This window comes from Nylanderia fulva, unplaced genomic scaffold (genome assembly GCF_048542155.1).
Source record: "Nylanderia fulva isolate GAGA-0341 unplaced genomic scaffold, ASM4854215v1 Scaffold40, whole genome shotgun sequence".
Taxonomy (NCBI): domain Eukaryota; kingdom Metazoa; phylum Arthropoda; class Insecta; order Hymenoptera; family Formicidae; genus Nylanderia; species Nylanderia fulva.
The window spans coordinates 1715581-1930266 of NW_028190477.1; the positions used below are offsets into that span (position 1 = coordinate 1715581).

The 214686-nt window shown below is 37.7% G+C and overlaps 8 protein-coding genes and 1 long non-coding RNA gene across 24 annotated transcripts; 5 read left to right on the forward strand and 4 right to left on the reverse strand.

Moving 5' to 3' along the window:
- Nucleotides 1–820: 820 nt before the first annotated feature.
- Nucleotides 821–1884, forward strand: RpS16 (ribosomal protein S16). Its single transcript, XM_029309686.2, has 5 exons — nucleotides 821–903; nucleotides 994–1038; nucleotides 1128–1259; nucleotides 1483–1597; nucleotides 1678–1884. Exons 1-5 carry the CDS (start codon nucleotides 895–897, stop codon nucleotides 1821–1823), a joined length of 447 nt encoding a protein of 148 aa, XP_029165519.1. The 5' UTR covers nucleotides 821–894; the 3' UTR covers nucleotides 1824–1884.
- A 422-nt stretch (nucleotides 1885–2306) lies between these two features.
- Nucleotides 2307–6893, forward strand: Clbn (Nuclear export mediator factor NEMF homolog Clbn). 2 transcript variants are annotated; one of them, XM_085486128.1, is made up of 11 exons: nucleotides 2307–2522; nucleotides 2850–3021; nucleotides 3107–3309; nucleotides 3428–4506; nucleotides 4579–4759; nucleotides 4907–5208; nucleotides 5299–5467; nucleotides 5587–5905; nucleotides 6029–6291; nucleotides 6366–6591; nucleotides 6671–6893. In XM_085486128.1, exons 1-10 carry the CDS (start codon nucleotides 2467–2469, stop codon nucleotides 6562–6564), a joined length of 2943 nt encoding a protein of 980 aa, XP_085342254.1. In that variant the 5' UTR covers nucleotides 2307–2466; the 3' UTR covers nucleotides 6565–6591; nucleotides 6671–6893. The 2 variants fall into 2 exon arrangements, with proteins under 2 accessions (XP_085342254.1, XP_029165402.2); XM_029309569.2 differs by having other exon boundaries at nucleotides 6366–6893.
- A 409-nt stretch (nucleotides 6894–7302) lies between these two features.
- LOC114936408 (serine/threonine-protein kinase VRK1) lies at nucleotides 7303–10365 on the reverse strand. The gene is made up of 8 exons (XM_029309571.2): nucleotides 10010–10365; nucleotides 9587–9639; nucleotides 9427–9496; nucleotides 9083–9279; nucleotides 8779–8992; nucleotides 7957–8639; nucleotides 7731–7838; nucleotides 7303–7597 (listed from the first exon to the last, which is right to left on the reverse strand). Exons 1-8 carry the CDS (start codon nucleotides 10167–10169, stop codon nucleotides 7457–7459), a joined length of 1626 nt encoding a protein of 541 aa, XP_029165404.1. The 5' UTR covers nucleotides 10170–10365; the 3' UTR covers nucleotides 7303–7456.
- A 93-nt stretch (nucleotides 10366–10458) lies between these two features.
- gwl (serine/threonine-protein kinase greatwall) lies at nucleotides 10459–13947 on the forward strand. The gene is made up of 3 exons (XM_029309570.2): nucleotides 10459–10951; nucleotides 11431–13411; nucleotides 13763–13947. The coding sequence occupies exons 1-3, from the start codon at nucleotides 10742–10744 to the stop codon at nucleotides 13807–13809; spliced, it is 2238 nt and encodes a 745-aa protein (XP_029165403.1). The 5' UTR covers nucleotides 10459–10741; the 3' UTR covers nucleotides 13810–13947.
- LOC114936409 (proclotting enzyme) lies at nucleotides 13865–19113 on the reverse strand. Its single transcript, XM_029309572.2, has 6 exons — nucleotides 18846–19113; nucleotides 17066–17379; nucleotides 16215–16681; nucleotides 15146–15420; nucleotides 14720–14865; nucleotides 13865–14432 (listed from the first exon to the last, which is right to left on the reverse strand). Exons 1-6 carry the CDS (start codon nucleotides 19000–19002, stop codon nucleotides 14280–14282), a joined length of 1512 nt encoding a protein of 503 aa, XP_029165405.1. The 5' UTR covers nucleotides 19003–19113; the 3' UTR covers nucleotides 13865–14279.
- A 5643-nt stretch (nucleotides 19114–24756) lies between these two features.
- Nucleotides 24757–129688, reverse strand: grh (grainy head). 3 transcript variants are annotated; one of them, XM_029309630.2, is made up of 15 exons: nucleotides 128804–129688; nucleotides 126088–126419; nucleotides 117989–118749; nucleotides 55228–55644; nucleotides 43111–43465; nucleotides 42129–42527; nucleotides 37685–37938; nucleotides 35186–35354; nucleotides 33546–33657; nucleotides 33166–33260; nucleotides 32771–32941; nucleotides 32414–32599; nucleotides 31050–31268; nucleotides 29350–29414; nucleotides 24757–28238 (listed from the first exon to the last, which is right to left on the reverse strand). In XM_029309630.2, the coding sequence occupies exons 2-15, from the start codon at nucleotides 126148–126150 to the stop codon at nucleotides 27971–27973; spliced, it is 3534 nt and encodes a 1177-aa protein (XP_029165463.1). In that variant the 5' UTR covers nucleotides 126151–126419; nucleotides 128804–129688; the 3' UTR covers nucleotides 24757–27970. The 3 variants fall into 3 exon arrangements, with proteins under 3 accessions (XP_029165463.1, XP_029165462.1, XP_029165464.1); XM_029309629.2 differs by having other exon boundaries at nucleotides 31050–31502; XM_029309631.2 differs by lacking the exon at nucleotides 29350–29414 and having other exon boundaries at nucleotides 28161–28238; nucleotides 31050–31502.
- Nucleotides 80663–93949, forward strand: LOC114936441 (uncharacterized). Its single transcript, XR_003820708.2, has 2 exons — nucleotides 80663–80888; nucleotides 93259–93949. It is a non-coding gene; the product is annotated as an uncharacterized LOC114936441 (long non-coding RNA).
- Nucleotides 129689–173685: 43997 nt separating the features above from the next.
- On the reverse strand, nucleotides 173686–188094 carry Dhit (regulator of G protein signaling double hit). The gene is made up of 4 exons (XM_029309713.2): nucleotides 185566–188094; nucleotides 182242–182537; nucleotides 179435–179837; nucleotides 173686–177832 (listed from the first exon to the last, which is right to left on the reverse strand). The coding sequence occupies exons 1-4, from the start codon at nucleotides 185572–185574 to the stop codon at nucleotides 177590–177592; spliced, it is 951 nt and encodes a 316-aa protein (XP_029165546.1). The 5' UTR covers nucleotides 185575–188094; the 3' UTR covers nucleotides 173686–177589.
- Nucleotides 188095–190657: 2563 nt separating this feature from the next.
- chn (zinc finger transcriptional factor charlatan) lies at nucleotides 190658–203024 on the forward strand. 13 transcript variants are annotated; one of them, XM_029309708.2, is made up of 9 exons: nucleotides 190658–190928; nucleotides 194787–195016; nucleotides 195567–195752; nucleotides 197022–197329; nucleotides 197656–198233; nucleotides 198446–198757; nucleotides 199882–199986; nucleotides 200883–201169; nucleotides 201934–203024. In XM_029309708.2, the coding sequence occupies exons 2-9, from the start codon at nucleotides 194914–194916 to the stop codon at nucleotides 201951–201953; spliced, it is 1899 nt and encodes a 632-aa protein (XP_029165541.2). In that variant the 5' UTR covers nucleotides 190658–190928; nucleotides 194787–194913; the 3' UTR covers nucleotides 201954–203024. The 13 variants fall into 13 exon arrangements, with proteins under 13 accessions (XP_029165541.2, XP_085342294.1, XP_029165540.2 ...); XM_029309707.2 differs by lacking the exon at nucleotides 201934–203024 and adding an exon at nucleotides 201246–201337 and having other exon boundaries at nucleotides 190659–190928; XM_085486168.1 differs by having other exon boundaries at nucleotides 200631–203024.
- The last annotated feature ends 11662 nt before the right edge of the window (nucleotides 203025–214686 follow it).

Here is a 214686-nt window from a genome sequence, read left to right on the forward strand (position 1 = left end):
CTCTTTTTCTCCTCCCCTCTCTCTCTCTCTCTCTCTCTCTCTCTGTCTCTCTCGCTCATTGCTGCTTTCTCTTTATAAAATATATTACATTTCGTATTAAACTCATATAAGATTAACGATCTTGAATATTCTTTTGTCGTCAAATTGAGCAAAACGACTGTCAAATTATAAAATAATGTTCAGAAATCGGAATCTTACCTTGAGATGTTTAACCGCACTTTAGGAGCTGCAGCACAGCAAGTTGAAGTACAACATATTTATACGAATAAGGCTTATCATTGCTTAATTAGCAAATCGTGGCGATCGTATAACATTTAATTTTACCCTCCCGATATTAATTTATTTATACAAACTTATTTTATACAAACAAAAACGCGAGAACTCCACGAATACGTAGCAACGCCATTTCACGCGGGTACGCGACTTTACGCGGGAATGCAGCTGCGATACTTGATCTCGAACTCGCGCGATATCGATATATTGCAAATATGGCGTCTCGATATAAAAGGCGTCAAATTTAAAACGTAAATAGAGTTTTGTGGAACAATTATTGATTTAATTAACATAAAAATTAGAAAAAATAATATTGTTGCATAAAAACTGTTCTAAAAAATAATATATTTTAAATATATATTATTTTAATTTCTACAAAAGTAATTGTAAATAATTAACAATAAAAATATTTTTATAATTAAAAATTAATTAAAAAGTCGTTTATATAATTAGAGGTAAAAGTTAATATGAGAATAATGCTGCGTTTAGCGAAAGTAATTTTTTTTTGTAACGGAACAATGCCTCGCTTGAGCAGCGTAGTTATATATCGATGAAAACACATGGCGTAGGCTCGATTTCCTTTCTGTTCCTGTTCGCTCAACGTGTTGTTAGATCGTCAAGATGCAAAAGGTAATTTTTTTAGTATAATTTCCGATTGCGATACTGTTTTATAAAAAATAACATTAATTGCAAAAAAAAAACTTGTAATGTTCTTTTCAGAAACAAAAGGAGCCGATCCATTCCGTGCAAGTCTTCGGACGCAAGGTAAGGTTTAGCAATGAGAATTGAGGTTAGATTTGTGCGTGTCTGTACTTACATAAAATGTGTCTAATCCGGCTTCTTGTCCATGACAGAAAAGTGCGACTGCAGTTGCATACTGCAAACGAGGTCGTGGAAATCTCCGCGTCAACGGCCGACCGCTGGAGTTGGTGGAACCTCGTGTTTTGCAGTACAAATTGCAGGAACCTATCCTATTGCTGGGCAAAGTGAGTAACAATAAGCGTAATGCAAAAACAAATTGAAGATGTAAATTCTTATAAAAATAAATGTATTGCTTCCACTTGTAATCGAAATTGATATATTAACATTTTTCTGATTTATTAAACATGGTTCATAGGAAAACAGAATTTGAGAATAACTTTTGCATACAAGTACAAATAAAATGCAACAATTTTTAGAAAAAGATACTTACATAGATTTGTATTTCAGGAAAAGTTTTCCGGAGTCGACATCAGGGTACGTGTAAATGGTGGTGGTCATGTTGCGCAGATCTATGCCATTCGTCAAGCCATCTCCAAGGCTCTTGTTGCATACTATCAAAAGTGTAAATATATATTAATATTGACTGTGTAACTACATAATTATTGAGAGTTTATCAAATTCTAATTTAATTGTGTGCTTTAGATGTTGATGAAGCTAGCAAAAAGGAAGTCAAGGATATTCTGATCCAATATGACCGTACTCTTCTTGTTGCTGACCCAAGGAGGTGCGAGCCAAAGAAGTTTGGTGGTCCAGGTGCCAGAGCACGATACCAGAAGTCTTATCGTTAATGTCCTCAAATTTTACATTACACTTTATTCATATTACTGAATAAAAAAAACTTAAAATCTATATATTGTATATTCTTTCTTTATGTACTGTCCTCAAAGTTCTTAATGTGTATAAGAGAAATACATTTCTTATCCTATCTTTATAAGAAACAATTTGGTTTTTTTATATTTTATATAATATATTGAGAATTGTCTATTATAATTTTAACAATATTTTTTTTAGAATGAAAGTACTAGTCAAATTTGTGAATATATATATATATATATGTATATATTTTAGATCTGTTTCTAATTATTTTATAATGATAATTTTATTTATAAAAATAGTTTTTTTCAATATTGCAGTTTTTTTAACACATTTTCTATATTTCAAATAAATTTATATTTATTTTAATGGCGAAAAGAGGGAGGGTATATATAATTCAAATAAAATATAAAAAGTTTTTAGCTAATAATACGATAACAATTTTTGCACAGATTTTGATAAGATTTGTTTAAAGGTGATGTAATATATATTTTGCTTAGTGTAGGTGAATATATTTTAGTGCGTATAACGTCATATTGTGCATGGTAGCAGACTAGTGTGTAAGCTGTCATTAATTTTCAGTAAATTTTTCCAAGGGTTAATCACATCTGCCTGAAAATGAAGACACGATTTAACACTTACGACCTTGTATGTTCAATTACTGAACTACAAAAGTAAGTGAAAGATAAAAAGCTTTTGAATTTTATAGGATGATAAGAAATTATAACCAAGAATATACATATATATTTAATTTTTTTAAATATAGAATTTATCTGTAAAAATATAAAATTGTACATTATATCCTATATTTTATCTCAATAAATATTATATACTTGATATATTTTTAATTACACAGTTATAATTATTAAATAAATAAAAATTGACACATGAATGTTTTCATACTAATATAATATATAAGTTTCAAATACTAAAATATAACACAAATATTTCTAATTTAAAGATTATATGTAAGTTATTTTACATTTATTTAACAATTTTAGGCTTATTGGCATGCGTGTCAATCAAATATATGATATAGATCATCGTACTTATCTCATACGCTTTCAACGTAGCGAAGAAAAATGTGTTCTTTTACTTGAATCTGGTAATAGAATGCATACGACAAATTTTGAGTGGCCAAAAAACGTAGCCCCTTCAGGTTTCTCTATGAAGGTATTTGCAAATAAAAGTAATTTTGAATTATTCAATAACACATATGATGATAATTATATATCTTGCAATTAAAATATTTTTTCAGATGCGGAAACATCTTAAAAATAAAAGATTGGAGAGTCTTACTCAAGTTGGAATGGACCGAATAATAAATTTACAATTTGGAAGTGGCGAGGCTGCATATCATGTAATGTTAGAAGTGTATGATCGTGGTAATATAATCCTCACTGATCATGAAATGGTAATTTTATATGTCTTAAGACCTCATACAGAAGGAGATAAGATTAGGTAAGTTTAATATATACCTATAATCCAAAATATGTGTATATATATATATACACATTTTGGATTATAGGTATATATATATATATAGAATCATAAAATATTGACAAAATCATATATCTAGATTTGCTGTGAAAGAGAAATATCCAATGGACAGAGCACATTCCGCAACAATGCCACCTATGAATATAATTCAAGAGCATATTCAGAAAGCTAAAGAAGGAAATAGTCTTAAAAAAGTATTGAATCCACTATTAGAATTTGGTTCAGCTGTGATTGATCATGTTTTACTTAAAGCTGGATTTACTCTTGGTTGTAAAATTGGTAAAGATTTTAATGTCACTGATGATACGCCAAAATTAATTCTAGCACTTGAAGATGCAGATAATATCATGAATCATGCAAAACAACATATTTCAAAAGGCTATATTATTCAGAAAAAAGAAACAAAACTAACTCAAGATGGCAAGGAAGATTTCATATTTGCTAATATTGAATTTCATCCTTTCTTGTTTGAGCAGTATAAGAATCAACCATATAAAGAATTTGATTCTTTCGATGCTGCAGTGGACGAATATTTTTCCACAATGGAAGGACAAAAACTAGATTTGAAAGTTGTACAACAAGAAAGAGAAGCTTTACAAAAATTAGAGAGAGTCAGGAAAGATCACACTCAGAGATTGGTTACATTAGAAAAGACACAGGAGGTGGATAAGCAAAAGGCAGAATTGATTTCAAGGAATCAAGTTTTAGTGGATAATGCTATACTAGCCATCCAAAGTGCTTTGGCAAATCAGATGTCTTGGCCAGATATTCAAGTTCTATTGAAAGAGGCTCAGGCTGCAGGTGATCCTGTTGCTTCTGCTATAAAACAATTAAAACTGGAAACAAATCACATTACTTTACTATTACATGATCCATATGAAGACAGTGATGAAGAATCTGAACTCAAGTCTATGCTCATTGATATAGATTTAGCCCATACGGCATTTAGTAATTCTAAAAATTATTATAGTCAAAAAAAGGCAGCAGCTAGGAAGCATCAAAAGACAATAGAATCCCATGGAAAAGCTTTAAAGTCAGCAGAAAAAAAAACGAAGCAAACATTGAAAGAAGTTCAAACCATACATACAATTAATAAATTAAGGAAAACTTATTGGTTTGAAAAATTCTATTGGTTTATTACATCTGAAAATTATTTAGGTAATCTTTTTTTTTTAACAAATTTAAATTAAAATGTTATTAATTTTATAATTTATATAAATATATATGTAGTGATTGGAGGAAGAGATCAGCAACAAAATGAGTTAATAGTAAAAAGATATCTAAAGGCAGGAGATTTATACGTTCATGCAGATTTAACTGGTGCCAGCTCTGTTGTAATAAAAAATCCCAGTGGCAATCCTGTACCACCTAAATCGTTAGCAGAGGCTGGTACAATGGCTGTTGCATACAGGTATACAGAGAATTAAGTTAGTCTTTTACAATAATCTTTGAATTTATGTACCTGTGAATTTATATGCACTTTTGGAAATATTATTTTATGTCTACATTATATTGTGATAATATCTGTAATTATATGAGATTAATATTCTGTTCATAGTATAGCTTGGGATTCCAAAATAATAGCTAGTGCATGGTGGGTGCATCATGATCAAGTATCGAAGAGTGCACCTACTGGAGAATATCTCACTACTGGATCATTCATGATACGTGGAAAGAAAAATTATCTTACACAAAGTCAATTAATCATGGGATTGGGTATCATGTTTCGTCTGGAAGAGAGTTCAATAGAACGACATAAAGATGAGAGAAGAGTTAAAAGTGTAGATGAGGAAAGCGAAAAAGCAGATTCGATAATCGTAGATGACAAGGAAATAGAATTAGAAGGTGATTCGGATGAAGGTAAATAATGGAAGAAATTGTTTAATATTTAATTATAAATTTTAATGAAATATATAATATTTAATTATAAAGTTATTTTTGTTTTGTTAGATGAAAATTTAGAAAATAAAAATACGTTAAATTCAATTCAAGAGGAGAATTTAACAGAAGAACCAGAGAAGTCAGAATCATGTGCAAAAAATGAAGAAGATGAAGAAGACGATGACACAAAATATCAATTTCCCGATACACAAATTAAAATTGATCTTTCAGGTCCAAAGTAAGTCCAATCTAAAATTAATTTTAATTTAAAATTTTATATTTAACTAATTAAAACTTTTAATTTTTTAAAATCAGAATTGATTGACACATATATATATATATTCTTATATAAAACAGGGTAAAACTACACGTTGATAACAATCATCCTATAATACAAGTGCAAAAAAGTATTGAAGAAAATGTAGTTTATTTAGGAGATGATAAGCCTGTTATAATAAATACATCAACTAAGGAAAAACATTCGAAAACAAAACAAAAAGAACATTTGAAAGAAGAAATAGAACAGATTGACAAGAGTGACAAGAATGTACATGATAATAAAAAAGTTGAACAACCCGTCTTTAAACGAGGACAAAAAGGAAAATTAAAGAAAATGAAAGAGAAATATAAAGATCAAGATGAAGAAGATAGACGACTTTCAATGCTTGTCTTACAGGTTCTATTTTTTTCTTTCAATTTTATGTCACACATTTATATTATAAACTTTATATATAGTTATATATTTATATATAACTTAATCTGTATATATTTTTATTTCTTTATTTTTGCATGTACTCAGTCGGCAGGTGCAGCTAAAGAAGACAAAAGAAAAAATAAAAATAAAGATCCATCAGGTCCGAAACAACAAGGGAAAAAGAAAACTAATCCAAAACCAAACGTTCCATTGCAACCTTTGAACATAGATAACATTGATGATGAAGACACAGGTCCAGTTCCTGAAGTCGACATGCTTGATCAATTAACAGGAAAACCTTTTTCAGAAGATGAATTATTGTTTGCTGTACCTGTAATTGCGCCTTACAATACCTTACAAAATTACAAGTAAGATAACTATTGGTGTAAAAATTGATAAAAAAATAATTTATCATTTATAATAATCACGATATTAATTTCAGATTTAAAGTAAAATTAACACCTGGTATTGGAAAAAGAGGTAAAGCCGCTAAAACAGCTGTGGCTGTATTTCTGAGAGACAAAGAAATTTCTTCACGAGAAAAGGATCTTTTGAAAGCAATTAAAGATGAAGTAATAGCTAGGAACATACCTGGAAAAGTGAAAATAAGCGCTCCTCAAATTCAAAAATTAAAAAAATAATTACTTAAAATGCTAATTTTAATTCAGGTAATTGAGAATTCCTTAATCAATTGCAATATATAAAATTTTTTCCTAAATATTTTAGAAATTGCGCTTTTAATTATAGATCCTTTGACATTTAATTGAAGCAATATTTCATGAAAATATTAATTGATTGAAAAAATTACAGTATAATCATACGATTAGAAATAATTAAATTTTTCTCTTTTTTGAAGAAAAAATAATTTGCGAGAGCGTTATGTATAGCAGTTATAAAAATGGAAAGTTTGTTATGTATTTACTCTAATATTACTTTTTTGTTAATAATAATTATCACAAGTATTCAAATATTTTGCATATATGTGCAATATCTAATACCCACAAATACCACACACATAAATCTTTAAAGTTAACGTATAGTATTATTTATTTTAGTTAATAAAACCACTTTTATCTTGAAGAAAATTTTTTGCATTTTTCACTCACACAAATAGTTAAAAAATCAGAACGTTTTCCATGATAATTTAGTGAATACAAATTTAGATAATTATCTCTCGCTAATTACTTCAACATTATCATATTTATATAGACAGAAATACTAATAGAAATATAAAAAATATGCATTTAACATTTTATTTTATCAAAATAGTAAATTTTTATAATTTTTTCATAACAGATTTTATAATCTAAACTGTATTCATATTTTTAAGTTATTCACACACACATTTACAAAAGAAATCTGAAATAATATACTTGTAATATGATCAACATGTAAATAATGTTGTGATTAATGTCAAATGCATAAGAGAAATGTACAAGAATATATAATGATGTAAGATACATAATTACAGATATTTTTTGTAGTATAAATATTACGATATATAGTACTTCATTATATTTGTAATGTTGTGAATTATGTATCAAACATATCCTCATCAGATTGAATTTCAGTATCAATTTTCAATACTGCTTTATTGGATTGCAATCTATTCTTAGTAGTTACTTTATCCCTAAAAGTAGTAGCAGGTCTTGATTTTGTTCCTTTTGATACAATCTAGATATATTAAAAATATATTAAATATTTATTTATGTTTAATTATCTATGTAATTGTCGTTTAAAAAGTAAAAAAAATAAATTGTTTTATACTTTATTTAAATCATAATTTAAATATCAAATTTTTTATTACCTCGGGCTCAGAAGCAGTTGATGAGTCATCCAAATTCTTAATCTTTCGTTTTGTTTTACTTAGAGCAGGTCTTTTCTGGCGCGTTTTATTTGAGCGTTTTGGTAAGGGCTGTAATAATATAAATTATTATGACAAAAATAAATTTTAAATATTAATTAAATTATCAAATTAAATTAAAGTTTTGTGTAAAATTCTACATGCTACTTTCTTAAATTGTCATAATTACCTCCATTACAGAATCATCTTCAGAATCATCTTTGAAATTATTTTGAATTTCCATTTTACTATGTACTGGATCTATTTCATCCTTATTTTTATTTACTTTATTACTGGACTTTATCCTTTTCGCTTTCTTAAGAATTTGGATATCATATTCACTATCAGAATCCATTAAATCATTTAATGCTTTCTCAATCTCTCTTACTTTACAACGCTTTTTGTCAATTACAACACCTATAGTACTTTTTCTTGCATTTCTTATGGGATTTACAGTATCCGCAAGTTTTGCACGGGGACTTTTTCTAACTCCATTCACAGGTTTTTTAATTTTTTGTGGCGTAGATTTAGAAGGATTTTGTTGACTTGATGTGTCAATAGCATTTAATCTTAATTTCCCATCTGGTTTATAGTCTAATTTTTTCAAACCAGCTATTAATATTTCTTTAAATTTTTCATAAGGTGGCATTTCATTAAATTTAACGCTAGCTAATAAAGTCATAAATTTATGCATAGCCTGTGGGACTGATCCACGAAAACACTTTTTCAGAAAATCGTCTATGTTTTTGAAAGCTTTTTCTTTTTCGTTTTGAACAGTAGCTGGGTCAACTAATTTTTCCCATGGTAATAAACCACATAACCACAGAATTATATTGTAATTTAAGATTTCAACATCACCACGAAATGTTGGTACTGAAAGAATAAAAAACAGAAATATAATGTATATATTTAAATTTAATGAAAATTTTTATACAATTTATATTCAAAGCTAAAGAATATAAATTGCATTAAATATCAAAATTATTTTTTTCTTAAAGTTTCTAATTTTTACCTCCCATATGGGCATCTCTACTTGTATATTGTAAAGTGCCATTATGTGCCTTTTTCGGATCCTTTTTTAATTCAGTACTTGTTGTAGAGCGAGATGCTAAACCAAAGTCAACTAAATAGACTTGATCATAGGAATTTAAATCTAGTAGTAAATTTTCACCTTTGATATCAGCATGCACATAATTTTTGTGATGGATATACTCCAATATATCTATCTAGAATTTATAAGAAAAACAATATAAGTTATCATTAAAACAGAAAATCAAAACTTGCAAATAATAAATTTCTTTTTAAAATTGCCTTACTATTTGCAAAGCTAGTTTATACACTATGTGTTCTGGAAACTGTCTATTATTTTCCTCAAATATTTTCCATAAATCTTTTCCAAATCGATTTATTACTAAAAATCGATATTTTGTATTTTTATATTCGTGACTTCCAGAAGCAATATATCTAGGCATTCCAAGTACAGCAAGTTTCTTTTTTTTCTGCCAACTATCAACTGAAAAGACAATATATATTTATCTTTCAAATATTTTGTTACATAACTGATAAATGTTCTTCATTATCAAAGATTTAAATTTTAAGAAAATGAATCATATAATGAAAAACATCAAAAAGAAAATGTTCCTTTAAATTTGAAGCTTACTCTCATCTGGTTTACAGTTCCTCATATAAAAGTGCATCTCTACAAATAATGGTCCATTTCCATGTGGTTCCTATAAATTCAATTAAAAAAAAATATTAATAATATTATAAAATTAAAATTAAATAACTGAAAAGATGGTATAAAAATGAAGTATACTTACAATTTTTATAACATTAGGATAATCTTTGGGGGTTTTTTCAGAATAAGGTGCCGCTGTAATCAATATTATTGAAGAGTTAATTACACAATAATTAAAATATTATATAATAGATAAAAAATTAATCAATGTTGTAATCTATAAATAATATATCATATAAAAGAATCCAACGCAAGGAGTTAAACATAATTACACAAAACAAAATCAAGTACAGATCGTAGTATATTTTTTACAAACTGTGCATAAAGAATTTATCATGTAAAATTTTTGCAAAAAGGCGATATTTATCAGTCTCTTTTACTTAATTACGTTTATGTCTTTAAATATTTTACTATTTTATTCACAACAGTAAATTATGAGCGACGTTGCGTACAACAATACAATTGTGACAAACAAATGTAATAACAATATAATTTCTTTTAATACCAGAATAAACCTCTCCAAAACCGCCGATACCGATCGACTTGCCAAGGATCCACCGACCCTTGCATACATCTGTAAGAATTTCTCCAGCTGATATCGGATCTGGCATAGAATAACCGCCTTTTTTCTTCGGTGCCCTTTTCTTCACTATTTTCGCTGCCATTGCAAGTGAAATTTAGATTTTACGGAAGAGTAAGATCACTGGGGATGTAATTGCGATCTCGTAATAGATTGCGATAAAAATTGTGACAAACGTGAGAAATAATTCACTAACGAAAGAATATCTCCACTTAACCTATTATCGTTTCGCGGCACAAAACAGACAGCCACAGATAACAGTCAGAATTTGGCAGCGGAATTCAAATAGATTCATACAACCAATCTACGAATGCTAAAGTAACTATTTTTTCATGTCTCTAGATTTAAGTTGGCGACCGTGACAATCACTGCCCTGAAATTGACCGCTCATTGTGTGTGCGCGCGTACGATGTTGACTTTGAGAAATGTCAACCGGCTGTCGAATTTTACCTTGAACGCGCAATAAATAAAAAGCAAGAGGAATCATGATTAAAAATCGAGCGACTCCGTAATACGAAAACGAATTTTATGAAGCGGCACAAGTAGATCGATCGGGAATTATCATTGGAATTTCGCTCGCTTTTTCCCGGCAATTTGGAGGTTACATTTCGTCGTGGATTCTTCCTTTTCTTTTTTTAATTTCTTTATTTTTTTTTAATGGAAGAAACGACGTCCGACTCACCGAGAGATTCATCAAGTTCAGAGAACAATCATGTTAATGAACCAGACATCGAGACATCCTGCAAGAATAATAATGACACGGAGCATCATAATGGAGAACGTACACCGCAACACACACAGTCCGAGAAATACATCGACAATTCTATTTTCAATACCATTTCCAAAATTGTTAATCCCACTACGAAGGTAAATTTTCTTTGTTTTTTTCAAGGTTTTTTCTTTGTTTTTTTCAAGGTTTTTTCTTTGTTTTTCCAAGAATGAACTTTTCAAATTTAATCTTTGGACTTTTAAATAATAGTATAATTGCAAAGAGAGTTATTGAAGCAAAGTTGTAAGCAAGAAATAAAACAGATAAATTTTAATTTGTATAATTAAATTGAAGCATGTTATTATATTATTATATAATTATTGATTATACTTTATATTGATAGACTATAAGATAAATCTTGGGACTTTTAAATAATAGTATAATTGCAAAGAGTTATTGGAGCAAAGTTGTAAGCAATAAATTTTAATTTGTATAATAAAATTGAAGCATGCTATTATATTAATTATAGAATTATTTATTATATTTTATGTTATAAATCAATTTGTATTAATTTGTCACAATTTTTATAGAAATATACTTTTATGTCATTTATTAGATTATTTCTTTTCTTTTCTAGGTACCAGATATACAGGATTTTAAGATAGTGAAACCAATAAGCAGAGGAGCATTTGGTAAAGTGTTTTTAGGATATAAAAAGTCTAATTCCGAGCAAGTGTACGCGATTAAAGTAATGAAGAAGAACGAGATGATAAATAAGAATATGGCATCACAAGTAGTGATTGAACGCAACGCACTGGCTCTGACTCATAGTCCATACTGCGTGCAACTCTTTTATTCATTGCAATCTGTCAGCAGTGTCTATCTAGTCATGGAATATATGGTAGGCGGCGATCTCAAGAGCTTGATCGGCGTTTACGGCTTCATGGAGGAGTCCATGGCGGCATTTTACACCGCAGAAGTATGCCTGGCATTGGAGTATCTTCACTCGCACGGCATTGTACATAGGGATCTGAAGCCGGACAATATGCTTCTCTCACGCGAAGGACACGTCAAACTTACGGATTTTGGACTCAGTAAGATATCGTCGTTGCACAGGGATCTCGAGATATCGGATTTAGTGAATCCGATGACTCCCAGTTTATGTACCAGGACACCTGGTCAGCTGCTCTCGCTAACGTCTCATCTGTCCTTCGGTTCCGGCCAGAAGTCCACTAGCGAATCGAATCTCAGTGATAGAAGCACGCCAGCTATGAATTTGCTCTCCACGCTGCAGAGAAATAGCACTAAGTTCGGGGGACATATGTCGCCAAATTCAGTCATTTCTTCTGTTGCATCCGGAGATTATTCTCGAATATCCGGTGTCACACCTTTCCAATCAGCGGAAGATCTACATTTCGAACAAAGTAACGAGGAACATAATATCACGGAAGAGGACGAGGGCACCATTAAAAAGCACGAAGATGGTCCGGATAGTTCTAGCAGTTACTACACTTGCGAAGCATCCTCCGTCCCGGCTAGCAATCCAGATATAATGGAAGAAGAGGAAGAGGACGAGTCTACGCTCGAGGCCGAAAAGTCACAACAGCGATCTCCTGTACATACCACCAGTCCAGTAAGCACTTGTACAAATTCATTCAGAGATCGAATTCGGGGATCGAAGAGGAAGCGACCCGGTACGTGCGCAACGACTGGCTTAACATGCGAGATCGACGCGATAGATCTCGATGTCGACAAAACACCCAAGAGAAATAATCGCGATCCTGTATTTTCTTATAGTCCGATGAGCGATGATACCTCAGTATACACTAAAACAGAAGACATTGCCGTCGACTTGGCGAATAACGATGGGAACAGGACACCAAATCAAGATATCGAACAGAACACCGGGTCTACGGGTAGAGTAGCCTTCAGTACGCCGGTATCTTCTGCCAGACGAAGAGGTAGCGATGATGAGAAACAGCAGAAGTTGCACGAAGAAGAGGAGGATGCGAGGACTTTAATAAAGACGAGATTTCGCCTACCACCGCCGTCCGCTTTGCATTCCGTGCACGATTTACATACAGATCTGACCAATACATCCCGAGATCATCGTTCGCCTCAGGGTATCTCGCCCATCAAGACACCTGCGACTTCGAATAATTGTTACACGCCGTACAGAACGCCCAAGTCTGTTCGAAGAGGCGGTCAAGCTGGCACCAACAGATCAGACGATCGTATACTCGGTACGCCGGATTATCTCGCTCCGGAACTGTTGCTCAGACAAGGTCACGGACCGGCTGTCGACTGGTGGGCGTTAGGCGTGTGCCTGTATGAGTTTTGTACGGGTCTGCCGCCATTCAATGATGAAACGCCACAAGCGGTCTTCGCGAACATCCTTGCGCGCGATGTCCCCTGGCCAGAAGACGAGGAGGCTTTGTCATCGGCAGCAACTGATGCTATCGACGCGCTCCTTACCTTGGACCAAACGGTACGACCCTCGGCAAAGGAGGTACGCACTATGGCTCTCTTCTGCGAGTTTCCCTGGGATGAGCCGTCAAAAGCAGTGCCACCGTTCATCCCGCAGCCGGACGATAAGTACGATACATGCTACTTTCAAGGTAAATTTTTATCTTATTATATCTCTTCTTTCAGAAATAATATCGCGTGATTAATACGCAGAACTAAAGATTTTTGATTTTTTGATGGACTAAGATTTGAATTTTTAACTTTTAAAATATAAATTTTGTTATCAACATTAGATTAGAGATATTTGAACAAGTCATAAAGCACTGTTAGGATAAGTGGAATACGTTGCTGTTTAGTATCAGTCGCTGTTTTACAATATTTGAAAGTAATATCCACATATATATAATATTAAAAACGCATAATTTTAAGATAAAAAATTTAATACGATATTTATTCGCTATTGCATGATGGCACCGGCTTAATAGGAAAATTTCTATTTCCAGCGCGGAATACTATGCAACAATTGAATGTAAGTAATTGCGATACGTAGATATATCGTATGCAGACGTGGCAGGAATGGAAGCCTATATAATGTATTAAAACTGTTATTATGTATAACTTTATTTTTTTATATATTGGTATGTATAGCAATATATATATATATAAAATACAAAATATTTTGTTACTATTTTTGTAATCAACGATTTTTTAATCGTATCGTACATAGTAAATGGATAGTTTATTTTAATGACGAGGAAACGTACGTAGACTACGATGATATGAAGAATTGTCTCAAAGATTATTTTAATTAGTTAGAAAGGAAATGACATAATGTCAAACTTCCTTAAAAAAGATTTTAATACCGTTATAAAGCTCTATTTTTATATTTAGGGCAGGATAGTTTTTTTTTTATCACATTTCTCAAAGCGAGTGGAATCAATTCTTCGACAAAACATTGTCTAAGAAACAGCGACTGTGCGAAAGAGACTGTGCGATAAATACGTATAACGCGTATATTTTCTATTTTCGATTTTTATCAATCCACGCCATGAAATGTGTTACTCTCGTATACACCCCTGGATATTGTCCTTTTCCGCAGCCAATTCCCCAACTGACAATTCCAACCTGAGTCCAGCGTCCATCATTAACCATCAAAGGACCTCCACTGTCGCCCTGTAAGTGCAACATTAATTAATTTTTACAATGAAACGTGCAATATATTTATCAATGTCCTTATATTTTGCATCGCAAAATAAAGCCATCTAATCGTAAATATATTTCAAATGTTCTTGTAAAATTGATAATCTTAAACAACATTAAAAACATTAATTTCACTTAATTAAATAAAATTAATTAAGAAATAATTAATTGCATTCGGGCTTCGTATAAATCGAAAATTATATAGCTATATTTGACGCTATATTAAATGTATATTGATGCGAAATAAAAGAGATACAAACTGAGCACGAATCCTTAGCGGCGCGACCAGCACATAGGAAACTGTCGACTATACCACCTGGTGCTGCTGCTCCATATTTTAATTTGCATTCGCTGTTGGACCACACAGGTATCGAAACTTCTTGTAAAATTGCTGGTTGTGGTCCACCTGAATGAATATAAATATCGTCTATTCTTCTCACACAAAGAGATGCTTTTCAAAGACTTCAATCATAAACAGTCATACAATAATTAATTAGTCAACAATAATTAATTATGCATATTGACTGCATAAAATGCACAATATAAATGGGAATACTTGATAGAGTACATAAATGTTAATTTCATATTCATTATTCTAAATTAAAACAAAATTTGTTTTTTTTTATGCGATTACTCGTTAAACAGGCTAGTGTGTTAAAGATATATATTAGTATAAAAAATCTTACTTTCTCTCAAAGAACCCCATCCTATAACAGTTGCCGTTTTGCCTTGATATAACTGTGATCCGCTAGGAAGACAGATAGGTCGGATTTGTTCCGTGAATTCTACAGGTTCGCTTAACGTAAGTAGTGCCACATCGTTATAGAGTGTACGTGAATTGAAGCCTCGGTGTCTCACGACTCTCTTTACACGTCTTTCAATGTGACGAATCTCATTGTTCGTTTTGATATTGTGATCACCGAGACGTACTGTTAATCTCGCGACGTCCCAAGAATTCATGCTGAAATATTACAACGTGTTTGTCACGTTATAAAGTCAGATATTACTTTCATATTATTCGTAATAATGCAGTTTAATCGCAATTTTTGCATGTAATATATCGAAAATAGCTACTATAGCTAAATTTTAACTGTCTCTATATTACAAATGAATTTTAGTTATTATACATGGCGAGAACTTTCTCTTAGAATTTACTAAAATCATGGTAATCGTGGGACAATATGTATAAATATTGGTAGAATTTTATAAGAGTTTCTCTGGTTAAAATATTTACTACAATAAAAAATATTAATATGTATATAGTAAATTTTACTATGTACATAGTAAAATTAATCGAATATATTTTTTATATCTCTTGTAGTAGATATTAATATTTTTTATTGTGGTAAATATTTAATCAGAGAATCTCTTACAAAATTCTTCCACTACCATATTGTCCCTCGATTACTATAATTTTCAAGATAAATTCTAAGAGAAAATTCTCTCTGTGTACCTAAATTGTATCTATAATAGCCAATATTTTTAGCTATATAGAATTCTTTGTTAAACTATAGCTAAAAAATATTAGTCACCGAGACCGAAAAAATATTAGTTATAAATGTATATCTAAAAGTTTTTTTCATTATTCACGAAAAAAAATTAGCTAATCATAGTTAAATTTTAACTGTCCTTAGCTAATTTTTTTCCGTACGCTAATAAAAAAAAATTTTTTAGATATATATTAATTTTTTTTAATTAACGAAACATTGGGATTATTTTTAATTTTAAAAATATTAAAAGATAAATTGGACTTACTTTACGACACAATGCGCTGCTGTTAATATATGCTTGTCGTCGATGAGCGATCCGCCGCAAAATTGACGGCCGGCATTGAAAAGCGCGGCGATCCACGGCCATTCCCCTGGGTCTGCATTCTTTCCTCCCACAATACGTTCTTGATCTTGATTGCCATTCTTGGCACCGCACTGTGATAGATTGTTGGTGTCGATCGGAGATTTGCTGGTAGTCGACGTGCCTGATGAGGCTGGCCACCAGGTTGGCTTCTTCGTCGGCCATGTAGTGGCAACTCCCGGTTTCTTTGAGCTAGTTATCGGTTTCAAGGTCGTGGACTGCGTCGTCGATAGACCAGGTGAGGATGGATGGGTTGGCAGTGGCGGTATTGTGTGATCGGGCGGATGTGTGGGAATCGGTGGTGGCCAAGTGGGCACAGCCTGAGGACGTGCCAACCCCGTATCATCGCCTTTTTTCTTATTATCCTCGATCTAAAATAATTTCAGTATCTGATGAACAACGCAAAAAAATTTTTTTTCAATGATAATGCATAAAAAAAAAGAGCGAAACTCTAATTACATTTTTTTTGCGGCGAACAAAAGGAAAATTAATATGCATGAACAGCGAATAATAAAGCGAATCGTAAAACAGTTCTTTGCGAAATTGTTGCCGAATCGTGATAGGGATAATCGACTTTCTAATAGGCTGATTTATGACGGACTTTAATTCGGATCACGTATATAGTGAGTCACAAGTTTCCGGTAGCGAAAGTGATTATTACGCGGATAAACAAGAAACGCGCGTATTGATTATTAAAATTTACTGACAATGAGAGTTAGAATGAATTATTTAACCGATACGTTTAATTGTTTTACTTGGGGATGTTCCACGATGGAATCGTCACAGTTATCGGATGGCGGTCGAGGTGTGATAGGTTGTAGATTCGAGCAACAAATTCCGAAGCTCGGATTTCCATCTTCTCGAATGTAGCTGCATGTGTCATAAACGCCAAGAACCCATCCGTCTAGGGCACCAAGGTCCGGAATTTTAAAGTACGGATAGCATTCTTTGAAGGTCATGCATCGACCGACTTCGCCTTTGGATGTTAAGCAAGTCTCACGAGTCGTTGCTCCGCTCCAAAGAATGCCTCGACCCTCTCTTGATTCGGACTGATTCGGATCGATCGCGCCTGCAAATTAATTAAATTTTTGCAACTTTTTATTTGTATAAAATTGAGAGAGAGAAATTATATTCTTTCAATATATATTTACCATATCTTTATATAATATGGCTTTTTGACACGTTATTGACATCAATCATTTATAGTTTTCTCTTATATATGTCACTGATACATTGTTTTGAAAATTACATTCATAAATTTATTCAGGTATATCTCTTCTGTCTCTGTCCGTTAAAGTGTCTGTATCGCGTTTATATCATCGTAAAATCAAGATGCATCGGGCATATTTATGTCAGCACGTACTCGAGAATGCTTACTTTAGCATGTAGCCACATTAATTCGGAAGGCGTTAATATACTGGATGTGAAAGTTTTTCTGATGTCAAAAAAAGGAAAATAGAAAAATTGCGATAAAATTACAAGACATTTTCACAAAAATTTAGAAGCTTAGAATTGCACGAATTGAATTGCTATCAGGAGAATAAATTGCATATACATATATTGAAAGTAAATTTAAAAATAGAAAGTGAAAAACTTTTTATTAATAAACTTACATATAAATGAGAATAATTAAATTTTCCTTAAACAAAATTATGTAAGCAAATTATTGCGTATGAATCATAGAAACATAATAGAATTCCATCGAGATACTTAGCGAGTTCGCTGACCTACGCGAGACACACAGATATACACACACGTCAAAGGTGAGGTTTGTGCGTATCGGGAGAACTTCCGGTTACTATTTATGGAACACGCGAATAATTCTTCATCAATCGGTATTCGATATATAGGGAGTTCATCTGTTTGCGAGTTTTGCGACCCTTGATGAGTAAAGATCCGTGATGCCAAAGAGTCATTGACCAGAGAAGAGATCACAGAAACGGCATGCCATTGTTTCTTTGACTAATGATCAATTTAATCGGTGTAATTTACAGAAAAAAATTTTCGAAACAATTATGCGTGAAATGCAAAAAATGACATCGACTTTTCAACAAATATAGAATAATGCTAATGTGATCTAAACATCTTTTTTATAAAAATCAACTATCAAGTTATTTAAATTTTTGAAAAAAAACCTTGAATATAAAAAATTTGCTGATTTAAATTTTAATGTAAGAATTTTACTATATATATTAAATTTGTATATTATTAAATTATGTTTGTATATTATTAAATTTTAATTATATATCAATAAGTTTCTTATCAATGAAACTCTTCTCAGATCAATGGCAATTAAAAAGAAAAAATTTTTGCGCTGATATATAAAACTAATCCTAACTTAGTCTGTATCATTTTTCGAAGAAGTTAGCTCAAATCTATGGAGTTTTTGAGAACATTTTCAATCATTTAAAGTTCTATCGGGAAATATCACGAACATATGAAGCAAATTTTCAGAAAAGCATATATGTTTTATCTCAACTTATTAATACTTGGATGAGAAGTACACGCGAAATACACCATAGACCTATCTGATACCTTCGAGGATAATTGAGTCGTCGTCCGGGTCAACGTCATCGTTCGACCCGTTCATGGATCTGGATTCAGATTCTACAGCCGCCGCCACGATCACCTGTACCACGAGCACCAGCACCAGCATCGCGAACGACGACAATCTGCGTGCCCGATTATTCATGCTGCCAGAATCGTTCGCGAAGAGTAACGACGCGCGGAACACAGGACTTGGGACCCACGTGCGAATACCGGCTTGGATCTTGAGCGACTCCTAAGCTGTTGAATAGCCGCTGCTCGAGCTTATAACGGGCTTGCCCTCCCCTCTGGTGCTGGCGCTACTCTGTGCCTCCTCTTCGATACGACGCACAAGGTGCTCTCCACGTTCCTTTATTCTCTTGCTCTTTTATCATCTCTATAGCCGTAGGATAGAAGATCGAGAAGGGCGCAGTAGGGATCAACCGTGGTCTCCCCGATGCGGAGAAATAATCTTTTTGGTTATTTATGCTTTCATACGAAATAGAGATTCTATAACATTTTATGAACAAAACTAAGACGTTCAGCAATCTCTGTTTTGCTTGATTGTACATTAAAAAAATAATATAGCTATTATTTTTAATTATCGTTAAAATATGTGGAGGATGGGGTGGATATTTTATTGTATTTTATTATACAAGCTATTTTTTATGAAAATCAAATACTGCAAATATACTTTAATCTCGAGCAATTGCTCGAGGCAAAGTTCCTTGATAAATATTCGCGATCGAGTCTCTGCTTATTTATACGCGTTGACGTGCGTGAATATTATTTCAGGTGTATCGATTATATAAACCATATTATATGTCTTTGATTGTGCGATTTGTGTCCAACGAATGCTGTGCGATTGGCATTTGCATAGAGAGTACGATTCTTCGCACCTGGCCTTGAAGATGTCAAGAGAAGGTTGTACGTAAGGGACGGCCGTGAACTTGCTTACCGTGTGATCCCCGCCTTCTCATCTATACTGACGATAGGTATTTATGCACTTCCTTCCGCCGAGAGACGGTGAATATAGAATCGTCTTTCCCCACGTTGATCCTTTCTTGTTTACTCCGAAGTTACTGCGGTTCTTCAACTTTTATACGTCGTGTTCGCGTTGGATTCATTAAATCATGTTGAGTTAATAAATCAGTAATAATAGATACACTATAAAATAATACGAAGCATTTGAATGCAGAGAAATACTTCTTAAATTAATCATATGAAAAAATTATTATACATGTCTCCCCTATAATTTCAAGCAAATAAAAACCACGAAGTCTTTTATCGGACAGAAATATTTTTACGTCTATAGATCGATGAATAAGTCTTCCTTTCTGAAAACAGTCCAGTAGGACAAGATCTTCGATTTAGCGCGTAGGCATAAACAGTACCTTCCATGGGAGAGGCAAAAGCAAAGAACCTTGAAGTATACGTCAAGATTGCGATACCTAGGTCGACGAACCGCGTCTTAAAGGGTGGAGGGAGGAAGAGAGATTTTAAGTCCGTGCGTTCTTTGACCGGACGGTTAATAACCACTTACTGTCGACATCTCAACGAGATAAGGCTTCTTTTTTTGTTGTTCGCAAAAGAGGGCTTGGTAAGTAATCGATAAGGACAGCGAATAATCTGACCCGCCAAACCGGACTCTGCCAAAAAATACACGCCTATGTTGATAAAGCTCGACAATAGACAGTAGTCGTGGGTGCCTATGGATACGTTTGTATCTGTCACAAATTTGATATATGATCCATCAAATTTCGTAACATTTCTTCACCTGTTGTGGATATAAAATTCGCAGAACGCAAACAGGATATATCTCTCTTTGAGAGACTGACAAGAAGCATGCGACTCAAGTTCAATGTTCTTGTTCGAGTCACTGACCTCATTATTACGAGAATATTCAGCAATGTATACGATACTTAACGCGCACATATAAAATTTGGTTCAAGATTTCGTATTGGCACATTACAATAAGATTACTAGACCTTGCCGAATCTTTCCTTCGAAACGTGCAAACCGGTTGAGTCGGGGCTGCTCGTAATTAACCGAGTGGTATCAAAGTCGTTTGTTACCATTCGAACGACGTCATTCGAAAGGAAGAGTATCTAAAAGAGAAAAAAGATTTATACACGCATGCACTATATGCTGACATAGATAAAGAAAAATTAAATTAATTAGTTTTAAAAAAAGTTAATTTTACGTGTAGTTTAAAATTTCAGAGCAATTAATAAATTTTTTTATATCTATTTAGATTTTCAAAATAGATTTAAAAGGTCCAACTAGAGTACTCTTCTGTAAATGTGTAAGCATATTAACATAATATTTATATGGAAGTGTTTATAATGGATAGTAATATTACGAATGGAAATTTTATTACCTTCTATATGTTACGGCTTCTCTTTTATAGCACGATATAACGGAATAGACAGTAAAACACGTTCGCTTTCGTAACGCTAAAATTTACACATATGATTGCCTGCGAATATACGAATTATTTAATTTTATTACATAAAAATTATAATTGTTTTTTATTAACGCTGGTATATAATTAAATTGTAGGAATTGGGTGTGCTGTTATTAAAAAAAAGTTAAGCGCAATATATATCGACATTTAGGTTGTACTGGTGTTGTGCAAAAAATCGGGTACAAGCTTAAAATATATTTAGCCTACGGCTAATCTAATTTTATTGGTCTCACGAATTTTTTTTATAAAGTTTATTAATATTTATATGATTTATCTCTCTGCTTTTTATGCGTGGTTTTTATCGACATTATTCACACATATTTAATATAATAAGCATAGTCTATTAAAACATAGATTTAAATATATATCGACATTTGTGCGTGTATTAGAACTTGAAGAAATATTACGCGTAAGTAGATTTTTTATTTATCTTTTTCCTGCGAAATAATATAACATCTTGAAATATGAAACCTTTTCAAGAAAATTATTTTTTGAGAAATAAAAAATTTAATTTTTGTGGTAAATTCAAAAATTTTTCTACAAGAGAAGCGGCCCTGAGAGAATAAATACTATTTAAAAACCGTGTTAAACATTTTTTGCTTAATGTCATTTCTAAAGTATTTACAAATTCGATCTCCACATAGCTGATCGATAAGATTTCTCTCGCGCAAAATAGAGGAAGTTATGTCTAAAAATTATAATTTATGTCAGGACCAACGTCTTTTTACAAGGTTGTGAATTCTCACACTATTGCCATCACAACTAGCTAACTTCCAACTGACGATGCTAGTCGCCTGACTAAGTCGCGTCGTAACCACTTATATTCTCCGTATCCTTATCCCTTTTTTCATTCGAGGAAATGTGAGTTGCATTCCATAATTGAGGCGCCAATTAATTCTCCTCTCTAGTCTTTTATTTGCAAATTGATCACGCTCTCATATCTTAAAGAAACGCGAAGAAATTCTTGCTGTGAGAGAGGGAGAGAAAGAAATAAAAGACTTCCTAATTTTAATGAATTAGCAAGTATCCGAACAAATAAATAAAAAGAAAAAAAACAGAACAAGATAGACAGAAAAAAAGACATTCAATCTTAAAGAATCTCAAATGATTTTAATAACACGTTTCTTTAGGTCTAATCTGTTTCTCATCATTCATCGAAAAGTTTAGAAATTTATTTACGAATTTATCTTTGCGCTCGCGTTTCAAACGAAACCATTTTGAACGTTTTGACAATTGACTCTTATATTAATTTCTGAAAAGCCTATCTTTATCCTTATGTGTTTTGTTTCTTATCATTATAATATTTATTGAATACAAAAAGGTTTATTTACACAAATTTACCCCTTTTTGAAAAAAATTATGTCAAGAACAAATATATAAATATATAATATACATAAAATATTTAGTTGTTTTAAATAAAAAGAAATATTCCGGTTATTTTATATTATTATACCGAATACTTCGAAACCTTGAAAAGCAAAGTAAACTCTTCGTAAAAATAGATAAACGAAAAGAAATTAAGATCTTTTTTATTTTGTGAAGTTATGAATTTTTAATATATAATTATATTTGTCAATATTTTTAATATACAATTAATTTCTCAATTATCTTTAATAGAGCTACTTTCATAGGAATATAAAATTATATATAAAAGATAATTTTTTTGCAAAAATTTTCTTTTTGAATTGTAAAATTAAATTCTTTATTAAGTTTATTTTTAGAGAAAATATAATTCTAAGGTAGTAGATATTAAACTGACTACACTGGCTGTCTATTAGATTTGTTAAACTATATTTATTGACGTTTCAACCATACGGGCTGTGGTCCTTTTCAAAATTACAATAGAAGCATTAATGAGTTACTGCATATCATTATTGACATTTAAAAGTACGCTCCGGTGAGACTTAACTTAAGATCGGAATTTTGAAAAGGACCACAGCCCGTATGGTCGAAACGTCAATAAATATAGTTTAACAAATCTAATAGACAGCCAGTGTAGTCAGTTTAATATCTACTACCTTAGTATTTCATTCCTGGCGAACGAAATTTAATATTTTATTGTTAAAATATAATTCATAAAATAAATTATTAAGAAAAATTATCTAACTTTTAACGAATCTATATATTTATTAATTGATATTTCATTAATCAGTTTCTGTTTTCATCGATGATTACCGTAATTATTATATATCATGATAGATGGGGATTAAATATAATAATCTTCTTCTCATCGAAATCGAATAAATATCATACAACATTCATCATCGCGTTCCGTTAGTTGATCTGTTGCGATATAACACACACTTGTTGGACGCTAATCGCACTGGATGTGTCATGTCAGACTTTTTCGGATAAGCGATTCCATCAAAGTGTCGGCTGGAAGACAGCTCATTAAAGTACATCAGCCGTGAAATGCAAGCGGATCTTTTTGAAAGCGGTTGGACATCCTTCGCAGGATCGTTGATTTTATGATACGCTCCTTTCGTTCTTTCTCTAAGACATGGAATCTTCTTTATTTCTTCTTATGGGTTTCCACGCACGGAATTCTCTTTTTTTCTTTTAAATTCCTCGCCAACAGGTTTCCTTCGGTCATTGCTTCGCGATCTGTCCTTAACGCAGTGCGAAATGCAACAAAGCAAGTCCGCGACTTTGTTTTTGTAAGAGTAATGATGAGAAAAATGATACAACGATGACGAGTATCGTTTTCCGGGATTGTCGTACATGTTTCAATTTTTCCAATCATATTTTAATATATAGTCGATGTTAATTAGCCTTTATGGAAGAAAGTGAGTAGTCATATTAAGTAAAAAAGGAAGTGTTTAAGGCTTTTAAACTCGAATAAATTTCGACATATTATGCTAATATAATCGCAAATTTTTAATCTTATGTGTCATGCAGTTCTGTAGATGTAACGAGGTATGTTCACGGAATCATGCTTGTATGAGAATTCTTAGTAAACGATCATATGTCGTCAAATCGCAAGACAACGCTGAGATGAAAGATGATTGATGCGTGATATAAAAGATACATATATGAATATCAATCTCTTGAAATGCGCACAAACAAAGAATGTCAATCCTTCATTTATAGAGATGAAAAGACAAATATTTATTTTATAATCACTCCTTTCCTCCTTTTTATTTCGGAGTATTAGAACTTTATTTCCTATTTTCGTAGTATAATATTCTTCTAATATTATCTTATGTTTAATTTTCTTTTATATAATACACATAATATAATGAAATTTTTAAAAATATTTTAAAAAGTAATTATTGGCACATATGATATTTATATGTGTCTATTCTCTTATTCTTTATATATTTTAATATCATTTACTCACATACGTAATTCTGCCAGGTTGATATTTAATGATATACGAAGAATTATGACCGCCAAGCAACTTGATGGTGTACAACACTTACCTATAATAAAGTCAGTAATAAAGACGAGCGATTTATAAAACGTACTAATATAATATTTATTGTTGTAATAAACATCGTAATAATATAATATCACCTCTGGCACAATCTCACGATGGCAAGACAACGCAACGGAAGAAAAACGCATTCTCGCATTCTGTCCTTTTGTATAACTCTCGCATTTCCGAATTATAACGACAATCTCCGGTTCATCGACCGACAATAGCTTTTTTATCTATATGCATATCTCTCTATTTCTAACAGTATAAAATCTAAAACTCGCGGGCTCATTCCACGTCGTCATTTACACTGTTGTTTAAGTACAATGCTGAAATGGTCGAAGAATCCGTCAACCCATCCGATTTTTTCTCTCTCTTTCTCTCTCTTTCTCTCGCTCTCTTTCTCTCTCTGTTCTCATAATGTAAATAATAATATTAATAATCGTAAGAATAATATCGTAAGAATAATGAGATGATACTATTATAATAAAATGGCTCGACGACACAGCTGTGTTTATCTCTACTAACGAATCATATGTTCCGCCTCGTTTCGACGTACAATGGTAGCGATTGAGAGGATATGGGAAGAAAATGTTGACGGAAAGGGAAGGTTGTGATTACATAAAAAAATGTCATGGACTAAAGCTAACCAACAATCTTGGTCTTGTAGATGTGTATAACGTAGATTGATTTTATAAATGCTATATATAATTCTTTCTTGCTCTCTCTCTCTCTCTCTCTCTCTCTCTTTCTTTGACGTTTCCATACACAGACATTCCGAGAGACTCATTCATACGCACTCTTCCTTTCGTTTCTTTCACTCTTTCTCTCATTTCTCGCTCTTCTTTCTTTTTTACATTCTCACTCCATACAACACGCATTTTCATGTATATAAAAAAAATATAATAATATTATTAATAATAATATAACTATAATATATATATTCTACGCGTACTGGAATAGAATCCATAATAATTATAATCAATCTATATGCTATTTGTAATAAATGTAACAAAATATAGTATTCAATAAGTAATAATAGCATTTTACAAGCATTTTACAAGCGTATTTTGATCCTTGCTTTGATATCGGTGTATGAATCGACGTATGTATATGATTAACATGAAACAAGAGAAAAGTATCATGATCGTGATAATTCTACTCTAATGAAAATCTCTAATGTAATTGACAACAAATGTGTGTGTATATATATAAAAGAAAATGTATGAGTATGTTTCCGCGTTATGTGTGTGCATACGCGCCTAATTATGATATAAGCTAGCAAATGGCTTGCTTTCACCGAGGGGGTGGCACATTTTATTCAAACTTTAGCTTACAAACTATATAACCACAAGTTATTGGTAATGCTATCGTTTTCAATCGCGCGTTTAACGCGCGCCAACGATATTATGATTTTATTACAAGAGTGAAAAATTAAAATCACTGTATGTGAGATTATAAAGAAAATATGGTCCCGATAAGGAGTACTATATATCCAATAAAGAAGATCTTTCCCTTTATTACTTTTAAGTGTTATCCTAGCACAGATCTCGAATGAATAATTCTTGATGATTTCTGTATGTGAATATATAATGGCACTTTCTTCCTTTTATTTCAAAGTCACAGGAAAGCGATTTCTCGTTTAGTAATATAAGGATCTTTTTCATCTCTTAGACGCAGCAACATTGATCGCTCAATTCTGAGATATATCAATTCGTTATTTTATTATCTAACGTCTGAATCAAACTGCTGCTGTGTTATAGGGAGATTATCCTACGAATACGCAGGTATACAGTGTGATTATATTACTCTTATTAGTCTTAAGACTTAGAAAAAGTCGTGGCTTCTCGATGATACCTCGAGCGTAACGTGGCGAAGAGTGCGGCATAAGAGGAGGCGATCTCTGGTTTCGTGAATTCATTCTTTTTTTTTTCATTTTTTTAAATCAGAAATACACGATGTTGATTTGCGCTTTAAGTCGGAATTTACTCGCCAATGATCCTGCTTAACAGCAACGTTACGAAATTACGTCATGTATTCATGTACGCGCGTTAATATGCTCGTAAATGAGAGACTATAAAAGTCTCGTTAACGAGACACGAGGCAGATAAGAAGAGAATATCGATTGGTTTTTTACGAGCTGTTGATGAGGGTTTTTTCTCTTATTGTTAATATTTTTTTTTATTTTGTCGCGCGAAATCAACGTTCAAATCTTTATGGATAAAAATCAAATAGAAATGCAGAAGATGAATCAGAGAACGCAATGATCGCCTCTGTCATTGATTAACGCACACACATATCGAGGGTCATTCATTTAACGTAAAATGACGGCACGCGCATCACGATGTATACGAGTTATCGACTTCAAAGTGATAATTCGCGGTATTAATGCCGATGGCATTATTGATGCGACGTATTTTTATTTTTAAACGTGCGGGCAAATTAAGAGTCTATTAATGTACGAATTAAGAATCGTTACTTTAACTAATGTACGAATTAATAGAGACGATTTAATATATAAATCTACAATATACGTCATACGTATATATAACATATACCGGCGATACTTAAATCAATTTTGATTGCTTTACATGGCGCTCGCGCTTGCAGCAACGCTTCGGAATATCCTAAGCTAGTAATTGATATAAATTGTTCGAGATGAGAAAACAAATAATATAGAGTCGCTTTTCACACAGTCAGGGTACGGTCATGCGTACATTCTTGCACATTCGACTTGCTTCAGTCTCGAGTCGAAAAACCCGTACATTTACGCCGAAAGACCCATTTAAAGTCTTATACAAATGACAACTATTAACGAAACATTTGTAAAAAAAAATCCAAAAAATCTATGTCAAGCCATATTACAAAATACACATTTCGATTCTATCTATAATATTATAATAAGATTATACATGCGACCTACTTTGAAACAACAAAACGCTGAATTCGTCTTCGATGTCGAAAATTCGATGATCCCGTGGTATTTTAATGATCCTTCGTGATTCTTCTCGAGTCTTCGCTGAAAGTTAATTAGCACGTTGTTGCTCGATGCTCGATGATCCTTCTTGGTAAATTCGTCAACTGTACAAGAATCTTTAAATGCGATACAAAAATGTCGCTGTTTATTTAACAGTTATCGATAGACACGAGATCTTGCTGATCCTTTCGAGGGAAAGGATCAGTTCTCGGCAACTTACGCGAAATATATTTACACGATTAAAAGTAGACTTCTCTCTCGTCTAATTCAGTTCATGTGTTGCTATTGTCGTGAACGTGTGCGTGTGCGTGTGTAGAGTTGGCGAGGGGTGAGTGTGGCAACGGAGGATGGGATAGCTCGATGAGGGTGACGTCGTATGCGGCCGTGGAAGGAGAATCGCCCGGATCATCTGGATCTCCCGGCGAGCTCGGATGTTCGCTGCCAGGATCTGAATTGATTCGCGAGTGGCTCACCTCCAACAGGAACAGGTCCTGGTCGACGTAATATCGGATCATATCGTCGTCAATTTTCGCTGTAATTCTGCAACAGGGTAGGGTGACGCTCTCGTTAAGTCTCCTCTGGAGCGGAGGGCGATCCGCGAACGGAAGCTATATAAGTATCATTTCTCGGCGAACGTATAATCATTCGAGTTGGCATGCAACGCGGTAACTTTGGCCGCTATAACATTATGATGCTTGGCAAACGAGCTGCCATATAATTTCTGTTATGCGCGATTAACGACATGTCGCATTATCGTTAGGAAATTTTTATGCGCAACAGCTTCCAAGAATTTTGTCTTGTGATCGGATACATTATTACACTCATTTATTTATAATATTCAATATTTTAGAAACATTTATTTCCTTCTAATTAAATTGCGCGACATTGAAAAATTAATATCATACAAAAGAGGAAAAATGTTTGAAAAATAATGCCACTGCATAAAATATCATCATAGTATTGTAGCGGCGAAAGGAGATGATGTACTATTGCGGTGGATTTTAAAATAAAAAAAATGAATCGTACAATTTTCTTGCACCGCACTGCGCATAGTTTGAGAAAAAAGAAAGAGAGAGAGAGAGAGAGAGGGAGAGAGAGAAAGAAAGTAGAGAGGATTTGTTTTTACAATAGGAACAACATATTGAAGAGTAATTTTTTTTCAAGGAAAATGACGGTCATCGTGTGCAACCAACGTATAAAAAATGTATGGACAAAATGAAAAAAGAAATCAATCGAACGAGATGCACGACGATATTAGACGAAGCAATCAAACGTGCATCAGTGCGTTTGTAACGGAAAGCAAAAGACGAGAAGCGTGAAGAATAAATTAGTGGATTAATTCTGCATAGAAGCGAGATATATCCAGCGTGCAGCGACATTTGCGTGCATGTTAAGATGACTGACAAACAGAGAGTACGTACACTTTACGAGACAGAATTATGTGTATGCATTCAAACGTACAACACAGAGGAACGCATATCCGACATTTGAAAGAGGCACGATCATAGGCAAAACGGAGAGAGAAAAAAGAGAGAAAGGGAGAGAGAGAAAACTACCAAACCAGAGGCGGAGAGAGTCAGGCAATGTCACCGTTATGGCATGCATCGCGTAGGCGTGCATGCAAGTAAAGATGACACTCTACTAAACTTACCCCTTTGTGTTTTTGCGATAGAGGTTATTAATACTCGAGGATGCAATTTTGTACTTTGACTCAATCTGCAAAATAGAAAAAAGTAGAACATTAGAATTTTGATAGTGGTTTGCGGACCATTTATATCGCGCCCGCCTATTTGAGAAAGTACTTACGAGACACGCGTAGGTGGACACGCGCAATATTTCCGCGACAGCGAGAAAGACAGAAAGACAGAGCGAAATCGATAGACAAGACAGATCGAAACGTGATGATACAGTAGAAAAAGAATAAAAAATTACAGTCGATTGAGGTCGATTGGAGCGCGATTGAGATAGAAATACGCGATCTATTCCGTAAAAAACGCGAAAACAGAAAAGAGAAAAGAGAGAAGGAAAGGTACTTTTTTCCACTTTTTTCTTTCGCCGATTCAGATGTAACACGCTCTTACATCACATTCGACAAATCCTTAAGAGTCGCCAACATTCTTGTACATCCGCAAAGAGAGAGAGAGAGAGAGAGAGAGAGAGAGAGAGAGAGAGAGAGAGAGAGAGAGAGAGAGAGAGAGAGAGAGAGAGAGAGAGAGAGAGAGAGGAAAGAAGAAAGAGATAAAAAGAAAAAAAGATAATATGATCGTACGTCTTGCACTTTTGATATATTATATTAATGAGGATCTTGGACACAGTGGACAGTGATGCATGCGCAATAATATTAATTAGCGAATGGACCAGTGAGAACGCGCGGGTATTAATGGCGCAGTATGCTTTCACATGCATGAGTAATTTCTGACATGAGACTATATGTGTGTTCATAAATAAATATATATGTATATTTGTATTACTGCTCTCCCAGCGCATAATTTTCCGCGAATTCGAAACGAGTGCGATTGAATAAGCGAGATTAAAGTGATACCGATTGTGAAATCGAAATAGTTAATTATTTTCCGTATTTTTTCAAGCTTGATAGAGTTTACCGGGTCATTACAGGAAACGATCAGAATAACGAGATAACACGTTGCATTATTATTGCCGTTTATTCTGTTTCTAGAGCACTTGACCGGTGAACGTAATCACGTATCAACGTCCACAGTTGCGCATATTTGAGACATCGCCCGGTGTTTTGCATAAAATGTTATAGCTACCGTATTTATGTATAGTTATCGATATCTCTCTGTGGTGTTATGGAAAACTACAAAAAAATTTCCATTTCCCATTTCCATTTCTACAAGGCATACGAATGAGTTTAAAGAATATTACTTTATCTACTTTACTATCGGGTGACAAGTATTAATGTTTAGTTAACGCGCATATTTTTAGTTAAAGCATATTTATTATTCCTGTTTACACGCGTTTAATATATATATTTACTCTTCGTTTTAATAAAGTAAGAAGTGAACATTAAATTTATATCGCATGATTCATTAGAAAACAAATAATTGCCTCTGCACATCGCGGACATTAATAATTCACTATATACAACGCAGCGAGAATATATTTGGCCTTTCTGCATAACTTTCGAAAAACTTGATAAATATATCTCTCAAATCTTCGTATCTTCAAAAACGTACAAAAGCAAAGTAAATCGCGCGAGCTGTCATCTCGTAGCTGGAAGGATCCGTAAGATCGTCCTGTCGCAGAATGTTTGCGTGTGTCGTGAATATCGATTGTGCGTGTAATTGTTGGCGGTATAAGAGGAAAATATCTTTATAGCATATTTCTTACAGCATTGAGCAATCCCTGGACCGTCGGTGGCGTAACGTGTAACGGCGTGTAGACTTCCTGCGATTCTTGACGCACGTACAGCATCACACGCTCCTCGGCTTCGGCCGGACGCAAATGCGGCGGCTGTTGCTGCAAGTGGAGCCGATTGTTGGATACCACCGCGCCTGTCAAGCCGGCCTGTTGCACACCCTGCAGCACCGAACCCTGCAGCTCCTGCACCTGCATCAGCAACGAGTCCTTCTTGTCGTGCAGGCTACTGAGATTGTCGGGTGGAAAGTGGTTGTGGAACTTGAGGGCCGGCAGACTCGGTCGGCCGCAGGCCGCCGGATAGGGGCTGCTACCCCCTGCTTTCAATCCTCCACTTTCACCATTACTGAGGGACGAGGTGTCGGTGTCACCCCCACCCCCGCCGCCGCCACCCCCGTAGAAGCCCGACAACTCCATCGTCGAGAACTGTCGTGGAAGAAGAACAAGGTTTATTGTTTCTTTCTGCGCGTCTCTCGCTTTTTTCTCTCTACTCGCGAGGCGACGAGAACCTTTTCGAATTTTGCGTTGGGAAATGAGGAGCGATCTTGGAATGCAACGTTGGATTTTTTCTTAAACAGGTGATGTTTGAAAGATACAAATTAACGGCGAACAGATCTAGAAACTAGGTGGAGCAAGAGATAAATTTGAAAGCTCTTCAAAAACAATGCATTGATAGTAAAATTATAATGTCATGTGTTTTCATCATTTATTTACTCTGTAATACATAACACGATACATATATTGTTACGCGATAGGAAAGCGTATAATAATATTTATTCTGATAAATTGCATTAATAAGTAACATATCATGGTGAGATAAATGAAAAGACTAAGAGATTCGTTGAATTGAAACGCAAAATTCGAAAGGTTGTCTCCGAGAAAGTCCACGTCGTTACTTTGCGATGCAAGAGTTGCGGTTAGTGCAAGGTTCTGGCGGAGGTGAGAGCAGAGGATTGTGGTTGCCACATGATTTTTTTGGGTCAGCTTCTACATCGATTTTAGTTAACGCATGCTAAGATAATATAGCATACTCGTATTTATTCAAAGACAAATAAAATTCGTTAATTTTACATGCGTTTCGATAACACTTCAATTTCATCCAAGTTAATAAATTACAATCAGGAAAAGAGTTTAATGTTTATTCATATTTTTCTTTGTATTCTTATAATGAAATCTCTTGTCACGCAATTCAATCAATATATAATTCAATTATATAATTCAGTGTCGTTTAATGAAACGATCTTTAATCAAGTTTATGTCTGTATGAGAACTCGACGAGTTCTTGTAGACGACACTCTTATTTGCTTGAATTACGTATGAAAAAAGTGAATTGTCACCTTGTCGATGGCGTGCTCGGCCGGTGGCGAGAACAGCACCGGTGGTTTGTGCAAATCGACCATGGAGTAAAACTCGCTGCGCTCCGTGACAGAGTGATAAAGCTCGTCGAGCTTTTTTCTGCCGGTCGCCGTCATCTTCCTCTTGGCCGCACGTCTCTCCTCGTCCCGGGTCTTTCTCTCTGCCCCCTGTGGTAAGCAACGTCTCTCAACTTAATTTCGACGATCGTTGTTGCGACCAGGAAGCGATCGCGTGTTATTTACATCACAAATGCGAGAAAAAAAGAGAAGGAAGAGAGAGAGAGAGAGAGAGAGAAGAAAAAAAGAGATAAACGTACGAAAATGCACGAGAGTGGTTACCTTATCGCAAAAGACCTTAATTTGACAGTAGCCCCGATGGGATGGCGGCGTATACGTATGTGTGTGAGGCGGCGATTCCTCGTACGTGTCGACCTGGATATGCAGCGGCAAACCCTTCACGCCTTTCTGACTCGAGAAATCGGTACTGAGACATTGCACCGCCACGTTTATCTGCGCAGAAATCGGACAGGTAACAACGGTGTGACTGCTTACTCGGGAATTGCTTTATTAATGTTTCCGCTTAAAAAAAGGCCGCGCGATCGAACGCGATACAATTTGCGCGCGGAGCGCGAGATTCTGGGGCGATAATCGAGATATGTCAGGGGAGAGAATCGGGGCGCATATATGTGCGCAGATTGTTTAAAGAAACGTAACGTGAATCGACGTTTCCCTACCTTCGCTGACGATTCGAGTGGGTTCCAGTAAACGGCAATCGCATTGTGCGCGACTTCCTCTATGCAGCCCACCAGACCGACGCTGTTCTTTGTGTCTGTAACAAGACATGATTCTGAAACTCGCAGATCACGCCGGGGATTATGAGGTAACTAATATTAACGCGAGACGCTCTTAGATATTAAAATAACGGGGCACATATAAACGTTCACGATGAAATATCTTACCGTTCATCCGTTACGGATTAGAAAGCTTGCGCAAAAACATAAGAGATTTAAAAATTTAATCGATCATAAATATCGATAATTATTATCATCGTGTTCATGAAGAAAACTATTATCGATCAGATATTTGCCTTTTATATCTTTTTATATTATTTTACCAGCATCAAGAATCCGTTGCTTAACAGAGTGCTGTCTGCCATGCCAAAACTGCCAAGCTTTGATCTCGTCCTCCGGACTCTTCTCTTCTCGAAACATCAACATTACCACGCTCTGTACAACACAGATAAATAATTATTAACTATATGACAAAATAAATTGACAATTATTAACTATTATTAACTATTATTAATATTCGGGTGTTTATTTGTGACGATAAAAACTTTCAAAGAAATATTAATTACATTATTATAAATATCAAACGTGTATTCGAGTCTTTTTTTTATTTCTAATCTCCTTTATATTTTTTGATAATATAGCATATTCGACTTTTGACATTTCATAAAAAAATAAAAATTAAAGGTCCTCGACAATGCAATGGTGTGACAAGATATAATTAATTTCATAATTAATTTCATAATTAATTTAATGTGTAATAAATTCTGAATATATATTAATATAAACATCAATATTAACCGTGCATTATCGAGTACTTTTTTATAATCTTTCTTGTATTTTTCAATAAGACAGTAATTTTCATAATTATCAATTCGACTTTTGACGTTTCTTAAACAAACCTAAGTTAAAATTCCTCGCATAGTAATATGCGACGTGAAATAATTAATTCCATAATTAATCTGACGTGTAAAAAATTCTTAGACATACGCAAAGTTAACTTTCGCGTTTTCGTTCACCTGAATCGATATCCGTGATACAAGGAGACGCACACGAACCGCGACAGACGCACGCTCGAGCGGACATACGCGGGCGTGAGCGTTTCGCCGCTTGCGGCGAACGAGAGTCGAGACGGAGGAAGGATTTTTCGTGATTCGGGTGAATGGGCGAAGAACTGCATACACTGACGTATGCCGGAGGAAATATGGGCGCGCAAAATAAGGCAGGGAAGAGAGAGAGAGAGAGGAACACCCGTGAATAAGAGGTTCGCGTTACGCGGTTACACTTATACCTATCTGCCTGCCTACCTACTCGCTGATCTCCCTTAAGGCTCACGCGAAAGACGCGGATATATACCGTTCGAATCTGCCATACGCCTCGTTCCCGACGTTCGATTAGCAATTAACGAGAAAGTCGTAACTCGTTGCGCCAACGGAAAAAGAATCCACCACCTTTATCAGAATGGAAATTGCTAACGGTGCCCGCCGCGATGTGGCTGCCAATTAGAGCCGCAAGAACAAACGACCATGTCTGGGGTTCTTCTGGTTTCGATGGACCGATCATCTTTGCGAATTTTGCCGTTTCGATTCACGCGAACGAAATACTACGCGATGCTATGGAACACTTGAATAATTTCATGCTAGATAATGTTGTCGCAATTAATGCTATCATCAGTCTTAAAGAGAGTCATTTAAAGGAAGAAGAACAGACACAAATAATTAATTATATTTTTTTCTTCCAAATACTACTGACATTATATTTAAAAAGATGATTAATTATAAATTTAAATAAAATTAAAATTCAAGCAATTATTTTTATTGAATATTATTGAGTTCCGATCTCTCCATCTCTCGGAGAAATAAATGTTGATCTTTCAAATTGCATGTCTATCTACATCAATATCTATATATATATTACCCTATAAATATCGATATGTAAACAGTGTAATTAAGCTTTTTGTTCTTACCTTGACCGTCTGTCCTGCTTTGAGAAGTGGTTTGTCAGGGTCGGGCACATAGTCTAATGTGATACCATAAAATTGGCCCTTGTTGATGTACGTTATTCTGTCATCCTCGCGGCGCTGCGACGTGCTGATCGGTGATTCCAGATGGTATTTAAATCCATAAGGTGAGAAACTAAAGGACAGACAAATAAGATTCCCCAAATGAAAAATGCATAGATATACATGGCTCCAGCATGAGTGTGTGTGTATGAAAACTTGCATATTTAAGTGGCCACCTTCCCTCGATCATTATGCAGTTGGTCGTTTCACACTTATAGTCAAGATTGAATCGTGTTTACTCAATTACGACAGTTATGAGCTCGCAAACGAATGTTTAATTAACTGATCAATATGCGCTATATACAATGCCAATAATTATCGCGCAATTGTCAATTAATTCTCTACCGATGTGTATTCTCACACTTCGTCGGTTAAGACAAATATTCTCTGTTTGGAAAACAACTGGTTTACAAATAAAACCACGAGAAGCGATGTATTAATTATGTTCGCCATTGTGAAAAAAAAAAAAAAAACGAACGCGTATAAATATTTCAACGACTAATAAGAATCGAACGATAATGAAAGGTTCGAACTATCCGTAGCCCAAGAAAGTTGCTAACCTGACGTAAATACGCGAAGTGGAAAAAGGAAGATGTCGACAGACATATCGGGAGTCGCATCAACCTTGCCTTGGAATATCGCGCTTCTAATCGAGCTTATCTCCGCCTCGCGGCTGCGATTGCGAAGCAAACAGGCCGATACACCTTATGAAAAATGAACGTCCATAACCCGAGACAGACCAGGGGAAAGACCACGATGTGAGACAAGACTAAAACAACAACGCGCGCGCAGTAAAGGAAGATACGCGAAGGTAAACGGGAGCGAAACGATTAGCCATTACGATCAAGGAAAATAGCTAATCGCCAAACCTGGTCTACTGATCTCCATCAGAATTATCGGCGAACCTTTGCCGATGGTATTATCACGTCTTCAGGAAAGGCATCCAATTATCTCTATTTGACGCTTCCGTATTTACGACGTCTTTTATATGTAATCATCTATCTTCTTATCTCTATACATTTTTCATTTATTTTTCTTTTCATCAGCCCTGCTGGAGAACCAAATGCAGCGAGGCGATAGCTGACCTTAGTAAGGGTGAACGCCCTCGTGTGCGCTTCTGCTTGAGCTACCGTTGTCTATATACCTTGTTACGATTCTCTGTGTGTGAATCACATGCGACTACCAAGTCTCCTTTGACTACTTTGTCTTTCTCTCCTTTCGGTTCGCGAAAAAGAACGGCCCTCTTTTTCCCCTCTCTTTCATCGGTCAAAAAGAGGAGATATACCCTTCTTGACATTTCGATTTCACGCTGCGAGTAGTCGGCGGATGCGTGATTTTTCAACCCAGACCCAGCGCGACCCCGAGGCGCTTGTCCGTTCTTCGAGAATCGGTCGGAGAGAGCCGACTTAATAACTTTAACATCATTGTTCATCTCGCGTTGGTTGTTTCGGTGAGCTGAGCGAGAGAAAGATTTTCAGCGCCGCTGATCATACGGCCAGTCTAACAATGGAAGTAACAAATTACGAAAGACGGATTGAGCGAAACGGGAAGTAGGAAGATCGTTAGGAAGGATTAATATAATAAAGAGAGAAAGAGAGAGAAAACTGAATCACACATCGGCAGGCGGATGTGATGCACCACGAAGGAAATGAACATTATACGCAAAAGGCCAAGAGGCGGAAAGTTCTTCTTTAAAGACTAATAGAGATATTAGTTTCCCATTTAATAGGAATACACTGTATCGGAAACTCAATGCTATTAATTGTCAGAATAAAAAAATATCTTAATTTATAATATTAACTTAAATACAATAATTAAGTATATTAAATGTTGAGGAAGATAAATTAATAATTAAATTATTAATTATAATTATATATTTTTATACAAAACAATTGTATTCATAAAGATAAAATATGAATTTCAGATATTATGCAAGTGATTTCGTTTATGCACAATTAAAAATCTTTGCATTGTTGAGAAAATTCACAACTGTCTGCTCTGAATAGCTTTTATTACTTTTCTTGCATTCCTTCGATGTAATGAGACAGATTTATCTATCTCGATATCTATCTATTTTTATTCGTTTATCTATCTGACGAAACATCTTGAACATTCGCATTTGCATATTTATTATAATTTATTATTTTCACTTATTAATTTGTTTTAATCATGTAAATTCTGTAAAAATGTGAATTTATCTTTTTTGACATTATCTTAATTTTTTTAATTTCAATTAGTATAATCAACTATTAAAATATTGACTGAATAAATGCTTTAAAATTGATTTTTTGCATAAAATATAACACTTTAAACATTTTATCTTCAAGTAATACTTTAAAGAGAAAGAGACATGATTCAAGAACTCTGTCAATTTTTTGACAATTATTTTTAAAGCTTACTTACATTTTCGGTATCTGGATCTTGTCGGCATCGTTTTGTCTACCAAAATCGTGCCAAGGTCGCGATCTAGGCGGATTTGGGTTTGGATTCGCATTTGTCGCACCTGCGGACACGAGACTGCTGCGTTGCACCTGTGCCTGTGCATGGCTCTGCTGCAGTTGGAGTTGTAGGGGTTGGTGATGTATCACGGCGCCGCTTTCGAGGACCACTCCAGTTGTCGTTCCGCCGGGACATAATTCCGTATAATCAAACGAGGACTAGAAAATAAATTTAGTTTATGATAAAAAAGATCGTACATGAAGATCATATATATAAAAATAACAAACACCGTAAATTCCAATTTTTTTTGTCTAAATGTTGAAAGTATAAATTAATAGTTATTGCATCAGTTATAGAATTATATTTTATAATAAACAGAGTATTCAAAATAAGTTAGGCATTTATATAAATTATTAACTGTCGACGATTATAAATTTTTTTTAAAATGATAAGTATAGCGATATAAAAAAATATTGTATAATTATATTTTATAATTACATAAAATAACTAACCGATAATTTTCCAGCAATATTTTTATGAGAAAAATATAAAATATAATGATAATGTGTTGTATAAGAATATTGGTTTTTAAATTACTAATAAAAGATGTATATACCGCCATGTGAAGATAATGGTAGTTGTGCCTTTTTCCGTTATCAGTTCTCATATACAAGCGTATATTTAATCTCACTAATTTAAATGTTTGCTGATTATGGTGTAATTAGTATTTAAAAAGCTAGTAACGATGTAATTATTTTGTCGTTTTGTATATCAGCGGTATCGCGATTCAATATCTGTACGCGTTCGCGTCTCATTTTGCATATCAATGCATTTCATTAGATTTTTTCATTTCTCAAGTATCCGTCGATAAATTTCAAACTGCGTGATTAAGGGAAGCACTGGAGCGGATAAATGATTAATCGCGCGCAAACACGCGACTTTACGTGACCATTTCGATGCATCCGCTTTCGCGCGATCTCTTTCTGCTTTTCGTCGATTATACACGCAACAGATTGTAAACAAATCTTAATAGCTTAATGTAAAAGAGGGTTGCGGCGGGAAAAAAGCAGTTTTCCACTTACCTACTAATGGGGACGTGCTTTCGAGCATCTCCGTTCATGCATTTCGCTGCGGATCTGCATATGTTGCTGCCGAAGGCAGCGAGAAAGAAGAAAGAATAGAAGCTTTGTGGTCTCGTAAAATCAACCGCACGACCCGCACGCGCTTCCAACCGTGGCAGTTAATAAGCAGCTTGCCAAACGACCTATTCCCTCATATGTCTTCATGCGATTACGCGTCGCCTGCAGTTATTTTTCAATGCAATGCGGTTACCGCAGCTTGTTACTTCAAATCTCTGTCATCCCGAAAAAAAAGCACGGCGCAACTTCTTTCTCGCTAAGAGCTCTCTACTAACCACTGGATTTGCCATACGTCGGCAAGAAGCTATTTGTCATTTTGAGACTTCTCAAATGCTTCAGTCTGTTTAAATGTGCGAGATGCAATAAGTATGAAACATGTATTGCATCTCTTTTAAATATATCACATAACTCTATAATAATCATGTGTCTCTCTTTTCAAGAAGAATTTTTGAAAGCGATTTTTTAAATGATTAGATATTGCATCATAATTTAATATTCCACTGTATAAATTTCGATATAAACTCTTTTTTCAAATCTTTAGAATTTTAATTACGTAATAAATTTTAATTAATTTTTTTATGGATATTACATTATATTTTTATTATAATATACATATGTATGTATATCGTCAGAGAAGCAAGATTTTGATATCATTTTTGCAATTTTATCGTGTCATAAATAAGTTGTGCACGTAACGCACTTAATCTACCGGTGATTTATTTATTTATCGCGTTTTATCGTTCAGATACATGGACTATTCTAATTGAGACGTCACTCTAACGGCAGTAATCGAATCGGCTTCGCGAGAAACCTGAGCCCCGATGTACATATCGTTGATGCAAATACAAAAACTGTGTCGTGAATAAGAACACGAGAGCAGATAAATATTACTATTTAAACATGCTTGAAACTTCTGAAAGAGTGACAAGTGTCAGTTAGAAATCCGGTTGGAATATGATACACATTGCATGCGATATCGGAGATATCTCTGATACTGACCATTCTGAAATTTACATGCGCAGATTTATTAGTTTAACGAAATCTCTTTATAGTTCGCGCATTCGTGCAAACGAGCCCAATTTATTAGGCGGACGTTGTGCGGTCATAATTGGAGTATTACGTTATATATCGGAGCGATTTCAAGCGGCACCTAAAAATATTGCGGAAATGGAGCGCATTAGTGGAGAGATAAAACGAGCGCGCGTTGATGAAGAAAAATCCTTTTGGATAATGTGCTCGTACCTATGTTGAATATCAACATTTTAATTGCGCCTATAAATGTACCAATCATGCGAGTGGGATCGGTTTTCACAGTAGCACTCGCATTCAATACCTAATCTGCTGCCATCGTCGACGTCCCGCGGTTTCGAGTTTTTTTTCTTTTATTTTCAGCGTCTCCTGTGCACAAGCGAAGCAGAACGAACGAGTGCTTTCTAATTCGTAATATCGATTGCAATGCTAATGACTTACTCTCTCGTGTGTGCGCGACTATTGCACGATTAATGTTTCCGGAAGCAAATGAGATATCTAATGGCTACGTAAGGATGATGAATTGTTCGTGTCAAGACAATGAGAAGTCGTCGAAAAAAATTAATGCAATAACAGGCTGACTATTGTCACACTTAATCGGACAAGTATCTCATGAAAAAAAAGAGATCAGACGTCTTTTACTAAATTAGACTTCTAAAGTATTTCAGAATGTATATACTGTAGTATGTATAAATGTGAGAATTGCGATATACTTTGAAGTTGACTGCGGTTGTTTTTTCAGAAAAGCCGTCCAATTACGCAGTTCAAATATATGCATTTTATCGTAATGAACTTTATGATTATTGCGACTCTCTATTTATCGATCTTTAAATCAGGCTAGATAAGATGATCATCTCGTAGGAAGGCGCGTCTATTGCGGGAAGTCTTTATAACTATTATATTTAACAAACGCGAGACCGGAGGAACGGGTTCGCTTTCTGAATTTTGTGGTCTACCGCGCGTAATACAAGTTACCATAATCGTTCCCTTAGAGAGCATTATAGGGATCGCGATGTATAGTATTAGCGAACCAAATTTATCACGCCGGTCTAACTGTACGCAATTGCGCGTTCGAGACGGGAAAACTCGTGCGACAAATCGCCGTTGCATATACATGCAATTCGATGCATTCGATATTAGAGCGCTTTAACGAATATAATATCGTGCACGCCCGAGACGTGGAGAATTAATCGCTCGAGCTCTCTCGCGGTGAGGTTTTCGTCATGGGCGAAGGCACTTGCTTGACAAATCGCATTGGAAACGATAACGATGGGGCGCGGAATATCATGCGCGAAAATATAAACTCTCGCGATAGAATGACGCTTATGATGCTGTATATATATATTAACGAGCAAAAGAATGTCCTTTGAGCGGCGAACCAGCCCCGTTAATGTACGATATTTACGATATCTCGTCGCGAGATTAATTGCGCCGCGGGCATAGCCATTTGTATCGCTAGCGATTGAATTGAAAACGATAGCGCGGACGATACCCGTCGTATCGTTGTGCCGAGCTCTACGGTTTGATTGAGTTACGGTTATCCCGGTCGTGCATGTTAGGATATGGTGATCGTTTCTCCGGCCACGCGCTCCCGCGCATTTTTCTCGGACGATTAATGACACTGCGGGCGCGAGTTCTCCGCGTAATTCAGTGGCGAACATCTCTGCGTAGCGCACATTTCTCCGTACACATCGCCCATAAGTCTCCGTACAACCCGTGTTAACTTGAAGCCTCGGTTGACGGCTCTGGCGCGATTCTGCTCCGATCCTGTCTCGCTACCTAACGTCCGTCTGCTGATTGCGATTTATATAGACGTGAATCGTTTAAAGATCCCTGTCGGCTACTCCGCGATACTATGTTACGCCTGCTACGTTGCCTTTTTTTAATATTACGTGGTAGAGCCATGTGTTATAACGTGTGAGAATTATTATCGGCCATATTTTCCCTTCTCCACTTTCCATTTTTATATAATTCGAATTTTATGTTTAATGTTATCGAAATATCGACAAATTACTAATATCCTATTTCTCACTGTTTTTATTTTCACCGCGGATTTATGTTATCCTTGAATTTATGACGTGACGCATTTTTGATAATTATATTTTACGATATGAAAAAGACGGTATCAGGAGGATCGTCGAGTACCTGTATTCGAAAGCATCGAAGACGTATACAAGGCGATTGACTCATATGATATCGAAGGAAATATCGAAGGAATGAAATGAATCGCAGGGACTCACCTGATGAAGTGCCGTGGGCGGATGATGATCCTGCCTCGGCGTGACCGCGTCGGCACCTATGCCGGAATCGGGGCTGGGAAGGTCAACGGTCAGGACTTTGCTGCTACTCGACGACGAGCGTATCGCGTGTGTCGTAGTGTACGAGCTCGGCACAACCTCGTACCTCGTGTACGAAGCGGTCGTGGTTGTCAGCGGGGATGCGGAGCTCGACGAGGCGAGTGGCGGCAGAGCGTCCCCGGTGACGTAGACCGTCGTCGCTTCCTGATGGAGGCCGCCGCCTCCGGGATTCGCCGTCCCATTCCCAGTTCCGGTCGCCGCCGACGTGGACGTGTACGCGGTCGACTGCAGTCGAGGACTGCAATATGTGTTGGGGTCGTAAGGGCTGCCGTACTGCTGCACCTGCACATGCACGCATACACGGCGTCATTGCGGTTGACTTTCCTCGGCTGCATTGTTATCGATCTATCTCAAGCGAATCGTAATTTTGCGCGTTTTCCTCGTCCCATTTACACGTCCTCTTTTCACGGCAAAAACGCGAAAACGATTCACGCAAAACACTTGGTAATCTTCGAGGCTCTTGCCACGCGCGAATGCAACACGCAAGTGCAAATCTGAACGATCTGCGTGATTTTCTCGAGTGTTATTTCGCGGTGTACTTGTTGCATTGGGATATATACGTGACACAATGTTTGGACGATGATAATATATTATAACGTTCGCATGGAGGTTGCAAATCTTTAAGCAATTTTGCCAAAGGATACGAAATGATGGTTGAGATCAAGTTGGAAATTGGTTACAAGTTTTTTCGTTGCGTGTAATGATTGCGGTTGATAAGAGTTCGTAGCACGAGAGATATCTCATTAAGTTTTATAGTCTAAAATTAAAATCTTGCAAAAAATATCAACGTTGCGAGAAATCAGAGACAAATCGAAATGATTCTCTAGAGAGACGCGTGAGATTGCGTTCATGCTCGAGTCCTTACCTGTAGCTGATGCTGATGATGGTGGTACATTCCCGGTGGTGTGGGACTTTCCGCCTGTTTGTGACGTTTGCTCGACTGTTGGCCTGTGCGCGACGAGCTGAGGTCCTCTGGTTCCCTTTTGACCCCGGCGATGCCGGCGCTCGAGGCACCGTCGTGTCGCAGAGACTGCGGGCTGAGCGGAAGCGGAAGGCCACCCTGCAGACTCTGGCTGGGACTGTGGGACTGCTGGTTGTACTGATGGAGGAAGTGGTGTAGTTCCCCTCCACCGGCGCCTTCGCCGCCTTCCATGCGATTCGTCGAGGCGGAACCGGAGCCAGGCGCCTCCTGCACCAGCAGCTTCTGGCCCATCACACCCCTTCAACAGTCCGTGGAGAATTGACCTTCAGTTATAGCTCCTTTACCCGGCACCAGAATCAGCATTGATCCGCGCCATAAGAATGCGTGACGAATTCGCGTTATGTATATCGAGATCGATACAGCTCGCCCATTCTCGCGCCACTCTGCCACCGAACGCCTTTTACGGGATCCATCATCTGCCATGAAAGAGATCGTCGAGAGCGCTGCGGAAGTCTAATACAACTGAATCTCCTTCAAAATTCTTATAATGGTTCCCTATTTCAAATATTAGACGAAATTAGTTTTATTTATTTTTAATCTCATGAATCAAGAATTCAGAAATGTATAATGTCATTTATTTATTATACAATACGGTTGAATAATCAAATTTTTAAAAATCGATTAAAATTGTGGAGACACATGTTTTAGTTTCATTAACATTCCATATGTCTCGTATTTTTCTACTTAAAGACATCTAATATTTAGATTCAGCGTATTCATTGAAATGATAATTGAGTTGCCGACCTCAAAGAAAGACGATAGGTCGCGCTTTTTTCTCTCCCTGCGCCTTGTCATCGAAATAAAATTCGATGGAGAAAACCGGCGTTACACTTTCTATGCGTCGCGCGCTGCATCTGCCTCGAATTCGGCAATAAAATTTTCGACGCGCGCGAAGTAACGCGATTCGCCGATCGACCGTATACGGTAGAAGAATCGAGAGGATCGCGGCATTATGCGAAGTAGTTAACATGTTATATTTAGCATGATAATACGTATCCACAATACCGGGGACCCTTATAAACTGCCAACGCTCTCGGTGCATGCATCGTCCTTCCCTGTTCTATCTTTCTTTTTCTTCTCCTCTCTTCGTCTTTTCCGAAAAGGATCGCCCCTCGGCGTGTCCTGGCAACCTTTGCCAAATTCTCTCTCTCTCTCTTTCTTTTTAACCCTAAAAAAGTATATATCCCTCCTTCTGTTTCGCTCTATCCTTTCGCAACGTCGTGTCGCGGTACCTACCCTACGGTCAGATGCTTCCGCACAATGACCTTTTTTTACACTTGATACCTGATCTCTGGTCTACTACTCTCTCTCTCTCTTCCCTTCTGTCTCGCCTTGCTTCTCCCGCTCCTGTCTTTCTCGTCTGCCTCGCAATACGAAAAGGGTGACGCCGAGAGGATGAGAGACTATCGCGTCGCCCTCGGCACACTTGTGCACCCTGAAGAGGTGCGGATAGGCCCCGGGACGGGGAAAAGACGGCGGGTAAACTCCGCGTTCATCCGACACAAGCAAGGAGAACGTGCTGTCATAACCCGAGGCCGTGGCGACGTGGCCTCATGAATTCGGCTTACGTGAAATGGATCCGCGCGTTCTCCTTCCGCGACGCGTTTTTCGATGATGCGATGCTAATCCGAGGATGCGAAACAAGATTCGCGTGCGCGTACCTTGGGAACTCGATGATGCACCCTTGGAAATTTGGGAACGGGAGGTGTGAGGTATCAGATTGCGAACCGAGTCTGATTGGCGTTTTAAGCTCTCGGGAACGTCCTAGTGGTTTTGTGCGACTGTCAACAACACACATCTTCATCCAAGACTCGCTCAAATTTTTGCGACAAGTTTCCGTTAATTAAAAAATTATCGTCGAATTTCTTTTCAAGTATTTCCTGTTTCTCAAAAAAATTTCAAAGGATTATTTTTATATCTATTTATATATTTTTATTTCGTTTTGATTCGAGTAAAATAATATATGAAGCCCGGAATGAATTTCAGCATTAGCGGAGTGTTGTTGAACAACGTGCGATGTATTTTTTTCGCAGCTTCCTATAGTCATCGAGGCGACTTAAGTGCCGAATGTTAGTGGTCGTACGAGGAAAAGAGAAGAGGAAGAGCACACAAGAAGAAAGGGAAGAAGTTTAACGTAAAACGAAAGAAGGGTCAATGATCGCTTTGGACCAGCTATTTCGTAGAGTTACCTACGCGTATGTAACTAATTATTATCCCAGTATTTGCATTGTCTCGCGCATAAAAGTGCAAGAGAATGTCAATAAACATTTACTGCACAATGCAAATATTTATATGTATATAAAAATATGCTAAATGACAGAAGAGCGATAAATAAAACATATCACAAATAACATGAACTTTAAAAAATAATTAGAGATATTATGATCATAAATATAATTTTTAGCGAATAAAATATATTAACTTGTACATAATTTCTGCAATCATAGATTCTACAAACTCGGTTCCAATATATCATGCGTTCGCGACGCATCGTTTCTATAATAACATCCTGTTTCTGCTTCGAGAAAAGTCAGTCACCACTTCGCGATTAATTCGGCGCAAATAAACCGTAAGATATGTGTAGAATTTCGAATAAAACAAACGATGTACAAGATGTCGCTGTCCGTGATGTCGACGACACCGACATGGTTGATGGACCGTTTTTATCGCCTCACTCGTGCTCTTTGCGGAAAACGCCATTCTCTCGACGACAAACGGGGGAGGACCGCATTCTTTTTTTTTCCACGCCCGTGGAAAATCTCGCCGATTACACCGGTATCCCCCTGGGTTTTCTCGACGGTCCATATGCGCCACGTACGAATTCTCGTGCTCTGCGCGAGCACGTATTCGCGTCGCAAACGAGTAAATTACGCCGCGTTATACACGGCATTCCGCGCCGCGAGCTTTTTTTTATCACAGAGAGAGGATTCCGCGTGCGCAATGCGTGCCGCAGTAACTACGCAACGCGCGCGCATTGCGCAGCGTAAGCGGCAATTACGTGCTTACGGTGCAGCATTATCGACGACAAGGCACTCTCATCTCGGCCCGACACATGAACCTGCAGGTCGCGAAGGGGTCATCACTGGGTCGCGACACGCACGGCTATTTTGCGCGCGTGCGTGTATACGCGCGTATATACGCGCGCGCAGGCCCTGTCGAGCAACCTGCGCCAGAACGCGGTACCAGGTTCGCGGTAGACCCGCTTCGTAACCGGAATCGGGCATTTCTCTAACCGGAAATCGGGTATCTTGGCCCCTTCTACTTATCTACCTACTATGCGGATGACGCGGATGATTCGCGTGTGTGTGTACGTCGTATACGAGCGACCTATCTGTATGTGGCACGAGACGAAACCCGAAAGACAGGTCCGGCAAAGTGGCGCTCTACCGACTACTCGTTCTCGGGTCACTCCTTTGATTATCATTGTCAGTCTGCTCTTTTTCCACATCTCGCGGGCTTCTTGCCTTTACGAGCGCACGCGCATGCACGCACGTCGGCACCTGTGCTTATAGCACGTGCCGCGGCAATGTCAACGTATGCATACATATGTATTGTATATGTGGACGGACAGAGAGGAATGAATTTAGATGCGCGCGGCGAGGCCAACGACGTCTAGTACTTCTCACGATGGTCGACGGCGCGGCTTTTCTAGTGCTTTACTTCCTAGGAGTATCGCGCGCGGTTCCCAGAATACGTTACTGTCGCGGTGGCTTTCGAAAATTATGAAGCGTCCTTTGACCCCGGCCTTAATATCTCTTGATTTCAGCTACGTTTTTGGTAAAAACACTCCCGTTCATATTTCTCGTAGTTAGCAGGAATATTTTTTCAAGTTTTATTTAATATTGTATAGAAAAATAATATGCTTTTAAAATGGCATCATTCTCTCTTACCTCGAGAAAGCGATTGGAACTGATAGAGTTAAAAAAAATTAATTAATCAATAAGTTGTAATGGAAACTGAATGTAATATTAAACATCGCAAGATTTACAGAAATTAGACTCGACCTTTTGCGACCAACAATTCCAAGGTTTTTTCAGACTCATAGATAATCACGATGAATATTACGATGCAAATTTTGCTTAGGCCAAGATTATATAGGTACCGATGAGTGGTCTATCAAATGTTTACGGTAATTTTACATCACGGAGGCGGGATTTTTCTTCTCGCGCAACAATTTACGAGATTCGACGAGAGTGCTTGTACATTCGCAAACCGCGAAATGTTACCCGAAATAATCTTGCGAAAGTCGACATTGCGATTTGTTGCCTCTTGAGGTCGAGTCCTCAAATTTTGGTTCGGTTCACCGCGGTCGTCGATGAAACAGCTAGGAATTCTCTCTGATTCTCAGACCTTCGTGTGTCCTCGAATTCATCTACACCTTCCTGTTTTGCTAATGACACGTTACGCGATCCGGTTCTCCGACTACGCGATCCGGTTCTTTCGAGTAGAATGAATCAACCCCTGTGAAACGTGTCCGTTTAATGCTCTTTGGCTTCGTTACGGCGATTGAGATCGTTGGCACTAGAAGGAAGTGCTGGATTTGAGATGTCTTTTGTGACCCCGCGAGATCTCGCGTTCCCGCGATCGCAAAATCGACGATTCTAGGCAGAAACCCGCAAGGTGATACAAAACATACGGCGGCGTTTCTAATCGTAAATTCAAGCTAACGAGATAATATCGCCGCAAGCTGGTTGTCTTGATCGAACGATCCAGTTCTTACCTGGTAATCGAGACCTCATAGTTGCACAGTGCAACATCGTGTACGACGTGCGTAATTGGCGAGACTATTGCTTTTCTTTTTCGTTTATCGATGATACTCTCGTGAAAAATTAAATACGCAGCTAGAATAAAAGGACTACAATGTACATTTTTTTTAATTGGTAAAAGAAAATTCTTCTGCCAATTCGACGAAAAATTTAAATTGTCAACTCTACCGAGGCAAAAAATCCAAGTTTTTAATTACTTGGATTATGATTTGTATACTCTTATCTCGATATTTTTTTGATTATTAATGCATTTATGCATTTTTAAAATATTTTATCCCAAATATTTTAAAAGAATTTCTTAATTTGTATCTGCAGGCAAAAAATCCAAGTTTTTAATTACTTGGATTATGATTTGTACTCTTATCTCGATATTTTTTGATTATTAATGCAATCATGCATTTTTAAAATATTTTATCCCAAATATTTTAAAAGAATTTCTTAATTTGTATCTGCAGTTACACGTGTAATGGTTTCGGTACGCGCTGCGTATATGGTACTTATTTTTATAACTCATCTCTCGCGGCCCTTAGCACGCGACTCGCTCGCGTGTGATTTCCGCGATCGCGGAAAGATCCGGCGCTACTGGAGAACGCTACTGGAGATGAAATCCCACGCGACGAGCGCGAAACGAGGGCGTTGCCGCGTGTGCCCCCCGCAATTATGTTCCTCTATAATCGTAAATTCAAATAAACGAGAAACGCGTTCGCGCGACGCTACGTGTCGGGCATAAAACAGCGGTGGCGAGAAAACGGGCCATGGCACTCGTCGTCGTCCCACGTTTCTGGTTCTGGTTCCGGCCTGCTGCCAGGTCCGCGTTTCGCCGTTTTACGACGTGACACACGGGGCCCCCCTTCGTTTCCCGGCTCGTCAGACAGGTCAGAGGCCACCGCGGTAGTGGCCGCGATTCGTCGTAGTGGTGACTCTTAAAGAAGATTGCCGCGTAACGATAACCGGGAGAAATGAAACGCGTATAATAAGAAGTAGCGACAACTCGCTCGTATTCGTCGTTTGGCCGAGTGTTGACCACGGTCGTAAAAGTCCTCGATCTCTTCCATTATGTCTAGAAAAACAAGAGAGGCGTTGCGAGGGAGCGACAGAGAACGAACTCGAGTTCCAGCGACATGTCGGTAGTAAACACCTAATTAGAAATTTCTAATTGTCGTAATTTACTCAGATTGTTTCACATGAGACCAGTCAGAGGATCTTTTGACATTGTTATAACGTCACGATTTATTCTTTTTCTTTTCTTCGAGAAATTATATTTTTCTTTTCTATCATGAATGATTGACTTTTTTCAAATTGTGTGTTTAAATAGAATTTAATTAAGTTACTTGATTCTCTGGCTGTGTTTGAAAGTAACGACAAAAGAACCGTGGATAGACGACAAAGAACAATCTTCGCGATCACGTGTTCACGTCGGCTACCTGTCTAATTCCGAGACAAGTCAGTACTAACCGAGTATGCACCCTTGTGGCAAACGTAAAGGCCATTGCCGTCTTGTTCCTAAGTAGATCTTGGCGTGACGATAGCCAGGAAATGTAATAAGAAGCAGTGTACCGGCGCTCATTGCCGAGTTCATTCTCGAATCCCTTAAAGACCGACCTCTGAGCAAGACTTCATTACGTTCCGCGTCGTTTCGTCGCATGTACGAAAAGATGGTCGTTAAAGAAAGATTCCGGGTTCGACTATTACGACCGCCGCTCGTATTACGTGTAATACAACGTATATGAGAAATACAGAAGTGTAGCTAACACCATATTTGCTCGATTCTCTCGAGATCTCTCGAGACACCTCGGATTAAACGAAAATTTATTTCCCGCTTCACGAAGACGGTTCGTAATGCTGCGATATTTTATTTTCCATTTTATACATCTAATCTTTCTCTCTTCGACATCTTTAAATAATCTGTATTTATCTCAGCCATTAAGAAATCGCTCTTACTCTCAGCTAAAAACATTTATGCGTCGCTCGCCGCGAGGGAAGCATTAATCATATTGATGTTATGGGCTCGTACGCGTTTCAAGGCCGTGTGAATTTAATATGAATTAATTAGAAATTTGTTATCTCTCCAGGGGAGAATTTCACTTTCGAACTCGAAACGTAATCACCGCCGGAAACGCGCTGAGGTGGAAACTACGTCGTGACAGTGAGTGAAGATTGGCTCCATTCCATTTCTCCAATACGTTGTGCACACATCTGTGTCACTATAAAATCTCTGACATAATGATATATGAGTATCGCGTGTTGGGAAGAAAATATACCGATAAAAACATTCGAGTTATTCAACCGAATCGTAAAAAACCGCGTCTAAAACACCATAGAATACAGTAATATCACTGTTTGTATCGATAAACGCGGTACATATTAGATTGCATCAATTTTGAAATTTTGAAATTTTTCATTAATGGTATGAAAAATGCTCTCATGATTGGAATGTATAACGCACAGTTGTCATTAACATTTCAAATGTAAGAATCATAATTTGCATTTGTTGCGAAACGCGGCCGCTTTTCTCAGAACATCGCATGACCGACGATGAAGCAATCGATCGCGATCGAACGAAAAAGATTCTCGTGTGTACCTGACTGTTGTAAGTGACAATTACTATAATTTTAAAGGAGTACTTCCTGTCAACTTACAACGCACGCAATTGCGATGACTGTTCTGTTACCGTCATCGTGATAATATGTTCGATAAATATAGGAACAATTTATATGGAATATTTGCACGTTTTACGATATTATACATATCAATTGCCCTTTCTCGATTATTATATCATACATTATCACAGCAAACATTTCTCGATGATAGCGACAATCATTGCAACCGTCAAAGTAGACGTGACGTATATATAATAATCCTTTTCACGCAACATTAAAGATTAAATATATAATATCTAGACATGACAAAAGAGAATGGTTATTTATCATTTATGTTTTGAAAAAAAAATTAATAAAATTGATGAACATATATTATTGAGAAATAATCGATTATATATAAAACGTGCCTGAGAAAGTTCTTTTATATTGAAATAAATTGAAATTCGACAAAGAGACGAAGAGATACCAGAGAGAGAGAGAGAGCGCGCAAGTGTTTGCGCTTTCCGCCAGCGGCGCGTCTACGTTTCTCCATCAAGTACTTTTTCGCGTTTCAATTGCCATCATCGTCCTACCTCCGAGAAGCGTCTTCATCCGCTAATTGAATCAATGTTGCCGGACGAGAGAGGTATGCGCGCGCGACGGGTATCCCTCTTATTTCCCGCTTTATCCCGCGGCTTTTCATCGCGGCCGTTCTTTCGCCGCGTTTGGAAGGCGGATATCGCGGTTGTCGCTTATGCCCGACGGGCGTTAAGATTAAGGCGGCGATCTCGCGGAGTGCCCGGGAAGCCGTCTTTTACGGCGGCGGCTTGCTGTGAAACCGTACGCCGATTCTCGATGGCTTTGCGCCATCATTCTACAACCCCGTGGCGAACCATAAGCGACTCCGCTGACTCCGTAAGAGTTATCCGCCTCCTCCGCAGACTCGGTTTCGCGCGTTCAAGGTCTCAAGGGTTGAGTCTCATCTCGAAGATCGCGATAAGGGACACGTTCTTTTAAAGAAACAAGTTTTAACGGTCGCGTTTGGGCATCGATCTGACAGATTGCAGACTGAAAATATGTCGGGAAAAAAAGTAGTGTTCCTCTAAAGAAGTAACAATGTCTTCTTACAATGAGAGAATCGTTTCATGGCAAATGCGGCCCTGTCTCTGTAGATTGAACGGCTTTAGAAATCTGCGGATATTTAATGGCATTCGTATATGCGTTTACAATAATATGGTTAATTGAAGAGAGTATTCCCGATGCTTGGCTTCGCAGCAGGTCCATTATTCGAATTACGACATGACCGTCTCTCGGCGTGAACGCGACGCGAGTTCCGGATATTTTTCTAGACTTTATTTGGTTAGGCATAATAACGTTATTATTTAGTACGTGTAGAGGCAGAAGATCCTGCATTGTTATTTATGCCGAAAGAATAAAAATATGATAAAATTCTAGAATTAATATCATAAAGATTTCAAGCTGTATTTTTAGCTAAAAGTCAAGTGCGAGCATGTGCGAGCTTGCAAAGTTTTCAAAATTTCTTTTCTTGCAATTGAAAACAAAGTCTAATTTAATTAGTCGCACATTAGGCTAAAGTGTTGGTGTTTGGAAACTCGTTTAACGCGTTCCATCATATAAGACTATATCATTACAAAACTTTGATTTGCGGTAATCGCAGTCAATAAGTCTATTTAATTTAAAATGAGCTCCGAGAAAAGCGATAAAACGAATTGCCCGTTAAGCTTTCACTATGTGACAACAAACCTGTCTTAAATCCCCATTAGGAAAGTCGTGAGAAAATTGCAGCGCGTTCTTTCTAACGCGCGTTTCAACGGCAGTGGAAAACGCATCGATGCATATTATCATAATCGTATCTATATATGTATAATAGCCGCAAAAAACACGCAAACGTTTGCGTGCGAATTCGTTCTATGTTGTCCCCATGTCAAGATACATTTCCTCCGAATCGTGTTTTTTTTTTCCTATTTTCGCAGTCGCGATCCAAGAAGCGCTTGATCCCTTCAGTGAGTGCGACACAATGAAATTGGATTAAAGTTGTGCCCTTGGTACAGTCTCCTCGTTCTCGCAGCGATGCGACAGCCGAGAGCGAGAGAGGAGTTTTAACGATCTACCGCCGTACAAATTGTCGAGATGCTATCATCTCTCAGCGGGAAGAGAGAACGGGAGTAGGAGATGCAGATCGAGAAAGAAAGAGAGAGAGGCAGGGAGAGAGAAGAAGATGCGAGGGAAGATTAGGGCGGCATCTCCCCATGGCGAGGTCGGTAACAGAAACTGCTGTTGGTGATGTTCCTGATGCCGCGCTGCAGTTGCTGCCGCCGCATTTCGCCGCACAACCTCTCCTCTCTGAGCTGCCTTCGTATCTGACACGATTCGTACGTTGAGGATTCTCAACAGTAAATTACAAAATATGCTAAGCGGCCGATATAAATCAAACGTAGGGCGTCCGTGGATCCCCGAAGGGTGAGAGAGTCCTTTAGACCCGTTGTCTCCGTCTCCTGGATTCCAAGGGGTAAGGGATTCTCCTCCATAGCGTTCTCCATGGCCAACCGGGCCCAAAATATGAGAAGAGAGAGAGAGAGAGACCCCCATCACGAATCGGGAACGAGGGAGAAACTCTTTCTCTCTTTCTCGCACGGTGGTGCAGTTTGCAAACCGAGCAAATGGACCGGAAGACTCGAACGCGAGATATAAATAGGCCCGACTGTAGAGTAATATATCTACCCAACTAAACGCCGCTAAATTGCTTCGGCGTAATGCAAAAGAGAGCGATATAGAATCGAGGTTCCACGCGAGCAGAGAGAAGGAGAGAGAGAAAACGAAAAGCCTCATTTATCGATGGCACGCTGCGCACTCATTTAAGCGAGACAGATTTATGGAATATCGATAAACTCCTAAAGAATTGTGATTACTGTTTCTTCGAACTACATATAACTATAGTCTGCGTAAATGAACCGTGCACGAGTACAAAGCCCATCTCATTTCGTGCGTCTCTTCTTGCGACGTAAACGATTTTATTAACTTACTTTGACATACATCACACGTTAAAAGAAGAATATCGACTTCATTCCCCTCGCTTTCATTCAGCGTGAATCTTATTTATTTCATATTGTATTTAAAAAAAAAAATAATTTTAAACGTATATTACGTCAGTGTTGAAATGATGCATACTTCTTTCTACATTTGTTTCGCCATTAAGAGAACGAAAATATACATTTGCGCTCGGTAGAATACGAATTATCTAATTAACGCGTCAAACGTCTCTTCGTGCCGACTGATTTTACACGCGATTGTCCCGCGTAATCAGCCCCCGGTAACGAATTACGCTCACCGCGAGCACTCAATTACGCGGTCGAGACTATTAATCGAGATACGGCGAAACACGAATAGCTAATAACGCGCGCCCGATGAGCCACGCCGCGAGAGAGAGAGAGTGTGTGTTCGCTGCATCGGGACACGGGGCTCTATCTGCGGATCTACGCTAATCGAGTCCTCCGGATGCACCCGCGGTACGTAGTCGTCACGCACACGCACGTGTTTATGGATGAGCCACGTACGAGCGGCCACGTGCACACGCGCTTCTAAATTAAGTGCATCGAGTGAAGAAGAACCGCGCGCGAGTGCATAAAATTACGTGCGTTACATGCGAGAGACGCTTTTACAGTATTACTGCCGAGGCCACAAATTTTCAAAGATTCCCGCGAATAATAATATAATTCTCCCCCCATGTTTGCTTTTTATAAAAATTATTTTTTTATATGTATATAATTGTATAATAACTCTAGTCATAATATGAGAAAGTTATAAGTACAAAATTGGAATGCAGAAAGAGAGGCAATCATAATACTTGAAAAAAAACTTGACAAATTGTCGGATAATTCTGCGATAATGCGGAATCGTTTTAATATTCTGTAGAGTTATGTTTTATTCATTTATTCCATAAAAGAAAACGAATTCTTTTTAAATTTGTATTATATGTTACGAGGATTATGTGCGAGCAATATTGTTCTCTTGTTACAACTGATTTGAAATATCCGTATGCTTAAAAAATAAATATAAATTAATTTTAAAGCTATTTTTCAGCGAATTAATTTTGTTCGGAAAAGTCAGTCGGTTGATCAATGCTGATTTTTTCAATGTTGATGCGAACGTTCTCGGGCAAGTGAATATTCCTGAATTATTTAAGCGCGCGAGAGAGGCGAGCGGAATCTTCCTGCATTTGTACGAGCATGATTATATTCCGTGGATAGAACCGTGGAAAATCGCGATTTTTTCCCTCGCCTCACGTATGATTACGAAGCTTACACGCGCGGATGAGAATCTGAAATAGCGAGATAGAGCGAAGCGTACGCGAAGTTCTGAAGCGATGAAGAGTGCATTGCGTAAAGCGTGCATAATAATGGCCATTGTCTTCAACTCATTTTTATTCAAGATTAATTCGCACTTTGAAGCTTTGCTTAAAACTTTCAATTTTGTTGTTATCTCAATTAATAAGAAAGAAAGGATACATTTTTCCGTGTCACAAAAAATTAGAGAAGACTTTTAAAAGATAATATAAATTATATAGATCCGATATTATTAAGATCCAGGATTGTCTCACGGATGAAATTTTCGTAAGATATAAAATCAGTACTCACGTGGACCAGAGCTCGTGTGTAGGCGGCAACTTGACATCCGCAGCCGTTTTCTCGGGCAGTTTATAATACTCGTAGACGTAGGACGCGCCAGGGTCATCGCCGTGGCTGGCTACCGCCGACACCTGATGCTGCTGCTGAAGATTTAGCATCGCAGCAGTCGCCACTGAGAGCGGATGCTCGCAGTAGGCGCGCCAGTCGCCCTCCATACCCTGAACCTGCACCTGCACCGCGACTCTTTTGTGCACTTCCGGATCGGTGTCCTCGGCGCCGCTTTGCAGGGACTGTGCCGCTGCCTCCTCCGCCCCCAGATCCTCTTCTTCTTCCGGTTCACGCTGCCCGGATACGTAGCCCTGCTGCTGTTGCGCGTCGTCACTGACGACGGTGCCGTTTGTGTCCTCCTCACTGCGACTGCGTCGTCTGTAATTAAACAAAGCGGTCCTTTTAATATTATTGAAAGCATAAGCGTTATATAAGCGGATAATCATTGCATCGATATCTTTGATTCATTTTTTAAATAAATATAAAATATAATTATCTAGCATTAGAATGTGTATAGAAAATTTAATGAGAAATTATTTTGGGTAAAAATATATTGATCAATTAAAAAATGTGATTCCGATGGCAATGTTTTATAGCTCCATCGGGCATGCAAAATAGTGTCCTTTGCGGTCCACAATACTCATCGCGAGAAGCCGATTCCTGCTGTTGGCGACGATCATAAACGGCACGATGTGAAAAAAGGAAAAAAAAATATTTTCCCGAGGTAAAGACCGCGGTAATGAATGCGCCGCGGGATAACAGTTAGAAATAACCGAGCTCGGTAGAATGTAATAAATTACAGCGGACCCATCGAATTTATCAATTAGCGATAATCGCGGCGCATAAGCCGCGCTGATGATTCCTCAATTTAGCAATGACCACCAGCGGTGGAAGCGCGTCGTGTGCGACGCATGGTTGTGCCGGTAATTTATCGTCTACATCGCGATACCTAATCGCGCCATGTGAATACGAGAGAGAGAGAGTACGTAAGACGAGCTTTCGACTCCGTACCTAGCCACCTGGATATTTGTCATTGGTCGTTACTTTCCGAAGTAATACCTTCCGGCTGCGTGGCCGGGACAAGATGAGATTCATGGGAGTGCGCGCGAGACGAGAACGACTTGACGATATCCGACGACGCGACGCGACGCGTTTCCGAGAATATTTTAATAGAAAGAGTTTGCGTTACTTTGAAAAAATTTATTTTATTTATTCTTGTTTTTATCATGTTTTTTGTGTTGACGAATATTTTAATGTAATTGATTTATGCAAGCAAGGAATTTTTATTTTAATTAAAAAAAAAAAAAATACTAATATTACACATTTATTATGTAATTATTTAATTATACATTTATGTTCACGTACGTCATTCCGTAATATGTTTCCAAATCAAAGTAGATAATTTTATTCATCACAATTTTGATATATTTCGAAATCAGCATCTTTTAACACATACTTAGACCTTTCCCGTAGTACGCGTATCACCTGTTTCTCTATGCGACGCGAGGATAAACTTAATCGAGAATCGGGAAAGAAATCTCGCGCATTGCCACCGCGGGTTGGAGCAGATGACGATGAGACGGGCGACGAAGAATGAAGAGGGAGAGTTACGTCGCGTAAATACGTATACACGCATGAAGATTAATTATTATAAACCCCTGCCTGTTGCCTGCAGTCATCAATTTATACTCCTCTCTCTCGTGCATCCTAATTCCAATCCCGATCCCGATCCCGTGAGTCGCACTACGGAATAAAGGCTCATCCTCTCTAATTTATGCATGTCGAATCAATCTCCCTCCCTTCTACCCTTTCTTCCTTCGTCTCTCTTTCTTTCTCCCTCGCGCTACCTACGTCTTTTACTTCTTCTGTGTTCTTCCTCGCGCACCTGGGCAACCGTCGCTCCTGAGAGAGAGAGAGAGAGAAGGACCAGCCACCCCGATAATGAGGATCCGAGTTATCCTGTGCAAATATTTTCCTCGACGGCTGTTTGCACAGGCACGAACGGGTCGGAGATCCGATCATTGAACGCATGCATCGCGGACATGCGTACGTATATATACGCAAGTTTTTGTGCGAAGAAATCTCGAGCGCGCGAGTGTGTGGTAGTCGATTCCGTAGCTGCGATTCTGCATAATGCCTACTCGTCCAGACAATGAATTTATGCGCGATCATCCGGGCGAAAACTTCATTCCGGGCGAAATGCAAACATAGATTTCACGGCGATGAAATACCGCGCCGCGAACGCGAAGCTATTCTCCTCTTGTCTGTGTAATCTTCATTTTGTCTGCTATCATCCTACGTTTCACTTGAGAATTTTCTCTTCGCTACATTAATAGTATTCGTTGATCATTTGCGCGGCGTGAAACTATTCTTCGAGAATATTTTCACCGTCACTCGATCAAATTTTATGGTTCGGCATTAGTAGTAAATTTTTGCATTTACGAGTTTATATATGGAGAATTAATTACAATCACATATCTTCTTGAGTTGCAGACTCTAATAAATTTTAGCTTTCTCAGAGTAATATCTAGAGATTGAAACCGTTGTAATTTTAATTCGTTTTTTTGATGATACACGCATGAAAACATTGAATCTTTTATGAAACAAATATTAAAATCAGTATTATCATTAAATTTAACTTATCGAAATTACAACAATTTCTTCTAATTTGTCATACTTTTATATTTCGTAGTAGTGTCACGTTGACATGTATTTATTTCTGAGATTCGATATAAATCTCTCTAGTTTCTTCCTCCTTCTATCGTATTCTTATTTGAGGGATTTAATCCCAGAGTGCTTGATAAATGCAGCTTTAATAATAACAACTTATGATGCACAGCGTAATTGATAACCGACGTGTATGCAATGCCACAAATAATAATCGAGCAAAATACTTGACATCGATCTCTTATTAAGGTATTTCAAGCGAATCCGACATAATAATTCACGAGACCCTATAATTTTATCTCGCGGGAGTCTTTATAGGGACGCGCAAGAAAAAGCTTTCGCCGATGGACTCTGCGTTCCTCGTTGCTCCTCAGAAAAAGTGGGGTTCCGCGCACATCGCGATGCGAAAAAGCTCCGAATCGAGATAGAAGCTCGTACATTGGCGATCGAATTTTGGAATAATGCGAGCACGTATCGCATTGCGTGCCGCTCGCGTACGTGACTGGTGTACCTCTTAGACAGGTAACACGAGAAAAAGGTTAAAAGGGAGCGAAGAATCATAAGACGAAAGAGAGAGTAAGAAAGGAAAGAGAGAGAGAGGAAGATGGAAAAAAAAAGGAAGAAAGAGAGAAAAAAGGAAGAGAGAGCGAACATACGTCGCTCGACGAGGATACATTCTAAGGATTCGCGTATATGCTAGGCTGGTAGATACATATGTAAATTGCGAGTACCCCTATTACAGGAGAGAGAACTTCACCTGCGCATCCGGTTTTCGCGTATGCTTTGATTTCGTCCCCGTACGTCACGTCCTTCTTCCCGTCCATCTTTTTGCTCATATCGCGCGCATACCACTTTTCTATAACGCTAAATCATAGCCGATTTCATTAAAACCTCCGGGATGAGTAATTGCTGGTATCGGGTGCGGCTGCCGCCACGGAGAACACGTCCGTGTTTAGACGGCGATATATCTTGGAAATTAAGGTTTGTGTCCCGATCGATATCGCGCCGTCGCATCTTAAATATTGCGTAATTTCGACGATGCCGATGATTTCGAGACTGATTTTTGACGTTGTTTTATCGTCAACGACGTAATGGGTTTGTGATAATTATATTGCAGCTGTCGGGAAAGACTATAATTTGTCATAACTTATTAAATACTACTTGTCTGATACTTTCTGGAACTGAAGTAGACAAATGCGATCTGTCTGGAATTAATCAAGAATCAGAGCTTTATCAAGTTGAGACAAAAATCAATTTTTTTTTAATTCGTTAAAGTTTCTGAGATATCTTTGATAATAATTCTTGTAAGATATGCGTTCTTGCACATTCAGATTGACGTAGCTATATTCCGTAAATAAATGAGAGACGATGGAAAGAATCTCTTTTATGATGGTTCGTTTGCATTATGATAGGTAAAACTTTATTGCAGCAATGAAGCGTACAACGAAAGAGATACGGGGATTCTCCCAGCGAAATCACATCGATTTCTTCCTGTCGGTGTTGTAACCAACAGAAAAGACTATCAGCAATATCAGTCGACGTCTTCCAAGTATAATCCTGAGAACCTACATACGTACGCTCACGTGTCTTGTTATTGTTATCTATCTATCTCATAGTTCTTGACACTTGGAGATCACTAACACACGTGGCTAATATATCTAAGAAATTTTGCTGTAGGCACGAGCATGTATAGTGTACATAATAATAAACTAACATTATTTTATTCAAGTTATTTCTAATTTATTCTAATTTATTATTTTCTAACTTATTTTCCTTTAGAAATTTTGATCGAAGACCACATTTCTTCTAGCAGAATTAAATCTTGTTATTATTCATTTTTTAAATTCTTGTGGCATTATTTTATTTTAATATTGCCTTTTTCCTTATTTTGAATGACAAATATTGCGATGACGAAAGCTATAGTAATAAAAACCTGCTTATTACAAACTCATTGCACAACTTTATATTAAATTATTTAGTATAATATAATATAAAGTATATATTATATAAATAAAATTATTTTACACACAAGAATCATATGATTATATGACAATTTTATAGTCTCGTCGTTATTAAAAAAATAATTGTTAAATGCCAACAAACAATATTAACATAATATTACATAAACATGTTTTATTCGAATTTCTTTCTATACGAAATGCTGTACGGTATTTATGTATATGTATAACATGTATAATTAAAAAAAATATGAATCCGCTATGCATGTTATGCGCATCAGGATTTCCGATTGAATGGAAATCTTTGCCTCGGTCAATCGAATTCGCGCCGTTATTAGGATCATCCGTCTTGAATAGCGATGATCGTGTTCGCTCGGACAGTTCGTCCATAAACATAGGGATTCCCTTTATGCGTGTCTTTTGAACGCGCGTCTTGTGATTGTCGGAGAATGCATTGGCGATGCACTGGCATGACATGACTCGCATGCAGTTGTACACCTACCTCAATACGCAAATATTGTAGGTATATATATATATATATGTATATATTGGCTTAATATATCTATGCATTTATTTATATGTATGTAAACACGGTTTCCAAAAGTAAAACCAGAGATAGAGCGAAGAAGAGGAGAGATAACACGGAGCGCATGTCGGACTATTAATATTCTGTAAGAGTGTTGTCCACGCGACCCGAGAACCTACCCCATGTTACTCCCTCGTGTGCATTTCAATAAAGCCGCCTTCATTCGACCGCACGTCTCTGACCGAATGACACAAACTCCAGTCGTCAGCATCGTACTTTGTCGACATACGTCTTTGAGAAGCGCGGCCACATTTAATCAACATATAAAAGACCCTGAAAAAAGCTCGTGAAATTTTTCATAGTCGATACTTGAAGAGTTGATATGTTTAATTTTAACGAATTAAAAAATCAAATTTGTTTATTCTTCGACTCTTAAAATATCTTAAAATATCACGCATAACTATCACGTATACAGGTATGTATATGCGACAAGATGACCATGGAAAATTCCTCGGGTGAGGCAGAATCTTCGTAAAAATATTAGACTCCTGACGCATCTCTCTTTCTGTCTCTCTCTCTCTCTCTCTCTCTCTCTCTTTCTCTAATTTGATAAACATCGACGTATAATATCGCCCGATCACACGTCCACGTCGTTTCCCCGACTGGCATGACATGCGGTATGCATATTAAAGTGTAAAGGTTCACATGTGAAATTTATGTCTCTAGTCATGAAAGTAACTCGGATAAATCTAACAGTTAATCGATTTCTCAGAAAATTTTCGAGGCACGAAGGTAATCCGGTAATAGCGCATTGCACTTTGTAGCACACGATTATTCTGTGAGATAAAATAATGTAAGCGGTGTTATCAGTTGTGACATTTCGAGCTACGTAGAAGTAAAAGGGCAAAACACACTTTGCTGCGTATGATATCTCAGTATCGAGCACTCTACGTAACCTTTTCCAAATGTAGCTAAGTAGATGCAGTTGCATTAGTTAGAAACTATGCAAATGTCCAAGAACAATGTTATTAGATATTTGCATAGATATAACGTATTTTTATTTACTTGTGAAATAGCTTCTAACTCTGAATTAAAATAACGAAGATTATTAAGCACATAAATAATTCTCATTCAAGCTAGATTCATTCTCAGTTCATTAAACGATTAATATATGGGTATCATTCGAATCTTATCCTCTTGAAGAAATTCCTCAACATTACAAGAGTATTAGATGCGGTGAAATTTGTAATTATAAGATTAAATTTATTCATCGGATTTGTCGATTAAGCTTTATTTGCATATTAAATCGATCGATATTTTATTCAAAAAAAGTTATTTAAATTCCGTTATAAATTATAAACTCCGTTATATTATAACGCTCGAATAACGAAGATTATTAAGCACATAAATAATTCTCATTCAAACTAGATTCATTCTCAGTTCATTAAACTATTAATATATGGGTATCATTCGAATCTTATCCTCTTGAAGAAATTCCTCAACATTACAAGAGTATTAGATGCACTTGCAATTAACGCTTCGTATACACATATACACAAAGGACGTATGTAGTAACATAAAAGAAATAACTAAGAAAATTTTTGAACTGTTATAAAAAAATGACCTATACGTTTACATGCCTAAGTAATAAGCGAGAATCCTTTTATGGAGTCATATATTACCGAGCAAGAGGATAATTTCATGTTCTAGCAGCACTTTCAAACTTTCTACGTCGTCCTTTTGTCATGCATTTCCCTGTAATCACTATTCCCTCACTCTCGAATAACCGGTCACTTCCGGCGGTAGCGGCGCGCGACACCACCCAAGTAGAAAAATAGAAAAGAGAGTCTCAGAGTCTCCTCATCACGGCTTTTAATAGATGATTATGCATATGTGACACGCGAGTTTTGAGTCCGAAAGCATGCAACGCGGAGAGAGAGACAGAGAGAAAGTTTTTGCAAATATTGCATCTTTATAAATCACGTGTACCGATATTCCATACACTCTAATCTTGCAATTAACTATAAATTTTATTTCTTATTTTTACTCGATACGAGGAATATCGAAATTTATATTTTTCTTTTTAGAATATTAAAAGTACAGTCTTATTTTGTTGTATACATCTCTAATAAATAATTTTTAAATCAATGTTGGAAAAAAATTGATAAAAACTTGAATATTTTTTATAAACATATTAATATTTTATAGGTTTACCATGTGCAAACAGAAAGAAAATAATTTAGTTAACCAAGCGTTCACGTATTATCTAGAAATTATTATCTAGAGGGGCATAACGATTACCTGAATCAGAACTGATCAAAATTCAGAGTGTCGACGCAATCTATATCGACGTAACGCGAGTAACGGCTGGGAATAATCCCCAAGATGGATAATATATTCTTTGAGGACATTCGACACGCTTGTAAAAATTTGATCGTACAGCTCGCAGCGGATTGAAGGTGACAGAGATAGCGATGCAGATGAAGGGAGGACGACGTTTCCCGAGCTGACTTTGATGGATCGAAGATCCCCCTCGATCCATCTACCCTCTTTTTTGTCGCGAGCCACCGGCTCTGTGTTTGTTTTTTATTTTTCTACGGATAAAACACCGCGCCCGACAGGTTAATATTCTCTCACGGTGGATGACACTGCGTGTATGCATATGATGTGCTTGGATGCGAATTCATCGCAAAATAAAGTATGCAGTTGCAGCTGCCTAAACGAAATCATCCCCGTAGCTAAGATAACTATAACATGATAATTAAACATCCCATGTATTAAATATTGTACATAATTCTCGTACCGTATATTAAATATTGTATTAAATATTGTATGTGTATAAAAGAGCTCAAATCTCAAAAGTAAAAATATTTAATAATAGAAAAAAATGTAAGCTAACATAGCTGTAAAAGTTTTAATATCTTACAACCAGGAAAAAAAATAGAGTAATTATCTAATATTTTTGCAACATAAATCGCAAAACTGTATCGTGCGAACAATAGAAAATGAGTATTTGAAGTTTTAATGTCAATTTTTTGTTAATTACTTTAATTTAATAAATAAGACTATACTATGTATCTTCATTATTGAGAAAAATATGAATTATTCGAAAAAAAAAAATTATTCGTCGATGATGTTTATAGCTATATTACCCGCATAATCGAGTGATCCCTCTGTGTTTTTTTAGGCTGTCTCGGTTTCCATTATGGATCTCGGGAATTTTTGCACATTCGCTCAAGCTATCGGAGCCGGATAATGCGTAAAGATGCATAATACCAAGCCGTTATCTGTTCTTTCAATGTATCTCCGCGTATCTCTCCGGCTTTGGTTTCAAAAATCCCTTCGGGGGAACTGCATCGTGTTGCATTGCACCGTCTAAATCGAAGGGTTACGAACGAATGAACGAGCGTACCTACCAACCGTGACCACTGGCGATAGGATAAGCGGCGTCCCGGATTTCCTACACCGCTTTAAAATTACCCAGTACAGTACGAGAATAATTAGCATTGCCTATGTCCGCGGAAAAAGCGATAACTGGAATCGCAACATACCAACATTGCGAATCGTTGTTTGTCGATACTCACACGCACAAATACATTATCTAAACTAAACTCAGCCAAGTTGAAAAAATAAGAGCTTAAACCTTAAACTATATATTTTTATGTAAGGAGAATAAAACATAAAAAGTAGAACAGAAACCTAAACATTTTTATAATTTTTTAAAGTTCTGTTTTTCAAACTGACAATAAAACTAAATATGGTTACAAAAATAAAATCAAAAAAATAAAAGTTAACAAGCAAAAGTTGTAGTCATACATACATCTTAAATCAAATGTTAATTTACCAACTTAATTATGTACATATGAAATTACATCTACATATATAAAATAAATTTTTTTAAAAATATTTATGTATTGTCACAATGATAAATTTTATTTATTTTTATACGGTAGTGCGTTTTAGTTACATCTCTATCTCATGTAATTCTATATTAACGTTATTGCCATTGATACCTATGACCTTTTCTCGATGTGGTGGCGTAAAAGAAAAAAATTCAAAGGTCGCAAGACAGATTCGCCTTCGATAGGATGAATGATGACTGACTTGTCTCAAAGTTAATTTGAATATCTATTTATAGACATGAAGTTATAGAGGAGAATAGGGGAGAAAGAGAAAGAAGTAGTAAAAGAATCCAATAATATATAATCCTCTGTTTTTTTAATTTCTCCGCAACAAATCACAGTTGTAAAGTAATATCCGCGTATGATAAAACATAAAAAGAGAGATGTGCCATAACGAGAGATGCGAATATCGAGAAAGTATTAATTAATCGCGTTGTGAATTGAGACGTGCATGTGTGTAGATGTATACGTTAAAAATATGTGTGAGCTAATACAAATGAATTTCTTCTCAAAAACTGAAAAAATATGTCAAGTAGCTATTTCGCAATTGATCAAACAACGACATATTTTTACTTCAGGAATAATCGATGCAAAATTTTTATGTAGTAGTTATATGGCAGAGATATGTTAAAAAATTAATTAAAAATTACTCGCAGCAGAATAAATAAACTTTGATGTAGTAGTCACATTTCAGTATTCCCTTTGCAATAACGATTTTGTAATTTGACTCTGCAATAAAATAAGCTGTTGTTTACGAACAGTTTCGAATGTCACCGCCTCTCATCGCACGTCTCTCAACCTTGCGCGCGAGTTTCCTTCTCGTATTTTCGTCAAAAAAAAAAACCCGAGAAAAATATAAAGCGATGCGACCTTCGCAAAGGCTCCCGCGGAGATGACTTTTCGCGCTGGCAAAAGCGTGCCCACTTTCGAAATAATGCCGGGCGCATCTCTTTGGCTCGTTTCCATGGGACTCCCCGTCGCGCGGCACCGAAAACAACGAGGCGCTGGACCGAGAAAGAGGCAGAGAAAAGAGAGATCACGTAGAGACCGAAAAGGATGCAAGATGGTAGAAGGGTAGCAGAAAAGATGAGGGGAGCGAGATAGAAAGAGAGAGAAGAAACACACTGAAAAGAATACCCAATATGAAATATTCTCCGGCGCGAGCACAAGCACAAGCGACTAGAGTAACTCTATATTATTATCCTCTTTCACACCTCTCTGCACTTCTATATGCGCCGCGAAAAACCTTGGTACAATCAACGAGACGCCGCCTATTGTCTCTTATTGTCGTGCCTCGTGCGTATATATATATGCACAGAACAAAAGGGTTCTCCGTGTGCTGCGTGTCGCCGAGATAGAAGTTATTATTTCCTCCCGAGTTATAGACCGCGAGCATTAATTGGACCCGATGTAGCCCCTAATTAGCGTATCGAGTCTCCGCTGGCGAACTCAAGAGAGGACGCTCATAGTTCGAGAAAGAAAGAGAGACTATATCGTCGTAATATTATTTTTATCGATTATTTCATATAGCTAATAAAAATATCGCGAATGATTTACAGACATCAATAAATTATGCTAAATCATATAATAATATTTGTCGACGCACGAGCAAATTCTTCACGTTTTTAATCACCGGTAGATTATAATTATGTCTCAACGCGTGCTATAAACATCGGACTTGGTAACATGTTGAAAGAAATAAATATGAAAAGTTATATAAATGAGCATAATTTTCATCGTCGGATCAGATTTCTTGATCCCGAGTATATGTAAACGAAAAATAAATCATTCCGCAACGCGGAAAACAGTTTTCCCGATCACAAATATAATAAATCTTGTTTTCTACTTCTAAATTAGAAGAGATATAAACATAATAAATCACAACTTTGTTAGATAAGTTTTTTTTTAAAGCAAGGATAAGAGATTATTTTTCATTTTAATCGTAATTGCAAAAGAGTTTTTTTCGCCATAATCTGCGCAAAAATAGCGGAAAAATGTCCGTCTGTCGGATCATCGAATCACGATTTGTTCGGCTATTGTACGTATCTTTACCGCGATCCATCAGTTCCGGCGCATTCTCGTTTTGTGTGCTCTCTCGCGTCTTTGTATTAAATAATTCAATGAACCGACTCGTCCTGCGGCTTGGCAGGAGAAAGAAGCGCTACCAGACAACTAGTGGTAGCGGTCGACGGAAAGGTGGACCAAAAAAAGACAGAAAAAAACCTAGAATAGGCATGGCCGGAGGTGATTTGATACATGACATCGCTCACTCGAAGTGCAACGCGCAGCGTGCTTTTTCCGCCTCTCTGCGCGCATTGTCGGCGCCGTTATGGCGATACCGATGCAAAAAGAGCGCATCTCCTGTTTCAGGAATCGCCGTCGCGTCGGCTCCCTTACGGAAGTTAGTCGTACACTGGCAGCAGAAATTGCCAGTTCGTGATAAAGCGGCTTGATATGGTTTCCCGGTCGGAATTGCATTAAGATAATAAACACGAAGAGTTCACGATTTTTATGAAAAAGACCGTTCGCTAAAAGATAATCAAGAATTGTTATATACATTTAAAGAAAATTCCGGAGATTGTTCTATAGATTGTTGGCTCCAGTATCAAACTTGCGATTTTTTTATTTAATGAGAATTTAATAATTTTTTATTTAATTTTAAGAGAGAAAAAGAGAAAAAACTACGTTTCTATATCCTCCTCTCTTAAGACCTTTCATTCTTATAAAAGTTATATAGAAAGAATTTTCTCTTAAAATGCATCTTGAAAATCATGGTAATCGTGGGACAATATGGTACTAGAAAAATTTTATAAGAATTTCTCTGATACCATATTTACCGTTTATCATAATTAAAATATTAATATCTACCACAATGAGATATAAAAAATATATTCAATTAATTTTACTATGTACATATAGTATGTATGTATTAATATTTTTTATTGTGGTAAATATTTTTTAATTAGAGCAACTCTTATAAAGTTCTTCCAATACCGCATATTGTCTTACGATTATCAAGATTTTCAGGGTAAATTTTAAGATAAAATTCTCTTCTTGTATAAATTATAAGGAAAAATTAATTGCAATTGATCGAAAATATATGAATAAAAAAAAGTGCAGCAGAAGGATGAGGAAGACATCTGAAAGATCCTGCATTTATGTATACATGTCAGATAATTTTAAAGATTCGATGACTCAATTTGAATGCAATTTGGAGCGCATTAGCATACGTCAAGATGAAAGTTGAAGTTACTTAACGGATATCTGGACCATTAAAATTAAAACATGTTTTTTCCCAAGATAGGATGCTGCTTGAAGATATAATTTTTTTTAATTGTATTTACGAATCGATAAGATGCAATTAATTTTAAATAATAATAATTTTTAAATGTACACTCAATTACAGACTTCTAACGTTTGTTATACATCTTCTCTTGCAAAATTTTAAATAATGGCAGATTGTCACAACATAAAATTATATGTTTCAGTATTTTAATTGCGCGTTTATGCATATACAATTTAGGTCGTGTTTCAATTTTCAAGTTTAAGAGTTAGTCATTGTATCGAGAGAATCAGATTTACTTACATTATTCTCACAGAAATGACAAATGCTCAGACTATAAATCGTATATCGAAATTAGAGATTTCGTACATGTCTGTATTGACGAAGGTCATTAATCTTACCTTACGGATGGACCTTGCGTTAATAATTAATAATTATCTCAATATGGTCATTTTAAATAGAAAACTTTGTCTTTTGTATATTATTACACACGCGCCTTTATATGTAACATTATATAATATTAAAAATCCTTATACCATTTATATTTTAATTTCCGCTTATAGCAAATGCCAAGTATATGAATTAACAATAAGCTAATTAGAATCAATATTGCGTAAGCGATAGATGGAGATTTATTCAAATTTTGTATGACAACATAGTTATTGAAATATATTTTACTGTCGCGAGACAAATAAAAATGATATTTTCTTGCTGCATTTAGCAATAAACGTTTTCGCCAAAAAACGCACGCTATTCCTACGATGTTTCGTTGATCGATCTCGTATAACAAGAATGAGAAACAGGAGTCGCATTTTTGCATCTAGATAAGACGATAATAAATAAAAATATGATAATACTGAAGAAAACACGATCGGATTTATACGATAATTAATGATGTAAAGATGCTAATTAATACTCACGTTCGTGCTTTACGCCACCTTTCGGCGCCTCGAATTGAAGCTGCCGTCACGCATTTTCGGAAGAATAAATGTTGTAATTTATTTATTATTTATTGTATTGTACTATTTAGTTATTTATTATTTATATTTGCTTGTGTTTTATGCACATATATTTTTTTTAACGTTTAAAATTATTTACAGGAAAAATGATGCCGCCGAGACTGGAGAAAAAGAATAGACAAAATTTGTGAGTCGAATTATTTATTTTATTATTTATTAAAGCGATAGAAAAATATATTAATGGTGACCCTACTTTATTATGACTAATTCACGTCTAATTCTTCATGTTTACATACGAATACAATGCGCGAACAAAATGCATATGTATAATACCGCGATTCATTCATTTTCGCTCCGTCTCTTTGTCCGTCTCTTTGTCTACTGCGAGCAGTAGTATAACTTTTAGACTGTGCGCGCCTGATAATGACGTCACAGATGGCGCCCTGTCACATGTCAACAATCAACAAGTGTCGCGCTACTCGCGCTGTCGCGTATCGTCGAAATTGAATTATTAAGTCGCGTGTGATCGGATCGGTTTCATGATTGATGAGAAGTGATCCTTGCTAAAAAAACGCAATTTTTACTTCGTCAGATTTATCAAGACTCAAGTGCATCCTACGTATTTAGGCAGCTGGACCCGCTTTTCAACGCTTCTCTAACACGGCTAACATGTAAGTAATGAATTTATAGATATATTTGCTTCTTGTGTACTCAGTATTTTTTTATTATTCACCTGAGATTCGATTTAACTATATGTAAGTTAATCTATTCCAAAAAGATGAGGAAATTGATTCGGAAATTTTATTCGTGTTGGTAAATTTTTTCACTTCGGAACGACCATATAAAATGCTGAACGATCGCGTGAAAGGCAATCGGCTTTGCCGTGAATTATGTCTATCGACGCGAATTAGAAAGCGATAGCTATCCCAGCAGTCCGAAACCGATCCTTTTTCTTTCCGATAATTATCACAACAGTCTCCGAATTTTAACGAGGCTTTGTATCACAAATTCATGTTGACATCGAATATTAGGTGATGAATATTATTATGAGCTGGCATTTACGTCGTTAAAATTTCTCTGTCCAATTAACAGCAAGCAGAGACTAAAAATTTCGAGATCTTTATGATTGCCAATTTTACGATCGTTTTATATGTCGCGTTGCGGAAATTTAATGATCATTTAGCGACATTTATACTTCCGCCGAGTCGAATTTCCAAAGTCACATTCCGATATAATTAATAATACATTAGATGTATATACAATAAACTGTGTGTGTCAGTTTTGCCTTGAATTGATTATCGCCTAAATAAATATGCAATGTTTTCTCCGATTTATTTGCTTTCGGAGAAATTCTCTCGAATAAAAATGAAAAAGTTTAAATAATTTTGAATATACCTGATTGATTGAAATATGCTATAAGTTTGAGATAAAATAACTATAATAAAATAAGAATAAAAATATAGAGAAAAAGTATTTTCTTTTTAAATAAAAATTATTGATTTGCACTTTGATGTGTAATCATTATCCATAATAATATTATATTTTATTACATGAGTTTGTATTTAAATATATTGTTAATTTATTTTTTTTTATTTGTTGCTTTAATGTGCATAAATTTAAATTTAATAATAAGCAATTATAAAATGATTACCAAATATTAATAACTTCTCTGTGAATAAAATAAATTCATTTCTTATTATTTTATAAAGTTGAATTTCAGATCTTAGATCTTAGTTTATAAATATTTGCTAATGAAAATCAGGCACTTGTTCATTCATGGAAATTAAATTCACTTTAAATCTATTCATTATAAAATTCGTGATAGAATTTTATTTATAATTTCGTGTACACATATACATGCATATACAAAATATATATTAAAATTCACACATATATTATACAGAATGTGACAAAATTTTTTAATGAGATTTTCTCTAGAGTTGTCGCCAATTATAGATCATTTAAAGTGAAATTATATATAACAGTTACTTTTCTTATTAGACTTATTGTCTCTGATTTTTACATTTTAACCTATGCTCGATATATTCTCATAACAGAGAATTCGTGCAATTCACGTGCATATTGTGACATTTAAGGTAAGTTTAAGGTAGCACATTAATTATGTGGCGTACCGATAATTATTAGTAGGTATGTTTAACATTCCAAATGAAATTTATTGTGGCCAATAATTTATGTTTTACACGTCTTCGAATCTGTTAATGACGAAGCTGGTGGTTTTATTTATATGGCGAACATGTCTGAGATCGCCGTTATTATCATGGCAAAAGTCAATCGTTTGAGCGTGCTTGATATTATTACATAATATAGCTATATTTCGTACTCGCTATCGGAGAAAAGTTCAAGCCGCAAAATCAACAAACCGCACAATCGCAATTCTCGTACAGCCTCCGACTGTGATGTCTGTGAAATACGTGAAAATATTGCAATAGTGTAATAAAAAACTGAAAATTAATAACTCGAAAATTTTAAAAATTAAATTTAAACAAAAATACATAATTATATTTATCATATATCATATTTTATGAAAAAAAATAATATCAAATATAAAACATTTTATCTCGTCAATCGTTATTTTTATTCATATATCATTCCTGAAAATTTATAGATATTATCCGTTTTTATTCTGCAAATTTGTCTCGACCACGTATCATAGGATTATATTGTCATTTTGCATAATAGTCGTAACTGTGTTTGACAAATGTTCGCGCTCGAGAGGGGTACGTTAATACAATTAATTCCGTGTGCGATTTATTGCCGAATTACGTGCGCCGATCTTCCGAGCGTGTGGCGCAATTGCCAAATCTTACAGTGACGTAAACCTGTGCCTTTTCCGCCCTACACGAAGAGAGAAATAAATCCGTCGATTTATAGCTGCGAGAGCGCGACTATCTCGTCGCTGTTGTCCGACAGGATGTTGCAAAATTGCCTGATCGTTAACGAAAGATACTCGCCACTTATCACATCGCGCATTACGTATGTACCTTTAATCGCCTTCCTGCGCGACAAGGATATCGTAAATATCTTGCGCGCTAAAATCGAAGATCGTTAGACTCGTTAACTTTCGTCGGAAACGGTACTGTATAGAACAATTCCCGGTACAATTATTGTACTGTAGAAGATATGCGCGGCATGTAAAAAATTAAGGAGAGAGGGTGGCTGTCTTTCTCTCATAATTCGTGGGCCTCTCATTTCGGCCGATGGGCTATCGTTATCGAAAGTCGACCTGTCAGATTGAAACGTTTGCACGCCGTGCTCTTAATGGACCAGTGTCAGTCAATTTGTTCCGCGATACGCCCAACATCGAAATGTAACTCAGGATACTCGAAAATTATCCGTCTCGAATCGAGGCCACAGTCGTAATGTTTCGCGATAGTGTGTAATTTTCGCTCGTCGCTCTTATGATAGATTCATTCCGCTCGTGACGGTCGTTTTCATTTTCGGCAGTATTATTATATCCGCGACCGCCCACGTAAAACATGAGAGAAACTCACGGAAAAAGAGATCGTCATTTGTACTTATTATATCTTATTATAGCTTTTCTGTAAAACCTGTTCACCTTAAAATGTAAACGCGTACAGTTTAAGATTATTTGGGAAATATCGGTTAATCTTCAAATATTGATAAATAAATGAAGAAGGCGCAAACAATGAAATAGTGTCTTTAGAAAATAGAAATGTATTAAATTAAAAAATTAATAGTACTAATTTGAAATTTTTTAATGATTTATCAAATTTATTTTGTGATGTTTGAAATATTTTGATACTGTTAAAATTAAATTACAATTAGACTAAATTAAAAGAATAAAAAATGTTTAAATGATTAAGTAAAAATAACATTCTTTACATTAATTAAAAAAGTTTTTTAGTTTATCTGTTGTATTTTTATCTCGTTTTTCTTGCAAAATATTGCAATGGCAATAATGTTTGCTTTACATTTTTGTGGCTGAGTCTAATCTCACTCTAATTTTTTAAATTAAAAGAATAAAATTTTACAAACAAATTCAAGTACTCGCAGTGACATAATTTAAATAAATTTTTTTATCAGTTAATGTTTTTCTGTAATATTATCCGCGCACCAAAGAATTTGATCTTTAAGATATCCGTGCATGCTCTGGATTCCAGTCAGGGTATTCCTACCTTCTGATCAGAGTCTGATCTAACTCTGGCTCTCGAAAACCAGTTCGGAGCATTATGATACGGAATAGACAACCACGGCTCGTTAACTAATCTCCCTATAGCGACCTTTTCGTATTAAGTCGATTTCACGACCGATACATCATGCGTGATCTCTTGTGCGAGCTCTCGTTTCCGAGCGATGTTTCGAGGTTCTAAAAATAAATAAATGACAAAATCCATTTTTTGGAAAAAAATTAAATCAATTTTATCTTGACCATATTGAAGACATTTTTCAGATATATGATATTTAATACGAAAAATTTTGTAAGGATCTTTTTGTAAATTATTACAGAAGAGATATTATATTAATTTCACTCTTGGATTGTATTACAAAATCTCAGTTTATACGATTGGCAAATATCACCTTGAATCAAGCTTTTTTGATCCGGATCATCGTTTATTTAATTTAAAGAATTGGGGAAAAAGCGCGATATCGAGAATTTTAAGGGGAAATAAAGTGGGCGCGTTTAAACCAGACACGTTATGCAGTAATATACTGCGTTATGCAGTAATTCTTGTGTATAGCCGCTAGGTATGTCATTATCACACCGGTCACTCGACAAATCATTCCTCGTTAACGTTGATTTTTTTATTACGGGGAAAAATATTAATTTGTGCCATTTCTCGGCTGTCTGACTAACGGTCCTTTGCTTACTGTCTCTATGCATGAGCGCGTATTTTCTCCTTCGACTTTTCTCGTCTTTCCTCTTATTATTTCTCCAATATTTATGCAACAATATTACCGTCGCGGCGTCTTGTTAAGTAGTCGACCGGCATCTGATTGTCACAGGAAAATCTCAAGATGCTTAAGAGAAATTGTTTTATCGCGGAATACCGCCGTTGGGAAATTATATAAGAGATGTTCGCGAGAATAATCAATTTTTTAAATCTGTCGCATCGGATTTTTATCGATCGCTCACCGAGAAGTGAAACCTTGAGATTGATTCTAAACGACGATTCGATTCTTCAGGTAAGTTTCGAAACGCGATATCGAAACATATAAAACCCATGTGAAACTGGTTTTCGAAGCATGTGTGAAGTTTTCGCAGCAAGGAAGGATTTGCTTCGTTCGCATATAATTCTTATTAATTTCTTATATTTCATTATCGCGACAGAACAAAATGTACTTTCTCGCTAATATATCCAAGAGTTGTAAAATTTTAGAGCATGATTTTTGAAATAGCTGTCCACATACCGACGATTGGTGCGTATACATAAAACACGACGACGGCCATATATCACGGCTATCGGACGCGCATCGCGGCTGTGATCATTCAAAATGTCCCGACAAATCATTCCTCGTTAAAGACAATTTTTTCTTCATATTCGAGAAGGAAAAATATCAATTTCTGCCGTTTCCCGCCCATATTTCTTCGTCTGTCTAACGGTCCCTTTCTCTGCTGCGTGCGTCTATCCTTCATCACGGTCCCTTCCGCGCCCATCTTTTTCCACACCGAGATATGATAACCGCGAGAAACTCCGTGCCGGTAAGACAAGGTGTAACTAAAGGTAGCGCGTAATCGCTCGTCGTGCATGAAAAGCGCTTATATTGGGCGCTCGCTGAAGAAGGGGAACGTGCGAGAAAAGATGCGAACACGTAAGGCGAATAGCGTTAAGATCGAGGGAAAAGGATGCGCGATGCTATTAACGCAATTTTCTAGGCAACCGCGCGGCAAAAAGAGACAAGAGGTAATTACTGACAGCGCATCGTGCATATACATACATGTATATGCAACGGCCGTTGATTTCTGGTTACGCTCGATTTTGTCCGGTCGAATGTAGAATTACGAGCCGATCGATATAATAACTTGCTCGTAAAACCGCCTTGTCGTTCTACGCTCGACGTGTCGAATTAGACATGTCTATTCTCTTCTCTTTAATTGCAATACGACGTTAATATGCAATAGAGAATATCGTAAACGTCACACTTCAAATTGCCGCAGATATTACAAGGTGTGCTTTAATTAAGTACACATTATTTAAATACTTAATATAGATTTTATGACACTACAAAATTATTGCATTGAATTTTTGCCGTTTACTTTCGGCTCGATTTTTTCAATTTTCTACATTCTATTCCGTTAAGATTATAAGAGATCGTCGACCGTTTCTCATTTGCGAGCTCGGCGCGGTTTATATTTATTATTTACATTGTCGCGACGTCGGGCTTTACAAGGAGGACTTCGCGAAGAGTGTTACTTTGATGTAACATAAGGAAACACTAGAGAGAGAAAGAGAGACAAAGAAGAGAGTGCGAACCTGGCACTAAGTAGTGAGACTCTCGACAATGCGCGACGGGTGTGCTTTTACCTCTACGCTCTTTACCTTCCCCTTTCTGGCCATTCAACGAAAATGGCTTGCTATTATTGGCATTGTGGCGCCGACGAGAAAAGCGAGAAGAAGCGAGGTTACAGTAAGCCCCCGTCACTGTGCTAATTCCCGCCGTGGGCTAACGATCGTGTTATTAACGCAAATCAAATTGCCGACTGTCTCACGCCGGAACAACGGTAGGATCGCCGGAAGCAGCGCACCGAGGATTAATTTACTCTCGCGGCGAACTAAAGGACGTCTTAATTTGCATATCGAAATCGAACGCACGCGCAGTCAGAATCGTTCCGATTTCCATACAATTTCCACCACTTACTTTGACCGCTTATTGTTGCGTTTAATACGAAGAAAGCTGTTCTTAGAAATATATGTTTCCATTATTATTATATCTTTGCACGAGAAGAAAGTTCTAAGACTCGTGTATAATTTTGCATTATATTTTACTCTGTGCAATTTATTATTATTATTAACTAAGACTTTAGGCTCTCGATGTGAAATATATTTAAATTTTAACAAGCAAGTGAGAGCCAGACGCGTTGATGATAGTTGATCAGTTTCGAGGAAAAATTAATTTTTCGTTCAAACTGATTTGTTTCTTTACGGAATAATAATTTTCTTTGATATCAAGAAATTGAATGAATCTCAATTCGAGGTTTTACGTATGTTAATAAACTTCTCCGTCTCATTAAAGAAGCAGCAGATATTAAAAATTCACAAATATTCATATCTGACTCTTACTTGCCCGTTGAAATTTAAACGTTTATTATTATTAATTATTTACTAATCATATGCATTTGGATTTTATATCGATATACGTATTACTGTTTCACGTCGAATATTTTACGCGAACGTGTGTTATCGCGATTGATTTACAGCGGGAAAAGCTTCGCCTCGCGATGTATCATTCAGCGCGGACGTTTAAATTTGTTCGAAGCGTCGCGGCCATTTCAATTATGTCGCAGCTTTTCATTTTGCTCGGTTACTTAATTACGGCGTGAAATACGACGGTCTCGACACTCGTGCTTTACGGTACTCTCGCGCCACCGGATTTCTTTCCCGCGCTCGATCTGCCCACCGCGCCGCAGAGAACGGTAAATTAACACGCTCTCTCAGTGCAAATGTCACGATCGATTATTTATGTATCACTGTTATCCGCGATAAGCGACACGACAACGGCGGCGCCTCGCGCCTATTCACGCGCGTCGCGCTAATTATGAGTTTTTTTCTCCGGTTGTTTTCGCGAAACACGGATCTGATCGCGATAAGCCGCACTAATATGTCCAATCACCATCGATGGATACTGACACTGGCTGGTGCAAGAATCGGTGCGTCGATTGTCGCATGACTCGACACGCAGCGTAACGTTATCTTATTCGTGAAACGATCGATCGAGCTATCTCGGTGAAGGGTTGAGTTGTTCCCGCACATCTGTGCAAGAATAAAGTGAAACCCGGCGATTCCAATGCCGATCAATTATCTTGCGCAATAATTATGATAATCTCACATCGTTATTATGTTAAAAATAATCAATCTCTCGGAACGATTTTACAGCCGCATTAAGAGAGCTCGCGATGTGACGCTGATTTTTTTTCATTCGGAATTACCGATGAATTTAGTAGGGTTCGGGCAACGATATCGATCGGCGTTGATGACGATGATTTGTCGTCGTCAATCTCGTCGTTTCCTTATTGTGTATCCTCGATTTTTTCCCTATATCGTATCTTCGCGTGCGTGTTCCCGCAATGGAATCACGAATTACCGTCGCTGAGATCGCTCGAGGCTTCAACGGACGTTCGCCGACTTGTGGGACCTTGCGCGTTTACCTGCATACAGGGTGCCCCATTAGTAGTCATTAAACTTTCCTGCATGACTGACTTGCCTGGCTTTCGGGGTCTGCAACGCCGGTGTTCATCGGCCTTGCGAGAGGCCGGCGGTCGTCAACGTGGCTCTCTCCGTAGGTGTGTATACGTGCATGAGCTTTAGAAAATTGGATCGTATTTGCATCGCGAATGTGCGCGCGCGACAGGTTGCCATTATGAAATCTAAAATTCAGAGAGCTAATACGCACCGCGTACATCAAAGTAGTTGACGTTTTTGCGATGTATGCGATTATCGAGATTTATATATGTATATCAATACTGAAGCGCGATTTTCCCTATTGCTATTTTGTTGATTACAATCATGAAATTATGCTGTTTCGATTAATAACGAGACATTTGCATGCGAAGAGTGGATAATATCTCGATAATAATACGAGCAAATAATGTCAATAATATGTTTTGTAGCGTATTTCGCGAAAAATATATCTTTATTAAAAGGTGAAAAATAGACATTATATATAATTTCATGCTAATAATATACAAGATATTTTTCGCATATATATATTCTTTAAATATCAATAATAATTGCATGATATTTAGTATAATATTCGCGAATCGGCGATTATATTCCCTTTTATGCCTTATCATTACAGTAATAAAAAGTACGATAATATTATTACACTATTTATACTCAGACAGATTTAAGAAGGAGGACATTGCTAAATTCGAATAAATAAAATAGCGTTATTAAACACCGTATCGGGTTTAACGCGTAATCCTCGGCCAAGAGCACGGCGAGGCCGTATAGTCCGGCGTGTTGCCCAACGCGATTTCGAGGGTCACCCTATACAGTGAAAGGCGCGAAGGAAGCTTTGTAGGTACAGGGATGGTCACGGGAAGTGTCCGGCGTGTCCGGGAGAGCGACCGTCCAAGTGCGGATGGTCACCCCGTTTCGGAGGGTCATCCATTGGCTCGCTCTCACTTAGCATAAAAGGGGTAACCAGCAATGCTCGCTGTCATAATGGAACGAGTGTCCCATGGACACATAATTAGGCGCGCAGTCCATGGGAAATTCGGACCCCATTCCGACGTTTTAGCGTCGGGCTGGACGATTCGCATAAGTATTAAACGGTGGGGTCATCCGCGCGGACAGAAAAATTGCAGAGTGTCGACGAGCAGTTGTCAAACACCGGGAAATACGACACGGCGCGGCAGCGTGAAATAAATATCCGACTATGATAGAGACACGCTGTAAAATCGGAGACAATCTGAACCTCGTCTCTCTCGATGACGTAAAGCAGCGCGCTCACTCCGCTCGGTATTTCCTCATTCGTTTATTTATGCGGCGTTTTTTATTACGCGACTCGTCTCTCACGCAAAAATGTTACGGCGAAAATGAGTGATAAAATGAGATAGACACATCTAAGCGAATGCAGTATTCATAATTGGATATTATCAACTGTTGTTGGGAAATGTACCGTTTTTCGTTACACGCCGGTCTGTTTGCTTAATGACTTGATAATTACCCGTTTTGAAATGATTATACTATGAAAAATGCTGATCATGTAACGAGAAAATTAAGGACGTGCCAATGTGATACACGGTAATATATATATATAAAAATATATATTCAAGACAGTCGACGATAAAGTACCGGAGTATTTATTGAAAATTCTATTTCTCAGAGAGAGAGAGAAACACTTTTGATGTTAAAAAATTCATTTTGAGAAAAAATAATTATTCGCATATGAAAATGTTTCTCACGTAGCACGATTAAAGATGATAAAGAATTGTCATTAATATTCAGTCCGCGTGCAAGAATAAAATTTACATATCTGTCATTTCTTCTATGATGAAAGATTTTATTATGAACAACATCAATTCCGATTAAAACTATCGTATATTTATGATATTAAGTCCACGTGTGCATAATAATTTGAATTTTAAACCGTTTAATGATTTTCATATTTACCGAAATTCGTATATCGCTTTAGTGAAATTTTTATCGAGATGGCCTTATTTTTTAAACATACCGTAGAGTTTGTTTATATATTAAAAATATAATAATTATAAACAGAGATTATTTTAATTAAAATACTTAATATCCCATATAGAAAGTATGCTTATTTTTTTATCAGCTTATCATATTTAACAAAATTTACTATACGGATTCGCTATACTTTTCCCGCAGGCAATAAATTGTCGATCGTGCATTATAAACTGGATTGCAAAACATCGGAAGGAATGCTGTCCCGATACCGTCGTCCGAAAAGAGTCTATACGAACCTCAAGGTCGATCGAAACGCACAACCACCACTCGCATTGCAATCACCGCGAGGCATTGAAATTAAATATAATTGCGACGAGTTTAATTTTCACTTTTAGATAGAGAAAGATACAATCGGAACAATTCTTTACATCGAGATATATATGCGAAATCGCAATATTTTTCATATAATTGATAATTATTTATCTTTTCCGTGCAATCTCATGTTTAATTTATTAAATAAAAAATAAACAAATAATTATTTATAATTTCATTGGCAGAATTAATTCGATTGGCGCGCATTGTTGTATCATCACACATTTTTTTTTATTTATTTTCGCATGTCGACACGATATCTCGAAATTTCTGTACAAACCCATCGAAATTGTACCGGTTTCTCTCGATCCCTGTTTTAGACGCTCGCGAGCTGTTAATTTATTCCCGATACCGATACCCGGCGCGGTCCTATCGAAAGAGAAATCCGGTGCGCCTACGCATGCGCCCATCGAAATCCCAATTCAATCGAAGATAAAGACTCACGGGTGCGCTTTATCGGGCTGTCAACATGACACGTCCAACTGCAGGCGTGGTAGGCCTTGGACGTATCCTGCCGGATATCCAAGTGGACACGATAATAGTACTGAATATCCAAGTTGCTAGCACAAGCTCCGAAAATTTAGGAGCCAAGAATCACGCACTCACAACTTTTCTGTTTCTCGGTTTTCGGAGCACTGGGTTTTCCTCCGCACGCGTTTTTGATCACAAACACGTTGTGTTCGCGCAATTCAAAAGTTTCTCCCGATCCTCTTGCGCGGAATCGTGCAATAATCGATGATGAATTTTTCGAGCTTGCGAACTCGCGAAAGCTCCTCCTTGTCGGCGATCCTGCGAACTGACTGGTCGACTAGCGGCGTGTATTCATTAATATGATAATCATCCAATACGTATACGATGCCTCTCGATGATCGCCCTCGTCTCCATCATCTTTATCGTCGTCATCGTCGTGATCATTGCGGCCAACGACGGCGGTGCTACGCAAAACACCATCGTAAATATGAACGAGATCCCTCGCGATCGATAAGATGAATGAAATGGAAGAAGAAAAACCACGGAGAAGAGATATTACAGTGGCACTGATATACGGTATCACTCGCGATCGGTCTAATTACGCTCTTCGCGAATGGAAGGATCCTCCGTTCTTCCTCCCTTTTTGCGATTCGCACCGTCGACGCACTTTTCTCTACCTCGACACCGTCACTCTCCGTGTCTCGGCGCGTTTTCACGTATCTCCGGTCATTTCGTTATCGCGCCTCCACCTTCGCTGTCCACTTCATCCTCTGTCTTTCCTCGTCTTCTTCTTCTTTCCCTCCACCACCGCCGCCTCCTCCTGTTCCTCCTTCCTCTTCCTCCACCTCCTCGTCCGTCTCTTCCTCTTCCACCTCCAGCTTCTCTACCTTCGAGCAGCGGAGGCGACTCGTCGCGCTGCTGTCCTCTTCTCTTCCTACTTTTTTTTTTTCCTCCGCTTCTCTACCTCTGGTCCCGCACGATCAAACAACCACCACCGCCACCAACAACACACTTGGTCCCGCTGCACTACTGCGAGCGGAGGTGTTGTCGCGCGCGTCGACTAATTTTCGGACGAACTTTCCGGTTCGGTGTCTTGTATTGGACTGTGCAGAAGTGGCACCTTCCAGTTTCTGAACTTACATCTTGTCAGGTAAGTGTGAGCTTTGCTCGCGCGGTGGGTCGCGCGTGTGTGCGTGCGTATGCCCACACGCGTGTCCCTATGTATGCTCTCTATGTACGTATGTACTCGTGCATGCGTGTCGTGCCGCAGACCCGCCTTCTTCCCCACTCTATACAAGCGGCTCTATCTGACCTCTCTCTCATACGCGTGCTCTTGATCGCCGCCATACGAGCGCGATAGTGCGTTGCGCTCTGTCGTTTTACGCGCGCGTATAGAAATACGCGCGTGTTACTTCGTATGCGTGTGCCGCCGTCGCGGACGGGCACGCGAGTGTACGGGTTACCCCCGTGTGTCGCCCATAGACGACGACCACTGGTAGCTTCGTTCAGGTAGATCAGCTTAGACGGTTTTGTCTCTCTCTCTCTTTCTCTCTGCCATTCTCGTCTTTTGCCTTCTTCTCTACGTACCCCTTCTCAACGCTGTTCTCTTTCTCCATCACGCGTGCGTCTTGTCCTCATGTCCCTCCTTCCTTTCTTCCCTCTCCTACCGTCTAGTTCTCTAGATGCGTGAGTGCGTGCGTGACTTCATCGAGGGGACATTTAACGCGTCGCGATCGCGTTTTATCCCTACCAGTCGCGATTCGAAGAGAGAGAGAGAACGGGCGTTTTCTAGGATTAGATATGCTGCAAGGGTAGCTGAGGATAGTTGCTCGCTCTCTTCCGGTGACAGTCGTAATTACTTCGAAAAATAATCCGCGAGATATTCTTTTCATGCGATAATATTGCACAACATATATGAGTGTTTTATAGATGCGTACGATGATAGATGCGTGTGATACGTTATCATAATTAAAATGTATAATTAAATCTTAAAATGCGTACATTAATGTATATGCATTTGCCTAAGTGCAAATCGAGACTATAGAGTTCTTGATGATGTTATACCACCGTTGAGGATCTCACGCTGCGCATCGCGTTGAATGACGAGCTGTGGATTAAATAAACTTGTCTTCTCGCGGAATCTATTTAGCATATTTTCGATGACAGCGATAAGAAAGTATAAATCTGTGCTAAGAGCCCCATCCGAAAATTTGCATACTTATACGATAGCATAGGAAAATAAAAAAATTTTGTTGCCTTAATTACATACTCTAAGGTAATTAAAAAAAGATCTCCGATCGAAATAGGTGTACGTTGTTGCTCGTTAAAGAGAGAAAGTTTACAGATTTGTGACTTTCCAGAATTAAAATTTTAATGCTAATTATTATATTTTACTACGTAATGCTCAATATGCACATATTATTATTAAAAAAAATAGTGTAACCAATATATAGATATACAAAAATATATGTATAAAATATACTAATTATAGAACATGCGGTTTACATATAGAATGAACGAACAATAATGGCTTCTTTTATTCACGCATATGGCTTAATTAACAATCTGACATACGAGATTGACATATTTTTTTAATTACTTGGTGCAATGTTCTTTTACGCATGCAATATTTTAATTTTAACATTAATTATCTTAGCAAATACATTCGAAATTAAAACTCCGTTAAACTTCACTTGAAAGTGACTTAAGCAGAAGGCTGTCTTAATTTGCCAGAATCTCTTCATCCTTGGACGCTTATAATGCAAAAACCACTGACGCCTTCTGGGGCATCTTGCACGGACATTATAAACGTCCGACGATGAAGAAAGAGAAATCCGCTTGACGTTTTAATATTGTCCCCGCTGGCAGGGACGAATAAATCGCTCATTCGAAAATAACCTCAGGCGTGGAAAACACAGATTCCTGGTACCTTGCTGATCTTTTTTTTGTCCGAATGGAAACTCGATGAAAGTTTCACCGAGATGTTACCAGTTAGTTTATTATGTCGATCTGATATTCCGGTAAAAAGATCCACAATCATTAAATACGGTATGGGTTTTCCCGTTTCAACATCTCTTGCGTATACTTATGTGATATTTTATAAGCACGCGAAACATGAGAAGAATTATGATCGCCTGAATCATACGTATAATTTCGACGTGTCCTTTCTGAGAAGAATCCATCGAAACATATATATGCACCTTCATCTCGTAAAAGTTAATTTATTAGAAGCTTTATCGCGCGCGCCTTCTTATCTCTTTAATTGAGAGAAATACATTCTGAGTAATAATTATTATTAATTACGTTTCCAATAATATAAAAAGAATCGAGATTATCGTAAAGACGATCGGAAAGCCTTGCTGCGAGCATCCTGCGGGTAGACGTGTCATATTATCAGCGCAAATTGCGGACTGATTAATTGATTCGCCGGTTTCGCGACAAAACCTCGGGCGTGGAAAACGCGGATTCTCTCCGCATTTCTCGCTGTCTCTCTTTCCCTCGCTTTTTTTTTCTCACGAACTCTCTCGATCGAAGCCGGCCGGTCGCTCGAAAGTTTCACCTCGGGCGTCTCCATTGGCGATTTTACCGAAGTTGAGGAGAGCGCCCCGAAGTTCGTGTAAGCGCAAATAAGAGGATAGTTTCACGACCGGCTCGTCGTTGACCGTTCATTTTTCCATCTTCGGTCGTTCGGTCGTACGCCCATAAACGATCCTGAGTGTCGATCTAGTACCTATAACGAGACCGATCGGTTCGAGAGACTCGCGGGCAAGTACCCGCATACTGGATGAGAAAGGACGAGACGGAGATGAGAGCGAGAGAGCCGCAGATACATAGGTATAGGGATTGTTTATCAAGTGAAATTCCTTCGTTCGAACTAGTTTTATTAATGAAGCGATGACATGATGTTCGTTAAGGCGAGAAATTTTATTCCCGCGCGAAATTTGCGGCTCTCAATTGCTTTCGATAATGAGATGTGTCATTAAGAAGGAAGAGGGGAGCATCGATTGAAATCAATGATTAGTTGACCAGAAAACAGCTATGGATAGCTATTATTAATTTATTGTGCGAAATGCAGCATTCGAGTTTGTTTTAATAATCACTATTTAATTGGCATTAATATGTTGTATTAAAATTGCAATTAATCATGTTTAGGCGTCGATACAGACGATTATTTACTGCTATCGCGAATAAAGAAGAAAGTAACATGTTGCAAAAATTGACTGGAATATGAAAAAGAAAATATTTTTAATAGCATCATATGAATATAAACAGATTGATATTTTTTAATAACATAAATGAGATAAAATAATTTTTGTAATAAAAATAATTTTTCCATTTATATAGAATAAATTTATAGAATAGATAAGTAATATATTATCTATTCATAAAATATTGCATGCGTATGGAATATTGTGTATAAATTCTATCTCAGTTTTGTAAAGATTCTTACATTAGCAGTAAATCTGTTGTGTCGCTAACGATTTTCACAGGATTAAACAGCGTTATAATTAAATTACTATCATCACGTATTATAAAACAGGTCTTACTGGTCTTTAAAGAAACACACACATGCACATAATATCTTGGCTATACAAACGGGTTCACTCCGACACAAATTTTAAGTAGTAAAAATTAGCGTGGGTCAGCCGCCTTACATAATAACAAAGACCTTATTAATATGACATTCTTATCAGATTCTTCTATATAAACGATTCTTTATTACGATTCTCCACATGTTTAAAAGTTATATTTATGCAAATATATAAAATTATAATTAAACAAAAAAATTGCTTTGAAGAAAATACATCGACGTCTCAATCTAAAGAATTAATTCTTGTGGAAATTCTACGCGGTCAAGATCATATAGATGAAATGTATAAAAATACAATAAAATACTAAAATATAACAATAAAGAAAAATGAAAAATTCAAAATCATTTGCGTTTTGTCCAAGTATAAGTAATGAAAGTTACTGATGTAAGAAATTTGCCACCTGTGTTTCTTTTTTTAATTTGATGTAGTACGATACACGACGCTTTTATTTAATTGTGTATATATTGATAAAGCAATTAGACAATTTTTCTATAGCAAAGCCCTCAATGCACATTGCATTTGATAAATGAACCTGTTTGATAGAATACGCATAGTAATACATGTTGGACGCAAATGTATTGTCGAATGTAACTGTCGTATAATATTGCTAATATATAGATTCTGTTTTATCGCTGTACTTGACTGAACATTTATATGAATAACATTTTATAACCGACACACACCAAACATGTATCCATAAATCCATATATATCTGCTTAGAGTTTAACCAGTCGCCATCGAATTGATGTTCGTTAACGAGAAAATTAGTGAGTGATGTTCTTCCGCAAAAACACGTTCTTATAAACACCCATATTTTACGTGTTAACGAATTAATATATCTTTTCCCGTCCGAGTTAAAATACAAACATGCATTATAAAAAAAAATTCAACCGCACTCTCTGTCATCCTAGTTTTGTTTTTTACCATTTTCATCAGGTAGATTTTTGTGGCTGGAACCTGTGCGTTTCCCTCGCGATTTATTGGGTCTCTTTTCGAATTCTTATCGCGCTTTACAAAAACGACGTCGCGCGTTATGGCCGACAACGACGGCGACAGAGGCCGGGAACACGTATAACCATGAATTGTCGTTACGTTTGTCATTGTCGTTGTAAATAAAAGACCGCGTCGCGCGTATCTGCCCGTGCGTCGTCAAGGAAAGAGAGATCTACCGCAGATATCTCCGAATAAACGAGTATCCACTCGCGTCTGCCGCGACAGTAATGTCAGAGTGAGCTCTTTTATTAGTCTGGCGTCTTCTGTCCACCTTCCCTTCTTCGCGCTCGTTTGTCGAAAATCTTTTTTTTCCCAGTATTCATATCAAAACTACCGATGTACGCCATAACGAATTTTGATGAGAGACACATTTTTAGGGGTACTGCGCTTTAATTTCCGCGCACGATGACAATCTAATCTTTTGATATTTAATGAAACGCGTGTTTCTTTACGAGAGAGAAAAACAAAATGTAAATATTCGTGCTACGAAATATTATTAGGCCTCGATGTTTTAATATGGACATTCGTAGGGATTTTCAGACAGATAGCACGTGCCAAATTTACTTGACATGTCTCAACTTTCTCGAAAATTTGTATGAGAATAGCGATTTTATTTGTAAAAAACATTGTCTATAATATTTTATAGGTAGTACTACAATTTCTCTATGCTTGAGGAAACATCGTCGATAAAATAACGTGAAACGAAAATAATTGTATAGTTACACGTGATAATGCACAGCGGAAGGCTTTGCAAAAATTTTAATTGGCGAGATAAAATGTGAGATGCGAAAATTCGTTCCGGTACAATAATTGCGAGGAAATTCAATTTAACGAGACATGGCGCAACGCGACGTTACACACATTGAACCGTCATACATATTATATAAATTTATAAAGGGTAACACACACACATAGGTACAGTGGTTTACGTAATGTGCACCGAGCGTTGCTACGGTTTCCGGTTGAACGCCTCGAACGAATAATATCCAAATCAAACGGCCACTTTCGCGCAAGCGAACACTTTGGTAAAAGGGAGTATGCTCTCGTTACTCGAATGCCTTTCCATGAAAGTCGGATGTCGCGTCGCGATGCAGGTGCATTAAGTCGACGGTGGGTGCATATATAGATCCGAAGAGCAATTCTGTGATTTTGTACAAGAAAAGACGCGATTCTTATGTTTACATTACCGCGGTAGTTTATCTCGATGAAACTATTTACTTATTTATATATTTTACGATTTGACATCTCGAGAAATGTGCACTGACATTGTTTCGCTTGTGTATATTGGTATCACATAAAATAGCTAAAATATATTCAATTGAAAAATCAGAATACATTAATATCGCAATAAGAAAGAACAAACAACGATCTTAAATGATCTTACAATGTCTGAAATTTTAAAAGAGGATATCGTCCATCGTCATCTATTGCTTCTTTACGAGAGACGCGTTTTTTAAGTTCTTTTTTCTTTGCTTGCATCTTGACCAGCACAGCATATATAGGTAAACGAAAAATTAATTCAAGTATGGCTGCACTTTTTCTACGTCGGAGGAACTTAATTCATTCTCTTCCAGATCTTTCATCAAATTCGCCCACGTGATATTGCAAGTGACGTTTTCATTATTAATTTATCAACTTCTGCAGAATCTCTTCATGCTTCTTGCGATAAGAAACACGCGCATATACGCATGCACTCTTTATGTAGACGCGGGAGAAGTGGGATGCACGCATATATAACCCGCGCGAATTTAGTGTTCCGCTTTAATCTACGCTTATGCCGCGCGCGCAATAAGCGTTTCTCTCTCTTTCTTTTTCATCCTCTTCCCTCTCGTTTCTTCTTACCCTATTTCGTCGCATTTCGCGCCTCTCTTTCGCTGCTGTTCGATCGTTTAATCTGCATGCCGCGTGCGTTTATGCCGTGAATAAGGCGCATCGGGAACGCCCCCGTGTGTACGCACTCGGGAATACTTTTAATGGGCCCGCACCGTCGACGAGAGAGAGAGAGAGAGAGAGAGAGAGAGCCGGCTGAGCATTAAAACAAATCTTTGCCTCGCGACGATCGGCCGTACGTTGCACCGGTTGTGCGTGCAATCGCGATTGGAACGCAAGCGAATGCCATTAGCGTAGAGAGACATTCTCGAGCCAGAATCCGAGAGCCGATATGACAGGCGATTTGTTCCGATTGCTTCCATTATGATCGATAATTCAATGATAAGACACACATTGCAATTCCCTTACCTCTATATGTGTATACGTATGTACGCACAATTTAAATATTATACAATTATTTATTGCGACACGCAGAGTTTTGAATTTAAGAAAGGGCAATATTGATATATTATTTAATTTTTGCTCGATTAAAACTGCAAATGACTTATATTGATTTAAAAACGTGAACTACCAGATTCTTGATACCTTTAGATTCACGCGCGAAACGCGGAATGCCAGTATCACGGTTTATTATTACCCGATATAGAACATTTAAATTGCCTACTGTACTATAATTACAGTGTGTTTGCACTGTGATTTCGTCATGGTGCACCGTACACAGCTTTTCTCTCTCTCTCTCTCTCCCTCGCTTGCGTACGCGCGCGAATACTGTGAGTTGTAATTTGGCAAATTGCTATTCTCCATGAACGATCGACACATCGTTTATACATGTCGATTACAGATCGATTGTCACTCGTTGATTAATTTATGATCTCCCGCGATCGTTTTCGCTTTATCATTCGCGTTTCGCATTGATTAATACTTGCTAATTACAATCTTAGTCATTCAATTGTTTAATTTCCATCATTTTATGTCATTTATGAAATGCCTGAAAAAAAAAAAACAAAGCATCCCCATTTGCACCTGAATTCCGTTTCGAAAACGCGGCAACCTTGATTGCCGGCGACGTTGACTGGAACTTTTAAAGAGTACGCGCACGGATACATGCGGGTTTATCGGACGACCGTTTTCAATTATTGACCGCAAAGTCGCGCGGAGAGACTGTCTGCGTGACGCCCGTAAACTTTCCATACCACGTAATTAGATGGAAATTAGCTAGTTTATATTTATCAGCAAGTGGCGATTACCGCCGGTAATCTACACATTTTTCCGCATTATGTAATTACATTTGCATTAAGGTCGTCGACCGGATTTTCTCGCCTTATTAAGCGATCGACCGCGGCGGTACAAATATTAGGCATTTTTCGATCGGAAAATCTTTCGCGAATATAATCGTAATTTCTATTAATTTAATTATGAAATCGCATAAAGCGGGCAATCGGAGATCGAAATTGGTAGCAGATGCGGAAAACTTCATCATTGGCTCGTATCATCTCCAACGCGCATTCAGCGCTAGACATACGATCGCGTTCGTGCCTTAAAACTGTGTTTTACAACGTACACGTTGACGCGGTAACATTAGAATCGTGCCAGTAGCATTTAACTTTACATCGAAAGTATAGGTATACATTTCATTGTCGCTAATATTATAGTTGAAATTGCAGAGAAGATAGCGGAAGGTGCGTATCGCTATTCATTGGTCTATATAGCGCCGGATAACTAGATTGAAATTATGTGTGTGAGCGCCTCCTGTGTGTATAGTGTTACCTACGAAAGTATTAGAATTCACGCAAGTATACGAATCTGTTTTACATAACAGACTCCGACCTGCAACGTCAAACGTTAGACGGAGTAATACGCGTCACGGCGATATACCCCGTTTATGCGTTTAATTTTCGTAACATATCGAACGCGCAACCACATACATTAACGGTACGCTGAAGTATACAGATAGTATAATTATTGGTCGGTGTGAGAGAAAAGTCGTACGTTTCTTGGAGCGGCGCGAGTCGCGCCGTTAATGATTACGCGAAGTTACATGCGTAAGTAACATTTAATTCGTTGGAAGTTGCGCTGAAGTTTATGCCCGTCAGCCGATATTAATTACGTTGATAAAATACAGATAGTCTTACTGTTTCTTTTTTTATTCTTTTTTGCGCACGCGGCGGAGCCGGCACAGCTTGCGCGAGCGCTATATAATTATGGTAAACTGTATTCGCGCATCGCGCCGAGTTACGCCGGTGAAAATTTTTAATATAATCGCGCCACACATGCACAGAGATATCGTCGTGGTGTTGCGCCGCATTAAGATAAATCTTTCTTCCTGTACGATGATGATATCTATTCATGATCGTCAAGACTTCCGCAATTTTGTAGTCTACGGATGTGACGCGCGAAATTATTTTAAACGTTCTATTTTTTAAATAATCTCTTTCAAGACAAAAATCCGCCCTCCATATTTTACGTCTTCTTTTAAATTCTTTACAAAACAAATTACTTGAAAATTTCTTTCGCAGTACTACAAAATGAAAATTAAGAAATAATTTTAATATCTTTTTCTTTTCTTTCTCGAACGTGGCATCATATATCAGACTTTTTGCGAATTATTTTTTACATTGTGAGAAGGAAGAAGGGATGACTTTTGTCTGCTGCAGAGAGTATTCTTTTTCAACAGAATCGTAGATAGAATCTCCCGCGCGACAAGATATATTCTCAATCGTATATTCTTCGATAAAAGAAAAGGAGAGATATACGTTACGAAAATGAGAGGTTCTTATTAGATTGTAACAGAATCTTTTTGCAAAGGCCAATCTTTGCGACCGCGTATTATTATCCTAGACGCCACAATGTAGCGAACAACTTCAACAGCTTGGAATCCCGTCGATAAAATCGCTAGAAATTATTATTATTATTAATGCAAATGGCGCATTATTACTACGAGGTAAGAGGGCGTCGATGTGCACATATTGTCGTTACTTTATTAATGCTTTTATACCATTTACATAATGGAACAACGGCGGGAACAATGTGTGCATACGAAGTCTTTTATTAATTACGATCGTTCTTACAAGAAATCCTTTTCCGATTAACCGAGCGTTCATTAAAAGCAAATATTTTTTTTCTTTTCTCCTATCGAAGGATAATCATTGACGATAGATCCTGTAATCTACGATTCTGTTGCAAGGAGGGTACACTCTATGATAGGCAAAAGTTCACTGTCTCTCTCTCTCTCTCTCTCTTTCCCTTCTCTCTTGTCGTTATAACATCGTACCATGTCTGTGAGCGCATATAAGCTATCGATTTATCGAGAGATTCTCGAAAGACTCTCGAGCTCTCCGCGCAGTTAGATTATGCAAGAGTAATTTGATTAGCTATAGCTTTATACACGGAAATTTAATAATATTCTTATACGAGGTAAATGAAGGAACAATGTTAATACATTAATGCGCTAAAAGAATCCAAAAACCATTAATGATAAAATCAGCAAAACTTATGGATTATACATCTATAATATAATTTTTACATATATAATATAATTTTTATCATTAAGAGAGAGAGAGGGGGGGGGGGAGGAAGATAATTGTAAAGATATTTGCACGAACTTCGTATTAAGAATTTCTTGAATAATCTTTTTTACATTTTCTTAAGAAAATCTCTACATAAGAACAATCTTGATCTAGTCAATATTATGATTCGTAAAACATGTAATTATTCCGCAAAGTCTATATTGAGATAGAGTGCACACATAGAGAGTTGTGTGTTATAAGTATAGTTTATAATAACATTTAATAAATATGTAAAATATGATAAAATATGAGGCACATATACCTGATCCGCGTTATATTCTAGATTGGTAGGTGATTAATTATGGAGATTAATTATTTTTATAAAGATGTCATTAAAAAACCTTATGATAATTGTTGTGTATTCGTCAATCATCCTGGTTCATGACGTGACATAAGTGATTGATCGCGAATTTACACAAGATTATAACGCAACGTGGAGTGTTCTCGAAGATTCTGACATAACGTTGCAGCGACGTAAAATATAATACGTAGTGTACATATATACTTAATCTGAATCATTATATACATATCTTTTCAAAGGATTCGCCGATAGATTATAATTTATAATTTGATATGAATGTTAGGTGCCATTTAAGATATACTTAATTGCGTGTCGCGCGAGTTTATTAACAGGAATTTTGAATAAAAAATAATCACGATAAAAATTATTGTCATTTTTTCTAATTATAAATTAATTTTTCTATTCATGGATTTATTTCGCCACGTGCAGTTTTTATTATATGCATATGCACATATGCATATATATTTTTGTCATCAGCTTTTACGTTGTATTCTCACAATTATGCGTTTTATTAGGAATCATTGAAAACATGATTTCAATCAACTCGCTGATATAAAGTTCTTAACATTTTTTGCTTGAAATATATAATGAAATATATGTTAAAAATAGTCATTAGACGACACTCTAAGAATAATTTTTGTCCGATAGTATAATAGATTGATTGATAGGGAAACTATTCCTTTAACTTGATTATCCCATTTCCAACTTTATAATAGACGCGGGTTAATGAGTGAGCTTATCCACACGGTTCGCCGCTTATAGCATCGCTTATCGTTTGCCAATGTGCACGCAGCTATGGGATATCGATCGCGATTATAGATCATGGAAAAGGCATAATCAAGCCGACGTTCATAAGGCTTTATCGCTTGCCCGGTAATCGGAGTTACGAATCGACCGATCGCGAAAGGTCGTGCGTGCGCGCTAATGGTTACACGATAAAAACGCTGATATACCGTCCGGACGTTCGAAAGGCCTGCGCGCTGTAACGATAAAAAGTGCTGATATACCGCCAACGTTTGAAAGGCCTTTGGGAAACGCGCGTATGTGTGTGTGCGTGGGACACGCACACGCGTGTTACTTCTCGCGCGAAACCGCGGATTATTTCGCGGTGTTCGTAATGCGGCAGCGCGGGCGCGCGAGACTCCGTGACATTTTGTGCGAGAAAACGCACGTGCGTATCGCGAACGCGGCGGCCCGCCATAAATAAACGCCACTCGGCGCAAATGCAATTCGCCGATGCATGTCTGAAACTGTCGACTTATCGCTTACTATGTTATCGCTTTCCTTCGCCTGTGACGTTGCTCGCCCGCGAGCTTGTTAGATGCGCTGAACATCGCACTCATCTTTCTCTCTCTCTCTATAAGCGAAATCCTCCGTGTAAAATCTACAAGTGTGAGATAACATTTTATTTCGTATTCAAGAAACATACATTTCCTTTCGTGAAATAAAATGTATAAGTCCCTTGTTTCACATCATTTACAGGAAGGAAGACACAATTGCTTTTACAATGTATGTTGTGTTGTGTACTATGCAGATTATGAAAAAAATTTATTACTTTTATAAAATAAATTATACGTAAAAAAAGATGTAAAATTTTAAGTATAAATTAAAATAGCATAGAAAAAAAATTATATCATTTTCTTTATATCTTGATGATGTTGATATTGAGATTTTTTTCTGGCACAATTTTCGAATGCATTTAAAATGTGCTTTAATGCGCCGATTATATGGCACATATTAATTAAAGCGAACGCGGAACACAACCGCGAGTTAACTCGATCCAGCGCGCCGTACGTGAGCATATAACGTTTTAAGCTTCGCGTCACGTATTCCAGTTGAGAGACAGATTATAATATCAAAGGTAAACCGCGGATGGACAGTGTCTGCGAAAGTCAGCAACGATGAGAGAATGACAAGGATCCGACAGGAGAAAATAATTTTGTCGTAATCGCGGTATAGAAACTTCCTATGTATAGTGATAGATTAAGACAAATGATTAAAATAATAACTAGAAAAATGTGACTGACTAGAAAACCCTGTTTTAAGAAAAAGATTAATTTATAAAATGATGTATTTTCTTTTACATAATACTTTGAGAGAGATAGCTGTCATTTATAGTTTATGGATTATTAATTGCGAGTCCAAATCGATAATATATACTGTCACTTGCACGAAATTCTTCGGAAGAAATTTTTTATTTAAAACTTCTGACGTTCGATATTTCCTGTTTGATTTCAGATATCGACGATTCACTGCTACTGCAAATAAAATATTTGAGGGAAAGCAGAGAATCCAGGACAAATTCCGGTACATCGCATTTGTGTATCGCGTTACGCATCGGATCAAAATATCAAAGGTATAAGCCTCATCCTGTATATATGAGGAAGACGGAGCTAATTGCGCGCGAATGCACAAGGGCAGCAACGGCCTTACGAGGGTTCCTCGTCGATACGCGTACATAGGGGAGAGAAAGGGAGAAGAGAGAAAGAAAAAAAGAAAGAAGAACGGAGAGCAGAATGACGAGCTAGGGGGAATCGATCGGTCATTACCATAATTTGTATATGAGTACCACCTGGAACGCGCGCGCGGTGGCAATATCCCATGGTCAACGACGCTTGCAAACCTTCTTGGATTTCTTTCTCTCATTTCTCAATCTCCGCTACCCCAACTACTTCCTTTGAGAGTACCTAGGCTGCTTGCTAGATGCGTCTTCGTACATCCCATTACGAGCCTCGGAGGCCGTGGAGGAGAGAAACGAGTTCGTAAAAGTACCGGCAATTGTTGCGACGCCAATCATTTGCGGTTATGCACAAAGTTGCGGATTTCTGTCGTTCGAACCTCTGATAAACTGTGCCCACTTTTGCGAAGTGATAAATTATAATATATAGGGTGGGTTGGTGTTGCAACTTAATATTAATCGCTTCGATAATCGTCGTTTTCCAGTTCATATTATTTCTCCAGGCCCAATCTCGCGATCAATTTGAATTACACGAGAGCTATTTAAGCATCCTGCGAGTGCATTAAAAGACGTTCGCAACGCTTTATTATCATTAATGGCCGGTGTTACAACATTTTCAGAAACGAAAGTAGAGGGTGAAGTATAAGAAGCGATACTTTTAACCGGATTTACCGCCTGCTTACAGAAAATATGAATTGTTATTCACTGCGGTTCGTAATAGAGCAGCGTGCGTGCGCTAATAATGCGCTAATCATGCGCGGTCTATTAAAGTACTCATCTTCGAAGCATTTAAGATGATGTTCAAATTACTATGATATCGACCGCATTACATTTATGCCTCTCAGCGCGGCGTACAGCGAGATCGTTATTATTAAGACATCGTTGGATCCGATTAACTGAAGCAATTTTCACGGGAGAACTCTCTCTTTTTTTTCTTTGTCTCGCGAAGAAAATAAATCACAGTTGCTCAAAACACACAGTTGGGATTTACTTAAATTGCCATCGTGGCCTTTGAGACAAACATTCGCTCCGTATATAATTTGTCAGTGTATCAGTCGCGCGCCTGTAAATCGAAAATCTCAGAAAGGTCAAGGTTTCCCTTATCTGAGATGATGTCCAAGAGAGCGTTTCGCGATCTTTATGACCGACCACGAACTTCGTCTTTTACTTTTTTTTCACATCACATCTCGAGAGAACGATTTAACGCCCAAAGAAACGCATGTATTAAAGATAGTCGAAAATTGAAGACTCAGACGCGTTTATATTTTTCGAGATAAAATTAACCGAATACTTTTTTCGATTCGCAACAATTATCAGCAGCGAGAAATTATACATCAAGAAATAATTATTGTAAAATTGTAAAGGATATTTATAAATATTTATTTATATGGTATATATAAATATTGATAGATATTTATAGATATTTAAAATGAAAGAGAGCACGTTACTTAAGAATTAAATTGATTGCGCTCGCTGTCACTTTGACGATTACACCTGTGCTGTCCTCGTTCAATGCCGAAATCGCGAGGCCCGATTCTCTCCTCCTCCGTACCTCCTTTCCAGTGCACTGCGGTCCAGCTCTCGCTGCGGTAAGCCGAGACCTCGCCGCGATCGTATATCAATGGCTACAGCCAGGTACGTATACGAATAAATATAATTATAAGTAAGAGCACAAGGCTGGGGGACCACGCCCTGTCTCCGTTCTACTCTCTTTTTCTTTTCCCTTGCTCTCCCTCCGCGAGGCAAGGCACGCACTCCTTCGCGTTGTTTCTTTGCTCTCTCTCGCTCTCTTCCTATTTTCTCTTTCTCGCTCTTTCTATCGAACACACGGTGCTCCAGCACGATAGATAGGCTTAGGTTATATAGGTTGTATACATTTCCTTTTCTTCTTTACACCGTTTGTACATGCGTATCTCGAGCACGCATGTCGTTGCGTGTACGCAACGAGATACCTGGAGGCGAATCAAGCGAGTTCCTTGGAAGGACGTCGCGAAATTGATGGGGATCGTCAATGATGACAGAAATAAGGGATAAAGAAAAATGGATTTTTTTTAATTTTAAAATACGCGACAATCATAAAATAAAATATAAAATTAATTGAAGAAATAAAAACATTTTGGATAAATAATTAAAAGTGAAGCGAATATTTTATAGATTTTCGCGAAATTAAACTCTTGTACTATCGTCTGTTTGAATTATAATTCATGTAATAAACACTTAACTCACGAAATGTATTAATAGCTTGCTCGATATCTTTATTATCACATGACAGTTCATGATTGATAGTATTGTTTTTGATAGAGTAATCAAATTTCTATAGCACGAGCGCGTCGTGTACACATGCATGTAGAGAAAACTTGATATAATGACTTTCTAATACGTCATAAAGGTCAGAAGATCTAACCGGAACATATTTTGGAGTCAAATGTCACCAGCAAACATGTTCAACCGCGGCAAACTGTATCTTTCATCGGGGAAGTGTTCTGCCTCTATTATCTAAATGAATAGTTGTCATATGCATTTTATTAGACATGCAATATTGTGATGCAATTTAAATGGTTTGACTCCGAGTTATGACTTTCTAATGCGCGAGCTATATTGCAGTAGGAATAGATTGATTCATTCAATTGAACTTTTTTTTTACGTCCTGAGTCTTCTCTTCCTCGTGGTAAGTACTTAATATAAGAACTTCATTATGTGTTGTGAAAGTAAATTAAAGGAAAGGGATGTTATGTATATAAATTTATAAATAAAAATATCTTCGTGAGGGACACTTGAAATATCAATATTTCATTATTTAGGAAATATTCTTATATATTGCATAGATTTATTTTCAATAAAGTCAAATTATTTAAATAAAATATTCAAAGATATATTTTCATATGATGAGAAGAGAATGTTGGCGGCTATAATGTGTGTAGCACAAACTGTGAAGTTCTAGTTGACAAAGAACTCATATAAATATATTTTTAGGCAAACCCTATTTCGAAATTACAAGATGCAATGCTATCCATTTCATTCTTTCGTATTCATTAAATTAATCTGAAATTGTCGTTGTTGTCTCTGAGAAATCACATAGACTTTATAATATCAGACGTTTTATACGAGGCGCGATTAGTACACAAAGAGGGAGCAATTAGGGAATTTAAATTAGCGCATTAAGATAAGTCGCTGCACCTCCGATGGCAAAGCGAATATCTTTATAAACCAAGAGTAAAATCGCGCTTTACATTAGCGATGCTTCTTTTTGTTGATGAGAAGGATATATATTCCGCTAAAACGACGGGATGTAACCACTAAAGATAAAACCTCGCACACGGAATGGGGCTTATCGTGACATAATTGTAGACGCGTTTTATTGTCGTCGATATAGTCGCGCAATTTTCAGACTAACCCGAATTTATTGAAATACATTTGAACGCCAAAGGGTGCATCGGTTCCTCTATGAAAATCTAGAATCTCCGATTATCTACGAAAGTACTGTTAGGAAAAACGGTGCAGAGACTCGTGACATGTTGAATCCCCGATAAAACGCACGCGTTCTCGTTAGCATGCGAGCTCTTGCGATTACGTATTTAAGGCTAGGGAATGATAATAGCGACATGCATAGATAATGCTTATCACGAGGTAATTACAAAGCCAGTTTCCCGTTAGAATGCGATCGTTGTGACCAAATTCTACGTTAAAGTTACTCTCGGGCTTTAAAGAATTTTGTATTACATGTTATTCGGTAAAAAAAATCACGAATCCTTTCTCTTCACAAAAATGATGCTCAAGATTGTGTGAAAATTTTGTTATATTAAAGTAGAAATCATATGTAGGATTTTGAATAAATTTACATTACAAATTAAAATGAATATATTTTTAACAACTCGGGAGTGGCCAGTTTTGAGTTTAGCCAAAAATAATTATTTCTAGAAACCGTTAATCACACACGTACACACATATACATCCATAACAAACGTCAGTAGATACAACTTGGTGAAGATTTATCTCTACTAGGCAGCAAGATTTATTTCGGCGCGGATTCTCATCACTATAAACGTGAGAAATTATCTAGCTTTACGGTATAAACAGATTAATATTCCGTTCGCGGTGATTCCGCATCCGATATATTCGTATTGACATGGTTAATGAACATTTGTACATTTTATAGCTTCACGGAATAATTAAACTCTCTCGGATAGATCGAAGTGTCGATTAGGCATGCGCGATATAGCGAAACGACGAGTATGTTTCGAGCAATTTTAAGATGCGAATTAACCTGGACGTGGCCGTGGGTTATCGCGCCATAATCCCCAGGACCATTTTAGCGCCAGTGGTAGAGCTTAGGCTAATCCGACGAGTTCAACAGTGATCAGTGATCAGTGAAACAAGATCCGGCGAGCGTTGATCGCGACAACTTGATCGTGTACCACACTTGACTACACTAAAGATAAGAAATATATTGATCGGTGAGAGAAAAATAGAGAGAGAAAGAGAGAGAGAAACAGTCACGTTTTCGCGATTAATTCCAAGTTTCTGTTATCGGGCTATTTGTGAAAGGAAAACGTGGAAGCTGAGTTATGGATCGTAAAACGAAGATCCACGGTGATCATTAAACACGCACTTGAATTTGTAATCTTTCGTGACTCGCGATCGTTATCGAACGCGATGTTGGACCGATCTGGATGCAGCCTTTTTTATAAGTGATAATCATAATCTTATTTTATTCATGATAATCTATATAATCTATATAAATAAATGATTCATTCAATTTATCGTTCTCAAATGGTATAGTTTATACGAGTGGCAAAATCTTCGGATGTCTGCATATGAAATTGAGATGACAATTAATACTATGTCTTTAATTGCATAATAAGAAATTGGGGGTCTATATAAATAAAATATACATTTAGATAGTAATAGAAAACAAAAATAGCAGAAATAATTTGCAATCTCCTGTCAGTTCAGCGAAACTATTGATTTTACATGTGCATCGCTCAAGGTTTAATCGATTGAGTATTTCGATTTCAACTTCGAGATCGAAGTAGGATTTCAGCCTTGTATGTTGTTTATGGCGTAATACACGATAATTGTCCGAGATAAAATCGTCAATATATAATTACATATTATTACGTTCTCGTTACATGCATCTTTTGAATTATCAGCTGTCCCAACCCAACACTTTGCATCCTGTTTGCGAGAATACACCGTACTTCCGTTTGTTTATAATTACAAATATTCAAATCTATTTTCTCTAAACCATCACACATTTCATGTCACATGAGACGTCTAAATTGTTTCTTCTATAATAAACAGAAAATGATCACGTTGCTAAGAATCGATTTTCTCAAGATTGCAATATATTAAAAAAAAAGAGAGAAACGATTATCTTTTACAGTGTGAAAATATTATTAAGTTTGAACAATGACGTATCTTTTACGTTGTTATTTCATACTTTGAAGAAATGACAATATATTTCTATCTTTTGCCATTCAATGATACTCAGCATCACATGACAGTTATTTTTTGTAACCATGTATTAAATATTTATTATATTATTTGAACAGTGATCTGGCTACAAAATTAGTCAGAGAGAAGATACTCTGTTGATGATGCAATCATCCTGATATTAACTTTGTATTACGAGCTATGTCTGCCCTCAGCGTTTCGCATAGACATTATCTCGCGAAACGCGTCTTCTCGAAAAGAAAGGTATGTACAATCGGTACGAAGGAGATTTATGGAAAGTATAACGCGAATGAACGAGAACTCGTTCAAAACGTACGAATTTCCTAATTATGTGTCGCGGGATAACAAGCAAACATCCTCTCGCGAAGGTGGGAACGGCAAAAAGCGTCTCTGCATTGCCACTCTTTCCTTCGTTCGTTCGCGAGCATGCGAAGTCGCAATCGTCGCGCACCCGTCATAAATCAAAGGCATTCCTCACGTGTGACGCGAGAAAAACAGCTGCTCGCGCGCTTATACGACGCGACCGTCCGAGGGCGTGAGCCGATATGCACGAGCACGCGTGTGTGCACGTCGCTTCGGCGCGAACAATACGCGAGATAGCACAAGGCTCGCTAATTCCGGTCGATTGTGCTCTCTTCGTGGCTGTCGTTCAAGCAGCGGCTAAAAAAAGCAACCTGACCGTGGATCCGACCGTGGACAGCTGCCTCCTCTTCCCCTTCTCTCCCCTTTTCCTTGAGCTTATGCCTACCTACTTCGCTAGCGTTGAATTCTTCCTCATTGAGCTTGGCACTCATCGGCTAAGAATGAGGCGAAAATGAAATGTGTCCGAAGGAACGCCTTTTTTGTATGTGTGACTGACGTAGAACCCACCTCCTGTGTATCACTATCGGCGCGGCATGGCTCACCCTCGGTGAAAAGGTGACCGATAGTATATTTTCTCTCTCGTCGAGAGGGTTCTATTGGAACCAGATTCGCGTATGACGCAACTTATATAACGTCAAGTTATGCTATATAAATTCTACGTTCTGATTAATGGCCATAATTCACTATTAATCTTTGATAAATCTCGACAGTGGATTATATTTGCTTGTTAGATCTTGTCGGTTGTTTAATTTAACCGCTCATGTTATTTAGAAGTCGAGCATGTATGTATACTTCCCTTGGAAAAAATCCTATACGAATAATTTTTTGCAGAGATTTATCTTTTCATTTAATAAAACGTTAGAAACTATACTTTCTCGTTATAATCATTACTTATCATATCAGGATCTTTACGATTATATAATATCGTTACATGAAGGAAATTGTATACATATAATCTTCTAAATAATAATAATCTAAGATAAACGTGCGACTTTTCTTGATCTCTCGAGCGAGAAAATACTATTGTTGCTACTAGTTCGAGATCTTTTGGAGAATTTCGCGCTTGTCCGAGAAACACAATGCGGATAGATCTCGTGAAGAATTCCACGGAGGGCGAGGTAGAGAAACACACCCATGAATCCGCCGGGATACCACGTGTACGCGAGAGCACCCATGCGCGAATAATCCGCGTGAGCGACACACACGCGAATCGCGCACATCAGCATATAAGCCCACACATCGGTCGGAGCTTTCTCCAGTCTGACGGTGGTCAACGGAGAACTGGGTATCTGGTATCTGCAGAATCCCCTCTTTTTCTGTCTAGAGTTTCGAGACGGAAATTGAATTCGCGTATCATTTCGATCCATTTCATTTCTCAAAAATTTAATTATTAGTTTGGACCCCCAAACGCTCATTTCAATTTAACAGACAAGATATTTGACGGCTAAAAAATATATTTCTATCATATATAAAGGGAAGAGATGAGATTTATTTTTTTTTTATTGGAAGAAACTTTTATTAATGTCGATTAAAAATTTATAAAAATTTAGACTGTAAAAGTATAATATGTACCTGATTAAAATAATCTTGTTATTAAAACAACTTTATATTATTTATATATGCAATGTTAATTTGCATTTCCATTATAATAAAATATCTTTTGATTTCGGTTTCGATATTTGCAGTACGATTTAAAAAAGCAGATCTCTGTCTCGCATTATACACATATGTGTACACACACTCGCATTCAAGTACGCGCAAGTATGATGTATGACGATTGACTACTTTAAAACCATCTAGTACAGCAGACCGGGTCATAGACCGAGTGCATCAGCGAGAGATGTCTGGTTACACTAGCTGATCGATACGAGAAAAAGTGTAAAGACGACAAAGTGAAGGAGCAATGGATGACGAGAAAACGCATACATTTACGTCGCGCGAGTAGCCGCAGAGTCGCGTGTAAATACACGTGTGCGTGCACGTGTCACCGTGCGCGCGTCTCTTACTCGCGGCCGACTCTCTCCGTCTGACCTGCATCGTCTATTTCTCCTTCGCGCTTGCCCGCCTGTCCGTCTCTCTTTCTCCTATCGCTCCTTCTCGCTCCTAGCTTACTACGGTTTGAGCCCGAAGTGCTCGGTGTTCGAGACTTGCCTCTCGCGACCCGCGGTAAGCAAAGCAAACGACCTTCCGTGGAATCTGGACAACCTGTCTGCCCGCCTGCAGCCGCTAAGACCAGGCCTGCACTTGTTCTGCACACGAGTCCGCGCGTGTCTCTCTCTTTCTCATTTCTCGTTTGTCTGTCTCTCTCTCTCTCTCTCTTCGTCTCTCGCTTCGTCTCGTTCCTTCGAAGAGCTAACCGCATCGAGGGTGTTTTAACGCGACCCTTGGGCGATCATTAACCTTACAGAGACCGGGTTAAGATAATCATTTATGTGCGCCGAGTCGCGCCGCCGCTGCCCCGCCGATGTTCGAGCGATATCTGAGATTCTATGAATGAAGCCGTACCTTTCTCCTATCTCGCTTATTCGTAAACCAGTTACCAGCACAGCACGATTTTCATCACTTTTATTTTTTTATGCCTTCTCTGTATGTATTCTTAAATTTTTTCTGTTATGTTGGAAAAGCGTAACCTGCATAGATATTATATTTATGGAAGAATTAATTGATGGAGATAAAACTAGTTGACATTATAATTATGATACATGATAAATGAATGAATTTTAATGAAGTCGAATTCAGTAAAGTACTCGCACGTATGTGTCAAATATTTATTGTGACATAAATTATATCTCTTTTTCTTCGTACAATCGTGTGTGAACTATTTTTTCAGCTGTTATTATCTATATTAGGTTTTATAACATTCTTGTTATGGAGAAAATGAATTTCTTGCAATAGAAAATAACAGTAGGAAAAATGGAATTTATGTTTACCTCAGACGTGGGATTTGTCTGGAAAAAAATTCCGCGAGCTGCGTGATTAACATGACTTGTCAAAATTTAATACCGAAATCTCTCAGACAGCCGCGGCGGCGCATCACGTTTATTTTAGAGTCGATGAATCACTCACGCGTTTCCGAATTCGAATGACAAACGTTTATTGCCATCTCGAGCAAAAATGATCTTTGGACTCGGCTTTTTCTTTCCTCTCTCTTTCATTTTGCCCATCAAACGCGTCTCTGTTTTCGTCGTTTTCGTTCGACATTTACACACATACTTGAGATTTGCATCGTGAATTGACGTGTCGATTTATCTTTGCGATTTATGCGCATGTGTAGGAGAGATGTGTTTGGTAGTTTTATAACAACTGTATTTTCATTACATAAATTTTACGTCGCTAATAGCTTTGTGGCGTAATTCGCCGACATAAATTCACGATAATCTTTTATCGAATCATATAGGTAAATAATCCCTCATTTAAATTCCTTAGCCGCGACGACGTCGCTCAATATTCGATTATCCGTCTACTTGATGTTTTTCTCGTCTCTATTTCCGCCTCTAATCCCCATAATCGTAAGTTCTGCTGGAGTGGAATGCAGGTGCAAATTTTCCTTAATCGCCGGCTTTCCCCTTTATGAGAAATGCAACCAGTATATTTGAATATTCGAGCGTGCCGCTCTCTCGCTCGCAGATACGATTTTATTAATTACGACCAGCGGTTATGAAATACATGCGATCGCGTCAATTTCTCGTTCATTCATTAACTACCTTTATAATTGCGTCGGTAAGTGTTTGGCGGCCGTAAAGTATTCCGTGCCACGACGGACGTCGATAATTATCATGGCAGATATCGATCGCCGGGACGCCGATGAAATATCGCGGCGTGCGAAAACGGTTTGCCGCGAAATTGTGGTAAATCGAGGGTAACGCGCTGAGAGGGTTCGTTAACAAGCCGATCTCGGCCGGAGTGAACCGATTATCGGCCAGCGCTCTCATTAACAGGCCCCGCTTGAGCGTGCATGGTTTTCTCGTTGCCGTCGTCGTAGGCGATTTTCACAACGCATTCCCTTCGATTATCTCAAAGATTCAGGAACCCTCCCTCAGTTGAGCGATAATACTGTCGATAGGATGGTAACGATCGTCACACCGCTATATCTACTGCGTATCCACAGTATTACGATTCAGCAAAAAAAGCTAACTAAATAAAAAAAGAGCGACTATACAAATAATTCTAACAAAAACATGATTTAAAATATCTGGAAAATAATTTGTTTAATCAACGCTGTCGCTATCGATATGTCAATATCATGTATGCGTAACGATGTAGTGACACATATCATTGTTGAAAGAATCGCAGTACTGTGCTGAAATAGATGTTATTACGCTTTACGACGAGGAATCGATCAACGATTAACATCCATTAATTTGTATTAGCATGCTGCATTATTAATCAAATCTGTCTCACTCAGAGCTTCGAGTGCGTCTACGATTTGTTACTAGTGTCAGATTTTGACATTTACTGCGCACGTGATCGCCATTCAACGAAATGTACTTAAGATGTCAATGGAAATAAATTATATTGTAAGTTTCGAATTTCTATTAATCGTATGAATAATTTCACGTGATCAATAAATAATTACATTAGATGTGTGTGCACGCAAACGATAATCAAAATTTTTGAGTCTGCGAGAGTCGCCAATTTAATTGCGAATAACATTGCATGCAATCGAAGTAATAAATCGCATGAATAGCTGTTATTAAATCGACGATATTAAATCTATCGGCTGATAAAAATGAAAGGAACAAGCATGGGAAAATGGTAATACCAGCGATCATTGCAGATATTCAGCAATCGACAAATTAAACCTTTATCTTAAACGTTTCGCAAACATGTGACGATTTTAGTTCATCTGATATTGATCTTTATAAATTATCTAAATTCTTACTAAAAATTTTTCATTTCGTTCAACGACTATATATAAATAATTCTAAAAAAACCATCTGTAAAATTGACAAAGTATTTGGAATTAAAAACAATTTTCTACAAGATTCAAATACAAAATCTATAATCAAATTTCAAATTTAGAAATCTTTTTACTATCAAGGAAGAGTTTTTATATTAATATATTTTATAATTACAATAGAAATAATTATATACGTTGCCTTGATATCAAGCACCAAATTCATGGTTCACTAAGATTCCCGCGTAAATAATGCAGTTTTAATAGTAAACGTATATATAATAATAATAATTATACAATATAAAAATATAGTGATCGATAGCAATGTGGAAAGAGAAATAAAGAAAACAAGAAACTTGAAGTATATTTAATCCGAAACGAAGCGAAACTGCCATTAATATCAAGCAAGCCGTAATCGAAAGCAACATCCGTGTTACACGACGGATTAATAATAAAAACAAAACGAGATCCGAATTCAGATAGATAGATAAACGTAGATAAACGTAAGGAGGGTGTATGCGATTTTTTGGTGCGTTTGAAAGTAAATTTGTTCCGCCGAGGGTTCGTTGGCGTGAAATCACTTATTGGATACGTCCGGACTTAGGCGGAGGCGCGTCCACCATATGTATGTTCGTTGGTTGAAACCCGGCGGGACCAACCCGGGTCTGACCGAGACGCGTTGCAACATTATTGCCAAGCGAGTACCGCGTTAAAGGGTGTTATTACGCGTATCCGATAGCCGCCGCGGAGCTAGCTAGCGTTTTCCACGAGCTTTTCGCGAACAAAAAGGCTCCGAATCGCGTTCCTACGTATAGATAGCGCGAGCAAACTGGCCGTAATTATCCCTTCCGCCGATCGTGAATCGTGAAATCGCACGAATTAATGCATGCCCGACGACAAACGACCTGTGACTCTCCCCTTCCGATTACGCCGGCTCTTCGATCTAATCTCGATCGCGTCGTCCCGCCGCTCTGACCGTGTGTGTGTGTTGCGCTGTAATTAATATAATAGAATCAGTTAAGGCGGGGACGCGGCTCAAACCCGGGAGCTGCTCCTGTAATCTGGTTCGATTTGTAAAACATATACCGCCGGTATATAATGTATTCCTTATCATTTTTGTTACGACGCGGAATATATATCTGGTTATGTAATTATCGCATTTATATTTGTGAAGAGATACATATTACGGAGAAGGCAAAATAATAGTATTACCATAATAGGATTAAAAGATTAATAACTCTTTCTAGATATAGTATTGATAAATATCGAATATTAAATGGCGGTAGCAAAACGGAAAAAATCTGTTCGCTAATAGTTGCATCATGTACCGATTATCTAGATACTTTATTTGCATAAAAATTTATCTTCCACAAGTTGCAGGAGATAAAAAATAAAATACGCGAAGATATTTCGTGCACCAAAGATTCGAGGTCGTTCCTCCCGTTTTCATCGCCGCTATCCAACTCTATCGACATTTCTCTCTCTCTCTCTCTTTTTTTTTTACTTCGTTGTGTCCAAGAAACCTAACGCGGTTGTTTCTCGTCGCGATAGATATACGCGGTGTTTCGCGAGATAACGCGCGCAATTACGCTCTCCGCGGCCGATCGACATGGCCGACAATACTCTTTAATGACTAATAATTTCAGGCGATGCCGATAATTATGAAACCGCGCTCTCGCGCGCGATTCGATTTCCTCTCCCTTCCGCGATTACCTCCTCTCGCAATCGCGTTGTAGGCGCGCCACGACGGGAGAGGCACGCAAAGTATCGGAATTCTCGCGGAACTCGCTAATTAACGACCGAGCGACGAGACGCGTTGCTCAGGCGCGCTAATTGCTTACTTTCCTCGGTTTCTTATCGTCGCGCTGCGACATAGGGCGTGACCGGATAAAAAGAAACAAAAAGTCGCGGGGATTTGATCGGGAAAGGACCGATTTGTTTTTTAAATCAATCGTATCGTATTTTTCAACTTGCCAAACATTCGAGGAACATCTTTTCGCAACATGTAAATAGTAGTGTTTACGAATACTCGTGTGATAAAATTAGAATTTTTTAATATATTGCGGATTATTGAATTCCAATAATGAATATTTGAAGAGAAAATCGGCGCGATCGCAAGAACGTCAGTCAAGCGTTTCTATTGCTATTATTAGAAGGGGGATACAGAACAGTAGGATCAGACAGAGGCGGATGTCTGCCGGCAGGCACCATCCGTAATTCGATAAATGTACAAATCGGCGATTTTGCGCCGGTTTTCTGGATAACCGCTCGCATAAAAGCCTAACGTTCCTCCGATCACGTGGCATAATGGCGATCGCCCGGAGGAGGGAGAGTTTATTGGAGAACGAACGAGCGGAATCGGTACGTGTTGGCGGACGGAGACGACGAGATGGAAATGGCGAGAGCACGACAGAAGCAGAGCGAGAAGGAGAGAAAAAACAGTCTGGAGAGAAGCGCGAAGAGAGCGCAAGGGAGAGGAGCGTCTGCCGCCGTAGGGGGAAACAAAGAGGGAAAGAAGCGAGAAAGGGCGAGGAGAGAGGATGGGATGGAGGAACGAGGGAGGCGCACCAAGTACAGACGAAGGACAGCGGTGGGAATTAAAAGGAGAGACGAACGACGATGCGGAGGTCCGACGCTTTTCTTCGTAGAGGACTGGACCACGCTGCCGCTGCCGCTGCTGCTGCTTCTGCTGATGCTGATGGTGATGCTGCTGCGGCGGCCATCTTGCCCTTCGACGTCCTCTTTCCTTGCCCTCTTCCCACCTTCCGTTCCTTCTTCACCATCGCGTCTCTGTCTCGCGCGTCCGTCCAGGTATGCGTGCAACGGCGTAGCGCGCACTCTCTCTCTCTCTCTCTCGGGGTCCACCTTGTATCTTACTTCCTCACCTATACTCTCGCACCCACCTTCCTCGAGCTCGTTCATCGCGAGCACTGCGGCGAGTCCGCTCGTTGTGTCGGATGACGCGGCGACGCGCCACGCGGCGCGACCACGCACAATGCTCGATCCTGGATTATCCTGGGACTTCTCTTTTAAGATCATTCTACAATGGACGCAGAACGCACGTCACTTCGCTCTAGAACGTGCGGAGTTGAACGCGCTGCATTCTCAGAAGTCTCTTACATTTTGTGATCCGTTGCTTGCGTTCTGTATCTATTGTAGAATTTTGTGAAGCCTTACATATATATATATATATATATATAAATTTAACATATATAAGATAGGCAATAAGAGCCAAATCGCGGATGACAGTGCGTTATTCTAAACGAAACTAAATTTTTTCGTTAGAATTAAACACCTGTGCACAAGGCACCAAATTTTTTACTTGGGCACGGCCAAGATATAAAATTGGAATAATCTCTACAAGAGATTTTTAATTCCATGTATCCCCTATTCCCCCTAAAGAAATAAAGTGCGAGAGAAAAATATAGATCCGAAAGTCGCAGAATCGGGAATCGAACCCGAGACCTTTCGCTTGCCGGGCGACTGCTCTTCCAACTGAGCTATTCAGATCCTTTCGATTCTATACTTTTCTCTGTTATATATATTAATGTTGGTAAATAAACGCCTTTAAGCCAGCGTGTATAAATTAAGAGTTTAACTAGGCTCTGCAATATAAATATAAATTTAACATATATAAGATAGGCAATAAGAGCCAAATCGCGGATGACAGTGCGTTATTCTAAACGAAACTAAATTTTTTCGTTAGAATTAAACACCTGTGCACAAGGCACCAAATTTTTTACTTGGGCACGGCCAAGATATAAAATTGGAATAATCTCTACAAGAGATTTTTAATTCCATGTATCCCCTATTCCCCCTAAAGAAATAAAGTGCGAGAGAAAATATAGATCCGAAAGTCGCAGAATCGGGAATCGAACCCGAGACCTTTCGCTTGCCGGGCGACTGCTCTTCCAACTGAGCTATTCAGATCCTTTCGATTCTATACTTTTCTCTGTTATATATATTAATGTTGGTAAATAAACGCCTTTAAGCCAGCGTGTATAAATTAAGAGTTTAACTAGGCTCTGCAATATAAATATAAATTTAACATATATAAGATAGGCAATAAGAGCCAAATCGCGGATGACAGTGCGTTATTCTAAACGAAACTAAATTTTTTCGTTAGAATTAAACACCTGTGCACAAGGCACCAAATTTTTTACTTGGGCACGGCCAAGATATAAAATTGGAATAATCTCTACAAGAGATTTTTCTCTCGCACTTTATTTCTTTAGGGGGAATAGGGGATACATGGAATTAAAAATCTCTTGTAGAGATTATTCCAATTTTATATCTTGGCCGTGCCCAAGTAAAAAATTTGGTGCCTTGTGCACAGGTGTTTAATTCTAACGAAAAAATTTAGTTTCGTTTAGAATAACGCACTGTCATCCGCGATTTGGCTCTTATTGCCTATCTTATATATGTTAAATTTATATTTATATTGCAGAGCCTAGTTAAACTCTTAATTTATACACGCTGGCTTAAAGGCGTTTATTTACCAACATTAATATATATAACAGAATATATATATATATATATTAAATTGCTGACGTGGACTGAGGCAGACTGGCAATACAATTGTAGATTGCCATTTACTAACGAAGGAATTCACAGATACGCTGGATTAAATTGTAGTAGAACGAGCGTCTACTTTCATAAGTAGATACACTGCGCATTCGATTAGATATTGTTTTTAAAAAAAGGATGATTACTTATGTAATTAAATATTTTTCGCGGAATGTCAAAATTGCACGGGAAGTGTATGGTGATTATACTGATAATTTCCAGATTGTATGCATATCTCTGCTACCTTAGGAGTATAATGTATATTAATCTGCGGAAGTCTGCGGTCAGCACTTTGAAATCTGAGTTATGTATTTCGATTGTATTGTACGAGGAAAGAATGCTTTGCGGTTTATTATGCGGATATGAGAAGAATTTTATATGGGAAAAATAATGATGTCATTCTTATCATGCTACCTGTCAAAAGTGCTCTCGAGAAAGTTAATCATTTTAATCTTATAAGTTATATACATATTATAAATATACTATATCCCTGAATAATACATATAAATGTACCGTAAGTGATTAACACAAAAGCAAAATTATCTATTATGGTTGCTGTCATAATTTCCAACGTTATATATATTCTGCAATGCCAATTTAACATGCTGCATCAGAATTAAAGCATACATTTTAGCATACAAAAGACTATTCACTCGGTAAATGCCAAACAGACCGTTTCATATGCTCGTAGTGAGACAAGTTGAAAGCGATCACACGGCGTAAAGAAATAATCGACAGCACCTAATTCCATTCATACCGGCTTGCGCTTACGTACGTATTCAACCGGTCGGGATCCTTGAATGAAGTAGCGTCGTCAAACTAGCGTGGAAACAAGTCACTATCACACGGACGACGTGAACGCGTCTCTTTAGCGGCCTCGTCGCGATTCATCCGATTCCGCCGCGCGTTCTAACTGTTCGCCAGTTCATTCAACGTATGAAGCGCCCTGGTAATTTACGAGCGCTCTGTATGGAAATGCACGGAGTACGTTTATCGATACGGTGCACGCATCACGCATATGTAAACGTAACGTGCCGATTTACAAGAGACACGCTCGTGTATGCGACGCATCATTAGTATTAGACTTGAATTCTTATCATTATTTTTTATTCGCTCATTATCATTTTTTTTTTTTTTTTAATAACGATGATAATTTTCGCTACGTTAGAGAGATAGAAGAAGGGAAGAAGGAGAGCAACTCTCTAATAAAATGGAATACTTTTTTACTTGCACATTTGCAGTATATATATCGTTTGCAATGGAGGGAGATTATCTTGAAATTTTTCAACGTTAAAGAGAGCATACGCTAATTTCGAAGTTTTTTAATATTACATGTAAACTTGATACGCGCGTATATATAATACGTATCTGTGACATTAAGTACCGAAAGCGGAGTAGCCGTATATTATCGGAGTATCGCATGCATTCCTAGCCCGCGGGCATATATCGGACGAATTTTCTTGCGTGTGTCTTCATGCATGCCGCTGTTTCATGCGTGCGTGCACGCACGCGTCCTTATTTTGGCTTTTTGCCCCGTGGCATCGCGCATGATACAAGAGGATACGACGACGAGGGACGACTAATTGGATTTTTTCCGCGGGCCGAGGACGCGCGTTTAAAGGGCCGGTAAAGTAACAAAAGTTCCTCGTGTCTCGCCGGAAGTCCTTTTACGCGGAGCTACGCCCTACGAGCTTAAAAAGGGAATTTGAAATCGCGATTTCTTATGGAATGAGAGCGCGCGCATCAGCCTATTTTCGCGTCCCAATGATTTACGATCTGAATATCGAGCATTGAGCGATGCATGTGAAATTACAGATATTTGCCGGACGAGAGGGAAAGAGAAGCCGCAGAGAGGAGAAGCGAAATAGTTTTTGCCGCGCGTTTTTGTCGATGCAGGCAGAAAATTCTATCGAGCGGAAGCGCGAAGATTCGCATCCGTGGAGTTACGTATACATAATATACATAATGCTTCATGACAAAGCTCTCGCTATATTCGCTGCCGACTAAAAATACCCGCGAATCGAGATCGATTTGAGCGTTAATCGCACGCAAATAAAAAATGAAAGTCCCACACACGCGGGCGGCAACTGGCAGATAACAGCCTCGGTAATAACGATTCCCATTAAATCCGGATATTAAGTCGATCGATCCTCGCGCACTGACAAAGGAGCGTCAGTGCGTTCAATAAGCGTGCTCAATTTGCATTTATAAGTGCATAAGGGGCGTAATCGACGCGAAGGCCGTCGTCGTCTCCAAACCGATCCGGGGAGGAATCGATTCTCGAACCGATCCGATTCGCGGGAGCCGAGAGAGATCGATCCGCCAGACGATCGCGGTTTCACTTCTCGACTTCTTCGTATGTAACGTTTGTTAATGCACGTACGTGCGTAAATGCAAATTCGCGACGACCGAAGATATAGAGAGACGGAAAAGATAGGAAGGCGGAGGAAAAAAGAAAAAACGGAGATATCGCTCGCCGCGAGAGGTGATATGTTAACACAGACAGGCGTGTTGTATTTATACGCACGTGTACACAATCTACACTATTGCGCCATATCATAATCACTCACGAACGCAAACGAACGAATTTGTCTTTACGTCAGCCGATTTCCATTTGCGAGCGATTACGGTATATACATATATGCATCGCGACACGCCTCCGCGAATGTATATGTATATTCCTTTTTTTTTGTGCTTTATTTAGATCGATGTGCATATTATAAAATCGCGGTGAGAAGAAAAAATCGAATGCATTACGAAATTGGCACGGAAATTTCTAAGCTTGGATTTTAGTTGCGATTTCGCAAAGTTAGCCTAAGACGGGGTGACTCAATTTCTTGGGATATACAATACTTGTGCAAATCGTTCTCGTTATCGAATACATTAGTTATTCTTTTTTTTAACGATTGCAACATATGATTATGTGTAACTACGTAGATAAGTACAATGCAAATTAGAGATGTTTCATGCGTTGAAAAAATATTTAATTATTTTCTGATGTTTCAATCGCTGTTTTACGATAACAACATCTGATCATTCGTCTGATTTATTTGAATATCAATTGCTTTATAATAGGAACATGCTTATCACAGAGTTATAGCGCGATAATAAAATTCCAAATAAAAAAATTGGAAAATTGTGGAAATATTTTTCAGCTAATCGTTCAAATGATGTATTTAATCGTCGTAAATGCAGTGCCGCGTTAATGGCGCAAAAAATGGTGGTGTAAGATAAGATCGATCTCAGTTAGATGTAAATCGCTTAAAATAAATTTTCCCCGATCCATCGATATAGAACAACGTAAAACGACTGTAGAGAACGCTTCGTGGAATGGGGATATATAAGAAATGAACGAGATGAGGGACACAGACGAAGGAAGGGACGAGGGACGTCATGGCTTATGTTTCCACGAACGAAACGGTTTTTACTTCGGTGCACCGTCATTACAGCAATTTGGCGCGCATACAAAACGTTAGCCTCCGGTAATCCAAAAATTCGCAGGATGCGGCGGCGCTTTCGCGAATGATGAGGGGGATGCGATTCCATTTCGAGTGTACTACACTTAAGAGTGGTATCTCCACGCGATGAATTCGCGAGCGCATCGTTTTGCATACAAGATGCATTTACACGCCCGTTTACGTCGATTGATCCTTAATCGCGCTGTCGATAATACGGAAACGATGTATTTCAGGTTCACAATATGTGCGCGCACGTGTGTGTATGTGTGTAATATCGTTCATTTCACTATAATATATAATAAATGGCATTTATGCGCCAATTAAAATATATATACACAAACAACAACTTTATTATATTCATTAATGTTACGTTGCGCGCTTTTCTTTCCTCTTGTACATACATACACGTGCGCGTGCAGTATAATTTTCCAACATTTTGCATAGAGAATCATATCAACGTTAATTGATAATCATTCGACGTAGACGCTCCGCACTTAATGCGATTTACATAATACAGCGTCTTCGCGCGATGCCATGCCGTCAGCAAGTAAGCCCTTCGCGCTTCTTGAGAAGCGTGAGGAAAGCGGAGCTGAAAAATTCCGTAGCCGTGTGGCACGCGGGCGTTCTCGAAACCGATCTCACCACGCCTGCAGGTATACATGGATATATCGTGCTTCCACGCCGGCGTTAATAGGCCACCGGTAACTTACACCGGTATACACGATGGCCGGACTGTATATGGTGGGATACAAATCCAGAGAAAAGAGAGAAAGAGAGAAGAGAGAGAGAGAGAGCACATCGGGGTTATAAACGTAGAAACGCCCCGTAGGGATATCTGTCAAATAAATAATCCACGAAAAGCGCGGTGTGTATGCGTGTGCGGCGGTGTGTATGACGTCACATCCTCGAAAACACTATTATTATACCTCCAACCACCTCCGCCGGCGTATTAACATAGATTACGCCGCCGCGGCCCTCAAGCGGTGCTCGGTCCTCGCCATTAGGCGATTGTGCGGCTATTGTGGTTACCGCGGCGCGGCGGTGTACACTCGCGCACATGGGACAGGGATTATATTTGCGCGAGCGCGTCCCATTGACGAGGAAAACACGGTGATCAGCGACGTGTGAAACCGTCGCTGCGCGAACATTATAATTTTCGCCGAGCGAAAAACCGTTCGAGGAGAGTCCCTCGGAATGCCTCGGGATACAACTATCGGTATGCGCTTTGCGCAACGCGTAGGAGTAGCATCGTAAATTTTCCGCGCGAATTACCGAATCGCAAAAAAGTAGAATATAGGTATTTCCTATCGCGAGATGTTCCTTCAGCGTTATTAATATCCATTATTTTAACGTGATGTAGATACACGTGGGTCGCTGATAATATCTCGACCAATAGGCCGGTGATTCGAGAGAAAGAGACGGTGATTGATCGGAGCAATGAGTCTGTATGTCGTGTGTTATTTGTAAAATAGCAGAGAAATCGTCATTGGAAATCGATCGATTAGTTCTTGGGCGAGCGTATCGGGACGCTTCCAAGTGTTTGAGTGATTGAAAAAGATGACGGAATGCGTGTAGACGTATTATTAAATTATATTAGGCCAAAAAAGTAGCAAGAAATAAATGATAAATGCGATCTATACTTCATTCCTCTCGATCAATAGAGCCACACGCTATGTTATTCCGACAATTAAGAAAGAAAGAAAATTTGGAAACTAAGGAATTTGAATCCTATGGTTGGGATCTCAAAAATTCCTCTTGTTCCTTCTCTTAACTTCCCCTAAGAAATAGAGTCAGCTGAATAGCTCAGTTGGAAGAGCAGTCGCCCGGCAAGGGAAAGATTTGTTTCCCGATTCCAGCCGACCAATATTTTTCTCGCCTATTTCTTTACAGGGGAAGTTAAAAGAAGGAACAAGGGAAATTTCTGAGATCCCAATCATAGGATTCAAATTCCTTACGATTAGTTTCCAAATTTTCTTTCTTTCTTAATTGTCGCAATAACATTGCGTGTGGCTCTATTGGCCGAGAGGAATGAAGTGTAGATCGTGTTTTTAAAAATTAAGGAGCCGACTTAAATATTCTTAAATTATAAATTTTGACGTATGAAAGAACAACCATTTTTCTTCTCTTTCAATGTAGCGATCCTTTTTTTTATATATCAATAAATTTAAATAGAAGAGTGTACTCTCTACGTCAATCCAGAATAATAAAAATATTGCTCGTCGTTTATTTTTTATCGACGCAACAATTTATTTAAATGTATATAGATTATTTTATAACGCACAATTTGAAATGTATCAAGTACAGGAGAGATGATTCTGGATCAAAATTCAGTCAGTTGATTCGAAACTTGTCGTCGAAAGCGAGATCTGTTCTCCCCGCGGTACTTTTAAGCTACTTATTCCACGGCTTAACTCGTTCGCGATTCCGCTCATCCGACGGCGAAACTCAAGACAGGTTCACAATTTAAGATGGATCAATCCGCATGCTCTGACGGATAATCTTCTCTTAGCAGAAACTTGAATTAAAGGGACGAACCAAGTGTGAGAATAAGTAGACATATCCTCTTCAATCTATATACTGACAATTATATAAAAGGGACGTGTAAATTGCAACTATCGATTCACATCTGCTTTGCTCATTTATGGCGACATAATTATTTCACTCTTCTTTTTAAATATATATATTTCTAATTTTTAGAATTAATATATCAATTATTTCCCTATTATATATTTCTTCATAATACAGTCTAAAGCTAAAATAAAAGTTGTATCTTTTGCTTTACATTTATAAATTATATTTTAGGAAAAAGTAGACACACGCACACACAGTGCGAACCATATAATCTCGATCAAATTAAATACCTAAGAACATTAAATACATAAAAGGAGACGGAAATTCACGAGAAACTCATTTTCTTACTTCCTTCTTGAAGCCATGGATGAATGGAAAGGGAGTGCTTCTGGTATTCCTTTTCTCTCTCTTCATTCCTACGGCTATGGACGATCAACAGAAAGAGAATGAGAGAACACGAAGGGGCTCTTTTTTGCGATCGCGCTGAGTTCTGATCGTGGAAGGACTAGACAAAAGAGAATAGAGGAGGAGAGGAACCTCTGAGGACTTTTTTTCTTTCTTCTCCTCGATTCGATCGCGAAGAACAAAAGAATTCAACTCGGAGCATTTTCTTTGTCGCACAGGAAATTGTTTATTAATTATTTATTATGTTTTATTTAAAGGTAAACGAAAGAAAGTAAAGTATTTTTGAAAATAATTCCATTAGATGAAAAATATAGCATGGAAACTATAGTTTGCGGTTTTAAGAAGAAATAATAAATTTAATAGAAAAATTCCTTGCGTATATCATCACGTCATATTAAAGCCATCTTCATTGATAACACGGAAGAAAATCATATTCAATATCGAAAATGCGAGAGAATTGTATGATGAGATCTCTTCAAGGTCTCCCTTTTCTCTTCTCTTCGCTGCGTCTCGATCATCGTCGAGACGCACAGTGACGCGTTTGAAGGTGCGAAGTGAAAGGGAACTTGAATTTTCGAAGATCGCTAAGAGGAGACACCTCTTAGCGAGAGAGGCAGTCGTCGTTTCTCGGGAATGAGTCGGCCGATTCTTTTTCAATCTATATGTGTATGCCAACCGTGTTTTGACGAAAAATGAAAAGGCGAAGAAAAAACACAGGAGCGGCCGCGCTTCGTTTGGTAAACCGTTTGGCCCCGCGAGAAGGAATCTCATTCGTGGCGGAATTCGGTAGGGGAGCATACATATATGATAACACGCTTCGTAATAACGGGGTGAGCGCGAAAAATAAGCGTTCGCGAGAAGTGGCGCAGTTTCTTCTCTCTCTCTCTCTCTCTGTCTCTATATCTCTTTTTTTTTGCCACACGTCCAAGGTCTCCGCGTGTGCATATCTCACGCCGATTAATTGCGGCTGATTTTTATTTATTGCAAAATCGCAAAGTGGCGCGCGCCAGTGTGTGCAGTTAATGATTATTGGTTCGCGATATTCCACGCATGTGGCGGATTGTCGGCGAGCGGAACGCGCGCGCGTAATTCGCGCACACACGCATGGGATATATGTATATCGTATGTAGAGTCTCTCCCGCGTCATAATAATAAATTCTACATAGCAACGTGACTTATCCGCATCGCCCGCGGCCAAGTACGCGCAATAATTGTTAATTGTCGACGCTGATACATGCGCCAGATAACGCTCTGCTCCTCTGGCGCTCGATTCACATATATATATATAGACTATCGTTCCGATTCTTTTTGCGGCATCCGGTGCTACCGTCCGTGTAAACAGTCAGGATAATTCGCTAATGAGGAGAATAAAATTTCAATAAAAAAAAAGATATTAATCGTCTTAATTTACCAAGATATTTCGTGATATGTGAATGTCATTATCTTTTTCGTCAAATCATAATTATATTAATTTATGCTTCTCAAACGAACTCAATCAGTTGTCTAACATGGAATAAACATTTATCAAATCTTGACTGATCTAATCGTGCAATTATTTTTAATTATAAATTGAACAAATATTTGTAAATGTTCAATCTGCGCCGAATATGCATAGTTTCTTTGGGATAGATTCTCGGTAACTCGTAAAAGTTCGTGATTATATTATTCTCCATTTCGGTCACAGAGTGTCGTAAATACGCAAGCTAACGAACCACTGAATCTCTGCATTCGTTTAAGAAGACTGTAACAAGCTCCGGAGCTGACATTTAGCTCTTATCCCCTCATTTTTTCGTTCTGACCTTTGCCGCGTCTCTTCTTCGGGTCCTCTCGTTTTAATATATTATCACTTTGAATATCTTTAGGCGATCTCGACGAGGAAAGTATACTTGTGTCCGGCTTGTGATCACGTCTTCAAATGTCTTTCGCATCGTGTTGCAAACAAACATGATTCATTTCAATTAATTTGTTTCTTTTGCCTACTGTTATATTTACGACGCGTCTAGAATCGTCTAGCGACACAATATTAAGCGCAGTTCAGGCTGCAAACGTACGATTATCCATTTTCAGTCTCCACAAACGCACATGGCGAGCCATTGTATGTAGCAATATCTTTTGACATACTTCATGCACATATGGAGATACGTGTTAATGAAAAACACTAACGTCTATGTTGCCATCGACTCTGTTTTTCGTGTCCGCGTTGCGGTCGCATCCGCTGTGCAGATAGACAAACCGCAAGACGCATTGTAAGTCAATAATCGGAGAGAGGATGAATTACAATCTGTCGCGCGTCTCTCGAATATACCGTCGTTAGACGACTATTATATAGTCAGGATGGACTTAATTATATTTGAAATATATGCGTATAGGATTTATACGACATAAACATGTAATAATATTCGCGAGCGATGGTGTCGCATACAATTATTCAATTTTTTTTTAACTACAATAAGTCAAAACACGAGATATAATATGAAAATTATATTCTCGCGAAATTATATTATCTTGTTGTTGCACATACGCTTCTGTTTTCCATCAGACAAGAATTTTCATTCACGCGGAGCACTTCAATTCACTTGAGTTGACAACTTGAGATAGAAGTTAGCATATCGTATGAATAAATATTTAACGATTTCGCGAGACTTCCCTAGACATATACGCTTCTGTAAAAACAACCCTATTCGTATGAAGAGAATTATTTGAATTATTTGAACAAGAAGGAGAAGATATCTGCGCGATATGGAAGAGTGCAAATAGCAAAGCGAAAAGAAGAAAAATCGATGGAAAAAAACTTACCCGACACGAAGCGAAGCTGTGGCAGCGGCTGCGGCGGCGGTAAGTGTCAGTTGTTGCGCGGCCGCAGCCGCACCGTTGATGGCCGGGTCGGCGACGAGTTCCGAAAGCACGAGCACCGTCGTCGTGGGGGTCGCGGCGCCGCAATTCGGCACGGATGCGCTCACGGCGTGCCGCACCGTCGGTGGCAGGTTGTCCTCGTGTTGCAGTTGCAGCTGTGGATAGTGGAGCTGTAGAGCGGTCGCGGCGGCGGCGGTGGCCGAAACAGCTGATCGTGGGGTGACGCAGGTTGACGGCGGCGAAGGTGACGGCGGTGACGGTCGCGGCGGTGGATACTTGACCACTTGTACCTCGTGCTCGTTCTCGTAGATGATCTCTTTGTCATGGGTATACATCACCGTCTTCTGACCGTCGTTGTAAATTAGACCCGCGGCTGTCTCGGTAACCGGCGTAACTCGACCGTCCGAATCGTCTGTCGTTGTGGCGTTTCGTTGTTGCACGTCGTCCGAATCGTTACTTTGTATGTGTTGCTGCTGTTGCTGTTGCTGCTGTTGCTGCTGCTGATGGTGATGATGATGGTGATGGTGATAATGACTATGATGATGATGATGGAACTTCGGATGAAGGACGTGCACAGCCGGCGGTTCGTGTAGATCAAGTACATTTACTGGCTGCATGGTCGCCAGTAAGACCTGCTGCTCGCTCTCATTTTGATTTGAGTTGCTCAGAGAAGAGGACGCCGGCGAGACTGGCGTCTGTTGCACCTGTAATATAGGTAGTTAGGGTCATTGTCGCGGTGTACATTGTGCGATTGTAAAATTCTTATTTTCGGACAAAAGATTTAGCGAGTCACGAATGTTGATTAAATTCAAGTATAGCGCGATGATTTCTTTCAGTTTAATTTTGCTGATAGAAATTGGACACATTTATTGACAATATTTCTTATCACATTGAAGTAATATAAAAGAAAATATATGTAATGTATCGCGCAATGCGATCGTGAGATCACGTTCTGTATAATCGCGTAAAAATCCATTACATCGAAATAATAATGAAAAGTCTTGATCTTTGTGTAATATCGATCGACCCTTCTTCCCTTCTCTTCCTATACACGAGGGAGTTTTATTTTTTCCTTTTTCTTCTGAAATTGTCCATTCATCATTGACTGCCGCTCTTGTGTATATAAGCTGGATTAAATCATTTACAAGCATAATGATAACGGAGCTTAAACACACTGCACATAGTCGGCGCTAATTTATTAATCGCATTAACAGTGCGGTTTACGACATTAGGATTTATATGCTCTCGGCGTCCCGGATAAAACCGTTTCTATGTGCGTGTGTGTGTGCGTGCGTCTGTACGAGTGTATTGCGACAACCTATAACATTTTCAAATGCTAATAATATCGCGATAGAAATTATATTAATATCTTTTCGCGACGTGCGCACAGTTCGAGAGATCTCTGTTACGTACCGTCCAGGCATCCCCTCGTTATAATTAATCGCCCGTTATCTGAAACACGCGCGCCGAGAAATTCTTGCAGCATATTCAAATATGAAATGATTATTGCACGATCTAGGTACGTTTCACTTGCAATGTGTGCGACTCTCTACCAATTTCTTCGTCGCGAAATTCAGGAAGAATCAACAGTGTGCTTTCATTTCCGAGAAACTGGTGATCCATTCTCGCGCGACATCGTTTGCATGTCATCATTACCTAATTGCTTCCAATATATCATGATTTATATTGTCGAAATTCGCGCGTTTTCTAAGAATTTTTTTTTGAGAAGACAGTCGTGTGAAACGCGAGTAGATTAATTAATGCATCGGTGAACGAGAAGTTATAATATTGTTTGATAATTTTATTTTGTTTTCATTCTAAATAAAATTATTTTCTCATCACATATTTTTATATTTCATGAGTATCAGAAAAATTTTTTTCAAAACTATTCTCCGAACAGCATCAATAGCAAATAAAATTGCAAAAATTATTCATGAATTACCAGAATCTAGACAGAATAAAAAAGTTCAGTGGTTGAATAGTAAAGAGAAGTCTGATTGAAATTTTGCTAAAACTTCTACTCCTACTGAGATTATACTGCTCGTAAAACAGATATCCTAAATAAGTATACTTAATAGTCAATTTCTGACGGTCATTTTACTGATGCATCTGATTCCCTAAGTTAGCGTGCGCGAAAACCCTTTCGACCCGTATGAATAAGTATACGGTACAGTAATGACGTCGTTTGGAATTTCCCACGTGTCGCCGGATTATCATGCTTTCTAGGCAGTAACATAAGTTACGGCGCTCGGAGAGTGCCTCTCTCTCTCTCTCTCTCTCTCTCTCTCTCTTTCCGAGGAAAACCTCTAGGAGACCTCGAGAGCTGCCCGATGCCACACAGTCATCGCGGCATCATTCGTAACGTGACAGCGAGCGACGTGGCATCGCTATTAAGGCTCGTGCATATTGCAGCAGCCCGTAGCCGCAGCGATAGGTCCGTCAATTAACATAATTAACAATATTATGAATCATCCTCTTAATATCCAGACATCTTTCGCGCGCGTGGAAATACACGTGATTTAAGCGCGTCGTTACCCTAAGCACGAAATTCTTTTCTTTCTTTCTCTCCTCTCTTTTTTCGAAAAGTATCTTTTCCTTCCTTCCTCTTCGCGGTGTGCGCGAGACTTAATCCCGAATGTCACCGGTTCCTATATTTCCTCGCGTTGACCGTCGTAAATCCAGACGCCGATGAATAATCGCGACCCTACGATTAAGCGCGAGGATTAGCGCGATGAAATACGGCCGGTAGATGCAGGGTAAAATCATTAATGGACGAACTCGAGCCTCTGAATAGACCACACGTGTCTCCACGAGTCAAGGTAACAATGTTTATCTCGCGATTATGGCTTTCTGGCGTTCAGATCTGACAAACTTATTATTAACAACGTCGTAATTTAACGCCTTTTACCGTACAATTTTTTTGCACATAGAATTACTTTTATATTTTGCAGAATTTTCATCACTTGCACTTAATACTCCACACTTGTTATCCGTTTTTTATCAGTGTAATTCTAAATTCAACATGTATTAATTCTGATTGCATAATATAATTACGTACATAAAAGACATGTGTCTTGATTTTGCGTAATATCGACATGTACAGAATTTTTAAACATAAATCACGAATAAATAAAAAAATAATATGCGTAGTTTTTCAAGTTATTAATCATATTAATAGCTGACATTTTTTTTTCTTATCGTGTGATATACATAAATCAATGTATATGTTACCGATTCACACTCTCGAGATATTCCGATGTAACTTAGAACTGTGAAGAAATATACGAGACGCACGTATTATAAATAAATTTTCATCATCGTATTTTAGTGGCAGTAAATTTTTTACAGGTCTTAAACGAAACATTCATAAACACCGAGCATTGTATCTTCAGAATCTTAGTGTCTAGTGTCATCTTAGTGTCTAATGGACAAAACGGTCCTGGCGTAACGGTAATGTCGCGCAGACAATAAAAATGTCATGCCGCCGCGAGAGTTGCGGTTTTGCGAATTTCGACTCTTTCGACGGCGAGTTACCGTAATTCCCCGATGTCGTTAAGGATCATCGCCGATTTATTTTCCAAAGAATTAACCATCCGTGAAAAGCTACCGGGAAGAGTTATTTTTGACGTCGCGCGCCATCCATTGCGATATGTTCGATCGGCGGTGTCAGGGGTCTCATAGATACATCGGCTAAGGATATTAATCACTCGAGTCGCGACCGCGACACAAACCACCCGCGGTCGTTACACGACGTTAAGTACTCCGCGATGCGAATACTCGGTCGTGTACCGACTTCATCCGGAATCTAATCCCACGTCAGTCGCGTTGAAATTTATCATGCCGATTTATTGATCCCTCCGCGGCGATCCTGAAATCGTGAATTTATTACCTTTTATTGCACTTTGCATATGGACGACTGACGAGACAAGGATGTAAATAGCAGTAACACTACAGGACATTAGCGTAAAATAATATATATTTTTTTGCAATTTTATGACGACAGTTCTGTTATCGCATTTATCAGCTAACATTTATTCTATTATAGACGAGTCCGATTTAATTAAGTTTTATTATATATTTCAAAACTTGAAAAAATTAATTCTCCTGGTTAATTGAATATTGATATCTTCTATAATGTAGGGAAGAAACTTGCTTGCGTGATACTTTTCATAATTATATTATCGTTCTTATCAGATTTTTTTTTAATCATAGCAAGACCTTTCACAGAATCATAAATGACATCTCACTTATTATGCAGACAATCGACGGTCATCTAATCGCGGGAAAATTGATAGGACGTTCGCGATTTCAGGAACTCGCGATTACCGCGAATCCTGCGGGTTGCGCTTGTTCATTTAGGATGCTGTTCGTTTTGTTTACGCGCAAGAAGTGCTTCATAATAACAGTTAATTGGCCGGTCGGACTGCGTTCGTGAAAGCCCGCGACGGACAGTAATCCAGACGTGTCTGCCGGTCAAATCGGCCCGTCCGCATCCGCGGCTAAAACTCTACGGTTACTCTTACACGTCTCCCTCGTTTCTTACCCCGTTTCGCTACCATAGAATCGCGAATCACGCGCAAACATCTGCGGACGTTTGCAACGTGCAGTTATTGCCGATCGCATTGCGCGCAGGTGCAACGTAGATACGTGGAATCGTTAGGTACTTTTCTTTCGTGTACGTTCCTGACTTTGTACGTGTCTCGGAATTACGATCCTCATTCGTCATATTCGCTGTAATGACCAGGATATTTTCGCGATTTACTTTTTCTAATCATAAACCTTATTACTCGTTATATTTCTCGCTCTGCTTCAGCGAGGATTACCAATATCTGTTAGCCTACTGAAAAATGTTTATCTGTTTTATTGTGCACTATTTTTGAGGAAAATATTAGGAGCTTCAACTTTAATTATAAACATAATGTCTATGGAAGAACTCATAATTTCATTAATTGTTAATTAGAGTTTATAATCACTTTAAGTTATAAAATCTAAATAATACATATATATTTTTTTAAAACAATATTTTGCTCTGAATCCTTTTTATCATATATGATTATAATATATTTACAATATAATTTCTGCTTACATTGGCTATTAGCTTTTTTATCAAGCGATAACATTTGACAAAAATGTAAATTAAAAATTTAAAAATCAAAGATAATTGCTTTCTTAATAAATTCTAAATATACGAATCTCGGAAACTTTGAATTTTAAGATGTAGAATATATAATGTTGTTTTTATACTATAATACGTCTGAGCAAGAGCTCGTAAAGCAACTTTTTTCATTACTTTACTGCGGTTAGTGCTCTTAGCTGTAAGAGCGTTAGCCTTAAATGCATTGATTGTGAAAAATGACAACGATCACATAGTTACAGCGAAATATTTCTTGCGTTATCGTTCATCGAATGCTGGATACGGTATTTTATCGTGTTCGGTAATCGCATGATGACGCAGCTCAAATAATATTGCTCTCTGCATAGCGATTTTCCGATCTTTTACATAACTAGGTATTAAGAGTTTTTTCCGTAAGTTACGCGTAGAGTATCGAAATGTGATCTGATTCAAGTTTATTTATCTTTACACACATACCATCGTTTATTTAATTAACGTCGTCGCTGATTATCGCTTATCATCGTTAGTCGTCAAGTGCTCTCCTTTTTACCGCGAGTCGTCTCGTAAGTAAAATATTTCGGCGTTTATTTCGTCGATGCTTATTTACACTTTTTTTATGCGCTTTTAATCTTGTTTTTGCGATCGGTATGAGTCATTCGAATCGAGAAAAGACGTGCGCGCACGAATTACGGGGAGACTGTTTTCTTTTTCCTCTTTTGCCGTTGCCGCCCAATAACGAAACGGTAAACGAAAAAGTTAATGAAGATACAAAATAACCAGTCGCTCGGAATTCTATTAAAGAGCCTTTATTTCTTATCTTCATAATGAACAGCGCGATCATCGAAGGTTCCCTTCGTTTAACCATCAGTTTATACGAGAAATCTGAAAAGTCATCGCCGCGGATCTCCTTCTTCATCATATTCAGTTTTGTCCGCGTAAATATTAAAGATAGATGCACAAGACGAACAAATAGTTGACATATCGTTCATTTAATGCGAACGATAGAATGTCGAGATTTGATGAACAGGAAAGCTTAGTCAGACGGGATCATCCGTGTTTCGACATAACGAAGAAGCGCGATAGGTATGATATTCTCCTGCGATCCGGAAGCGCGATAATATTTACACGGCTACTTGAACATCCGGTATGCTTGCACGCTTACGATCTTATCATAAATGTACGGATTTAATCGTTTATTAAAGGCGCCAGACGCGCAGGTGCGAAACGGATGGTCCCTTTACTTTTGACATTTCTTAAGATTTCGCACTCATTCGCGAGCAAACGTAGCAAATGATTTTTTTATTAATCTTTATTTTGGATTCTCGCGTTCATCGCGGATAACTTATTGTTAGTCTCGTATAAGATTCTTGTGAAAATTTTCTTATGTTTGTTACAGTATTAACTTTAATTGAAATAATAAAAAAATATATAAATTGATGTATAATAAATAAATTTTTATGTGATGTGTAATTATGTTACGTCGTATTATTCTCGGGAGAAAGAGAGATTTTTTATTTCCTTAATGAACTTTTTAAGCTTACATGTCGCATCAATCATGCGTGCGCGTATTTTCTTTTCGTTGGCGAATAAAACAAATAATCGAGAAAAATTGAAAGTATTTTGTTTTTAAAATATTTAATTTTTGCGATAAAAACCGTAGGAGTCAACAGAATGAGATTGTAATGAGCTCACAACTTTTAGTCATAACTCTTTTTGAGCTGCACATTAAAATTTTACCAGTACAGTTTACGCATCATGCTCGAGTTTTTTTATCGTAACGCGAATATAACGGGGCTACCCAAAGCGTTTCACTTTCAAGCGATGCGCGTCTTGAGAATGTTTCAAGGTTCTTTGAAATAAAAAATCTGAAATCTGAATTATCTGTAACGATTCCACAATTAAATTTTCATGAGACGTGTGCTCTTTTTGTCTCCTTGATTATCATATTACATCATCAATCATGAATTTGTTTTAATAAATATTCAATTAAAAACAATATAAGAATTATGGTAAATGTGCCTTAAAAATGTTGGTTTAAAAAATTATATAATTAGAATTAATATAAAAGATTCCGACATTGAAAATGATAATTTTATGAAAATTTACGAGCGATCCGACTTTATCTGCATTAAAAAAAATATTTTTTTAGAATTTAGCATTTTTCTCTTTTCTTAATATTATTATTGGGCATTTCTTTCACTTTTAGGATATTTAACTTGCTTTTCCAACATGTATTTTTATAATCTTTTTTTCTATTAGCTTAAGAAATAGATTATGGTTGATTAAGATCACGTCAACTGTATAATGTTTGAAAAGAAAAGAAGTTTTTCACAAAAGCGTCAGTGGGACACGACTAATCTGCAATTCAAAATTCTAACAATAAGTTTCCTGTGAATTCGCAACGGATGCTATCGTTGACAATAAAAGAGATGAAAGGAATTACGATAAAAAATACGGAGAGAGAGAAAGAAAGAGAAAATATGCAAAGAAAAAATCACATCAAAAAATGCAACCTGATAATAAAATAATTGCATCCGTAAATTGTTCCAATATTATAAAAGAACCGTAGGGAATTATAATATTATTAAATTTTACTAAAAATTTCGAAAGAAAATATATCTCAATCTTAATCAACGAGTAAAAATATCAGTTAATAATTATTTTACATAAATATCAAAGTAATTGAAACTGCACTTATTAAATTAACGACAATTTTTAGACTTATTGAAATTTAATTTTTGTAGGTATATATTATAACGTGAGAAAAAGAGAAGAATTGCCGATTTTTTAATTCGTTTTTATATGCGTCAACATTATATCTCTTATACAAATATAGCTCTCACAACCAGACAAATGTTTAATAATAAATGCAGAGTGCGAATACGTGTCGTTAAATCTTATTATCTAAAAGTAAAAATTTAAAACTGACCGGAGAAAGAGCCTCCTGCATATGCAGGGGTGTGTTGTCGCCCTCGTCGGTACACGTCGACATTTTTCAGCGTTGTCTTCCAGTTCTCTTCTTTCGTTGTATCGTTAATATTCGTTTAATACACCAGATTTTGATCGTCTGTTTCTTCTTCGGCAATCGCAGTCGTTTCTTTTTCAACAGTAGATTTAATGCTTGAAAATCTTTCTGTCTCAATCTTCGATTAGACGTTTATGTCTACGCGAGCGAGTTTTAGTCATCGGATATCATATCACAGGTTACTGAGGCTTGTATGGCACGTCATTACTCGAAGAAGAAAAGCGAGCTGTAAAGACCTGCAAGAAGCAAAAGAGAAAAAAACGTGACGCTTAAATGACATATCGTCGTGTCGATATCGATATCAATTAATTTAAGTGATTCGAACAAATAAACATTTATCATTAATAAAGCGCGCGTGCTCATCGAGGAGTTTAATGCGTGAACGTAATAACTCGCGAAAGTAGGAGAGCAAGGTGATCGAGAGTGAAGGCCGAAGAGACGACTCGTTCCTCCCGCATGCGTTGGGAATAAAGCTGAACGCCCATCAGTGACGAACCGGCTGTCGGTTACCACTTCGGGGCGAAGTGGGCAGGTAATCCTACGTTTTCCGCATAGCAGATAGGTGCCAGCTCGGGACCGGAGAATCCGTGTCAGAGACTGTTCGTGGCTCGCGGGAGGACGAGAAGTTTCGCGCGCGTGACACGCGTAATCTCGCGCGAGGACGGGAAACCGGAACCCGAACCTGCACTCGTGCGCGCGAGCAGGTTCGGCGTTTATCGCCGCGCCACCGAGGATTCGCGCGGATGTCGGTCAACCAGTCTGACACCGCGAATTCTACATCTCTCCGTGGTCTCCATGCGGTCTCACCCAGGTGGATATTAGTAAAACCAGTCTCTCTCGGTCTCTTCTCTTCAGCTCGCCCATCTGCTCTTACTACGCGCGCGGACATGTGGAGGAGGGCGCGCGCGTAAAACTGGAATTCAGCTCGCGGGCACTGTTCTGACGGATAGACAGGTATAATAATAGACGTAACGAGGAAGCCGGACCATCGAGAGTGAACACACAGAACGGTGCCGGTTCTCACTCTCTTTTTGTCTGTCTTTCTCATTCACGTTTCATTTCTCGAGCCGCGCCGTCAATAACGGAGACGCGCTCGGTGATGCTCGCGAGGAAGTAACAAGACTGGTTGTCGGAAAGAAAGAGAGAGATAGAGGGGAGAGAACCGAAAGAGAGAGAGATGTCGAAGAGGGTGGCGGCGGGAAGTAGATAGGTAGGTACCAACCTACTACGCGGAAGAAGGAGATTGCGGCGACCAGGGAGAAGGAGTAGGTACGCACACGAGGCCGGTATACAACCGCGAACCGGAGACGAGAAGCCAGAGGAGCAGGTTCGGCCGGTCTAACCTGATTCTCAAAGGGAACCCTGCATCAGATTGGACCCACCTCCGTGGGTCCGTTTGTATTTCAAGTACCTGTACGCCCTCGCCTCGCGTCAGTGAACGATGCCTCCGGAGACGGTGGACTCCGTCGAGTTCGTACAAAGAGGAAGCGAGGCGTCCTCCTCGATTGACGGATCGCGCGACGGCGATGTGCCTCGGTCGTGCGTTGCACCTGCCGCCGATAGATTCAACAAACTGCCGTTCGCAGTCCCCGGCACAGACTGCCGTTAGTGCGACGAGAGTGAATCGCTAGAGATTTAGTGAGAGTTCCGAGTTGATTCTCGAAGAGTACGCCGATTCGTATACAAATGGAATTTTTAATTATGCGCCGAAAGATTTTGTGTAGCCGAATATGGATTCTTCTCGTCTCCGGGGATGAATTTTTTCGATTTCGATGGGTAACCGTGCGGGATTAGTTTTAAAGAGAAACTTTAAAGTTAAAACTCTGTTGAGATCTAGAACTTGTAGAATTTTTTAAATACGTGATCATTTTCAAGTTGAAGAGATGAAGATTTACACGAATGTTTGAGAATATTTTGGGAGTGTTTTTCGCTGATATTATTCCACATAAATGTATTTATATATATCAAGAAGAATAGTATATCTCTTACAAATAATAATTTCAATTCCAATTATATATAAATTTGCGGGAAATTAAACATGTGTTTGACAGGAAATGTAACCATAAGTATTGTTTATACTGAAAAATTGAAATCAATGAAAATATATTGACAAATAAAACAGCGTTGTATTACCATAAAAGATATTTATTAATAACCATCTCGATTTACAGTCTAATTTGTTTATTATATCGTATTGTAGCAATTTTGTAAAAATATACGTACATATGTACGTGCACGTACATGAATCTTACATTTCTACGAAATATTATCTCGCGAGAAAGAATTGATTCCACTATCACGCGATCTAAGAATTTTTACTATCTCTCTATAATAACAATAGCGTGTATCGCAACTACATTAAAAAGCAACTACATGTTGAGGCACGTGATTGCTAAAAGACGCGAAGCAAATACAAGACATTTTGCCAACAGAATATCTCATGAACTCAATCTGGTCCTACGGCTTGGTGTTCACTTGTTCACCGGTAGGTTACCTGCGCGTCACCTTTGCGTCATCGCGCAGGTAGCCTCCAGCTATTGATGAAAACGGAGGGAAAAGAAGAAGCGGGGTATAATAAAACCGAGGAAGATTAGACAACAATATAAAAACAAATACTCACTCGTTGGTATCTCATTAGAAGAAGAAGGGGAAAAGAGTGCTATCCGGCGCATTCGCAAGAAGCCGATGTCGCTGGTCCGATGGTTGCTTTACCGGTGTGGCGGATTATCGCGCAGGGGAAGGTGAGAGAGGGAGATGGAGGTGATAGAGGTTGCGAGGGGAAGGGGTGGGATGGGGACCAACTACAAACTACTGAGCGTCCCTCCTATGTGCTGGATTACATCTCAACGGATAATAGTGTCACCACCTTCGCCGTGGACCGAAACGTACGATCTCGCGGCGAATATCTCCGCTGGCGAATCAGAGATACTCGAAGGGAGCCTTCTTTAAAGGTTCGCTCGGTTTTTTCGCACTCGAACTTTTCCAACGATCAAGAGTACCGCGAGATCTCGAATGTTTCTATCTAATGTGTCATCTAATCACTTCATATCACATCCGCGATTCACACATCATTGACGTAGACATTTCACGAGTCTCGAACATCGCTGCCGATCACTACGTGCGTTTTTTCGCGTCCACTCCGACTCGCCAGATCGTTTTCTCGGCAGGTCCTGTCAATAGACCTGTCGTACAAACCGTCCGAATTGAGCACCGGCTCCAGTCAAGCTCTTGTTCACGCGCGCGACAACGGCGGCGACGGCGATGATTACCGTCGCGCACGATCACTACAAAATTTCACGGATCCATTTAACGGGATCTTAAAATTTAACACACTGAGTGGTGAAACACGTTGTACTGCTTCGAAAATGTGCACTTTGTACCTGTAAAAAGGATCCAACCGAGGTAAAATTTAAACCGCCGAAAGTTTCAGTCGTGCCGCTGCAACCAACAAACGAAGCAACCTCTCGAATCGTTCTCTCTTCTCTCTGACAAGGCAACATGGCCGCCTGCCTCCTTCGCCTCTCAGCATCCCGCTCTTGGTTCCGAGTTGGTTCTGAGATTGCCCCCTCCGTTCCACTCATGTTCCACACACGCTTGTGCACAAGTATTTCCCTCCTTCTACCTTCCTCCTCTTTCTCATTCTCTCTCTCTCTCTTTCTTTCTCTCCCTCTCCTACTTGTTCTCCATTGCGTTTTTTTCCCTCCGGACTCACACAGCCTCCTTCGCTCCGAAGCGTCTCTCTTAGGCTCCTCTGAGTTTCTTTTCTCATCTCTCTCTTCTTTCTTCTCTCTACCTGCACCCTATAACGCCTCCCTTTCGGCTCTTCCTTCGGCGGCTCTTTTTATCTCTCTTTCTCTCTCAGAATATGGTATAGCAATATAATCTAACATCATGGTCCACCATATCCCTCTTGGTATACTCCTACTCTTAATCGAGAAGGAGAGAAAGATATCCCGATTTGTGAGGTACCAGAGAGAGAGAGAGAGAGAGAGTGGCGAGGGCCCTTGGACTTCCCATCATCCTTCTCTCTCTTCCTCCAGATATATCCTCTCGCTCGTTTGCTCTCGAGCAGATACGATGAGGTCGAAAGAGACAGACAAGCATATCGCGGGCGATGGTAGGAGACAGTGAAAAGGAGGGGGAAGATCTGTGCGCAGGTAGCCAACGCGAAACAAGGACGTACTCACGGATCTTGACGACGAGCGAGACAGACCCATCGTCTCCACGGCGAGAGCCGTGCGGATACAAACAGAACATCAAGTCATCGACGAGGCAGCGGCCGGCATTCTTCATCTCTTTCGCTCGGTCTAGTCGTCTCTCGAGAAAGATATTCGAGAGTACCGCGAGAGGTGGTCTTTCTCTCTCGCTTTCCGATCCCATCCTTCCTTCTCACTCTCTCCCATTCTCTTTCTCTTTTCGGTACCACCTTCGAATCGCGTCCTACTCCGCCTTGCTACCTTGAGAAGGATACACGTGATATAAGCGGAACGAAGACGGTTGCGCAGACATACGTTGTCGCCGATGTCCTTTTCTTACTCTGGATTTCATCCTCTCGTGACTCGCTCCAACTTAACTTCGCTACCTTGAGAAGGGTATCCGCGGGAAGGTCCGCGAGAGGAACGAGAAGGAGGACACGCACACATATATGGATTATCATATTTTACTTTACCTTCTCTCCTCCAATCCCTCCAATCTCGCTTCAATTTTATAACGCTCGCTCTTTATCTTGCCACCTTGAGAAGGATATCCACATACCAAACCGTATCTGAGAGATATCTAATAGAGGGACGTAAAGTCATCTCATTGAATACGCCGAAGGATGGCAGATATCTCATCGGTTGGAAAGACATATCTAGATATGTCGACCTATTATAAGACTTTTTGTTTTGCTCTGCAATAATTTTTTTTTTACGCGCTTTATGAGGAGGCTTTCGTGCATGTCTATTCGCCTCGGATAATCGAGGTATCTTTCCGAGTCATCGCGAGATGAACGCGCGCAGACGTCGAGGTCCTCTTCTCATCTCCCTGGCCGAAGGAACGCCATGAACCTAATAGAAGGGAAGAGAGAGAGCTTCTTGTTTATGGAGAAACGAGCTCTATCGTCTCGTCTTCCTCCTTTCTTTTCGCCGTCATTGTGAAAAGGATATCCGCACACGCGTACACACCATATATGTACATATATATATATAGGTATAGCTCCGATTGATTCTCTCTTACGCGGAGCACGCGAGAAGAAACGCTCATGTTGGACGCCGAAGAGAGCGAAGCTGCTGCCGGTGCTGCTGGCCGGAGCCGCGTTGCTACGAACGGAGATGGACTCGGGATCGAAAGAGCGAGAGATTCGAGAGGGGAGTCGGGGGATGGAAGCACGAGAGGAGGGCGTGTGCGTGAGTTTACGACGAGAGAAAGAGAGAGTAGTAGAGGAATGGATGCGCGAGCGACGAGGAGAACGGGCGTTGGCTGCGCGCACGAAGGGAGATTAAAAGGAGAAAAAGAAGATGGAATTAAAAGAGGAAAAAAAAGGAGAGTCGGGCAAGAGGAGGCGAGGAGAGAAAGAGAAAGAGGGAAATACGAGGGTAGAGAGAGAGAGAGAGAGAGACCATGTGAAAAATGGGCACCCAGCGAGAGAGGACAGCCTGGGGCTACGTCGCGCGATGCGACCCTGTTCAGGGAGGGATTCGTTCTTCGTTTGTAAACTCCGAAATAACGTATCGTATATAAGTAGATTCGTAGGCCGAATCGAACCCGTGAAACCCGTTGCTTATCGTGAATAACCTAGCGTTTTCCTTTGGGACGGGAATTTCGAAAGATACAAGCCCGAGACCGATTTAGATTCTTCTTAGAACGCGCGTCGAATCTTCGTCTCGGAGATAACTAAACGCGCGACTTTCTAGCGAGTAATGATAATTCGCGCGTTTCTTTCCGTGGGAATCGCATGCTTATGCGTCGCGTGGGTGGTTGTGCACACTTTTGCGTGGGCGAATCGTAAGACAGATGAGAGAAAGAGGGAAGAAACGACAAAATTTTCGAGAGACCTGGGCTTTTAACCCCGAACGCGCTTGAGATATTTCTTTTTCAGTTTTTCCTAGATTTTTCGGCTCTATTTTTCCCGTTGTTTATACAACACGTTTTTCTAATTTTTAAGTTACATGTCGACTTATGGCGAACACACAATGGAGCCAACTGGTAGATTGTCTTTCAGCATCCTCTCGATCGCGCCGTCGGCGAAGAATCGTGGGCTCAATTGGCTCCGGACAAACGCGCGTTACGCGCGGCTTTCTAATGTCCTCGTGAAAGCAGATCGAAGTCCGATTCTTGCCGAGAAAATTCTTCTCCATCCATCGTATAGAGATACGACGCGCGCTCGCGTAGTCGTAATGTCGCCTTCCGCGCCCACCTTCCGGCCGTATGTCTCTCACGCCGACGGGATAAACGCGCATATCGGGTACTTATGTAGATTGCAGAGTGTTGGTAAGCGCGCGAAGAAGTGTCTATAATTCAACCGCATCGATAAAGTTCACTTTTAGAGTGACGGCACGCAGAGTGTTTCGACATACTCTTGTTGCTCTTAATTCTTAGATTGTTGCGCTTTGACCTATTACGTAAAATGTTGCGTCAAATTTTTCTTTTCGCAGGCGAGACCAGAACTTTTTTTAATTATTATACTGTTTTATCCTTAAGTCTTTTTCAAAGAGAAATTTTTTAGAAAATATTTTGAAATAAAAAAGAGAGAAGCCAGTTATGATTTTAGATCGTAATCGATCATGTAATAAAATATACGTATAACTATTTAATGTAATTAATTAATATAATGATTTAAGAAAATTATACACACATATATAATTTCTTTTTCGGTGAAGAGACGACACTTTTAGAGATGTTTGCGAGATTATTTTATGCACGCAGGATTATTTATTCCATAAAATTGCGGTTTGGAATTCGAGAGAAGAAATTAAAATTGCACGCTGCTAGGAACACATCATATGCTCGTTTCAGTAGAAGTATCTACGTACGATTCTGTCGTAGGTCATGTCGTCCGTAATTACATGCATCCTTCTGAATACGCCGACAAGTTATTATCGGCGAAATACGCATCCTCGTCAGCAAAATGTTCATTTATCAAGTAGTATTGTAAATGAAAGGATAGAGGATACGAAAATCATGCTTAGTTCATCATGGTTTTATCCTAACTGCATATTCCCCCTCAGCAAGTGAAACAAAAAGTTTAGGTCTTTTCAATCATTTTGCCTTTTTTATTCCCCAGACACTTTTTGTGAATAAAATAGCTTTAAGAAATCAAGTCAGCCTAGCTTATAAAGACAAATTCTTTATGTGAATTTAAATTTTCTGTTATCTTTTTAAAATGCTTCTGTACTCTGTTTTTTGCACAATAATAAAAAAAATCAATTTTTATTAATTATATGTAAACACAATATATCGAATTAAAGCCACGAATCGCGTCTCTGGCTAGGAAAAACCGGCTGGGGTGATCTGATTCAAAATGTCAAAGTCTCCGGACAAGATTCGGCATAAGGCAATGCCTTGCGCGGGCGTTGAAGTCTCTCGATTTTGAACGACGGCGCCCGTAAGCGCGCATAATGGTTCTCAACCGGTTCATCCGGGATTCATTCAGAGAAACGTCAATGTTGCATCTATTCACGCACATACGCCTATATCTATACTTATACATATGTACACGTGCGCGCCTATAGATCGTCACTACCTGTTCGCCGGCAAAAGACCGGTCAGCTCTTATACCGGTTGCGTACGTCTCTCTAAAGCAAACACCGGCGTGTTTACGTCTGGATAAAGATGCGGCGAGTCGCGCATACATGCACACACAAACGAAAGAAGCGACTAACATTCCGAGATTGATTCCTGGACGCGATTTATTAGGACAATTTAACATGTTTTTATATCATTTTGTCTTTTTTATCCTCAATGCAATATTTTAAATATAACGAGATACTTCTGCATCATATGTTGATTGTGCATTTGATGAAATTATTTGAATATATCATTTCTAATTCGAAAAAGTTTCAACGAAGAAAAGAGTATGTAGAAATATGAAATATATTAGCCATACGTTTCCACTTTATAGCCAAAATAAAATTTTTATTTAACATCGAAAAATGATAATTTGAAATACCTACCAGTCTAGCCGATTGAAAAACTGCGTCCGGCTATCTAATGCTAATTAAAGATTGATAAGAAAAATTGAATCTGATTTATCCTGTCGATAATTATATTCTAGCGATCGGCTTGCAAATCAACGCGTGTTCGTATCGCAATGTAAAAGAACTCGAGAGATTGGCGGCAGGAAGCGCAGCAATGGCGCTCGTGATAACGGTATCGAAAGTGTTACGCATACGAGCATGAGTAGCCGGACTTACACATTTGCAAAGATTATTTGTGATTAAATGAGCGTTTTGTTTTATTCGCGGTGCACTGGCGGACGGTCAATTTAGATCAATTTCACAGATCAATTATGCCACAAAGCTCGCGCCATGTTTAAATCCTTTTATCTATATTATCTATATATATTTAATATTCTTCAATGAAAATTCCTATATTGTTATAATTTTTGATTGTGTTCCGTCTCTTGTGGCGGATATGATTTGGACATTTTATGATATTTCTAATCAATAGAGTCGGTAAATTTTTCTTTTCAAACTCGGAATCAGAGATTCACGTAGATAGATTAAATTGGTTTTTATTTGCTAATGATTTGAAATTGAAACGTACCAAATAATTAAATAATTTAACAGGAAAGAATAACTTGCGCATCGTCTATCACGTTTTTAATTAGCTCGTTCCCTTTACTCACGCGAATATATAAGTTTAAGCTTATTGATGTATAAGACTATTTTTTTACGCCCAGTATTAAATAAAAATTAATTCATTAATATTAATAATCTTTAAATAAAGTGTCTTATCTCTCGAATTGTAGGTATAAGATCTAAGTGCACCATCCGTGTGAAAACGACTTCATACACGCTAATTATTGACTCGAGTATAGAAATACGCGTGTTTAGAGCTCCTCTCTAATTTACCCTAGCGCCACTAATCAGTCGCCGCGGAAAATTTATTCTCGCGAAATATCAGCGTTGCTCGCAAACGCGTCTTCGTGCAGAGCCGCGCGCCACTAAAGTGGCGTTTATCGCGCGGTACGTCGTTACAGGAGCCCTGTAACGATTACGTGCGAACCGATCCTGCATCGATCGGCGTGCCAAGATAATAATTGCCTAGCGCGGACAATAAGTTGATCATTGGAACGGCCATGCAGGCGCCCTTCGTGCTCGACTACTGTTTCAAGAATGGATCGTTAAAACCTCGAATACTTAAAAACAATTTTAATTTTTTATAACTTCCATAATTTTCATTTTTCATCATTTTTATAATTTTAATTTTAATCTTTCAGATCTTGCTAAAAATAAATTTAAATTTTATATTATTTATATTTTTATTTTGTTTCTAGTTTATTCAATATTCTTCTCAATAATCTTTTTGCTTTCTTAATTTTATATTATCCCACTTGCTAGTTAAGCCAGCGGAAACCCGCAGTCATTAAAATCATTTTAAAAATATGCCCTAATCGCAATCATCGAGAAAGGAGTATCCTAATTGCAATAATAAATATATATATATATATATATATTTTTATTTTTATATTCTAAATTATTTTAAAAAAGATTTCTTGGTCTTTTTTATTTTATATTTTCGACCTTGTGACGTTGATTCCCGAATGCCTCATTGAATAAACGATCAATGTCTTTGTTAATGGCGCAGATCGAACGATTAAGCGGCTACGTAATAGCACGAAGACACGATGAAGGTCTGATAAATTTCGTCAGCCATTACGCAATTGAAATTGCGTCTAGGATAACTAATATTAACGTTGCTTGTTTACGATTGAACGCTCTTATCTTAATATCCATCTGCATATTTTTTCTCATAAAAGAAACAGTAAAGTTTTTAAATTTGTTTATGCTAGACCAGCTGCATTTTATTAATAACATTGAATTGTATTTATTCTTTACTTCTCGCACGTACTTTAAATATTATGTATTTTAGGCACGCAAAAAATTTTATTTGATGAAATATAATTAACGTAAATTTGATTTAATATAGATTAATTCTATATATAATTTTAACACATTAAATTCAATAGAATTACATCTAATTTTTTATTTCAAGTTTGTCGTTAAAATATGATATATTGTTACACTTTAAACAACAGATAACGTATTTAATTATAATTACGTCGAGAACTGGTCTTGTAGAAATCGACGAGCCATCGCAGCGTGCAAACAAGACACTGACAAAACGAGTCTAAATCTGAATTACCGAATCGAGTCACGATTAATGGACACAATTAGTCTCAGCGCGAAAACAACTCGTTGTGCCAACAAGTGGAAGGTGGATCGGCGAAATCAGGTTGTCGGGAGGATCTTGCTGAACCAGAAAAAGAACTTTCTTCGGCCGATGCCTTCGCACACATACCGACGATGTCGGTATTAATCGCATATCTTTCTTAAGATATACGGACGCAATACAATTAACTGGCGTAGCGGTTAAAAGTAGTTATTAATTTAATCACTCTCTTATATAACTTGCGAGAACTGCCGTTTAAACTTTGAGCGATAAAATAAGATCCATTTAAAAAAAGTTTAAAAAATATTTTATATTACATATAAAAGTTTCCACTTGATTCCAATTTTGAAGGAAAGTACATTCTTCTTGCTTCTTTAAAAAATATTACGTTACAGCCATTAATGGATTTTTCTGTTCGATTTTCAATTCTTTTCCTTCGAGTCTAGCTTAATTTCATATAACTATAAAAACGATAGTTTCGAGTCGCATCTTTGGACCGTGCCGAGAAATAACTCGACGACGGAATTTCGCCGTCTTGCCGATAAATCGATCGCGAAGGAAATTAAGTCGCCCTCGCGTAACGGTACTTGTAAAATCGCCGCGGTTACCCGAGGAGCGTTCTTACATCGTCGTCCGGCGCGCCGCGTCGCTTCCATAAGTCGGCGAAATTGCAACGTGCTCTTCTCGAGCGGTCCGTTAACTTTTCGCAAGAACGGAAAACAGTTACCCCGTTCAGACATGCGTCCGGTGCGTCTCGCGTTCTCCGGAGGGCGAGACGGCGGGAATAAGGAGGGCGTTTCATTGACTCGATAGAGCGCGCGGTTTAATGATCGCGACGAAACGAGGCGGTCATTAAACCACGCATCGCAATTTGCGAGGTTTTTCCTCGCGACATCGACAACGACGCGGCAATCCGATTGATTTCGCTAACTGGTCACTTCCGCGACGTAATTGGCTGAATCGCCTTCTGAAGAAGGCGTGTGAAGACGATGTTTCAGAAAGATTCCAGCAAAAAGTGCGTCATTTCGATCGGTGAAATCGACCGAACTAATTGTCAGTCGTACGATCTTTAAAGCAAAGTTTTATGAAATTATGAAAAATAAATATGATAACGATCAATTCTGTTTATCTTCAAATTGATGTAACTTCTCCAAATGTAATGTAGTATATAATATACTATCAATTAAAAGAAGACATTTTTATTTGTGGTGTGTTCTGTATGAGATTTTTATTTCACATATATATTAATTGATTTTTTTCTATTACATAATATATATTTAACAAGTTAGATTAATATTATTTCCAATAATGTAAAATATTTTTAAGATTTTATATTTCATTCAATTTGACATATTCAATTACTTTCAATTTAAATAATTAATATCGGAGCTATAAAGATAATTGCTTCGAAATAATAGTAAGAAATATTAAGATGCAGCACGAATAAGCGATAATCCAAAAGGATTCGTGCTAAGTGTGCGAAATGAACGGAAGATAAAATGTTCATTTCGATTCAACGACTTAACTCGATAACTCCGATTGAATTAAAACTTTGTTTACTTGTCGTTGCAGCAGGGATTATTCTGCATAATTTAAGCGAGCCTTTTTTTCAACCGACGCGGATGCACGTCGCTTATTAACTTCCCGTCGAATATGATGCCTATGTACGCTTCCAGCGTAATTGCCGTTTAGAGTTAATGGATAAGCATAAAGCGCCGTGTCCAGACCTACACATATACGCCAATGTTTCTCGAGATTAGATTGACGATCGTGTTCATTCGAAGAAGGGGAGGGAAATACGATTAGGTCGCAGATTCATAAAGATCGTAAAGAAAACGTCAATGAAATTTTTTTGCATTAGAATTATGGCATGCACGATCTAAGAGAAAGGGAAAAAAGTTGCGACGTGATCATTTGACGTTTACAGTAAGATGACTATAGGGTACATGCGTGTGTATAGATTCTCTTGAGTGTAGCATGCTGGACCCAAGTGGTCAACTCTATGTTGACGTAATAGATGTGCGTTAAATAATTGGATGTTATACGTTTGTTATGGCCATCTTAGATTTATCTGATTTACTAGTGTTGCAGAATGTTTGGTAGGCGTATATACATGAGCAAAATAATATTGCTAAAATATATAAATGTACAAAATCATTTTTCTTTATCTCTAAAAATTTAATTTTATATTTTATTATCTCTATCCAATATATTTTTAAGATTTATTAAATATTTTAGTAACTAAACTTCAATAAGTAGCTAATTTATTAAAGCTAACGTCAACAGCAATTAATCGAAGAATAAGATTTCGTCATTTAATTGTTGCTGATATTGAATTTATCAAGATTTTCTTTCCTTCTTCTTTATTTTACTATATAAAGATGTTTCTACGCGATAACGATTTATCTAGTTTCAATTATTATATAAGGAAAACGATACAGCTAAGAGTATGTATCAAAGTGTACTTAAGCCTACTTAAGAAATCGACGTGTATTAATCACATCTTAGTTTATTTGCTTTATTCGACGGTCATTATATATCTTTGCTTCTGCCTAAGAATGCTAAAAGTTCACCGCCGCTTTTATGCCCGGTTGCACATGCATTATTTATCTCGCCGCTCATTATAAAATCATGCGAATAGAAAAAAAGACGAAGCTCGTGGGTAGAGAGGCCGTCATTTATTTCTCGATCGTTGATAAGTTTCGCCCGAGGATTTTCACACGATTAAAAAGCTCTCTGTGGAAGCGCGATACGAGACGCAAGACTTTAGTTCCATCATCGCTTGATACGTGGTCATTAGAGATCTGTTAAAGTGTCGTCGTTTAGCGATCCTTTATTATGCATAGCTCAATTACGATAGAGGGAAGAAGAAGGAAGATGAAGCTGACTGGCGCGCGACTCGCAATCGCTTCTTTTATTGGCTTTACATATTGTCCAACGATGCGTGGATAAGCGTAAAAGATAATTTATCATTAAGCGTTACGTAATTATCGTTGATTGCGCATCTCCCAGGCCGTGCGAGCGCGGAAAAACATGGATCCTCGAGAGAGCGAGGGCTCTCGCATATATTAATTACTCCATGATTACGCAATAATGCGACAATATGCTTCGTGCACCGCCGTAGTAATTAAGAACGAAATAAAAACGTCCTGGATACTCCTCTCTTGTAACGCGCGTTAATTACACGCGGACACACGAGAAGTGCGCGTTAAGTCGCGCCAACGTAAGCCGAAATGTATCACGCTCTTAAACATTCGCTACATTAAGGTCGTCGAATGTGATCGTATTACCTTTCCGTGATTTAGCGGCAGAGAAAAATTCGAACCTTAATCTTGTACCGCGCATTGCGTGATATCCGATTCCTTGCTACTTTGTATTCAATCTTCGACGACTATTGATCTTAATTAATTATTCCAACTAATCGTGGCAATAGTGCACTTATGCTAAATGCGTATTCGTAATTTGATCCTCGAAAAATGCGCGTGTAAAATCTACTTATGCAAATTATTACATGATTTTAAAATTATGAATTATGCAGTATATGCGTTGACAGGATTTAACGCTTTAATTTTACTGAAAAATTGTGATGAGGCAAATATACCTACCATACTATTCTATTAAACATTGAGTCAAAAAGTGTGCTGTCTACATGTTGCATTAATAATTGCACAGTATTAATAATATTCAAATATAATATTGAAAAATTCCATCTCCCTTCTACATTGAAAAATATACGTGCTCTTATAACGACCCTGCTCGGCATACATTTGGAATAGAAGTTTTCTTTAGAGATTTTTGAAATTCTTATACTATACAAAACATCACACTTTATTTCGTAAGCCGTATTTCTGCGGATTTTCCATCTTCTTTTTCTTCTTTTTGAAGTATCGTTCTAGTTGCCGAACTTTTCCCTTAGTCACTCTACGACCTCTTCGGAAGACCCACTAGCACATCCTACCTGCCTCTCGTGAAAGATGTTTTATACCTACCTGAATATACCTGAGATACAGTTAGTAGTTATCTCAGACCAAACCACATGTCTGTATGCTCTTATATATGAACCCACGGACGAACCGTTGTATGCACACATCCACACTAGCTAAGTGTGTCTTGATGTTGAATACCGATGGTGCACTATAGAAAACGTTAAAAAGAGATGCACCTGTCAGGTAAGGTAACACCCCCGACAGAGGGTTTACCTGCTAGGACTAAAGAGGTAAAAAAATGTTAGCTGTATCCTTCCTACCCTCATTTTCAAATTTTCTTCTATTCCTTTGCTAGAGGAATCGTTAAATATGTATACGATACATTCCAAAACCTGCAATCGAGTTTTTCTTTCTTACCTCAGCTAAATTCAAATAAAATATTAATTATTTATATCATCGATACAAGAAAGAGATTTATTTTCATTATCCATAGTACTCTGAATATTAACGTTTAGCTAGATTATTTTAATAAGTTATCTATATGTATAAAAATATCACTCTAGACCAGTGATTCTTAACCGGTGTTCCGCAAACTTATTACAAGTATTCCGTAAAATTATGAAAGTGCGGCGTACCTACCTAGAAAAAACTACTATGATTCTTTTTAATTTTATGAATATTATTTGTTTAAATTTAAATTTAATTTTGTTTACTGTTATATAATCTGTACTTTATAATTTTTAATAAAAAGTATGTTCATGCATATTTTTGTTATTAGTTTTATAATCTTAAAGATATTCCGCAAATTTTTCCTACAATCAAAAGTGTAATTACGTAACTCCAAAAAGGTTAAGAACTGCTCTAGACGATATTATATTTTTGATAAAAATTAATGTAACATCTCACACATTTTTCTTCTGATGAAATATATAATGATCATTTCTTAATCTTCTTAATATGCAATATAATAGATAATAGATGCATATAGTACAAATATTTAAATTACCACCGAGCAAGTGTCGCAACATTGCATACTTCTGTGACAATTATGACTCGATTGGCTTCATGACGAATTATTTATAACAAATTTTTGTGGGATATTTTTAGCGCAACACAGTAGAATGGAAATTAGACGCGCGGCAATTTCGCGATAAGGAACAGTGAACCTGATTGCGCAAAAGTGAATTTGCATTCGCTGTTACTGCGGTATGGTGCAGCACATTACGTAATGTTTCGTATTAGCGTACGCAGCGTGGGTTGAAATATATATATAGGAATATATAATTATGCGTATCATAATTGTGATGAAAATGGGAAACGTCGACGCGATATCGCGCGCTGTATATAATCAGCGAGAAATCGGATCGTATCATTAATCAACGTCATTGCTAAATATACTTTGGGGAACAACGAATATTTATTATTTAATGTCGTATCGTTAATGTTGCTATATTTTCAACAAGTACAAGATATCATATATAATAAGCGCATGATCTCTTATAATAGTAGTTTCCTAGAAAATTACTTATCGATACGCGTTGTTAATTAATATCTTAAATTAATTGCATCTACAATTAAATAAATATTCGATCGTGATTACTCACTTCCCGGAGCGAATCTATGTATCGAGCGAAATTTAATTGATTGTCTGCAAAAATTCATTTCTATGATTTCTTTCGATTAATTCGTTCAATTTCGAAAGCAGCTTAATCGAACGATATCACAAGAACGGCGAAAGACCCAACATTTATTTATCATTTATCGCCTGAACTCGTTTTACTTTTTATATAAATTAAATTACCACTTTTTAGAAAGGCGGCACTTTTAATCTATTGATACAGATAAAATGGCATGAATCAGCATAGAGTTATAAAAATAAAGATTTATATTAAGAACATTTTTGTCGATGGATTAACATGACAGTTTTGCATAAAAGAAAAACGTTAATGAAGCGTTAAATGTATGTTACAATTATAGAGAAGAAATTTGCTACTGTCGCGTTCGGTAAAAAGATTTATTATTAGTAATACAGGGTTATTTATACCGTTGCGCTTTATTTTATTTGTATACTTATCTAATTTATTATCCAACGACAATAATTACGCAATGGTATTGAATATTTAAATTAAAAGAAAAAGATTTGTGCGGAATAAATTTTAGGAATAATTATAAAAGAATAAAAAAATAAGATGAATATTTGGTAATTATAAAAATAAGAAAAATTTCTTTCATTAGTTTAACTCTCTCTATGCTGTTAACACATATCATTTCTGTTACTTAAAAAAATAAAACAATGTACAAGAAGATCCAGCAAAACAAAAATTATCGCGCATATAATTGAAACTTCTTTTATTATTCATTCAAGCTAGCACATTGATCATCGATTTCTTATTTCTCAAATACTTATATGATGTAAGAGTCGTCAGTCGAGATGTAAGCGATGCGTAAGATATTTAATAACAAATGTAATTCCAGTTGCAACAGAATCGACATGCGGCATTTGCAGCTTCGCGCCGCATTCCGATCTAAATCCGTATCATTAAGTTCAATTTCACGCGGCGATAGCCTTTCCTGCCAACGCGTACGCGTATACAGCGCTCCGTTTCACTCGCACCGCCCAGGTGACTTGCTCGTAAATCTGTTATACAGTTACAGGAAATATTATCCTGCAACTGACAAGATCTGAATGCGTAACGCGAAGGACCAGGTAGCCGATCAAGCCGGCCGGCCGGTTGGTCGTGAACACGAGGTAGAGAGAAAAGAGGGTGCATGGGGCGGAGTTAAGGGATAAAAAAGAATACTAACGCGTAGGAGATGTTATGTGGCAACGTTAATTCACGCGGGATTGTAAGAAAGAAAATGAAAAAAAAAAGAAAAAAGAAAATGTGACTCGGGAGTAGCATAGGCGCGTTTCTCTGTCTCTATATCGGCAAATTGCAATTTTTTTTTTCTATCACGACGTGACAACTTTGTGGGCGCCTTTCGCATTATTAATTACAATCAGGCATGCGAGACGATTCTTACACGCTGCTGCGCCGGTTCTCCACGAAACTTCGATCATAATTATTCGACCAATCGTTCGAGCAAACGCGAACGCGCCCCGTCCGTCTCCATGGAAACGTGTGGACGTTTATTTCGATGTCGAATAGCAATTTATAAATTTGTCGAATGCTAGTCTAGTGTAAACAAGTGTCCCGTTAGTTTACGTTTAGCCAGGCGGAATGGAAAAAACATCGATAGAGTATCTCAAGCGTTACCGCGTCTGATACGATAATTTCACTGATCTCACTTTTTCCTTCTTCCTCCGACTATGTTGAATTACAGTATTTATATAGATGTGATTGACATATGCAAATCTCATGTTCACGCAACGCCTCTGTTTGATATCATTTTGTCTTGTTCTCTTATTTCGGAAAATCGAAGAACAAGGTTCTTTTATCAGCTTGAATTTTACATAAACATTTTTATATTATATATACGAGGAATATTAAATTATATATATATTTTGAAATATAGAATTAATTATACATATTATTTATTAAATTAATTATATGTATTAGATTAATCACGGAACTTATGTTTATTTTATTTGCTCGATTTGATTATTTTACTGCGCGTTCTCAATCCGACTTATATATTTAGATCATCGAAAAGTTAAACGATGAAACATCGGACGAAATATACTTGACTCTAAATATATATATTACCGAAATATTTTACGTGTTATGTTTAGACATATGCGGAATATTAAATTATAAACATTTTAAAATAACCAATCACGCGCGGGCTGATTATAATAATTATGTGGAATGATCATAATTCACATAATGTCATAATATTTACGATAATATAATAAAATATATAAAGTTTTCTTACCTTCTTATACTTAAATGACCCATTGTACGAATGATGACGAGGCTAAGTAGGTACCTCGCAGACTATGTAATCTATATGTGTATCCTCATCGATAAAATTGGCAATATTTATCAATAAACATTCGGCTTTGGTGTCGCACTATTGTTGACATGCTGCGGCTCTGTTTATTATTCTCGCGCTAACAAGAGAATAATGATGTGAAATATTTGGTCGATTTTTCGATGCTCGATATACATATATATATATATATATATATATATATATATATATATATATATCAGAGATGCTGATTAATTAATTACTTTTTAAATTAATTATGACATTTAATTACAAACAGATGTAATCAAATGTAATTAAAATATTTTGAATTGACGATTAATTTTAGAAAGATTAATTAGAGATCGTTACAATGACGATTGATATAAGTTAAATTAATCGAAGTTTCTATAATAAGAGAATCTTTTTTTCTATAATAAGAGGTTCCATAACATACCGCTATTTTTGTAATTTTTAAAATGAGACGTCAAAACGGTCACAATAATAGAGAAATTATATCGATTTTCTTAAGTCAATCATTAATGGAAGAGATTCGCATTAAATTTGCTATATTTAATCGTCAATTATATACTTTTTAATTGTTTCTGCTCAAATCAGTTGTCAATTGAATTGTCTTCGATTGAATCTGTTTTTTTCAATCGTCCATTAAAGTACTTCTAATTAAAATTAACTCATATTAATCGTTTAATTGAAAAACTTTCAATTAAATTAGCTTGTAATAATCGTTTAATCGATCGCTCTCCGATTAATTTCGTTTATATCAATTGTCAATTAAATAACCTTCAATTGAATTCGATCATATTAATCGTTAATTAAGCGATCTTCGATTAATCTAGCTTATATCAATCGTCATTGTAACAATCTCTAATTAATCTTTCTAAAATTAATCGTCAATTCAAAATATTTTAATTAAATCTGTTCATATTATTTGTTCAATTTTAAAAAATTTAATTGATATTTTGCCAACTCTGATATATATATATATATATATATATATATATATATATAATATATATAATAATAATTCAGATCGAGAATATACAATAAAACATTCGAATCGCAGGATCGAATAAATAAAGATAAAAATAAGCTGTGATACATTAATCATATTTCTAAAAATTAATTTTTCCTTAATTATTGCAAAGATCACAAGACGAATTTTCCTCGCTCTACCTCCAGACGATGATGGATGAGATGACTAATACCGGGCATATTGTCCTGTATATTGTCAAATATTAATTATCAAAAATGGAAGATTAGAATTTTTATATATAATATATATTTATATTTTACTTGGAAAAAACAAAATCATATCAAAAGCGATATAGTTACAGAATATTCCTCTTAAAAATTGCAACTTTTTGTATGTGCATCGTTAAGAATCTGTCAAAAATATTTACGTAAACGATGCTAGAGTCCAGGGTAAGGGGATGCCAATAACAACGTTCTACAAATTTTCATTAGCGACATGCCCAGGGCTGTAGCCCTGCGGGTAGAGCGCGAGCTTGATTTATAGAATGCGCTCCCTTGATTTCGCGGTATAATGTGCTTTATGAAGTCAACGTTATTTATGTATTTACAAACGGCGGAGACGCGCGCCCGCCCGATTCGCGTTTCCACAAGACTTCCGTGACGAACCGGTTCGAGATAAAGGATTGATAAACGACACGACGATCTTGGTAAATATCGCGACGAACACGGTGAACATAGTACAGCAGATACGATTGTTCGTGAAAAATTACGAAAATTTTCCGCTCCGTTACCATTGCGAAACGCGCTAATTATCGGCGAATATAGAAATCGATGCGTGCGAATAAAAAGAAGCGCTGAATTATAGCGATCTCTCGGGGCGGAGCGTCAAGGAGCTAATCTGAATATCAATGGCGGAAGGAGATCGTGCAACGCGACGCGTTGGTTGCAGCGCGCGTCATCCATCGCACGTTTCACGTCTTTACTTTGCAATGCAAAACGTTCCGGACGGCACGACGACCCGATTTCGTGCACGGCTATCTCGTCCGAAAATCACGTGTGCACGTAACACGTATATAGTTTCTTGTTTCTTACCACAGTCAATGTGTCCGAACGATATGCAAAAAGTGCAATGTATAGTGTCAGTCTCATCTGACTAAACGTCACTTCGACGAATCTGTCATTCCGGAGAGATGCACATTTAATAATAACATATCAACATCGATTTCCGGACAATTTCGCTAAGATCACCTGTCAGATTAATTTATAATAGCATAGTCTCATAGCGGCACGAGTAAAATAAGATAAGTCGTGATAGACGTGTTCGCGAGACAAGAAAAACGAGAGCTCTCGATTTTGAAAAACAATTATATCATTAGTGTCTTCGAACGTTAATAATCGTGTTGTCTGTGGTAAAAATAAATAAATGAAGCAAGGAGGGAACTCGTATAAACGACCGTTTCCCGTATTATCTAGGAGTCGATTCGCCGAAGGTGTCAGGAAACGTCTTTGAAATGCACAGGAAGTATTATCGAAGTACTTTAGGTCTCTTATAATCCGCTCACGTAGATCCATTTAGCGCACGACAGTAGTACAACTCGTCGCGACGCACGACCGGAGGCAAGACAGCGTTGTCGTCGATCTTACCGATTCTGTCCTGCGATTATTTTATTACGAGAGGGATTACAGCGGTATACGAGAGCGAAACGTCACGTATTGCAGAAAACGAATATTAGATACACGACACGACACGGCGTATTAGCAACCATTAATATTTATCATGCATACATGGTCATGTGGCTCTGCACTAATCATATTTTACAGTATATATATATATATATATATTTTTTTTTTGTAACCTACATAATGATACTGATCGCTTATACCATTGCTTATTATTTTTACTATAATATTATTCTATAATTTATGATGATAAAATACTTGATCTTGTATTTTTTGTACTCAAAATCCTTAATTATAGTTTAAGAGTGATATTTATATCATGAATAAATATTATATAATCGCGATAAATAATAATCTATTTTATTTTAATAAAAAATTTAATCTATCAAGTCACGAGAGAAATAATCTCTAAAATAATTTTTTTTAGTGAAATTAGACGGCATTGTTATAAAATTTAGCATCCCCCGTCACGACATCGAATCATCGTTCCTTACAAGTATAAACTTTTCAAGCGCATCTTGCACGCGTTCGCATTTTTCTTCATACCGAGAGATGTACCCCTGCCGCATTATTCGCCACAGGCTGCAACCACTGCCGTCGTATCATATTGTCGTATCACTCTCGGACGCGGATCTTTTGCATTGCAAAATTCGAACGAGAGTCGCGGGTATCTCGTCGCCTATCTCCTCCTCGCCGTCCTATCGGTCGCGGATGCAAGCATCAGCGTCGAGATAGGATTTAACGGACCACGACCGACGTACGCTCGCATATATATCACACACGTAAATATCATTCCTTTAGCCGGATGTTTCCGAGCTGCGCTCGCGATTCGCGAATAAGACGATCGCGAATATCGCGGCGCGTCGTTTCTGAAGACGAGAGCCGGTCTTTCATGGCGCCACGGTACGATAACTATCCTGGAAAAATGGCTGGTATTAAATATCATTACTCTCTAAGAGTAGTATACGCACGCGATTTTTTTGCAGGCAGTAGGCATGCAATTGAATTTTATTTCAAAATTCGGTATTGCTGGTAACTTAATGAGTATGAGATAAATTACACTTTCTTTAGAATCTCTAGAAGCGGATGGAAGCAAAATTCGTGATAATTCCATTTTTTTTATTTAAATGACAAGTTATATCGAGGGCTTTAATAATTGACAAGTCATAATAACGAATTTTAATCGTAACAAAGATTTGAGGAGAAGAAGTCTTTGAAGTCCTTGATGGATACAAATTATAATCCCTGCCCAACTATCAGCTTAATGGTCTTTATTACTAATCATGTGATAGTTACAACGCTTTTACATAATTATGATTACTATAATGACAATAAAAACTCGTGTAAGATATTCGTCAATGTATGTATACACACATGTGAAAAAAAATTGGCGAGTATATAATAACCATAAAGTATAACTGATTTATACGTTTACGAGAACACATCGCTTATCCGCGTCGTAAAGAATATAATCAGCCGAGGCGGACTGTAATTTTGCGACGCGTGTAAACGATACTAATGTGATCATGCGTGCCAGTACATAATGAGGATCCATCCATCTACGCTAATTAAAACCGATTAGAGAAAAAAGAGAAAGAGAGAGCAATCGTATCTAATTATAAAATAGAATCTCGAGTTCAGATGCACATCGATTCTCTGCGTTTCCGCTTCCTTGCATTACCTTGCCTGCTTCCAGATCAACAATCTTTCGATTCAGCTGGATAACAACTTGCTACAATGTCACACGGATGTTGCTAGACACGCGAGTTAAGTAGTCAGCTGATGTAGAATCGCAAGTACACATACAGCGCATATTATACAAAATTGGCCCCAATGCGCTCGTAAATCATAACCGTTTCTAGGCTCCATCTTATACCGATATACGCAAATTCTCATGCGGACATACTTACATAGCCGCCATTATCGCCTTTATTCTCGTCTGCCTGTGCGCGTATATACGCATATATACTTAGTATATATCTCTTCCCCTATGTACTTTAATAACACGTGCGTATATACACCAGCATCCTCCCGGGCATCCCCGGGTGTCAGGGATCGATGAATTATCGGATCCCGATGCGTCGCAAGACAGCACCGCCGCAATTTCCGACCAGTGCATACTCGTATATACGAGATATGGACGAGGACGATCCGTTTTCCGAGAGGGAAATTACGGAGCGTTCGCTTCCGCAATTCCGTGGAAGCGCGTATCGCCCTAGGACTCGATCGTACCGGAAGATCGCGCGATTCTATATCTTCCGTGGATTACCGTGTATCGCGAAATAAGATCGAGCGCGCAAGAATAGCTTCTTCCGCGATCTTGATATGAAATATATGATAAAGCAATAATGCGACTAACTATTTAACTCGACTTGTCTTCGGACAATTTGATTTAAATCTGAAGAATAAAGTTTTTACATTTTTTTAAATCCTGATAAATATATATTTTTCTTTTCCAGTATATCAATTTTACGCCCGCATTAACGTGACGACCTAATTAAGCGGTTTCCCTCAAGCAGCGTGTCAACTGCAAAATATCAATCGCACAAATCTCTTGTATAATAACGAACTTTTGTAACTCGGTACATTAATTCGGTATATTATATTCGCGATAGCGTGAAATTTATTCGATCGCGGCGAAAAAATCATCGGCGATATATGCAGGATACGTCGCTGCGTGTGGAGCGGCGTTATATCAGGATCCGAAATAATTTACCGCTGATCCGACAAGAATTATTGCGGTCGATATAAATAACATTTATCGGGTGTAAGAGCCGGGGATAATGTTCTACGCGGCAATTTAGCGTACATTAACGCATCGGAATAGCAGCGATCGGCAGAGAACGCGCGCCTTCTTGGTGCGGAATATTTAATTTAATAAGCCGACGCTATCTGCACGCTCGTCTCCTAGCGGCCATAAGAAAGTAAGCGGCTTTATCATCTCGCGATAAGATTAATTACAACGACCGGGCCCATTCAGGATTAACAACGTTCGTATACAGATTCTTCCCGTTCGATCTTCTTCGACGACGCGAGGACGGTGGCTGTTTTCATAGTTCGGTATAAAAGACGAAGACGAAAATCGCAAGTCGTAGGAACCACGCGGGAGAGGATAAGCGCGCGCACGCAACTGTCAATGATAAATCATACTTAGGGCTCGTTGGCGAACTCGCTCACAGTTTCGTGCGTAACTCGGCGAAAGATACTGAAAAGCCCGAGGCGCGTCGGGACGCATCGTCGATTTATGATATCTGCAATACAGTCGTATCCGATCGCCGGCAAGGCTGCTGTGCACGCGAAACGTCGAACGTCCGAACCGCGTACGTGGGACCCGACGTGGAACATGCGTGGTTTTTTCAGCAAAAGTCTCTCTCTCGGATCGGGGATAGTGACACCGCGCTCTGTGGGTGTGCGAGCACGCGATATTCGTATACACGCACGTCTCTCTCTTTCAAGAAAAAGAGTGAGAGAGAGTTGAACCGGGCGAGAAACAACGATAAAGCGAGATCGAGGGGAAAGGCCAGAAACCGCTTGGAATCTCGAGGCGGGACACACGGACGGTGCATGGTATTTTTAGACATTAAAATCGCTCCATAAATTAAATCCGCAAAAGGACGAGGCGGCCCGCCGGAATGAGATGGCACCGGTGAACCGTTTCGGGGTCTTCTTGAGTTTCTCTACATCGTCTCGTGGGAGATAAGGCCATAACATGACCTGACTTAACGCATCGTTCTGGAAGAAAGCTTGCGAAAGGAGGTCCTGACAAAATTTCAAATAATTTCCAGCCAAAATATTTGCGCGAAAAATCCTTTCTGCGTACGATTGTTGGAGCAAATATCTTCGCTGTGATGGTGCCTTAAGAATGTGCATAAGAAATGCGAAATCTTTAGCGCAACCTGTACGAATAACATGCTCTTTAGTATATATACACATATGTGTATGAACACACACACACACACATAAAGGTTGGAATATTCTTATAAATTAAACGAATTAGCCAAACACGTCGTGCAACAGAAGGTCATGCGGCCAATAAAATTAAAATTTTTATGGCAGTCTCCTTTTGCGCTATTTTCGTCAATGATGTAGCTACATATATCGATATCTAGATGCATATCTAGATTTGAAAAAAAAATTTGATGTTTATTATAGAGCTCACGAGGAATAGAATATATGCATGCAGATTCTTTATAAATTCAATCTTTTTTTAAATCTTACTCTTTTGATTTAAAAAAAATCTGGGATCTTTTTATAAAGCTTTAAAATTTTATAAGATTGACTTTTATACAACTCTTTATGCTTTTTATAAAAATAATATATAAAGAAAAATCAATATAGACGCTTCTTCTCTCGAATAATTTACTACTTTTTACTAATTTAAGATCTTGTTTTGGATTAAATTTCATCTCCCGATTCGAAAGCGCGAATATATTTTCGACAAATTACGCAACATTGTGTTTATCGTGCTGATTAAGGATTCATTATTCGAAGATAATTATCACTACCGTATGTGATTTATGGCAGATATTTTTATTTACAATAACGATGATTGTGATTGCTTGCAAAATTTGCAATAAAAGCAATATTTCACAAAAAGATTTCACGATTCGTGGAACATTATTCGAAAAGTTTCTCAGCACAATCTCGACATTTTGACGATCTTTATAACGCACATATAATAACTGTGTTACCTTATTTTAATGTTCCATAAAGTGAATCATTTTTAAAAATAACAATCTGCAAATTTAAATTATGGCATTTATAAATATTTGCGATGTTAAAGTTAAAACAGCGAGCAATCAAATTCCCACATTTTGCAAAAAAGGCAATCATTATCAGCACAAAAAGCTACATCCTTCTTTTTACAAATAAGTCATTTATTTTTAGTTTAAATATATTAGGTATTATGTTTCTGCGAATAAGTATATGAACAAGATCAATCATGTGTAATTGATATAAATAGTAGTATAGCGCAGAATAGATGTGCAATTAGTTTCTTTATTACTGCTACTCTCTTCCGCCATAAATATCAAATACCTTTCTATTTAATTAATGGCAATTAATTCTGATATGTTTTAGTTCGCTGATTATTCGGATGGAAGCAGGGATGATCATCACACAATTTCTCTGAAACAGCTATAGAAAATGAGATGGAAAATGTTCAGAGACACGCAAAAATGTAACGAGATGAACCACCAACAATATGAATTTCGATTAATTTAAAAAGCGGTAATTATTTTAAAACAGTTGATTTGACAGCTTGATAGTTTTAAATCCGATACAAATTCTTATACACATGTTATGTTATGTTAATAAAGTTATATATACCACGTATGCATGTGTGTACATATATGCATACAAATTGCTTTAGAGATAAATATAAGTATATAAGATTGATAATTATATAATATATAAACTATTTTTAATTTATTCGTATTTGCAAATATTAATTATATAGCGCGTGCAATTATTTATATAAACTTGCAGTAATACAACATGCAAACTGATTATAGCAATAATCAAGTTATCCCGCTTTTTATTAATTGATTTATAATTTTATTTAAAATACAAATGAAAGAAAATACAAAAAAATCAAGTTTAATAAACTTTAAGTTCTTTTTTTTGTTATTTAAGTTTCCATTATCTCTCTTCCGTTTCCTTTTTACTAAACATTTTACTAAAAATTTCAATATTAATTTAAGTTTTATTAAAATTTTTCTTTTTTTTTTACAACGATTAATGCAAATTTATGCACTGAAATTCACGACGCTGAATATACAAAGCAATGTCTAGTTCTCATCGAACCAATAATGGGTTATCTTCTTCATGCATACAACAAATGGATTACGACGGTCAAACGAATCGAACGCATGTGTGTACGCAGGTAGGTGTGTATACAGGTGAGAGCCGTACTCTTAGCCCTTCAGAGTCGTGCATTGGCGACTCAATGCCGACTCGGAGGAGAATAAAGGATGAGAAGTGCGAAGAGGGAACGAGAGTAGTCCGAGCCCTCGTAAGACACGTGAAACTGACCAATAGATCCGGTTTAGTAAGTTTCCGGATTCCACGGGGTCATCGGGTGGGCCCTTCGGTCTGCGCAAAGAACGGTACCTCCGTTATCGGCCCCCTTTCGGCTTCCCCGTTCACGTTCACGAGGAAAGAGAGAAAGAGAGAGTGTGTGTGTACGGAAGGTCCGGTCGCAGGACCTGCAACCCCTTGCAACTGTTCGTCTTGTAGTGCGCGCACTGCCCATCCGCATATATTACCGCGAAATCCGGTTTTCGACAATACCCGATGTGCTGCCCTCGCGGTGGCCCCGATCATGGGTCATGCCTTGGGTAGCCGAAGTAATAGAGGACCATCCAACCTGCTACGGACAGTGTGAGACCGCGGAACGGAGTAGAAACGAGAGTTCGCGAGATCTGTCTCGGTTTCTTCCGGCAAAAATTCAATCCGGACATTTTATGTATTTTATTGATTTATTTTTTAATTATTTGAAATCTTAAGATTGTGTTTTAAACGATCTCTGATTGCCGATAAAATTCAAGATAGACTTTTATTTATCATTTTATGTAAATGTTTTGATATATACATATGCATTTTGATTTTTTAAATGTTTTTATTATAGATAGAATCTTGTCACATAAATTATAAAGTGGACTTATCGAGATGCATAATTAAAAGAGATATTGACTTATTATTTATTTATAATACAAATAATAAATTCATAGAGAAAATTAAACGTTGAAAAAAAACTTGTAATTAATTATAACATAGCGTCAATAAAATATTTGCAATCTCTTGAATAGTTGAAATATTGAAAACGAAACTAGAAAACCTGAAATAATCGTATTACATAAATAAAATCTGATGTTTATGGACACGAGATGCGGCCTCCCTGCCCTTACAGCAGCAGTCTCCCCTTTCCTCCAGGGCGCGCGATGCGCAATGACCATTCGCATACATTATCGCCGTCCATCGAAATCCGGTTTTCGACAATACCCGGTGATACGCGCGAACCAGGGCTTCGTCGACGGGTCACCCTCCCTAAAAGAGAAGGCAGAAGAGCCGCGGCGCAACCTGCGGCGAAACTCGTGAGACCGCGACGCTAAAGGACGTGTGCACACCCAGTGGGATATGTATGGGACAGTGACCACGGTCTCTGTCCGGCGACGATGACGAGGACGGTGCGCAGATTTCCTTTGGGGATGACCATCGATGACCGGGGGTTGCGCGCGAGCGACTTCTTTCTCCCGTTTCTTTTTTTTTCTCTTCTTTATTTTCTCCGCTGTCGCCACCGGTCCGGTGGGAACGAAAACCTGATCGGGGGAGTCTTCGTCCACTCTCTCGGATCGTCCTGCACCACTTCGTCATCGCGAATGCAAAGGAGGGAATGAGACGGGAGATGGGGGATGAACAGAGAGAGAAAGAGAAAGGACAGACGTGAACCGTTTGAACTTACCAACCCCGTATTAGACATGTGCTGCGCGCAATGAGAGACTTTTAGCTTAGGCCCAGTAAGAATCCGTTGCCGCTTTCGTACGTTGTACATCGAGGGTCATGGGAAAAACCGGGTAAACCGGACATTGGTCACGAACGGAACCGAACTTCCTTTGATAAAGACTCTTCGCGACGCGTGGAGAACATTATGTGGAGAATATATAACGCGTCTCCTTCTCCCCGATTCCGGCGAATTAACGTTCGTCGCGAGAAAGGGATGGAAAAGAAAAATTGTGCGGCAGTTACATCCGAGACTTTGTTCGCGAGCCGTCTGTCCGACGACGGTTACCAATTTAGTTCTAACCGCCGTTCTAACGTCTCGCGACTGCGATTTGTTGGCCTAACTTTTGGTATCATAACAGCTGAGACTTCAACGAACGCGGGATGACAGTTGACGCACGTAGAAGTCAACGAATTCTCTTTTAAGGCCCCAACGTCGTTTAGAAATTTTTCTAGATATTAACGATAGGTTATTATATACACACACGATAGAAAATGTATCATTTATTTACAACGCCGCGAAATGACTCAGGAAATAATTGAGGAAATTAGAATCTGTTGAAAATACTGTTGCGGAATAATTGCAACATGCCGTTACGCAAATCCAATATGAAAAGGCATTCGCTTGTTATCGATTTGCTGGAATATGTCAAACTGCTATTTTTTTGCATCAGGGCGTAGAATAGCCGCGGAGATGTGAAGTGTATTAATGGACGGAGCGTGTAAGTGCAAAATACTTCGGGAATTGTTCGGGAGATTGATCTTTGAACGACTTGCACGGCAAAGAAATCGATCGAGGAAATTGATTTCTTTTTTTTTACGCTCCGATAGGTATCCGCCGCGGTAGCAAAATGGAATCTAACGTATTGCATAAGAGCGATATTACTGTCTGCGCCATTTTGCAAAAAGAAACAGTTCACCCGCGAGATATATCGCGTAATAATATGAACGTTAACGCGTAAGATAACACATAGACTTCCTGACGTCTACATTATTAGTCATTAATAATCGCAACGATCCATTTTCGACACGTCGCTATATTACTCCAAACGAAATGAAACAATACACTTGGACAAAAGGATCACACCATCTTACGACAACCATATATATTTCGCTGAAATATTGACATAGGCCAAATGTTTCCCGGTAGAGTTACATCATAACACGCTGGGCTTAACGTGCTAATTAACTTGGGTGTGGAATTGAAAGCTAGTCAGTTTAAAGATCGTTCGCACCATTGATAAGTTAAGGAAACGTCGTAGAAAATTAAACTCCAACACAAATAGCCGCAATTAATTTATCCAGCAAAGGTAAAACGCTCTCACACTCAATTTCTTGAGACAATAATTCCATAGAGATGTGAAAATAAATCGTCGACGATTATTATCAGGTGACACAGGGCTAAACAAAAAATGATTTTCCCTTGAAACGCGCGACAGCGAAATTTGATGATACTTGCTGCGCGCGTTATCGCACGTGCAATTAGATTATTAATTAGCGATTTGCAGGTTTGAATGTACAATATATATACATAAGCATAATAAATCAGCGTTTTTCCCGCGGAGGTCACCGACCAACGAGACCATTGACCATTGACCGTCAGGCTTGCGAGGCATTAATGACCGCGTGTCCAGCCGTGATGCGAACGCTTAGAGGAAACATTATTCTATCGCGGGATATATGAGGCTAGAACCGCTATTATGCACGTCATCGGGCGCTGCGCAAGAAATTCTCCGGGCGTCAATTATGAATTCCACGGGACTGTCGAACTATCGCGGCAGCTCCGATATACCGTAACAACGCGATTACCGATCGTTTATGCATTCGTAATCCTTTCTCCGCGTCCGCGTTGCGCGCAATCGTCCTCGAGTATTAATCGACACGCACAAATGCACAGTACATGCACATGCATAGTCGGCCGTTTTTAACCGAACGTCGAATCCGGTTTGCGCTGCTTTGTTCGCGTCGCCAATAAATGATCGTTCCCCTTAATGCCTCAATTTACCGCTGATTTTCTGCCCTAACTGCCCGTACAGGCGCTTATCGTCGTTGCTATATACGTATCATTGGCTACCAACCGTCTCTTCAGCCGTTTTCCTTGATGGTCGATTAATAATAGGCGTTCCAACACGTGGCGTTCCAGTTTTCGCGCCTGGCAGTCACGATAAAGCTTTAATTCTCTTCCTCGTGCGCTTCGCACGCGCGCGCTCGCGAATCGCCTTAATTAACGTATCTCGCGGAAGTTATCGAAAAATCTCGAGCGTTACAGATAACGTTCGCTACTACAATCGCGACCTATTTACAAAGTCCAATCGGCCACGCCCAATTCACGCGCAATCGAAATAATCTTAACTATGCGAGAAAAAGAAAAAAAAAGCTTGAACGATTCTTTTGTGCATTGGTTACGGATTTATTGTACACTAATTGTCGAATGTTCCCTTATATGGCTATTCATATATCTTGAGAAAACTGAATGTGCTTAGTTGTTAATTATCATACACTCGGTGTGTAATCTGTATAATCTGAATCTACGATAATCTGAATTTCCCGCAATCCAAAGTATTTCACAAACACATCGAGCGAGAGATTACCGCGCGTTCGCAGAATTTATCCGCAAAATTACATAAATCTTTAATGTTGTAGAACTAGCGTGCATAATTCTTTCAAACATGCGTATAATTCTTTCAAATTGCAATATTTTCCCGCTGGCTGTGCGATATATAGCAGATTAAAATCTCGGGATTTCATTGCGTCGATTTGTCATTCAATAGTAACGGTGGTAGTAACCGAGGGGACTCTTCAATCATATCGTTCCGCCGTACTCGGAGCGCCGCGATTACAGAGATAATGCTGGACCCTCTGGTGCCCGGCGCATCGCTGCGAGCCGGACGCTACAGGAAGACGTCAGTAAATCCAAGCGAAGGCAACACTCCCGGATCGATCGAGTCGCGTCACGTGCGTTTACGTCTCTCGCCGTAGGCTGTAAGTCGATTTTCTATCGTGGCCGCGTTTCGCATCGTAAGAGAAGAGAGGGACCATTAGAGAGAAATCGCGCGCGTTCATTCATAATCCATTCATAAATTAGCTCAGCCCGGAGGATAATGGCACGTATAAGGATTCCCCCTTGACCCGGGGATCGCTTGGTCGGTGGACGAGGATCTCCCCGGAGGAGAAGCGAAGGACGAAGGTAGGAAGACGAAGGTACACTTGAAGATCGGTTACGATCCGCCGCAATTCCGCTCTCGGGCGAATCGTCGCGCCGCGATGGAATTTATGCGTTTAGGCGTCGCCTGAAAACGCTGATGTATACGGCCTCGTATAATGTTGCTATCGCGGCCGACGGCATATAATGGCTCTCGTCCCGCGAATGACGTCGTACGTTTGCGACGGCATCGGCCGGCTATCGGTAATTATTTATCGCCCGATCCCCGAATGGCCGTAGCGTGTACGGTCGTTTCGTGAATCGTCCTATCTCGATGGGGTTTACATCCACGTGATCTTCCCTCCCACTCGTCACGTCGGTTCCACATCAATTCCTTCTTAATCCGCTTTGACGCCGCTGACGAGAGAACCCTATATGGTGTTATCTGTCGCGCGTACGGCGTTTTACGATGTCATATACAGGTATAATACGCGAATGATGCGCGGATGTATTTACGTGCGTTCCTCGCGATATTAATATCGGCGCTTTATATGCGCGAAAATCCGAACCTTCAAGTCCTTTAATATAACATGTGGATTTAGGCAGTTATTAAATATATTCCGTCGTATAAATTTATGAATAATGTAATGATAAGTAATAGCGTATAATGATCATTATTTCGAATAGATTATATCGTTGTATGCAGACCGTCTAATTAGGATTTTATGGTAGATATTAAGTGTATAGATAATGAATACCAACATATTCTCTCTTAAAAAAAACATATATCCTACAATATTTTAAATTGATTAAACATCTTAAAAGCGTTAGAAATATACCGCACATTTCGCTGCATATAGAAGATACATTACACAATATATGTGTAATTACGGATTGATAGCACAACGGCTAACAACGCTAATCGTAAAGACAAGATTATGAGTAATTTGTCAGTTATCAGTCGATTCTAAATCATTGTCGCTCAAAAGACATCGAGACTTGCGAGTTCTATCTCTCGGTTATCTCTCTTTCCCTGCTTTTTTATTCCCGTCCCCTTTAACCGCGCTGTAGCTTTATACGTCGCGCAATCAGGATCATAGAATTTTACGACGGACCGCGTGTGCAAAGCGAGCAGTGCGTAAATATACACATCTGCGCGACGTTAACGTCAACGTTGCGATATTGCGGCGAAGGAAACTCGCGTGGCATGTAGCGTAAATTACTGTAAGTAGATCTTATACAATCTGTCCGTCGTAAGATCACTCTTGTCACCGATCGTCCTTACGATCCTTCGCGGCTTAGCCTCGTTCATTTTTATCATCGGTATTTATCAGGTATCTCTTCCACCTTTCCATACCGCCTTCGTGCTTTCGTCGGTGTAATCGATGACGTCCGGCGATACTTCGACTTACACTGCTGCGTGACCTAACGGTGATCCGCCCTCTGTAATTTCGTTTGATTCTATCGCAGAATTTATATGATGAAAATATGTCGGTAAAAACCGATAAAGAGAGCGATCGTGCTTAATACAATCGTGTTTCGAGCTTCCACGTTCGATCATCTATTACACGAAGGTACACGAAGAAACATGATACTTTTCTTTTATTTATCACTTAGAAATAGTTGTTAGATTTTTTGCAATGGTTTGGACAATCTCTAGAATTGACAAAGTTTCTCGATTTACTCAGATGTGACAGTTTCGATAATTAAACAATAAAGAATTAATTTAATAAAATAGACATATACAGTACAATAGAGCTCCAATCCTAAATCACAAAAAATTCCTAATCCTTCAAGATTTTCTTTATAAATAAACTTCGATTAGAGTGACATGCATTTGTTACAATGTGTTATTTCTTTCTAACTTTACAAGTTTTGATCACATGAGAATGCACTTCTATAACTCGCTCTTACACGGATTGTACCGAATGTGAGTCACGTAAGTGCGACCGAAAAAGAAACGAAGAATTCATGATGATGCATCGGTATTCGGTATATCGGAATGATGCAGCACGGTCCCTGATTTATGCTATCGATACTTTGGATTCTTGTAGGTCTTCGTGTAGGTAGGGAGAAAAAATGCATATAATAGGATCGACATACAAAAAAATCTATTATTTTAAAACGCGTTTGTCGATCCGAAAAAAATGTCAAATTTACGACTAACAATGAGATGCTACAAAAGAATAGTATAAACTAGAATCACTATCAGAAAGATTTAATGATCCCGACAATTCATTGTAAATTGAAAATTGTAAATCAAAACAATTTGTTGTAAACCACAATTAATGAATTTAATTTATCGAATCTTATCTCTCTGTTTTATGATATAAAATTTTGAAAATTAGTAATAGTCTCAGCTTCTTCGAATGTATTAAATTAATTTTTTTTTACATTTTACTTAGAATTGTGCAAATAAACGGAAACTTCGAAACTGTACATTGTCGACTATCAATTGATACAGTAGGTTGATAACGCATTAACGGTACTAAAGAGTCGAGGCTGAGTAAATATTCGTGTAGCGATATTCACGACAAGGACGAGCCACATCGCAACAGGAAGAAGTCGGGCTGTTCGGTTGATCATGATAATAATTAACGGATCCCAAAAAGATGAAGTTGATAAAAAACAGTCAATTTTTTATATAACATTTAATTTTTTTCTAAGAAATATTTTTGTTCATTAAAACATCAATACACACATTATTAAGATAAAAATTATATGTTAATTTCAAGGCAAATAGTTTTTTTATATAATTCGCTCATTATAAATATATCTTGGGAATTTGTTAATAAAGAAAATATGTGATATAAATAAAATCTAATAAAATATATGAATAATATAAAATATTATTAAACGTATGATTGGAATGAAAAAGAAAGATAATGTCAAACCAGTATTTCAACCGATCGACATTGCTGCAAAAAACAACAAAACATGTTCACCAATCTTTTTGTATGTGGAATGGATAACGATTATGGTGGCAGATTTATATCGAGTGATAACGCGTTTCTGTATCTTGATGTATCATTAATGCAATTTCTCTACTCTTGTCGAATATAAATTCGGGAAAGTTTGCTGTAGACAACTTACTGAGAATAAGATACATATAAAAGATTATTGCTGTGCATTTAATTCAAAATGCTAATGTAATTAATTTCCATATAATACTTAACATATAAACATGCATGCACAACACATTTTTAACTACTATAGATATAAAACTTTAATTTTAAAAAGTGCACACTTTTAATTTTCAATAATTAGATATAAATAATTTGTTTTTATTTCGTATTTTTTGTAAAACTTTGAAAAATAAATTTTATAGAAATACACTCCTCAAAATAATTAAGGAATCACAAAAAAAGGCAAATTTTAAATACCTGTAACTTTGTTTCGAAAAATGATAATTTAAATTTTAAACAAAGGTTTTAAAGCTTGAAATCTCTACTTTCAAGACATCATAGCTTTTTTTCATTTTCTTCAATTTTGATATGTTTTATATGCAAAGAATGACGAACATAATAAAATGGAAAATTTTTTTTCACTTTGTAGACATGTCACATACACAAGAAAATTTGGAAAAAATATTTTGATATTTTTACGTTAAAGTCTGAAGTTTTCCCTGCAAAATCGTTTTTTTAAATTTAAATTTTGATCTTTCCTTATCAAGTTATCGCAAATTAAAGAGAAAATGTCATTTTCATTTTAATCGGGCATAACTTCGTTAAAAATTATCGTATAGCAATTTTAAGAATGGATCCTTAAAGCAAAATCTTTGCTCTATAGTATGATATAGAGGCCAAATTTCTTTAACTCGTGAACTTTTTAAAAATAGATGAAAATAACGAAGAAATTTTTCGTTATTTTCATCTATTTGTGAAAAGTTCACGAGTTAAAAATAATAAAGAAATTCTTCGTTATTTTTGCACCTACTTCTAAAAAGTTTACGAGTTAAAAAAAAATTCAATTTCTATATCATAATGTAGAGCAAAGATTCAGCTTTAAGAATCCATTCTTAAAATTACTGTACAATGATTTTTAACGGAGTTATGTACAATTAAAGGGAAAATGACATTTTCTCTTTAATTTACGATAACTTGATAAGGAAAGATCAAAATTTAAATTTAAAAAAACGATTTTGCAAGGAAAACTTCAGGCTTTAACGTGAAAATATCAAAATATTTTTTCCAAATTTTCTTGTGTATGCGACATGTCTACAAGTGAGAAGAAAATTTTCAATTCCGTTATATTTGTTGATTTCTGTATGTAACAAATATCAGAACTGAAGAAAATGAAAAAAGCTATGATCTTTCGAAAATAGAGGTTTCAAGCTTTAAAATCCTGTTTTAAAATTTAAATTATCATTTTTCGAAACAAAATTACAGCTATTTAAAATTTACTTTTTTTGGACATTTTTTTATCTCTTAATTAATTTTTAAGAGTGTATTTTATGATTAGATTAATCTTATTAGATATTATATAAATAAGTAGGTAAATATTTCTGGATTAATATAAGTAAACGAAAGATAACATGTTAGAAAAAAGTATAGGCATTAATATTTCCTGCGAAGGCATTGATATTTCTTGCGCGGACATCAATAGTTCTTGCACAGACATTGAACTCACTTATTAAGCTTCTTGATATTGAAAGAAACTCAATAAAATTTCGTAATAAAATTACATATACATGAGAAAACATTGTCAGTTTTGATTAAATTATTATTCTTAAATTATAATTAATTCTTTTTACTGAAATCTCTCTTTTTTAATAATTTTTTGAAGTAATTTTTGTAAAAGAAAATCTACAAAAAAAAATATTCTTAGATAGCGACTAATACAATGTTTACACCTTTCGGAATAAATGCGAAAAAAGGAGGGAAAAAAATTATTATGGTGATATCCAGTCAAATATATCGAAACGCCACGAAAACTAAGTGCATTAATCCCAACCACAGAGAGCGGTAAAAAAAAAGACAAAAATCAGCTCATTGGCCAAACTGGCACGCATCGCGGAGTCCCGAAGTATAAAGGGAGGAAGCTACAGCAGGAGAAGATGAAGAGCACGAGAAGAAGAAGAAGCAGAGAGGAAGGAATGAGGGAAAAGAAGAGAGGAGAAAAGATAAGGAGAGAGAAAGAGAGTCTCTCTCTTAACGTATCTGGTCCCCTTCATGGCAATGCGGGTGCTGATTATGGTCGGCGAGTTTGAGTCGCAACGCGATGCGACGCGACGCGATTTTATGCGCCTTGATAGCTAGCTGCACCAAGAGGCGGCACCGGTACGCACAACGACGAGAGTCTACCTACCTACCTACCGGACGAGAAGTCGTGGACCCATTGGCCACCGCAATGACCAATCATCATTTGACATTCTTTCACCTTGCCTCGTACCTGTGCGCGTGTGTTACTATCACACTCTCGGCTGCGGAACCACGCATGTACGTATGCACGTGTCGCACGTGACACATTGAGAGAACGGCACGTTACTACCACTCTCTCACAGACTTCTCACCGACTGCACACCATCGTGCACGGCGGTCGAGGCATCGGGGAGATGCAGGCGATCCGGAGCATCTGACACTCAGCAATGTCGCGCGAGACACATGCAACTTGCATCGTGCTTAGCGTGCGTCGCGCACGGTAGCCGGCTTGAGTACAGGTTTATTAGGAAAAATTGCGGAGTCACTTCGAATTTCAAGTCACGTCTGATATATAGCACATACATCCCGTGTACGTCGATGTTACTCGGCTGATTTTAACGCTGAGTCGCGTCGAGTGATGCTATTTATGGAACTGATTTGTAACGTAGATACATGAGAGATCGGTCTTACAAAAATGGTATATACCTACCGGTAGCATGATGCTTTTCAGCGGGTGATATGTGTTCGGCGCTTGTGCTTGGCGACTATCAAATTAATCACCCAAGAATACGAAGTTAGATTAATCTTAACGTAATGCGTTGGAAGAAAGTACGAGCGTTGATATCTCTTGCAAGGCACAAGCATGTAAATCATCAGTGTTGAGTTTGCTGAAAAAAATATTTTAAAAATTCGAAGAAAAATTAAACATGAAAAAATTTTGACATTTTATTAAATTATAATTAACTGTTTTTATTTTGAAATCTTGATTCAGAAATTATTCGCCGAAATATTTTACATAAAAAATTAAGGGGTTATAATTTAATTCGCGTATTTAATTTAATCAGTGGAGGATGCGTGCTACAATATGAATCAAAATTATAGAGATAATATCGAGTTTAGTTAAGTGATGCTTAGTTACTAGGTAATTGTAAGCTAGATATCTATTCTTAATGAGATTTCCCTCACTGATCTTCCACGTAAACAGATTTCTCGTAACGCGATGTGCTATGCATGGGTGTGCCCCTTTCCATTTCGCGAGAGCGCCTTTCGCCAATGCACTTCATACAAGAATGTAGGATCGATCTTCTTACCAATTCGCAATTCTTGATCTCGACTATGGAATTTCATTGACTACTATCGGTTAGAAATTGTCTCGAATCGACCTCCAAACTGACTGAATTTTGGCTCCACTTCGAAAAGACTTAACCGGTTTATCAAAGTTGAGTCATTCAGGATCATAATTTGTTCGATTTATATCCTGGTGAGACATATGTACCAGTCATCGAATAAATATGAGATGCGAAGTGTTCGCTAAGAGAACAATAAAATGTAGAAATTATTTATCATATACTGATATAGTTTCTCGCTGACTCTTACAATAATAAAATTGTCGAAACTTGTTATATTCTTCTAAACTTGATTATTTCTTTGTATCTACATTATATTAAGAAAAACCGAGTAATGTTTTTCAAGTATTTATAATTTGAAGAAGTTGTGACGATTAAACGATTAAGACTTAAGAACGATGAGAAACGTCCAGGATCAATTAAAGAAAAAGTTGGCATATGTATTTGAACACGCGAATACAGACGCAGCTTGTTTACTTCCTCAAAGCGCCATTCCAGCAGTCAAGATAATATTTGTGGTCACGAAGTCTCGTGTGCACCGCGAGATATATATACATCAGCGCGAGTCTCGACAATTTGCCGTACCAGAATTGAAATCAAGATCGTTAGCAAGGTCTTTTGCAAATACTTAAAAGCAGGATGTTTGTCAAATATCGTTTTCCAACTTTTATAAGAGATTATACGCGCTTATTCAAAACGTTATCTTATCAGAATTTGAATAATATCGAGTCTTACCTTCTTTAGAGAAGTTTCATTAATTAACAAATATATATACTCACATATACGATGATCATTAATTATACGATAGTAACGATCGGTTGCTGTGTTTGTTCATCTAAATCCAGTTGCCTCGTATATATGTGAGTGTCACCGACGCACACGCCTTGTCACTGGAGGACTTAGGTCGAGGGTTGTTGACTCGACAATACTCGACGAGCAATGGAAAAACGCTGCGACTCTTAGACATTCGCTGCGTATCAGCCACATCCGATTCCGCGGTAGCACACGCCAGACCAGTTCAGCGAATTGAGCAGCTCTACTTGCCATATCCTGCCACATCCTGCAGACATTTCCCTGCCTATTACGGACCGCGACGGATCGCGGCCTCGGGCAAAGAACTGTTCAATGAAATTCTTCGCCGCGAAAACCCGCCTCTCGATCTCGCCCGTTCCGGGAAATAGACCGCGGAATTCGATTCAGTCGCCATTGCACAGCAGGAGAATCGCGAGAATCGCTGCCTTTTATTAATCAACGGTAGCCGATGAGAGAACCTTACAAATATGATGCGTTAAATCCCAGTTTTAGACTAAAGAGCTATAAGGAGAGATTGTATAAAGCTTTTACGGCTTGTAAATCTGATAGAAAAAAAATTAATACATCTATAAATATATATAATCAACAGTGTCATTTAAGTCATATTTACAGATTTTTTTCTAGATTAATGTATCAGTATTTAGCTATCACGTACGTCAAATATAACAATTTAAACACTTAAAATATGTAAATATATTTATATATTTTAAATATATTATATATTTTAAATATATTTTATATATTTTATACATTTCAAATTTAAATTTTAAATATTAAATTAAAATTGAAATTGAAATGTTAATAATATCTAGCTAGAATTTATTCGAAAGATAATATTATGTGCAATATAATTAGTATTCAAACGCAACAAAATGTAAATTAAGTTTTCTCATATTTATCTGATGGACATTTATTAAATGATTTTCAGAGCGTAAAAAGAATTTTGACACATATCAATGGGACACATCGACTAGACGCGTGATAAAAACGATAAGCTCGCATAGACAATCAACGAACCTTGATATAATACCTCTCCAGTCTTAAGAAAAGTGGGATACATCTATGTATCAGAATATATGTAAAATGTGTATCAGAATGAAACTATAAACGCGCGTCGTAATACGCACGATACTTAGACATAGTTAACTATGCGTCATAGTTTATCGCAGAAACAACAATTATATGAAAAATGATTATTGCACGGCGTGAAGGTCGTGCGGAGCAACGACGAGGATTGCTATTCGAGCGATCGTATACCGTGAAGAGATATTTTACCTGGCCTATCCCACTGGATTCTAATATTTTATAGCTTATGAAAGTTAATATACCGATTAAATGCAAATTCGCTGTCGACGATTACGCGCAAACACAGCAGATGCAGCTTTGAAGTAGAAAGATATAAATTGCTCCGATATATCGTCATCGAATAGTAAAATGTCGCACACAGGTCGACATCATAAAAAAAAAAAAAAAATTGATGGATTCATTAATTTATTGGCACCTTAAACTAAAAAAAAAGATCAGTGTAAATCGCGATAGTATTGTTTACTGATAATAATTTATTGTATATAGAAAGCCGACAATCAGCAGAGCGTAAGATAAGAATAATAATTCCATTTCCGCATAGAGTGACGAGGAATTAGGTGACATAATGATTTCCTAACAAGTAGTTGTCACACAAAACAAGCGTGACATAATTCTAACGACTCAGAACTCGTTACTCTCCTTATAAAAGTGGTTACATAACAGGTCCCGTACACGATTAATGGCGATGTAGCGTGCATGAAATTTTTTAGCTCAAATATAGATAAATTATTCTTTTGCCGTGAAAAAAAGAGAAAGAAAAAAAGATAATTATTTTGTACGTTCTAATTGCCTAAAGGTACTAATTTCTAGCATTTACCGTCCGCTCTCAGGTCAAAATCATGGTCGCCCATCAACGCAACATCAACGAACCTGGAGGAGGCGCCGCATTGGCGTGGATTACCCTGCTTTTCTTCACTGCTTCGTGAGTCCTAACGATAGTTCTATCGATTCCCTCTCTTCGCCTCTGGATCCAATGTGGCCCACTGGCCGTACAACCATCGCTAAGTGGCTACGCGACCGGCGCATTAGTTACGGCCGGATCAGTAATGACGTTTTCATTCTAATAAATGGTGCGTGTGGAGATGCGAGAACGAGAGATCGGTGAAGAAAGAGAGAGAGAGAGAGAGAAAGATAGCTCGAGTCCGAGAAGGTGAAAAACGAAGAAAGATAGAGCAAGTGAGTGGGTCGTTGTCCAGAGACGATGATGCACCCTCGCCCTTCCTTTCTCGCCCAATCTTCCACCCAATGCTTCCCTCTCTCTTTCTTACACATGCACGTGTGGCGTCTCGATGGTTCTTTTGCACTAAACCGTCTCCTCCTTCTCCTTCTCCTTCTTCTCGGGTGGAGGATTTTCTCACCGTATGGAGGACGCGTCAGCTTCTTCGAGAGAGGCGCCCTTGGCCCTCTCCGGACCTCGCGGTCCTCATATGTGTGCGTGTGTGCGTGCACGAGCAAGCACACGCGTTCTCCACTTCCTTTCGCCGCGTCTCTCGTTCGTTCGTACGTATACGTTCGGTCCTGAAGAGTCGATGGAAGGCTAACAGCGGCAAGGGAAGAAGACAGGGCGTGGTCGCGATCTCCCGCACCGCGAAGCGCATTTATTTGGTCGAGAAATTTCTCCCGCGTTCCCTCAGCTGTCGCTGTCACTGTCACTGACATCGTCTTCCTCTCAGCGGATTAAAAGCAGCAATTAAACTGTTTCCTCTTCTCTCTAAGATGTTGACATACATATTTATAATACATTTTTTTTGCTATCTCTTTTGATAATATTTTGAAGATGTATTAATATAAATATTGTTGTATATTAGTAATCGATATTTTTATAGTAGGTATTTAATTTGTTTTTTTAAACAGAATTATTTTTTTCACGAAATCCTAAAGGCGTCTGTACTTTTAGCCAATTCTCCCTACTCCCTTCCCTAGCTTATGCCCTTTCCTTCGGCCAGTTTCCAATAGATTTCTTGGCATACGCCCTTTCTCGTTTTCTTTCCACGCTTTCCAATCAGCTAGAGCACGCAATGCACACGCGCATACACATGCGTGTATCGAATTGCATCGGAAGGCGCGTCACGCGTGGTCGTGTGTTTCGAACCTCGATATCTTCGTCGTGGAAAAGAGACGAAGAGACAGCGCAATGAGGATGGCTTGCAACGAAAGAACGAAAATAACGAGAGGGACAGAGAAAATGGAAGAGGCGGACGGAATACACCAGCGCGAGGAGAAATAAAAACTTCTGCCCCTTATCTTGTTCTCTCTCTTTTTCTCTCCGTTACCTTCCTTTCCATCTTGACAGAGTCACATCCACTTTACGTCGAAAAAGAAGACACGAGATGTGTGCGTGGAGTGAGAACGAGATTCAGGAAATTTACGCCTGGGTGATTATCGTTCGATCGAGGATCGATAGGCATCCGCTCGGCTAGATAACTCTGTAGCGGATGGATTTAATTACCAACGGAATATTTAATCGGCTTATCTCAACTTTCAGTCATGAATGCTTGCCAGGTTGAGACAGAAATACTATGTTGTTATTTGTGGGGGATATTATTAACCAATTCGGAGAGATTCATGCTGATCCAGGTAAGATCGTCTTTTTTTCTTTCCTTCGTTTCTTTCAAGAATAAGTTTGTCATTTTGATGTCATAAATCTGTCCACCTGTTTCATATAAAATAAATTGTGCATAAATTTTTAGAAGTTTTTGTGATATTCATGAAATATCGTTGTTGCAATAAGTCTAATTAAAATTTTCAGCTATTCTTTAATGTATTTAAACATAATACATTTTTTATTGTTTATGTAAATGATAATTATTTCCAGCACGCACACAAAATGCACATTATTTTTTTATTATTGAAGGAATTAATAAGGTATTGCATATTAATCAATTTGTATGCCAATTTCAAAATTGACCTCGATTTTGAATAGTATACCACAGATAGAATATCTTCAAGGCCGTTTCATCATCAGACTGGGAATCGAACATCACATATATCGTATATTTCATGATGAAACTCAAACGAGATCCTCTCGATCGCACGAGAGATTTCGTCTGATCTTTCTTTCGCTATGTCTATCATTGAACTTCATAGTTGAAAAGATTCGTTCTTCAATTTTTGCATTTTGAGATACTGCTTTTTTATTAATGACAATCATTTAAAAACAAATTTTGTTCATTAAATTAGTTTACGCTTGTCCCGAATAAAATAAAATCGTCTATTCCATCGTATAATTCATTAAGGTTTCCGTCGAATTCAACAGAAAATTTATATATCTGCGTTAAAAATTTATGACTTTATTCTTCAAGAATTTCTCTTTTTGATGCTACGATAATGCGTACGTTTTATTTCATATAAATATGAGAGTAACTTTCGTTGCAGCATTCGGGCTAATAATAATGACCGTAACGAAGGATCTTTACAATCTTTACATATAATTCGCGCGGAAAGAGAATCCCGCAGCGCCGATCCAATCTCAATATTGTAACCGCGAATTACTAGAAATATCTTATTTTGTGTCACGTAGGGTGAGATTAAAGGGAAGAGAAAAAAAGTCAAGAACCGCCGGTGTGTTCTGCGTATGCACAAGAACCTTAGGCTAAGAACCTTTCATTACAAATCCCGTGTGGAGTATTTGATTACCAGCGACGATAACAAATTTTAGTAATGCGCGTTGAGAACGGAGGAGATAATTAATATCATCGAACATGTCTCGCGTATGAAATACCCTTCGCTAAGGAGGTGGACGTTTATGCGAGGATGAGAGAAAGAGGAAAATCATGCCTGACGCGACGTACGGAAGATGTAATCCAATGTGACACTGAAGCGGAAAGTAACGTCCCGAGGCAATGTAACGTCGACAGTGTACGACGTGATGAACGAGCGCTCGCCGTGAATCATTTTATATGAGTTTTATAATATTGGCCAGGTTTTTTTGTATAATCTGCTTCAAAAGTCAACGCACTTTTACCGTGTCAAATATAAGAAGAATGATGGTTGCTGCTCCAGTATTACCAGTCTATTCGAAATTAAATGATATTTAGTGAGAAAAAATAAGATGTACCTATACATGTGTAACATATAACAAAAATTACTTTTTAAATTAATTTATCTAAATTTAATTTCAAATGTCAGTTAAACGGCGAATGTAAAGAGAGCTATAAAACGGCATATCTGTTAAATCTTCATTGGATTCGGAGACACAAGGAGCTCCTGGAGCGATCCGCCATAAAATCGCATATACGAATCGTCGCTAAAAAATTCCAGATACATGCGGTTCACTGATGTAAGGAGCGGCCACGTTGAAAAGGGTTAAAGCGGGGACGAAGGCGGAGAGAAGTTGGGTGTAGAAGGCCGCGAAAACGATGTCAGCACGAAGAAACGCAATGCAAGACAAACGGGGGCGGGCGGGGACCAAAAAAAAAAAAAAAAAAAAAAAAAAAAGAGTATGAGCTGGTCCGAGCGCACGCGCGGTTTTCTCCTTGGCCTCTGGATCGTGATCTTTTCCATTGGAGCAAGTCCAGCCGAGCAGCCGGTAGCCTCAAGGGGCAGAAAAATAAAAAAGAACGCATAAAGCCGATGCCTCTCATAGTGAACGGATTTTTATATCGAGTACATATGAAGCTGCGTAATGCGTGTGCACGATGACTCGCGCGATGCTGCACTGCAGCATGAAACAGATTATATGTATTTAGCCTTGCATAGATTAATACGCAATATTATTTGGAAGAAATATTAATCGAAAAATAAACCGAGATATATCAAAATTGAAATTATGTAAGACAAAGCATAATTAATTTTCTTTCTGTGGATTTTTTTGATCGAAACAAAATAATTGCTAAAAATTCAATAATGTTCTTCTAAATTGTATATTTTTTTCGATTAAAATTTAATTGCATGAAATATTTCTAATTCACGATAATAACATACATGATGCTATATAGTTTTCGCAATAACACTGCTTCCATTGCGAATTAATAAAAAAAGAAAGAAAATCTGAATTTTTTTATGCCACAGCTAGATATGCATTCGATATGTCTACTGAATGATTTTGAATAATCGACACCGGATTGTAAGGTGAAGAAAGCGGATGTTTCAGTGACGAACTCCTTCCTCGAAGAGAGGGAGCGTGAAGGTATACTTTGTTCAGCAGTGTTGCATCGTATCGCATCGGATTTCAGGTGAGGTTTGTGGTTCCTTGGGAATGGATACTCGGTTATGGGTTACGATCGCGGCAGTTTGCACATATACTCAGCCACGGTTGGGATACTACAAAAATATACATAAGATAAATATATAAGTGTAAGTCCCATTTTCATATAAATAAACGACTTATGCGGGATCATTTAACATTTAATAAATTATTCAAAGTGAATTGGGAAATGCTGTGTGATTATAACATCTTATAAGTGTAAGTCCCATGAGACCAAGGCGTCAATTATTTTGAACACCACCAGAAATAATAATAATATTTAATAAATTATTCAAAGTAAATTGGGAAATGCTGTGTAATTATAACATCTTATAAGTGTAAGTCCCATGAGACCAAGGCGTCAATTATTTTGAACACCACCAGAAATCAGAACATGATATTATTATCATGTTCTGATTTCTGGTGGTGTTCAAAATAATTGACGCCTTGGTCTCATGGGACTTACACTTATAAGATGTTATAATCACACAGCATTTCCCAATTCACTTTGAATAATTCATTAAATGTTAAATGATCCCGCATAAGTCGTTTATTTATATGAAAATGGGACTTACACTTATATATTTGTCTTATGTATATTTTTGTAGTATCCCAACCGTGGCTGAGTATATGTGCAAACTGCCGCGATTCCTTATGGAAGATCTTACAACTACTTTTTCCCTTTGGGGGAAACCTATTGGGGTCTGGGTGGGACTCGAATCTGCGTTACACTTACTCTTCGCCTCAGGCGAGTTTCGGTGACGCAGCGTGCACCCTCCGCTTCATAAGACAAATATATACATATATAATACGTGAAACCTTTTTTATTTCTTAAAAAACACACTGATATAAAGTCAACACTCTGAAGAGCTTACAAAAACTTAATAGTTAAAAAGGAGCAAGATAAACATTAAAAAAGTACAAGAGTTCATAATTATAAATCATATTAATAGCAAGCTGTATTTATATAATAAAAGAACATTTATTTAAAAATTGCAGAAAATTTGTATTATATATGTTTTGTCAAAATATATTTAATCGCATTAATATATCATTCTAAATTAAGTCAATAGATATGCATATACATATATCACTGTATGGTAAATGCATAGTCATTCATCAATTCCAGGAGGCGGAATGGTTATCTGTGAGTCTCAATCACGGATTGTTCTTATATATTTTTATACATTATTTACGCCCACGATTAAATAATATATTAAGGAAATCAGGATCCATTCTAAGCAAAATGCAGCTACAGTTGCGATCATGTAGAATTGGCAATAGAATCTCGTAAAATTTATGCCTTATTTAGCAATGAAAGCTTCGCATTTATTAATGTTAGGGATGATGATTTTTATATGGTTTCAATAAAATTTACGATAACAAAATGAATTAATTATATTTTTGTACTAGTGTTATAAATAATTAAATATAAAATACAACCTAAATACTTAAAATAAAAAAATGTATTTATTAAAAATAAAATTAAAATATATTTATTAACAATAAATTATTAAAATTTATTAAATGAAAATGCATTTATAAATCAATATAAGATTACTATAGTATCCATGCTGTTTTACTAACAGCTGGCAATAGCAAAATTCGTAACTTTTCATAATATTGTATTATATTCATATAGCTTTGAAAAAATTTTTAGATAGCTGTACCAATTATTTTTCAATAATAGTTTTAACGATAAATTTGTATATTTTTTTCATTATTATACCAACAGTAAATAAATTAGTTTTCATCGTATCGTCTTACTATCACGCCAGCTTCCAGGAGACTCCATCTGTAGAAAGCTAAGTGAGTCGTTTTAAGTCAAATTAAAAATAACTAAAAAATAAGCTCTATATTTTATGATATAAAAATATTATTTTATTTATTTTTCTTTTTAGAAATTATATTAAATTGCTAATAATTAAGTTTTGATATTTTACTAAATATTCTTTCTTGTCTTCTGTTAAGAGTGCTTAAATATTTCTTAAATATATGTATTTAATGTAATTAATGTATTTCTGACTCGATGATTATATAAAAATCAATATAATAAATATAGATATTATTTATAATTTTTTGCGCTTCATTTCAGTTCACTCTTCTCAAACAGTAAAACTCAGCTCGTAAAAACAGATTCCTGTTGAGCATTTTATCGAGATAAGCTCGCAATCGTTCGATCGACAACATTTAAGATAACAGAACACTTACCTGCATACGTCGCATCGTACGAATTTACTGATTGCCTCGGGAAAAAATGAAAAATTAGAATATGCAAGGGTCGGGAGAGATTCATGCACGATCGCAGCTGTGCTGATGATGGCTCTGGCATGCCCTTACCTCTCCGCCCTATATGGATGTTAAGGGAGATTTCCTCGTGAAAAAAGAAGCAGGGGATCGAAGGTTGAGAAAATTGTGCGTTTATTAGTGAAGACGACGTTCGAGCAATCTCACCGCTTAATTTCATCGACGATGCCGACGCGAGGCCTCCGGAAGCCACGTTGAGATCCTAAATGAATAGCCCTGCTGGAGGTAAGAGAAGAGAGAGCGACGAGTTCGAGCATTTCTCTTCGACATTCTATATCACAAAATTTCTATATCACATACTCTTTGCGATTTACTTGCAAAATCGCAGCAAGTAAAAGCAATTAAATCTCTGTACCTATATAAAGGGTTTATAATAAGAAATTTAATGCAGAATCACACAGTAGCAGTAATAAGGAATAATTATGAAGACACTAATAATTAAGGAAGATAATAATAATAAGGCATTCACAGGTCTTAAAGGGACATTTACACCTATTTATACGTATATTGTATTATCGCTCTATCCTCTCCTCCTCTCGATCTAATTGCGCAATTTTCACTGCTTACGATCTTCATCATATCACGTTCGTCGTCCGCTTCGGTGTCGCGCGAGTACGGTGTTTATCGTCAATGTTAAAATTAAGATCGATTTGGAAAGATATCCCCTAATTTACCGTCTTTCGATTTTCGCGGCAAACGGGCTGTCCTCGCGTCGAACAAAGAAATCGAAGATTAAAAAGAGAGAATCGCGCCTCATTCTCTCACATTCTCTCTTTCTCACTGTTATATTTATTCCCGCACGCTCGCATTCTGCACCTATGTGGAACATAGCACATTGTTTTTCTGTATATTTATATATATATTTCTTTTCTCTCTTTTTTTCATATTTATATATATATATATATATTTATATATTTATATTTATAATCATTAATCCTCTTCGTTCATTATATACCTATCTATATATTATCTACAGGGCAGTAGCCAAACGCTGACTGACTGTGCGAGTGTTGTCGCTTGTGCTGTCCGCTCGCGACGATGTCGACGATTTGACTAGAGAGATGCGCGCTCGTATATGTATATGTCGTCTCGCCCTCCTCGTCATTTCGATGATCCTCAGGAGAGCACGTGCGCCTTTTGTGTGTGTTATGTATATACGTTTGACATATCGCGATGTGTATTTACCGATCTATATCGCGAATGGAGATTGCACGGACGCGCCGCGATGCGCTCGAACTTCACCGCTCTTTTTGGTCGTTTTATTGATGACGGCAAATATCCCCCGTTTGTTCGTCGATAAGTTCCACGAGGAAAGAAAAAGCTATACGAGTCATTTTGTTTTCATTTTTTGAGCTTACGATACGCCTCGGCCAAACGTCGCTCTCTTCTCGATCGCGACGCAAAGATCGATCTCTCATGACGAGATGCGAACAGCGGTAGCAAGTTTACGTCTGACATTTTCATTCAACGAAACATGTGGCTGACACAAGTATAAACGCCGGGGGATTTCTTGGGGAAGGGAGACATTATATTAAGTTAGATTTACATTTAACATTAGTTCCACGATTCTGACACTTCTCCGCCAACGTGCGCTCTCATTGTAACGCAATATCTGATACAAATTCTCTTCAGCGCGCTTACATTACTTACCGTTGTCGTAATACTATACGGTGCCACGCGATAAATCTCAGACGTAAACCTACCTACAAGGAGAATTGCAAGATTTTTTTGGAAACGAAAGCTAAATCCCCGATAGCGAATTGTCCATGTGACGAGCTATTCAAGCGCATCGCGGCCGAGAAGAAATCCTGGCGGCGAGCAGACATCGCGGCGCGAATCGAGTCGTCGTGATTCTTTTTTATTTTTTATTTTAGATTCTATTCCGTACTTATATACTTATGAAAATTAGTGCTAAGAATTGCGTTCGCGCCGCGACGACTCACCGCTTTTCGCCGTTTTACTCCTCTCTTTCACTCTCTTTCTCTCTCTCTCTCTCTCTCTCTCTCTTTCTTTCATCTCATCACTCTTGTTTTTCCTCTTTCTTTCTGATTCGCATCAATGATGACAGTCTAATTTCGAAGCCTTGATTTCACGTGAGTTCGAGGGACACTTGGTATTTTTCTCGTGTTTAGGCCGCCTTTTTCTTCCACAATCACGCGTATTCCCGAATCGCATTTTCGCGTGACGATGACTAGATTCTACACGAGCGTACGCGCGTTGCGTCAGCGTGTGTGCGTCTCCTGTATGCGTAAATATATATATATATATGCATATATATATATATATATATATATATATGTATGTATATGTGCGTGTGTTTGTGTGGTCGTGTGCGCGTTTGTACGTAACATGTGTTGATTGAGTTGAGTCCTCTCTTTGATGAGAGAGATCGTCATATTGGTTGGCTTCGACGCACGTTCGATCTTTTGGTGTGTTCTCGCTGGCAGTAGCTCGATATCCGCCATGGGGATGACGCACCAGAAGCGACCAGAAGATCCATCCGACCCTTTGAAAGCGCGATGGAAGCGAAGGTGCCGATATGCTTGACGGAGAATCGCAATCTCCCTCTGTTTCTCCCCCTTCCTCTCTCTTTCCCGACGCTCTTCTCATCTTTCTGAATAAGTACATATGATTTCGCGACCCCCATCTTTCCCGAGGAGAAAGACTCGGACGCGAACTACTGGTGATTATAGAAAAATGCGCGATCATAAAAAATACGTTACGTTTACGATGCGTTACCCTGACGTTACAGCGGGCTGTATTACAACGTTTGAGACTCGATTTTCTTCCGATCGTGGAAGATAAAACGTCGCGGAAACAGGAGAAAGAGAGCAACCGGCGAATTCGATCTTGAGCAGATTAAATCTATACTCTCGACGAGCCTTTGCTACGCGCGTTAATCTATCTGTAAGTTCACAGGAGACACGATCGATGAGATCCATTCAAGAGCGTTCTGAGAGAGAATGAGTATCCATTGTTTCGCCAAGTATCGATTTATGAGCTCATAGCACTTGTCTCTTGCGGGAAAAATTGTATATTCTCACAGAATTTCGAGTGGACGACTAGAAGTACGCAGCAATTATCATCATCGCTTCAATCAAACACCTCAGATAGCTGCAATCGTGTGCTACATATTACGAACATCTCATTTTGTCGCATATATATTAGATTGAAACCTGGTGGTCAACTCCTTTGGTACGGCGAGTTCAGTTGGAATCGCATTTATATATCCCTATTTTACGTGTATACTTGATTGAAAAATAGCTAAAAGAGTTTTTCTAATTTTTCTTCTTTTATTTCTTCCAACAGTTGCTAAGAAACGAAGAGATATTTTAACTATTTGTAACGAATCGTGAGACACACAAGCTATGCGATTCCAATCGAATTCGCTTTTCAATCCGAGAAGAGCGAAAGAGAGGAAGAAGCTCGCAAGCTCAAGTCGACCTTCTGAACTACAACGGCGACGAGGGTTGGATTGTGTGACTCGAAGATCGACGGTGTTCGTCATCCCCGAGCGATCGCGTGACCTTCCTTTCTTCGGCTACGATTTGTGATCTACGCGATCGACCGCGACCGCGATTCCGTCGTACGTTCAATCTATCATCATCATCATCATCATCATCATCATCATCATCATCAACGTTATTCATCATCATCGGTGTTGTAATGGCTCATGTGCAATGACGAGCGCGATTACGTGGCCCCGTTGCGCCTTCGCGTGGAAGAGCGAATCACTGAACAAGCTCCGACGAGCGATCAGAAAGCTCGTCGTCGTCCACCCGATCGGGATGGCTTCCTCCTGAGAGGGATTAGCTCCATTGGCCATGTCCGCTCGGGCAATGATTCCTTATCTCGACGGAGGCTCTCCATCGAGAGGAGTAATGCCGGTCGCGAACTCGCCGCCGAACGGCTCTCGGCCGATCGACGCATGATCTGGTCTGAAGGTTGATTTTGGAGGTCTTGGTCCGCGCTCCCCAATGTCCCTAAACCACCCGTCACGATTACGTTGCCCCTCGCTTGCCTTTCGACTTCCCACTACCGTGCTCCTTATCGGCGCTCGGGCTGGGCGGGCCGCTACTATTTAATCTGGCTACCCTCCGGTAAATATCGCTGTTGACGAAACGCGGATACGAGTCCCGATGCATAAGGGTGTAGATTTGTAGCTGCGCCTCGTCGAAAGTGTGCGGCGTAGGCTCCACCATGTTGCGGTTCACGATCTCCCGCACCCGCGAGTCTAGACTCACCTGGAAAAATAATGAGAAGTTGAATTCAATTTGGTCACATATATCGTTTTTTTTGTACTTGCAAATTTGCAAGATTCTATCGCTTTTAAGCCCTAATCTTTAGCATGCAAACAGCATCCGCATTCATATTTTTATCACTTAAATTATTATTAAGGTTTTGTAATATTTTAGGAAAGCTTACATGCGAATTATAAAATTATAAAATTTTATTTTTTTTATTTAACATATAATTATAATGTTCTAAAATAGACGTCTAAGATCAATAAACAATCTATAGTCTTTTGATTAATTTTAGATTTTACTATAACGAAAATGGCGAAGCCCTAACACGTTCAAAGTCATAAACGATTCAAGATGAAAAGCTTTCCGAGAATTATGGACGATAATGTATGCGCGAGATGCCTTTAGCACGATCTTTTACGTTTATCTCATAAAACTATCTACGTGATTGCAATAACGCACGGACGTGTAGTGTACAATTTGCCGTAATGTTCGAATGGTAAAAGACGGTTCGTGCATTCGCCCCGTTTGGACGATTGAATAGGTCGTTAAGGGGGTCACTGGGTCACTAGGTCAGTAGGTTAATATAGAAGAAATCACTCACACACACAATCACGCGCACTCGCAGTTTTTCTCGCAAACGGAACATTATATTGTAAAAGTATATCGATATTGCATCCCCTCGTGTCACATCAAACAATATTCAATTTTACTGCATTTTTATAATTCTTACGCGCTCATATAACACTCGACTTTTTGCATCCGATAAAATGGCGCAATTAGATCATGCATCCTATATGTAATGTTATCGATTCTATTTATCAAAGTTAACAGCACTGGGATAAGCAGAAATTTTTTTATGTCATGAAATATGAGTTTATGCATTGATACTGATCACATATTGCTACATATATTATATTCATTAAAAATAAATGATTAGAAAAATAGAAAATTTAAATTATTCAAATGTTTCTATCTAGATTGATGTTAAACGAATGTATATTTAATGGTATATTTTTCCAAGCACACGAAAAGAATTTTTTTTATATCAATATTGTATTCAGTAATAAGAAAACTTATTGAAAAGTATTAATACTAATATATACATAATTTATGTCATATGATTTGATATTAAAATAATATTTTATTCAATCAATATTTTATTCAGAAGTGATAGCTTTATTTTCGCGAATAAAGTTTTATTAAAACGCTGTAATGATTGCAAGGAATGTGTGTGTATGATTTCAACCAATCGATTAATTTAAAATACTTCAACTTCAATCGTCAAATAAAATAAAACCAATTTGAGAACAACATACCTTTGAGAATAAAAACTCTAATAATTGTTTTAATTTATAATTCTCCCCTTAAATATTATATCCTTCCTTCCTTGAAAAAAAAAAAAAATATTCAAATACTGAATACATACTGAGAATTATTCGAAATGATAATTATTAAAATATTATTTAATAACTGCCACAAAAACAGAACGAAAATATCATGATTTTTTTTTCTAAATCTCTTTCAAACGATTATACTTAAGTATGTGCATATCCTACATACTCTCTTACGAGAGACGAAAAACAGGTTCTTTTTACTCACTTCCTTCGGCGAAAGTATGGATATGTAATCCTCGTAAATGTAGCGCGCCTTCTCCTCGATCGTCTCGGGATTGCTCTCTCGCTTGAGTTGTTCGCAGGCCAGCCAGAAGGCGATATTCTCCTCGCTGTATTCGCTCACGAGGAACTCTCGGAAGAGCTTGCGTCCGGCGGCGCTTCTCATCAGTTTGTCGAAGGACGAGCCCCAGGCTCGGACCTCTTCCAAGCAACACTCCAGGCCGCCATCGAGGCCGTCGAGTCCGTCGAGACCGTTACCCGCACCTGTACCCGCGAGATCAGTGACGCCGATGCCGCTTCCATGTTCGCCGCCGACGCCGGCGTTGCCCTTCTTCTTGCTCTGATCACCCGCTCCTGTGCTCGTCGAATTACCACCGACTGCCGCCAAACTGAAACAATCAGTGCACATCCCATTCTCGTTCATGATATCCTGGAAATTGGTAAATTAATACAACAAAGCAGTCATCTTTTGCAATGATCCATTACAGTTATTTTATAGTACTATTCGAGAATGTATGTTATATAATGATATTTATTGCTAATATTTAAATTTTTTATTATACCTATATTTTATAGTTGAAGTAAACATTTAGAAAATATTTCAGAATGTGCAGATTAATTGTGTCTCTTTGTTGCAAATGGTTTACTTTAATTTACTTTACAGTTTCTGACTATATAACGAGTGCTGTGCAGAATTCTAAAAGATTAAAAATCGCAAGTTGTCATGTCGACATCGATGATCGTAAATTATTTTATTCATTATTACAATCATACGGTGATATTATTTTTTTTTTTTTTTAATTATTTATATCATTTGAACATGAGCATGATAAAAGGAACACAAATGCGAAAATAATGGTAGACAACAGGAAGAAGAGAGATGTGCAAATGAATATTAAACTTGGTAACCTCAGGAAATGAGATGAAATAAGCAGCAAGGAGCAGAAATACGATCCACTGGACGAACACGAATGCAATGGGGGATGATAATGAACGACTTACGTTAATTTAACCGAGGCTGCGGGTAACGCAAAATATAAAGAAATGTGAAAAGGCAGTATTGAACTGAGAGAAAATATTAGTCATGTCGATAACAGACATAGAACCGGGTCATTGGAAAGCTTTTTTGTCTTTTTTTTTTACTTTATTTTTGCCGCTATTTTATATTCATGAATTACAAATGCGGAAATAAACGGCAAACTTAAACAATTTATACGCTTCAGTCAAATGATTTTCTCTTATGCCTTCCTCTCTTTCTCCCCTCCTCGTTTAAATTCATTGAATCTACATTTATTTTAATTTTTCCATTATTGAATAAGAAAATATTCATATTCAATATCATTTTTATGATAAATTTCCTATGTTATTAATGTATTTTTTACTGTAAAATCATAGTTTATCACAAAGTTACAAAAGCCTATTTTTTTAAAATTAAGTTCATAAGTGAATGCAATAATGTTATGTTTGCAAGTTTATGGCTTATGTCAACAACAGTTTCTTTACAAAATGTATTTCTTACAATTAGTTGTAACAGTTCTATATTAAAATACACAATTATTAAAAATTGCATATATATTAGGATATGTTATTATTTTAAAATAAAATTTAAATATTTTAAACTCTTTTAGACTAAGGATAAGTTTGATATCCTTGACAGTTGAGGAAAAATATATTTGTTGCTAGTGACAAATCCTAGATTGCGTTAAATCGAAGAAACTGTTATATTTGACAATAATGTTGAGAGGATTTGAAGATTTCTTCAGCCCAATATGACAGTATCAAATCTACATAGCCATGAACATATTTCCGCGGTGGCAATTCAGGAAACGCTGCATTTAAGGCAGACTCTTTCGGGTCGATGCCAGTCCGGAATGAATAGGCTATTCGCGTATAATCTGCAAAGATGGGTCGCAGAGGAAGAACGCGTGGTATGTGCATAACCCCGTTTCTGTAAGCCGTAATACGTGCATTACGATATCATCGTCATCGACATACCAAACAAGCAGCATTAACGCACACAGTCCGTGGCCTGCTTACCATTTATTCCTACTTGTGGCATGAAACACAGAAAGGTAATATGTAGATACGTCTGCACGGCAATAAATGGATCATACACGTGAGTTTAAAGACAATGGACCGATATCGTTTCAATGACGAGAGGTTCAGTAGATGAAGTAAGCATGAAAATAGCCACGCGCACGATAACGATAATGGCGCATTTTACTCATTTTCATCTACCTTGCACTAGTGATTACAATGAGAGCTCTTTGTGCTGACTTGCTTTGTCAGTCATACTGTCATATACTCGCTGTCGCGAGTATGTAGTTATAAAACGGAGAATTGAAGTTTTACTTTGCACGATTCAGAAGTCCACTCTTCGTGCGCATGAACGATTTGTCCATTGTCGTATATATATATACGTGAATGAAGTACTATTAATTATAGTTTAATAAAACGTTTCGTACATCAGTGCACTGCTTTACTTTATAACAAGTTAAATTGATGTAACATGCATTATTATTAAATAAGGACGAATCGATAAAAAGCAAATATCATTGACAGAAGACATAAACAATCAGATTTTATATTTATTATACAATGTATTTATATATTTTTTAAAGGAAACTTTTTTGCGTTATAAATAAACTCTATTATTAAAGATTGCAGACTAAAATTATGTAAAAGAGCGCTTGTAAAAAAAAGCCGGCGCTTGATTTTTCAGGTCAGCAGGTCTCTTTTAGCATCATTCGCATCGATGTACGAAATGCAAGCGGGCAGGATCGATAGTACCACGAGCAACTGCAACAACAGCACCAGCATAGGCAACAGTTGTCCTTCTTCGAGCGGCCCATGACCGCCTGACGTTGTTGTTGTGACTGCTGCTGTGACGCAGGCGTCTGCTGTTGCTGCTGCTGTTGCGACTGTTGCTGCTGTTGAGACGACTGCTGCGGATTACTGTGCTGCATCGTGGATCCCGAGGCCTGGCCTTGGTTCTGTGCACGGAGGCGACAACCACTAGCTACACCCTCGCCGCCTGTCCCGTGACTAACACCGATCCCCATTGCAGTTGCACCGAGTCCACTCGACATCTGCAATCAACATTCGCACCACGTGCGAACGAGCTTATCCCGATACTAAGAATAGGTATACTGAATCGGCGGCTTCCGGAACACAATGGACTACTTGTCGGCTTCATGATTTGTTTATGTAAAGTGGCTGACATTTTATTTTTTTTTTAACATGCGCTCTCGGATATAGATATTAATAATATGAAGTTGTTCTTTAATGCGGGGGTGGTAAAACTGATATGGTACATACACAATTGATGCCTATATGAACCAAATTAAATAATCCTGTATATATAGTTATAATATCATCATTAATCGATATTAATAGTCAGATGTTTTATTCTTTTTATATCTTCTCGCACAGATATATTTAATTCGCCATAAAGAGATGCGAGAGCTATTTTTATTGTAAGCTGAAAATTATTACAAAAATCGTAAGAAAGCGACTTGGAAAAAATTTCGAAAGAAGAATGGATTTACTGGATACGTTGAAATTAAATCACAGTTGTCGTTTAACGTAAGAATCGTCGTAATCATTAGAGTACGATTGAAATACTCCATATAAATTTCGGGAAAAAACAGGACAATCAATTTGTCTGCGGCAACATGATAAAATCGTCAAGTTTTAATCGAAATAAACTGACCGTACGATAATTGACACATAAGCCTTCAAAAAGCAGCCAATTAGTTCGGATACGATTGTCGTACGCTCAGCTGCACGTATCGATTGGCTCGTATTTTCAGCGCGGCCCGACGATGGCGATATCGAAATGAGAGATGTAGCTAGAGATTTATTATTCTTCCGTTCGCTGTTCCGTTCGAGGTCTCCGATATTTAAAATTCATGATCGCCAGACGGTTGAAGCTGATCGATATTGGATTCTGAGAGAAAGTTTAAGGAGAGGAATTAATCCCTTAATGCCATATTTAAGGACGATCTCAATTCGAAATCGAGTACGTTCTCTATCTTTTCTCAATAAATTTTGACATCTCAATCGCGCGTAATGTCCTAATTTTCAACGCAAATCGATAGCCTGAAAATTCGTAGGTGATTTCCTTTTTTTAATTTATCAGATATTACATAGCAATGACAGGTATCAACAAGAGAATATTTTATCTTAATCATTAAAAGCAGAATATACGAAGTAGGAATCGAACGAAATTGAGAATTTATTTTCCATATTTGAAACCCGAGATGGAGAGAGAGAGATTTCGCGAACAACGGAACGAAATTCGCGCATGATTTTATTTCAGCAAAGAGATTTTATTTCAACGAACGGAAAACCTTGAAGAAATATTTTCTACGGCTTGGGCGTTCCCTCTCGTATACAAAAAAAAAAAAAAAAAAAAAAAAAAAAACTAATGAACTTTGGATATGTTGTTTGTACGTAGCCGCGTGTAGCCCTTTATTTTTATGCCACATTGTATATCGATGACCTGCTCTACGTGCGGCCTCACGCGATAACGACCATATCGGACGGTCGCTTATATGGGATGTGGGCAGAGGTTGATAAACAGCGGGCACTCGCGTAAAGTGTACACGTGTAGCCGCGAGTAAACGTGACGACGCGTACGAATGAGCTGCGTAAGGACGAAAGAGAGGGAGAAATGGGAAAAGAGAGAAAGAGATAGGCACGTGGAGTTCTCGGGATCATAGATATCGAACGGAGGAACTGTTCAATCGCTTATAGCGATATCGATGATTCGAGATCGGGAAATAAAGACCGGAAATTGTAGAGTATCCAAAAGCGAATATCGCGGTTTTAGAGTTCGCGTTCATGTTGATATACACAGAGCAAATTTCAGTTTATATCTCCGAAAACGTGACTGCAGTTGCGACAGTGTTAACGATGTAAGTTTCAATAATCTTTGAATGCGATTTGTTTTGGCAGACGACGTGGAAACAAACTGTTGCTTATACTAGAGAACACCACGAAAGTTACGAAATACTTAGAGCTGAGCGATTGATGCGAATTTTACGTAAGTGTTTTATTGGCGTATAATAATAATAATTTACATTGTAAGTTATGAAACTGCCTAACGGAATAAATAAAAATGAAGAAATAATTTTGTTAATCAAAATTCAATATCTGTTCACTAAGGATTAACTTTGATCAATCAATTAATTAATGGAAATTCTAAATAAAATAACAAGCACAAATATTATCAATTGTCTATTTAAAATTTGTGTTTGGTAGTTGTTAGTAAACGATATGACACTCGTGTAGACTAGTATTTTAACACAGAAATGATTGACATTTTCGGATACAATTTTGGATATTAGTTTCGCCATCGTGGCTCCCAGTCGCAAACGCTGCCAACGCATTTAAAGTGATTCTGAAACGGCGATAGTGTTTACGCATAGCTGCGTGTCAACATGTCAATGGCCCAATGGCGTGTTACCTTCGTGCAGCACGCAATCGCGGAGCACGTGCAACTACAACCCCCGCTTCTCTCTCCTACAAGCGCTTCGTCCGATAATCTTGTAAATTTACTTCGATCGGGGAGAACGTGTGTGTGCGCGCGTATCTATATAAATGAATTTGAGCGGTGTAAGCTGCATTTCAAGCGAGATTCTAATCAGTGATAATAAAGTTCTTACGTTATTATGCCTTCGCGCTCCTTCCATTACGCGTATTATTATTTCAGGGAAAATTCACAACATATAATTCAATTTTCTCGTCGCCTAAGATAATTTCAACACGCTTGAATGCAATTTTAATTTTCAATTTAACCTTGATATTTATTTATCCGCATGTTTTGAAATTAAAAATGTATCTGTATACATTACAACATCAATTCATCATCGCTATAGAGTAAGCTTTCTACCGACTGGAATTGTTTAAATCAGAATTTCAGATCAAACAAATTAATGCTCGCTATATGTATATATGCCTATACGAAGAACATACCACTGCGTTCCGGTTCACCATAAATCGGAAAGCGAATAGGGGTTGCCGCAGTTGTTATCGATTAGCGCAATTATTTGATTTCGTGTCGAGATAAAATGAAACAAATGCGTTCAAAGGAAAAAGAATTCCGCCTCTCACCTCTATCATGTTCCATGCGTCCGAAAGCGAGTCCAGCTCGCTTCCCGCGTCCTCAGGATCAGTCTGATCGGCGCGTGGCCGGCGCGGCGCGGCGCCGAGATAAGGGAGTGCGAGTGCGGGCACGGCCGCGGATGCACCGTGCCCGCGTTCGCGAGTGTCCCTCCCGATATGCGATCGTTCCTTTAGCCCGGTCCACCCGCGGGGCCGCCTCGCCGGGCCTCGCCCGAAGCCCGCATGCTCGCACCAGCGCGCACCTCAGCCGAATAGGGTAAGAAGCCCTCACGTCGTCGCGGAAGTGTCTTCACGAACTCTTCGCGGACGGACACATAGGTACGCGATCGGGGTCTCGCCGAGCAAGGTTCCTCGAGCCTGGGGCGAGGCGCTACTACGCCGACGATGATGGCGACGTCGCGCGACGACACTGAACTGCGACGGACCCCAACGCGCGAAGGGTTACGTTCCCGATGATGTTGCGCATGATACCTTGCCCATTTCCCGCCTTCTTCCGCTTCCTGATGACTCCGCTGATCGTTTCCTCGTCGATCCTCTTCGTCGATACACCACCCGCGTCACGATATCACTTTACCGTCGTGTCACCCTCTATCGCGCGGCGCCCTCCACCACCCTCTCTTCTCTCTCGACGGGGTGGCCGCGCGCGCGGATCGACTGGTCGGTGTCGCGATAGGAGAGAAAGGGAGAGAGAGAGAGTGCGCGGATGCGAGATTCGTCGCGGAGAGAAATATCGATGGCACACGCTCTCTCAAGGGTAGACGGATTCGGGCAAAAATTCGGTCAACAAACCAGGCTCGAATCCTTGAACTTTACGACGAGAGGATGTCGCACGCGATCAACCTATTACGTCTTTCGGCTACGCGGTTTAAAGGCGCGGCCGCGCCGCGCCGCGTCACCCTCGCGGTCTCCGCCAGATCTCACACTCGGCGTTCGCTTTCCTCGCAGCTGGCGTAGGTGGTCGTACGCGGTATGACGTTCAGTTTCGTCCTCCGTTACGTTTGACGAAATTATAAATAGATACTCGCGCGCCTGTTGGTACGTGAGGCGCTGGCGTGGCTAGTTCGAGCGCTGCTGCTGCTGCTACCGTTGACTACCTTGGACCGCTGATGATGCTGTCGTTAGGTCTGTTGCTGGTGTTGCTGATTGCGCTGACAGACGGCCGCGGAATTCCGTCGCGCGTATTTCGCAGGCGCGAACGCGGAAGAAGGTGAGAGACAAGGATAGAAAAATAGAGATGAGAAGAGGAAAGAAGCGAGATGGAGAAAGAAGGGAAGACGATGAGAAAAAACGGAGAGAGAATGTTGGCGCGTTTGTTGTGTTTGACAAAAAACGGGGAGAATAGAAAATGTGTGAATGAGAGAAAGGGTAGAGAGTCGAAAGATAGAAAGAGAGGGCTCGAGAAAGAGGGAGGGAGAGAGAGAGAGAGAGAGAGAGAGAGAGAGAGAGAGAAAGAGAGAGAGAGAGAGAGAGAAGGTAGGAGAGCGGAGCGAGTTGATGCGCCGGTTATTGATTGGCAGAAGTTGAGAGGGAGAGACGAACTCGCAGTGCTGTCACACCGGCAAAGCAGACTGTCAAAGACTATCTTTGTGTCAACTTCTCGTCGATTGATCGCTTGATATTCTCTCGGAAGACTTTCGAACCGAGCCTCGATCTTATTTTCGTGAGATTGATGAAGACTGAAAAAGAGTTTTTTCAGGAAGATCAGTTTCAGGAAGATTCGACATTATTGATAATTATCAGAAATTTCAATTGATCCTCTTTTACGGTATTTTTTAATGACGAGAGGTAGAGCTCTGCTGATTTCGGAGTACGACGATGTTTCTTTCTAGATCTTCATCAAGAGTGACAACTCATGGACGTGGTACGACGGAAGCGATGCAAAATCTGACGAAAGTGTTTGTGTGTTCGAAGAAAAAAAAAATGTTCAAAGAACACAACCTGAGAGACAGAGAGTGTCTATTGCAAGAAGATCGATATTTGTCGCAATTGATCGCTGCTATTGTCCCACGAGTTTATCGCGTGGTTGTATTGCCGGAACACGTATTACACTATTACGTATGCGTGTTATTTATCTTATCCTTATTTTTCTCCTTTCTTTTTCTAGCCCTCTTTCTCTCTCTCTCTTTCTCTCTCTCTCCCTCCCTCTTTCTCCCACTATCCGATGCAACTGATGCGGCGTTCGAAGGCGTATCTGGAATATTATCGCGTGTCCTCTCCTAGCCACCCTTTTTCCTGCGTGGCAACCCCTCGCCTTTGCTCCACTTTACGCGTGTCCCTTATTATTATGGCCGGACCGACACGGACGACGATCGGGAAAGCTCCGGAAGCTCAAAAGCTCCGCGACCCGCGATGAGCTGTCGTCCGGAGTTGGACCAATATGGCGGTTACACGCGCTTACACGATGCCTTGGCCACCACTGCTTGCCCGTCTCGCGGACGATTCCAGCGACGCCGACGCGAGGCGCCGCGATGCGAAGCTATCCGACGCGGATGCGTCTCCGCAGATCGCTATACCGCCGCCGACGCCGACGCCGCCACCGTCGTAGAACGCCGACGCCGACGCCGACGCCGACGCGGTGGTTAAGCCGTCGTACGAGCGTCGGGTACGGCGGAACTCGTGTTCGTGATCCTGCGTGCGAATGACCCGCCGATATGTTGTCGCGATCCCTTGTTATGATCACGGCGTCATTATGACTATGACGCGCTACGCTCGAATAGTTGTATGAATGATCGCGATCACGGAAAACATGTGATACCGCATGAGCTCGACTGAGAAAACTTGGTAATAATATTATAATAAAAGGACTCTTTTTAAGGATGATTTTGAAATTATAATGGAATCATGAAAAATTGCAAGTCTTCTTAATTAATCGTGCTATGATGAGGTAGACTTCCCTCAAACGTAGAGAAATTAAAAGCAAGAAAATCGTAAAGAAAATGAGCGAATTCATTTATATACTTATAGACGATGATTCTAAAAAATGGCCATACAATATTATTTTGAAAAAATGATAAGAGAACTTATGTTACATCAGCCAACAAGTAAGCTATTTCTAAAAGAAATCGATGTGACTCTGAAACATTTCGATTCAATGGAATAATAATAGATCACCAATAGCTATTATGAATCTCAGAAAACAATTATTTGTCATTTTACTCAAAAGAATTTATTTTTTGACATTTGTCAAGCCTCAGTGTTATAAATCCCACTTCTTGAATCTACAAAATATTTACGTACAATTGATTCAATTTGGTTTTATACTTATGTAAGATTGACGTTAAATAAAAATTTTTTGACTCTGTTTAAGATAACTTCAAGTACTCAGATTTGAAGTTATTAATACGTTTTCTCGATAAACTTTGAATATTAAATAAAGCGCAGCTAATAATAGATTAATAAACAAAGCTAATAATAAAAGTGATATGAACACTAGAAGAAAGCGAAAGGAAAACGCACTTATGCAACGATGCGAGGATTTTCGCAAAATATAGATATACGGTTTTAATTATAAACATCGTCATATTTTCTAAAGAGAGACACGAGCTTTATCATAGACTTTATTTTAAAATTATGCTTAAAATTTTTATGGAAATCTCTCGCCCCGTATTTCAGGAATATTATGTTTTCTCGCGGCAAATCTCATTTTTCCTCTTCCCCGTTTGCTCCTCTGCGTGCCACCGTCCTTGGTACATCGCCGTTTTAGCGGCTTTTAAGTTAAGTAGGTCCGCGTTCGTGGTGTGAGAGCGGAAATTTTTCCCGCGCGAAAGAGAGCGTACCATCTCCTCCTTCCGGCGTTCGATCGATCACGCGACCGCGGCCAATACCAGACACCATCATCCATCCCTCCATCAGTTTTTTCCACCTCGCATCTACGTAAGGACGAGATGCGGACGCGCGCGAGCGTAAGGGAATGCCTGAACGAGGTGAGGATCAATACGTCGCCAGCAGCGATCAGATGCATCCCTAAATTGCGATTCGGAGACGCGCGACCGAGATGCAGGTGCCGCGTCTTTCGCTTTTGCTCTCGTTGAATGACTTTCGCGCTTAGGCGCGCGAAGCGGCCTCCGGTTGGGCGATAACGAAGCAAAACGGGATGAAATGCTGAAAATTAATTTCAGATCCGTGTCACGGAACGTTACACATGGTAACACCGGGCGAAATGTAAATGAAGGTTTGCCGGTTACAACGCAGCTTGTACACTCAGTAGGGAACCAACCAAGAATGCCGACCAAGATATACCCTGGTTCTCTGAAAACAGTCGGTTTGGTCGATTGCTTGCTTATCGGTTGTAGTATGTTTCTGACAGCAGTGCTCTTGCCTTGGCCAGGCTGATACTGCGTCTACGTATATGCCAGCAGCGCCTTCTAAAATCGTGAGATTATATTATATACATTAGGGACACTGTTTTCGTTCGATATATTAGTTCCGACTTGTATATGATTCAAAACACAACTTTACTTTTGCTTCTATTCGCCATGTGAAAATGATGACAGAATCGATTAACATAGTATACAAGTTCGAGACTAATAATCGATTTGTGAATGTTTGAAACAAGCGTTTGCTCCAAGTTAATTTCAAAGAGTAACGTGAAAATTGATAAGATAAATATGAAAAAATATATATCGGAGGAGAATAAATTTTATTTCTACATGTTAAAAATTTGTCTGCTAACCATATAACGCTTTCTTACTTTTATCTCTAAATTTAGCTCCGTTGAGAATGTTCCGCCGCTGTAAAATAAATAAAAGGAGGCGCCGTTATGGCGAGGAAAAAACGGTATGGCAATATTTTCTATGGTTTCTAGCAGGCAGGCTAGAATTTCTAAACCTTTCTAAAGGTTCCTTGAAAAGGGATTTCGAAGGTCTTCTCCCGGATCTCCCGCTGCCTCTTTCAACCTTCTCTCCTTCCTTCTTAATGCCTAATTCGCCCCTGGAGTGCGTAGGAAACATGTGTAAGAGATAGGGAAGGTCTCCTATATAAGTTTAGGGAGTGTGAGACAGAGCCTATACGCACACGCAGAAACGGTCTCCCGTCGCCAGCTGTCAGTGTGATAGGCTGTGTTGGATGTATGGTGGGAGGGAGGGCAGTTGGGAACAGGCTCGACTACTCCCCCTAATACCGGAGGATTGAATGGGCGAGGAGGGTGGTATTGGGTTCCCTCACCCCACTCCCACCACCCACACTCTGCTCCCAACCCGCTCAAGCCACCCATTTCTGTCCGCCTGCCACCCCGCCTGCCCACCCACTCGCCACCCGACTGCCGTCGAGGAAACAACCTGCAACCGAACCAGCATAACGTTTTCTCGAACAAACGATTTCCATCCACTTGGTCTTCGCCACCGGCATCAGAGGTAAGTAAATCACAAGACGAGTCAGTGCTTTCCTGTGCTACGACGACTCCGTGTCTCCGCGAGCCTTCCCGCATTTTGTGTTCACTTGGTGCTCAGCCGCTGTTCAGTCGTGTATTCGGGTATATTCATCATCGTATCCCAGTATCAGTACGGCATCGGCCAGTCTTCGCCGGTGTCTTCGCCGAGGACACGTTCCTCTCTCGAAATACGTGCTTGTTCCACTTCTTCCACTGTGTTGTGCGCCGAGAACGAACGATCGGGAGAAAGTGCAAAGTAGGACGGTGAGAAGGGATATATGCAGAAGTAGAGCGAGCGGATAAAGCGAGACCCCGAATGCGGAGAGATCGACTCTGAATGATGCCGGGCCGCGCACGAACGAAAGCGAAAGGAGAGGCCGCCGCGGCCGCCGTATTGTGTGTATCGCGAATAGGCCGCACGCGAATACCTATCGAGAAGCGCGCGCGGCGCGGCTGTATCCGCGATGTCCGTGTGTTCGTCCGTGTTCGACGCGCATCCGTGCGACGGATAGAAAGAAAAAGAGAGAGAGAGAGAGAGCGAGAGAGATAGATAGAGGAGTCGGCGTGTATTCCGCGCTGGGACAACATCTCTCAGCGCGGGGATCGCGCGTGTGCGCGAGGACAGCCTGTTTGCGTGGTTCTTCGCGATATAGTACGCGTAATGTTCACCGCGAATGATTATGATGAGCGGGTGGCTGGTAGATTTTTTTTTCACCATGTGTGTGCGCGCATACACGACTGCGACGAAGACAGCGCTCTGCGATGATGGCTGGCGACGGCGGTTTAGCCGCGCGCCGCTTCCGGAGAAGCGGAGAGAAGAGAACGGAGCGGAAAGGAAGGGATCTTTTTCGGCCGGACCTGGACGGCCATACGTGCGTGCGTGCGTGCGTGCGCGAGCGCGCGCTTGTGTGCGATCGCGCATGTATATTTACAAATACATGAGCGAGCGTGCTGAAGATCTGCTCCTGGCGTCCTTGGTTAGCCGGCAATAATTTCCGGATGAATTTGAATGGCGGATTGCACGCCTGAATCTTTTCTCTCTTTTTCTCCTTCGATTTACCCTCTCGCTCTCTTTCTGCCTTTTCTCTCGTTCTCTCTTTCTCCTCAGGAGTGTGTCTCTGCCTTTACGCCGAACGACCGTGTGTTTGCGCCGTCGTGTCATCTCTCCCTCTCTTCCTTCTCCTTCTCTTCTCCTCGCCTAACTTTCCTACTCTTTTTCTCTGTCCTATAACACCGGGGTTCTCAACCGGCGCAGAAACATAAAGTTCCACTGGTGTAGTCCAGACACCCTCTATGCGCCACCATCTGTCGTTTCTAGGAGACGTGCCCTCGACCGACGCGGTAGAGGGGAATATTGATTTATTCTTCACAGTGCCCCTTCCATGCACTCAACGTTCTTGGTTTCCCCTCCACATCTACACGAACGACTTGGTTTGTGTGCACGCACACATATTGGGAGGGTTGCCAGTAGGGGTTGTTCGTTTCCCCACCCAGTTACTCGAGCGGCAATCGTGACGATCAATACACGTTCCTTCCTCATTCCGGATGCTGTCGCCACCCTTGCAGAGCGGCGCTGTTAAATTCTTGTGCATGTATCATTCGATCGAAATCAATCGGAACACAAAAATGAGACTGATAGTATCGCGGATGTAGGTAAAAATCAATTAGATAAATTTTATATATTTATATCATGAATTTCTGAAAGAAAGCGTAAAAAAGCAGACTCTTTCACAAAGCAGATTTCAAGAAAAAAACTTGATATACATATAAAAATAAATTCTTGTGCATGTATCATTCGATCGAAATCAATCGGAACACAAAAACGAGACTGATAGTATCGCGGATGTAGGTAAAAATCAATTAGATCAATTTTATATATTTATAGCATGAATTTCTGAAAGAAAGCGTAAAAAAGCAGACTCTTTCACAAAGCAGATTTCAAGAAAAAAACTTGATATACATATAAAAATAAATTCTTGTGCATGTATCATTCGATCGAAATCAATCGGAACACAAAAACGAGACTGATAGTATTGCGGATGTAGGTAAAAATCAATTAGATAAATTTTATATATTTATATCATGAATTTCTGAAAGAAAGCGTAAAAAAGCAGACTCTTTCACAAAGCAGTTTTCAAGAAAAAAACTTGATATACATATAAAAATAAATTCTTGTGCATGTATCATTCGATCGAAATCAATCGGAACACAAAAACGAGACTGATAGTATTGCGGATGTAGGTAAAAATCAATTAGATAAAGTTTTATATATTTATATCATGAATTTCTGAAAGAAAGCGTAAAAAAGCAGACTCTTTCACGAAGCAGTTTTCAAGAAAAAAACTTGATATACATATAAAAATAAATTCTTGTGCATGTATCATTCGATCGAAATCAATCGGAACACAAAAGCACGACTGATAGTATCGCGGATGTAGGTAAAAATCAATTAGATAAATTTTATATATTTATATCATGAATTTCTGAAAGAAAGCGTAAAAAAGCAGACTCTTTCATAAAGCAGTTTTCAAGAAAAAAACTTGATATACGTATAAAAAATATGTAGCATATCTTTTAATTCTCATTATGATTAGATTTTAACCAATTTAATTGTTAAAAAATATATAATTCTCAGGGGGGATAATCTTATGAAAACTACTGTTGGAATTTAAATAACTTAATAATTGAATCAAGAGATTTATCCCCCTTATTTATTCGAGTAGAAGTTACAAATAATTTTACATTTAATTAAATGTCGATTATAATATACATAATAATTTTAAATAAGTAAAAAGATATGTGTAAAAGTCGAAAAAATCTTTCAAGAAACTGAATCTTCTACTCCTATCTTGTTATTTCCATATATAACAAGAAATTGAGATGAAAAGAGAATATATAAAAAAATTTTAAAATATGCAATTACATATTAAAAACGCACTATTGTATTCATTAAAAAAAAATTCAACAAGAAATTAGAGATGATTAAGCCTACATTCTTTTTATCATCGGTCGTGAGAGAGAAAGAGAGAGAACAAGAGAGATAGCGAGAGATAGTGAGAGATAACTTGTTCAAACAACGTGACTCACCCTGGACATCGTTTAACTATTTCGAATCTAATCTCATGGTATCCCAGAGAAGTCGTTAGCGCGTCCGTTATGAAGTTTCGTACACTATTCCCCTCATTCTCTACCACGCTTGTTCCACACGTTTACACTTTACGAAACACACCCCCGAGAATTTGAACGTATTTATTCTCTATTTATCGTGGCACATGCACGCACGGGGGAATACGCTCACACGGTCGATAGGGCAAAACTTTTTATATGGTATTTTTCATTTAGTCGATTGAACAAACCTACACAACGTTGAACACGAATAACAGTACAAAAATTAATTATAAATCCAAAATCAATATCAAATCTAATACTGTATTGTATCTTTGATCAGTGAGATCTTATATTATGTCTGTGATCTCAAAATTTATTTACATAATATTACATCAGATAAGAAATATTTTTAACGGCTCTCAATATTAATAATAATATAAATATGATATTTTAAGTCGGCCAACAGAGCCCAAGCGCGAAAAATTAATTCTTCGGAACTGTATCTTTTGATTTGAGATCACTAAGTTCCATGAAGAATTAATTTTTCGCGCTTGGGCTCTGTTGGCCGATTTAAAATATCATATTTATATTATTAATAATATTACATATCTTGAGATCGCGAGATACAGTATTTGCATAAATCTTCTGCCATTGTAAACTTGTATCTAGAAACATTCTACCTCGACACAAACGAAACTATGCCGAAAATAGAACAAAGAAATTTTCTTTCAAGTTTAGGTCTTTGACGTCGACGACTGAGGCTACCTGCGTTTGGTAGACGGATTACCCGGGGACATAAGGGACAAAAGGGATAGATTTATTATTTCTGCATAAGCGAGAGACCGTTACGAGTTTGGAAAATGGAGGGGAGTGGCACCGGAATTAGTAGCAGGCTCGATTGCTACGAGGATATGTTTAAAGAAATTACAAGAAAACTCTACGGAGAGGATCCCGATCATAGAAGTAAGTTTAGTTTTTACGTAAAATTTTTTAGAATTCAAGAATAATTTAAAGATATTAATTATTGTCCTATATACATATATATAAATATTCATTTTCAGAAAATCAATAATTGTATTTATTAATAATATTATAATATATAATAGCAATTGTATTTATCAATAGCAAATGTCTTCCCCAATATATAATACACGTGCACTATTGAAACGCAATTATACATGTGTAACATCTCGCAATTTATCATTTAAAGCTATCATTCAAAATTAAATTTTGAAATGATTATCTAATTGATTGTTCGACGTTAATTATACAAATCACCGGCAATCAAGATAATTTCATTTCCAACTAACAATCTATTCAAACTGTTGGAAATTATACTCATTCTCAGTGTCGAAAATTAATTTTCATTATTGAAAGTTAAATGAATATTCAGATCGATATTAATATAATATTATAACGATTTAACGAATACTTTGTTCAATGAAGAATGATGACTTTTTTACCATTGAATGCAAAGAGCTCAATGCTATTTATCATAATTTCATTTATGCAGCGTCGAGCGTGCAGAACGAATTTGAGGCATCAGTTTCGTACAAAAACGATGAAGATACTGGAAATGGTACAGACTGCAGTGACGACGGAAATTGGGCGTACGAAGAGGAACCGCTCAAAGGAACTGATGGAAGTCGAATTGCGGCTTATCATGCCGGAAAAACTACGTGGCGATGTGATGAATGCGGTAAATATTTTGAATTACTAAATGTGCTCTTTTGCACAATATTTAACAAACTGAATATACCGAAAATACTGTTGTATCTACATTAATTATTTATTTACTAGACTCTATAAACTAGGTTCTATAAACCTTTCTAAAAAAATTTTTGTGCAAAGCTAACTTGTTTACAATCTCTATAAGCTTAAAGGTCTTGATCGATGAAGCACTCAGAATATAACCAAGTAATTTTCTATCCAACGATGTAAAAAGTTTAACTGATACAAGATAAAAATAAGTCGATTAATAGGGGTAGATAGCGAGAAAAATCCCCTTGCTAATTACCGATCGTATCATTTTGAATAATGACGTTATACGACTATTATATATATTTCATAATTCTCGCATTTTTCAGGAATCTATTTGTAGTTTTTCAAATTATCTGGCAATATAAATATTCTAATTATAAATTTTTATAATGTCGCGAATTTAACAACTGCAACTTCTCTTTGTTGCAGTTGTATAACAAGGTTTAATTAGTTTGTTACGTATGCACGCGGAAAAATATGAAATAAATTACAATATGCACAATGCAAATCACGTAAATTCTTCGCATTTTTAATTTTTTGGAAAACTTTTAATAAATTTAAATGTGAAAACATATTTTATCATATCCTACGTAACTGATTGATATATTTTTTAAAATTTATACGCAATAGCTATTGATGCAATAAATTAATTACCTTTTCTGCATAATTTTATTATGTCAAATATTTCATCAGTAATTTAGTATATCAGTAATTTGATGTGTGATCTGAAATGATCTGCATATATGTAGAAAAATTTATATATCACGATATTCAACGCTGTGAAATTGATATATATATATGTGTAGGTATAAATACGCGGATATTTTATTTCGATATTTCAAGTAGGTGTACTTGATATATTTTTATTTTCTACTCTAATTTTTAATTAAGGCAGTATCTTTTTTTATCATTTTTCTTTCCTTCTTATTCGGTGCTTCACAAAATCATAATTTTAATACAATTCGAGAAAAAGATATTTTCCTTTTTTTTTTTTATATGTTTTTCTTTCCTTTATTCTCACTATTCTTTCTTCTTTCCAAATAGAGTCTATTGTTCTGTTTACCTTTTGTGTTAAAATGCTATCCGTACTTTGCTTCATTTTGAGTATTCAAACAAAGAATTGTGACCTTTGCAGTTATAGTTTTATAGCTTTGTCCTATACAATTGTCCCAATGCTGATTTTAAAAATTAACCGTTTATCAAATAGGGGATGTCATGGGAGGTGGGCCGCGTGAAATTGCTGAACATTTTATGGAACTGCACTCCTCAAGGATCCTAGCAGACAACGGTAGGAATAGGCACCATTCGCCACGCAAAGATTATTTACAAGCAGATCTTAAAATGGAAGACGTAGTAGTGTATTTAGATAGACTCCGTGAACGCGCCGAACGAGCGGCACCTCCCTCTAGAAGAACTCAAGAAACACAGACCGTACCTGCGGCTTTACTGCCAGTCACTTCGAGCTTTCTCCTGCAAGATTTGCCATCCGTTCCTGCGCCGCAGCATTTGCAACAGGTATGCTGAATTAGATTTCAGTCTGAAATTACCGCATCTTACTTTCTTAAATTAAAGTTTTCAATAGTTTTATTGAAACTGGCAATAATTGTTTAATAGTTTCAACAATAATTATAAATTGATTTAACGTATACAGGAATAAATGTAAAATTTATATTTAACATAAAAGTTAAAAAATTGAAACATTAACGAGACAAGGCGAAACGTAACGCGACGAGATGAGTTATTGACGATGACTGCTTAATATACGCATATATATATATATATATTTTTTTTTTTAATTGATGTTCATTGCTACGGTTATGAGAAAGCAGCGCATTTTTTAGAGCACAACTACGATGACAACTTCTGCCACGGCATCCGTGAGCGGTAAACGCTATACTTGTCCGTACTGCCCTTACGGAACTGATAGACGCGATCTCTACACAAGACACGAGAACATCCACCGCGAGGAGAAACCGTTTCATTGCTACGTCTGCTTCAAGCCTTTCAATCGCGCCGATCATGTAAAGAAGCATTTCATGAGAATGCATCGCGATCACGCCTACGACGTCTCGAGAATACGAAGACCGGTGGGAACGAGTGCACCGAAACCATTGCAACAGGACACAACGACGACGCAGACTGCAGCGATAGCCAACGCGAGCAGTCAGCAGCAACCGCAGCAGCAACACATCAATTGTCAATCTACTTTCGCTAGCAATAAAAGTTATCAGTTACAGCCCAATGTCGCCTCATCGAGTACCGGTACCATCGGTATTTATCAAACGACAACCATGCCCGCGCCGGGAGGAATCATGCAACTCGACACGAGTAACTGCAACACAGGCAGACGTGTGCAAAACGGCGGGTGCAATAGCAAAAGTCATCTTAAAGGTGGCTCCAAGAGCTCGCAAGAACGAAGGTGCATTTTTTCAGCTATTTTTTTCTCACATATTGACTGTTACAAATTTCTTTTTTTCTATTCATTAATTTTTTTTCATTAATTAGATTTTCTTCTAGTACATAAAGTAAATCTCTGGGATCATTTCTGTACACTAAATATTCTTTCATAATGCGATTGTTATAATTGCAACGATATATAATTGGCATATTCTCTAATTTGTAATTTTTAAGGTACACTTGCAACTACTGTTCATGGAGCGGAGTCGATAATTGGTGTTTGAAGCGGCATATAAACACTCACACGAAACCTTTTGCATGTAGTTTGTGCGAGTACAAAGCAGCACGCGCCGAACGGCTTTCGACGCACGTGCTCAAGGTACATAATAGAAGACAGTGTTCGAGATGTTCGTACCTAGGTGAAGACGCGGCACAATTACAGATACATCAGTTGCACGTTCATCGGGTCAGCAGTGCAAGCGCACCATCGACATCGACCGCTCAAACAGCACCGCCGCCGAGCAATCGGCATCAGCAACCTCTACAGTAAGATTATTTTTTATTTTATATCTTACGTAGAGAATCATTTACTCGTAACTACAAAGTATTGTAGTTTGGTCTGGTAAAGTTAAATCTTGGCGCAACTTTCATTGGAAAAATAATATGCATAAATATTAAGCTCATTTATTTTAATATGGATATAGTCTTCACGTATTTTATATTCATTTTTTATTCTCTATTATTAATCTAATAGAATCTTTCCGATCCAATATATAGTTTATCGATCTTGACAAATATTGATATATTTACTTGCTCAAAAATTATTTCAGGACTTTTGTTTTTTTGTATTTTAATTCAAGGGAAGTATAATTTCTGATAGTCCAAAATAGAACAGAAGAAAATCTTATTAATTAAAAGGAAAAAGAAATATCTAATGATAACGTGTATAATATTCGATCTGCTAGCATTGTCATTAATAAAAATAATATTGCGGGCAAAAATAAAATATTTAATTGCCACTAACTAATTTAACAACATAAAATTACATATACATTGAAAAAGCATTGAACAACATGTAGTTTTTTCCACTCAATCAAAGTTTGGAAGCATCATTAACAAGTTTAATCAGTGCTATATAAATAATGGTGCATTGTTATTCACGTTATATAATAAATTCGAGATATCAAAATATCGATTCACATCGTGGTTAATTATTATTTACATCTGAGCAACTAATTAAAGTCGTAAAATAAAACTGTCGATAAAAGTCACCAGTTTAAATTTAACGATGTAATTACTTACATAATATATATAACAAGAAATATATTATTCCTTAAATTATATTGCCTTGCTTCACATTATATTCTTAGAAAGAAATTTATAGAGTAAAATAAAAAATTACGAACTTAAATATATATGTATAATAGAGAGATATACGAGATATCTCGTATATATAGACATAGATAATGAAGCTGTTCTTTTTCTATTCTTTGTTCTATTCTCTGAATGAATTACTTGAAACTTTTTAATGTTGACAAATTTGACACGACGAAAATATTCACAAACTAATAAGCTTAATCTTTTCGTAGAAGTTCGGAGCACCTTCGTTCTCTCGTCCTTATTGACGAATAATTAACGTGATTATTTATTACTCATTATTGAATTTACAGTCCCGTGGGAGGAGGACGACCCCCACCTGGACCACCAGTCTTTCCTGCACCAACTCCAGCGATCGCACCTGCTACCACTGTAATACCGCCAAGCACTATACTTGGGTAAGCCTCGTGACATTCACTGTTGCACGTGATACTCGGCTTATGTTTATTTATTCAATTAATTGCCGCATTCTGTTGCGTTTCTCCTCTTTTATTCTTCACCATTAATTGGGCAATAAATCGCGCGATGTTAAGCGGCCAACTGTTTTGCATTTTTCGTTCATCCGGCTATGTTGGCGCGTTTGACGACGGGTTACAGATCTGTTATTATCGTTCCGCCTCTCATCAACTCGCTATTACACGAACGATTTATGAAACGTTCGATGATTCTTCTTTTTTTTGTCGCGACCGCGGAATCAACATATATCGATCGTAATCCGTCGATGATGCATCTGACGATTCGTCATCTCGCCCGTCACCATCCACTCCTCCTCCTGTTGTTTTATGTTACGTTCTCGCGTCATTTTTTGGATTATTTTTTGTTGACAACAAGACCTCTCGTCTTCTGTGTCACCATGTGCACGCTTCGTTTGCTTTCGGTGTCGTAGGCTGCGCGAACGCGCAGCTATTATCTACTAGATATGTATCTTTGTCTAGTTATACAGTTTTATTTCTTTTACGTCGTGCTACGACGAACACTCGTACGTTGGTAGAAAAAAAATGACGCGAACGTAACTTATGGAACAGTGCCGCGGTGGTTGCAGCCACGAGATGGTAAAGTCCCCTGCAACTGCAGCAACCATGGCATATCCCACGGAGGAGGAGAAGCGGTCACACCGTCATATAACCGACATCAATGACGGCGACGTCGACGACGACGACGATGACGACGTCGTCCGAGGCAATCGTGACCCCGTGTCGCGTCGCGCCTGCGGTTTCAAGAGCGATAAGGACAATTTTGTATCATGTCCGAGCGATCGCAATAACGAGAGAAGTAAAAATGACGTTAATGATAGGTCTTACAGTGATATCGCAAGAAGTTACCTGGCACTAGCTTCTTGGAAGGAAGAGTTCGAGGCCCGACTTTCGAAACCGTGCCAGTCACAAAAGTCTGTACCTGCGTACAGACAGAACGAGAAGGAAAATCGACAAAAGCCGTACGAGAGGCGAAGGAAGCAGAGTCAACCGAGACAGATCAAATGGCACTGGGATTCGCCGAGCAATCCAATACCTGCCTTAGGCGTACGATTTGGACAAGATTTAACAAATATTGATAAACAGTTAAACCGACAAAAAATTAGTGGTAAGAAAGTAATAATCACACGACGTGATCAGAAGTCGACACGACAAAGAATGTTCAAATGTTATTTATGTCAAAGATGTTCACCCGCCCGAGGAATGAGCCGTCGTCCATATCACACTAAAGTATCGCTGATCCTTCACAAATTATGGCGACATAAACGGCAATCTTATCATATCAACAATAATACGTCAACCGTGAGTTTGCCATCCGTTTCCTCGATTACGCTGAAGGCCACGTTTTTCACCAATCCGAATTTTAGATATCATAGATAACAGCAAGGAAACCTAGGAATGGCCCTAAATGTATAAAATAAATATAATATAAATAGAGTTCAATTTTTTTGCATAAATTGTAATCTTTTTCAAAGAAACTCTAGTCGTTCAATTTGAGTTTTGAGATATCCGTACTTTTGTACTTTATTAATTCTCTCGTCGTTGATTTTGTCGATTTCATCAGCTTCTTCCTCGTTGCGAGAATACCTTGATTTATTGCAGAGATAAACTTCGCACTCACACACACAAGATGTCTATGTCAGTAACATAACAGTTTGTGTGCTCGTAAAAAAAGAAAATTATAAGAAATCACAATTAAGTATGTAAAATATTAAACAGCGCTTTTGCGCATTGACTTTCTCTTCGATAATATCCAGGATTAAAGAACTTCATTGATCAGCGCAAAATTTTCTAATATACAAATAAATCATCAAATTTTATATCAAATATAATATGAGCGCTGGTTATAATAATTTTCTTTTTTTTTTACAGGTATTACAGAATATATATAGTAAGCTCTATACATAGCAAACAGAAGTTTTCTCTATTCTATTGTAAATCTTATAAAATTTCTGATATTTGATGTGCTGATCCAACCCTACCATTATTTTTAATTGAATAACAAATTTTATTGATCAGCACATAATTTTCTAATATATAAATAAATTATGTGTTATTGTCAGGGATGTTTCATTGTTTCCCGAAATATCATGCGATTGTTCTAGAAATTGTTTGATATATTCTAGAAGCGCGAAGAAAACGCAAAAGAGAAGCGTGATATGAATAAAATTAATGTGATGCAAGTCTTTATAATTGAAAGTATTTTAACGTAATGTATGTAAAAGATGTAAATACATTTTTCGCCATGATAATCTCGATCGCTTTATGTAAAATATCTCATTTAAATACGGATGTGATGTAAATGACTTCCTTATCATGTGAGAATCCGCGGAATCGCACAAGAAATGATTTGAGATAAAATTAAACGAATAATATGATATACAGAAGTTGTAATGATCGATTTGATAATACAATACAACAGATAAAATAACTATTGAGTTCCATTAGTGGATTATAATATGTGCTTGTTATATTTAATTATTTATGTTATTTTAAAATTGTATAATACTTTGAAATAAAATCAGATTTGATCCTAAAAATGACTCATATACAAAATGACCATCCTTCAAATTTGAAAAACACAAATTTTTGGTGTAATAGAAACAAACAATTGGTACTGATGTCCTGTGAAGACACTTTTCATAATTCACTAATAGAAGTTAATAATTATCAAAAATGTAATTTTGTTGTACTGTATAATCAACATTCCATGGATTTATCTTCGATTGTGTATTGGGTACATATTTTTTCTTAAAATAATATGGTAAAGCATTATTTGGAAAGCATCATTATCATGATTAAACCACATACCACTTCCGGACTTGTCTGCGCAAGCATACTTTTTATAAAATTACGATTTAATGTAAAGCGTTTATATACAAAATCATTATCTTGTTTACGTTATTATATGAAATATGTCTATTATACATAAAATGAATAAAGAAGAAAATTTTCAGATGGAATTCGTCACATAAATCTTTAATTTCTTGTTTCTTATATCTTTTATCACATATCTTTTTCATTATAATTAGTTTCTAATATAGTAATATAAGATTCTTGTACTTTGTATAAATTAAATTAAATGATTCTCGTGATTAAAATTAAACGAGGTAAGGCAATGAGAACCGAGCGCAATAAGTAAGACGCAGAAACAATTATTGTGCTCAATTATAATAAATTAGCGGACGTTTTGGTTCCTTCTTTCATCTTCAGCGCAAATAAATTAATTATTAGTAAAAATAAATTAAAGTTTAGCTTACAAAGGATAACATCGATAACATCGCAAACGATCATCGAATTATCGAGATAAGCTCATCGTCACGTTCAGACTTAGATAAAAAGATCTTTATATCAAAATCTAAAGTTTAAATAAAAAAGTATTTCCCCGTTGCACAGACATCACTACGATGTGTCGCTCGCCAATTGTTAAGCTGAGTGGTAGATAAAAATATAAAATCACACTACACTAATACCTGTAATAACGAGCGGAACAAATGCAATAAATGATGAAGGCAAAAATATCTGAGTTGTTACAAAAATGTGACTTATACATATAAATAGCGAATCACACCATTAGGAATATCGTAGCGAATCACACCATTAGGAATATCGTAGCGAAACAATAGATTTTGATACAAATAATGTAGAATAATTCCACATGTTAATCTAGTGATCTCAACAAAACGGTGTTCACACAAAGATAACACGTATCAATTTAATTTAAATATTACAAAGTGACATATAAACAAAAGTGATTATTACCAAATAAAAATATATAGAGTCAAGAAAGGTGTCAAGTTTAAAGTTCAGCTAATTTGTCTAGAATTCGTCCTATAAGCGTTATACTAATTTTGTTTCTCCACGATTATTTATTGCGCTCAATATCTCATTGTTATTTCTCTTATCTCGTTTTATAGTAATATAAGATTCTTGTAAATTAAATTTTATTGATTTATGAAATAAAATAAATTGTGTATTTATATTTTTAATTAGTGTAATAAAAGCGGTGAAATAATAATACGTAAAATAATTCGTGCAAATTTATTTTTTAATTTATTTTTTATATGAAAAGCAATCTAAAAGAATTGAAATTATTAGTTGTAGATATTTAAACACATTTTCTCGTCAAAAGAAATTATATATCGAATGTCGGTATTCTCTAGTGCGTGTATGTAAACGTGTGTAACTTGAGATGGAACCAGTGGTTGTCGCCACAGTTCCCAATCGATTTTTGCTTTATATGATATATATGGCAAAAACAGTTTATAATGTGAAACATGTTCATTTAATATATGTAAATTGATATATAATATATATATTTGATATACATTACATAATAATATTTTGCTACAACGAGCAATTAATTATTAAAAAATGTTTATAAACTATAAAACACAAATTTTCCATATCAAACATCTCGTGCAAAATAAGCTTAAAATTTTTATAATAAAATATTTAATATTATTTTTCTATTTTAATATATATGTGTGTGTATATATAATATATATATATATGTGTAAATAAGAGACTTCTTTTCCACAGAAGGATCCGATAATTCGCACGAGATATGATTTTTGAGGTAAGATTAAATAAATATATATATATATATATATATATATATATATATAATATTATTTATTATTTCTCACTTTATTACAATTTTCATTGCACTAAATAACGCAAGTCAGCTGCAAAGCAACCTATTGCAGAATTATTGCAATAAAATCTGATATTAATAAATATTGAAATAACTTCAAAATAAAATTTAATGAATAGTAAATTTTAGGAAAATATGTTAAGTATACAAAATGTGTATTATGTGTATGTACATATATACACATAATGGGAATATTGTTATATATAAATTATAGGCCAATGTTTGTTTTATTTTATTTTGTTTATTATCGTCGCGTGCATCGAAAAAAAATTATTTAATCTCTTTTTATATCGTGTAATAAATATTTACCTTTAAAAAAATTCAGCTGGTAAACGATTATTTTTTTCACCTAGTAAATCTCTGAAAGTAACAGACTGCTGTCAATAGTCAATCATTCAAAATTTAAAATTTAAATCTAAAGATCGAAATGTGTTACTTTGAAATTATCAACGAATTTCAACAAACTAATTTCAATTCACCAGTCAACGGTGGAACAACTATGATGCGCTTTGCATGCATAATGCATCTTGCATAGCGAATATACTGTGAGTTATCTTGGAAATAAAGCCGTCAGTCACAGGTTTATGTGAGCTGTCGATAAAAATTATTATCCTGCGACAAACGCGATTGATGACATACAGAATCCGATTTTCCGATCAAAGCTTCGCAAAAGTTTTTTAACTGTGCATCTCAGAAATATACATACATACGTGTAAAGGCTGCTATTGTATTTTAATAATTGCCATATACATGATTATTGTATATAAACATTCAGTATATTAAAAAAATTAGATATGTATATATGTATAAATAAATAAATAAATAAATATATATATATATATATATATACATATATATATATATATATATCTGAATATATTCACCGAAAACTGAAACCATGCCGGGTCGACTTCTAGTAAAGTTTGTCAGTTGGTGATGTTAATCAGTGATGAAAGCCGTTGATCAACTTTCATCCTCAGGATGCATTTGGAACCTGAGGACTCTGTAAAGATCGATAACCAGGACGAAGTTATGATGAGCACGAAGGATCAACCGCGGGATGTGGAAAAGCCAGCTTTGACGAGTAAGATTTCACGTCGACATGGTGGAAATCGCGTTCTGTCAAGCCGGTGCGAGTTAATCGCTAGAGCAAATCAGGTTAGAAAATTTGTAAACTCCCGTTATGCTTCGGATAACATACACGAATATTCGTATCATTCGTTTTACATAAAAGCTTCGAACGATTCGGGAAAATACATAATCGATAGATGCGTTATTTAGTAACTTTACTTTTACGTTGGTGTATACACATATGTATATTAACCTCTTACATATTTAAATGATATTGGCTTGAATACATATATTTATGTAATATTTTCATAATTTTTCCGGATTTCTAAAAATACAATTTAACCATATATATAATCATGATGATAATAATTATAATAATGAATTATTTATATATGATTAAATTGTATTTTTAAGGAGTATATTTATATGATTGTTTTTATTTTGAATATATTATTAGAAACTCCGATTTAAATTTGCGCAAATAATTCATTATAATGCTCAAACTGTCTAATGATCATCATGCTTCTCTATATTACATAATTAGCCTATTCACCTAATGTTAAATTATCAATACGTAGCATCACATTGTGAGGCGGATATTGTTACTACAATTAGCATAATGACAATACGATTAATTGTTTTGTCACTGGACCGATTAATTTGATAAAACCCGGGATGGTGCAATAATACATTAAACTTCACTGCGCATCCCTATACATACATATACTCCGACTTAGATAGCTGTATACTCTCAAGCGTGTATATACATCTGTGTGCTTTATAGCGCTCATTCAATTGGATTACAAGACGGATAGATGCGGCGTTTAGATATGGTCATGGCTTTGTTTTATCGCGCAACGACATTGGACGTAGAACCCAATAAATAAATAAATAGTTTTATTGCTCGTGCGGAAAAAAGATTGAATATACATGCGTGCTCGCGAGAAAAAGCGAGACGTTTATGTATGACGTGTTGAAATGTAGAAAATAAAAAATGCGTGCGCGTACGCTAAACGTCACGATTTGTGTCACGTTCCGCTGCACACGTCGATATGCGAGCATTTCATTCATTCAATATAAAAACAACGGTGAAACATTTCCTACATTATTCATAATCTATGAGATTAATATGGGTCATTGCGCATTATTTTCCTGGTTAACTTTTATTGATATTTACAATTAAATGCAACTGTAAGCGCATTATTCAATTCGTTGAATCACGATTTGCTTGTTCTTTACAAATTACCAAAGCATGAGCGTGAAATAGAAAATTAATTAAATTATTATATTTGAATGATTAGGGAAGAGGAAGCGGGAGAACATATTATTTAATAATAATAAATAATTACTGTAATATTACTGGTTCTCTTTACACGTATTGTTCGAGAAAACATTCAATTGTATACCGCATTCAAATTACAAAATTTAGTTTTATGAAAAAATATATATAATGAAACTATTATATTTTCGCTTTCAATATTTTTTTCAATAATTACATTTTTAACTCAATCATTTATTATCGATTTATTATAACATTTTTGTTTTACAGACACATCAAATATTTCATTTTTTTGACATTGAATTTGTAGCTGACAAATGTACATGTATACATATATGTACCATTTCGATTACAACGAATCTGTTTTACGATAAAATATCGACAATTTATACTTCATTTCTATTCTTATTCGTTCGCAATATCCATTTATGCGTGACAAACAGTGCATTAAACGATTGGCAATTCTTCCATCCGCGTCTCTCTAATTATATATCGTAGCAGAGATACGGATGCAAAAAATAGTAACACCCTCTAAATCATATAGTGTAATATACTTTAATTGCACGCGTTTAACCGATCGTTAAAACTTACGTCCTCGAACTTATAATACATCTCACACTTACCTACTCGTTGTTCGGCATTGTGTTCAACGTCGTGTTCAACATCGCTAAAACTGACCCACTTCAACTTTAAAGCGGGCTCAAGTCATCAGAGTACAACTGAGTCTCGCGTACTTTGGAGCACATAATTAATCGCTTCCCAGCCAGAGCGAATGAAAGGCAGCTGGGTCACGAGACGCGGTTACTTTAGTCTTTTTTTTTCTCTCTTTTCTCTCTCTCTCTCTTTCTCTATACTCACGCGTTGCAATGTTAGCGCGATATAAAGTAGATTATTTCGCGTGATAGTTTGCGGTACTGCTCGCGGCAATCTATCGATTGTGGTGGTGATAAATAATTACTTCAGTAATCGCACGATCGGTTTGAAACACGCCAAACACAACTCTCGAGTGTATGTTTGCGATTTTTGTCGAGGATTCCACGTGTGCTCCAACGTGTGCGAACACAGAAGATTAATCATGTACTTGTCGCTGAAATTTTTCACCATTCTACTTTTTATTTTTGTAAACTTTATACGATACTTTGTTCTATCGGGAGTCCCGTTCTTTATTCACTCTGAAAAATCGTTATGTGATCACGATTCTAACGAATTCGCTTTTGTTTTCTTCTCACTTTTAGGAGAAAATTACATGATTGATTCACGGGATGTGTGTACGACCGGTTGCTCGCTCTTTTTCGAAATCAAGTTCTCGAGAGCACGTTCGTCGTATAAAAGCAATCACGAAAGCTTTCCGTACAGAGAGCGAGCTCCAAGAAGCGTGTTTCCGGGAAGTTTATACATATTATGTGTGTACATGCTCGTCAATTATTTCATGAAAATTATGTATACGCGCGTTATAGGGTGTACCGCGATAACCTGATTACGCGCGCCTCGCTATTTTATGCGAGAAGAAATTTGATCGTGCATGCGAGTGAACGCGGGTAAAGTTAACTTTACGGGAGGCGATAACTCGGCGCGGACCTGCGAAAATCGCCGCGGAAATCGATTTCGATTCCGGTTTCGAAGAAGTCGCCCGTATAATCAGGATGATTAGATTCGGGAGTATTAGCGCTAATTTTAATATTAATCTCATAACATGCGCGCCACGCGTGCTTTCCCGCTTGTGTGAGAATTCGATCGTCGAATTACGTCCGCTATTTGCGAATTGGTTGCGCATAGCTCGTTAACTTTCACATGCGCGTCCGTAGGCCGGCAAAGTTAACTCGTTGGTAACATTGCGCCTCCTCGTTATTCGGCCGATATGCTGCTATCATAAAATACGAGGGTGCATTATCATCGTTAAAAAGTTTCGTTAAAAGCTGCTCCGCGATTTATATTGGCCCGTTACTTGCTAAAAAAAACTTTTTTAAACTGATTCTCCTCTCTCTCTCTCTCTCTCTCTCTCTTTCTCTCGTGGCGAAAACATCATTTAATAATTTACATATAACACAGTAAATAAAATATAAAATTTTAAAATTTTCTTCCATCAGAGAATATATGATTTAAATTCTCTTTTATAACATAATGCTAAATAGGGAAAGAAAAACTTGTGGAACTAGAAACTGGGAAGTTATGTGTTATAGTTATCAAACTGTGTTACACGTCGCATCTGAAACTAATACGATATGCCGCGGGCTTCTCGTTCGTCGAATACATATATTATTACGAACTCGTTAACCGCATCCTCGAAGTTAGCGTCAAAGATCGTCGGGTCGCGATAACGTCCTCGTGGAAATGGAGTTCCTTATCTTTTTAGCACCGATTCCAATTTTACAGACGCGGATGTGTGGAGTTGGCGGCTACTCGACACAAGGGTGGCGATATAAGCCGCAACCATACACACAGTAGAGATCCTTTTCCGCTGTTCGTTTTCTCTTCTAATCGGTTAACTCTCGACTCGCTCCTTCTTGGCTATCGCCTTTTCGTAAATAAAACGGAAGATTATCCCTCGAATCAATTTCAATTTTCATTGTAAATATCTCGATCTCTGCGTCGATCCGCGAAATAATCGGATGGAATATTAGACAATATAGTATATGTGCGTATAATTTCTTGCATCATTCCATATGCCACAGGATTATTTCCTACCGCAAATGCGGTGCTTCATTAGCTTAGTCGCCGAAATCACATACAAAATCGGCTTTGAATTGTGGAGATTACGCGGGGTTTTCCGACATTGTCGTACCGACCGGCGCACAGGCTTCATTTAATGATAGGCCGTATTGCAGCAGGATCGAGTGAGTTGATTACCCAATTTTTGCGTTTCCATCGAGCTTGCGGATCGCCAAAATTGTAAATTAATTAATGCATAATCCCGTGTCGTAATCCACCTCGAAAATCGCCGCGTACTCAACTGTCGAGCATTGGATTATGGAAGGATCGATGTTTCGTTCATTTGTGCACCGCTTTTTGAAGGACCCGGAAGAAAAGGAAAGGATTCTTCGAATCGCGTAACATCGCAATTAATTCACGTAATTAGGAATGGGAGAGATTCCATCTCGAGCCAAAGAAGTAGGGTTCTACAGCTTTATGATAGAATCGTGCACTGAATTCTCGGATTATAGGGCGCCACGTTTTCGTTGGACGAGAAATAATTTTCGACCGAGAATTGTTTGCAATATTTTACCAGAGAAATTTACTCGGTTATGCATTACAAAGAAATAAGCCGATTGCATTAAAAAACAGAATAAAGATCTTTCAAAATTTCGTTATATACAAATACTAATTTATATTTTCAATTAAATTTATCTTTATTAATTTAAGTTAGCTTGTTCTGACGCGTAATGTTGGAGCATATCCAAGAGGTGAGACGATTATTACCGATTATTATCAGATATAGTATAATAATTAATATTATATATTGAAAGATGAAATTTGGCGCGCGATTTATTTAAGTGCCTTAATCAGTCCGAATTGATATAATTAGTTGCACATTAGTAAACTCTATACTCGGCGTATAATTAATATATCTTAGTCTGTTGTTGTCACGTGACAGCAAGAGACCTCCAGCTGGTTTAAGTGTATTACAGATAATTATCTTAGGTAATTCCAGTAATGGTAGGACGATTGTTCTGAATTATTCTCATTGTGCGCGATTTACAATCGAGCAGATACAACTTATATCCGTCCTAATTACAAAGCACGTCGTGTTTTTACGATGATGAGGGATGAGGATGAGAATAAAACATCATGCATACAGTGGAGGGTCAGAAAGGAGGAGCTTAACAGAAACAACAATTATCGGCGTGCCGGCACAGGTCGCCTCTGGCATCCGTTCCGGAAATGACGGTAACCGTGTCTCGTTTCCTTCCTTCCTTCCTACCTACCTTCGCTCTCTCCAACTATTCGCGTGCCTTCCTGCATGTAAAATCGATCAACGATTAATGCCGGTCGACCGCGCAAAAGAATTACGTACAGACAGTGCGTAATTATTTTATTTATCACGCAAGATATTTTTATCGTTCGCGCAACAGCAGGAAGTGGATGAAACGCGTCGGCAGAAAAATAGATGTTTAGAGAAAAAGGAGAAGAAAATGAGAGAGAGAGAGAAGGGGAGCGAGAGAAAGGACGCAAAGAGTAGAAAGAAAAAATATCGAGAATAATAGAGGGTAATCTGCGCACAGGGGAGATGTACCAGACGAATGAGTGTTAATTATCCGCGTCTCTTGTGCGAATAAAATTGTTCACGTATTCATCGACCAAACAGAGCGTGAAAATATCATTTCAAGAGAATTAGTTTACTTAAGAGTTAAAGCGCTTTGGCAGTTTTATGAATTTAAACATGGGAGTTACGCGTTCGCGCTCTTCCGAGATAGGCAGGAGAGAGGGGAAGAAAGCAGAAGGGTGCGAGAGAGAATTGATAGCGAACGAGATAATAAAGAATGGCGATTCGCTTCAGAGATGTATAATAACAGTAATTATGATCCCGCAGCGCTATTATCCTCTACATCCGTTTTCGGAGGGACGTTTACGGCCGCGCGTGACTTTACTTCCTCTCCTTTTATTACAAATCGATTCATATGAATTCTCTTAAATCAGCGTACGTGTCGGGATAAGTCTCTCTCTGCATATCGGATACACTGATAAAACGTGATCCCGAAATCGGAAAGAGTCTTTGCTCAAAAGAACTAAATATCTTTCGAAGCATAACGCACGAGAGAAAGAAATAATGATATCTATGAGATATCTTTATACACAGAAAAATTAAAGCTTACATATGCATGTTTGCTATGCACATATGCATTTATATAATAATGCATTTTTAAAGATATTTAATAGAGAAATTATTTAATATATTGAGTAATACACTTATGTTACACGATTTTGATGTTACGATGGTTAAAAACATTGATTCTCCGTTTCATAGTAGAAAAGCTATAGTAAGTTCTAATCTAAATCATCCAGTTACACTTGGAATTGGCGACACTCCCGAATACTGCTTCCTCTGTCACACAGTATTTTTGCCATTACCGGCGTTTACAGATCGTCCGGCGCGTTTGTCAAAACAAAAACGCGGATCCTCGAGTGCCATCAATGGCTTCCCTATACGTGCGCTGGGTGCGAAGCCGATTGTCGATTAACAGTAGACGAACTAAAAAGATTAACGTGCCGTTTAACTAAGTGCAAGTATAAGTAATGTGAGAAACCGAGGACACGTCATCCAAAATGCTCGTCCAGCCAGAAAATTACGGCACCACTGTACTCGTTCTCGTGGTCGGTCGGTCGGTCGTTCGTTCGTTCGTTCGTTCGTTCCTTCGTTCAGCTCGGCCGTTCGCTCGTCCGCAACCTGGATTTATTCCGTGCAATTACCGCGATAAGGGTCCACCTTAATAATCGTTCGTTAATCGTCCGCCAACCCCACCCGTTCCGTCATCCTGCAGCCGCGAAGCGAAATCGCCGAAAATAGGACATCCTGCCTGAGCATACATCACCGACCGTTTGAGAAATGTATTAAGGATGTTACGCTCAGTTAAGGCAATTTAAATTTGCAACAACGTGCAGCACGATTTTCAAGCAACCGAGAATGCTTGTTGAGATTAATATCTGTTAAGCACTGAGCTTTGCTCGAAGTGAATAAAATTGCAATGACAAGGTCAGACGTAGCATATTAAAGCTCAATCTTTACTTTTAAACGTATATATATTTTATTGTGATTTTTCCAGTCTATATTTACTGAAAAATAAAAAAAAATGGAAAATTCAATGCAATAATCAGTGTAATCAACTTTTCGTAACAATTTAATTTGTAAATGTTAATCTAATCTTGGAAGTATCTCACAACTGCAAAATTATTGTTCTCAAATTCTTAAGATAATTTAATTTGCAACAACGTGTAGCACGATTTTCAAGCAAATTATTTTTGAAATTGCTTATTGAGATTAATATCTGCCATATAATGAGCTTTGCTCAAAGTGAATAAAATTGCAACGACAAGGTTAGACGTTCAATTAATCTAACATTAATGTATTGAGCTTTTCGATTAAAAATGTTCATAAAATTATCTTCGACAAGGTAATGCACACACCATCAAGGAAATGTATACGTATATTTATCCATGCATTTTAATGTTCAAAATCAAATAGACTGAGATCAAATATCGCAATTACCAATCTTCGCAATATTAAAGTCTGTCACTTTTTAAATTTTTTGCTTCAAATTCGAAGTCGATCTATCTTCGTTTAAATTTTTTTTTTTTTTTTTTTTTTTTTTGCGATCGTCGCGGGAGGAGGGAAGCACTCTTTATTACTACCACGGGACCGATCCCGCGGTTATGTGGGACTCAAGCTCCACCATATGCATTTCGACATGGCTTCATCGCCCACTACCCACTAAACCCTCCCCCAAGTGCAAAAAGCAGTCCTTCCTCTTCTGTCGATCAGCCGAGTAAGAACTGTTTTGCACGTAACTTTTACCCAAATGTGCCAGTTTCACGGTGTTTCCGCTCCATCCTTACAAAATCCCCTAAAAAATATTGGTAATGTTAGACTCCCCCATGTATAAGGTGCACGCCCAATCCACACCAATTCATACGAACTACTGAAAGCTGTTGCATTATCCTTCAGAAATTAAAATATATGCAAATGTCGTGTCTTTAGAATATTAATGTAAATGTAAAACCTGACATTACAGTATTAATTTATATATACAAAAGACGATAGTATTTCGATCGTGCGCGTCGTAAATGTGAAAATTTTAAAATCAAAATTATGACGAAACTCCAACTTCAATATAATGCAAAACTTAATACGCAGTTTTATATAGAATCGTTTACAGTTGCCTCAAGTGATTTTCTTTTCGCATGTACTTGCACACGTAAAAATACAAAAGTTTACACTAAACTGACGAAAATGAGTTCTTTCAAATTTTAAAATTTTTAAATTCTGCTTTGTAATACATCGATGTAACATTCGCAGGCGTACGTTCCGAACCACAAAAAACGATTCCAAAAACGACTGAGCATGTATATTTGACATATCTTAAAGCTTGTCACTTTTTAAATTATTCGCTACAACATCGAAATCGATCTATCTTCGCTTAAAGACTTTAAACGCACTTGAAAATGTGTCTTAAATATATATTAATGTGAATCTGACAACTGACTATACAAAATTAATTTTTTTTAATACCGAAGCCCCCCCAAAACCCCTTTAAATTGAAACTTTTTTTACCCTTCGTTAAAAATTAAAGCCTTTTTTAAAATTTTTAAAATTAAAATTTTAAAATTTTTTTTAATTATACAAAAGAATTTTTCGATTGGCGTCAAAAAAATTTTTTTAAAATAAAATTTTCAAAAATCCAATTAAAAAGAAAAATTAAATCGGTTTTAATAAATCTTTTAAGTTGAAGAAATTTTCTTTTCCTTATTGGCAAACTTTAAAAAAAACAGCAGTTTAAACAAAAATTTTAAACAAGTAATTTTTTAAATTTTCAAGTTTTTTAAAATTTTGCTTTTTACATCGTTAAAATTCGCTAAAGAATGTCCCCCAAACCCCAAAGAAAACGATTCTAAAAACGATTGGAAG

Excerpts from the sequence above, each read along its gene's own strand:
- RpS16 (XM_029309686.2), top strand. Across the intron at positions 1,260-1,482 it reads CTATCCTATTGCTGGGCAAA|GAAAAGTTTTCCGGAGTCGA; the intron begins GTGAGTAACAAT and ends TTTGTATTTCAG. Across the intron at positions 1,598-1,677 it reads TGTTGCATACTATCAAAAGT|ATGTTGATGAAGCTAGCAAA; the intron begins GTAAATATATAT and ends TGTGTGCTTTAG.
- Clbn (XM_029309569.2), top strand. The coding sequence starts at position 2,467 with ATGAAGACACGATTTAACACTTACGACCTTGTATGTTCAATTACTGAA. Across the intron at positions 3,022-3,106 it reads CTTCAGGTTTCTCTATGAAG|ATGCGGAAACATCTTAAAAA; the intron begins GTATTTGCAAAT and ends ATATTTTTTCAG. Across the intron at positions 4,507-4,578 it reads TACATCTGAAAATTATTTAG|TGATTGGAGGAAGAGATCAG; the intron begins GTAATCTTTTTT and ends ATATATATGTAG.
- LOC114936408 (XM_029309571.2), bottom strand. The coding sequence starts at position 10,169 with ATGGCAGCGAAAATAGTGAAGAAAAGGGCACCGAAGAAAAAAGGCGGT. Across the intron at positions 8,640-8,778 it reads TAGAGATGCCCATATGGGAG|TACCAACATTTCGTGGTGAT; the intron begins GTAAAAATTAGA and ends TTATTCTTTCAG. Across the intron at positions 7,598-7,730 it reads CAACTGCTTCTGAGCCCGAG|ATTGTATCAAAAGGAACAAA; the intron begins GTAATAAAAAAT and ends TAATATATCTAG.
- gwl (XM_029309570.2), top strand. The coding sequence starts at position 10,742 with ATGGAAGAAACGACGTCCGACTCACCGAGAGATTCATCAAGTTCAGAG. Across the intron at positions 10,952-11,430 it reads TTGTTAATCCCACTACGAAG|GTACCAGATATACAGGATTT; the intron begins GTAAATTTTCTT and ends TTTCTTTTCTAG. Across the intron at positions 13,412-13,762 it reads CGATACATGCTACTTTCAAG|CGCGGAATACTATGCAACAA; the intron begins GTAAATTTTTAT and ends TTCTATTTCCAG.
- LOC114936409 (XM_029309572.2), bottom strand. The coding sequence starts at position 19,002 with ATGAATAATCGGGCACGCAGATTGTCGTCGTTCGCGATGCTGGTGCTG. Across the intron at positions 14,866-15,145 it reads ATGGGGTTCTTTGAGAGAAA|GTGGACCACAACCAGCAATT; the intron begins GTAAGATTTTTT and ends ATATTCATTCAG. Across the intron at positions 14,433-14,719 it reads CCGCTAAGGATTCGTGCTCA|GGCGACAGTGGAGGTCCTTT; the intron begins GTTTGTATCTCT and ends TTGCACTTACAG.
- grh (XM_029309629.2), bottom strand. The coding sequence starts at position 126,150 with ATGTCGACGTGTACCGACGAGGGCGACAACACACCCCTGCATATGCAG. Across the intron at positions 32,942-33,165 it reads CACTCGAATCGTCAGCGAAG|ATAAACGTGGCGGTGCAATG; the intron begins GTAGGGAAACGT and ends ATTTCTGCGCAG. Across the intron at positions 28,239-29,349 it reads TATCGCAAAAACACAAAGGG|AATTACAGCGAAAATTGACG; the intron begins GTAAGTTTAGTA and ends ACCCTGTTGCAG.
- Dhit (XM_029309713.2), bottom strand. Across the intron at positions 179,838-182,241 it reads TGCTGTTGTTGCAGTTGCTC|TTTGGCGGCAGTCGGTGGTA; the intron begins GTGGTACTATCG and ends TGATTGTTTCAG. Across the intron at positions 177,833-179,434 it reads CCATACTTTCGCCGAAGGAA|GTGAGTCTAGACTCGCGGGT; the intron begins GTGAGTAAAAAG and ends TTATTTTTCCAG.
- chn (XM_085486168.1), top strand. The coding sequence starts at position 194,914 with ATGGAGGGGAGTGGCACCGGAATTAGTAGCAGGCTCGATTGCTACGAG. Across the intron at positions 197,330-197,655 it reads CGCCGCAGCATTTGCAACAG|AGCACAACTACGATGACAAC; the intron begins GTATGCTGAATT and ends CGCATTTTTTAG. Across the intron at positions 198,234-198,445 it reads AAGAGCTCGCAAGAACGAAG|GTACACTTGCAACTACTGTT; the intron begins GTGCATTTTTTC and ends GTAATTTTTAAG.